This window comes from Hippocampus zosterae, chromosome 4 (assembly GCF_025434085.1).
Source record: "Hippocampus zosterae strain Florida chromosome 4, ASM2543408v3, whole genome shotgun sequence".
Taxonomy (NCBI): domain Eukaryota; kingdom Metazoa; phylum Chordata; class Actinopteri; order Syngnathiformes; family Syngnathidae; genus Hippocampus; species Hippocampus zosterae.
The window spans coordinates 16247443-16457486 of NC_067454.1; the positions used below are offsets into that span (position 1 = coordinate 16247443).

Sequence of the window (210044 nt, forward strand, 5' to 3'; positions counted from 1 at the left end):
GAAAACAATTTACACAGTGATGATGATTAGCATTTGAGCAACGGGGCAATCGGCCAGAAATTGGACCAAAATTACCATTGCCCTAAAAGCTGAGGAAAACACACAAACTGCCGGGAGAAGATGAATCCAAAACATAATGTCGGCACTTAAACCTAAATCATCTTTTTTTTAGACTCCTTGTGAAAGAGGATTCACAATGGGCGGTGGAAATAAATTGTTTTTTCATCCATTTACATTTCCTGTATGGAGGAAAAATAATTACGCTCTTCACAACCAAAAAGCCTGCCCCAGCTCAGCCAATATAAGACAACTTTCATGGACGGAAGGCTTTGAAGTTGTCAGCTTTCCCTTTTTATCCGGGCCTGAGATGCTGAACTACTTTTAAACACACCCTTGTGAAATACATCAACCACCCATCCATTTTCACTTAAGGAATTTGGAGCCTCTGGCAGGCCTCTTGAACTGAGGATCCAGGTACAGCCAAGGATGATCGCCAATCAACCCCAAAACCATTCATACTCAACATTCATACCTGTGGCCAATTTGGAGTTTTAAGCAAACCTGTTTTTGTGGGACAAATAAAACGACTGTTCAACGTTTTCCCAGCAGATAGGGGAGGTTGGAAGGTTGGAGGAGAAAACACAACAACTGGTAAGTGAGAAAGGGCAGATTCAGCACGGGCCCGTTGCAGATTCAGTCGGGGGCCAGCAGAAATATGATGTTTCACAGTACTGTATTACGGTACTGGAGTTACAGCTCTATTTTAAAATGTTTGAATGTATAACGGGCGGCCCGGTAGTCCAATGGTTAGCACGTCGACTTCACAGTGCAGAGGTACCGGGTTCAATTCCAGCTCCGGCCTCCCTGTGTAGAGTTTGCATGTTCTCCCCGGGCCTGCGTGGGTTTTCTCCGGGTACTCCGGTTTCCTCCCACATTCCAAAAATATGCATGGCAGGCTGATTGAACACTCTAAATTGTCCCTAGGTGTGAGTGTGAGTGCAAATGGTTGTTCGTTTCTGTGTGCCCTGCGATTGGCTGGCAACTGGTTAAGGGTGTCCCCCGCCTACTGCCCGAAGACAGCTGGGATAAGCTCCAGCACCCCCCGTGACCCTAGTGAGGATCAAGCGGTTCGGAAAATGGATGGATGGATGAATGTATAACGGTAACTCAACCTGCCGCCCTCATTGAACTTGCTTCATAGGTTCATCTGTGAACAGAAAAGGAAAATAATTCCAAAACAATTGAAATACATTTGACCAAAAGTAAACAGCTCAGGCGGCTCGGTGCTCCAACGGTTAGCACGTCGAACTGACAGTGCAGATGTTCAGGGTGCAATTCCGGCTGTGGCCTCCCTGTGTGGAGTTTGCATGTCCTCCCCGGGCCTGCCTGGTTTTCTCCGGGTACTCTGCTTCCGTCCCACATTCTAAAAACATGCATGGCAGGCTGATTGAACACTCCAAGTTGTCCCTAGGTGTGAGTATGAGTGGGAGCGTGGTTGTTTGTCTGTGTGTGCCTTGCGATAGGCTGGCAACCTGTTCACGGTGTCCGCCGCCTACTGCCCGACGACAGCTGGGACGGGCTCCAGCACCCCCCGTGACCCTTGTGAGAATAAGTGGATGGGAAAATGGATGGATAAACAGCCCAACTGTGTAGTTCTAAAGTGAAATCGAAAAACATTGATTCAAAAAAAACTCCTGACTGCAGAATACTCCCAGTCCTGAGCGCTCCTCCTGGATTGAATGCGGCACTTAATATTGAGTCCTGGATTTCTTGTTATCGCCTTACCTCTGACTTTTATGCCGGAGAGACGGATAATGATTACCAATTGCTCTGATCCGCCGTCATCCTTAATGTCCAGCGCCTGCGATATGCTTTTTCTCCTAGAGGAAAATGATCCGCCCATATGCCTTAAAAGGGAGCATTTCACGCTATTAAGGAGAATTACGCTCCTGCCTTCGTATGCTGTACCTTGCTAGAGCATCTGGAGCAATTTTACATCAGTTTATAGGCTACTCGCCAAATGGTGAGCAACTAAGAAATTCCAAGTTGTTCACTTTAGATAATAAGGAACTTGTAATTGTGTAATTCTTGATTGATATGACCAACCGCAGAATCATTCCATGTTATTTTCGCGTCAATCACTCTGTCCCATTAATAGGAAATCCTTGAAAGATGTGCTATTGTTCCAAACATAAAGCTGTACTTGTAAGAACTGGGTCGACGGGCGTGGAATACTTTCGAGCTATTTTGCGTCAAACTGCGTTTATAGCCGAATTTTGGATTGCCAGATGGCAGAATATCGCTTTCTCTGATTCTGTTTGATAATCACACCTAAAGCCGGTTGTTCTAAAAATGTGTGTCTCTGCGATATCGCAAAAAATCCCTTGCCTCTGCAAAAATCTGCGGGCACATCTGGTCATAATCACATTTTAAACATCGGTTATGCAATAATCTGACTTTAATGTCTGTATCCTTCTGGCAGTATCTTCTGTTGCGCAGGCAACGTTTGCTGCCGCGGCGATAAAGAGATTAACCTGCGAGTGCGCAAACTGTTTGAAACACTGTGACAACCAAATGGGTGCGAAAAAAACAGATTCGATTTCAAGAGACGGTTGTGAGGACTTCATTAAAAACATTTTTTAAACTTTTCTCTTTTCTTCCCCCCTGTAGCATGCCTTTGAGAAGATCTTTAAATAAGGACGTCTTTTTATCAAATGGGATGATTTATTCCCATTTTGCTATAATTTAAAGAGAAAATTCCCCTACGGTCATATTATTCCAAATCAGTGAGCCAACCTTGATTTTTTACATTTTCTTCGCATTGTGTGTGAATAAAGCAAAAAGAGTACAGCCAGCTCAGCGGTCAAAGAGCAGAGAGCCAGCGCTTGGCCTTCGGCGACGATCTGATTAGAGAAGGTTGGCGACCAGACTAAACCAGACCAGACAGTTGCAGCAGCAGAGTATATCTGGGGGTGGGGTGGGGGTTGGGGCAGAAATGAACAGGATTACCCTAATTCGATTGTACTGTGGCTGGCCCTTAAAAAGTTGAAATCACAGGACTGCCAAACAAAGCTTTTGCTCAGAATGGGCTCAAGCTGTGGAGATGCGATGTGCTTAAAAAAGCAACAGTATCTAGTGATAATTCAGATTTCAGCGCATCATATTGGGACATACAATTCTGTAAAAGTGTTTTCTTTACACGCGGTAGATGTAAAATGTCTACACACCCCTATTCAAATGGCTTGTGTTTCTGATGTGAAAAAATGAAAACAAAATAAATCATTTTAAAGGGTTTTTTTTACCTCTAAATTGTACAATGATTTTCAAAACATTTTCGTAAGGGGTTGGGGGGAAGTTAGTAACTGCAATGAAGAGGTTGCATAAGTGTACACACCCTCGTATAACTGGGATGTGGCTGCCCTGCTTATTGGTAGTCAGCACACACCCGGCGCAATTTAAGTTACCTCTGATTATTGTGATTGTTCTGGTAGGCTTTTCCTGACACTCTTTGGTGTTCTAGCGCAAGTCTGAAGGCACATTACCTTTATTATTTTTGCTTAACCTCACCCCCAAAACAAAAAAATCCCATTTCATTGAGTCAGACATGTTGAGGGTCACATTATTGGTGGACATTTTTTAGATTTTTCTTCGTCACAAAAACCTCCTCCAAAACAAATAAAAAGGGTTACTGGATGCATTAATTCTTAACACAAGTTCTTACCTTTTTTTGTCCTTCCACTTTCTTGTAAATGATATGCATTCAACAATACACCTCAACTCAAAAGGGTCTGAATAATTGAAGGCTTATTTGGCTTGTTTCCTCAAGCCTGGGAAAAACGTGCTTTAATGCTTGTGAGTTAGATCAGATGACATGTTGGGCAGCACTCGCGTGCCTTTCTGCACGACTGCAAACCTCGACCATGATAATAATCATTTTTAAGTCAATGTTTACTTGACAGAGTCAATCAAAGCCGTTAAAATGGCAGAATTTTTGTTCAAGCTCTTGTGTTGGATCTCATAGCTCCATTTGATGACTATAAGAAACACCGCGAGGCAGTCAACACGAGAATGTAATATGTCTTGAACAAATGATGAAGTTAAAAAAGAAGTGATGCTTGAATAAAACCGAAACAAAGAATCTAGTGACAGACAAGAACGATGGGCATTTCTGTACCCTATCCTCCACTCCCTGGGCCAAACGAGCACAGACAGGCGTTAAAAGGTGTCGATGGATGTCTTCAGAGCGCCGGTCGTTCATCTTTCGCGATGGTTTTCTTTTGAGAGACCTGTGTCAAAACAACGGGCTCTCTAATGGATCGCTTGTTCAGACAGGACCATGGTTGTGTATTTGGCTGTATGGAAACGCTCAAGTGAATCTACTGAATTGCTTTTTGTTCATATAAAGCAAAGAAATTTAGAATATGAAACGTTGATGTTTTGTTGAAATTCATGTTATCGACTTTGATCTTGCAATTTTGTTGCTCGTAAGCAGCAACACGGACAAGTGGTTGAGAAAATGACGACGACAGCAATGTTGACCCTTGGCTTGTCTTGCCATCAAGGATATCATTGTTAATGAAAACAAATGAAGTAACTCCAAATAAAATGTTACAAAACATTTGTGCTAACGATATAAAGTCAAAACAAAAATGCTTTTGTAAAAAAATGGAAACAATTTGAAACTGCATCTTGGTGGTGCCCCAATCGATTGGCCACTGATCATGAGCAGCTGATTTCCGTGGATAAGTATATGGTCAGCATATGCTAATCAATATCTTTCATTACCCGTTACAAAAAACAACCACCCGCAGCTCATACTTTGCAGCCCGTTGTGCACTAGAGACCAGCCTGTGTGCGGTGGAGCCCCTCCCCGCCTCCCTTTTCCTTCACGCTGCACATTACACACCAAACCAGTGACTAATGTTTGTGCATTTTCTGCACTGTCAATTTGAAATAATGTCTTTTTGTCTATTTTTCAAAAACTAAAAGTAATACTACAATTCATAATAATCAAACTAAATCTAATAAAAATAAGTACAAACCTCTTCTAAAAACTGAAATCAAAGAATAAATGTCAAAACACATAAAATAGATGGTAACTATCATGAAAAATCCTAAATTATTATAACCCAGCTTTGGATCTGTCCAATTTCTTTGATTTTATTTTATTTTTTAGCTTCATTGCTTTTTTGTGCTGCTTGTATTTGCTAGGCTTTTGCCCAATTGTTTGTAAGAAAGGAATGGGCTTTTTTTTTTCATTTTCCTGAGCTGGATATTCCACCATTGATTCAGCAAAGTTACTGAAGCTCAAGGCAACAAGTCCGCCAGAGGTTACAAGGGTGTGCCCTCGATGAGTGCCTCCACGAGCTCAAAAGAAATGATTGACACCTCATCAGTGATGCCTTCTGTCTTGGATTGGTTGTTGTCTTGCAAATTAAATTATAGGAAGACGGGGCCATAGAGGGATGTGTTAAAAAAAACAACAAATCATTTCAGTCCTGTACTACTGCTAGATTGTACTGAATGTGTAAATAAATATGACGAAAATATTTTTTTTGTCTAGCTTCCCCTATATATACAAGGAAGCAAACATAATGGAAAACAAAGCCAAAATTATTGCAATAAGGATCCTTGAGGCCTGCTGCACAAATATGCAACTGAATGCAACTGAAGTCACCCACTGCAAAAAAAATACAAATGGCACCTCTTCACTGCACATTAAGTGATTAAGTACCAAACATCGACTGACGCTCTGCAACTCCGACACTGTACCTAGTTTTGAGGCTCCACATATAATATAGTATATTGCAATGCATTTATATTAATGACTTTTATAATGAACCAGAAAAACATGGCGTGATTGCCAAGGAAGAAGTGGATCACAACAAAGACAGGAAGGAAATGGGCAAAAATAAAGGCAGTGTGGATATTTTGAGAGGCTGTTGGCAATGACCACGCACCCCATTCACTCACTTCCCCCTGCATTTCAACCACCGAAAATATGCTCTTTGCTTTCCAGCTACATGTACGTAAATATTAAAGGATACATACAGTATGGAGTGGGCTCTCACGAGCCATGCTCAAGGTTCGTTTACATTGTAAGGATAAAACCTAAATAATTTGACCGCGACGACAGTGAGAAGTCGAACTTTCCGCGCGTCCCTGAAGGCCACAGTTCCCGGGATGTCAACGCGCCCTCCCTGTCCCTGCTCCGCTGAGCGAGGCTGCAGGGCTCCGGGATGACGCCACCTCTCGCTCCGCCCCCGACGCAAACTCGCTCTTTGCGTTCATTTCATTCCTCTTCTCATTCCGAGCATTCTTCGCATCTCTGTCAGTGAGCGAAGCGATTCACCTTCCTTGCCGACCCAGAAACACCATAATAACTTGACATTAATATTGTAAATACCCAGTAACACCACATGATCTCAAAATGGACATTTTTTTAAATATGAGATATCAATAACGAGGTAAGTTCCATTGCTAGTTGCAGGCATTCAAAGTGAACGTGGACTTCTATTTGCTGGGTTTAGTTTATGAATTATCTCATCCGGGATAGTTTGTGAAAACGCTGGCCTATTTATGTTTGTTATTTCTCCCACGGCGCGTGGAAACGGTGGGTGTCGTGGGTTAGATGGCCGACTCGCTGTTGCAACAGGCACTTTGAACGCTCGCTCCCGTCGCTCGAGCGGCGAAATCTTTTACATTTTTCACATTTTTGGAGAAGAAGGCTGCTCCTACGCCCCTTTTAAAAGCGCCACATGCCGCCTGCTCCATGTCAGATCCCCAGAAACACCCACCAGGGATTTAAGCTTAAACTAAAAACAAACAAACAAACAAAATACCCACATCTACCTCGGAAAACAGTTTTGGACAACATGACGACTGTTCTCGTCGCTCTTTTTCTATCTCTAGTTGATTTGGTCTACACTTGGGAAATTTCACCAGAGGCTTTTCGGACCACCTCGACGAAAACCGCCGGGGAGACTTGTTGCTTCGCCACCTTGGACGTTGTTTGTTCAAATCGCCGTCGAAGTTCTGTGTGAGTATATTTTTGGCTCGTACTTTTCCCTTTCGCCTCACTTTTACATGGCAGGGGAGGGAACCGGGGAAAATAAGTCAAAAGTCCGTCACTGTTTCACGCTCCCTACTTTACGTTCGCTCATGACACGAACAATGCCAAAAATAATTAAGGTATCTATATTTGAAGGGGTGTAGTTTGGCTTGAGGGTTAAAAAAACGTAAATTGACAGCGTATAGGGACTGAAACAGAAAACTATCCCGGGGCTAAAGGTTTATTTGCTGGTACATTGTCGGAGGAATATTAGCTTAAATTGACGTGTTACTCTTCGAAAAGTGGATTAATCCGCTATATGTCTGGTACTAACTCGCAGGAAATGGACGTCGAATGTTTGTCAAAATGTCATTCGCGGCGCCTTTCTTTGCCTTTTCCCACCTGCGTGTTTTCTTTGAGAGGGTTTCCTTTAGTTTGGGAATTGCCTGCTCAGCTGAAAGTGAGCGCTCTTACAAGTATACTGCCAGTAAGTAGCAGCGTCGTTAGCATTATATTTGCGGGATTTTTCCAAGCTATTAAAAAATATTGATTAATGAAAACAATGTAAGAAGCGTTGATTAAAAATTCTATTTGTTTATACCATACCTTTTTGGTGTTTCAAGATTTGACAACGTTTAGTTTGAACCAAAGCAGTGCTCTAAGATCACAAGGTCACCATTTGCACCACAAAGATATGCTGCCTTAAATCAACCGTATGAGTTTTCCCCCCTACAGCAATTTATGTTTCCCATATTGGATGTCAATAGTCAAAGTTAAATAAGCTAATTATAACGATTATTTTGCCATAGGACACGTAGAAGTACTGAGGGGAAATATACTCTCAAATATCTGTGTTTTAACACAGATTTTTTTTCTGTCTTCTTCTGTCAGAACACTGCCTGATTCTCACCTCTGTAGAGGAGGAACGAAATATAAAATGCACAACAAATTGGCATAAAGAGCTTATTATTTCCAGGAGTAATACTGAACTCGGCATAACCCCAAACATTTCACATAATAAATCTTCTCGCTAGAATTGGCTGCTTTGTAGTCACTTGATGCAATCAGGCAACCTGCTGGACAAAAGCCTGTTGAACATGTTCATAAGAATAGGGCATATTTGTAATGAGGTCCTTCCAAAATCTGTTTGCCTTTCATCACTTTTGACATGGAACAGTCTGCGTTCGTTTAAGCTTGATTTTGGGCTTTTATGGTCATACATTTTTGCAGAGACGTTAGTTTGTAATATGTAGCAGTTATTTTACATAGTCTAGTTTAAGGTTGTGTCATTTTGCTATGAGAGAAAAAAAATATTTGGGCTTGGGCTATTCTTATTCTCATCATCGACATTTTACGGGAGTGCAATGTGTTAAGTAGCGTAAATGTTTATTTCGTCAGTTAATAGTAACTTGGCAATAGACCTCTCTTTTTAATCGGTTCAGTTTACACACCATAACAGACATGACAAAAATTCAAGTTGTAAGCGTACAGACAAGGAACAACTGTTTAAATGATTGAATGTATCCATTTTGTTTAATTTATTTGTTTTCCATTTGTAGTCTCCTCTATTTAATGCCGTAGACCAGTTTTTCCTGTCTCTGTATTTTATTCGCAATTACAAGCATAATTCTCATATGTATTTGAATTATTGGAGCTTAATCTTTTTTTTTAAAGAAATCATGAAACACAACTCTTGAGTCTGATATTAATATAGTTTTATTTTGTAACTGTAAAAGTTTGGTTAATTTTCTTGAGTTCATAAATCATGACATGTTGAACTATAGAATATGCAGGCTTATAGGATCATATGTTTGCTTTCAACGATTAAGGCAAATTTTAAAAAGAGGACACTCCCGGAGGCTCCCAGACTGTTTGTACCCTGAGGTAAACCCTGGTCTAGAAAGGGAATTTTAGAGCGTGTCTGAGCGGCTGCTCAGCAGTTTGAGCAAAGCCCACTAAGGCCAGCCGAGAGTGCCACGAAAAAGGAAAAGCTGGCTCAAAGCCACTGACGTCATCTAAGAAAATGTGCTTCAAACTGGAGCCATAAATGGTACACTGGCTACCGGAAGCACTTTGGTCCTGTCAGACCTTCTTAGTTAATGCAGCACAGTTGTTGTTGCATTTTTTTCCTTTCAAAAGCCATGCAAGTTAAAAAAGACAGGCTCTGTTAGTCTGTCATGTTTCAGTTTTCCAATCCTTGTATCATTTGTAAATATAATTGAATCCAACCGTCTTGTCTCAAAATCTCATTCCTAAAATGAATTTTCTTGAAAGGTGTTTCTGCATGAATTTAAGAGAGACTAATGAAAAGAAACATACTATTGTAATCTGAGTCATCACACGGTCGGAGTAACTTTCTAAACACTGTTATAACAACTGGAATTTTTAACCGCAATGAAGACAGGATATCTGGGCTTCAACAACTTCCTCTCCCTGTGCAGCCAATTGTAGTGATCATGGTGCTCAGCCTTCGATGATTAATGGGAAACAAAGGCGTGAGGCCGCTTCATTTACTGAAAGTGTGTATAATTTTTGGCTTTTATTCAAACATATTCTCTAATCAGAGATGGCTCCAAATTTCCACATGACACCTCCTCAATAGTCGCTGCACTGTAACCAGGACTGGCAGAGATAAGGCTCTCTGGCCAAAGGTACCCAGGATTCTGTGGAGGCACAGATAAACAAGAGGGGAAGCTTGTCACATTCAAAAGCAGAACGTACCCTGTTAGTTTTTAATCGGCCTTGAGATAAATGTAAAATTGACTCTGCATTTAGTCTGCAAAGCACAATCCAACTGTGCGTCTGGTTGGAGTTTTCTTTCCTTTGGTATTTTCGTAGATGGGCGCAGTTAGAAAAGGCTGATTGCACCGTGGTGGGAGTGAACATCGTCAGGATGTTTCCAATGGAAGCACCTCTCCTCATTCCCTTTAAATTCAGCATGGGTTGGGTGCACACAGTCTGTGACCTAGCGGAGGCAGAAATGGACTCGCTAAAGTTCATGCTGGAGATTGATGCATGCAAAGTATGATTATAAGGAAGTGCAAGAAGATCTCCACTTGCGGAGTATGTTAAGTTGGCCAGGGCGATCACAGAGCACCACTGTGAAGTCTGCCTGCCACACGATCAAATTCACTAAATTCGCTTTCTACCAGCTGCGCCACAACTTAGACCTGCTCCTTGCTTGTCTAAAGTTGAGTCTACTTGCAGTCACCAAATTGGCAGGGTCTGTAAAAGAAAACGCCCTCCGGTCACCAGACCACTCAACATGGCGCAGCACGGTGTGTGATATTCCGAAACACGGTAAACAAAACTTGCCCTGTCGTGAAAATCAAGATGTGCCAGTTTTTATGCCGAGTGTACAGTATGTGTGCTGTCTCTGAAAATAGGGATAAGCGGTTCGGAAAATGAATACAATTATGTGAGTTCCCTACTCATCCTAATATCTAGGTATCTCTTGGCAAATGTTAGGATACCATTTCATACTGTTAACTAACACACACGGTTGAACTATTTGCGACAAAATCTCTCCTCCTCTAAATGTGCCGTCATTTTGCCAGTATTTTAAAACAATGATTCATTTTGTTCTCTGGATCTGTGCCACTCAATTGAAAGGCGTTCATTCTGCTTTTCTCGCATTTCCAATAATCGCACATCTTTCAAGATGTCGAGTGACCCGTCAATCACGCTGGGGTGGTACTGGCACCTGACATGTTAGCAATATTTTCCTCGGCATAAGCCACCCTTCGTCTGTCTCTGATTAACTCATCAGTCCTCATTCCTAAAGTTAACGAATCTAATCAGCGGAGGCAGCGAGTACCAGCCAATTAGAGGCAGAGGTGGGTCATGGCTTCACCATCCCTGAGGGAAAAAATGGGTTCTGACTCACAGATATTACTAAAGAGTACATAGCCGAGGGGATTTCGAAGTGGCTATATGCAATGCTGACTGAAAACTACGTGCAAATTGTTTGCCATATACTCGTGCATACCCTGGACGACACCACTGGATAAGAGTAAACATTCTAAAATGTTATTTTAAAATTTTGCATGATGAAAAGTTGTAATTGCTACTCAGGATTGGACCAGTTGGTCAACTTAGAGTTGACTTTGTCACGGCGCTCTGTATCAACATTTAAAGGTGCGACTCAATTGTTTTGGGCGACTCGGCTAATTTCCGGAGGGCTTTCGACTCGTCATCTGCTGTCATCGTTATATGAAACTTCTCTGTGGCACTTTCTGTCACTTTATGGGCCACTGTAGTGGAGTCATTGTACAATTTGGAACTTGATTGGTCACCAGCAAATTGGAATTGAACCAAAACAACTTTTAGGAGGGTGGAGACAGACAACAGAACTTACGCCGTGTTCCTTGTTTAGGAATAATGGTAGGTTGAGACTTTATTGATCTCGAAAGAAATTCTGCACATCTGTCAAATGCCAGTGAACAACACTGCTCCGTGTTACTGTGATGATGCCACAGTACGTATTTACATCGCCGATGCAGCCGTCGTCAGCTCCTTTACACATTCCACGGTGGAAACGCAGCTCTGAACCAAGCTGAACTGTACCTCTCGGGGGAAATGCAGCTCTTTTTTTTTCGCCACCCTCATGTGTGGATATCAACTGCAATGAAACCAGATAAATGACACTTGAGAGAAGCGTCTTTTTCATATTTCCAGACAATGTCATCACACAACACGGTCTTGTGTTGGGTTTGTGCCACACATTCAGAACAAAAACCAAAAAAAAAAACAAAAAACTCTAGTAATGTGACCATTTTCAGGTACCGTTACTTGATTAATGCAATGTCTTCATAAATCAGCTATAGAGCACAAAAGTGGAAGAAATAATGTTTGCCTCTAACACTGAATTATCTTTATTTACTACATCAGGAAAAGTTCTACAGTATAGAAACAAATTTACTCGTATTAATGGCACATATTTTTCTGACGCCCTCCCTTCTTCCCTCACTCTGCCCACCTTTACCCTTTTTGTTCAACTAGCCTTGCGGTCCATGTCAAATATCATATATATATATATATATATATATATGATCACCCCTGATTTCAGACATAGATTCCGATGGCACAGAGGAAGGAAAATTAAGTGTTTGATTGATGATCAGGAGTACATTTTTTGTGTGTGTGTGGTGGTGGTGGGGTATGGGGGGGAGTAGCAACGTCATCTTAAAAGGGAGACATACAGTAAATACATTGTCGTAAAATATCTAAAATATAAAACTAAACTAAACTTTTGCAGTACCGGTACTTTAATGTTTGCTGTATTTGGGGACTGTCACTGCGGGGCTTACCATATCATTTGAGTTTTGTTTGTGAGAGCAAATGTTGCACTCTTTTTTTTTTGTTTTTTTTTTGGAGGGGGGGTACTCTTCTGCTTGAACATGATATTGTACTTTACTTTTCCTTACAATTCCCTACCAAACTGTTTAAAGTATAATTCATGTCCATACACAATTTAACATGTCGAATGACTCATTTTCATGACCAGAACCTGGTATTTGGTGAGCAATAAAACTAAACACATTGAATTACATTGCACTTCTAGCAAAAGATATTGTGTTAAGTGTACTATGTAGTATCTTGCAATGGGAAGATTTTTTTTTTTTTGAGGAAACCGTGTACAGGCCGAATGATGATACAGGTCGAATGATGGCTGTAGACAAGGAAATGTAAATGCAAATGGTGGTCCTCACACTCATCTCTGTGATTTGTTTTTTCATGCCTGTCCGCACGCGTCCTGAATGAGCCTGTGGCTTCGCGCTCATAACTGTCACAAGATCCTTTATCTGACGGACCTTTATTTACAGCTTTAATTTCCTGAGCTTTATGTGTTCAGCTCGCGCGCCACGCCACTGCATTCTTGCTGTCTGGAATGCGCCGCATATTTTAGATAATATGGCAAATATCCAAGGTGTTATATTTGAAAGGTACGTTTTATTTTTACGTGTTTCAATATTACAAGAAGGAGCCTGTTTGCCTTAAATTCACAGGAAAATTTACCTTTATGGTGGACAACCTTTCAACTGTGTCTCTTTTCGGGGACTGTAGATGTGTCTGATGTTGTCCAGGCCATGTTGTTGCTACGTGGTTCTCATTCTGAGGCGGGTAGAGCGAGGGCGGCTTTGATAGAACCTGTAAATCAATCCTAGTCTCAGGCAAACAAAGATTGATCCCACAGTGGCCTGATGGTTGCTGGGTAGTGAGGGCCAGGCCTCAGGTTTGAGTGTGATGACATGAGATAGATTCACAGCATCCAAGCCTACCGGTTCAAAGGGGCATGAAATGAACACAAAGCCGTTTGCCGAGATGATCAACCTAAGAAAGTCTTGAAACCTCTTTAGTTGACCGTCCTAAATTGGTACTGCTATTGTCATCTTTCTTTTTCTTCCTTCTAGCTATGATCTGGTAATCTGCAAAAAAAATGCCCAAAATATTTCTGCCACGGCTTTTAAATTGGTTTAATTCCTATTTTTCCATTTCATTTTTGTCTCGTGAATTCAGTAGGAGTACATGTGTTTGTTTCTGTGCCACAGAAAAAACATTTTCAGTTTTCAGGCTTGGGGTCGATGTGTCACCCTGATTGAAATGAAATTCATGGTGAACTTTGGCTTGTGTGGGAAAGATGTGCACAAATAATCATAATCAGAAAGGTAATTACAAGGGTATTTGCCTAGATTTATTTTTGCATTCACGTTTAGCATTCACATGGCCTTATAAATGCATCTCAAGGTCCTCCGAGATATGTTTTCACAGACGTAAAACAATTTTCCACATTACGTTTTAATTTGCCATATAATAGAAGCTGCGATTGTGAATGCTCATCGTTGTTTGCACATTTCTCAAAATGAAATACTTTTGACATTGCTGTAATAATTATGTCTTTACAACATCCGGAAAATGTTACGTTTTTAAATCGCGCCGTAATTACGGTTTTACACATTGCGGCCTTAACTACCGCGGGTTATTATGGAGCCCACAAAAGTCATTTATGGAATCATTATTGCGCCTTCTGAGATAACAGCACAAAAGAACTCCACATGGAAAATTACATTTGAGACCTCTCATCTGCTATTTCATTACCTTGCTCTGTCTGATGGCTAAAAAGGGTTCTCTTAATTTAAGGAGCTGAATTCCACCTCGGTGAGTGGTTTATGTAATCTCACTGTAAGTATAATTTCCCATAATGCCGTGTCAGAGCTACTACTCTGCTTAGCTACCGTTGTCACTTATTGCAATGCTGGCCATCTCTCTCCCCCAGATCTGACGAGCAAGATCATTTCTATGGTGTACGCTCTGAAAGGAGGAAACTATGCAATTATCTGTAAGCCACAAGTGTTTCTATGGGTGACATTCATACTTTCCCGTCAAAAACACAATTAGGACCCGGCCCAGATTCTACGGTACTAGGAGACCCTCTTCATTGATGACTTTTAGCAGAAGCATCCAATTTAGGGATGCAAACAAGCTCATCTATTGAGGGTAGATATGACTTATATTCAAAACAATTTATTTGAGCTGATAATCAAGTCAACAAACCAAAAATAAGATGTGGAATATTTGAGAGATTAACACATCAGTTCTAGTTACGGTAGTTGTATTAAAGCAACTTTGTAGGAGTATTGAATGGACTAATCAACAAATCTCAGTTTGGCTCTGGATTCATGAATTATATATATAGATATATATATTTTTTTAACCATGTTAACAGTGTTGCCTTGGCAGAGGTCAGTTCCAATATCGTACCTTATCGGACCTGTTGCTGCTGTTAAATCAGAAAATGTATGCACCCGACATCAGGTGTCTGCACCTGAATAACCCCACTTACTATTCCTTTGTCACTGTTACTACACAAAATTGCCCCTCGCTGCATTTCACATTAACCGGGTAGAAAAATGTGACATTTCATGCACAGCACAGAATGAGTAAAACAAGGAGATGCAAAAAAAAAAAACAACAACAACACCACCCATCCACCCATACAGTACATGTAAAATATAGCAGATCAATTGTCAATTTGTATATTCATAGTAATATTAAGTTTCTCCCTGAATGTTGTAACATCTAACTTAATACAAGACTTTGTAATTAATTGTTAATATTAGAGGAGGAACTAATTCATAAAATTGTGATCAGATATTGTTACCATCTTATGGTACGTATTTTTCTCTGTCTATCCAAAGACATACAGTGGTTAACTAGCAAATTGCTTTAATGTGTACTCATTCAATGTCAGTGAATTTTTTTAACTGTCTTTATCAATTTTGAAAAAATTAACTGCATCAAGTAGACTGCAGTCCTCTATTAGGTGTAGAGAAAAGCACACAAATCTGGAGTCTGCAGCTCCAATACATCCCGATCTGCATTAAATGGTAATGGGGTTCACCTTTGGCCTGTGCCCAGCACTTTTCTGCAAATTTTCACGGGAATATTTTAGGTAGTCTTTGGTTATCCGACTGTTTGCCAAAATAGGAAGGGGAAACATTACACACAATGGCACTTTGTTTTAAAATGTTAAATTAAAAATGGATGTTATTAAGCAATATAGAACATTCAGTAAGGCACTTGACTTTGTTTATGATTGTTATCAACTCTCATTTAAAAAAAAAACAACACTATTTGAAGCACTGACATGCCTTACGGTGTGAGTAAGAAATTTACAATACTTCATCTCATTATGCTCCAAAATGACACTGCAATGTCACTTGCAAAGTATGCTCATAGTTAACACTAAGCTGCTCTGCTTGGCATGAGGATTGGCTTGAAATCCTGAAATCTTGAACATAAAGCCACATAGAAAGAGGGATGAAAGAAGTCTAGGTAGATTTAACTTGGTGTGATTGCCTGAGACATCATCATTAAGAGTGTCTCAAGGATGACAAAGAAGACCTGGTTCCTCGTTGTCCAAATCAATAGATGCTTTTACCCAGCCATCTCAGGCAAGCAATGTTATACCGTTGCTGTGCTTTGCTGCTCTATAGAAACTGCACAGAGACAGAATGGACTAGCATAGAATGTTGAGCTGTTGCAATATATAAACGTGCAATCAATGTAGGCAAGCAAGGCAGAATGACAATGTGTTTACGCTGTTAAGTGGTGCCGAGAAACTAATTAATGTACAGATTTTTTCCCCTTTAGCCTGGTAGAAACATCCTAGCTTTCCTGTCCCTTTTGGGCAGGAAATGTACCCCAACTCTTTTTAAAATACCACCTTTCCAATAAAAAAAAAAATACAAACCTAATGTGGACGTTTCTTTTACATTCAGATATGAATTTGTTTTGCATCGGGCTACAATAAGAGGAAGACATCCAGAAAAGCTTTAAAAGCTTCTGAATTTATTGAGGTTTAAATTTGGGCCCACCAACCCTTAGCACCCTTCGATTAGTTGTGAGGTAGTTTAGTAGTGTCAGCAGTTTACACACAATAACGAAATTCAGTAAATGCGCTCTCGTTCACTGGGAGTCCCCCCACACCCCTTAGGTTACACCCTTCCCCCCTTCATGAACTGACATGCTGAAAGAAACATACTACTATCCCCACTTATGGACAGCTTTTGCTATGTGAATACACTTTAACTCTTAACAATTAGTTTCATGCAATGTCATATACTGTAACTATTCATAGTTCATTATATTTTCATTTTGAGGTTGACTGTAGAATTCACAAGTGTAGTGACTATGGTGGACCTTCACAAGTTTAGCAACTAAGACCTCATAAAAGTTGGAATTTGACTGCAAGTTTTGGTGAAGGTAGGGCTTAAATGGCCTTTTTGGACATCAAACAAAATGTGTGACATCAGCTCCCGGCACACTTTGCGAGACCACATTTCAGCCAGAATCGTCACCATTTTTGAAACAATCATGTTAGTAAGACATAAACAAAACTAAATGAGAAGAATAACCACAAAAGTTACCAAAAGTAAGCAGACTTAAATTCTTACCAAAAATAAAAGTAGCTTTGAGTGCTAGCTGCTACGGTAGCTATGCACTGACTGGCTGGCTTACATATGGTTGTCGCTTCTTTTCAAAAGTCAGTGTTTTCTGCTTTTGTGACTTTTTCAGGCTTTACATTAAATTCGTGGTTGATATAATTTATACTTGTGTGTCTGCTAAATGAAGGGTAGATTTGCCAGCTCATTTTACACAACAAAACAACAATGCACCCAATCCGCCATCCGTACCTATGGTGCTACTGTTCGATATTAGTGAGTTGATGAGCAAGCCACAAAGTGGACAGTAAAAATGGCTCTCTTTTCCTTAAGTTTTACAGCATGATGGGAATCTCCCATAATATTTGGTTTTATATTCCTGTGCATGTGACATGACATCAAGGGAATAAATATATGGCCTTGAATTGTCATCTCACTGGTATCTGTATTGTATGTTTTGAGGAGCTGGGGACATAATTCAATGTAGCATACAATACATGACCATGTCTAGAATGTCTGAATGTGCCTGCATTATGAAAGCGTACATTGTGGGCTGTGTGGTTGTCTTGCATTGGCTGAACAGTGATTATGTGCAGGTGTTGATTGCAGTATGGCGGTTGGAAGAAGAAAATGACGATAAGCTGCTTTTGTTTTTGTCAGTGTGTTTGTGAGAGCACAAGAGAGTCTCAATCCAGGCATCAGCTGTTCTCCTATCACAAAATTTGACCTTTTCTCATGGCATGTCCACTTATTGGTTAAGTTGTCATTTAAGACCATGGATGCCTGCTCTTCAGTGATATTTTTCTAGTTTTTTGCCTTGACTTGGAAGCTAAAATTTGACAAAAGAACCTGATACGGTGGCAGCGAACACAACTCAACTAGCTTCACAGCGATCAACAGTTTGATCATGAATAATCGTGCAAAAAGAAGTTTGTAGCTGTTTATTGGGTCTCTCAATTGAAGTTTACTGCCAAACTAAACAAAAATAAAGAACATTACATGTATTTAAAATAGAGCTGTCAAACGATTAAAATATTTAATCTAATTAAAAATGCAACTGTCATAATTAACTCAAATGAACTAAAAATTAATCATGATTACTCACACATTTTTTATCGTTTCTGAATTTCCTTTTACATTGTTTGTCCTATTTTCCCCCATTTCAATGCTCTCGTCAACATGGAATCATGAATCAGTTTTCTATGTGCAAAATGCAAATATTTACTGAAATAACATTTTCAATTTTACATGAACATTTTTCACTTGGAGCAGTTGTTCACACATATTCTCTCACACAATATTACTGTCCATCAACAACAGTGAAAAAAAATATTTTGTCACACAACATCTGCTCTAACATCATTTTTAATGAAATCAAAACAAAGCAATATAACATTATAAAGTGCAAATCTAAGGTAAACTAGTACTCAGCCTATAGTGGATTTAAACCATGGTTGCATACTTCGTTTTTCTCAAGTTTGCTTTGAACACAGCAGTCTGTTTCTGTATGTTTGTTGGAGAATAACGAGACCCCGGACACCAGTATTCGTTATGCGCCACTGTATTCAAAACTGCCGGCCGTACAAAAAGCGCAAGCACTTCCCCCGAAAGAGGGCGGTTTCACTCCCCCTAACACAGTCAGGCTATGTTGATTATGTTGGTCCTTCTTCCGCGGAAGTCTCTCTACGGTTTTTGTGTCTACCTCATTTCGGATGACTACACTTGGTTCGATGACAACACTGGAGACGTTTATTTTTCAATAGGTCGCTACAACAGCAGCGCAGTGTCACTGTCAGACGAACACAGAGAAGCTCCACCCGCTCTATTTATATGGACACGGAACGCTGTAACCTTCCACACAAAATAGTTCCAAACAAGTAACAATCGCGTCAGTGGCATACATCGTATACCTGTATGATACACAGAGAGAGAAGAACAGGTAACTTTGGTCTTGTCAGTGGAGCAATCTGGTAACTTTTTAAAAGTAAACTTTCCATTGATAAACTCTTTAAATATCCGTTTTCGGTATCTCATGCTGCCATGGCTGGAAAAACAGACATGGGCGTGGACTTCTGCAGCGCGCGTGTTGTTTTGTTTCTGGTGTATTTATAGAGCACCGTAACATCCGCTTGTGACGTGTGCTGCATTAATCTCGCGAGAAAAAATTTAATCCCGTTAAAATTCATTTAAATTAATGCCAATAAAAACGCGCTAAGCTGACAGCGCTAATTTAAAACAATCATATAACTGCCTTATCTAAATGCTAATACACAATCTAAAGCACTATTGACGACCTAACGAATAGCATTGGCATCACAGTGTTATAACCCTTTAAGCAATGGGCATTTGAACATCACAGAACAGTAGCAACACATATAGACAGACAACTTACAGCAGCAATACTCATCGGCATATAGTCTTTTTTCTGCGAATAACGACCAATGTCACTGCTTCCTACTGAGTCACTTATTGTAGTTGAGAAACTCTTCTTCAATTGAGTCTGTATGTCTGTATAGTTCTGCTGTCTGGTACCCACAACAAACGGAGCACAATGTGGGCTGGAATGGAATAATTATAAAATTTCAATCCCAGTTTCAATAGGGAAAGATGATTTGCGATACAAGTGTTTTCCGTTATGAGAGTCGTCATGGAGCAAACTGAATTTGTTAGTTAAAGCACCGCTTTATGTTTTATATTTTTTCAGGTCTCACCATAGTTTGGTCCAGGCTTTAGCTTGGAGAGCCCAACCGCCAACATTGATCCCAGCAGCTGGAGCGGCAGTGATAGCCCTGCCGAAGACATGGAGAGAATGAGTGATTTGGCAGACAAGCCCGTGGACAACGACGCAGAAGGGGTGTGGAGTCCTGACATCGAACAGAGCTTCCAAGAGGCCTTGGCTATTTACCCTCCTTGTGGACGTCGAAAGATCATCCTGTCAGATGAGGGGAAGATGTATGGTGAGTACAAATCTGCCATGTACAATTTTCTTTGTGTGTCTGCTGAACGACAAGGAACCAAACAAAAAATGTACTTTATTTCATTAAAGGGCAAGTCAAGTAAAACATTTTTATGACATTAATATTTTCTATGCGCTTCCACTATTACAGTGGTTCTTAACCTTCTTAGAGGTACCGAACCCAACCAGTTAATATGCACACTCACCGAACTCTTAGTGAAAAATACATACATATATATATATATATATATATATTGTTTACAAATTCTAGATAGAAAAATGCATTTATTAAAAACAGAAAAAAGTAGATACAATTTCAAGAGATAAGTATACTTTTAAAAAATAATTTCCTGCAGCACTGATTGAACAAGCAATGAAATGTGATCATATGCAGCCAGTGATGGCCAAGCGGGTGTGTCATAACTACTGGTAATTGACATGTTGAGTCAGGTGTGTCTTACCCTCCATGACAGAAGCTTCGTCAAGACCGATTCACCGAACCCCTGGGGTTCGATCGAACCCAGGTTGAGAACCACTGCACTATTCTAAACAAAGTATTCTCCTTAATATTGTGTTTGTGGAATTTGAATTAAGCAGCAAAATCCACCCGTTCTTATCCATCTCAGGGGGTGGCCATTGTGCCATTACAGTGCCCAAGAGCCCATGTAACGACCGTCACGGCTCACCTGTTTCCTGGGTTTTGTCATGTGACATTCGCAAGCTCAGCCCGGTGAGACCGGGAGTCCACTGTCGTTGGCTGACGTGAGGATTTAAAGGCTATTCAAGCTTTATTTCCAAGACTGCCGACTGGTCTATCAATCTCATCAAAACATCTATAGGTTTAGTCTTCTCTCAAGCTTTGACAATCACATCTCTTGTCTGTGTAAAAGCTGAACTGATGACAACAAATTCCCACTTAGACATGCACAGCAGCAAGAAGCTACTTTTTCCTTCCAGTTTGTGTATCAGACAATAAATATAAAATGGCACCACAGTATTTCATCATGTTTCTCTTCCCTTTTTCATCAGCAATGAAAAAGACCAAAACCATAACAATGAAAAGCATGGAATTCATAGTGGACCTTTTCCTCTGGGTGTCCTTGCGACAACAAAATATTATTACCCATTATTACCATTTTTATTAAGATTTGAGAGCATTATAAAAACTGAATTGGGCAAGTAAACCACAATCAATGCACTTAATACATGATGGTCAATCTCAAACTAACAATGTGGCGACCGTGCAGATGCTTAAGTGCAAGTTTGTCAGTAAAACAGCATGAACTATTAGTCAGTGGCAGATGGTACTATGGCTGCCACCAGCTGTGCCCCCTCTCCCCCTGCCCTCCTCTACCCCATCTCTGGCTTGGTGATGTCATGGAAAGAAGGAATGTTTTCTTTCTGAGGATTTCAAGTTGCACAGCTTGTCAATGTCAAGTGGTGGTCGAAAACCCCACAGCGCATTCATTTGCAGCTGTCATGTGACCCCTCTGGCCAAATGAAATGTAAATTGTAGGAATTGCAATGAAACGCCGTCAGCTGCCACTGGCCTCAGATGGGACCTAGCCTACTATCTGCTCTTCCACATGCAAACTGAAGCTTTTGAGTGCTCTGGGTTAAAGCATGACCATTTTATTGTGTGTTTTTGAGCTCTACTTCATTGTTTTTCATACTGAATGTGGCGTGTAAGTGGTAACTCCCACAAGGGAAAATTCTCTTTGCGCTTTGTTGTCGAAACAACACACACAAAGACAGTACACAATGGATGGATTCTGCAAGGGAGAAGGCAAGAGAGATGTCAGAGTGATTTTGCTGTGATAAAGCGCCTTGCTCAAGGGCAGAGCTTCCCGAACCATTTCAGGTCAAGCCCCAAATTAGAAACGTTCCATAAAAGATGTGACAAACAATGTATTTATTTTTCAAGAAAATGTATGGCTGCTTGACGACCACTGAAATAATCATTAACTTAATAATGGCACAACGCAATTTGTGAAAAGCTTGCCAGGAACCAGCATCTGATATTTTGTTCCTCAGCAAGTTTCAATTCCCCCCCTCCCCCCGGTCATCTGCACAAATCTTAATAAACAGGCCCAAAATAATGATGTTACATTTTATATATATATATATATATATAGTTTTTTTTTTAATCCCGCTTGGGGCAAACACATAACACCATCCAGTGTGGGTCCTTGGGCAAGATCCTTCACGCTAATGCCTACCTCATACAATGATGAGAGACGATAAAATGAATGACATGCCGGCTCAGACGTCGCTCGGCCAAACAAGGTCTGCGTCAGGTGCTGGGGAACCAGAGCACCTTGATGAAAAATGGGCTACTGGAACAAAGCGGAGATGGGCGAGATGCGATAACATGGCTCTGTTGGAATGGTACTACTCAAGCAACCCTAGTCAGAGGGGTTACATGCAGAGAATGTGGGCTAAATGGTTACTTCGAAACCCACAGTCACGGTTGACCACGAAACAACTAGTAGCTCAGTGTTCCAACATCCACAAACGGCAACTGCTGTCACAATTTGAGATTGATGAGGTACAACGCAGGTTCCATGGTGAAGGGCCCCAGGCTGCCAGATCAGATGAGGAGGGCATACCAGAGATTGGGAGGCAACCCCCAATGAATGCAGATGATGAGATTGGGAGGCCAGCCCCAATTAATGAAATGCTGAGCGAGGCAGCAACTGACCTGAAAGCTAAGATCATGGCGAGAATGAAAGCTGGGCAACCTAGAAACCAATTTCAACGGCTATGTGAAGTACCACCTGAAAGTCTCATGGAAAGTGTGAATGCAGCACTGAGGGCGATCCCTACCGTAACGATCACGGAAACCAATGAGCTGATCTACGCTTCAGCATCAGTGATCCTTGAGCTGCTTGGATATAAGAGCAATCATGGAACGCAATGAGATAAGTTACCCACCATGGAAAAGACGGTTGGAGGCTAAGATCAAGGCGGCTCGGAAAGATGCGAGTCAATTGACGGAGGCCCGGAGAGGTGTGATGAAAAGGCCGATACCCGAGAGGTACATGCAGATGACCATACCTGAAGCACTCAAAACTGCCAAAAAAAGGCTCCAAGCCTTATCCAGCCGCCTAAAGGGGTACACGAAAGAGAATGAGGCCAGACATGGCGGACATGGTCCACACCAACTGACTAAAGAAACTCACAGCACTCCATGAGCGCCTAGCAGTACAAATGAATCAGCTGCTGAGGGATGGGACTCACCCAGAATGGCTAACCGAAGGGCGAACGATCCTGATCATGAAGGATCCCTCGAAGGGTGCAGTTCCATCCAACTATCGGCCAATAACCTGTCTCTCCACAACATGGAAGCTCATGATTACAAGAAAGCCTATGACTCGATGCCACATACATGGATCTCTGAATGCTTGGAGTTGTATAAGGTGAACAGGACCCTACGAGCCTTCGTTGCGAACTCGATGAGGATGTGGAAAACAACACTTGAAGCCAATGGGAAGCCACTTACCCAAGTGTCCATCAAATGTGGCATATACCAAGGTGATGCACTCTCCCCACTGCTGTTCTGCATAGGACTGAACCCCCTAAGCCAAGTAATCATCAAGACAGGCTATGGATACCGCCTCAGAAATGGAGCTACAATCAGTCACTTCCTCTATATGGATGACATAAAGCTGTATGCTAAGAGCGAAAGGGACATAGATTCCCTGATCCACACAACGAGGATCTACAGCAGCGACATCGGGATGTCATTCGGGCTTGAGAAATGTAGTCGGATGATGACTAAGAGAGGAAAGGTAGTCCGCACTGAAGGGGTCTCACTCCCTGAAGGAACAATAGCAGACATTGAGGACAGCTACAAGTACCTTGGTATACCACAAGCCAATGGCAACCTCGAACTGGCAACAAGGAAAGCGGCTACGGCCAAATACCTCCAGCGAGTGAGGCAAGTCCTAAGAAGCCAGCTCAATGGCAAGAATAAGATCCGGGCAATAAACAGCTATGCCCTGCCACTGAACAGATACCCTGCAGGAATAATAAGGTGGCCAAAGGAAGAGATTCAGACCACGGACGTTAAGACCCGAAAGCTCCTAACCATGCATGGAGGGTTCCATCCCAAATCCAGCACCCTGAGACTGTACGCAAGCCAAAAGGAAGGAGGCCGGGGACTAGTGAGTGTGAGAGCCACTGTCCAGGATGAAACATCCAAGCTCCATGAATACATCAAGGAGAAGGCTCCAACGGATGACGTACTCAGAGAATGTCTCAGACAATGGGGAACAGAAGATGAGGCGCTGGAAGAGGGACCATCATGGGAGGACAAGCCCCTACACGGGATGTACCACCGGACCATAACTGAAGTGGCTGATCTCAAGAAGTCCTACCAGTGGCTAGACAGGGCTGGCCTGAAGGACAGCACAGAGGCACTCATCCTGGCTGCTCAGGAGCAGGCCTTGAGCACCAGAGCCATCGAGGCCCAGATATACCACACCAGACAAGACCCAAGGTGTAGGTTGTGCAAAGAGGCACCTGAGACGATCCAACACATAACTGCAGGGTGTAAAATGCTGGCAGGGAAAGCCTACATGGAACGCGATAACCAGGTGGCTGGCATAGTCTACCGAAACATCTGTGCGGAGTATGGACTGGAAACCCCAAGGTCAAAATGGGAAACACCTCCGAAGGTGGTGGAGAATGACAGAGCGAAGATCCTGTGGGACTTCCAGATTCAGACTGACAGGATGGTAATGCCGAACCAACCAGATATTGTGATCATAGATAAAGGGCAAAGGAAAGCCGTTGTAGTGGATGTAGCGGTCCCAAGTGATGGAAACATCAGGAAGAAGGAACATGAGAAACTCGAGAAATATCAAGGGCTCAGAGAGGAACTGGAGAGAGCCTGGAAGGTAAAGGTGACAGTCGTGCCTGTGGTGGTCGGAGCACTCAGGGCAGTGACCCCCAAACTAGATGAGTGGTTGCAACAGATCCCGGGAATAACATCGGACATCTCAGTCCAGAAATGTGCAGTGCTAGGAACAGCAAGGATACTGCGCAGAACCCTCAAGCTTCCTTGCCTCTGGTAGAGGACCCGAGCTGAATGAGGGACGGACACCAGCCGAGGGGTGAGATGAGGATTTTTATATATATATATATAGGGAGATTTGAAGAGGCTTCATAAAGGAGCTAATTGAAGAAACGTACATTCGACCTTTCCACCTCAGTCTGACGCCACAATTGGGGTGCTGAATTTATTCATGTTTGAAATGAAAACGATTTTTTTTCACTGACTGCACTCCAAGGTTTTTATGTGTGCGGTATGCACGACCGGTCAACATTTTCTCATGCTATTGAATGTGAAACGGTCTCTAAATTCCGAACGGGTGTGTATCGTTAAAATTCCACATTTTCAGTATTTACATCATGTGGGATTGAAGGCGTCATTCCACTTGCCCAAACAATCTATTTTCTGAATGACCTGAAACAACTTCATTCATCATTAGTTTTTCCTCAGTACAATAGTTTTTCCTCAGTTTGCACTTACTTGCACCAGGCTGTCATGGCGCCTAATGTGCTATAAAAAAACCCCATCAAGGGTGCCATGGGAACCAACCAAATTTGACTTAATTTGTCCAGAAAGTATTAGTTATTATTTCCAGATATGTCTTTGTTCATCTATACAATACAATACAATACATCCTGATTTATATAGCGCTTTCACAACAGCGACAGCTGTAACAAAGCGCTTAACAAAACAGTTAACATCTATGCATGTCATTGACTTATCGTGATGTATTGTTGCAGTCCTAACAATTAAATGTTTTTCCATTAGAGTGCCAGACCAAGTCTTGCCTTACAACAGAATAAGTAATGGATTATGAGTATATCAGCTTTGTGTTCAATTAAATAGGACCAAATTTCACACAAATCTGTCATTAACTTGAGATCAGGTCATCATTATTTCAGTATTCCTCCTTTTTAATACATTTTTCTTTGGTCTTGTGCCATGAGATTTTTTTTTAATGTTAAACAGGTGCCTTGGCTGAGTAAAGGTTTCCAAATGATTGTTTAGAACACTGTTAGAATTTATTTACCATTGAAATTAGTTTGTTGCAACTAAAGAGTTTTTGATAAGTTTTGTCGAAAGGTCTTTCTTTTTTTTCTTCTGCTTTTTCTCTCTGGACCAAAGTCTTTGCGAAGCGTGATGTGATGGTCCTTTAATCTAGGTTTATCGCGCTTACAGAGAGGCACAACCTCTCATGGCATGTGAGATGAAAGTTGGCTATGTGGCGACTGGTATTTTGTATTTGAGATTCTAGGGATGGCGATGTGTTCCAAATGCAGAGCTCATCTCAAGAGAAGTCATCCTGAGTGCCATTAAGCTCTTCGTCATCCAGGGGTAGAGTGCAGTTAATTAGCAACAGTCTCTATAGCAACTGTGTTGTGGTACACACAATTTGTAATTTCTGCTTCTTAGGTTATTATTGTAGTGTTTACCTGAAGTGAGCTGCATATTCTGAGACTGGTGTTGACTGGCAATGTTCACATTCTCTTAGGCTGATTGTAACTTGGATGGCGGACATCTGCATAGAATATTACCTCAAACTGCACTTGGCTTGGCAAGACTTATTTAGAAGAATATTGAAAAGAGAAAGCAAATAAGAAGCTTTGGCCCGAGCCAAAGCACTTGCACAGTTCACCTGCTGTGCTCGGCTGCATTCATTTATTTTAGAAATGGAGATGATAAGTGAAACAACACGCTTCGCTCAAATTGTATGTTTATTCATTGAGTTATATATTTGTACTTGTCTTGCAAGCTCAAAGACACCAGTGAATTTTTGTGTTACTGTTGGCAAAAAAAAGGATCCGATTCTTGTTGCTATAGAACGGAAGATACATCATGTATATACAGTATATATATATATATATATATATATAGAGAGAGAGAGAGATAGATATATCCTCGTCTCACCTCGCTCGGTGGTGTCCGTCCCTCATTCAGCTCGGGTCCTCTACCAGAGGCCAGGAAGCTTGAGGGTTCTGCGCAGTATCCTTGCTGTTCCCAGCACTGCACATTTCTGGACTGAGATGTCCGATGTTGTTCCCGGGATCTGTTGCATTCATCTAGTTTGGGGGTCACTGCCCCGAGTGCTCCGACCACCACAGGCACGATTGGATATATATATATATTTGCATCCATAAAATTTTGACTGTTTTTACAAATGATTACTCGCTAAATAATTATAATATTAAAATAATATAAATATATCAAGATGTGCCACAACTGTCATCATATCCATGAAGTCATGATGTCACATACAACATTTACAAGTTGAAAGTTACAACAACTCTTTAGGGGTGTTCAAACGGCAACTTTAACTCCGGTTTAGCACCGGGGCTGCCCCTCGTAGACCGTTCACACGTACAACGTTATATCAGTGTAGCCCCTGAAAACAGCTTAAACCGGAGCAAATTTCACCCTGCTCAGGATGTGGTTTAAAAATGTACTCCAGAGTAAATGCTGGTTTGTGGGCAGCACCGATATAAAATGGAGCTTGTGAATGCCACAAGGGTAGACTCGCTGCGCGTAAGAAGAGTTGATTACATACGGGTATTGCACAACTTTCATCCTTTTACGATGTCTGATAGACCACAGGTTTGATTTGTCTGTAGAAGTATAAACCATGGTTTTTCGATATGTCACAAACAAGGCGGGGAAAAGGAAGTGCACTTTACGCATGTCCTGCTCAATGTCTCACTGTTTTATTTACGTATTATTACGTAATAATTGTTATCGTATTGCAGGGCCACAGAAACCGCTGTGTGAACGCAAGTGGGGCTGCACTGGGGTTAACACGCTTCTCTTTAGTAAGCAGCGTTATATGTGTCAACGCTCCACCGAATTTACACAAGATTTATCGCAACAAAATGCGTCAGTGCAGCACCGATGCAAATGTGTGCCGTGTGAACACCCCTTTTGAGATAATAGAAAATACATACGTTTTTCATGGACATATTGTTCAGATACCGACCTATTGCCCACAAAATATTTTTTCATGCTTTCATGTCTTTTAATGTAAACATTTTCTGTCAGCTCGTTTTGTTTCTGCCCTCTGGGCAGTATTCCGACCCAAACCCTTCCTGTGGGAACTAAGTGGCACTTGCTTTGCAGAGATGCTAAGAATGAGTTCATATAATGAGCAGACCTGGCTTGGCCCCGATGGCCCAGCACTTTGCGCCTGTGCGGCTTGTATCACCAGGCCGAGAATGCTCTGAGACAGAGTGTGCAGACCTGATCCTCCCCGCTGGGCAGATAATTAGGAATTCTGGGATCAGCTCAGACTCCCTGAGTCACCTGCATTCACTCCGAACGGAGTGTGAGGGACTTCATTGTCGGAGAGGTATCACACACCTTAAATTGACATTTTGTGGTTTATTAACAATCCTAATTTTCTATTCATTTGTAGAATTTTTTTTTTGCACTCTACAAGGTTTCCTTCTGAGTGAGCTCTGCTTCCATTTTTGGAATATAATGACTTTTACCATCTTGATTCCATGTCTCTCAACAAGCACCTCTGGATTTCGACAAAAACAAGTCAGGTTGACTTCCAACAGATGAAATGTTTCCGATACTATATTGTATTTTCTCTTCACTGTCACCATTATGTCTAGAACAAACTAAAACGGAATTTTATCAACTGCTCACTTACTCATTACAAATGAGTCACTGTGAGGAAAGGAAATAACTTGGTTTTGATGGGTATCAAATATTAACAGAACTTGGGTAACCATACTGTGCTGAAACTTCTTAGGCAACGTGTGTTGGTGATGAGAAAGCTTATTTTATAGCAAGTTCATTGTCTTGATTAAAATTCTATATACCTTGGACTCATGTTTCCACCCAGCATTTCACTTTAGTTTGCTACCGCTGGATCAGGTAGCTCTGAGGTTTGTGTTTTATGCCAGACCGCTGAAGGCAAATTATTATTATAGTTATTGTTGTTGTTATTTTACATTGAAATCATTCATCATCTATTGAATCCTGTAAGACAAGCATTCAATTCTCTGTTGATCAATCAAGAGACAGCAGTGCATCAACCTCCATCCTTCACAAGTGTACTGAAGCGTACCACTTCAACTGGCACACCAACAAGGGAAAAGTGTAACTGTTAGGTTTGGATATTTAGGGAGACTTTACAATAGAAGATGTGCGCCTTAACAAAATCCATTGTTGGGAGAAAACAACAAGCCTTTTGTGCCCCTCTCACACTAGGCAATAATGATAATTATCAGCTAAACAACAAATGTATATTTGTAGGACCACTAGCCTGCCCAATGTACCAGTGCTCAATACTGTACTTTTGATTGCCTCTTGACATTATACATTATTAAACAGAGCAACGGGCACATGAAGTTCAGGTATTATTTCTATCTACTTGAAGACACCATCCTCATGTTCTACTGTGTAGCATCTGTGACATGAGTGTGTTTGGCCATCAGTTGTTTGTAAGAAAAGGATTACACACACACACACTTGGGTGTGTGTTTGTGTGTGTGCGTGTGTGTGTGTGTGAGACTGTTGACTGATATAATCAGATACTGTTTTTGGCTGACATTGGACAATATTGAATTGAAACACCCCGAAGGTCCTCCAAAAGCCCAAATTTGTCACTGACATGACATGACGTACAGTATCTTTCAGAGCGACTTGACTGCACTTTGAAATTTCAAATCTCCAAATTCACATGGCTTTTGACTCTCGCCTTCTCATCTAAGTGAAGTTTGCTTCGGAGTACACTCTCAGGGCCTACATTTCTCTGCTCTTTTTCTACACTACGCTCGAGACAACCCAGAGGTACCCCACATTCAGACTCACCTGTGTTTTCTTTTAAATGTAAGTGTGAATTTAGGGGATTTCATCTCAAAACAACACATATAGTATAACATACATTAGACCTGTCCAAATTCATCACAACTCTGCGGCCCCTCCTCCGGGTTTCTCATTTTCCCCAGTTAGGGTTTTTGGAGTTTTAGTGGTGTTACCTTGAAATATTGTCGACATTTAGAGACACGGTAGATTTCTATATATTTTAACCAGTTTCAAGAGACATGCAAGCTGGGTTTACATTTGTCTATTGTGGGTGGTGAATAGCAGGCCACTGCTTGTCTGTATCAGTCGACCGTAGGGTGTGTCCCAGCTGTGAGGTCTGTGTGAGGCCCTTGGAGCCAGGCTTCTGGTTTCATGTTGCATATTCCCTGTTGGCTGCTTTTGTTTGACTAAAACACAGAGACTCGGCTCCTCTTAAAGATGCAGCGTCGCTTTCATCCTCTTTTCAAGAAATCACGTCTCACGCTGATTACATCATATTCCATTGATGCAACACTTTTATTCTGATGAGATCATCTCACACTGATGGGACCATTTGGAGTAATCAGCATATGAATGAAATGCGAGTGCTAGTATCATTCTCAAGCACGCGGACTGCAAGCCGCCGCTAACAGAGCCTGTCATCTATTCTTTTGCTGTTTGATGACAAGTGACAAGTGTCTCTCAACACTGCACAGAATCCCTGTCAACAAAAGAACCACAGACACCACATCATCATATGCAACGGCGCGCCACCGGTTCAACATATCTTACTCAACCCATATTATTCAATTGCAATGTGGCTTTACTGCATGACGTCAGAGAACATCAAAATATCTCCGCTGCTGAGAGATTAAAGCAACGCACAATTTGAACGACCAATGAGCCTCTCAGCCTGCGATCATGACGATGGCTATTTCGAGTTGAAATCATGCACACAAAGTTAGACTCTTCGTTTTATACATATTGGTCGCAGTCAGCCCCTCTTCCTTTGTGCTCCGACATGCCATTGATTCCCAGAGATTGAAAATATTGATTTTACTCTGTGTCTTACTTTGTCCTAGAGAAGGGGGCAGTGCAACTTCCTGACTGTTTCTACCGTCTTCACACATGCGCACAAACACTTTTCTCGGGAGACTTCTAATTATAGCCGTCTTTTCAGATTAGTCCAGCATGCCTGTTCAACTGTGGCATCTCTCCCTGGTCATTTATTTCATCCCTCTCTCTCGCCTCTCTTGAGAGACACAGCTCAAGCACAATGACCAGGCCAGTCTCTACAATAATGTACGTGATGATAAACACAGTGGCTCCTAATTGATAGAGTGATTCAGACGAAGGCCGGCTGTGCAAATTGGTCCCCTGGGAGTGTATTGCACAGAGCGGAGCCTCGCGGGTTTCAGCTTTTAGCCTTGTTTGAGAGGCGTACAGCGGCGGGCAAAAGAATCAGAATGGGGTCGGACCAGCCCGGGTGATAAAGATGCTGTCTTTCCCTTCTTCGCCTTGTCTGAATACAGCCAAAGTTCAGCAGAGGTTGCTGCTGTAATCCTCTCAGTGTCTCCAGGAAGGCTCAAGTTAGTGACCCGCTGCTTTGTGATGTCTTGTAAGATTTTGAGAGAACACCTGACCTTTAATCCCCCACTGTTCAACTAACACATTAGCTCAACTGTGCCTGGACCAGCCCCTGCAATAAAGCCTTTTAGCCGGCTCAATAAGGTCGTTTGAAGTTAAGTATTGATTTCTTTTGGTGTCCAGAGTAGGGACAAATGGATTTTTAAAGAGCTGTTAATTACAGTTGAACACAGCATTATGAAGAGAACTTGATGTTTGCTGTGGCTGGATTTCGAAACGGGCACTGAAATCCACCAAATATTTGTCAATTACCATGAAGATCTATGCCGCCACAAAGCTTGTTTACGAAATAATTCTTGAAATACTTTCATTCGTTGCACACAAATGCTAGCTATTGACTTTTCAGATACACGGTGCATGCTCGTTTTTATGTCCATGCTTTTACAGACGGAATCAGTTATTTCATTTCTATTCAAGTTCATTTACATGGCATGAACAGCAATAACTTCAGCAATGTAGTTAGATTAACATCTGGACTGCATATGTCCTTGTTATTGTATTTACTTACTAGTGACTGAATAACATTTTGTACCGAATGTGTGCTGTGCCTGAATGCAAAAACCAAGTCTCTTGTGTGACACAGAATAACTTGGTTTATTTCAAAGTATCTGCATCAGGCAGTGTGTGGCCTTGACATTTTTTATTTAGCTTTTTTTAAATCAGACAGCAACACTTTCACCTCAGAGTGGCTTGGATGGAGCCGGATGTCATGATCAGTAGATGTTATCCTCTGACTTCCATCAGCAGTGGCCTGCAGGCTAAACGAGCCTGACTGTTTTGCGGGGTAATAAAACCACCAGCCCCTCTGTGCCTGAGGAAACACCTGTGAGACACCCACTCATATTTAGTTTAATTGCTGTTATTTTGTCTTGGATAAGAGACTAAATGAATTTTCCCTTTGAACTTGTTCTTCTCAGAGAAACCTAAAATATGGATCCGCATAGTTTGCCCTATCCCAGTAAAAACTCTTACATAATACATGAATAACAATAAATGGTAGGCGCCCCGCTAAACCGGCTCTGCTCTTGCCAGCCTTTGTCAGTTGTTTCCTGCACTTGGCAAAACTGATCAAATTGATAATGCTTATGAAAGAGTGCCTCCTCCTGTCTGTGAACACCAAAGACTTTCGACAAGTCCCTTGATATAGTTAATTTGCTTTATTGGTATGTTAATTTTTGCATGGGATCCTTAAGTCGTCTATCACCAAGACGTGTTTTGCTCCCCACACCCCCTCCACACACACACACACACACACACACATACACACACACACACACACACACACACACACACACACACACACAACACACACTTGCATCATGCACACAGCCTATACACACACAAACACACACGCACACACACAACAATTAATTCAGTGTTTAGAAGCAAAAAATAATTTGTCCTGTGCAGGAGTAATTAAATGATTGAGAGCACTCAGAAAGCTGAGGCATTGCCAAGGCTTAAATATGCCACTTGTAAATGCGATGAGTGAATTGCTGTGATGTGGGTTCGCCATAGCAAAAGAACGGTTACGTCTTGCTTCGTAATTTCTTCTGAGTTTGAAGGATCAACATGTATGTATTGATTTTAACCTGATCTAGTAAAATTGCAAGGGATCAGATTGCAAATGTTTTTATCTCAAAAAAGGTTTGACAGTATGCTCCAGCTCACCTTCAAGCCTAATGAAGACAAGCAGTCAAGAAAATGGATGAAGAAATCCTAACATGTTCAATGGAATGTTCTCAGTTAAATTTTAATTCCTGAACTGCCTAATTTCCACTCTGGGTTAGTTCTGGATGAAGCCTCTGTCCCAGCATTGGCATTGAAAATTTCTTTTAAGGCTGACTAAATTTGCAGGGTAATTTTTCTTTGTGTTTAAATTATTGGGATTTTACGCCGTCATCAGTGTGTGGATTCTTGACAAAATTAAGAGAAGAAAAGAGAGAGAGAAAGAGAGAGAGAGATTGTCCTTGGAAGAGTAACCACCCTTTAAATAAAGAATCCAGGTTGGCTTCTGGACAGACAAGTAAGTATTCTTTTTTTGGGCAAATTTGCCACATTTGTTATCCTTGTTCCACTGCGCAAAGCAAGAAGCAGGAATCATCAGTTGTTTTGGCATATGAGAAAAGGAATGAGCTGTTCATGTGACTTGATAGAAGAGCAGTAAATAACAGTCAAGAGGCTGTGTGACAGTTTCAATCATTTGCTTGTACTTTGTAGTCGGAATGCACTGTGTTCTTTTTAAAGATTTGAAAAGAAGGCTATTGATAGGTCAGTCCCTACAGGCCAGCCGCTAGTGCACATGTGCCTTGTGATGTGGGAGGCTGCAGTGTGTCGCTCAAGCAAAGTGCTCGAAGCCGCACACTTGCGGATCACTTGCAGGCTATCTGCAGGCTGATTCCAAGCCAAGCTCTGGGCTGGACGAGTGCTATAGCCCAGATGTGACTGTGGTCGTGCCTGCATTAGGGGACCAAAAGGCGGGATGTGGGGGTGCTTTTAAGATAATAATAAGATATCCTTTATTTGTCCCACAATGGGGAAATTTACAGCCTCCAGCAGCAAGAATGTATGTAGAAAGAAGAAGAGAAAAAAAACAACAACAACAAACATCTTTCAATTAAATAAATAAATAAATTCAATTAAATATGAACACAAATGGATAAATCGCAGTACTATTTACAATTTACCTTCACATCATTTAATTATTATTATTATTATGATTGTTATTTTTTATTCATCAGCCTGACAGCAGTCGGTAGGAACGAGCGTCGGTATCTCTCCTTCTTGCAGCGTGGGTGTAACAGTCTCTGGCTGAAGGAGCTACCAAGTGCTGTCAGGGCGGGCTGGAGGGGGTGGGAGGGACTGGCCATCATAGCTTTTAGCTTAGTTAGCATCCGTCTGTTGCCCACCTCCTCCAGAGTGTCAAGGGAGCAACCCAGGACAGAACTGGCCTTCCTGACCAGTCGCTCCAGTCTCTTTCTGTCCCGGGCCGAGATGCTGCCTGACCAGCAGACAATGCCATAATAGATGGCCGAGGCCACCACCGAGTTATAGAACGTCTTAAGGAGTGACCCCTGAACCCCAAAAGACCTCAGTTTCCTGAGTAGGAAGAGTCGGCTCTGTCCTTTCCTAATCAGGGTGTCCGTGTTTGTGGACCAGTCCAGTTTGTCGTTGAGAAGAACACCAAGGTACTTGTAGGAGGTCACCCTCTCTATGTCCATACCCTGGATGTTCATCGGTGCTGGTGAGGACTTTTTCCTGCAGAAATCCACAACCAACTCCTTAGTTTTCCTCGGGTTGATCTGGAGGAGATTCTGCTGGCACCAGTCCACAAAGTCCTTTGTCAGTCCCCTGTACTCACGATCATCCCCTTCTGTAATGAGGCCAACAATCGCAGAGTCATCGGAGAACTTCTGAAGGTGGCAGTTTGGAGTGTCATGTCTGAAGTCCGAGGTGTAGAGGATGAACAGGAATGGAGCCAGAACAGTCCCCTGCGGCGCTCCAGTGCTGCAGAGAAGCTGGTCCGACTCACAGCTCTGCAATCTCACGTACTGCGGCCGATTTGTGAGGTAATCTACGATCCATGCTGTGAGATGGTGGTCCACTCCGGCGTTCTGTAGTTTGCCTCCCAGCAAATTGGGCTGAATGGTGTTGAAGGCACTGGAGAAATCAAAGAACATGATTCTCACAGTGCTCCCAGCCTTCTCCAAGTGTGACAGCACTGAGTGGAGGAGGTAGATAATGGCGTCTTCCACGCCGATGCCAGGCTGATAGGCAAACTGCAGCGGGTCCAGTGACGGGCTCACCAGCGGTCGAAGGTGGGCGAGGATGAGTCTCTCCAGCGTCTTCATCAGGTGAGACGTCAGCGCCACCGGTCTGTAGCTGTTCAGCTCCTTAGGGTGGGGGGTCTTGGGCACTGGGACCAGGCACGAAGTTTTCCAAAGCTGTGGAGCTCTGCCCAGCTTCAGGCTCAGGTTGAAGATGTGCTGGACAATGTTACACAGCTGGTCAGAGCAGGTCCTGAGGAGCCGGGAACTGATCTTGTCCGGACCTGCTGCCTTCCTCACATTCATCTTCCTCAGTTGGTTCCTTATCTGCTCTGTTGTGATGGACAGGCAGGAACCAGGTGACATACTGGGTTGATGAGAGCTGGTCGAAAGAGGAGGGGGAGGAGAAGAAGTCCTCAGTGAGAGAGGTTGCAGTTTGTGGTTGTGGGAAGGGACAGACGACTGGTCGAAACGGTTGAAAAAATGGTTCAGTCCATCTGCCCAGTCCTTGTCCTTCTCGACCACTGTCCTTGGGCTGTCATGGCCTGAGATGGTTTTCAGGCCCCTCCAGACACCAGTGACATTGCTGGCCTGTAACTGGTCCTCCAATTTCATCCTGTATAACTTCTTCCCCTCCCTGATCTTTCTTCTCAGCCGAATCTGCACGGCCTTCAGCTCCTCTCTGTTTCTCGACCGAAAAGCTCTCTTCTTCTCCTTCAGCAGGGTCTTTATGTCAGGATTAATCCATGGTTTGTTGTTGGAAAAACACCGCAGAGTTCTGGTGGGTACAGTGTTCTCCTCACAGAAGTTTATATAATCCGTGATGGTGTCAGTGAGTGCATCAATGTCCTCCCCATGAACCTCGCTGAAGAGTTCCCACCTGGTTGTCGCGAAGCAGTCTCGCAGAGCATCTTCAGCTTCCGATGACCATTTCTTGACCATTCTGGTCACAGTTGGTTGCCTGTGCACCAGGGGTTTGTACACAGGCTCGAGAAATACCAAGTTGTGGTCTGCTCTTCCAAGAGGGGGAAGGGAGAGGGGTTTATATGCCTCCTTGGTATTGGCATAAAACAAGTCCAAAATATTATTGTCTCTAGTGGCACAGGTTACATACTGCTTGAAAGTTGAAAGGGAGGACGACAGAGAGACATGGTTGAAGTCCCCAGAGATGATCAGCAGGGCGTTGGGGGACTGTGTTTGCAGCCTGCTCACGACAGTCATCAGGGCATCACACGCTGCATCACTATTTGCCGACGGGGGGATGTACACTGTCACGGCTATGACGTGTGAATTGGATTTACCAGAATTGGATTTGTTTTAAAATTGGAGAAGAAAAAACTGGAAAAGAGCATTGTTCTTGCTGCTCAGAGGACAGACCGTTATCTGTTTAGCATGCCTTGATCCAAAATAGCCGGGTTATGTTACAAATGGCATTGGTTTCTGAATTGAAAGGCTTGTTCTTGTTCTTATTTTATTTCAACACCTGTTGTTTTTCTGTTGGGGAAGTTGTTTGTGGGTGTGGCATCACTGAGGTAGGTCCACAGTAAAATGTGACAATGTCCATCATTGTTATTCACAACAGAGGGAGTCTGTCACAGCTTTCTAAGAGAGGATGCTGGGAGCTAAATTGGATTTCTGACTGAATGAGCAATGGGTGACTCGGGGATGGCCTAGTGAAAGTTGAGCCACCATCCTTTTGTGGAGATGCTGGTGGAGTGCCATTCATATTTCCTAGCTACTGCAGAGCCACTGAGACCCATCCTGCACAGCTCAAAGTAAATGTTTAATCCTTCTGCTACTTTGAGTAACAAGAACGCGCCTTTAAAAAGTAAATTTTCTGAGGCCTCCAAGATTTGGTACAACTGCACGACTTTACTTAACCCTGGGAACTCCTCCACTAACTAGGGGCAGAGCTTAGTTGAAAAAAAGCTGTTAAAGCAGTAAGCATGTAAGTAAAAACATGTTGTTTTTTTTTTTTTAAACTTCATTCAAAGCAAGGTTCCGGTTGTCAGTGATGCTGGAAAACAGAACTACCAACTTTAAAGACATTATTTTTATCTGAAGTGAAACATGTCCACACTGAAAAAAAATCCATAATATGCATTCATATATTCATTAATGGCTATAATAATAATCATTGTTATTATAATAACTCCAACCCTACAGAAGTCAAACTTGGTGACGTGTGTGTACATGGCCAATGAAAATACTTCTTCCTTTGTGTTAAAAATACAATTGTGTATGAAAGCTGTGGGCCAGAAATTGACCTAGGAATGCTTGCAACTTTGTTGTATTGTTCCAGTCTTATTTGTTATTTGACAGTTCACGCGATATACCATCATCATTAGATCCTTTAATCATGTACAGCTGTTTCTTATATTTTATTTATTATTTTTTACAACTTTCCCCAGCAGGGTAGTGAATTTACCAGCCCCATTTGCCATTTAACTTGCCCGTGGAAGTCGGGCAGTCATTATTATCGATCCATGTAATATCTTGGTGGAACAACTCACCATATGATGTTATGCCCTGCTCAGTACACTGATGCTTTTTATGGCCTCACTTGACTGCATCCAGACAATATTTTCTTGCTTCCTGCTTTCTGAAGGATTCTGAAATTGCCTGCTCATAAAACAGCGAAGACATTAATTGACAGCCGGTTCTGCAAAATCAATCCAACCTCTGTGATGTGCGAGCTCTCCAGATCTCACAAACGTGAGAGAACATTTCTGCTCTATTTTATTTTTGCCCAATTTCAATGTGTTTGTGGACCAGTCTCGTACCTGATAGATTTCATGTCGCAAAGGCAAAATTATGTCTGGAGACATTTTTAAGCCATTGTTGTTTTGCTGTGCAAATACAGATCCCAAGCTTCTTTCGCCCAGGCGAGTGAAAAGAATGAATTATTCAATAGCAAGCAAGCTTTCAGATGGCCATTTGTGTGCTTTGATCTTAGAATCAGGAGGTTGCATGAATGCCTGTATTGTCACGTTATGTTTGCGCTGTGTGTGAATTACTGAAATCTTTGGCCATCTGCTAAAGTTTACAGGCTCATGGCACAAGCAGGCTCGATCTGCAAATCCCCAGATGTTTATTTCCCCGCAGAAGGCACGTGACTGCGTGCACTAAGGCTGACCTAACCCTAACATTCAAAATAATTTGTCAGCCACACCATATTAACAGTGGGGTAGAAGCACTGAATTGGATTTGCATCTCATACAATATGGGTAATTTTATTTTTCGGGGTAGTCTTACTCTTTAAGATGTCAAAACATAAATAGAAGAAATGTCAGAAGGATCTATGCTGCAATTGGTCCCGAACATTAAGCATTTGGTTCTTACAATATGTGTAATTTTCGTTTTCGGGATAGTCTTACTCTTTAAGATGTCAAAACATAAATAGAATAAATGTCAGAAGGATCTGTGCTGCAATTGGTCCCGAACATTAATCATTTGGTTCTGTTCCTACAACGTAACAGAATATTGAAGTTTGAATGACATGTTAGTCGTGTTTTGTCGTTTTCCTACAGCCACAAAAAAAAAAAAAGAATCGTTAAAGCACCGGGTCTGGATATGACTGCATCTCAGTTTGTAGTTACTGCCTGCTATGTCTCGTCTGGTCGTGTTAATTGTACAATATAATACATCGTAATTGATCATATTAGCATTTGTGCAGTTTGTTCAGGTATCGTGGTGAGGGTATCCGACCATGAAGTGAAGGCACAAAAATGTTGCCGTGATATGTGGAAGGGTGGTTGCACATTTCAGAGAGCAGTCGAACAGAACCCTGGCATTGCTTAGCTACAGCTGGACACATAATTAGAGCTCCCCAACCTATAATTTGTCTAATAGTTTTGTTTGGCGGCATGTTATTAACATATGAAAGGGCTAAGCAGGGGTCATGTGCATTGTGACAACAATTAGAGCAGACCTGAGGGTGCAAGAATGTTTAGAGACATTGTTAATTGGAAATCTGTACAAAGATTCACATTAATTAGAATCTAGTCAGATCTGCTCTCTTTGAAACCCATTTCATCCATTTGCTCCTCTGCAGTAGAACGAACAACTATGTCTTTCATTGTGTTAGGTTTTGAAGAGAATGAGATTGATTTGCATTCATTTGAGAGGCTGTGCTCCTGGAGCATTTTTTTAATGCTAATACCATATGGTGTTTTCATACAAAAGCAGCGTCTTGTGTGTTTACCACTATACATATCTTGTTACAAAGCCAGCCGCATGTATAAAAACCATACTGCGTAGTATTATACCAATCGACATTGAACATTTTATTTTCAGTCCAAAATCTTTTTATGATCAAGCACACTCAAAAAAAAAAAAAAAAAAAAAAAAAAAACTGTGCAGCCATTGTCAACTTAGCACTACAGGACCTCAGCTCTTACCAGTACATGTTCTTGCAGGTCGGAATGAGCTGATCGCCAGATATATCAAGCTTCGGACTGGAAAGACGAGAACTCGAAAGCAGGTAAGAAGAGAGGGACTGTCTCCATTGCGTGGCGGACTAATCCCCTGTCACAGCCACGTCGCATGAACAGATGTCCCTGGATTTAGACATCTTTGAAATTGTCACTCTTAGTTCCACTTTGAAACACACATAAGAGCCTTAGCTGTAGTGGATGTGCAGAGGACAACATCAATTAGTTCCTTTTACAATTCTTTGACCTCATGACCACCCTTTGCTCAAAATCTAGCCTTTAATTTAACACGATAAATCACTTGTACATGATGCATTCATCAGCATCAATGAGACGTCATGTAAAAAGGAAGTAACCGCAGTTACTGAAGATATTCCTTGTCCTCGTAAATGAAATCACAGAGTTCATGCACTTGGCTGTGGTAGAAGTCTTTATTAATGGGGAAAGTCTCGGCCTTAATATTTTGGTACCATATCGAACCAAAGAGTGTTTGTTCTGTCGTCTGTGTCGGGGAGTACATCCTGCCCTCAGCAGGCTGCACGCACAACCCTGACCACAGATGAGCTCATATTTCTGAACCAGAGTGAGGAAATACAGACTATGCTAACATCTGTGTATGACTTGGGATGCACCCATACGACTGTTTTCAAATCGCATACAAGTGCGCTTACAAGTACAAGTGTTTACATTTCTGTACTCACCGATACCAAGTACCGATACCGATTCCGTCTTGCAGTTGTGATTTTTTTTGTAATTTTCAAAAACAACAAACAAAACTTTTCTTTACGTGGTGTCTGAGTCAACTCTCGCAGTCGTAGCATGACCGCTTAAGTAAATGTGAATTGTGGTCGCACTGAACTGCGAGCAAGCATTAATGACGCAACCAAACTAGTAGAAAATGAACGACGCTGAAGCAAAGACAACACGGCGACACTGTTTCATCCAAAAACTGCAAATTAGTTAAATGCCCCAAAAGTGTGTCTACATCTGTAAAATATCACCTTAAAAGTGACACAAATCACAATTTAGGCTCCTAAAAATAAACAGAAGCTGTTTTGGAGTATTAAACGATAAAATACAGAAAACCATAATTATCAACGGGGCTTTGTGACCTTAAAGTACCACACGTACATGGTTGACACGGCTCCAACCCAGAAGGTATTTGTCAGGTTGCTGACCTGGTATCAGTGCATTGCATTTGTACGATCCGATAATCGGTATCAGTGCAGCCCTGTAAATGGCATGATTCGTTGCCCTAAAATAAATTTTGCAAATATAGAATTGAGGGGTACAAAGGACACGTCATGTTTGTGTGTGAAGAAAATCAACCAAAATGATTGTTTAAAAAAAAGAAACTGTTTTGGTAAAGATGATGTGAGGGTGTCAGTGAACAGGAAATTTTCAAAATTAAGAAGCTGTGCAAAGTGACTTTTGGTAATCATGTATAAGTATTGATCAAACCGAAATGAGGAAAGACTTTTTTTGTACCTCGGCTTTTCAACTGAGGCTAGGGCCTTGCATACAGTGGATATGAAAAAAAAAGCACTTTCCTTCTCGAAAAGATGAAAAAATTTTTCAACTGTGTTGTAAATTTTAAAGGTCACATTAATGGTGGAAAAATTATTGAAATTATTTATCTTCATTTTAGGTAGAGCGCAAAAACTTGGTCTTTGAACAGGGCTGTGCTGACATTTCAAATCCACTCTATGGATGTAGTCAAAAAAAAGAAAGAAAGAAATCATGAACGGGCATTTGCAGGCAACCAGTGTCACTGTACTCGAACCAAAGATTGTTACTGGACAATCAGAAGCCTGAAGAATGCCATTTCCAGTATTTTTAAAAAAAACGGTTTAGAATGGAAAAGGACAATCATCAGTTATACAAGTAGACTGACAATAAAGAGGAGTTCGTCCAGATTATTCCCTCATGTATGAAATGTTCACAAAATACTAAAGAAAAGCCCTGGGTGAAAGTGACCAAAGAGTCTGTTTTCAAGTGCAATACAAATGAACGTTTTAAATAGAATACCGGTACTTGTCGATTTGGACGTGGCGTTGAGAGGAACACGAAAGAAGAACGTTTGTTTTTCTATACTGATTCCAGGGTTTGTTGAACCAAACGCATGGCCTCGAGGTAATGGTGCTGCTTGTCATTGTAGTCAAGCAAAAGATACACTTGTTCTTTATAAGCAGTCAGGATTTGTCTGAAGATTTCCATTGATGTATCATTGGTGTATTGGAGCCTATAGTGCTTTACATAAATGAACACACAAGAACAGATTTCAGCATTTTAACAACGATTCTACTTTCCTCTGGTTAAATTGTTTTGAATGTTAATTTAGGACACTATGAAATTTATTTTTGCAACATCAGTTTGTGCTTGAAAATGAATCTATTTGTCGTGTGTGCATATTGACAATAAATGAATATTTTACGTTGAGTAGCGTGCCATAGAAAATAGTCGTTCTGAAATGAAACTGAACGTTTCATAACAAATCTGTTGGTGTGTATTTGTTGATGTTGAGCTCTGTAGTAACAACATAATGCAGTTATTGTGTCATTTGTTTGGGGGAATTTTACACATTACAGTGATCCCTTGACTTGGGAGTTTAATTTATTTTCCGTGACCACGCTCATAAGTCATAACACTCATTTTGCATCTTTCTTTATTCAAACGAAATGGAAATGTGATTATTTATTCTTGCCCCACATTGCGTTCCCTCTGGTGTGCTCGCCTTGGCCCAGAGGGGGCTGTAGAATGCAGACATACAGATGTACACAAAGTGTACGTTACAGGAATAGTCATTTTTCAAAGAGGACCAAAAAGATGTCTGTGAACATTTTTCAATCATCTGTCTACATGTGATGCTGCACTGCGGCATCAATTCATTCATTCATTCATCTTCCGAGCCGCTTGATCCTTACTAGGGTCGCGGGGGGTGCTGGAGCCTATCCCAGCTGTCTTCGGGCAGTAGGCGGGGGACACCCTGAATCGGTTGCCAACCAATCGCAGGGCACACAGAAACGAACAACCATTCGCACTCACACCTAGGGACAATTTAGAGTGTTCAATCAGCCTGCCACACATGTTTTTGGAATGTGGGAGGAAACCGGAGAACCCGGAGAAAACCCACGCAGGCCCGGGGAGAACATGCAAACTCCACACAGGGAGGCCGGAGCTGGAATCGAACCCGGTACCTCTGCACTGTGAAGCCGACGTGCTAACCACTGGATTACCGGGCCGCTCCTTGTTATTATTTATCTTATATTGCCGCTTGCGGCATCAATGTTATTCGTTAAACCCTTCTATGGTGTTTTGTATTGTGTGCAAGCATGAAGCTATCATGAATGTTCCTATTGTAAAGTTATGTGGTTGTTTTAACCACACACAAAAAAAATGATTTTTTAAAATGCTATTTCTTGATGGTAAACTTCAACTGAAAGTGGTGAATACAGCTTGTGCCCTCTACTTTGAACAATCGTTCACTAGCTTCCAAATATCTGAGTTGAATTGCTATTTAAATGCTCGTATCGAACATTTTTCCTCACAAGTCAAAGCAAAAAATCGTCCAAGCGATGGCTTATAGCTTGAAAAACTGAAATCAAGCCTCTTGTAATCCAAGATACGGCAGCTCAAATAGCTACACATTGACGCAAGTACGCTAAGGAACCTGAAATTCCCATTCCCACATCTGTACCAAAATGTTTTAAATATTTGGACTGTCAGTCTTCCTGTTGTGTCAACCTCAACAGGTAATCATTGCCACTGGTGATCAGAGACCTTCTTTGACTCACACCTGGTAGCACATTAGCGTTAGCTATGATTATATTAACAATGCCCTCCATCTTTTGCACAGGGAGTAAACTTGGCTGGTGAAATGCCTCGTCCAGTTCCCATAAGAATATGAGACTAACCAATTGACATTCAGTACACAGCGGCTCACATCTGTGTGCTCATAATGGGTTTTAAAGGGGCCTGCATCCTCCTTAATCAGCTCACTTAAGTGACGACGACACACAGGATAATGCTTTATTGGATGCTAGCACGGTGTGCTGTGTGGAGATGCCACTGACCTGCACCTTGTCTCCCTGACAAAGACATGTGTGTTCTCGTTTTGTTTATTTTCCCCTTTTCTCTTTTGAATGGAGGTGTCTAGTCACATACAGGTCTTAGCAAGAAAGAAAGTTCGAGAAATCCAAGCTGCCATTAAGGTACGTCTGGCTTTGCCCAGTTACAGGGGGCTTTTCATTGCTATGGTTACAGGCTCTTCCTTTGTTTTCCTCCCCTCCCCTTCCCCGCAGGTGTCTAGTCACATTCAGGTTCTAGCCAGAAGGAAATCTCGTGAGTTTCATTCCAAGCTAAAGGTATGCGCTTTTCTGCTTCTGGGCTTGTTTGTTGCTGTGCGTCTGAACTAAACTCCCTCTTCCCACGGGGACTTAACTAATACCTGATGCCCATCCCCCCCACCTACTAACCCAAATCTTCTGTTGTCTTGGTGCTTTTTGTCTCGAGCAACACCCTTTCACCTCCATCTCACATACTTACCATATGTTTTGATTAACATCAATTTGTTTCTTCGTGTTCTAAGAGCAGTTGTGTAGCCCATAAAATGTCTAACTGATGTTATTTATTTTTGTATTTATTTTGACAATTTAAATAATAATCATATGAATAAAACATTATCTGCTTACATTGCCAAAACGAATCGAGTATGGCAAGATATTTTTGGAAACGTTTGCTCATTCTACTCCAACAAATAATGGACTCGTCTTCACGTGGACCCCGGAGGCAACAGTAATTTACCAAAATGTTGTAGTGCATCTGACCAAACATCATATTAAAACCCCAAAATCGGAATCTGTATTTGAGGAACCTATTTGACGAAGCATCTGACCCAATAAAGGGTGACTCACTCAAAAAGTGTTTAGACACTTAGTTTTTTCTATTTGGTCCTATTCGGACTGACTGAGGTCACTGCTCAGGCTTTGCAAATCGCTGCCTTGCGAGAGATTTTTCTGTCCTTGACAGCCTTCAGACCCGTGCATCCCTCCAGATAGCTTCCCTGGCTTTCCACAAACACGTGCTCTACGAGTTTTGGCATTTTCATCCGTGGTGATTTTAGCAGGCTTTCTGCCACATCAAGTTGTCAAGAACAGATACTCTTGCACATTGATAGCGTAAATTATACGATTAGTGGAGCAGTGCGAGGGCCATAAAGCTTCTCAAGCTTCCGCAGAACTGTCAGGGACAAAACTTCTTGCCAGGCAACAATTTTGCAACGCTGCTCCAGTGTCAATTGTCGACTGACTACGCTTCCCAAAAACGGCAAAGCCTAAGATGTTAAATGCCAAAGGTCTCATGTCTGTCTGAATGACACTTGAAACCAAAAGGAAGTGTATCGTGACTTTTGAGACATCTTGCATGCTGATGTTAATGTGGTTGAAACTTAGCTTTCGTGTGATGCGAAGCTACCAGATTCCAAACTGACCCGATGCTAAACGACTTTAATGTGGGAAAGCATGTCGCCGTTGGCTGTTTAGTGATTGGCTGAGGCCGTTGCGCTTTCAAGGGGCCTGGCAGAACAGGGGATGTGTGTGTGTAAAATGCATCAATACAATGAGAGGACACCCTCATTTGACAGTGTAAGCTAACTTTCTTCTGCTGTCAAGGGCTCAGCAGTTTGCATTGAGAGCGCAGAAAGGCCGACAAGCCAGCAGTTTGGTGAAATGTGAAATGCCTTCTGCTTTCTGTCCTCCCGTCAACCTGTTGATAAGTCGACAATGCTCTCAGAGTACTGTGGCTTGCACTTGCTGTCTTTCCTTTTTATTTTTCTTTGGCGGTCGCATTCGATTTTCTTTCATTTGTGCTGACATAATTTTTTTTTTTCAATCGCCCAAGTGGATTAATGAGAAGAATTTGAACAAAGTCATTGTTCAAGAACAAATTAAGTTAACGAAGAACAGAAAAAAATAACTTCCATTCCGCCTTTTTTTTTCCCTTCGGGTGTCGTACTTTACATTTTGACTTTCACACTTTGTTGTTTCACTCCCAGTATTCCATACCCAGTAATGACGCCTCATTAATCTGTGGTGTGTCTATGTGTAAAGAGGCAAAGAGAGCGAGCCAGCCACATGAATGCCTGCTCTTTCAGAGGCACAGGCAGCTCTGTGAGGAAAAACAGACGGCTTTTGTATGAATCCCTGTCTTTTCTCATTTAAAGCAAATTAGACTCCAGTGGCAAAGAGATCTACAAGTGTGCCCTTCCTTTTTTTCTCCTTCTTTTTTTGGTGGGTGAGGGTGGCGGTGGGGGTCATCAATGAAAACCTGCTGTTTCGACTCATGTCTACGGCACCTCAGTAAAATGAGTCATTATGCCACTGTTGTTTTTGTTTCAAGTAATGACAGGCTGAGAGCGGGACATTTGCATTGAAGCTGGAGCTCATTTATTAAATACAAAAACTCCTTTGTTTTCTATATGTTGAGTTTTGGGCATTACTCTTCGAGCCTCACTGGCTCTGAGACTACATTGACCAGAATAGCATTTACATGATCGGACTGGAGTATCAGGATGAAGGATTCAATGTTTGCTCCCGTTGAAATAAACAAATACGTGTCTCAGATCTAGAAACAAAATTCGCTCTGGATATTAAGGAGAAAAAAAATTAGATTGGGATTGATGAGACTGTGGTATGTACTTCTGGTGATGGACATTTTGTCCATTACAACTGATAAATTACAGTTATAGTATGTATGCATCTGCGCTGATTTGGCAATATGTTTATCGGACAGTTCCAAACAGAGGAAAACTACAAATGAGTATGCGGGCCACTGTAAAAGAAAAAAAAAGCCTTTGAGAATTAGTCACATTCATAGGAATACAAAAATATTGTTTCAATATTACAGGGGGAGGAAAAAAATTGTAATTTTATGTGTCCACAAAAACACTCCCTGATTTCAGTGTAACCTGAATACTCCTTTGTGAAAAAAATATCATTATTGACCAAAGTAAAAAAAAATAAAAATAAAATTCGGTGTATGCACTGTACTGTTTACAGTTGAAAAAAATCATTGTTTATTATATTCCATTTTACAAATGTAACCTTGTTGGTTTGCGTCTAGGTCACGAGTATGGTAAGTATGGGCTTTTCATCTGTTCAGCTATTTTTGCTTTTTTAATTATTTTATATATTTTTTGCTGGGCTTTGCTCTGCCATGGCTCGTTTATTTTATTTTTTTTGCCTGTGATTTAGCCGTAGTGAAAGGATTTTCCAATGCATTGGTCCCTCTGTGTGCTGTCCTGCTGTTGTCACACTCATCGGCATGGGCTGTCAGCATGCTCACACGATAGCATCACTGTGTCCGCACGGCTTCTCCAGCTCGGGTCTGCACACCCCTGCAACTAAGAATCCGGCAGCTTCAATTTAAATAACTTTCTGAATGCACGTGATGATCAAACCAAATCTAGAGGCCCTGCTTCAAGCTGTCACTGTGATTTGGTGTTTCAATTTGAACATCTCCATGGCATTTTAATTACATCTCGTCCGGAGATTAAAAGAGATTCTTTGTTCATAGGAATCTGCGTCCTTCAGTTTTACTCAATAAAACTGTTCACAAAGTTTGAAGGTGTTTTAACATGCCGATTGATGAAGCCTTGATAGAAGTGCTGCTGTCATTGGATGTGTTTTATTTATTAATTCCTTTTTTTTTTTCTTTTGTCAACATGCAAAGTTTTGCTCAAGTGCATACCACCACTTGTTATTGTGAATTGGAATCCTTGTTTTCATTGTTCGGGGCACTCCATTTAAAAAAGCTAACACTTGAAAAGCCATGCTCTTGCATCCTCTTCTAACCTGCTTGTGTTGTTTGAGAGGTCACTAGAGCTTTCAGTGTGCTGACTGGGTCGTGGCTGTTGCTGCCTACTGTATGCAACATGCGCTATACAAATCCGCTCCTTTCTTTCTGTGCCAGCTCGAAGCCTTTTTTTGTGTCTGATATTAAAGGACCAGTCGGTAAAGGACAAAGCCCTCCAGAGCATGGCCTCCATGTCGTCAGCTCAGATCGTCTCTGCCACGGCTATTCACAACAAGCTGGGACTGCCCGGCATCCCGCATCCAGCATTCCCCGGAGCAGGGGTGAGGGCCTCGCACCCAGACACCCCGATTATTGATCACTCCTGTTCAGCTTCACGCAGGGCAGGCATGAGGCCCGTGCCGGGGCCAAATCACATTACACACCAGGCTTTGCTCAACTGCCCCAATCAGATAAGCACATGATCAGAAGGAGTGCTGGTGGAGATAACTTCTTTCCCAGAACACAGAGCCATTTTCTTTTTGCCACAAAAGCGGCTCACAATTAGATGTTCTTTGAGGTTTGTTGTCTATTAATATCTTATTCATGATTGTATCTAATTCTTTAGATATGGCAAGGGATGATATCGAGTCAGCCAGGATCCTCGCAAGAGTAAGTGTGCTACATTGTTCAAAAGGTTAGGTTTAAACAAGGTTATCCGCAGGTACACCTATTGGGGGGTGCTGGTACCCTGCTGTTAAAGGGAGAAAAACTCACAATTTTCACAAAAATAAACTGACAAAAGTCATAGTCTATACAAATTGAAGAGAACCTATAGATGCTAAGAATTACCAAGAAAACAGCAATCCCGACTGTGAAACACAGATGGATCCTCGGTTATTGTCATGGGGCTGCTTTGCTACATCAGGCACGGGTTGTCTTGAATCTGAAGACTATCAAGCCATTCTTGAGAGCAATGTTAAAATGAATGTCAAAAAGCTTCATTCAAGTGTCATTCCCAGTGTATGAGTCTTTGAACTACAGACTGAGCCAAACCACACTGCTAAATGCATCCTAGAATCACAAAAAGAGAGTTCTGAGTTGGTCTTCTTTGAGTGCTGATCCAAATTCTTTTGAACATTTGTGAAAGGAGCTGCATCATGACATCTGGAGAAGGCACCGTCGTAGTTTGCCCACAATGAACTTCCCAAAAACTGCTGCTGACCGGTGAAAAAAAGAAAAGTTGCACAAATTGTGTGACTGCAATGATTGCCCCAAAATATTTAGAGTATAATCAGACTCCGTTAGGCTAGTTTCATGAATTTGTTTTTTTTTATAATAAATTGGTTGGACAAAACAAATTAAGCAAAGACTGATTTTTTAATGATAGTTCATTTTAAGCTGATTTTTATTGCAGTTCATTTGTTAGTTTCAAGTTACTTTAAGGAAAATTGTGGCTTTTTCTTTTTTTTAGCAGAATATGACCAACACATTTTGTCCATGTCCGTATGTCTGAGTGAAATATGAATACATTTAACATCATATTCTGGAGAAGTTTTCATGGGTTTTCTGTTTTTTGTTGTTGTTGTTGTTGTTTTTTTTTTTGCAGCATCAAACCCTTCACCCAGCAAGCTTACCCCATCCAGCCTGCAGTCACAACAGCAATTTCAAGTGAGGAGCACTCACACAACACACGGACAGGAATATTGTGGTCAATAAGGTGGAACACTACGTCAAGCTCATCCCTTCTTTGACTGTGTATATCCCACAGTCGACCCCCACTATTCGCAGCGGATGGGGACTGGACAACCATTCGCACTTACAGTCACACTTATGTACAACCAACCATGCATTAAAAAATAAATAAATAAATAAATAAAAATCTAACTATTTCCCCTCAATATATTTTAAATGTTAATTTGGATGACAAGTTGGCCTGGTCTGTAGCATGCCGTGGCTTTTATTTTACAGTACGATAAAGTTGATTTTAAGTCAAATGTGTGTGTTTTTAAAAATATATAACTCCAAATGTTTACTTTTGTTTCAGTTACCTCTGTCTTTTACTCTTGCATTACAGTCTGGATTTTCAAAGCATGAAATCAATATAGACAATTCTCATGTTTGTGTACGGTCTAATTGTAGGCTACGAGCCCACAACCGCTTCGGCTCCGACGGCCCCAGCATGGCAGGGCCGCTCTATCGGAACAACCAAATTGCGACTGGTGGAGTTTTCCGCCTTCCTGGAGCAACAGAGAGACCCAGACTCGGTAAGAACAACATGAAATTCACAACATAAAATATCATCATCTACTCTTATTATGCCGTTTGCTTCTTTGTAAACACACTGGGACTTTTTTCAAGAAAGTCAGCTCGTGTCCAGAAAAAGAGGAAAGAACTTCTATTCGTAATTGTCCTTTTTATTCATCAGCGGTCTGCCAATTTTTTTATTTTTATTTTTTGCATATTTTCACTCACACTGAATCACCTCATATTTGTATTCAATAGAAAGCAATGTTTGCAGGTTGTTGCTTTTTTTCGGCATTTGCAACCACTTGCAACCTGATTCACACAAGTCTTACGCTCCTTTTGAGATGTTGCATTTGCCCTGACGGCAACGCAGTGGAAAAGTTGCTCCACACACAATTTGCTTTTTAACGGACGTGTTTGTCATTAATGTAAATGATTTGCTGCCACTCATTGATTTATATATTTATTTTTAAACAAAGGACGTGCCCACCCATTCGAGGATTTTACTTGCTCTAACAAGTACTTTTCTGTCAACTTTATTCGTGTTTTTAATTTCACACAGTCACTCGAGATTTGCTGAATGTACTCGCACTTGTAAAACCTCTATCTGTACCGTTGAATGAGATCAAGCTAAAGATTCTATTCCTTCTTTCTAGTATTTAGATTTTTGGGATTACAGTATTATTATTATTGGAATTATTATTATTATTGTTTTTATTATGACAATCATGGTTTTCAATCAAGTACTCTTCTCTTTGTAGTCATAAATCTGAAGGCGTTGCACAACCGTGAACTGAATAGATCCTAATTGAGAACCAGTTTGCTTTGCTGCAAATTTGCAATTGACTACAGTCCATCTTTCATTTATCCTTTCAGTACAACAAGCACCTCTTTGTGCATATCGGACAGACAAATCATTCCTACAGCGACGCCCTGCTGGAGTCTGTGGACATTCGTCAGATTTATGACAAATTTCCTGAAAAGAAGGGAGGACTGAAGGAGCTGTATGGAAAGGGCCCCCAAAATTCCTTCTTCCTTATCAAGTTTTGGGTGAGTGAGATTCATCTCCATCCTGCATTCTCGCGCACGTTGAGCTTGCGTGCCATTGCAACAATTCCAATCAGATCATGTTTATGTAGACGATGCAGTGGATTGCCATGTGCAGACAGGAAACATTGGTTGTCTCTATTAAAAAGACGCTACGATACAATGAGTACCATACGTAGCGTAGACAGTAACTGTTTTTTGGGTTATTTCGCAGACAATCACTAATAGACTTTTTGTGTGTGTGTGTGTGTGTGTGTATAACGGAAGATAGGTTTGAAGTAGATGGGCGGCAAATATGCGGGGTTAGCTTTATATCAGCAAAGAATGTGATGTTGGACGTGTTCTTTTTGCTTTTGCCTTCCAAGAATACCCTTTCAATTTTTATGCTTGTACACTGTCACCAAATTGGTATTTCTTATCCTCTTTGAGTGGCTCTCATTGTCAGTTTTCAGTTAAGAAAAAGTTCACCCAGAGCATTAAGCTAGGCACATTTTTAATGAGCTCTGCATCACATCTTTCTTTCCAAAGACTATAATGCTCATTTTGTTTCCAAGCTTTAAATAGCTGCATGTCCGTCATGAAGAACCACACTGTTTCATTTGGAAATACGGCAACTATAAAGTCACGCCACACCTCCGAATTTGATGCATTCGATACCCGCAACTGCAATGAGAAGCGCATTTCTTTAGTGTCAATCAAAACCGTGTAACCAATTCTTCATAGATCCCCCCCCCTCCCTCCTCTACTGGGGGTTGCATCCAGTGGGTGTCAGTCGTGTACTTTGAGGAGATTGCGCTCTTATTGTTTACAGAATGCATTAGGCTATATTTGGATGGGCATAGCAGGAGAGCTTTTGATCAAAGCTCTCGCTAATTCAGTCTAATATCTCCAAACAATGGCATGACCTGGTTGCGCCGCATAATGGCTCTTTAAACGTTGCGCGTATCCCCCCCCCCACCCCCCCCGATGCAAAATGCTAACTAGCGGCTGCCAACAAAGTAGAGACCGTGTACTTGGACCAAGTCCCCTCACATTCCTTTTGAAGTGACCGGCCAATCTAAATTTCAAATGAAAGGCAAGATCTGCACAATAATGACTGTATAACTGCTCCGCTTAATGAAGGAGGAGAATGTTGGAGGCGGACGTCTCCGCTCTTTGTGGCCGTAATTAACAGGATGTGCGTGGTGTAGAGAGAGACAGGCCGCCCTTTGGAAACATGGATGCTCCATCTTCGAAATCACTCTTTTAATGTTGCTTGATCCTCTTCAGTATTCCCACTCTGGACATCCTGGGCCTGCTTTCATATGAAGCGTATATTCATGATTTGATTGATTTGAGCCAAATATCGATCGGGGGTGCTTCATAGCACTTTTATGGCTGTCTTACCTGGCCCTCTCCTTTCCTACGTCCTTAACCCTGGGTCAATATCGCTTTAAAGTGCCTTTAACAGGCTCAGTCAGTCATCATGGAAATGCGGCAGAATAATGAAACGTTGAGGTCTCATTAAAAGTTGCTAAACATTTGCACACAGGCCGGTACAATCAAAAAAAGGGTCTAAGAATGTGTTTGCTTCATTTTGTCCCGTGGATGCTTGGGATTTGTGGCGTGTACCACTCGCCGCTCTGCAGCTTGCGGTGAGGCCCTTTCATCAACCCTCTGATATTTTCATGGCAGCCAGCATTTTGTTTTGCTTCAGTGGAGGCTGAAAAAGCACATGGTTGCGGGAGAAATGTTGACACATTTCCATCCGATTATGCATGTCATTGGATGTGGTCAAATTTGACATGTTCACTCATGTCATCTTGAAATGTAAGCTCATATTTAAGAAAAAAAAGACAAATGTTTTCTAAATCCAGTGCAGTCAGTTTGCGAACGGAATCGTGTTGCAAAGTTGAAGGTCCATCCTGTGCTCATCAAACGCCAAAGACCAAAAATGTGCCCCCTGTCTGCAACGTCACGTGTTTTGCATTCATCTCCTTTCAGTTTATTTCGATTTAAAGTGAGTGAGCTTGACCCAATATGCATTTCGCTCACCATAACATCTATTGAAAACAACAAACTTTTTGGGGAGATCACATTGGGGAAGTTTCTTTATCCAGCATCCCGAGAGATGTTCTGATAACATGAACAGACCTCGTTTTACCCTCATTTCAACACACGACCGCTAAATTACAGTCAGACCAAAAGCAGCTCTTCAAATGATCGTTTTGCGTGGACACATTTTTCCTGAACTGGACCAAAACCTGTCAAGTGTGACAATGGCCTAAAATCCAGTGCGACCCTGCTAATTCCCCGTATTGATCTTGTGTGCGCAAATGACGCCACCGAATGACTTCGCTTTTCAGGCCGACCTAAATTGCAACATCCAGGACGAGAACGGCTCTTTCTACGGCGTCACCAGCCAGTACGAAAGCTCAGAGAACATGACCATCACATGCTCCACGAAAGTCTGCTCCTTTGGCAAGCAGGTGGTCGAGAAAGTGGAGGTAAGATAAAAAAGTGGCTGTTGTCATGCTTCGGCGGAGTCCTATGTGGAGTGGATGATTTTGCCGCGTTTCTCTTTTTCATTCAGACCGAATATGCGCGCTTTGAGAACGGACGCTTCGTCTACAGGATAAGCCGATCTCCCATGTGTGAATACATGATCAACTTCATCCATAAGCTAAAGCACCTGCCTGAGAAGTACATGATGAACAGTGTGCTGGAGAATTTTACGATCTTATTGGTAAGGGAAAGACCCTCTTTGTATTCTGGCCATGTGCATTGAATGTCAATTGTAATGAATTCCTGTGCTTGGTCATCCATTCTTCTCATTCCAAAAGGGATGGAACCGTGACAGGCTTGATTTTATCTGCAGAATAAGCCCCCGATAAGCAGCGCAGTGTTTTCCGAACTTTCATTGAGCCGAGGCACATCATTCACGTTTGGCAAATTGTTGCATCTACTCACAAATGTACTCACGCAGTGTAAAATCTCAACCCGTTGAGCAACATCTGGATTCACAGGTTAATGCTGGCTTCTGCCATCGAGTGCCGGAGCATATCGAGACAGACGACCGTTCACACCCATATTCACACCGTCATTTAGTGGGAACCCATCCCACGCTGCCCACACACAAGACGAGTGCAGCGCTACACAATCAGTGACTACAATAAAGGTCTTTGTTGGAAATATATATATATATATATTGTATATATATAATTTTTAAAAAATCCTCGTCTCACACCCCCTCAGGTGGTGTCCGTTCCTCATTCAGCTCGGGTCCTCTACTAGAGGCCAGGAAGCTAGAGGGTTCTGCGCAGTATCCTTGCTGTTCCCAGCACTGCACATTTCTGGACTAAGATGTCCGATGTTGTTCCCGGGATCTGTTGCAACCACTCATCTAGTTTGGGGGTCACTGCCCCGAGTGCTCCGACCACTACAGGCACGACTGTCACCTTTACCTTCCAGGCTCTCTCCAGCTCCTCTCTGAGCCCTTGGTATTTCTCGAGTTTCTCGTGTTCCTTCTTTCTGATGTTTCCATCACTTGGTACCGTTACATCCACTACAATGGCTTTCCTCTGCCCTTTATCTATGATCACGATATCTGGTTGGTTCGCCATTACCATCTTGTCAGTCTGGATCTGGAAGTCCCACAGGATCTTCGCTCTGTCATTCTCCACCACCTTCGGAGGTGTTTCCCATTTTGACCTTGTGGTTTCCAGTCCATACTCCGCACAGATGTTTCAGTAGACTATGCCAGCCACCTGGTTATGGCGTTCCATGTAGGCTTTCCCTGCCAGCATCTTACACCCTGCAGTTATGTGTTGGATCGTCTCAGGTGCCTCTTTGCACAACCTACACCTTGGGTCTTGTCTGGTGTGGTATATCTGGGCCTCAATGGCTCTGGTGCTCAGGGCCTGCTCCTGAGCAGCCAGGATGAGTGCCTCTGTGCTGTCCTTCAGGCCAGCCCTCTCTAGCCACTGATAGGACTTCTTGAGATTGGCCACTTCAGTTATGGTCCGGTGGTACATCCCGTGTAGGGCCTTGTCCTCCCATGATGGTCCCTCTTCCAGCGCATCATCTTCTGTTCCCCATTGTCTGAAACATTATTTGAGTACCTCATCCGTTGGAGCCTTCTCCTTGATGTATTCATGGAGCTTGGATGTTTCATCCTGGACAGTGGCTCTCACACTCACAGTGTGCTGGATTTGGGATGGAACCTTCCATGCATGGTTAGGAGCTTTCGGGTCTTAACGTCCTTGGTCTGAATCTCTTCCTTTGGCCACCTTTTTATTCCTTCAGGGTATCTGATCACTGGCAGGGCATAGCTGTTTATTGCCCAGGTCTTATTCTTGCCATTGAGCTTAGGACTTAGGACTTGCCTCACTCGCTGGAGGTATTTGGCCGTAGCCGCTTTCCTTGTTGCCAGTTCGAGGTTGCCATTGGCTTGTGGTATACCGAGGTACTTGTAGCTGTCTGCTATTGTTCCTTCAGGGAGTGAGACCCCATCAGTGTGGACTACCTTTCCTCTCTTAGTCACCATCCGACTACATTTCTCAAGCCCGAATGACATCCCGATGTTGCTGTTGTAGATCCTGGTTGTGTGGATCAGGGAATCTATGTCCCTTTCGCTCTTAGCATACAGCTTTATGTCATCCATGTAGAGGAGGTGACTGATTGAAGCTCCATTTCTGAGGCGGTATCCATAGCCGGTCTTGGTGATTACTTGGCTTAAGGGGTTCAGTCCTATGCAGAACAGCAGTGGGGAGAGTGCATCACCTTGGTATATGCCACATTTGATGGACACTTGGGTAAGTGGCTTGCCATTGGCTTCAAGTGTGGTTTTCCACATTCTCATCGAGTTCGCAACGAAGGCTCTTACGGTCCTGTTCACCTTAACAACTCCAAGCATTCAGTGATCCATGTATGTGGCATTGAGTCATAGGCTTTCTTGTAATCAATCCAAGCTGTGCACAGGTTGGTACGTCGGGACCTGCAGTCTTGTGCGACTGTTCTGTCAACCAGGAGCTGATGTTTGGCTCCTCTGGTACATCTACCAATGCCCTTCTGCGCTTCCCTTTCGCTCTTAGCGAACAGCCTGTTTATTCGTCTGGCCTCATTCTCTTTCGTGTACCCCTTTAGGCGGCTGGATAAGGCTTGGAGCCTTTGTTTGCCAGTTTCGAGTGCTTCAGGTATGGTCACCTGGATGTACCTCTCGGGTATCTGCCTTTTCATCACACCTCTCTGGGCCTCCGTCAATTGACTGACATCTTTCCGAGCCGCCTTGATCTTAGCCTCCAACCGTCTTTTCCATGGTGGGTAACGTATCTCATGGCTTCCATGGTTGCTCTTATAGCCAAGCATCTCAAGGATCACTGATGCTGAAGCGTATACCAGCTCATTGGTTTCCGTGATCGTTACGGTAGGGATCGCCCTCAGTGCTGCATTCACACTTTCCATGAGACTTTAAGGTGGTACTTCACATAGCCGTTGAAATCGGTTTCTAGGTTGCCCAGCTTTCTTTCATTCTCGCCATGATCTTAGCTTTCAGGTCAGTTGCTGCCTCGCTCAGCATTTCATTCATTGGGGCTGGCCTCCCAATCTCAATGGTCTTAGGTTTTGACCTATAAAAGCTTGCACAATATGGATTTTAGCATGTGTTGAAATTTGTGTCATTTCACCTGTTACTGAACCAACACCTTTGTTCATAAATACTATTACCGTGTTGGCCCTGATTACAAGACGACCCCCTCTTTTTCAAGCCTCAAGTTTGAAAAAAAGACTTTTTGAACACCAAATTAATTTTTTATACAGAAAATAATTACAACCGGGTTCGATTCCAGCTCCGGCCTCCCTGTGTGGAGTTTGCATGTTCTCCCCGGGCCTGCGTGGGTTTTCTCCGGGTGCTCCGGTTTCCTCCCACATTCCAAAAAACATGCATGGCAGGCTGATTGGGCGCTCTAAATTGTCCCTGGGTGTGAGTGTGGGCGTGGATGGTTGTTCGTATCTGTGTGCCCTGCGATCGGCTGGCAACCGGTTCAGGGTGTCCCCCGCCTACTGCCCGAAGACGGCTGGGATAGGCTCCAGCACCCCCCGCAACCCTAGTGAGGATCAAGCGGTTCGGAAAATGGATGGATGGATGGATGGATAATTACAGTACATCTGAAACAAATTATTATAACAATATATTTGAGAGAAAAAGCATGTTATTTTGCCTCATTCAAATCTCAATATCTGAACATTTAAATGTGTAAACTAAAGTGCAATCACATTCGTAAATTAACGGCTTCTGGTTTTTGAAATGTAAATGACATCATAACTTCTCCTCAGCTGCCAGTTAACCTGCCCGGTCTTCGACCCATTTATCTCCAGATTGTCGCTACATTTCTCCATTTTCTGTTATCTCTTCTATTATTTTCTTCTCTTTTCTTTCTTACCACTATTTTTATTTTTCTTCCTCGTGCTACCACTATTTTTGTTATTCTTCGTGACAGGGGTTCACTTTGGCCTGGGGAGTCAAGTTCAGCATTTTTTTTTTCTCTTTCTCCTTTCTACATACATTCTTGCTGCTGGAGGCTGTAAATTTCCCCATTGTGGGACGAATAAAGGATATCTTATTTGCTTCAATGATATCTGGCACCATCTAGCGTCGTGAATGGGTATATGGTCTCGACCCCAAATATAAGACGACCCCCACTTTTTCATTCTTATTTCAATGCAAAAAAACACTGTCTTATATTCGAGCCAATACAGTAAATATATTACGAGATGATATATTATATTATAGCTGTTAAATGACTATTATTATGATGAATCGCTGAGAAAAAAAACAAGGGTAGATTTAGAATCAGTGCAAAAAATATCAGGAAAAGTTGACTTGCATGTCTAATTAAAAAGGGTCGTAAAAATGTGTTGACCAGTGTAATTTTCAGACCAATTAAGTGAAACGGGGTCATTTCCGGGCGGAATGCTTGAGAATGATGAATCGGACACTCACCCAAGGCCACTTCTGACCATGTGTTTGTGTGCATTTGTACACCGTACATGTGTCCGACCACACACGGCAGGGTCATAAACAAGACAAATAAAGAGTGACAGCGTGAAATTAAAAATACCAAGAAATCGATGACAGCAAATCCCTTTAAGCATCGACACCTCAAGGACAATGGGTCCTTTCGTCAACAGCTTTTTATCAACAAATTTGCTCAGAAACACTACTGGACCTTTTTTTTCAACTGCAGCATTTGCCAACAACACAGTTGGGCACTTTTGAAAAATGTGTATATTTATCTATTTGCAATAATGCATTGCCTTCCCTTCCTGTTGCAGTGCCGTTTTCTATACTGCTTGAGGATTGCAACGAACATACGCTTTTGGATTTATGGTCAAAAAGTTCCACTTAGGTTTAGCGGGTGGCGGGGAAGCACCCCCAAAAAAAGAAATGGCCAGCTGAAAATGGTCCTCGTCCTGTGCTGTCGTTTGCTCGATGGTTTCCGCTGTTTCACGTGGTCAGCTCTGCTGTTATGCGGAACACCGGCCGGCCCACACCAGGACGCGCTGATACAATGAAATGTGGCAATAGAGACAAGCACCCTTATTAACACCTTGAGCCAATTTTGTGTCTTCAAATGTGTGTGCGTTTTGCAGGTGGTGACCAACCGCGATACGCAGGAGACGCTGCTTTGTATGGCGTGTGTGTTTGAGGTGTCCAACAGCGAGCACGGCGCCCAGCATCATATCTACAGACTGGTAAAAGAATGAATCAGCCCATGGCCTTTTCTGACGCGCGCACACACACACACACACACACACACACACACGCACTCTGACCTCCAGACAAGCGGCAGTGTCTCTCGCTGAAAGACCCACCGACAAGACTTTGCGCTCATTACCTGAAGCCTCTTCTCACAGTCGTGAGTTGCGGTACAGGGTTTGGTCTTTTCCTTTGAAAAAAGCTCAACCGTGTCGTCGACGTCTGCAGTTTACTACTCGGTTTTGGTCAGTGGCATTGTGTGGGGTTTGTTTCGTGTGTATAATATGCTTGGCCTTTTTGTACCGGTGGCCAGATGAGGTCTGCGTCATGTTTGAGTGTGTTGAGCATACTTGTTTGATGTACAAGACCTGCAGCCTGATCGAGCGCCAAAGAAACCAACTTGACACTAAATATGCTACTAAGTGAGCGCTTTCTCTTTTCACCAACCAGCAGTGAAGAATTGTCCCCCGTTGAAGCACAACAAATGAGACACTACACTCACTCAGCTGCCTTTTCTCGTGGCTTTAGGAAAGCATTCCAAGCTCCTCAGCGTTTGCCATTCCTGTCAGGTTGAAGCACTACATGACTTAAGCTGACTCATCCAAAAGCACTTTGTTTCCTCTGTTCTTGAGTCATCACAACACTATCAAATCGTCACGTATCATGATGACAGCAAGCCGCGTTTACCTTGTGGCATCCCCCGAGATGAGGAGCATTCCCGGCATGATCTGAGTCAGAGCCCGTTATCGTGGCTAATGCCATCAACCAAGCCTTAAACACTCGACGAAAACTGTGATCCTCGTAAAGAGCCCGGCATGTCGGAGTCACGGTGCGAGAGTCCCGATACGGTCTGCCAAAGTGTGAAGAGTACAGTGCCTTAGCGTATTTAGTCCAATTTTATCCCGCATTCTGATTTGACGTCAGGCTGATCCGGGGCAAAATCATCAAGCAGTACACTCTGCTATTTTGAGATTCACCACAAAAAAAGTTGTATTTTCCTCTGTAAAAGTCCTACTCTCTAAATGTCAACTTTTCTTCTGAGAAGTCTTATTGACTTGCCGTATGGTAAAGGCATAAGACACCCCCACCCCCAAAAAAATTAACAAACAACAACAAAACACATACACACACATTCTCTTGCTCTCTTATTGTGTTGTACTTAGTTGCAAAAAGTGCCTTTGCTTTACAATTTCCAATTTTAACTGACATAAAAAGAAACTGTGGCTTGACCAAAAATGAGATCGACCCGACTACCGAATTGCCTTTTTCTTAAAGCAGGGATGGGGAACACAGCGCTTCATCTGACCCGCATCTCATTCTTAAAAACAAATACAACAACAAAAAACATTTCCACATAATGCTCAAAATTGATTGCAAACAAAACCGCAAATGTGACAGCTGCTTTGCTCCCGTGTTTCATGAGCTGAACTCAAAAGAGTTTTTGTGAACACCAAATGCCATTTCTCTCAAATGTTCAAAAAAAATCTGCCGCTAATCTCTAATCAGTGCCTTGACATGCCACATCCGTGAGATGGATGAATTGATCCGGCAAAGGAAAGATGCTCACAAAAATAGATTGAGTCACGTTTCTGGGCAATATTCGAAAGTTCGAAAAGCTCCTGAAAAAAAATGGGTGCAATAACAAAAGTGTTGCATTTGTGCACAGAAATTAGAATAAATTACCTAATATTTTTTCATTAAAAAAAGACTCTGTCCCTCAGAGGACTTGAATTGGAAAAAGGTTCCCTATCCAAGAACCTTATTCTGCATTAAAAAGAATTTAAAACTTCATATCGGTTGGGCCGTGCGCTGCAGTACACTTGCGGGTTCAAGTGTTTTGCCCTATAAACAAGTTTCTGAAACTTGTTTCCCTGCAAAAACCAGGCTGTTCTTTTTTTTTCTTTTCAACAAAACAATAAAAAAATGTTTAAAGAGTGGACAAGAGCCACGTGTCTACACTGTTACTTAATGAGAAAATAGTCTGTGGTGGATGCACCAAAAAAAAAAGTGTACAATCAGTGTTTTGCCGCCACAGTCTTAAGAACACTGTGCTCTTCTATGAGACGTATCTGTTCATGTATTGATCTGTACCCGTTTTCTTCTCGTACTTGTATGCAGTCGTACGGTTGCGTGTTGACATGGTCTGTGTATTGAGATGCTCATTGTTTTGCTGCTGGTACAATACATGTTGACGTGTGGATTCAGCGCTGCAGCGACAGGATCGATGCCTTGCGAGGCATCAATGTTTGCACCCCCTTTTGTCATAGAAAACTGACGTTTTAAAAACACGGAAAAATAAATCGACAGCTAACACGTTTGACTCGGGCGGGGCTGCAAGAGCATCGGCGGTATTTTGTCATTTGTATTTTTGGGCAAAGGAATAAGGTACTGGTACCATTCTGTTTTTTCTGATAATTTTCAAGTTGTGGCTTTAACGTGATTTGACTTCATATCGCTCACACACACTTTATGTTTTGTGTGCACCCTTGTTCATGTAAAAAGGTGCTTTGTACAAAAAAACTAAACAATTAAAATATATCCTAGCGTTTCTTGGTACAGATGTGTCATAACTTTTCATATCTATGAGACTATGACAGTAACGTGTTGGAGAAAGCAAGAGAAAAACAGGCTCTACTATGTTTGTATGTTTTGCATAATGATGATGATGGTCTTGTCTTTGCTGTAACATTATGATGCCTTCTTGATAATACTCAATATTTTGTAGCTTTCTAGATCATTTTTATTGCAGCTAAATAAAACATCAAACTCGGTTTTCAGTTGTGTTCTACTACTTGTTTTTGTGTGTGTGCGTGTGTGTGAGAGAAAGTTTTCAATTTCGATTATAATACGTCTTACCAAAACTCAACGGTAGATGTCAGTGAATGCTTGCACAACCGGTCTTTACCTTCACCATAAAAGATGTAATAACATCTTCTAACACTAGAGGGAGACATTTCTCTATGTGAGGTAGACATTTTTATGCATCCCACGAGGTGAAATTAAATTCGATTTTTTTGAAGCCATAATATGGTTTACATTAGAAAAAATTACCCTGAAATATAGTGGTTGCTCAAGTTCGCACACCCTCCTCACTGGGTTTGTGGCGGTGTTCATAATTAAGCAATTGCATTGAAACTAAGTACACACCTGCCACCATTTCATGAGCTTCGAGAGATTTTCTGCTTCATCGGAGTGATCTCATTCTTCAAATGTACCTGTTAGGAGAAGAGTACAAAAATATTTCGGTTACATTGAAAGTCATCATCACGACGACGACATTACCAACAAAAGGTCATCCCTCCAAATTTGACTAGAAAACTGGTCGGGGAGACTGGCGAGATGGTGAAAGCAACAATGAAGGAGCTGCGGTAATAAGTATTGTTTAGTTTTGTACAGGTGACAGCAATTTTTTGTGTCTTCTCATGTTTAGTCTATGTGGTCAGGTAGCAAGACAGAAGCTTATCTTTAAAAAAAAAGAAATCTCAAGGGGAAAATGTGCTATGGTTCGTTGAAACCAATTGAACTTTTTGGGCTACAATTGCAAGTTATTTCCGGCGCAAACACAACACTGTTAATCACCGAAAGAACATCACACTTTCAGTGAAACATCATGCTCTGTTACTGTTTTTCTCCAGATGGAACTTCGTCAAGATGGGTGAAATTATGAACAGTTCAGAATGCTCATCACCACAGCTCCCTTTAACACAACCACTATCAACTGCACTTAAATTCATTCACACAAATTCACTGGCCTACGTTTATAAAACACTTATCGGCAAAACCCACCCTATCTGCTCACCATGAAAACCACGACCTACACGCCCCAGTTTTATTATCTTCTCCGTTCCCAAAGTCTACCCTACTTTTTTAATTTTCTATCCCTCTTCTTTTTTTTTTCTTTTGTATCCTGGAAATTTAACTCGACTTTTTATATTCACTGTACATGAAGCAGAGATGACTGTATATTGAAGTACATGTATTAATTGATTATTTTTTAAACCTTATACACACACCATTATTTTATGTACATCTAAATTAGGGACAGGTGGCACGGTGATCGGGTAGTTAGCACATCCGCCTCACAGTGTAGAGGTGCAGGTCTCCATTCCAGGTCCTGGCTTCTGTCATGATTCGGTTTGGGACCAACAGGTGGCACTGTAGGAATCCCCCTGCAGCTGCACACCTGTTGGTCATTAGGTAATTAGTGCTTTAAAAGGACTCCCAGCCCGACCAGTCATTGTTGCTGTTTGCTCTTGGCTGCTGTCATGTTTGTTCCAGTCTTGTTTCAGTTATTGATTGTTTTTGCTTCAGTCACTAGTGATGGCTCCATGAGGCCTCATGAGGCGTGTCGACACACTGACACACTGTGTTGATACTGTGCTGATACTGTGTCACTGACCACTGCCACCTGCTGGACCTTCAAGATTCCTGCAGCCAACCCACTTAACAGACTGAACTGACTGATAAATTTATTTGTATATTGAACATATAAACATACAATTCGGTAATAAATTGGCAAAAAGTGAAGGTAAGATATAAAAAAGGAAAAGAAAATAGTCATCATCACAATTATGTGTTCAAAGGAGTAGAAAGAAGTAAAAAACCTACCCCACCCCCCCGAGTCCTACCCCTTCTTATATATGAATTGATCATTTTTCAAAATAGGAAAGAAAGTCTACATATCAACAAATGCTTTTACCCTTATGTATGCTGTACTTATACATTTTTACAACTTTAGGTTTGTATTTACAGTACATACTCATTTGGGGCACATGTATATGTCGATTTTCTCATATTCATAATGGATGCTACATTTCATTAATATATTAAATAATCTCATCAATGTATTTCTGATGAATTGCTATATTTCATGAGTGTATCGAATTTATCAGCTTAATTCTGATTTGTGTAGTTGTCTTGTACTACTCTCGAATTCATTTTTAATCTCAGCAAGAGAGTTACTCATTTTACTGGTCCGTTTCAGAATCATTCCACAGATTTACACCTATTACAGATACACTCCTTTGTGTGATGTTCGTTCGTGATTTGGATTTTTTTGTATAGGTTAGTACCCCTTAAATTATGACAACTTTCTCGAATTTTAAAAAGCTTCACTACTTTTAATACAATTTGTCAAGTACACCCTTGCTCCTTCCTCTTGCCTGCTGTTTGGGGTCCACCACCACCTCGCAAACGTGACAGCTTCCTGTGTGGAATTTTTATGTTCTCCACATGCCTGCTTGGGTTTTCTCCGGGTACTCCGATTTCCTCCCACTTTCCAAGAACATGCATGGCAAGTTATTGGAACATTCCAAATCGTCCCTTGGCGTGATTTTGAGCACGGATGTTTGTTTGTCTATGTATGCCCTGAGATTAGCTGGCAACGTGCCTCCTGCCCGAAGACAGCCGGGATAACTTCCAAGCACGCCTGCGACCCTCGTGAAGATAAGCGGGTAAGAAAATTGATGTTTTTTGTGAAAAAAGAAAAATGCCCAAAATGAGCTGGATTGCTGCTCAGCAGTTTTGAGACATTTTTGCACTGTGGGGAAAAATACAGTTCGTGGTTATTTTCTTGTTTGCATCCAAATACTTTGTTGTTGAATTGTGAATCTTTTAGACGTGCCTTAAAAAATCCAATCATCCATTATCTGATCCACTTTTCCTTACTAGGGTCGCGGATGTGCTGTAACCTATCCCAGCTGTGAGGCAAAGTACACCCTGAACTGGTCGGCAATTATTTCTAAATAATGAATAAATAATGTAGCCGGTAAACTTTGAAGACCAAACAAATCAGGACTGCGTGTGACGTCGTCGGGTCTGCCCCACACTCCCCAAGGTTAATAGAGCCGGTGGCAGTCACGTCATCGGGCTCACTCGAGTAGTTGGCACTTTGTGCCCCATGAGCAACTCCTTCAAAGACTGAATTGACGACTTATCTGACCCAAAGCGCAGAGTAGGTGTATAAAGATCTAAAATAGACATAAATACAAGAATAATGAATTCCGTGGAGGGGAGGATCTCTGTGTGGGTGCGCGCGGAGGAGAAGCTCGTCTTCGGCTTGTCGAAACGCACAACTTGCGCCGATGTGGTCGAAGCGCTCCTGAAGGATTTAAAACAACCCGAACCGGTGCTGCCGCATCGCTACAGCATTGCAGAGAATTGGAGGGGCCTCCAGAGGGTTCTACCCGACCGGACCAGGATTTGGCGCCTTTGGGTGGCGTGGGGAGAGGAACGGGACCGGGTGAGGTTCGTATTAGTGGGCTGCAGCGAGGCGGCCCGGAGCGCAGAGGCGCGCGTGATGCTGCTCGGCAAACACAACCATGTGTCCAAATGGACTCCGGGCTCTTATTTGACGGAGGTCCCGATGGACAAGCAGCGTCGGATCGTCAAGAAAGCTTTCAAAAAGTTGGAGAAGATGCAGAAAAAACAGCCTTCCTCTTCTGGCGCGGGCAGGTTGCAGGCTTTGGCACGTCTCGTCGTCTCCCAGGACCGCACCATCCGCCTGCAGGCTCTCAGGATTCAGCAACTGGATGCTGAGATTGAAAGGCGAGAGGTGGAAGTACATTTGGACCGAACCCGAACCTACGGTGTCGATTATGTGCGGAACACTTATTTATTCGCGCGTGCAGCAGAGGACGTTTCCAATCAGGAGCGGTGCTCTTTGGAAGTCTTGCTTCACCTGTGTGACGTCATGGTAAGTCTTTAGATAGATAGATAGATAGATAGATAGATAGATAGATAGATAGATAGATAGATAGATAGATAGATAGATAGATAGATAGATAGATAGAAAGAAATGGTCTTTTTTTTAATGAGGAAAAATGGCACTCTATTAAATTTGTGCTTTATGTAAATACAGGTATAGTATGACATATTTAAATAGAATGTAAAGGAATGAAAGTTCTTTTTTTGTCACTTCAGTGGACATTGTGCCTTGTGGTGCACATAATTAGGCCACCTGGCGGCAGTTTAATCCAGACATAATGATATCATGTACATGACTGAAGAGCTCAACATCTTCAGTAATATTATTCTTTCTTCACAGATGATGAAGAATATACAGTACACCTGTGAATATTATATCCGTCTACGTGTTGCTACACCGTTTGTGTTCAACTGGACATTGTGTAAACTTGTAAATTGTTATATCACTGCATCACAGATGCCATTCGTTAGCCCATCTTTGGTATTTCCTATTATTGTTAGCATTAAGCTTGCTACAGATTTTCTGGGAAAGCTGTGTGGTTGTTTTAAATAGACATGGTGTATAAATATATGCGGCCTGGAAATGAATATGATGTATGAAGCTTTTCTAGACCTACAAAGATGCACAAAACTATTTACAACTAAAGTAGTGTCTCTCCATCATATCCTGCTGAATGAAAATAGTTCAAAGAAGCAAATATGCTGTGTAACGGTCCAATTTTAGAACATTACACTCATGATGTTAAAGTATCCACTTCGCTTACTACAAGATCGCTCCAATTTTTGGTTCTGAAAGTGGAGATGTGCTTACACTGCTACTCAGTGGTGAAGATCTCGCCTTTTGGGAAGGACTACAAAAAGCACTTGGCTATCGGCAAAAGTCAGAAATGAAATCTTTTTGGCGCAATGGAGTCATCTTGTTTGGGGAAAAAAACTGAAGAGGCCCTATGATTGGTGGTTTGTTTTTAACATGTTTAATGAATACAACGTGGAAGTGAGATTTTTCTATCTATCTGCATCCCTTTGAGGAAAAAGTTTGCACAGCCTTGCTTTAGATGAATGACACAACAGTTTCTCACTTGTTTCAGTGTCAGGAGGAGCTGCGGGAGCAGGAAGCGCTCACCGACATGTTGACCGCGCAGAAGGAGGACAAGTTCAACCGCCACTGGATGCGGAGGAGGCGAGTAGAGGAGGAGGAGGAGGAGGAGGAGGAGGAGACCTCAGCATCCTTCATCGCAGCAGGAGACGAGATGCTTTTGAAGGAGCGGCTGAGGAGATTGCTGGATGTGATTTTGTTTGTGGGCCTGTGCCTGCGCTCAGATTTGGAGGCTATTAGGGGCGATTTGGAGCTGAGCCGGCAGATTTGCAGCAGTCGCGAGGAGGAGATGAGGGATTTGCTGGAGAAAATCAACTCTTTGGGATCGGAGGACGGGGGTGACACTCAGGAGGAGACAGATGAAGCCCAGAGGATGATGAGTAGTTTGGAGAGGAAGAGTGAGTGGGTAGAGCAAGCGAGGGGTCTGTCCAAATGCGACGATGACGACTCAGACACGGGTTTGAGCTCTCTCCACAGCCAGGAGTCGGACAACCTCACTGTGTGCCAGTCTCTGGTTTAGAATTGGACTTTGGCTCAATCATGTCTCTCACTCAGCCTCAGCCTCGTCTCTGATTGTAGAATTTGACTGTCCATGTCCATGTCACTGACTCTGGAACTGAGCCACCCTCAACTATGCATTTGCAATGATGCAACTAGAAACCAGTCAGGACCACATTTTTTTTACTCAAAAACTGGACCTATCTGGCTGGCCCTTGTCTCTGACTTGAGATGCAGACCAGCACGGGCCATGTCTGACTCTAAAACTAGAATTGTTTGGATAGCATCTATGAGTCTACACCTGCACCACTTTGGACAGCGTCTCTGAGTCTGGAATGGACCAGTCAGCCTTATGTGTGTGACTCCAGAACTCGACCGTCTGGACCTTGTTTCTTACTCGATACAACTGAGCCATCTTAGTCCCGACTTGGACCAGTCTGGACAATGTCTCAGAATGACTCTGAAATTGCACCGGGAATGAACATGTCTCAGGCGGCCCGGTGGGCAGCTGGTTAGCACGTCCGTGCCACAGTGCAAAAGTTCAAATCCTGGCTCCGGCCTTTCTGTGTGGAGTTTGCATGTTCTTGGGTGGCTTTTCTCTTTTACTCCACATTGCAAAAACATACGTGGCAGGCTAATTGAACACTCTTAAATTGTCCCTAGGCGTGAGTGTGAGCGCTCACAATTGTTGTTCCTCTATGTGAACCCTGCGATTGGCTGTGAACCACTTCAGGGTGTCCCCCGCCACGACAGCTGGGACAGGCTCCAGCACAACTATTCACACTCACACACCTAAGGACAATTTACAGTGGTCCATCGAACTGCAACGCATGCTTTTGGAATGTGGGAGGAAACCGGAGTACCCTGAGAAAACCCATGCAGGGACAGGAAGATCATGCAAACTCCACAGAGGAAGGCCAGAGCCCAGAATCAAACCCTGCACCTCTGCACTGTGAGCCGGACGTGCGAACCAGATGACTACTGTGCCTCCCCGTTTGTAATATATCAGATTTATTGGTTTAGGTAACAATTGATAAGATTAGCTGGAAAACAACCTTTATTGAGCCAAGGTGCCAAATTTTCATTACAAAACTCTCACGGGTAAAACGTATGCCAAAACATAAATAGGTATGAATAATGTTCTGAAATAATGAACTTGTCTACTCTCACCTCTGTCACAAATTGCTTAAAGGCACTTGAAAAGGAGCTACTTCTATAATTTTTGGTCTAACATCACACGTTTATCGCAATGGTTTCTGGGAAAATATATGGTCCAGAATTTCTTTTTCACCGTGACAGGCCTACAGGTAGGTGAAAAAAAAAGTCCATGAGGAAGAGGGAGAGATACAGTTTGTTTGTTTTTTAATTCACTGAACTACAAGATCATGTCACACAGTTGGTTTGTTTTCTTCTTTGTTAACAAAATTAATGCTGTCATTAAAATGCATATTTGTTTGTTTGTTTATTGAACATAAAACATACAGTAATAATTTGACAGAAAATAAGGTAGATAAAAAAAGTAAAAACAAAGAAATCAGTCTTCATTCAACACAGTTATGTTCAAGGGAGTAGGATGAAGTAAAAAACTTATCTAGTCCTACCCCGTTATGTGTTTATATCTACTAAATCATTTTTATATCAATCAGAAGAGAAAAAGTAAGAAGAAGTCTCCATTAAGGCTCATACTTTACCCTTAACCGTGATATTTTCACAACTTTTGGTTTGTATCGGGATTATATACATCCTCACCCTGGCACTCTTGTGTCAATTTTCTCTTGTATTCATAATGGATATTTCAATACCTTTCTCTATTTATCAACTTAGTTCTGATTTATCATTATATTTAATGTTTAGAATTTATCATTTTAACTCTGATTGATGTAGGTTGTTTGTACTATTTTTTTGAATTTGTTTTTGAACTCAGCAAGCGATTTACTGATTTTTAGGTCCGTTTCGAGATTATTCCACAGATTAAAACCTTTGGTAGATACACTTCTTTGCTTGATGTTTGTTCTTGTTTTGAGTTTTTTGAATAAGTTGGTATCTCTTAATTCATAGTTGCTTTCTCGAATTTCAAAAAACTTCTGAATGTTTTGGCAGAGCAGGTTATTGTGTGCTTTGTACATTCATTGGGCGATTTTAAAGTCAACCAGGTCATAAAATTTCATCGTATTTAATTTGATAAATAGTGGATTTGTGGGTTCCGTATATTTTGATCTATTAATAATTCTAATAGCTTTTTTTTGTAGTTTGAGAATAGGGAGTGTGTTTGTTTTGCAGGCATTTCCCCATATTTCCACACAGTAGGTCATATATGGTAATAATAATGAAGTGTATAATGTGTACAAAGATCTCTTATTTAGCACTTCCTTGGTTTTGTAGAGGATCCCTACGGTCTTGGCTATTTTTCTTTTTACGTTATCGATATGTGGTTTCCAACATAGTTTTGAGTCTATTACTAATCCGAGAAACTTGGTTTCATACGCTCTTTCTATTTCAATTGAGTTTACCATAATTTTAGCTTGGTGTTTGATTGGTCTTGTGCCAAAAACAATTAACTTTGATTTTTTTCAGGTTAAGTGACAATTTATTTCTGTCGAACCAGTTTTTTAATTTGTTTAATTCGTTTTCTACGGTTGTCAGGAGCTGTTTCAGATTTATTCCAGAACAGTAGAAAGTTGTATCATCAGCAAATAGGACACATTTAAATAGTTTTGAGACCTTGCAGATTTCATCTATATATATATTGCGCGTCGTCCCGCACGTGGTCTGTCCTTCCGTCTGTCCCTTTTCAAAACGTACCTACTTCACCTACTCACTATGATCGCGCGGGCATCTTAGCGAAAAAATGTTGTCTACCCACAAGCATTGCAATGAAACTGGCTCCCCTGCAGTCGTCGCTGGTTTCCTCTCGGTCGTCTCTGGCTCCCTTGCGGTCGTCGTTGGCTCCCTCACGGTGGTCGCAGGCTGGTTGTCTCCTGGCTTCCTCACGGTCGCTGGCTTCCCTGCAGTCGTCGCTGGCTTCCTTGCGGTCATCACTGGCTCCCTCACGGTCGGTCATCGCTGGCTCCCTCGCGGTCGGTCGGTCGGTCTTGAAAAAGTTATTGTCCGGGTCCAAGTTGTTCTCAGGGTCAAACGTCTTGTGGTCAGTAGGGTTGGAAGTCATCAAAGGGTTCGAAGGGTCATCAAAGGATTCGAAGTCCATGTTTTTTGGTATGTGAATTTCCTGCTTCAGTAGGGTCAGAGTTTTTATTGTCGGGTGGTGAATAATTCTCAGTATGCTGCTTGATGGTGTTGAACTCGAGCCTGTTGTGTTGGCTATATTATATTTTAAACTACCAGTTGCTCTTTTCTCTTTCACACTTTGGGTTGGTGAGTGCTGCTGTCATGCTTGGCAGATAATCACTGTGTGTATGTGTGTGTGTGTGTGCGCGCCCACGCGTAAAAAAAACGTAATCTTTTTTTAAAAAACTCATATTTCAAATGCCACAACAAAGCATGTTACGCTTTTGTTTGTACCAAAAAGAGAGAATAAAAATTGCACATTTGCATCCATTTTGGTGCAATGATTTAAAAGGAGCGGCCCGGTAGTCCAGTGGTTAGCATGTCGACTTCACAGTGCAGAGGTACCAGGTTCAATTCCAGCTCCGGCCTCCCTGTGTGGAGTTTGCATGTTCTACCCGGGCCTGGGTGGGTTTTCTCCGGGTACTCCGGTTTCCTCCCACATTTCAAAAACATGCATGGCAGGCTGATTGAACGCTCTAAATTGTCCCTAGGTGTGAATGTGAGCGGGGATGGTTGTTCGTCTCTGTGTGCCCTGCGATTGGCTGGCAACCGATTCAGGGTGTCCCCCCCCACTGCCCGAAGACAGCTGGGATAGGCTCCAGCGCCCCCCGCGACCCTAGTGAGGATCAAGCGGTTTGGAAAATGGATGGATGGATTTAAAAGGAGATGACAAAGAGTGTCGCCAACGAGGCAAACATTGCAACCCCCTCAAAGTAATTGTCTACGCGACAGACTTCCTGATGAGAGGAGCACTTCAGATTCCTGAATGCACTTCAAGTAGCTTCAGACATTTGGGACTCTTCATGTAATCAGAACCTGACATTTGTGCAATTCCATTCAGTCACGTTGGAAACAGCCAAAAGACAGACACACGCACACACAAAATGAAACACCAAAGTAAATTGCGCCAAACGAAATAACTCAAACACAGAAAAACAACAATTTCACACATAAATAAATCGAATAAAACAAACTCACACACCAAAAACTTCTCACGCGCACATAAAGACTTCACATTGAGCAAAAATGAAGCACAAAAACAACTCACACCCCACCAAAACTTCAGAAACACACCAACAACTCTAACATTTGTATAAAAAAACTCAAACATACCAAGAAAACTCACATCAACAAAAATCTCTCACTCTCACAAAGATTTCTTACACCACTAAAAACCTTTGTATACAGACAGACACACACACACACACACACACTATTTTACAGCGTCTGTTAGCATTAAGATAGCTGAGCGTTCTCAGGCAAAGTGGTGAGCTTGTTTTGAATATGAAACATATACTGCACAATGTTCAGATTGACAGTCAACTTCAAGTTGGAGCGGCCATAAAGTGGTTGAAACTTATTTTTTGAAGAATTGTTCATGATTGCCAAACTGCTGCATTTTTGTGAAGTGAGTTTAGTTGAGCTCGCCGTCCCCATCTAGCATTCATTTTTCCAATTTTTGTTTGCAAGTCATACCGAGTGACGGTATCCTGAAAAACTCATGAAAACCCCCATGTCGTGCACTTCCTGCTTTAAATTCCATTGGATCCAAATCCATTTTCATCAAATGTAATGGCCTACTTGGCCTGTGGTAGTTCACATTCCTCGCCTATCAGGAAAAATTTCTCTTGATGGTGCCACCAGCTGGTGTTCCCCAATCCCAGGAATGTGTGTCTTTGCTGGGCCCCTGAGAGTGATGCCCTGTGAGCTCACTAATGAAGGTGTTGACGCCGGAGAAAGTGGTGATCAGCTCAAACAGCATTTCGGCCACTGCTAACACCCCGGGCTCGCCTGTGGCTGCTCATTAGAGGCCGTTGGTTGTGCTGCTGGCAGGTGTGTTAATCCTGTAATGCTCCATGTTGACCTATGCACCGGGACCACATGGTACCAGACCGCTTCTTAAGGCGCTATTTATCCACCATGCTCAAGATATACTTTTTTTTATTGTGTAGGGTTTTTTTCACCAATCACTCCATAACATAATACAACAGAAGAGGCAACTAGTACCGGTAGTCTAGTGTTAGCACACAATGCAAAAACAAGCAAGCAAACAATATTCCCATCCATCTCGCTGCAGTGATATATTACAGACAAAATAACAATACTCACGGGCATATGTTCTTTATTCTCTGCGAAAAATGAGTAATGTTAGTGCAGTTTATTATGTCACTCTTCTTTTTGTATTTTAGCCCATATGGCCTCCTAATTAAACAAATCCCAAATTGGAAGAACTCCCTATAAAATGTTCAGTCAGCAGAGACATTAACAAGGACAAGGCACTAAATGGACGGCTAGATGAACGGTTGACATTGTAATTGGGCTCCGCTGGAATTCACATCTTCAATTCGCCCCTTGCTGGAAGGATTTATCTCACACAAACAAACAAACACAAACAAAGCCTTTTTCTCCACAGCACATTGTTTCAAGGGCGTGCTTGTTGTGTATCACTTACACACTCACCAAAATGTCCGCTTTCCGGAAATCTAATCAGTGAACTTTTCTGTTCCATTAAAAAGAAAGATGGTTAATGAATTGAGTGGGGGGAGTCACAGGGACAACGTCAGCTTTCAAGTATCATGGCAGAGGATTGTGTTGCAAAACTGCACTGGGTTAGGCTTTTACACATACAGAAGCAGAGAAATAAATAACAGATTACGGCGAAAGCATCATGTAGCTAACGGCTTGTTAATGTACTTTGTACATTCATGAACGTCTGTGAAATCTCATAAAATGGTTTGTGGTAGAAAATGGGGGTGCACAATAATGCCCCCTAATGATAATCCAGATTTTTATTTTCAGTATTGAAATCACAATGACTCATCACAATTATTCCTTGTTAGGGGAAACACGTGTATTTTTTATTGCACTAAAACGTGTTAAACGTTTTCAATGCAAATGAAACTAGCAAAAGCGAAAACTGAAAAATATATCCCCCAAAAACACATTTCTAAAGGATAAACAAGATGGCAAGATGAATACCTAAAACCGAGTGCAATAACGACGTCCAGAAAATAGAGACACTAGTTCCTCATCTCCAATTTTTTGCTGTACTTCTCTCAACATGACAGACCATGACTTATTTGAAGAATTCAAATGGAATTCTACAATTCAAATTGAATTATAGAATTCTATTGATTAGACGCAATACTGTACCTGAGAGCCAAGTACTGACCTACAGCGTCTCCTTGTGGTTATGACAGGTAATTGTTTCCTGGAGTAAATTTGTCTGAGATACAATCAACTTTCATACGTATTCATATTCTTTCAAAATGAGTTTTGGCAATCAATCGACAACCGTTGGGAGACAAATGTGGACGAATTGACATAAAACATTATGGAAAATTGTTTGATCAGTTTATAGCCTGCACAAGGTTTATGAACTGGCGGTCATTCTCTTTTTGTACTCGTAGGATAATTCACTCGATACAGTAGCAAATGAAAGGAACGGAATCTAATGTAGATGCTCAATGCTCTAATAGCAATGAAAGGGTACCCAGTCAGCAAGATTGGTCTGGGCCAGCTCTGGGACAGACACGGCACACACACTCGGTCCATATACCTCAATGAATGACGGTTCTGCAGTGGCCCACGTCTGGCATCCATGATGTGGGCCGCATTCGGCCCAGATCTGAGCCGCATTGTAAAACCATATCTGGCCCTACTCCTGCCCGACGCTGGGCCAGAACAGGTTCCTGATATCAGCCTGAAGTCAACCTCAACTAAGCCACATCTTTCATGAGCAATATTTGACCCGCATTAAAAAAAACTTTCTGTACGTGGTTGTTTTTTTTCGGCTACAAACACCGTACTATACGTGGTCAGTTTTTTTCTTCTAGAAATGCCTTACTATACATGGACGTTTTTTTCGTCTAAAAACGCCTCACTATAGATGGTCGGGGGGGTTTCGGCTAAAAATACCTCACTATAACATGGTCCTGGGGTTTTTTCGGCTAAAAATACCTTACTGTACATGGTCGGGGTTTTTTTCGGCTAAAAACGCCTTACTATATATATGGTTGGGTTTTTTTGGTTAAAAACACCTTATTACACATGGTCGTTTTTTTCCGGCTAAAAACGTCTTTCTGTACATGGTTACTTTTTTCGGCTAAAAATGCCTTACTATATATACATCACTGGTTTCTAACTCATTTCACATGGTGGGCCACATACGGCCTCGGTAGATGTCAAGTTGGCCGGACCATTAAAATGATAACATACATTGCTATTAAAAAAAGACAATATGTCTTTCCTTTGTTTTGGTATAAAGAAGCACAAGAACATTTGGAAAATGTTGAAATTTAATGAACATATCTATTACAAAACATTTCATGCAGTACCTTACATTTCCTTCAACAAATGTACAATTTACTTTTATCATTCACATATATGCATTGCACCTGATCCCAAACTTTAACAAGTAATTGGTATTGATAAATATAGTAATGCACTTTATGATTAAACAAGCTTTATAAAGAAAGGAAGTTTTAAACCATTTACACGTGCATATAAAATCTAAATGTAATCCCTGCTTACACCTTACAAACTAAGGAGAGTGCTATTAAATGCGTAAAAGTGAGAGTGCTATTGATAACGTCTGCTGTCATGGGTCTGTCTCAGTGACGGACTGAGGCTGCTGTTGTCTTTTTCTCTGGTCAAAGGTGTCCCCTAGCGGATACTCAATGAATTGCACCTTATTAAAAATATTAATTCTGTCTTTTATGCATTTTTTTTCATTTTTAAATTATCCCGCGGGCCTGATTGAACCTCGCGCGCACCACGCGTGTGTGTGTTTGATGAATGGAATTCCACATCGGTGTGCTATTGTAAAATAAGGCTGTGTTGAAAAAATATATCTGAAACTGCATTTAATGGTGGCTCAATACTGGCTGGCCATGTACGGGCCGGAGTTGTAAATGGATTTCTGGCCCAAATACTTCACTCCACAACTGGCTCTCATCTGGTTGCCAGAGGCAAGCCAGTGCCTCCTTTGCCACTCATGGGCCGTGTTCAGCCCACATGCATTATGCTATTGCCGACTCAAAGCCAGCTGTGCCAGCTTAATGCCGAATCCGAGCCAGATGCCTCTGCTGACTGGGTACATACGTGATTTAGGGGGAAAGAAATTCCATAGTAAGCAGGCATACAAAAACATTTTAAATGTATAGCTCACATTTCTGGAATAGGAGCTATATGTGGTATCTCACGAACCGTAATAGATGTGCTCATACCAAAGTGTTGGCGTAGACTCGATTGATTCACAATTCTAATTGACAAACGTTTATCTTCGATTTTTGGAATTTGTGACATTTAAAGAGTTAACTACATAAATAAATGCTCAAACTGCGTTTCTATGTTGATGCACCTCATGTTCTTTAAATGAACAAAGTGCACAAGCGCAAAAACACTTTTTTCTTTTATTGAAACATTGTTTTGGCAACCGTTTCAAGCTTTGCACTACAAGATTGTGAGCGTGCCCGCCCGTGTGCTCTGCTTTAATGTTGAGTTTGCGGTAGGAGCGTCACAGCACATTTCACATCCAGCCAATGACAAAACACATCCAATTACACTGTTAACACGTGGAGGTCAGATGAAAAGTGATGATTCTCCCCCCTGTCCCTTTATGACCAAGTCTTTTCAGTATAAAGCACACATTGGAGTCATCAAGCCACCCGGGAACATGTCAAATCCAAACAAAATGATTGAGGGGAAACATTGATATCACAAGAGTGCTCAACCAAACCCAACAAATGGGGGTACAACATTGTCAATAATAATAATAACAATAATAATAAGTAAAGTGTTTATTGAATATTTAGCAAACAGAAAAATAAATTGCTTTGGTCAAGTAAAAAAACAAAACAAACAAAAAAACAAAAAACAAAAGAAAATCAAAGCAGTCCACCAGGTTATTGGCTTCTAAGGCTGCGAAGGAGGTGTCAAGGCAATACGGTTATGGTGCCCCCCGTATGGTGCGCTCCATGCTTCAGCATGCTGGGAGGTGGACAAGAGGGACAGGAGCGGGGTCCGATGGGCTCTCAAGGGTCCTCACATGGCAGGCGGGGGTCCCTCGGGGTAGGGCTCGTTGCTGTAGTTGTTGCTGTAGGGGTGGCCTCCGGGCGGGTGGTTGGGCAAGATGTCCAGCTCATCCACCTGGGGGCCCGGGTGAAGGACCACCAGCTGGTCCTGGGGGATGTCGGCTGCCGCCGCCGCCAGATTGGTAATGGATTTGGATTTGACGCACTGGAAGTCCACGTGGCGGCTCTTGCCCTCTTCCTTTTCCCACGACATGCGGATGAAGGGCCTCTGGACGTAGTTGTAGATGACCTCCGGACGACCTCCGGGACGCTTCTTGACCTTCTCCTTGTATGTGGGGTAACCTGGACAGCGACATGCGCTCAAAATGTTGACTTATTACTTTCTACAACTACTATATCTTTAAAGGTTCATCGATTTATGCCAGCGACATACAATCACAGACAGAACAATTAAAAAAGTTTACTTCAAGACTCGATCTCCATATACATTACTACTTATGAGGCCTTTAGGTTGAAGTCGGCATGGCGGCGCGTTGGATCATATGAACAACCTTTATTGGTGGCTGGCATGACCCAACCCAGGAACGACTACTCGACTTAAGGAGTGGCGACGGTGGCTGAATGTGCTGACACCGCCAACCAGACCGTCAACTTTGTCTCATTGCACCATGTCTTTGTCGATTCATCAAAATATCTGAAAGCGGTCTGTGGTGCAAAAAAGTGGGCACTGGCCCACTGTCCGAGACAGCTGCTCAGACGTGGGCAAATAATTTTTTGACGCTGCCATGTGGAAAAACTCCAACGGTTGCCGAAGGCCACATAAACATGTTCACTCAATTGTGTTAAATATACATTTTTATGTGTTCTTTTTTTTAAAAATACATATATAAAGCAGTATCTTGTAGTGCCCCTTATGTAGCCCTGGCGTACTTTGTTATATACATAAATTAAAATTTAAAAAATGACGCGGAAAAAAAGTGTCCATCCATCAACTGATCCACTTATCCTCACAGTCCCAACATAAAGGTTGTGCCTCGGCTCAAGAATTGTCATGACTTACCTTCAATGCCCAGTCGTATTTTCTTCAATCCTCTCTCCTTTAAAACAGACTTGGCAACATCTCTGTTCTCGATATACTTGAAGAATCGGTACAGTTTTGTGCTGTAAATGACTGCAAGGAAATTTCGTATCGTTTCAATTGAGATTGATGTGGAAGGGTTGCGTTTGCCGTGCGGCGCACTCACTTTGGGAGTACTCTTCTCCCATCTGTGGCGGGTACTCTTCGTCCCAGTCGACCACGTCGTCATCGGTGAGGACCACGATGTGGCACTCGCGCTCGCCGCTCTGAGCGCTCGCCACCATCAGAGGTAGAACCATTTCTTCCAGGTAGAACTCAAACTGTCGCCGGGCGCCATCGTTGGACAGCTCGTGCATCAGGGCACCTGAGGACAAGCCGGGACTGAAACTCTTGTTCTCGATAGATTAAAATGGATCTCATACGGAATGGACTTTTACTGGTTGTGTATAAATAGTTGGAATAGAGTGAAATTAAACCAGTAAACCGTAGTTATTTAGTTGAGGGAAAAAAATCTGATTGTGAGTTTTATGTGCTGTATGTCCATTGCAAGAAAATCCCCTCAAATAAAGGCTTCCTCAATGGAAAAAAAAAGCACTCACTGAGGTCTCTGCATTTTATGGTGCTGTAGTCAAAAGAGATGCATAGATAATCGCACGCCTCCCGCAACTCGGGGATAGAGATTCCATCAGGACAACGGATTAGCCCCGATTTGTAGTAATCCTGTCAATGAGACACAAAACACGCAGTCAAGTCAGTGTCAAATATACAAAGTGCCAATTTTAGTTGAGAATGAGGCCACGTCAACAAGGATCAATACACAATCTCTTCCCGGCAAAAAAACAAACAACAAAAAAACAAGAATGTTGATGAGCGGGAATCACAAGCAGTCAGACTAATTATTCGCTACTTACTTGTGGTGCGAGCCAAACATTCCTCCCTCCCTCCCACTCACTCACTTTATCACAGCATGTTGACTTGTGGTTTGCAAGTCATTGCGAATAATCACTTCCTTCTTCAACCATGATAGCGGTGCAGTTACGCAGATGATACAACCGCAAAATCAACCAATTCGACGGATACACAAAATAAGATTGAGGACAGAAACCTAAAGTGGGCCGCGGGCCCGTTATTTTGAAATGGCAAGCAATGAACTTGTTTAGGAAGCGGCATAAATAGAGTCGCTCAGTGATTTCTATACTTTTTTTTGTTTTTAAATATAAAATATTGAAACTGGTTTCAAAAAATCCTGATCAGTTAGGCCCTGGCAGCGACAACAGAAACATGCAGAAACGAAGAGAGACCCAATCAATACGTGAGGCTTTCTGAGCCCAGGCACATTCTTTTAACATATAAAAAAATAAAACTTGCGCACACCACCAAACAAAAAAGTAACAAAATGTGGGTGTACAGGTTAATTACAGTATGTAGCTTCTGCTATCGAGTGTAAGTGGCATTTAATTGCTGTGCCTATCATAGATAATTCAAAGATGCATCATTTGTGGTTAATCATTTTCAGAGAACTACAGGAAAATTGGATCATTTCTCACGTCATACGACCGTGCCACGGTCCTCATGCGGCTGGGAATCACCGCATGAGAAAATGACGAGTTAACGTTGACGGACAAAGTTACTGACCAGAATTGCTCGGAAAACCGTTGAGCTGATTCCTTCGGCCACCTCAAACTCTCCCTTCTCATTGGGCCTTGTAAAATTGTGCTCTCGTCCCGATCCGAACATTCTGAAAGAAAGCAGCTTTGGTTACAAATGAGACATTCCCCACATTACGTGAGTCATCAAACTGAAAAGAAAAAGTTCTATACCTGCCCAGCATGGTATTGGGCTGCGCAGTGAAGATTGAGGGGTCCACCACAAAGCGCGTGTTGTCAACTATGAGCGTAACCCTCTCAGATGTCCGCACATTTCGGTTGCAGAGGGTGGTGCTGGCCGCTCCCTCCTTGGGGTTCTCGTACACAAAGACCATTTCTCCCACTGCCACACCTTTGAAGGTTCCCTCGATGCTGGAAAGGCTGCTGTTGCGGCTGCTCACCACGCCGCTGCTGCTGGAGCCACTGGGGGAGACCCTCTGTGGCCGAGGGCTGCCGGGCCTCGATGACGGCCCACCATCACGGTCTCGTTCTACGTGCGCACGGAAAGAAAAGGAACATACTGTGTCGTCTGCTTTTCATTTTTGACACAAGATGCTGCTTTCTGAATGCGTGCTAGAACATTTAATATTCACAGTAGTTTCTGGTACCTGGATTGACTTGAACATGTGTGATTGTTTTGTAGCTCATAGCATTTCAATCCCAAAGTCTTTGGGCATGCCTGTGTGGTTTTTTTGTATGCTATCAAGCACCAAAATCTAAACCAAAAAATGTTTTACGCAACCACCAACACAGAGTGGTGCTAAGGCACAATAAAATGTCCCACTTAAAATGTCTCAGTCACGACGAGGGAGTAAAACAGCTCTCAAGTTGCCATTCCCAATGAATGCAAATGTTAACTAAGGAGGAAATGACTAAGAACTACAGCGTCAAGGACTTCCTTAGAAAAGACAATCAAAGATGAGGTCATGCCGCAAAAGCAACAACTCATCAATGATGTCACGCCGTGGCCTCAAGCACTCATCAAATTTCCAATCGCATTTCTCTTGTCGAAGAGAAAGCCCCGATTGTCATTGTATGCAGCAAATACAATGAAATTCTACTCCTCCTCGGACGCAAAAAAAGGCTCCGAAACTACAACGCCAATACTTCACCTCCCGGGTAGGAACTATTTCACCTGTGTGAAGATACTTTATTATGGTAAAACTAGGTGACAACACTTTTAGTTGACTGTTGTAAGAACTCCGCTCAGGCGGAGGCAACCAGAAAACCGATTTGACCTGATTGTCACACAAACATACAGATGGATGTTAGAACGTAATTTATGACAAGACTGTTTCTCTCAAGATAGGATGTTAAATGTTCTGTGAACCACTTATAGCTGCAGCTGTTGTTAAAGCGCTATATAAATGAAGATCTATTGTATTTTCAATAAACCCTATGCCATGCTCAAGTAAGGTTTGCGCTCCCGAAAGCACACATTAATTCCAACACGACGGCGCAATAAAGTATGGGTACGTGGTATCACTGAGCGCTCACATGTAAGTGCTCATACCTGGTCTGAAAAATGATTAATTGATGCATTGCGTGTTTCATACTTGTATCGCTGTAAATAGCTTAGCAGTCTTGGTTTTGTTGATCTATAGCTCAAGGTGTCACAAAAGCAAAAAATGTTAGCAGCATTAAAGTAACCATTTTGATTGACATGTTTATTTTCTCAACTCAACTGTATTTTCATAAAAGCTTAAAAAAAATTTAATCCAATTAACAGCGAGAACCAGGATTTGGGTGAAACCAACCCATGTTCTACTGCTGATTGGCCAGTTACTAGTTTCCTGTTATCCATGGCTTTGGTGCTGTTGTGTGGCATCTTACAGCATTACCCCCCAAAAAAAGCACAAACAATGTCAATTGGCGAGCTTTCCAGAAAATTGCCACGGATAGGCGGGAAAGAAAGTGCAAAAATGAATTTGTGAACAGCCAATAGGCGGGTTGCATTGTACCTGTAAAGAAATGAGAATGTGAAGCCAATTGGGAATTTCTCCATTGTGAGACAAATCAAGATGTTCTTATCTGATCTCATCAATGTGAGCAGGAAGTTGATAGACGCATTGAGCCGCTTTCTGGCACAAGCCACCAAGAGTTGTGTACCTTGACCATGACCCCCTCCCACTGAGGCCCTTCTCTTCTTCCCCTTCATACTCACCACTGTTGTGTTGACGTGTAGGTGAGGTGAGGTTGCGAATGCAGGGAGTGAGCTGCGCTTCTCTCTCGTGCGAGGAATCCCTGGAGCGATCGCTGGAGCGGCGGCGGTCACGTGAGCGGTCGCAGCCCCCGCTGGCACCATGCAGGCTCATCTTCCTCTGTTGGGGCTCCACTCGAGATGCGCGAGCTTGACTACTGCGCTTCAACACAAAAGATGACTCAATGTCCATACCCGTTAGCTACAGGACATTTCATTTTCATTTCGCTGTGGGGGAGCAACTATGACCACACAAGCAGGGCTGCCAGTTTGTATCCATCTTGTCGGCACATGATGGGAAACAATAGTAGCGAGAGAATGAAACATCCTGGTCTACAAAGTGTTGTGATTCAAGGATGATTAATGCACACAGAATGCGGTCAGGCCGCATCGACAAGCAGATAAGAACCAATGCCAGCTACAAACCTGCTCGTGCTACAACAACTAAAACAAAGGGCTGCATTTCAATGCAACTTGTAAAGTCAAGGGTCCTGAAAGTAGTACAACTTGGGAGTTCAACCAAAATTCTCTGGAAAAATCCACCTTTAATGGGTCGATCACGGGAGGTTGGTTGATCGAAAAGTAGATTTTAGGTTGTAAAAAAATGTTTGGGCGCCCCTGATCTATGCAGTGTCTAGATAAGTTCAGTGCTTAAGAGGTGTAGTCCACACTATGTTTACATACTGTATATTGTTTCATGAAAGATGAAAAGTAGAGGTGATAACGCTCCAGATTTGGTTGCATAATTGGTGTAAGCTGATTTATGAATTACTCATTCATGTTAATACTAATGATCTGATAATGTTTATTGTACTCCACATTATTTCATTATGTAATTCAGGTAAACAAAATATTAGAAATACCCCTCAAATATCTAGCGTGTAGATTTACAACTACTGTACTAACATAGTTGGGTTAATACTTCATTAGATGTTGAAGAGTACTTTTCAAACTGTACTTGGAAAGACATCTCAGAAAAACGTGATTATTCAACTAACAGATGCCAACTTCACAACATCACTTCTATGGACCCCCCCCCCCCCCGCCCCCCACCTCTTATATTACAAACAAGTTAAACTTGTCTAATGTACCCTATCATTAATCAGATTGTCCACCAGCAACAATTCATGATGAGATACAATCAAATGACATTATTTTACTTACTATCTCATATCGGAGTCGTTTGCTTCTTTAATGAATCAATGAATTAGGGCTCGCTGGCTGATCGGCTTTGGGTAGCTCACCTCGAATGCTTGCACAGTTTGCGAGGTCGGCTTGTAGTTTTCCGTTCCCAGTTTTCGGTGTCACTGGAGTTACTGTCATATGACTGCAGACGCGTTGCCATCACCCGAACAAGGGGAAGTCCGCTCCGGAAGTATCAGTCTTCATATTCAAGTAGACGTCGACTGGTTCCGCTGATCAAAACTCCACACACAAAATCCACCGCTAGCCTTTAGCCCAACACGCAATCGTTTGGTCAGAATTCAATAGTGGCGTGCTTTTAAATAAATTGATTCCCTATAGTACTCGCCATCAAAAGCAGTCGGTCATCAGATTACAAATGTATAATTAGCATTCTTTTAGCGAGTTTCCAGCGTTAGCAGCACTCCTACACAACTAGCATTAGAACCCGTGGTATAAGCATCCATTTACAAACACATTTCGACATTATTTCAGGGAATATTGGCCAGCCCGGCATTGCAGTGGCACAAGGACTATGAGTGTACCGTAAAATATAAATATAGTTACCAAACTGGCGTAAGCCTCCGCCGAAGTGTAATCCCGACAGCTAGCCAGTTAGCCAGCCTCCTTTCAAAAACAGTCATGTAGCTGATGTCACGTGACCATGTGACGCATTTTTTCTCGTCAAATTTCAGAAAGTTAATTTTTTAAAACATTTTAAAAACGTTGGTGAGGTTGTAAAACGTTTTAAATTTGAATATATGTATAAATATATATTATAAAATTCTCAATTATATTTTTTCTTATCATGCCACCGAAAAAGGATTGGGAAAAAATGATTGCCAAGTATCGCGAGAATGTTACAAAGACGTTCTATTTTTCTTTTCAGATTTCGAATTCAATAAATGGGCTTATCCAAAATGTAACTACATCGTCATATTTAACATCGATACTCATAAGGTTCAACATTGACAAAGGATCATATTATTAAGGTCCGAAAAGTTGTTCTTGTCAAGTCTCGCGATTTATAGCTTCACTTTTTTTCTTCAAATACTGTACGGCAGGGGTCACCAACCTATGTGTGAGATGCACACTTCTGAAATAACAATTTTGTTTTTGTTACACTTGCTGTAGAGTATTTGAAACACATACTGTAATTTATCACGTATAATGTACACTGTACTTTTGGGCAATTTCAGTAAAAACACATTTAATACAATTCATCATTTTAATGTTTGACAATGAAAATTACATATAGTAATGCATTGGCGTTACAGTTGATGATAGGCAAAATACTTGGTTATTAATGACAGGACAGCACTGCATAATTTCCCCCATAGAGTTTATATTTCAGGTTAAATACATTATTGTTCCGAAACAAATGCACAAACAGTACGGCACACTGGATATCAATACTCATTTGTCTAAAACTTAGAGTCATTTCAAAATGTTAAACGTAAGAGGTTGCAGTGATTTTGCGCGGTGCAATGTATTTGTAATTATTCTTAAAAGTCAAAAATGAACGAGCCAAACTGTATATGTACAATAGCATAAAAAAAGCACAGATAACAAATAGATAATGGTGACTAAGACAAACACTTCAATTGGTCCACTACAGTAAGGACAACCTGAATTAATTTCCAAATTCACTACTTTATATAATGAAACTATGTTTGGTGTTCAAAAATAATGCAATCAAAGTACAAATTGAGACATTGACAATCATGAATACAAAAGACACTAGTTCTTTTTTTGTAGCAGAAATAAAAAGAGCAATGTATAGTAAGTTAGTTATATTAATAAATCATAGACTGAGTATAATAAATTAATGAATAAAACAGACATTGCAAATACACAGTCGTGAATACTTCTACAATGGTCAGTTTAATATTTCTTCAAGAACCTCATTTGGGAATATATTTTGGATTGAGGTTAATTGTCTATGTTGGGGGTTGGCACTGGTAACAATAATGTCCTTTAATTTTTCTTGGAGCCATTCCTGTCTCTCTCCCACTTGTTTGTGTTCCTGAACATTGTGCATTAACTGTACCTCACTGATGGTTCTCTTTCTGCACACAAAAAAATACCACAGTCACTCTGAGGAAAAGATGATGAATGATCAATGAGTGACTTCTTTTTCTTTTCTGTCCTCCTTGACTAGAAAAGACAGCATTGATTTCCCACACATTAGAACGGCGCTTACCTCAGTGGTTTTGCATCTGTGTGCAAACTTGAAAAGAGGAGTATAAAAATGGTTGTTTCAAAGCAGCGTAGCACGAACATGCTGATGATGGGCTGAAAATAAGAAAGATATCGGGTTAAGAAAAGTTCCTTGTGAATTATCGCTGTATGAAAATTAATTTGGTCAAGCAGCACAGCTTCCAAAGGGGGAAAAATATCAAGCCAATATCTTACCAGTTTTGTCCTTATATCCAGGAAATGTCTTTTGATTTTCCTTTTATTTTTGCTGTTGTGATCAGACACAAGGTACATAAACAGAGGAGTCAAACTTGTTGATCAGTCTTTTGGTGGGAGTGGGCTTCTGGCCTTTATATACACATGGACAAGCCCTCCCCTGGTCATCAATGAGCAATTTCACAGTTGATGTCACTTTACCAATGCATCGATGGGGACAGGACAGGCATCCATGCTCGTGATACCACTACTTACTACCAACTCAGCTTTCGACACCTGCGCAGCGCACTGCCCGCCCGTCCTTTGCTTTTGCTCTCAGTCCAGTTTCACCCTTCATTCGAAATAAGGCTGCCTCATTAGTGCATCAAACACAGTGGTGTTAGTGTAGCTTACTTTAGGTGTCACACTATGGGACTCTGTTAAAAAAGTACACTCTATGAAATGGCAACCACTGTCAATTCAATTTATTTGATGGTTTATGCTACATAATGCATGCATGTAAAGGTCAGGACAGTGGGGAAAGGGAGCAGGCGTGTCAGACAATCCATTGAGACTAATCCGCTAGTAACTCACTTCACTTAACCATTTAGAGGGCACTCAAAATTGTAACCCTGGAAAATTATTGTTGTACATTACAAGACTCCAGGAACAACATTTTCATCGGTGAAGATATTTGGGGTTCAGCAGTCACAATTTAGTGAATTGCCTGAATATCTGTCCAAATATGGTTGCCAGCCAATCGCAGGACATAGACAAACAACCATCCACACTCACAATCACACCTTTGGACAATTTTGAGCTTTCAATAAACCTACGATGCATTTTTTTGGCATGTCGGATGAAACCGGATTACCCAGACGAAAACCCTTCGCAGGTGCGGGGGGAACATGCAAACTCACCACCGGAAGGCCGGGGCTGCAATTGAACCCCAGATCTCTTCACTTTGAGGTGGACGTGCTAACAAGTCAACCACCTGCTGTAAAGGTTATAACACTGCCGCAATATGCCATTAACTTCAAATCCTTTATTTAACTAGATGAACATCAGTGAGTACAAAACCTCTTTTACAAAATGATCTAGCTGACTAGCCAAGCGAGGCTGACGCCAACGCTTTTTTTTTTAGCCCGTCATTGTTAGCATTGAGTGAAACACGTATCTAAAGCAAAGCTATATTGTTCTTTTACATATGCAATGAGTAATTCACGTTGCTTCATGTATAATTTGACAGTAAATTTCAACTGTGAGTGCCATTAAAATTTTGATTAAAAAATGTGCTAAATTGTTTCTTGTTGTGAAGTGAGCTGAATTGACTTCACTGCCACCATGCAGCGCTCTTATCAAAAATATTGCTTGCAAGTCAAAGTAACATCTATCTATCCATCCATCCGTTATCTGAGCCGCTTATCCTCACAATAGCCGCGGGCATGTTGGAGCCTCTCCCAACCATCTTCGGGCAGTACGCGGTGTAAGCTGTTTTCAGAGGTTATTTTTAAACAAAATAAAAATCGTCATTGTTTTTAACTTTTATAAAAGTAGGCTGAGAACCACTGCAGTTTAATGCATGTAGCCTGCTTTGTGAGCCTTGGCAAAACATGTCTATAAGCTTTAAGATTTATGAATAACATCGACAGCGTCACAAGGTGAATTAAGTAACCCACAAAGACCTTCTAAATATTTCACAAGAAGAAAAATGTTCCTTCACACCTCCTTTTCTACAGCGTTGACTTCATTTTTTAGATCTTACAACAAGATGCAATTTTACGCCCACTGAAAACAGCAAATGTGAAGGTCTCCATCTGCTGGTGTCTTGACCACCTGCGGTGTCAAGTTAACTACATTTTCTTTAAAACGAGAGCAATCCACCCGCCCAAGATGCTTTGGTTAGCTCATGCAGTCTCAATGTGAGCCATGTCAGTAATGGTATGCTGCTGGTGTCCAGGAGGAATTGACAGTGAAGGATGCGAGCAATTGCATGCAAATCATTAACCAGTTCACAAAAGAAAGTAAGGCACATTAAAAACCAAAAAACAAACAAACTTTGAACTGCAAATGGATGTGTTTGCTCAACAGATTGTCAATGTAAAAATATGATTGAGGAATTTCAAGCCCCAGTTAATTTTTAGATGGGCATTTGAATTAAATCATCTTACTGGAAATGTGTCTCGATTTAATACCCTACAGGAAAATTCAATGTAGGCCCATAAAGAGTTTTTCATGACACACGTGTGTTTCACACTTGTAAGCCTCTGTGTAGAATGTATCGATGCTTCCATTGAACTCTATGTATGGTATTATTTTGTTTATTTTTATTTTTTTTTTCATGAAATGAGGTCATCTTGCTTGAAGGTATCATATGACGAAAAGGTGTATATTTAGACGTGACATCATCCCACCTTTGCCTATGAAACCAAACAAACACAAAGAACATTTAAGTCATACCTTTTGTATAACCCGTTATTGCTTTTTAAGGGCGTTACAATCCAGCGGCCGATAAATCATTCAAATGGTGATGCAGCTTCATCTTCGTGGCGTTGCCACCGTTTTGCCGACAAAATCTGGGCTTTATCCCGCTGTTACAAAGGCTTGCGAAGACATGCAAGTCTTGTGGTTTATGGGAATACTCGCACATCAATCTATCACATACTCTTGATATGGGGTGTCTGACTATCCGGCACAGGTGGTGCTGGTGTCAAGTTCGAATCTCATCACTGAGGCGCACATTGAGGCCCACCAGGGGGACAAGCGTTTAAACCAATGTTAGTGTGCATCATTATGACATATGGGCTACAAGTGTGAATACTGAAGGACAAGCATCCACACATCCAACTCAATGTCACACCTAGGACCATGATTTGTATTTTTTCTGTTCTTTTAGAGGCTTGAACGTATAAGGACAAAGCCCTCGTCAACGTCATCAGGTGAGAATAGACTTGTACTTTCTCACATAATTTCAGCTCACTACCGTATATCCTCTACCAAACAAACTTTGGACCATGGAATTTCACCACGTGAAAGTTGTTGTTACTAATTTCGGAAAGTTAAAAAAATGGAACCCAAACCCCCTCAGTCAAACATTCTGATTGAGTTCTCATCATTCCACACTTATTAAAAAAATTGAAATAAAAATAATTAGATATTTGTAAATGTAATTTCGACCATTTCATTCATCCACACTTAAATTTGATACAGAGGCATAGTGGAGCATCTAACTGTCTCAATTCCATTATCATCCCTCCAGTCATTCCAAAACTTGAATGACTGGACAATCCCAGCCCACATGAAATGTAGGTGGAATTCCTATCATTTTCCTCACACATTTCAAGCATACTTCACAGCAGCGCCATCACTCAGTGATTAACTTAGACCTGCATCTAAAATATTGGGCCACCTCCATGGTGACTGTGGTGAGCATATTAGGCGCAGAGACCACGGGTTTTCCAAATGATGTGGCACTCATGCAATGGCCTTGCCTCAAAACACAAAGTTTGTCCCTGTGCTGCTGATGTTATCAGGTCAAAGTCACAACAAAAATGTACCACTTGAGTTGGAGGATAATCATTTTCTCACTACAAACGACAGTCAGACAGGTCTGATGTGATTTATTTTCCGTTCACATCCCGAAGACGGCGTACTGTATTTGCATGGTAGTTGGGGGTTGATATCCCATTGAGCATCTGATGTCAATTCAACATCCATATGACATCAAAATCCAATCTTCAACATTAAATCAAAGTCAAATTGATGCCATGTGCCCGCTGGGTTATGTTTGGTGTTTTAACCAGCACTATAATCCCAAATCGATTTCTTTCCTTGACATAGTGAAGCAAGCAGACACTACAGTAATTGTGTATTCTAATTAAAAACTAGAATGTTTTTTTAAAAGAACCCTATACAATCAACACAGCAATTGAAATGTAGCGATGTACGACACTACGCATAGAAAACTATTTGTTTCAAAATGGCAGATATTGAGAGTTAATACTTCAAATATGAGTATGAGAGGCATGCTATCCATTTTGTGGCTGGGACTGGACAAACATGACTAGAGTCAGACTTAAGTTGCAAGTTTTAGGATTTGGGACTATCTGTACTGACGTTTATGGAAGCCTTAATTGACTTTAACATCGTATTTAGACTCAACTCGCCTTAGACTTGAAAAATCTTACAGATTTATATTTCAATGAATGCATTTTCAAGATAGTACAACATTCATTTGGTATAATGAAAGAGACGTTATGTTTGGTTTAGCGCATGCAAACATTACAAGCCATTACAGACACATTGAAAAAGCCAACTTGTTTGGCAAGTTGGAGTGAGCTCATAAAATGATTACATTTAGTTTCAAGGATCGCATATTTTTGTTAATTAAAAAATGGGGAAAAAGAGAAAGGCACTATAACACAAAGACAGACAAACGTCTATCTCAGCAGTCTTTGGCCAGTAGGTGGGGGACAATCGCTGGGCACACAGAGACGAACAACCATCCACGCTCACACTCACACCTAGGTATAATTTATAGAGTGTTCAATCAGCCTGCTATTCATGTTTTTTGGAATGTGGGAGGAAACCGGAGTACCTGGAGAAAACCCACGCAGACACGGGGAGAACATGCAAACTCCACACCAGGAGGCCGGAGCTGGAACTGAACCTGGAATTGCACTGCGAGGTCGACGTGCTAATCACTGGACACCAGGCCGCCTTGTTTCAGATGATGTTCACCTAAGAACAGCCAAACAGCCGTGCAGTTGGAAATAAATCAGTATTATAAACAACAATTGCTGGGTCAGACTTCATTTGAGCTTGATGTTGGTTACGCCTTGAAGTGAGAAGACAATTAAGTGTTATAAAATGCAGACATTGGTTAGGGACTAATAAAAACCAGATGATCAGGAAGTGTCATGGTGCGAATATATATGACTGAGCAAGATTGTATGACTTGCTTAACTGAAGTAATTGTTTGACTTTGACTCTACTTGAAATTTAGTGTCAGCTTGACTTTTGCGACTTGCGTATTTATATGTGACTTACTCCAACATCTGCTACGTGTCCTCATTAGGGTCGTGAAGTGACCTAGAACTGCCTGGCTGACGTACTGTACACTCTGGTGTGGTCGCCAGGCATTTGCAGGGCATCTAAAGACAAACATACATACCAATGGCTCATGTTAGTTTCGATTAACATACATGTTATTGGAACACGGAAAGAAGCCAAAGGAGGAGGAGAAAACGCAGACACATCATGCAAACGCCACACGGGGAGGAGTGAAAGATTCAACCACAAGAGGTCACTGTGAGACAACAGTAGAATAGAGCCAAGCAGCCTCTCAAAAGTTTTCAGTCACCATTGTGTTTTTACCTGAATACAATTTCATAACCTCTAAGTGTTTTTGTGCCTTTTTTCCCCTTCATAATATTCACGAGTTAAAAAATCAGAAACTGATTTGGACAACTTTTTAAGTTGATAGAAAATACGTCATTATCATAATCAACAGTTAACACATAAATGCAATGACATTAAATAAGACCTGTTCTACATCATATTAGGTGATTAGTTTAGATTCCTGGAAATGTATTCATTTAAATCATTTCTAATGGGATAAATGTAGCGTACTGCATCACAGTCGACGCGTTTTTTAAACTGAATAATGAAACAAATCGACAGTGCCACTTTGAAAATGAATATTAAATAATACTGACGATGACGAAAATAACACACACGCACACACAAATACACACACACGCACACGCACACACGCACACACATACCCACACACGCACACAAATACTAAAATTGATATAAAATTCGAGACAGAAATTGGATTTTTCTGGATCACAAGGTCCATGGCACAGCTCTTGACCACGTTATACCACATAAATATATTTAATAAGAATAAGAAAACCTTTATTCGTCTCATTCAGAGTGTAATGTTAAATTTGTCGTTTTCTCGGCAGATGACTAAGTGTTATGTTTGGCACAAATTTGATGGATCCCAGCAACTTGTGTGTGTGTGTGTGTGTGTGTGTGTGTGTGTGTGTGTGTGTGTGTGTGTGTGTGTGTATATATATATATATATATATATATATATATATATATATATTGCTGTGTTGATTGTATAGGGTTCTTTAAAAAAACATTCTAGTTTTTAATTAGAATACACAATTACTGTAGTGTCTGCTTGCTTCACTATGTCAAGGAAAGAAATCGATTTGGGATTATAGTGCTGGTTAAAACACCAAACATAACCCAGCGGGCACATGGCATCAATTTGACTTTGATTTAATGTTGAAGATTGGATTTTGATGTCATATGGATGTTGAATTGACATCAGATGCTCAATGGGATATCAACCCCCAACTACCATGCAAATACAGTACATATATATATATATATATATATATACACACACACACACACACACACACACACACACCCCTCCGTGAGTCGTCACCTTACCGTGGTGGAGGGGTTTGTGTTTCCCAATGATCCTAGAAGCTAAGTTGTCTGGGGCTTTATGCCCCTGGCAGGGTCACCCATGGCAAACAGGTTCTAGGTGAGGGGCCAGACAAAGCACGGCTCAAAAGACCCCTTATGATGAGTAAAATTAATGGATCTCAGTTTCCCTTGCCCGGACGCGGGTCACCGGGGCCCCCCTCTGGAGCCAGGCCTGGAGGTGGGGCTCGTTGGCAGGCGCCTGGTGGCCGGGCTTACACCCATGGGGCCCGGCCGGGCACAGCCCGAAGAGGCAACGTGGGTCCCCCTTCCCATGGGCTCACCACCCATGAGAGGGGCCAAAGGGGTCGGGTGCAATGTGAGCTGGGCGGCAGCCAAAGGCGGGGACCCTGGTGGTCCGATCCTCGGCTGCAGAAGCTAGCTCTTGGGACATGGAATGTCACCTCTCTGGCAGGGAAGGAGCCCGAGCTGGTATGTGAGGCAGAGAATTTCCGACTGGATATAGTCGGACTTGCCTCCACACACAGCCTGGGTTCTGGTACCAGTTCTCTCGAGAGGGGTTGGACTCTCTTCCACTCTGGAGTTGCTCACGGTGAGAGGCGCAGAGCAGGTGTGGGCATACTCATTGCCCCCCGGCTCAGTGCCTGTACATTGGGGTTCACACCGGTAGACGAGAGGGTTGCCTCCCTCCGCCTTCGGGTGGGTGGACGGGTCCTGACTGTTGTTTGTGCATATGCACCAAACAGCAGCTCAGCATACCCACCCTTTTTGGAGTCCTTGGAGGGTGTGCTGGAGAGTACTCCTGCTGGGGACTCCATTGTTCTGCTGGGGGACTTCAATGCTCACGTGGGCAATGACAGTGATACCTGGAGGGGCGTGATTGGGAGGAACGCCCCCCCCGATCAAAACCCGAGTGGTGTTTTGTTATTGGACTTCTGTGCTCGTCACGGATTGTCCATAACGAACACCTTGTTCAAACATAAGGGTGTCCATATGTGCACTTGGCACCAGGACACCCTAGGCCGCAGTTCGATGATCGACTTTGTAGTTGTATCATCGGATTTGCGGCCGCATGTTCTGGACACTCGTGTGAAGAGAGGGGCGGAGCTGTCAACTGATCACCACCTGGTGGTGAGTAGGCTCCGCTGGTGGGGGAAGATGCCGGTCCGTCCTGGCAGACCCAAACGTATAGTGAGGGTTTGTTGGGAGCGTCTGGCGGAATCCCCTGTCAGAAGGAGTTTCAACTCCCACCTCCGACAGAGCTTTTCCCATGTTCCGGGGGAGGCGTGGGACATTGAGCCCGAGTGGACCATGTTCCGTGCCTCTATTGTTGAGGCGGCCAATCTGAGTTGTGGCCATAAGGTGGTTGGTGCCTGTCGTGGCGGCAATCCCCGTACTCGCTGGTGGACACCAGCAGTAAGGGATGCCGTCAAGCTGAAGAAGGAGTCCTATCGAGCCTTTATGGCCTGTGGGACCCCAGAGGCAGCTGACGGGTATCGACTGGCCAAGCGGACCGCGGCTTCGGTGGTCGCCGAGGCAAAAACCCGAGCGTGGGAAGAGTTCGGTGAGGCCATGGAAGCCGACTTCCGGACGGCTTCGAGGAAATTCTGGTCCACCATCCGACGTCTCAGGAGGGGGAAGCAGTGCACCACTAACACTGTGTACAGTGGGGATGGGGCGCTGCTGACTTCGACTCGGGACGTTGTGAACCGGTGGGCAGGGTACTTCGAAGACCTCCTCAACTCCACCAACACGCCTTCCTTGGAGGAAGCAGAGCCTGGGGACTCTGAGGTGGGCTCTCCTATCTCTGTGGTTGAAGTCACCGATGTTGTTAAAAAGCTCCTCGGTGGCAAGGCCCCAGGGGTGGATGAGATCCGCCCGGAGTTCCTCAAGGCTCTGGATGTTGTGGGGCTGTCCTGGTTGACACACCTCTGCAACATCGCGTGGTCAACAGGGAGAGTGCCTCTGGATTGGCAGACCGGGGTGGTAGTCCTTCTTTTTAAAAAGGGGGACCGGAGGGTGTGTTCCAACTACAGAGGGATCACACTCCTCAGCCTCCCTGGTAAGGTCTATTCAGGGGTGCTGGAGAGGAGGGTCCGTCAGGAAGTCGAGCATCAGATTGAGGAGGAGCAGTGTGGTTTTCGTCCCGGCCGTGGAACAGTGGACCAGCTCTACACCCTTAGCAGGGTCCTTGAGGGTATGTGGGAATTCGCCCAACCAGTGTACATGTGTTTTGTGGACTTGGAGAAGGCGTTTGACCGTGTCCCTCGGGGAGTTCTGTGGGGGGTGCTTCGTGGGTATGGGGTACCGAACCCCCTGATACGGGCTGTTCGGTCACTATACCACCGATGTCAGAGTTTGGTTCGCATTGCCGGCAGTAAGTTGGAATCATTTCCAGTGGGGGTAGGACTCCGCCAAGGCTGCCGTTTGTCGCCGATTCTGTTCATAACCTTTATGGACAGAATTTCTAGGCGCAGCCGAAGCGTTGAGGGGGTCCGTTTTGGGGGCCTCAGTATTACATCCCTGCTTTTTGCAGATGATGTGGTGCTGTTGGCTCCTTCAAACGGGGCTCTCCAACTCTCACTGGAGCGTTTCGCAGCCGAGTGTGAAGCGGTTGGGATGAAAATCAGCACCTCCAAATCTGAAACCATGGTCCTCAGTCGGAAAAGGGTGGAGTGCCCCCTCCGGGTCGGGGAGGAGATCTTACCCCAAGTGGAGGAGTTCAAGTATCTTGGGGTCTTGTTCACGAGTGGGGGTAGGAGGGAGCATGAGATCGACAGGCGGATCGGTGCAGCGTCTGCTGTGATGCGGACGTTGTATCGGTCTGTCGTGGTGAAGAAGGAGCTGAGCCAAAGGGCGAAGCTCTCAATTTACCGGTCGATCTACGTCCCAACCCTCACCTATGGTCACGAGCTATGGGTCGTGACCGAAAGAACGAGATCCCGGATACAAGCGGCTGAAATGAGTTTTCTCCGCAGGGTGTCCGGGCTCTCCCTTAGAGATAAGGTGAGAAGCTCAGTCATCCGGGAGGGGCTCAGAGTCGAGCCGCTTCTCCTCCACATCGAGAGGAGCCAGATGAGGTGGCTTGGGCATCTGATTCGGATGCCTCCTGAGCGCCTCCCCGGTGAGGTGTTCCGGTCATGTCCCACCGGGAGGAGACCCCGAGGAAGACCCAGGACACGCTGGAGAGACTATGTCACCCAGCTTGCCTGGGAACGACTCGGGATCCCCCGGGGAGAGCTGGAAGAAGTAGCTAGGGAGAGGGAAGTCTGGGCTTCCCTGCTAAAGCTGTTGCCCCCGCGACCCGGCCCCGGATAAGCGGTAGATGATGGATGGATGGATGGATATATATATATATATACCGTATTTTCACGACTATAAGGCGCCATTAAAAGTCTTAAATTTTCTCCAAAATGGACAGGACGCCTTATGGTGCGGAGCGTCCTTTATATGCGCTGAGTTCCAAAATCTGACAGCCGACACGCTGTTTATATAGAGAAAAGGCGGAAGTGACTGTGGCCAGGCATGCGGGAGAGAAGTCGGCCAATCAGGGAAGGGTGGGCGTGTATATATACATATATGGAGAGGGAGAGAGAGAGAGAGAGAGAGAGAGAGAGAGAGAGAGAGAGAGAGAGAAAGCTTCACACGAGAGAAATGTTGATTTTGCTGTGGCTACTCCTTCTTTCCGCTCGGCAATGCGTAGCAACTCACACTAGCATGTGATGCATTCAATGACAACTGAGATGTGCAGTCCTCTGCTTCTGATACAGAGGATGAGGACTTTGATGGATTTCTGGGTGATGATTGATCGAAAAACGTGAGAACATTGTACGATGGCTAAATAAAATACACCCAAACTCAGTTCTGATTTGTTGCCTTTTTAAAAACGTGTTTTTATCTTATCTGTATGTCTTGGCATGCTACCGTATGCTTCAAGCTAACGTGTTAGAGTGCGCGCATGCATGCCGTATGTTTAAGCTGGCGTATGTTTTACCACTGTAAAACTGCGGCCATTCGTACGATGCGTCCTGTGTATGTGTAAAATACAGAAATGTCACGCATTACTGAGACTGCGGCCATTAGTACGATGCGTCTAATAGTCGTGAAAATACGGTACACACACATATATATATGTGTATATATATACAGTATGCAATTGACGGGATAGCACTTCAAACCCACATGGTATGACAGGAATGAATTAGAAATGCAGCCAGAATATTTCAGTGCAAATATTGAAGGCGATTGCCATCACTACTGAATTATTTATAATGTTCATGTTCCAGTAGTGTTGCAAGTCTCCCAGTGTTTTGTGCAATACTGATCTTTTGAGCAGAGAGCAGAAGGGACTCTTGAAAGATGCCAATTCTCAGAAAAGTCATTTCATGTCTTAGTGTAGGTTGTTATCATGACACACCGACCCCACTGTGAAATCCAATCACAATCTCCGTAATACACAGATGTACAGGAGCGGCACTGCTTTCATGGAGAAAAGTTGTATGTGTGATATTGCACGTGTGATATTCTCAATACTACAGACACGATTTAGCATTTTTAGTCTAGTAAGTAGAAGGTGTTTTATAAAACCGGTCATGTTCAGATACCGTATAGAAAATACAATTTACAACTAAAAGCAGGTTGTGGTGTGCAAGGGATGAAATGCATGTCTGGATGACCTTCTCAAGGTCTGAAGGAAGGAAGGAGAGACGGAAGCTGGCTAAAGCTACGTGTGGTGCACAGAAGCATTTGTGGCCGCTTGTCACATGTCTCCTACAGCATGAACAGCACTTAAGTGGATGTGTCTTTTTCAAGTTTTCATCCAGTTAACGCTCTTGAATTATTAACTCCCAAGGCAAAGCGCTGTTTACTTGCTTTTGTGAACAAATCTCCTTTGCTTACGGTGACTGCACAGTGCACTCAAGGCATAGTTCTGATGGGTTGAATTCACAGCCCACAGTGAACATGTTTTGAGAAATATCTTTTGAATTTAGGAACATTCTCAAAGGTGTTATTTGTACATCTTGATGCACATATTATTTAGATTTATTTTCTTTTAATCACTTGAGGGCTTGCACCAGAGCCACCTTTTTCAGACTGAAAATGAGCGCAAGGGAAATCATAATCATTTATAAGGGCAGCTATTAGCGGAGGTTAACAGGTATGCATAAAGCATGTGTTGTCTTCATTATAAGGCTCTTTATTTTGGGGGGCTCTAGACATCTTTGTTTTTTGTTTATTTTGGTCCAATATGACTCTTTCAACATTTTGGCTTGCCGACCCCTGGTCTCGTGGTACACTCACCTGAGTTGTGTGCGGGCAGCGTGGGATCAGTGCTCACTGAGTGACGGTGTGGTTGTGGGTCTGAATGGTTGTTTGTTGCTATATGTGCCCTGCGACTGACTGGCAACCACTTCAGGGTTTCAGTCCGCCTAACGCCCGAAGTCAACTAGGATAGGCTTCATCTACTCCCCACGATTCTCTTCAGGATAAGTAAAGTTGAATATGGATGGATGGAAGCTTCTCAACCTTCCTCATCTCCCGTCAACCATCATGTGACTGAAGGCTTCCTGCCGTCACAAATTTATTCTCAGGTGACTGTTATTCTTGCGCTACATCCTTCCAAGCTTCCTCTAGGCATTGCGAATGAACTTGCTCTCTGGCATCGACATCACGGAGCTTTGCGAATTCCCCAAAGACCTTCGCAGTGCACATAAATAAAGCCGGCACCTGAGTGGGATTCAAAGCAAATGTCACATGTGAGAGGAATCGCGTCAAAGGATTTAGCGTCCGGTTGATTACAGCGGTTTCATGACTAAACTCGAAAGACTTATGTAAAACAATGTAAGGTATGTTCTTTGTCGCGATCATTCTCAAGCTATAACTCACTTGTGGACACACATGCAGCAATGTGAATTGTTGACCTTTTGCAACCCACCGCCACCGCATGGCTGCGAAGATTACTGTGAAGTAACACAAGCTGGGCTTGTTTTATTATCATCAAAGACTGTAAGTGAATAAATTCCATTAAAGGCTGGCAGCGGCGAATGCACAAACAGAATTTTAAAGCGGCTCCTCTAAATAGAACGTCTTTATGCTGGAACGTGAATGCCACCGCAGGAATTGAACAAAATCAAATGCAGAGTACTGCTTTGAGGTGACACAGTTTGAGCCGTTCTACTGGACCTCTTCAACAAATGGGACAAGCAGTTCTCTAACAATTACCGGGGGCATCAGCGTCATCAGCACTGAAATGAAATTCTTCGCGTTGAACCATTTAGAGCAGTTTTAGTCACAGGGCTCGGCACACAAGACCAAACCGAGGTGCGCCTGATGAATTGCCATCATGGCATCCAAGCCGTACTCAAGAGATGATATATGTCGACATTTGCTTTTGGCCTGTGCATCAGCATCAGTCAAAAACCCAAACTGAATGGAAATGCGCCATCTAAACACATCAGTTACAATGAACAAGCTGAATCTGACAGCAATTTCATTAGGATTGACAGGGGTGGTAAATTCCTTTTGCCAGTCTGGTACATGCGTCAATCGGAGTTGTCAGGGTGCTTCCTGTCTGCACATTGGGCTCTCTTAACATCTTGCCATCATCGTTGACGTACCGGTACTTAAAAATGGCCACTTCCATCCAGAGCTGGTCCATGACGGGAGGGCTTGTTTTTGAATACTTGTGACTGGTGTTGCCACAATTAGCTTGAAAAAGTAACTTTTTGTTACTTTACTGTTTACTTGCTTTAAAAGTTACTCTATTGACAGCTTGATTTGAACAGTAACTAGGGTAAAGTACATATTACTGCATACTCCCACAATATATTTCACAAAGCTGTAAATACAGTAATGCTTTGTGCTACAATATTAGTATCATAACTATAGTCTGATTACTTGAGGGGAAAAATGAACCTGTTAATTAGTTGTTACCAAATAAGGTGCGCATTTGGAGTCGCGCTTTATTGAGGGATGCATGACCGGACCGGCGCCACTGCTTGCAACTTGTTTTGAATCACGCCATTGCTTTCATAAAAGTGTTGATAACAATCGTAAAACAACCGTGCAAGATCGATGACTGACTTCCATCTTGTTAAATCCTTTACATATGCGTTTGGCTTTTCCTTTGACATCTGAGGCTCATTAGTTAAAGAGTGCTTCAAATGGGGTGTTGGGAGAAAAACAAAAGAACAACAAACAAAGGAAGATGTTGAACAAGCCAAATTAGACACGCTATTTGTAAAGCATCAGTCACCTCCTCACTAATCTCAAAGAGTAAAAAGCTAATGTGAAGAATTAGCCTTTGTAGTCTAATGAATGAGTCAAATGTACCACCCTAATGAGGACAAGCAGTATAGAAAATGGATGGCTGGTTCGTGAATTTGAGCGATTCAGCGAAAGCACTTGAAGTGGAACAAGTCTTTGAGTGGAGCCGATGGCTGCAAAGAGAATTCACACTTGCAGGCAAAGTGCTGAGAACTTTTCTTGTTACAGCTTCATCTCAGGAAAGCAGGGAGAACATCTGGTGCAGAGTCATATGTGCTGACTTGTCGTGACACTTCCATTGTGTTGCCTCACTTAGTGGCTGCCGGCGCTCGATGAAAATGGGCCTCTTTGAAAAAGGGAGATAAAGACTGGAAAATTGTCTTTTGGAAGCGGAGAAGTGGGAAGCAGACGGGAACGAGTGCAGCACATTCAAAAGGCTCCTTTTGTACAAGACTGTTTCGATTCTGAGCTAAACACAAGAAAAATCGCCATTTGCAGTCAATCACAAAGATTTGGATGGAAATTGTTCCGTTTACAAATGCAGGTCTCTTCGACATTGTACCCATTGCTTATTTGTGTACCGGTAGTTTGATCTCTTACTTCCTCCTCTGTTCATTTTATCATGAGCCAAAAGTCGGAAGAATCAAAACAAGAGTACATTTGACTCAATTACTGACGATAAATGTTTAATGACAGTGAACTAAAGATGGCTGAGGTTGGGTCAAAATTGCAATTGGGTCAATAAATTAAGTACCATATGTTGATTTTATCTTATGAGTTTACTAGCTGGTTCGCCGCCCTCCGGGCGGCTCATCAGCTAGTTCCTGCGGAAGGCTGGTAAGGTGGGCCTTCGGCCCACTACAGTGTTGTTGCTTGCTTCAACTTTTTGTTCATCTTCATTGCTTATCGCGAAAATAAAGAGATGTTTAGCTCTACTAAATAACTAACAATTTCATTGCAATGCTTGTGGGTAGACATTTTTTCGCTAAGATGCCCGCGCGATCGTAGTGAGCCACTGCCTGAGCGGCGCAGTGGCGGCGCGCAGCGGCGCGGTGAAGTAGGTACGTTTTGAAAAGGGACAGACAGAAGGACAGACCGCGTGCGGGACGACGCGCAATATATATATAGAAGATGACATATGAGGGCAATGCTTCCAAAAGATGGTTATCTTTGGGTCAATGTAGGCTATGTGCAAACAATCTTGAACAAATGGCTACATGAAACTAATCAAACCATTTTTTCTTCAGCTTTTCTTGTGCCTTGGGGACACAACAGTGGCGAAACAGTTTTGCTATAAGAAACAAGAGGTGTATGGGATAAAATGCGTCGCAGGGAAGTAGTTCTTTGCGAATCGGTGTTTTAATGGATTTGTTTCCAAATTACATGTGGAAGATGAGAGATGGGCGGCCCGGTAGTCCAGTGGTTAGCACGTCGGCTTCACAGTGCAGAGGTACCGGGTTCGATTCCAGCTCCGGCCTCCCTGTGTGGAGTTTGCATGTTCTCCCCGGGCCTGCGTGGGTTTTCTCCGGGTGCTCCGGTTTCCTCCCACATTCCAAAAACATGCGTGGCAGGCTGATTGAACACTCTAAATTGTCCCTAGGTGTGAGTGTGAGCGTGGATGGTTGTTCGTCTCTGTGTGCCCTGTGATTGGATGGCAACCGATTCAGGGTGTCCCCCGCCTACTGCCCGGAGACAGCTGGGATAGGCTCCAGCACCCCCCTCGACCCTAGTGAGGATCAAGCGGTTCGGAAGATGAATGAATGAATGAATGAAAGATGAGAGATTTAACTCTATCGCCTCCCTGTGGCCCCGAACTGTGAAGGGCTTTTCACACTGCACATGTACAGTAGCACAATTCCCTTAGCTGTTGATCAACCCACTCATTGTTTCGTAGATGCTCTCGCGACCCAATGCCATGCGGCTGAGTTTGGTGGTGCAGGAGGTGAGCATCGTAAAAACGGTGCACAAACCAACTGATAGGTGTAATACGTTTATCTGTCACAATGTGTTTTTTGTTGGTGTTGTTTTTTGGGTTGCGTCATTGGTCAGCACGTATCTACCAGGACTTGTCTCCACGCCAACAATAACCAGATGGCCTGCTACCGGGTCAGGCACAGTTCACTGCTGCAAGTGCAAGTTTTGGCTTTTACTTTCATTTTTGGAGCAGTTGGCATATTTTGACACTTTGCCAGCTGGAGGACCCTTAGATGATAAGAAAATAGTGTGTTTCAAAGTTCCTGCTCAAAGAAAAATGGACGGTGAAAACCAACAATTTAAAGAAGAGCTGCCTGCGTAGAATATAAAATAATCAGAGTGTTACTGCGTCACTTGCGGTGTAAATAGGAATCAGTTATTTCACAAGTAATCAATTATCAAATTCAACAGTAGATGTTCTCTTTTTTCTCCAGTGCTCCATTGAGAGCACATTGATTATCTTTGTGATGAATGAAAACGATAAAAAACTACAATAGTTGCAAACATCTGCTCTTACTTTCAAAATCAATGATCTCTTTTTTGTTTTGGTTGATTTCCTGACATGTGGCCTAAAGCAGAAAGTGAATCATAATCAATTTATGTTTATTTTCTGCACTGTTAATGAGAAATAATGTGTTTTTTTTTAAATCAAAGGTTACGAAAAAAATATTTACCTGATTCTACAATTAAAAAAAAATAAACAACCCCCCCCCCAACAAATCTTTCTTCTTTATCTTTACACGGTCAAAATGTCGTGTGCTTAGCTTGAGAGAGTCGTTTTTTTAGTCTGTTGCTCCATAAACTTGTTGCTCATTGGCCAGAGAAAGTAACATGATGTTCCTAAGTGAAAAGGGCTGGAAAAAAAGCACACGTCTATGCAAAAATGACCTCATTTCAATGTGCAAATATGCACTTCAATAATGAAATGCACACTACAGCTTGAAAAGTGGACACAGGATCAAGGATGTTGGCTTGAAGAAGGCAACGTGAAGAATACACCCACGCATGTGGTAGGAAATTCTGCAGAATGAATAGATGGTTCACATTCAACTCTTTTGATGAGCGCTTTGCCTGAGGACAATGACACAAACACCGAGCTAAGGGTGGAGATAATGAGCAGATGAACATTGTTATGCGGCGTGTCACACAAAAAGTGACGCCTGCAGGTGGAGGAGCTGTCTGCAAAAAAAAAAAAAGTGAACTTCGCTGGCGAGAACAATGGAGATGCGAATGGTCCACTAAAACAGGTTATATTATTCCCACATAAAAATAACACTCTTGAAGAGTGACATATTTATGGCTTATGAACGTACCTGCGCTACATTGGCGCTGGTCTCGCCCAGATGTCATGGCACCGAATGAGAAACTTTGTAATGATCCAAAAGTGTTGCTGCGCGAGGTCACACCGGCATATGGCGCTTTTTGTATGACCCTGAAATGCACGCATACTTTTTCAAAAAGAAAAAAAAAACTCAAGTGCTGCAAAATCATTTCCATCGATTGTATTTAAATTGCAAGGTAGAGTGAAGTGCATCGGTGCTTCAAGCCAAACTTCAATCAAGACTGTGTAAATGCCACATATTCATCATTCCATATGAGTTATAGGTGCCCTATGCAAGATCAAAAAGCTTAATCACTCATTCGGAGTTCGAGAGCCATTTCGCTCTTACATCACTTTCACAGTCATTTATCTGGCTGAAGGAATATGGCAGCCGTTATTGGACTGCAGGAGCTGTGGGCGCGCGTACAGTAGATAAAGCACACACTCAAATACCGATTGTCAAACCAGTCATTAATACTGTGAAGCCCTTTCGAGCCTCGTGCTTTTTCCGTGAGCAGAGTGGCTGACAGGGATGGAGATGATGCCGCCTGCGTTTGTGTGGGCAGTGTTTGAATTTCCATGACGGCTTAAGAAGCAGTGGAGGTAATGAGCAGCATGAAGGCGGTGAAGCCGTTCATTAATAAGTAGTAAAGCTGCAAGCACAATGGACATCAATTGAAATTTTGATGGCTATTTTTTTTCCTCAATTTTTTAACTTGAAAACAAAACCTCAACTATATTTGTTGAAAAAAAATAATCCGTTCGATTCAGTGGGATTACAGTACCATTCAATGCTTCAATTCGATATGGATCATTTCAAGAGGTTATGATGCAATGTGTTTCTTGTTGAAAGTAGCAATTCCATCCAGCCATCCATTTTCGAATTCACTTATCCTAACGAGGGTCGTGGGCGTGCCGGAGCTCATCCCAGCTGTCTTCGGGCAGTAGGCGGGGCACACCCTGAACTGGTTACCAGCCAATGAAAGTAGCCAATCATTTCACAATATGAATTCACCCGTCAGGATTGTACATGTGGCATTTCCTTCAATGACATTTCGAAGACTAGAGAAGAAGTGTATCTATCTTACTAAAATGTAAAAATACACATGTAAGATGACTCTAAAGCCATAATTGAACTAGTTTCAAAGAAACAGGTCATCAGCACTGTCAAATCAATTTCTACTGATTGAATTTACAACTTTTTAATCGAGTGATCAGCCGGTTCATTAGTTTGTGTACCACATCTTTTCAATCAAAACCAATTTTCCAATTCAAATTGTTTTTTTGTTGCACCCACAGTGTGTATTAATGGTTGAGTGTGTATATAATTACCTATCTATCGATCTAGTTTTCTTTACAGCAATATGTTCTATGTGCCTCCAATCGTCTCAACACGGCATTCTGATTAATGTTGTCTTTGCGGAATATCAGTTAAGCAGCAAAATCCACTTGTGTTTAGTCATATCAGAGGCGGCCATTTTGACACTTTCGGTCCACTGAAAATGACATCGCAGTCGCTCAAAGTGTTATCAGAACGCTGTGTTAAAATAAGAGCGTCTGCATAGAACACATTTCTTTGAAAGAAAATGTTTTGGGTTGACTTCCCCTTTAACACACTTACGTTAGACTCAGCAATGTCGGGGAGGATGCAGATAGCGGAAGTCACCCAGTCCAGACACTATAGACCCATTTGTATCACTTTATCTTGCCAAAGTGACTTGGCTATCAGCTGCTTCCTCAGAGCTTAGCAAAACAGGCGCATTTGTAAACATTTCACACTATACCCCATTTGAAACTTTGGCTTCACCGTGTGTTGTTTTTAATCTCTTACTGGTCTTATTTCTCAAACATCTGCAAGGGCATCAGGAGAAGCATGACAGATCATCTTTGTCTCAGGAGATATAGGCTCCAACAATTCCTGTTTTAAATTTTCAGGGCCAGTCAGTCACATTATGAGGTGGAAGGTAAGGCAGAGCCAACTGTTCATACTGCAGGAGTCCAAAAGTGAGACGATGCACACAGTAGCGCACACATGGCCACAAGTGAGCCTTTCAGGAGCATTATGTAAGAGCTGACAGCAGGAAGCGGTAATGATGTTCTCAATGTAAATGAATGCTGTGAGCAGACCATATCCGACAGGGATACGTTTGGGCAAAGGACTGTGAACTTTTTTTTTGGGGGGCGGGGCGAGTGTTGATAAATTAGACATTAGAACGAATTGACGGCTGAGACAGACAGAAAATTGTTAGAAGAAAGACGTGTCAAAAATATTACTCACCTAAGACAGTTGAGAAAGGTTGCACAGATAAATGGTTACTACAGCAACCATCGGTGTGAGACAAAACCAAGTGTGAATGCGATGCAGTATATTTTTAGCCATTTGGGTAAATGTCTTGATTGGGATGCAAGTCATCATTTATTTTTCTGAATAAATCATTTGAGACATGAAAGATCCTAGGGGCTTCAAAGAGTCATGACTGCTTCCCAGATCTGATTTTGAATATCTTTTGGGAAAACCATTTGTCCTCCTCATGATCGCATGGGTTTTCTCCAGGTAACACATGAAGAAGAATTAAAAAAGGCCCTTATGCGTGATTGTGAGGGTCAACCACTTGACCAATGTCAGTTGGGAGAGGCTTTCATTACCCTGACCCAAATGAAGACAAGAAGATGCATACAAAGGATAAATATCTGAGTCAAGTCATTGAAAAGAAGAATATCGTGATAAAATCTTGCTGCTCTCAATTCAATTTGTGTTTGCATTTTTCACAAGGTTAGGTTGAAGCAAGTGACATCTGGATGTGGTTTGGATGGCACATTTTATGACAGTACAAAGTTCACATGAACAAAAACTTGAAATTCTTATCGCTGTCAAATGGCATCAAATAAAATAATTGTTGGTGCTTATTGAGGCTCGTACTATATTTCCTTCACTTGGATCTGGGGAAGTTCTGGATTGAGACGGAATGCTCGCTCCTGTAACAGCCTAGCTGTTCACTCGTTATTTTTGCCAATAATGTCCAAGGTTTGTTAGAAGTCAGCACTCTACCAGACATGGACTGCCTAAAGCAGGGGTGCTCATTAGGTAGATCCTGATCTACCGGTAGATCTAAGACAGGTCCCAAGTAGATCCGAGGAGTGTCGAGGAGAAAAAACACAAACAACCATTTATGTATCTTTGTACATGTTAATAATATATATTTTGTGTTAATGTACACTGCACCCTAATCATCCTATCAGTCTCATTTTCACCCCAAAAATATTTAAAAATAAAATAAAGCAGGTAAATCTTGAATTTACGGTGGCGCGTGATTATGTCACCGGAAGTTGTTAGCTCTCAGCAGTCTGCAATTGCAGCATGTGATCAGAACTGTTGCGCTCTACCTTTTATTGTCATTATTCTCATTCAGAGTTTGCTTCGTGTACAATTCACCGAGGGCACGAGCAAATAATAGGAATCTAGGAGGGCCCAGTGAAGCACTTTAAAACGGTACGTGTGAGCTACGATAGTTAACAGGCTGCAAAAGTGTGTCGCATGCCTCCGTTTCAGGCTGTTTCTCTTCAGGGCGTGTGTGTGCGTGGGTGAGTGCGCGCGCGCCGGTAAGGGTACATCCCAGGAGGCTAGTTGATCGAAAAGTAGATCTTCGATCCAAAATGTTTGAGCACCCCTGGCCTAAAGTGTATTGCAATAGCATAATACATCATAGCATAATAAAGCTACAGAACATCAAGAAGACGACGCGGGACCTCGCTGTAAAAGCAGGATGCACTTAGTGGTGCGCTACCGAGCTGAGTGACTGAAAGAACACTCATGCACGAGGCATCAAAGCATAAAAAGGAATTGTTGAAAATAGAAGGGCACTCAAAAGAGTAGAAATCCCCACCAAGGCCAAAAAGTCTAAGGACACGCTTGCACTACTGCGTGCCATCTAGGCCCTTCATGGACACAATTGATAAAGTGAATCGGCTAACCAAGCACAACCAAAATTGCGTCGTCCAAACTACTGAGAGGAGCATGTGCACAAAGATGAATTGAACATGAACCTGCTTTTGGTTTAGGTTTTTTGCTTTACTGTGTGTAGTGCTGCCGTGTGGCAAGGTGACCAACGACAGAGCTGCTGTAGGGCAGCTGTGATTCCGATTTCCTTCATCAAGTCCTCCAAAAAAGAATGTTGGAAACATAATTTGGGTATTAGGTCTAACACTAGTTGTACAAAGGAGCAGATAAGAAACTTAGAATTAATAGCAAAATGTAACACATTTTTCTACCAAGCTAGCCAGAAGGGGAGCGCATATGTAAGTAAACAAACATATCACTGCCAGATCATTAAATCGCTATGGGAATGTTTTTTAAATGCAGTGAGATGTCTGTTTTTTTTTCTTTCCAAGTTTGTTTTGCTCAACTTCTCTCAAGCTGTGATGAATACAATTCCAATCCCTCTTGAGACCCTAGTGGTGGAATTTCCACACACTGAATATGCAATAGCAAATTTCCTCCAAGAAACGAAATGACTGGAGGCTTACTGCTCTTTTTTCTAGTCCATGACACACACATCTTTGTGTCACACTATGCACATTCAGTGAACTGGTCTTTTGAGCCACAAAGCATGAGTAGGTTAACTTCCAGGGGAATCGCTGTTAGTGACGGTTAAGCCGGCCTTAAGATTGTAAACCTTTTCAGTCATCTTTGTGAGAAAGGGTATACGATATGAAATTTTGATGTTACTTCCCATCCTAGAGGCCTCCACCTCCGCAACCTTAATCTTTTCGATGCTCTTTGCAGTGTAAGAGAATGTATTATTTCTATGCCGCAAGAGTTTGAAAGTGGAAGTCGACTTACACAGACAAAGTGCCCCCATCTGTCTGATTGGACGGGTCATTGCGCCACTTGACCACAAACAAAAAGCACTATGGCGAGCAAGGTCATTAATACGACAGTAACTTGGCAGCTTGGCAGTCCTTAAATACATGGCAGGCTTGATTGGGAAACATGTAACAGGTGAGCCTGCTGGAGGGAAACGCCCTTCACTCCAGCTAGGGCTGAAAAGAAATGACAAAATCCAAGCAATGCAAGAACCCACCAGACCCAATTGAAACCAAGAAGGCTGAATGTGGGATTGTCAAAATACATGGGCGGGAAAATAATACATTTAAATCGACAAATAATTACATAACACAAGAACTAAAAGCTATCCTACAAAAGTGACTTTTAAGGACCGATTTAAAAATGTGGCAGAATTTGCACATTTCAGCTCCAGGCGCAGGTCGTTCCAAAGTCAAGATTCTCTGACAGAGGATGCTCTATCGCATTTAATTTGAAATGTCGACTTTGAAACAAACTGCCTGAAGAGCTTGACCAACAAATAAAACATCAAACTAGATGTCTGGCATAATAACGACACTGACCTGTGAGTGGTGTGAGAAGAACAAACACAGCAAACTCTTAGCTTCTCTGGTAACGGGATTGCAGTCGCAAACTATTTTCCTTGTCATTTTTATTGCGGTGAATGATGCTATCCAAACCAGTTGCTCCTCTTCATCTATTACGTCTGGCATTAAGGAGAGCTTCCGGGTTGGCATTCCGCTTCACGTCACCATCATGCAGTCTATGGCTCAGCTGAATTTGGCGTTGCCTACGTGCAGAAGGATTTTGCAATCATAAATAATAAAGCCATCTGAGAATTTGCCCCCCCCCCTATCCCAAAATGCCCAAACTTGGTCAAGGTTGCTACGTCTGCTACCCTGTTTCACCAAAAATTTAAAGTAGCCCCACAAAACGGACCAATCTACCTCCCTAACAAACAGATGAATGAAACGTTTGCTCAAGTTCAAAAATTGAGATCAATTTGATGAGCAAAATGACCTTGAATACTGATCCACCCAGTGGTGCATGCCACAAGATATCTTTTTTTTGAATTAAATATATTCCCCACCATTGAGGAAAAAAAAACACTCCAGCTGTCATAGCGCTGCAAATATAATCAGACGTCTGTATTGCAACTTAGCCTTCTCTCCTGTGCAACGAGTAAGCCTTACCCGCCATTAACATTTCCCCGAGGTATGCTGTCTTCTATTTTCAGCACAGGTGTGGAAACATGATGCCCATCAATTCTTAACGTCCTACAGCCTAACGTAGGCGTGGCCGTCAAAGTTGTCACACCTCCGCAATAGGCCACTGTTTACACTAACATACTGAATGTCAGTTTCGATGGTGATTACAAATGGTGGGAAGCCCTCGGGAGGAGGGGCAGGTTAACATAAATATGTCATCATAGATTGCAGTGGATTAGAGTGAGAAGGGTCGCTAATATTTTGCCAAATTGGATGGGCAGTTAAAGCTCACGTCTCTTGCACTAGCCTACTTTTAATTTGTTTTAATAGACCTAAAGATGTATTGTATTATATTGCATAGTTGACGGTTGAATACTATAGATTGTACGAGACATCAGCAAGGATAGTCAAGTGGTGTATCCTAAAAACGGATGAATTCAAATTGAGGGATTTGAATATTTTCAAAAAATAAGTACAAGGAAACTCAACTTTGAAATTAGAGCCGCCATCTCAATAGAAATGTTGAAAACATGACTTCAGAACTATTTGTATAATCTTGCATTTAGTCGAATTACATGTTGTCTGTTTGACTGCCACGACTTCTGAATTCTCCATAGCCCCCTCCTTACCAGTTTGGAAAGGAGGCTCGGTGATGATGACCCAATTGGATGTTACTCTATAGATTCTTCTCCAATTGATCTGGACAAGATCTGAGGCGGACCACCTACTTGGAGGCATTGCTATGGAGAGTTCATCATTGACCAATTGGGCAGGGTTTTGAGGAGGACCCATCACTCTGGAAGCGTTTTTCTCCAACAGTTCATCTTAAATGGACTGTTACATTATTTTAACATTGAATAGCATCATGTTGTATTAAACGATGCCCACTCTGTATCGATTGCTTCCTGGTCTTCCTGGAAAGGAGGATTCCTCCATCTGCAGCCCCTTCTCACGGTTTCTAAAATGTTTTTCCCGTTTTTTTTCCCCCTTGTCCTCCGAGGGTCAAGATCAGGGGCTGTCATTAATATTTGTCAACTGTGGACACGTGAAGCCGTTTTCTGTGATTAAAGACTACGTCAATAAATTTGACTTGACTTAAAAAAACACTACTAGTCATAAAACTTTTCTCCATTAATGCGAACTACAACCGCGATAATAAACATTGAATTATTATCTGTGTTACAGTTTCAATCAAAATATCACATTATCTTTGGAAAGTGAACATTTTAATACAACCCCTGTATTGCATTTTGTTACCCTGTGTGTCTAATCAAGTGTAGTAGTGTATGCGCGACAACAACTGTATATTACCTAAGTGAAAGTAAATGTGTCACACTGAGAATTGCACGTTTTTAAACATTCATTGGCTTGTCCTTTGATTCAGAGTTACATCTTGGCTTTACCCACAAACTTTTACAGCCCCCAAATGGATGAATTCTTCACAATCCCTTAACATTTCCATAAGTGGGCTTGTAAATTTAGAATTTATACATTTAAATCGTTCCAATCTCAGCGTGGATCAGTGCACCGATTACATCTCAACATGTCTTTTGACCTTTCATGTCCATATACTGTACACAACCTACTTTACCTACTTTCCATTTCATTGGCAAAACTACTACGATGACCTACGTTGGACAAACAACAGTGGTCACAATCTTGGATAAAAACGGGTGGGTTGCATCAAGAAGGGCATCTGGTGGAAAGATTCTACCAAATAAATATGAACTGTGTTGACAACTGCTTCCTCTTCTTAGAAAAGGTTGGTCAAAAAATGTCTTTGATTTTGAACCACGGCTATACTGATAACCTGATTTAACTCATCAATATGCTTACTTTTTACAATTTGTTGGTTCAACATTTTTGACCCAAAGTGCTGGTTCAAATCCTCAACCCAATACGCTGGGTATGAATAAGCCAGCATTGACTCAGTCCAAAGTGCCGGGTTAAGTATTTCTCCCACCCAGCATTACTTTTAACCCAGCAGTTTTAAGAGTGTAGGCGGCATCAATAGTTGACTCAGTCTCGCACTCGATTTGAACCTAAACATTTGGTATGCAAGCACAGTGGCACGCAATACCTGTTAAAATGTGTTCTCGTGATTCATTACAAAGCCACACTTGCTCGTTCGCCTGTAGTTAGCATTAAAGGAAATACCTGCTTTGCTGGATTGGGAGCTAAGCATTTTGTATTTATTTTTATATTTTCCATTATTGTACACCGATGCCTTCTATGCCTCAACGGTGACATCTTTCAGTGTGATCAAGGTCTTACGATATGATGTAATAAATTGTGTAAACGTGCATAGGATTTATCAATTTCAGAGCGGCAAAAACAGTGACATGTTGAAAATACAAATTTTTTATGTTAATTTTATGCACTTCAAGAGAGGTTTGTTTTCCTTCCTGCTGGTGGGATTTGCTGTTTGCTATTCAAGTGGTACCTCGGTGAGCGCTCACAGCCCCAATGCTGTTATCTGGCCCCTGAGCCCGGGATAAGAGAGGACAGGCTTTCCCACCCTGCGTTGGCTGTCTTTAGGTGGCTCGGCTCCCGGTGTTTGTGTCCTGTGGTGACCTGGAAAGCGAAGGGGGAGAATAAGGGCTCAGTAGAGACGGGGGAGCTGAAGAATACTTGGCTGTCAATCTGCTGCCAAACTATCACTGGACCATCTCTTGGCTTCTCCTTGGTGGGTCATTTTTAAGGTGCAGTGTCAATTCAAGGTGGTTATGAAAAAGGACATCATAATCATATGAAATTGCTCATACTGAGATGGCTTTAGGGTGCGATTGACTTTTGACGACTGACCATGGTAATATGTTACTCCTTCAGTGTAAGTATTAAACCAATTCAAATCATTCAAACTTTAAGGGTGCTATTATGGTCGACCAGTGCCTGTGCGCTTGTCGTAAAACCGGGTGTAATTTTATTTTTCTGCCAGCGAAAGTCTAGTCGAATGTGTTTAGGGCCATGATGCGCCCATTTGGGCGTTGCAGCGCATGGAGTTGCCTCGACTCCACCTCATCAGACAATTTGGTAACAGAAAGTAGTCTGCAGAAACGGGCGCATTATCATTATCGGGCAGGGCCAAGGCCTCACCCCCCAACGCATCTGCAAATTTGGTTACAAAAAGTAAATACAATTTTAGACAAGCAAAAGGAGGTGTATTTTGCACCACAGGTGATCATGTATTTGATCAATGATGTATTTGATCAAGGCAGAGGCAGATAAATTCAGCGCTGCATGTACTGTATGGGCGTGGTGGAAGTCATGGCACTTCATTTATAAATAAGACACCAAATGAATGGATTATAATCATCATCACCTTAAAATTATATTTTAATAGCATCCTTTTCACTATTGCATGGGGGTGGGGGGTGGGCAATGGGCGTCCACCTGGGAGGGGACATCCACAGCGCATTTTCCTGATCATCCATGGTGGAAATATCTCATTATGCCTTTCCATGTAGGCTGCATGTTCACTGGCCTATGGAAATGAGATGTCTACAATTCCACAATGGCAGGAGATTATTACACGTTACAATAGAGAATTTCCAAGCACAGTGCGATAACTGTAACCGGCCATCACATTGCTTATTAGAGGACATTTGATTCTTATCATTGGGAAAACTTAATCAGAATCAACCGACCATTTTGGTAGCTCAAAAGCTATTAGATTACAATAGCACTGTAATATAATATGGCTTAATGTGGCTTCTCCCGGCCTATCAGAAAGGACAATCAGTATTCAGTAATTACTGTGGGATTGATGGCACCTGTCTGTCTGCACTGATACACCTTCCAGATAACAATGACCAGCCGGAATATGACAAAGATGAGGCATGATTAACAGAATTTCAAATTACATCTTCAAGACAGCAAAACCTATGGGGGTAGAATTTTTGTGCTACAACGTACATTTAACCCTTTTAGGGAAAGTGGTTACGACAGTGGACAGTTTATCATGTTATCAACAGGGTGCATGAAAGGGTTAAGTAAACGGAGCAGTTACGCTTCACTTTCAAAGCTGAGCATGCAAGCCTAGTGCTTCCAGACAATGTCTGGCGTGTGCTCCAGCATATTCAACATGCTGCATCCACAGTCCTCATCTGGTCATTTCACCTGCTATTTTTATTGTGTTGATTAGTCGCATGGAATTGTACACAATCAACTTCATAGTTTACATTTATTTCTAAAAAGACTATATTTGGTCCCAGGCTAAACAGAGTAAAAATTACACTCGGAAGGAAGTACAATATTCAGAGTACTGGCAAATTTAAGTCAAAGTATTGGATTCATTGTACGCCTGTTAGAATCAACTCTCATTTGATGAGAAAGTAAATTATTCACCCATATTTTATCCTAATGAGAGCCTCATATTCTCTGAGTGACGTAGGGAGGGTCTCTAGTGGCCTGTTGAGGCAATTGTACTCCAAAAGGTTGAGAAAAAAAATGTGACTCTGCAAAAATAAATCGACCAATTTTACTTCACTGACTAGTCTGTCTGATGTGTCAGATGTACCAACCAAGCAGCCTCTTCCAGATTTGGGGGCGTTACAACTTGAGTTTTTCAGGAGGGTGGATTTTAGTGCTTACATCATTTTTACATCCACACCTATTAAATGAGTGCCAAAGTTCAGCCCAATCGAATTCAACCCTTTCAGTTTAACATGGATGACAACACATTCAAAGTGCGACAAGGCTGTAGTTTACCTGTGCAGTGCATAACGATGTTTGAATATAGATTTCACATCATAAAAACATGAACTGTATTGCTCATCATAAAATAATGTGCTGTAGGTTGCATGCAAATATCCGAATCCATACGAAAAGGCACCCATCTCATATCTTTGTCCTGATTCAACCCCTATTCTTAACCACTTGGCAACATGTGCCCATCGGCCTGCTTATCATGCAACAACGGCTTTACAGAAAGGGAATTTCTCTCATAATATAAGCAGAAAGCAATGATTAAAACTTAAAGTATACAGTATATGCTGGATGTGCAGCAAAGGTGCACTCAACCAACAGAGTACAGAGGCAGACATACTGTAACAGCAGGAAGGCACCAGCTTTAATCCCAGGTTTATTGATGAATTTTAATTGGAAAGATTATTAGGGAATCGGGCTTGACGCTGAATCACTGACCCATGCCCCTCACTTTATAGACTCATGCTCTTTAATAACAGCACATTAGCACTTCTACCTTCACCGTGGAAGATAAAGTAACGTGAAATTTCTTTCAAAAATATTTTCGGGATCTGTGAGTTAAATAAATAAAACGAATCCTAACAAATTTACATCGACGTGTTGCCCAAAATGCATTTCCTGAACACTTGGGCCAACTTCACTGCTGGTCATGACGGCAGGGCTGAGCTCTCCTAAGTATTTTTTCAGGCTGTATTTGCCGTAAAAAGTTTGATAATAACTTCTCTGTCCTGTCCAATGTGGTGGCACTATTCATCGGCTTGAATCACACATGCAACATTTGCACATTTGCTCAGTTTGTCGCCATTTGAATCGCATGAAGCCATTCTTCCTCAAGCACTGCCGTCTGAGGGAAAACATGATGGCGTGTCGCTTTGTGGGTCCTTAAAATGAACAATGACCCTTGTGTCCTTGCAGGATATTTTCTCTCCTGACTGCGATACGACCTTCTCCTCCGTGCTCTATTAAATGAAAAAAAAAAAAAAAGACATCCACCACCTGCGCAGCTCGGCCATGTTTATTATGGCTTTGTTTGAAGAAAACTATAACATCCCATTCCATGAGTACCAATGTTGATACTTTGGCTTAAGCCACTGTAATTTAAACAAACTGCAGAGCAGACCTGTTGGTGTCACAAAAAGTAATTTGGCCCTTCGGCCATGCACTTATTTTATGATCGGTATATACATTATTCTATAGTTCCAATCTGTAAAATTCAAGCTTCACTTTAAAATGGTTCTGCAATTTTACAGTCCTGTCAAATGTGTGTGGGGACTGTGTTGACGAGGGAAAACAGAAGTACCCCACCATCGTGAGTCAGAGGGTCAGAGGACTATGTGACTTCATCCACAGTGACAAAGTGAACTCAATTTAGAACTGCAGCAGGTCAAATGAGGTGGAATTGGTTTGGCTTTTCTCGTGAACGCTTTATGGCCATATACTAAAAATTCAGCTTCTGCACTGGCCATAATATGAGTCAGGCTTTTACGGAGGCAGCTCGTCATTTTGAAGGAACAGCAAGTGGTGAATACAGTGTACAATGTACACTGTACATTATGCTTCCCATGCAGCAAGTTTGGACATGAGTACCACTCGAATGGTTGATCACGGCGAGAGCATATCTAAAGACAAAGCTGTCTCCCGATAGTTACCTTCTCATTAGAAGGCGTGATTAGTATTTGTACAGAAAAAACACCTTAACACGGTCTACTCGGAGTAGTATTATTATTTATCCATCCAGGCTTTGAGGCTATTTTATTTAACTGGAATTGGGGCCTGAGTCAAATGTGAGGAACTTCTGAACAATTCATAAAAGCAGTCAGTATTGACACAAAACCTCCAGGCTTCTGTTAGAAAGAAAACGTGCCAGGCAAAGCCTATTAGAACAGTTGACTGTTATTAGGAGTTTGTTTTATTAAAATAAAAATAATACGGCGAAGTAACAGGGGCATGCATTCGATACAAACATCATGTAGTGAAGATCAACACATGGATATTGCATTTCAAAAGTGAATCGTGGTAAAAAGCACCAATATTGAACAGGTTGGTTGCAATTTTTACAACTCATCTCAAGCGTGCGTCTTTATGTCTTCTCTGGCTGTTTGCCGTTGCTTGTGGCTCATCTGCCAATGGCTGGCAATCACACAGCCACGACCTTTTAATGTCCTCCAAGCTTTTCTAATATTTCCCAACAACCTTTTGAATACATAATGACATTACCTCCAGCTATAATCGTCACAACACTTTCTCCAAAAGTGAAATCATTTTCTCCTCATGACTCCAAATGCTACTAATGTATGCACTTTGTCCATTCCTCTCACTTGCTTACCTAAATTAATTAGCTTGGGGTAAATTGCCTCTGTCGCTATGGTGGCGCTTTGAGAGGAAAAGAGCTTGAGAGTCAGAACAGAAACAGAACAATGGGTTCCCTGAATCTAATTAAGAAAAAGGAATGTGAACTTTCTCCAGCACATAGAAAGAGCAAATGCCGTGCCTCAGTCTTGCCCTTAGTACATGCGGAGAGAAGAATTGGAGTGATAACGAGTGATTTCCCCCTCGTGCTCTCCGGGGCTCGGAATGCAGCAGAATTTCAGACTTGCTTTTTATGCTGGAGCGGTGAACACAGCATGTAAGATATTAATAAGACGCTTCACTCGTGAATGCTGTCAAATTGGAATCCTTGCAATTTTTCTGCCCAAGTGGCTGACAGTAGGAATTCACGCCTTCCGCAAAGCTACAGTTGTGCTCACTTGCATGCTTATTCAACCATTTCTAGAAATCTTAATCTTCTTGGGGATGTATTGGATTTACACAGGTGCCAAACTGGAATGCGCCTCATGAGAGAAATCGAGATTCCGTATTTGACCATTGTCACATGAAGCTCATGTTGTTAATAAATCTTAACATCACCACCACACTGTGACTCTGCATGTGTTGAGTCTCATTTTTAAGCATTGACGGTGTCATTTTTTTGTTCCCAGTGAGGTGTGCAGTAAAGATCTTGGATTTGAGGTGAGTGGCTCACCACCCGTTGAAACCTTTGTGTGTGATAAATATGCGAAGAACACAGAAATCAAGAAGGGGACGAATATGAAAATGTAGACGGTTAAACAGAAGGGATTTAAATCTTCAACACATCCTTGAGTTGCTTTGTGAAGTTGTGAGGAGCTGCATAGAAGATGAAACACCTCCAGGAGGGAAGCAGATGTTGATTGATGTGATTTGTACAACAGAAACCTGCAGTGCATCTCGCATTTGATCGTACAGTTTTGCATCATTAGCAAGAGGGTGCTGGACATGTTTTGTACTCCCGTTTTAACTCGGAGATGATATCAGTTTAATTGGCAAAGTTTCATTTTGAGTTACAGACATAATGAAAGATGACATCATTATGAGGAGTCTTCTTTAGAGGAAGGCTTTGGCTGATTTCGTCACCACGGGCTGGCCAGCTTTTCTTGTCACCAGGAAATTTTGGGGCTAAAAACCCCCCAAAACAAAACAAAACAGTTTGTGACTGTTGAAATTGCTGGCCAACATCATTGTAATCGTTTGTCACCTTGAAAAAAAACACTATTTGCTAAACCTGTGCGGCCCTGTGAGCTATGGGCTTGAGTGACATTAGCTATTTTTCGTACATTACGCTTTTAGACTTTTCCTGGCAGTCACAGTATAGCAAGGGATGTCCGAAATAAAACTATTTTTTTTCCCTTCTTTTTTCAATTCTGCTGCAGTTGCCCATTAAACCGGGTGGCCTGTTCAAGCGGATATATCAGAGCATCCTCCATATTGGATGTTGCCATCGTATTAGCCATAAAATCAGCAAATAACATTCCTAAATTCTGTGTGCCCTCCGATTGGCTGGCAACCGATTCAGGGTGTCCCCCGCCTACTGCCCGGAGACAGCTGGGATAGGCTTCAGCATGCACCAACGACCCTTGTGAGGATCAAGCGGTTCGGAGGATGAATGAATGAATGAATGAAAACGAATATTCCTAAATCTGAATTGGAATGATATAATCAAAAGCAATGGTTTGGTATTAATCCATTAAGTTGTGGCTTCAAGATACATCTCCAAAGAGTAATTGAACGAGGCACAAATTGCGGCGTCGATGTACTCAAGATGGCGTTTATGTACCGTATATGTACTATAAATGTTGTCTATATTATACGGTTGGGAGGGTTGGGGGGGGTGCTGACATGTTTATGAAGGACATGTAACGTTAATGTCGTAGTATTTACACATGACATGCACACTCAATAGCTTCGCAATGCGTGATGTGCAAATTAGAATCCCTACAGACGATCGTGCCCGACGCACTGTGCAATATCTGTGCGTAGCGAGTTGTTATCCCTTTCTGAGACAATTACTTTTTGCTTCTTTAATTTCAATTCGATCTCAAAATGCAGTCAATCTTTGTGCACTCAATTGAGAATGCCCAGTCACCAGTGCAATTCAGACATCAGTAAGGATGTTGAACTAGAAGGCAACACAACGCAATTCAGCAATGGATTGAGGGACAGGAGCTATAATTACCCAGTCCTTCTGTCGAGACTTAATTGCACTTAACATATCACAGACGTGTAAACATCACAATAAACCTCCACAGACAGACCTCCACAAAGGCTGAGTGCTGACGCTAGTGGTAGATTATCCCGCATTTCATTAGCCACGAGTTTAGTTGTTACAATATAGTGGGAGAAGAGAAATGGAGCAAGGAAAGAGCTGACTACACACAAGACACCAAGTCTGGTTGTAAATTTTGAAATGTGGATGATTTTACAGTAGTCAGTAGTCTGATATCCACATTTGTGCTAAAATGTAAAGATTTTCCTCCTTAGGACATTCCAAACCCTTGCAGCAAATTGGAGTCTACGCTGTTCATATTCAAATGTATTTAGTGGCAATTACAAAAAAAATTTAAATAAACATTCAACCTCAAAAGTATGACTGCAAAACAACATCAGTGAATTAGATTTTTCCTGCGGTTCGTGTATGGTGAGTGGACATGCATAGACTGTGAATGTCAATATCTAACAATGCTAAAAACCAACAATGTAGTCTTCTGGGACACACTGAAGTGGCTGGAGGCAAAAAAAAAAAAAAAAAAAAAAAGAATCATACCTTAAATTTATTCATTGCACATAAAGCTTCACAGGGACAGGCATGAGCATTAATACTCTGCACCCAAATGATTACCGTCAAGGATTTTGTGTGGTAAAACAGTCAAGTAAGTGAGACTGGGGAGGTCGAAGAGGATCCACACAAAAGCCAGTTGGGTCACCTACAGTTTCACACAAAAGACGCAGACACAGAAGGCATACTGATCTTCTGCAGTAACATGCTTTCCGAGCATCCTTCTATCAGAGTTCACAGAAACACTGGAAACAAGATCCAGTCAAGTGCAGATTGGTCAGACAAAAAATTTAACTCTGCTTTTTCTGGTTTGTTTACCTGTATTTCGAAAAACCTTTATCAGCATTTATGAATAATCAGAAGTTGTCATATGCAAGTAATGCTACTCCATGAAGCATTAAAAACAACCAAGCGACAATCGCCGTGTCTTTCATTGCGATGGACATCATGTGTGGTTAGATATTGTCAAGCCAAACGTGTCCACTTGGCCAGAGTGAAATATGAATTGATATAAAACCTTTTAGAAATCAAAGAGGACACAGATTGCTAACTGAATCGTGTCGTAAAGGGAACGTACGCCATGTGCTCAGTAAATGCGAACATTGGCCAAAAATGTCCCCCTTTTAATTGTCCACCCTGTTATCAAGCTCATTTACTTTTCTGTTTGCAATGCAATAAATAAGTGAATGGAAAACTTTGTTTGTTTTTTTTGGGGTGGAATGGACAGGTCTTTAAGGCAACACTTTGTGATTTTGGCCGAAACACTACAAGGATGACATTTACTCAGACACAACAGAGCTGTCAAAAACTTCCAAATCAAGACCCGTTTAATGGTTTCGGACCATAAAATATTGACTTCGCCTAAAAACAAACAATCCAAAACGACACCGATTACTGGTTGAAACCACATTGTGTGAACAGCCCCAAGTAAAACATGCATGAACCCCCCACACGCCAAATAACACTAATAATAATACAATTGTTACATTTATTCCTACATATGTCATTTTGTTTGAAGCGATTGTATTAATGTACTGGTCATATTTATTCTAGCAATGTCATTCTGGCGATGAGGAGCTCACAAACACAACTTGTTGTAGGACACAAAGTTGGAAAGCAGGTGAAGTTCAAATAAATAAAGCAATAATTAAATAAATGTCCAAAACCTAACAGCGAGTTACCTAGAACACCATAAGGTCACCGCTACTGTACTTTGAGTTAACTCACTTTTATTCGCATCCCATAGCTTAATTGTTAAAGTTGCAGTCTCAAGAGGTTGCTGGCTTGAATACCAGCTACCCCTGAAATCCTGTTGAAGTGACTTGAATAAAACTAGATTTTATGCAATATTTGTATCCAGTTTTGGTGGCACCTGTGGCAGTGGAGAGAAGTATCGATCTGTAATACAAGTATTTATTTATGTATTTATTTATTTTTAAGTTGATTTCCTCACCGCACTTGGGGGAAAGTTGTTTCAGGTAATCTATTTAACGTGAGACATTTGGGGCAAGAGTGTAAATCAATGTTTAATTTCCTCTCAGCCGAACAACTCTCTCCTCTTCTCAGTGAGTTCTCCTCCCACCCACAACAACACGATACTGTTTGTAACGCCCATCGCACGTGAACATTTGTGGCCAGTTTAATAATGACAGGTTGATTTATGGATCTTGAGGAGTAAGTCAATAATTGGGTTAAAAGATGCACTCCTTGAGGTCAAGTGATTCTCATACCTGTCCAATTGACTGAAAATGAGATTAGTGCATGCAGAATCAACCTCATCCTGAAACCTTATTTAAGCATTTTCCAGAATCCGCAGTGCATTTTTAAAAGACCGCATAGTGCGCAATTACAGAAACTCTCATTTGTGCTTGAATTCTTAATTGAATAGCCACACACTGAAGAGCAAAAAGCCGAATGTGCAGCCAATACCCAATGCAACAGTAATTATCAGCAAATGTTTAGGAGGATTATTGGTCAATTCATCCCTAACGAGAATGGCAAATATGTTCAGTAGGGCTCAGATTTCCACCAGAGCTCAACAATCCTATTTTGGAACAGCAAAAGTCTATCCTTCTCAAACCAACTGTCCGAGGCAGATGGAAGCCTCACAGAGCTGGGGTTCTCTTGAGGAGTGTGATTCTTGACCTACTTAATGTGTAGAGCACTTTGAGATAACCTTTGTTGTGCATTGGCACCATATGAAAAAAAAAATCACTTCCAGTTTTCGCAGATCCTATATGTACTATTGATTTGCTTGGCAAAACATCTCAGACTGCTCTTGCCGAGGCTATTAGCGCTCTGATCAGACGGCGTTAAGACAAACAGAGTTCAGCAAATTTAAAGCCTTTAAAAAGATATGGTCCTAAAACGCTTACAGAGGCCCAGCAGGGAGCTCAAGGAATATGCATTTTTATTTTAAACCAGCTCAGTATTCAGTATTGAAAAGGGGTCCAATTATTATTATTACCCTAAAGATAGTACTTACTTTACAGTACAATATTTTTGATGATTGGATAGCTACGGTAACCTATTCACTCAACAGTGGTGCATGCAGTCAATATCTCTCTGAGATAGTTGCTGGCCAGCATTGTCATAGACAACATTCACAGTCCATATGCATAACATATGCTCGACGTAAGTCAAGGTTGAAGTGATCTGTAAAGATGCTTCAACCCTCTGCTTGGGGATGTATACATCGGTTTACACTCAAAGCCAGAACTCATGTGTAATGCCATGAGATTAAGACCAGATAATTACATTTGATTGTAAGAGGCTATTTTGCACATTTTGTGCCTAATGCCTTGACCACATCCAATATGGCAGACGCCAGAGAAATTACTTTCATTGAGATGAAAAAAAGTATATATTTTCTGGCTCCTGTGTGTTCTTCTATGCATGAAATGGGCTCGGACAGATTTTTTTATTTTACCGCCCCTGCCCTATACTAATGCCGCTGATTGACATTATAATTGCTTGCTGTACTGGAGTGTACCAAATTGCAAAGTACATATCATGCAGCGTATCATTCGTGAGGCTCCACTTATTTACAAAGACATGCATATTTTAAAGCCGTGTCATACCATTACACAATGCCATGCAAAAAAAATGTCGAAAACGTGCGGGGTACATTTGTCACGCAGGCCTGTTCATCTCACATTAATTGGAACGTGTGAGAAAATGAAAACTACACAAAAAAAGCATGGAGTTGAGATTTGAACACAGAACCTCAGTAGTGTGAGTCAGACATGCTTACCACTGATTCTCGGTGCTTCCAATGTATCGTGTTTGTAGATATGACTCATCGGTATTCATTGCCGCTTTATGATAGCCGTTTCAATTTCACCCCTGAGGATGCCTTTAGGAAGAAATATGTTGGTTTCGTCCTCCCTTTGTGGCACTCGGGTGTGCAGCTTTCTGCAAAAACCTATGTTTTTGTTTCTAAGCCATAACGAGATGAAAACACCCACACTCGTGTCAGATTCATGGCGATCAGATATTGAAACAACTGGGATGGCAACATTATTGTAGAATTCAATATTAACGAGAGGTGGAATTTGATTCTGGTCTCATCCTTGAGAAAAAAAAAACCCAAAGAGAGTTAACGTTAGCTGCGGTCAAATTTCAGTGGTGAAGTCAGATACTGTCATGTCACCTTGTACATTATAAAAAGGCCTCAAGCAATTTGTGAAGGAAGAGTCGCTTTGGTGCAAACACTAACATAGACCGTCTGTGTTGGTCGATTCTTTGCCTGTTAATAGCATATCAAACTCGATATGCTACTATCAAGTTTGAATGGTGCAAAAGAGCATTCATTTATACTTCCGATCAGGGCATTTGGCAAAGGAGTAACAGAACAGCTATCTTAGTCATTCAACCGTTATGCTTCAAAATTTCTGCATTAGTCACTCCTTATTCTTTGAATATATAATATTCAAAAAAATTACAGCATTCAACAAGATTGGTAGAAGTCAAGAGGGCATCTTCAGTTGTTGGTAAAACCATTTACGCAGCTTGCATCACAGGAATTTAAATGCACAAAAAAAAGTTTTGTGGGGGGTTGTGGACATTCCGTTGAATTTGGGATATTGTTGTAAATTATTTTTACTGTTTGTAAATTAGAAAAGAAGAATCGGACGAACGTGATTCATCACCCGTTGACAGGCCAGTGCCAGGCCTTTCCGGGATAAAAACAAAAAATAGTTATGCAACTTCTTACAATAATAGATTTAACAAATGGAAAATGTAAGAAAAAAAACATGAATATATCACCCTTCATCAAAATAATTCACACACTGGCAAAATAGGGCACATTTCAAAACCATCATTCAGAGTTTTCTCGAAAACTCAGAAAAGCAGAGTGAAGTTCGTCCTCGGAGTGTAAGTAGGTCATGCAGCGAACATGATAGCTACAACAGGATTCTTTTTCCTTCTCCTTGTGGTTCATAGCTATGATAGAAGTTGTTTTGGCATGACTGGAGTTACATCTGCGCAACACAGCTGAGAGTCATGGGAGCTCACAGGTTGAGGCAGGCAGCGCCTTACATCTCACCAGTGAACAGCTTTTTCAAGCTTGCTGCAAACCCTCTTTGTAGCTTGTCACAAAATAGAAGCTACCTGAAGAACCATTAATCCTACAGAAATCCAAGAAAAAAACTTTAGGTCACCACAGAAAGTGTTTTCTTTATGATTTGCTTGCAAAACAGAAACTGAATGCACACAACCAAGCATCTGACTTCATTTCCTCATGATGCACTCACTGATTTTTTTTTTTGTAACTGAATGGCATGTATGGTTTATCTTGGTTATGTAACTTATCTTATAAAAGGCGCAATGTGTCCTCTGGCAATTACAAGGAGTAGCAGGGCAGATCAAAACTAGCCTTCTCGATACAATTTTGCGGTTTGGCTATAACAATGCCATATCTCTGAAACAACAACTGCCTTGAAATTCCGACATTATACTGATTTAGGCGTAAATTGTTTGCGGCATCTGTAAGTCATGTTCTTGAGAGCGTAGGTGGACTGTAGGCTGCTTAGGGTGAGCTCTTGTTGTTCACTGCTGTGAACAACTTCAAAATAAAGCAAACTGTAGAATCTCTTCTGTTAATTGATTTCACTTCTCCTGGTCTTGTGAATCTAGCACAATTAAGATCAAGGCATTGACATCCATATATTATTTGGTTTATTTTGAAATTTGATTTCTCACCACATAGGCAGCGTGTTACTGTCATGCGAGCATGAGCAGTTTTTGCTGCAGTTGACTTGACCTCTTCATCTTGACAGTGTTCACGTAAACAAGAGGGACCTGAAGAGGAAAAAAAGCCTTGAGAATGTTATTTTTTTATTATTATTTTTTTTAAACCAAGGCACTCAAATTACTCGCGGCCTCGCTTCAACCCTAACGCAAATAGCCAAACATTTGAGCTTCCTAATAGGATGGGCAGTTTGGGCTAATGTTAGCATTTATTGAATAAGCAAATGGTGAACCTTAGCAAGCTGACGATGTACCGTTTAGCTAATTTAGAATTTCAGACATGCTAATGAATATTTCACACATCAGCAATCTCCAATTTCACACTAATTACAAAAGTTATGACACTTGCATAACATCGTAAATTGCTGTCAACTTAACCTTTAATGGCAGGGTGTACAGCAATTTCGGGGACACATGCAAAACATTCAATCGGATCATGAAACTAGACTATACATGATCAAAATAACTTGCTTCAGCAATTAACTTGTTGTGAAGAATAATACCATGTAAACATGGTATTTGTTGTTGAGCCACAAATTACACACAATGTATTTTGCAGAGCAGTGTGTAAGAGCTGCCAAAATCATGTGCATGCAATTAAAAACGATTGAAGGAAACACATTTTCAGAGACTTCTCATTCTAATTGTATTTGTAAAAGTGTTTAGCCAATTCCAAAAAGACTTCAGAGATTTATTATTTTGCTGCGTTTTTTATGATGGTTGAGTGATTCTGATAAGGAAACTAAAAAACTATTTAATGTGATATTGATTCTAACAATCCTTTTTTTTTTTAATTTCAGTGTGGCCTTTTATACTTGTTTTTTTTTTTTTGCGCACACTCAGGTTGTATATCAAACCTAATGAAGTGAAGCACTTTTGGTTTTTCCACTAAAACTCTCATAAGAACTCATGGTTCTCTTATAGCTGAAAATCCGTCTGACCTTTGTGAATGCCACCTGAGTTCAAAAAGGTGACAGTCTCACTGACTTGATTGACAGCAACACAGCCTCAGGGGTAAAGAATTCAAGTATCAACGGTGCAACTAGGGTAGCAAAAACATTGATTTTGTTTTACTTTGATTGATTTGTCAATCATACTCATACTACACGCTTCCTCTTAAATCACAAAAATGTGCATGTTAGGTGCACTGACCTTCCTAAATTGTCCATTGGTTTGAATGTGAGTATGAAAGTTTTTTTTTTTTGTCTATGAGTCCCTGCGGTTAGCTGGCGACAAGTTCAGGTTGTAAATGACCTCCTGCCCAAAGTTGGTTGGGATCGGCTCTGGTTTTACCCACAACCCTAATCGGGACGATCGCTGAGGAAAATGGATCGAAGGGTGCCTGCCCACTTTATTTACAGTTGTTGTGAAAGTACAGAATAAAAATCACTTAAAGTAGTAAAGTCACTTAAGCGCTACAAGACAAAATCTACACATTTAGCCCAAGCTTTGTTATTGGTGGTTGACCTTAGTCATAATTATCAGAGTGTGTCTCATATGACTTATTTTGTCATTCTGACTTAGTATCTCCTTGTTATTATTTATCTTATATTTATGACTTAATGTGGCATAATTATGACTTTATGTCTCATTATTACAATACAATACATGCTGATTTATATAGCGCTTTCACAACAGCGGCAGCTGTAACAAAGCGCTTAACAAAACAGTTAACATAAAATAAAATAATAAACACAACACACAACATAAAACACAGACAGTCATGCAACAAGAAGCTGTAGCATCCATTGACGAAAAATATTATTAAAAAAATAGTATCTCCTAACTATGACTTAGAACCTTACCGGTTTACTGGCGAATGAAAAAAAAATCCAGCCCTGTAATTGTGTGGGTTTTTGTTGTTGTTTTTTTTAACTGTTGGAAACTTCACCACAATTTACAAGTAGGAAGCCTTGGCTTTGTGTACACTGAAAATAAATGGTGTGTGTAATTTACTCAATTTTATTTGATCAGTGGCTACACACAATATAATCATTTGGCTTGAGATGTTTTGAAATAGATACTTAAATAAGTACCGTAAATTCAACACACCATTTTTTCAGTGTAGATCATCTGCTTCATGGTCATCTGAAAGTGAGCGTTTCAAATGGTAGAATGTGGTAGAATTATGTGAACTGTTATGTAATATTTATTTATTTTAGTAGATTAATGTCATTTTTCCAACCACACCAAGTCAAGTATGGACACAGGTCTTGTCAAGATAGTCCAACCAAGTGAGAGTGAACTAAATATGACTGTAGTAATACTGCAGTGCATACAAACTGTGGAATCTCTTTTGTTAAATTATACAGCTGTCCTGGTATTGTAAATCTAGCACAATTAGCATCAAACACATTCATGTGTATTATCTCATTTTGTAAGAGCCAGCATGTATGATTCACATAATCCCTATGCTTACACTGAATGATGCCTGCTGGTTGGAGTTATTTTCAGTCCAACGAGCGGCACCTGATCTGTGAGCAGACATTCATGTTTTATATCCGCGAAGCATGCAGCTCCTATGTCTGATGTCAGAGAGGTCTAAGAAAGGAAGCACACTCTCATTTTACAACTCGAGCAGCGTTTTTCAGGTTAGCGACTTGTGCAGCCTCGAGGGGGTTGGGTGAATTGGAGAGAAAAGCACCAGAGGAGAGTGGAGCCCGTAGTTTCGCTAATCAACTTGGATCTGAAACTTCGCCAACTTTGCGATACTTCAACCCGCAATGACCCGAGGGGGATCAAGACACGCTCTTTTATCCACTTCATTTTTGTGTTCGAAATCTTAGTGAAAATAAAACTTACCGGTAGCTTGCTTGGACCTCGCCATCGGTCTAACGACCTCTCTTCCCATTCGCTATGTTGTGGTGTTACTACATAGTTCTCATTTTACACTTCAGTTTGCACACTGGGGACAATTAAAAGGGTAACATACGTGACAATGTACGTACAATAGTCATGCTAGGATAATATCACAATTTCTTTGCAAATGATACCATTGATACAGCCAGTGTGATCCAAGCTTGAATGGTGTCATTTGCAAGACCCCCATTTTGCATCCTGGCAATGATTTACATTTGATGATGCCAACAGGAAATAAATTCATGGACCATTTTCTTCATTTACTCCTGACAAGAAACTGAGGGAAATGTGAATAGCGAAATGCCAGATTAAGCGCTCGGGTGGCAGAAGTCACTTTTAACAGAAGGGATAAATGGATTTATTCCAAGATATCCATCTACTTATGAAAGATTTAAAACCTAAATATATTACAATTTGCTTTCATTATATTCACAACATATAAGAAAATACGGGTTGCAGTGATGCATTGCAATGGTGGAATTTTTCCAATACACTTAATGCAAAAGTATTGTTCCCTCCAAATGTATCCTATTTATTGCGTCATAATGCCCTAAGTCAGCAGATTGTTTTTATATTCATATTGTAAATTATGGGTTTGATACGATGATACATTATTCACGAGCTGTCTATTTCCTGCTACATTTCCAAACGATAAAAAACAGAGATGAAAAGTCCCTCCTCAGTTTATAGGCATCTGACAGTTGTTCATTAAGTATTCATGTGGGTCATTTTCATCTGCCATGGGTTTTGTCTCCAGCAGATCCTCAATGTGCCTCACATTTACTGATTTTACCAAGACGTTTGATTTATTGCAAAGCTTGCATGCAGTCAGCATGGCACACCCTACAGTACGTGCAGTGTTTCGCTCCTAACGCCTGACATTGTATGCCTCTGCCAGGGACCGTAATGACTCTCTCTTATCCAACAAATGTCAATGCTGCTTATTCTCACGAGGTTGCGGATGAGCTGGAGCCTGTACCAGCTGAGAGATGGGGCACAACTTTTTCTGGTTGTCAGTCCATTAAGACAAACACCCAGACCTCGCTCATGGGATTGGGGGTTATTTATATCATTATTAAACATAAATATTACAAAATGACAGCTCTTCCACTCCACAAACAACTGCATGTGTGTGTTCTGCACCTCGGCTCCGGCGCGAGTCACCCTGGCCTTTCTATATAGGAACCTGAGCACCTTTGCTCATATCAGTGGTTATTTTGTGCAATTACGCCATGCCGCTCGCTTGCTCGCTATGCGTATACCTAGAAATCCATCTTCCCTTCAGATAGTCTGCTGACGTAGCCGCTTTAGAGTGCCTCATAGATGACCTTGAGTGCACGGACATCACTCCGCGGAAGCGCGAACGGAGAGAAAAATTAAGTTAAAAAGTATAACTTGACAGACTTGACAGTGAGTATGTGGACTGGGGCTTTGGGTTGGCTTGACCATTACAGCGTAGAAATGCCCTTTGACCACCCAGTGGGATATACTGTGGTCCAACCACCAGACAATTTAAGGGAATATATGTTCGCAGCTAAAAAACAATTGTTACAAGCTTGCAAGATGAAGTGGCATCCATATTTCCATATTGTAGTACTGGAATTGGATTGACAGTTGACAGCTGAGCCAGACGTGCTTTCAGCACATTTAACAGACATGCTGACGGCATTTAAAAGTGATGAGAACTAGATTTTTCATAACTTTGTAGTCTCATTTTATATACTTTGCTGTTTTTTAAGTGACTCCAATTTGCCAGGATTGTTCACAGCACTCTTCTCTGTGGTGTATCAAATTTTTGAAGACATTTCTTTTCACTTTAAAGGTAAAATGAAAAGCTTGTAAACGTGGGTATGTAAACTTGAATGTCAGACACGTGTAGGACATCTCCGTCTTGAACTCAGTCAGTCACAAAAGCGTTTGTGAAGTTCAACACGAGTTTGGATCATTTCTATGCGGATGAGGTGACCGAGTGAAAACAATGTGAGGCATATTTAGTGAGGAGTGGGGCTGTTAGAACAGCCGATTTGCCAGCTAATCACTGACAACAGTGGCCCGCTGTCATGTCAGAGTCCTTGTTTCTGGATCCACTTGGTCTTTTTCTGTCTTTTCCCTTTCTTCATCTTTCCTTGAGCAAGTTCAACTCGAGTGCGGTCTATATAATCTTCTACCTTGGGCAAATGGTGATAGCCTTACTTGACTTCCTCTGCCAGCATACTCAGACAAATGCCTCCCAAAACTCAAGTGAAGTCCAATTTTTCATTTTCCTTCAATTTTCTATCAGACAGGACAGAAGCTTTCATCCATGCCCAGACCACAAGCAAGCCATTCCACATCCAAAACATTTGGGAGATTATATTTGACTGTGATTTGTTTCCCTCCAGCAAACATAGTTAATGCCAATGCGAGACTAAATAAACCCTGTCAATGTGAGTCTGATGTTCATGAAATAGGCTGGTCAGTTGCATATGCATTACTCATAAAACCTTACGGATATACGGGTGAAATTTCAGATGAAGCTAAAATGTATTATACCCTTTAGAGGTGAACTGGATTTGGCCTTCTCTCAGCATTTGAATACACATTTTTACAACTTGTTCTCGAACATAGTGTCTATGATGTGGTGCTGCAACCCTTTGAACAATGTATTGAACACAAATGGACAGTCAATATAACAGCACTCATATTCATGTACTCTTTATATCCTCTGTGTAGAATAGCTAGAGGGGAGTCGAGATATCTCAATGTTGTTATTAAGTGTTACCATGAATCCCACCGGTGCTCTAGGATGGAATCGCAATGTCATGAATCAGCCTTGATGTAACTTTGTACAAGAGCTGCACATTCGCCAAATGCAAGGTGTTCTTGAACCCAAAGAGTCAGCTCCTGTTTCGTAGTCTGAACAAAAGCATTGTTAATGTGCTTCACTGTAGCCAGGTGTACTGTACCATCAATTAAATGGAAGTAAAAAACAACAACAACAACTCCACTTCCTTTTTACCACCTTGCATTCGACCAGTTCCATCATGTATAATCTTACAAGTGTTTCATTTTGATCGGTGATTGATTATGATTAAAAGGAACCAAAATAGGCTCTCACTTTCATCCTGTTAATTCTGTGGAGATGTGCTGATGAAAGGCACTATAAATAAACAAACTTCAGCTCAATTTGCTTCTCATCTCAGTGGCCCGGCGTTCACATTTGAAAATTGAGGTTATTACTGACCTTAACAAGGTGCCTTGTTTAAAGTGAGAAACTTTGAAAGTACCTGAGTGGAGAAAGCTGAAAATAGTGTTAAAAACGGGAGCCAGATAAATGTAGCCTCACAAAGCTAAATCTCCCTTTGAGTGCCTGACCGACGCCACTCACTGACAACACGCAATTCTCACACATTCATACTGGTATGAGATTATGAAAAAACATTGCCACGATAAATAGTCAGAGAATACATGTCGACCTTCAATAAAACAGCAATGTTAGCAATACTAACCTAGCGTTAGCATGTGAGCCATGGCAACATTGGTACATTGGAAGCATGACTTTGTCATTATGTAGTGTTACGATGGCAATGTATTTTGTTTCATAATTGAATTTTTAAAAAAATGTACAATCTATTAAAAACCCAAATAGGTTATTAAGTGTACCTGTCAATAAGAAATGTCTTCAATTTTCTGTGTGCAGCTCAATAGTGTCGAAACTTATTTAGCTAGTCAATTTAAATGTATGAAGAGAGAGCATTCAAGTGCCTCATTGTGTGGAAATGCCGCTAAGGTTCCTAATTATCTGCATCGCAGAATCAAAATCTTCCCCATGATGTGAAGGTGGCCAGCCGGGGTGGCCAAAGAGCAGCACTCTACGTAGCCACTTTCTTGCAAGTCAAATTAGATGCACAAATGAGGCCGCAGAGATCCACTATAAAGTCATACTGGCAGTTTTAACAAATACAGTGATGCCTTCAGATATAAATTTAATTCCTTCTTCGATCACCCCGTGACTCGTAGTACATGTAGCACAAATTATCGTACTTTGTAATTTCACAGCAAAAAAAATGTTCGAAAATGGAAAATTACAGATTCCTCTTAAAAAGACACCTTTCAGACAACTAAATTGAAAGAAAGAAATTGCATCAGATGCTTAATTCCTGACTAAGAGTGTTGCAACTCTACAATGATGATTAGATGGCACTGTGACCAGTTCCATCATGTTAAAGGACTCCTTCACTTTTGCTCTATTCAAACAATACTATGCCATAAGAGGATTTTGTTGGTAATCCCAAAATGAAGAGTGATGAGCTATGTGTCTTTTTATCTTAAATTCATTGACTGCCTCGTGCAGTCAAACTTAAATTAAATGCTCCTTTGTGGCAAGGTGAATTTTCTTTCTTTTGCTGACACCCCACCCACTGAGACTTTGTAATAAAGGGTCAGCTTGGCAGAAAGGCAATGGTGAGTGTGGGCAATTGATGTCAGTCAGAGTCGTATTCATATCGTCGTCACTATAATTTGAATGACTCACTGGACTGTAGTATACAAAACGTTTGTCAATGTTGTCAAGACATAATGTACTGTTTTTGCTCATGCATTTGTGCTTCACTGATTAATGGTTGCCGTCTCCAAAGCTTGATAACCTTCAGTGGCCGTGTCTCCGTCTCATAGACCTTGCATTCATGATTACAGGATAACCTTTCTCACACTCTAATTAATCATGCTCAGACTAAACATAGCCGTGGCTTCTGCTACTAAAAAATCAGGAGAACTGTGAGCAAACTTCCTACTCCAAAAACGGTATTCACACCCAGCAGGGTGCTATGTTTTAGTTTGGAACACATCTCTTACATTTCCACTGACATTTTTTGCGGCAGACGTACATTCTGGGGAACATCGTGCCCTGCTCGAGCAAATCCTTTTTTTCAGATCGATGTATTTTTTTCCCTTGACACCCACACTATAAAACCCAGAGTGAGGCATACATATACAGTGTATGGGCGGCGGCTGTAATTAGCAATGACTTGCACCGCTACTGCGGGACAATTCTCAACGACAAATAAATCCTGTACCATACTGCGAAGATTCAATTTCCACAACATTCGGGACCTACCATTTCTAACAAATCATGTATTAAAACAGCACAAATACATTTCACAAATGCATTACAAGTGTTTCCATTTAATCTATACGTACACCGCATCACCCTCTCTAAAATAGCCCACACAACATGACACTCCTGGGAGCTAATAAAATGTGCATGTGTAGCCTGAGGAAACTTTTGCCTGACACGCCAGAGGAGGGCAAGACCTATTACTGCAGTAGCCAACTAATTAAATCATAAATGTGAACCTCACACGCAAAATTTGGACTTTGTGCACGTGTAGATTCTTGGGTATACTTGGGCTTCACCCACAAAGATGCTTCTGCCCACTCACTTGAGGCAGAAGCTCTCTAAATATAAAACAAACAAACCAGCACTTTCTATAAATTTACTTTATGTTATCACAGTAGCTAGTTTTTCATTGTGAAATATTCACGTTGAGTTGTTTATCATGAAAATATTAAAAATATGAAGAAAGAACGGTGAGATTTTTTTGGGGTTTGTTTTTTACGTATGGCCAATTTTATTAGCAATGGCCTATCATGGTCAAACTATAAATGTAGGGTTCAGTTATGCATTTTAATCTTTAACAACAACAAAAAAAACACTTTTATTTAAGTACAATTTTCATTTAACTTTTATGTGCAATTGGTTTTAATTGACTCATCAGTTAAGTCCACTTTTGTTTTTACCTTCTATCAGTATATTGGCGTGCAGAGTTAATTTTCCAACTGTGCATAATGTTACAGTGGCTGATGGTGATGCTTGGAGATTTCAGCATTTTTTAAGTAGTGTCAAAAATTTGAGAGAAACTGAAAGATAAGATAAGATAAGAAAACCTTTATTAGTCTCGCAATGGAGAAATTCCCAATTCACAGCAGCAAAGTTATGAAAGGAAGAAGTAATAATAAGATCAAACTACATTTATCCCTAACCCAAAGGTTTCTGCCATAGCTTTGCTGAGTAAAAAAAAAAAAAAAAAAAGACAAATAGATGAATACACCGAGGACTATAAGAGCTGTAAAATACTCCACCGCATTTTATAGCAACCCCCACATTCCCCACTCCCTAGAGACTGAACCGCACTGCGGATGAGATCAGAGCAGTTTAATTCAACGATTAGCAAGTGTAAACTTCCAACACTCTGGTAAATGATCTCCTCATAAAAGTATACTTCAAAATGTTGTGTAATTTAGTTATACGTGCATATCACTCCAATGCTTATTCTTTATTCTTGCTACCTTCTCTTCAAATTGCATCACACATGTATACTGTATGTAGTATTTATTTATTCAGGTACACTCACCACATACATTTCTGCTGATTCTGCCTTCACACTATGCTGCATGGATGAATACATACGGACTGTGTGTATTCTTGATATACTGTATACGCATATTTTTCTTCTTAGTGTGTGTTACGACAGTGTTTACTGTTCTGCTGTAAAAGTGGAATTCCTCCACCAAGCCCAAAATATCTGTCTGCTATATTTGAAGATGTCATACATGTGAGGCCAATTCACCAGTTTTTTTCTTTTTTTAATCGCCAGGAGTTGCTTGCATTTCATACATTGTTTATTCATTCTACTCTGCAGACATCTAACACACCCAGCGCGTGTCCGTTGGGAAAGGACTTGCCCATGCCATACTGGAGAGGCGTGATTGCTTGACAACCGAGGCTGTCTGGAAATGTTGGAGCATGGATTTTTTTTCCTGAGATAAAGCACACTTTAAATCAGAAAAGACCTTAAGTGGCAGATCCACTGTTACTCTTATTACTCTTACACTTTGAAGGAGAGCATGATTTTTTTCTGTATGAGGATAAACGGTAGAGAAAATGAATGAATGGAAATAAATCAAATAAATGTACTTTTCACCAGGACATTTTTATGATTGTGGACATGTCTGGCAGTCCATCAAGTCGATGTGAGAATGTGTGCAGCCAGATAAGCCCATGACTGCACAAGTTTTTCCTCTTACGCACATGAGAGAACATGGCCCTAATTTGTCATTTTTATCAATGGACCAAGTATTTTGGATGGGTAGTTTATATCTCAAAAACTGTGTGTTCTCCTTCCAGAGGTGAAAAAAATGCATCTCGTGACACAACACTGTTTGTATAGATTATTGTAAAACCTTCTATTGCCAAAACCAGCCACAGTATTATTTGTACTTGGAAAGTAGAAATGTGGATTGAGTGTGAAGGTTTTTTGTTGTAAACTGTTTGGAAAGTTACATTTGCAATGTTAATATGAATATGAGTATGCATCAATATAATGCATAATCAGCCAAAAGATAGCAGAAATGAGGCGAAAACAAATAATGTGTTTTTTCACCATGTACCGGTACTCATCTTGCCTGAACTTTAAAATTAATCACAACGCTAATTACAAAAAGAAAGCATGGCAAAGCTGCATTTGTCCGACTTCTCATTTTTGCAAATGTAAGACTTTTTTTCCCAACTTGCTTGTCTTGGTCATGGAAAGGGACAATTATTTTTGTGTAATCCAGTAATCAGTTAATCATCACATTATTACAGCACTGTCAGACTTCCATTGTTGTAAATGACTTCCGTCCAAGTCAGCATCCTGAACTTTAATGGCACACCAGAGCATCATTTGTACCACAGGGGTGCTGAAATCCTACAATTTATTGACTTTCAGCCAACCTCTTGGGTTACGGGAAGTCATTAGACCGGCGAGAAAATCAAATAACGGACTTTCGTCACATGCGACTCGCGAATAGAAGAAGGACTTTTCTTATCCCGTTTGCCAACCTGAAAATTCAGCAGACCCCTGCATTGAGAGCTGTAAATGGCTGTTGCTGAACACAGTCAGAGGTGAGGTTTACTTATTATACCAGCTTTAAAGAGAAAAAGAATCAATCCAGGGAGGCGGATGTCCAATTTCTATAGTTACATACAAAGGCTCTTTTGTATGGAAATACAAGTATCTAAACTACTTTCAGTTCGGGTGTTGGAAGTGAAGTGTTGATGGGTCTTTTTCCACTCTACAGTCACATTGATGAATTTGTTTTCATCCCGCTAAAATTACCGTCTGCTGCACTGATGTCAAACAAATCCCCATGCCCTTTGATTGAGAACATAATTTACAAGACAAAATGATAATTGGCAACTCTAATGTAAGTTTTGCTCCACTTCACTGAGTACAATATGAATGCGGAGAGGTATGCCGTGGGGCCACAGCACGCCGAGTGGCGCAGCCAAAAAAAAAAAACAACAACAACAGCTTGTGTCTCAGTCCCACACACAAATCCTCAAGTCCTATTTACAAAACGTTATTGATGATTTCAATTTACTATCAGTCATAGTAAGGCAATCCGTATGGGCACAGCAGATGGTGGTGGCCACTGAAATCCACTTCTTACATAACGGTAAAGCACAAAAAGCAAATGGCTTCCTAAAAATGAGTTGTGCAATTTACATGCGTTGCCCTTCAAATTGCGTGGGTTTATGTGGTACCGTGATCCTAACTATTCATTAAAACCATTACACTCTTATCTTTATACAATAACACTGAGAAATTTGACCTTTCTGTTTGTCTCCATAGCGGCTCTCATATGGGAACTACTCGCGTTGCCACACATGGTCACAGAGGGCTCGATGAAAGTTTGTGTAAACCACATTTATCACCACATGTATCCGTGTTTTTGGCATCATTTGTGAATTCTGAACTCCTGTTTGCATGCCTGCGGTGCATTGAGCAGAGTAATACCGAGAGGAGCTGTGCCTTAAAGGCAAAACATGTTTGAGAGTGACTCAATAGCTGCTGAATGCATCCAATTGCCCTGTTTTGTCTTAACCGATGAAGGAAAACAATTTATCAATCAATACCCAACCCTAATTTTTCAAGATTGACCCGACTATTTACTCAAGGAAAATGCTGCTAGTTTCTGAAAAGCATTTCAGAGTTTTTTTCCCCCTTTGTGCTGCTCCATCAAGTTCAACATCCTCTTCTTCCGGACTGATTGGAGCTGTAATATGAACCAAGTACACATCACTAATGTTTCTGTCCTCATGAAATCTTGCAGCAGGAAAGCCACTGACTCATCTCGGTCTAGGAACACTTACTGACATTTTTAGAAAGTATAAAAATAATTGATCTTAGACAATTATTAGAATACAGCATATCACAAGCATAACTTGTATGATTTCCATTGTCATTGTTAGGTTGTTCTTTTTTGCTTAAAGCTGTAAATCCGTGCAATGCTTCTAACTGAGAGCTTGTATAAAAAAAATGAAGTTGGATGCTGCAGATAAACAATTTGACATAATAATGAGAGGTTAATGTTTTGATCGATCCATTGGTCTATTTTCTGACTGACCCGTCCGACTGAGAAGCAGGGCACACCCTTGCCTGATTGACAGTCATACGCGGAGTTGGGAGGGTCACTTTTAAAATGTATTCCAATACAGTTACTTGTTACCTGTTTAAAAAATGTCATTTGTGATGTAATCCAGGTACAGTATTAAAATGATTTAATTACTTTCAGATCACTCCAATACCAAATATGCTAATGAAGGATAAATAAATGCATACATCACGGGAGTATGTATCACATGTATGTTTGTATAGAGTGGACTCCTGTTATTTGCAAATGGTGAAAATCTGGGCGCAATCGATGTCCACCAATATGCATAGTTAAAAATAGATGGCTAGATGGATCGATAGTTCGATAGAAAAAAAAACTTATTTATCCCATGAGGGAAACTAGATTTGCTTCTGTTAAGTGGTTGCAGCTATAAAGAGTGAAATGGGAAAAAGAGGATGAAAGAGCACAAATTAAGGGAATGCAGGCAACATTTAGCCCCCAGTCAACGCCCCCATCCTACCCACACATGCACCCGTGCACGCACACACGCGTGCGCACACACACACGCACGCGCATTGTAATTATACAATGAGGGTGTGTGACGTCAACTGCACGCAGTTAGGTCGAGAACATGCAAACATGGATTACATTAATACTCACTGATGTACCTAAATTTATTGATCAATGTTTTTTTTTATTTTATTTTAACCTGTGGGTGAAATTACGTGAAAGAAGAGGGCGCTGCCCACTTGCCATTAGCGCAAACACAACTACTGTTACCTACAGCACCGGAGTGGAACAGTGACACCATACATTTATACATAGAACAGTATTAGCAATACCGGTCATAATTGTTTTCATCATGTATTCAATTGCACAGTGCTCATACGGAGCAGGGGAGGAAATCACTTTATCAAATGTTGCATATCTGTATGATAGCCTACAGTATTTGATGCTGGAGGTCCAAGAGCGGCCAGTGAGTGAGGGTGTAGTTGCGGGAGGAGGCGCGCAGCCCGGAGCCCGTCCGTCATCTTCACGCCTCCCATTGGCTGCAGCGAAATGTTGGCCGCCTCTCTGCTTCTGTCGCTCCCCCTCCGTCAAATATTCGTGGACCTGCCGGAGCTTTGCGATGGGTCGGCAGAGGTAGCGTTCACCTGTAGATGGTGCACCCCACAGCCCCCAATTGAAGATTTCGGATTACCGCTGGGATTAACTGCACTTTACCACATTTGTCTCGTTGTTTCGCGGAGATTGTCGTGCATTTTATTGATTTATTTTTAAAAGAATTTTAACCTGCATGGAGGGATGCGGGCATGGCTTGCACGAGGCGAACCAAAACTTTGGTATCCACATGCGTGATCCTGAGCGGCATGACCAATATTGTGTGTCTGCTCTACGTCGGATGGGTGACTAATTACATCGCCAATATTTACATCAAAGTGCCCATGCCTTTCCCCGAGAGAAAGTTCGAGGAGGTGGACAAAAGATCAGGAGACACTCTCAGACTCATGGAGCGACTCGATCGCCTGGAGATTGTGGTCAATCAACACATACAAGGTAAATCTAAAACGAATCAGATCATGAATAGCTTCCGTGCGACTTTCGTCAGACGCGTGACTTCACCGGCAGTGGCAAAGTTGTTCAGGGGGTTTCAGCACTCGCAAACCACGGGTATGTCCCCGCGGGTGTCTTTTTTTAACCGCCTCATCTGTGTTTCGACAGTTGCAAAATGAAGGGTATGTAAATTGAACGTAACACGACCCACAGCAACTATAACACCGGTCACTTCACTTGCACAAACTGAGATGCCATATTCCAAATTCTACCTTGAACAAAATAATTGCCTAGTTTTGATCGAAACTGTCAATTCATCATTTAAGTGGCTGCATAGGCGCACTGCATCACACGGAGAACCGTTTCAAATAATTTGACCGTCAACTCTATGTACAGTATATAAACTAAATAAATAAATAATAAACAACCACATAAATCCTCCATTACCTTAATGCTGACATGTAATGGGAAGCTCTATAGACATATAACAATCATCATATACCGTGTTGTTACCCTTAAGTTTAAGCTATGGATGTTTGAACACAAGTGGTGCAGCAACACATGTTGACAGATCATGTAACGATACTCACACAAATATATTCTTTATCCTTAGCGACTGACAATTAATATTAGTGACATCTTGAGGGGCCGAGAGAGGACCCGAGTCTCCAGTATATCCATGTTTTTTTAAATACTGTCCCTTGAGAGTGTGACAAAAATCGCTCAATTTTTTCTTTGAATTATTTTACGACTGCATGTTTAGTATATTTAATATTCCATAAATGTTTTTCCTCAATAAACAAATATGTGTTTTGGGGTGAATTAAAGTTGAATCTCACCGCACCACTGTATTTTTAAGTGAATCTCGTTATTGCTGAGGGTGCAGAGATTGGGTTTGAGTGGTATGGCTTTTGTGTATTGTAGGCTGAGATGTTAAGTGCTCATCATTTCTGAGAAATAAGCCTGAAACTCAATTACAATAACATAAAGTAGAACACTTGGAAGCCAGAAGCTGATTTTCTCCATAAATGATGTCTTTCTTGTTGATTTTTCACTGTTTATGTGATGCATTTTTAAATGGGTTCCTCTCATTTTTAATGGTTGCACTTTGAGTAATTTACAAAATACCTAAGCTCAAAGCAGCAGTCTGGTTTTAGAGGGGATAAAAATCCAGCGTGACATTCATCATAACAAATATCACTGGCAAGAAAACATTCTCATAGCACTTTTTCATGTAATGTGTCACAACTCCATTAACCTCCACCTTCTTGATAATTTTATGAAACCAACCGTTTAAAAATAACTGACCTTGTAGTTATGTATCGCATCTGAAATGTTCCTTAGTTACAGAGAGGATGCTTGGAATTCTTTTTCCGCTTCCCTCCAGCCTTTCAGTCACTTCTGGTCTATGGTTACCTAATGCGTGATTAAACACTCAAAAGAACTATTGTTTTCATCATGTGGTGGTTTATGATGGCGGGGGGTGGGGGGTGGGGTGTTGCGTCTTTGGGCAGGTCACAAACTGAAATGGCGTCAGTGGTGGATGATGCCGAAGTGAGACGCAGTCTGGAATCGATTCACGGTGTTTGGAGCGCTGAAGTTTTAAGCAAAGCTCGGCTAATCATTCTTAATGGAACCACGTCTCCATTTCTGTTTACCATCCAAAAACCCCTGTGAGGTGAAGTGGCATGCAGTTGCCCCAGTTGTCTTAATTAGGTACGGCTTTCACTGAATTCATTCAAGATTTACAATTATTGTCATATGCATGACAGAAACACAGTGGTTAACTGAACAATGAAATTCTTCCTTTTGGGAGTTTCCTACCCAGAGCTCAGAATAACTTTAAAACAGGAAATAAAATCTGTAAATTTGTAACATTAAAAATATTTTTAATACTGTATATAGACCAAAAACGGTTCAGTTTTAACAGCATAGAATTGTGATATCATTTCATAACATTTTAAAATGTAATGTCCATTATAACATGAAATGTGTGGATCCTTCTGGTTGGGCGAGCTATAGTTTTTCTTAAATACTCATCGTTTTAGAAGCAGAGGACCAGGTAGATCAAATTGATTGCCTGATAGCATAATTGCCCAAGTCACTTTTACTTACAGTCACATTATCAATTTAAAAAGATATGCTTGCTACAAATTGTGTTTTTTCCTGTTTGTATATGCCTATGTGATTCTCTGTCATCCAGGTCATGGTGCTTCAAAAATGATGCATAGCGGCAACTAGGCTCTCATTTATTTTCTCCTTGTTTTCAAGAAACAATTAAAAAATGACTGAGGCAGTTATATTACTAGACTAACAAAATATAATAAGGATGCAGCCAAGTGTCCTCCCATGAAGCAGCCCCTCACATTTCTCTGACACCATTCTCTATAGTGCTCCGAGTCACTAGCGGGCATATTTGCATGGTATCTGACAATTGCTGTTATGTAAATATCAATCACCTTGCCATATCATAATTCAGCAGACCCGTCAGATGTAAAGTGTAGATAAGTCACACTTGCTGGCTACTTGCCATGTGGATGTATTTTGATGTTGCCGTCACAAAAATAAGAGAGTTTCAGCAAGACGGTGAATGTTATTCTGCTTGCCTAGCTCAACTCCTAAACAAACCAAAAAATCACACCAAACCCAAAATTTGCACAATTCTGCAGACAAACATAGACACTGTATATGCAATTTATGTGTTATTTATTCACTCTCCCCAATATCCATCTTGTCTACAATGTAAACAGCACAACAGTAAACAATGAAGAATAAATGATCCAGAATTTTAAATATTACATACTATTGAGTGGGCCTACCCTGACTCTGTGTCAAATTGAAATCAATGACCTATGACAAAACCCCTGCGTCCGGGTCATTTCAGCGCACTGTGGCATTTGCTTCTCCCACAGCAGTTTTTCGGGTTCACTGTCCCCACATAGTGTGATGCAGAATGGGTAAATACAGCCGACTCATACCCATTTGGGACAAAAAAATATAACTTCTCTGCAGTTGCCTGCTTGTTTGAATAACAAGGTAATGTTTGTTTACCTCCACTCACACTTACAATTCCATCACCTCAAACTTTTGTCCTTGTGGCGCTCTTCCAAATTATACACGGCTATCAGCACTATATAAAGTACAACACCCCCTCCCTTAAATAGGGCATTTTCCACCACTTTGACAAATGTCGTCAATTGTGCTGCAATGTTTTTAACTCACACACCACCTGGTCCCAAACAGCATGTGAAGTCTGCTTGAGTGAACGTGATTTTTTTTTGCATGAGACAATTAGCACCTTGGTGTTTTTTCAGCTTGTTTGTAGCGTCATTGTCTTTTTGTGCTACTTTTAAAAGTAGGACAGACACCCCGTAAAGAGTCTAGTCCGTGCCATTTGCATATCAAACACTTTCACTCTCTCAATGTCTCAGCAGCACGTGTGCAGACGCTAGCTTTGTTATGGCTGTTATGGATGGCTGCTTTGGATCTGTTGTATTTCATAAATTCCAGGCAAAGTGCAAGGGCACGACATGGATTACATCAATACCCACTATAAATGAGCTCCTGTTTTTCAGCCTTCAAATTGTTTGTTGACATAACTAAGGGTGGGATGATTCAAGCTTCCTCATACTATTTTCAATGCTGTCGTTGCATTGTTACATGTCACTCTAAGGACACGCCACTGTCTGGATCTGCCATCTAACTGCCCCAAGAGCATGTATTGAAGCTATTACGAATAGTTGCCAACGGCATCAACAGTGAGCTCGCTGCAGAGACAGTCATTAGTGCACTTTCACAAGTCTCCCTCAAAATACATTTACTACTTGTATCGCATTGCAAGACCGGTATAGAAGTCGTGTTCTCATTTGATCTATTCTGACCTTGGCATTTTGCAGGAGCTGTGACTTTGACACAAATGCACGATCAACACATCTACCACCTGAGCTTGCACTTCGTTTTAGTGCACCGATATTCAGTCAGACTAAAGAGCATGTAAAGAACATTTATTGCGGCTGGCTTGCTGCGGCCTGTTCATAAAAAGGTTTGTGGCGTCACGTGCACAGTGTGGGAGGAGACGCACTATGTGACATTGCAAAGTATCGCCGTTGCCACGACAAAGCAACATGGCAACAGCACACAGGCTATTTGAACTCCATCTATTATCACAATGTAGTCGGCCCGGGGGAATTTATTGGCTAGTTAGACAGTGTAGGTTCACACACGCCCACCATGAGGGCTGTGCCACTGTGCTCACTGCCATCTACTGTACTGTAACCAAAAGTTCTGGAAAAATTTAGCAGCTCTGTGTGTGTCTCACAGTACACTGTGTCCTTTGTATCAGTCAATGCTTTTGGCTCTATTTTGGGCAAAAGAGAGAGTAGATGCTAGTTTGCATACAGAGGACATGCAATGATTTAATCAAGGGCATGGTCTGGCAGCACCGACGGAGGAAAACATTATTTTACATTCATAGGAGACTCAACGTGAATGGATCATTAGCATGAATTTTTTTTGTCTGTCTTTTGATTGGTGTGTGTTAGTTTTGGGCTCCTCCACAGCTTATGTGGTGTTGAAATTGGATGGATACTGAAAGCAATTTCTTTGCTTTTGTCCCATGACTGTCAGATTTTTAAAAAAAAAATGTATCAGTAATAAATAATAATGCATCAGATTTATAGGCCGTTTTTCTGGACAACTGGACACTCAAAGCTCACAAAATGAATACATTATTCCTGCACTTGCACCTTCACAGTTAATCGTAATTTTAGGATTGCACTGGTAATGTAGTTTTGATGGTTTGTATGTCAGAAGCTTGCCACAACCTGACTTGGATACAGTCCTCTATGCAGTTTGCAGGGCTTTTATGTTTCTATAAATTAAAATAAAAAGGCTTCAATAAATGTGACATATTAGAGAGAAAAAACAGGTGATAACTCGCCAAATACATAGCACTAGACTTTAAAAATGTGTAAAATGAATCAAAATGAACCAATCAACCCAAAAACCAATCCCTGCTCAGCTGCCAACTGTCAATCAAACACCTCTTCTACGACTTCGATTATGGATGCTACTTCGCGCAGCATTTTTCTTTTGCCTATGCATAACTACACGTTTGAGCCTGAAAATATATTCACTTAAAGTACAGGTTTCAGCCTCTATCCCGGCGGGCGGGATCCAGGCGGCCACATCTTTATGTGGCCTGCGAAAGCAAATCATGTGTCACCTTCCATGATCCTGATGGGTGAAAGCTAAATCTCCTCATGTGAGTACTGTACTACCAATGTCTACATCTTGCCCTATGTTTTCAGTAATTATCTTGAAATATGTACAGTATCAAGTATTTCGAAACATATCTTTGAATTCTCTCTACGTTGTGGTTAACAGATATCATGCCCTTATATGCGTTTGCATTCATATTCTTATTTCGATTTCCTGCAATCTTTAACCCAAATACAATGCCCTCGATGATTTAGAAGCACTGTCATCGCACGCATGCTCCAGTGGAGTGTGTCTTGAATCAATTTTTTCCACTGTCGGCGCCGTTGCATCACAGCTGATCATGTTATGCAGTAGACTTGAGGCAAGTGATGTCCCCTGTTGAGTGTCTAAGTGGTTTGGAACAAAACTCAAACAGCATTTCTCATTTTTCAGTAGCACTAATAGAACGTTTGTTCTTTGCAGTCCAAAAATTATTTGTAAGTTTTAATTCCGGTTCCAAAAATCAATTACACATGATAACCCTTTGAGATAATGAGATTACTGTATCAAATAAAAGGAATGATATTGTATATCTGACCAGGACGCCTGCAGGAAGTAATAATGGAAGAAGTGATTGAGTTGATTGGCCCTTTGCAGCTACTGTAGAATGGCTTCCGTTCTTCTTTACACGTTGTTTGATTGCGTCTGTGGACATTTTTGTCCATTCATCCAGAAGAACATTTGTCAGGTCAGAGTTCACTGATCACGGTGGACCAGGGAAACGGACTGCTTGCTCTCCGTCTTTGTCCTCCTTCATCCCAACATGACCTGAATTAACAGAAGGGGCCTACCCGAAACAGTTCCCACAAAGTTGTTCAAGCTGTCTGGCCCGAGATGTAGACTTAATATTTAGTCAGATTGATGAAGACTTATGTTGTCAGTTATGAAGAATGACTCCTCAAATAACCTTGCCAGCCATATCACACCCTCAGTTACCCCCGGCGGTGTCATGATTGTGAATTTAAGAGATTTCCTCCAAGACTTGTTGGTTTCAACGATCCCCGTATCCGTCTCTTCCTATTTCCAAAGCACACAAATAATGGATGATACAATATGTGTTGGCATGCCAGGCTATTTTTATTTTTATTTTTCAGCAAAACCCTTCACGAGGTTCATTAAATAGCAGTTTGTTTGAAGGCTTGCTCTGACCACTAAGGATTTGTGTCTTCCATTGTGATGCCTGATTGAATGGCCTGGAGGCTTGCGGGAGCTTGTGATTACCACAATGATGATTTATCCCCAAATGATTGTGATGGCTCCAAAGATGGCTTCCAGCAAATCCGCCCATCACATCAGTGGAGAAGCTCGGTTAATCAGCACTTCCACTCGTGTTCGGAGGACATTTATATTTGGGCATTTTATCTGATGCCATTTTTGACAATCACAATGAATAAAGCAGCAGAATAAATGAGAGGAAACAGAGCAGTAAGTGTGTTTCTGTGGATGTGCGCACGTGTATTGTTGAGAATGTGGACTTGGTGTTGTGCAGGATTTAGTAAATGAGCTTGGTAAAGTAAGAGACTTGCACATGCATCATTTCCTTTGAAGCAGTTATTCCTATAGAGTGGGGATAGGGAACCCCGAAAGAGCCGCAGTTCTGATTAGTTTCCGTGTTCCACCATACCCGATTCAAATCTTGAGGATCATTATCAGGCTTTTACTGAGCTTTCTAAAGAGCTTCATTTGAATCGGGTGTGGCGGAAGAAGGACACTTCTAAAACAAGCAGGACAGTGGCTCTCTCGGGCCAGAGTTGCCAACCCCCGCAAGAGTACAGCCAAACGACTCATTTGTTCGTTTGGAAAGAGACACAATCAGCTTTATTTTCTCTCGTAAATCAACAGCTTGGGGTCATTTTACTTAGTCTCAGCTTCAAAAGTAGGGATAGCGATATCAAAGTTCACTGCTTGACCCGCAGCCGGGAGAGATGCTGATGATTCAGCATGCACTAATATACTGTTTAAAAAAAAATAACGACATGACATCAGTTATAAAGTACACTTTGCCACAGTTTGGCTGATAAATTTTTTTGTATATTGAACATATAAAATATACAATTCGGTAATAAATTGGCAAAAAGTGAAGGTGAGATATAAAAAAAGGAAAAGAAAATAGTCATCATCACAATTATGTGTTCAAAGGAGTAGAAAGAAGTAAAAAACCTACCCCACCCCCCGAGTCCTACCCCTTCTTATATATGAATTGATCATTTTTCAAAATAGGAAAGAAAGTCTACATATCAACAAATGCTTTTACCCTTATGTATGCTGTACTTATACATTTTTACAACTTTAGGTTTGTATATACAGTACATACTCATTGGAGCACAAGTATATGTCGATTTTCTCATATTCAAAATGGATGCTACATTTCATTAATATATTAAATAATCTCATCAATGTATTTCTGATGTATTGCTATATTTCATGGGTGTATCGAATTTATTAGCTTAATTCTGATTTGTGTAGTTGTCTTGTACTACTCTCGAATTCATTTTTAATCTCAGCAAGAGAGTTACTCATTTTACTGGTCCGTTTCAGAATCATTCCACAGATTTACACCTATTACAGATACACTCCTTTGCGTGATGTTTGTTCGTGTTTTGGATTTTTTTGTATAGGTTAGTTCCCCTTAAATTATGACAACTTTCTCGAATTTTAAAAAGCTTCTGGATGTTTTGGCAAAGGAGGTTATTGTGTGCTTTGTACATTAATTGGGCGATTTTGAAGTCAACCAGGTCATGAGATTTCATTGTTTAATTTGATAAACAGTTGATTTGTGGGTTCCGTCTATTTGGAGCCAGTGATTGTTCTGATTGCTTTGTATTGTAGTTTTACTGGCATTTCCCCAATATTTCCACACAATAGGTCAAATATGGAAGTAATAAAAGTATGTGTACAAGAATCTCTTATTCAGCACATCCTTAGTTTTTGGGAGGATCCCTATGGTTTGGAATATTTTTCTTTTATCTATTATGTAGCTGCCAGCACATTTTCATAAGGTCATTCATTGATTTGATGATGAAGTGTATACAATATCATTCACATCCATGCATTCATTTTGCAACATTCAATGTGTTCAAATAATGTGAAGATCATTTCAATGAGGATGCTTGTGGGCTTTGATTTCACTAAATTTTTATTGAGAAAAATAAGATGCTCCAATGTTTTCAACTTCAGCCTGTTGCGTCTTTTACAAGCAATTTCTCCTGATGTGGAGAACACACGCTCACAAGGGACGGATGAGGCTGGCGTACAAAGGAACTCCTTTGCAAGGTGGGAGAGATTTGGGAAAGAAGTGTGTTGGTCCTTCCAGTACAACAGCGGGTCCCGGTCACGTGCAATATTCCCCTGTGCCAGGTACCGCTGGACCTCAGATACTGCGTTTGCTGTTGCACCACCTCTTCCCAGTCTCCCCACCTCATCATCCAGATGACTCCACAGGCCTCCTAAAAAAACTAAACCAAACAAATTGACATTTAGAACAGTTTCCAATAAACTACCGTATTGTCACGACTATTCGACGCATCGTACTAATGGCCGCAGTCTCATTAATGGGTGACATTTCTGTATTTTACACATACACAGGACGCATCGTACTAATGGCCGCAGTTTTACAGTGGTAAAACATACGCCAGCTTAAACATACGGCATGCATGCGCGCACTCTAACACGTTAGCTTGAAGCATACGGTAGCATGCCAAGACATACAGATAAGATAAAAACACGTTTTTAAAAAGGCAACGAAAGCAGAACTGAGTTCGGGTGTATTTTATTTAGCCATCGTACAATGTTCTCACGTTTTTCGATCAATCATCACCCAGAAATCCATCAAAGTCCTCATCCTCTGTATCAGAAGCAGAGGACTGCACATCTCAGTTGTCATTGAATGCATCACATGCTAGTGTGAGTTGCTACGCATTAGCGAGCGGAAAGAAGGAGTAGCAACAGCAAAGTCAACATTTCTCTCGTGTGAAGCTTTCCCACATTTGAAAGTAAAGAACAGAGCGAAACATGGTGGCAGCGCGTGTGTGTGTAGAAAGAATTGAACAATTGTGCAAGTACCGTAATCCATCAAAAACGCCGCGTTCCCTCTCGTTGTTGCGTATTGTGGCGTAACTCGCCAAGCGCTGCCTCTCACTCTTTGTAAAGTTGTGTTTGCCACCGATCATCCATTGTTCCATGCCGTTTGCAACTTTACTTTGAACGCCCGGTTGATGCCAATGTCCAGCGGTTGGAGTTCTTTAGTCAAGCCTCCGGGAATAACGGCAAGCTCAGAGTTCATTTGCTTGACTTGTTTTTTCATCGCTGCTGTGAGATGGGCACGCATGCCAAAAGCATAACCGGTGGCTTTAAGTTTGAAATGAGCTTCGTAGGCGTGTCTTTTTGTCGAATTTATTTTCAGGGGTTCTTAGAAACCAAAACCGGAGTTGTTTTGCAACAAAGCACATTGCCACACTCTATACAAGTGTTGGTACTGGCTTGAGGCGTCCACTTACACGCCCACCCTTCACCATTGGCGGACTAGCTTGTCTGTCCTCTCTCTCCCTCTCTCTCTCCCTCTCCCTTCCATATATGTATATATACACGCCCACCCTTCCCTGATTGGCCGACTTCTTTCACAGTTACTTCCGCCTTTTCTCTATATAAACAGCGTGTCGGCTGTCAGTCAGATTTTGGAACTCAGCGCATATAAAGGACGCTCCGCACCATAAGGCGTCCTGTCCATTTTGGAGAAAATTTAAGACTTTTAATGGCGCCTTATAGTCGTGAAAATACGGTAAATAGATAAAGTTCCCCAGTGCACATATTCTCAATTTGCTTTTCTCCTTTTTACATGCAACAAGAATATGATTGAATTTTTCAGACAGCCTGGATGTGGGGCTTGCTGGAAAGCACTTGGTGGCTGGGCCTGCACTTGTGGCGCAAAACATTCATCCCCCTTCCCATGGGCTCATCACCTGTGGGAGGGTTGAAGGGGTCCGGTGCCCTGTGAGTTGGGAAACGGCAAAAGGCAGGACCCTAGGTGATCCGATTCCTGGCTACAGAAGCTATCTCTAGGGACATGGGATCTCACCTCTCTAGCAGGGAAGGAGCCTTAGCTGGTGCGCATGGCAGAGAACTTCTGACGAGATACTGTAGTTGAGAGCAAAAAAACGAGGAACGGGAAAAACGGAGCAAGATCAGGAACCTCTAGAAGATTGCACATGAACAATAGCTTGGGCAAGGCAAATTATCTGACAGTCAGTTGTTAGCAGGAGAGTTGTTATATAGTGGCTTGATTGCGATGCATGACAGGTGCGCAGCTGAATGGGAACGCCCACCGCTCAGCTGGCCCTCAAAACAACAACAGACAGATCATGACACATAGCAGCAATCCCTGAACTCACTGTTCCCCTCCTGGACATCTCCCTGGTGAGTTGTTCCAGGCATGTTCCACCGACAGGGGGTCCCAGGGACTTCTCAGTACACGCTGAAGAGACTATGTCTGCATGCTGAAGCTGCTTCCGCCGCGGCCTAACCCCGGAGAAGCAGTAGGTAATGGATGGATGATTGGATTGTCAGACAGAAATACGCAGCTTGGATAACATGTACTTTGATCGTTTCTGCAATAAAAAAACAATGGAAAATGGCAATAATTTAAAGACACATACAAACAGAGATTCATTTCAAAATATAAATTGACCATGTTAGCAATCAGCATCACAATGCCCCCACCCCCCCAACTACTGTATCAACACAGAGGGCCTGCATCACGATTATTCCTATGATTTTCTGTGAATATGCAACTTTTTGCAAATAAATAAATAAAAATGTTCCCCCATATTGTACACCCAAATTCACACTGTCACTGAGTGAATGCACATAATAAAACTACTAATACCACTCAGCAGCCCGGTGGTCCAGTGGTTAGCGCGTTGACCTCACAGTTCAGAGGTCGTCCCCGGGCCTGCATGGGTTTTCTCCGGGCACTTTGGTTTCCTCCAAAATTCCAAAGGCATGCATGGCAGGCTGTTTGAAAACTCAAAATTGTCCCTAGGTGTGAGTGTGAGCGCGAATGGTTGTTCGTCTCTGTGTGACCTGCGATTGTCCCCCGCCTACTGCCCGAAGACGGCTGGGATAGGCTCCAGCACCCCCCGCGACCCTAGTGAGGATAAAAGCGGTTCGGAAAATGAATGAATACTACCACTAATACATTTTATTGCACCAGAAGATGGCAACAGACACGTGGCCGTGCTCTCGGGTGCTTTCAAAAATACACTCAGTGCACCCTGCTCTGTCAGAACACTTCACTCACAGCGTTTGAGTGAATTTCCAAATGCACCCATTATGACCCTCGTGCAATCATTTTCAGTCCATTTCTAAAATGTATACTGCAGCGAAGAAAAGTAAAGTTGGCAGAGACAAGTGGAAATGGGCATATTTTTCTCACTGAACTGTGACTGCGTAATTTGCCAACAGACTGTGTGTGGCTCTTTTTAAGGATTTTAATATCAAGAGGCACTACCAGACAAAACATGCAAGTTATGACAAGGCGACTGGTAACAAACGTGAAAAATGAAAGCAACTTGAAACAGAATCCACCCCCCCCCACCCCCCCACCCACACACACACACACACACACACATTTTCATCTCATCAAATCTGGCCTTCTGTGAAAAAAGTTTAGATACAGCTGGTGTAAATAGAGTGCTGTATAAGTGCATTCCATTTCACATTTGTATCATTTTTAAAAAATGTGTTCGACTACAAAGGGTTTTTCAGGGAAAGTGGAATACATAACTGATTCTAGTTCACTTGGTACTACTACTACTAAATGCAGATTTTTTGTCTCAGACTTTGCTTTATTCTTCTCTGATTTCCGCAGTCCCATGTGAAAACAGTTTGGATTATCTTTTGTGTTTCCTCAAAATAATACATTTGTAAACATTTACTTTAGCTTTGGAAAACTATTACCGAACCAGTAACTGAATCAGTTTCAAAAAGGTTGACAAGGAAATCAATCCCTCTTGTGCATTATTGCTTAAGTGCTGTTGTTTATTAATCACACACAAAAAAAACAAACAAACCCAAAAACAATAAGTGGGGGTGGAGGTGTGTGTGTGTGGGGGGGTGGGGGTCGTAATACACTTTCATGCAAAATAAAGTTGTATCCATTTAGATTATCTAAAATATTTGATATTGACTGTACTATTTATAACACCAGACTATTTATTAGCCCATCTATGGCATTTTGTAGTACATGTTAGCGTTAAACCTGCGGATAGAAAACTTGTTCTAAATATACATCGTATAATTCTTATCGATAAAACCTATAAATCTCGAGTTGTCTGGTCAGACCAAACATGAATCAAGTCCTCCTGAAAGATAGCAAAAATTGCATTTGTGCATTCTGGCATTAATGACATTCACAGTATATCTGTTCATTTATTTTTCAACAACTGAAAAAACATTCATATGTCAGTGCTTTGTATCTTTACATTGCATTCAGTAAAGTAGTGAATGTGTCGATGCGTGTTTGCAGGCCATGTGATGAAGTAATTAAATTAATTTGGGGGGATATTTGTCAGCTGTTGACAAGGCACATCTAACACAATTTTGAAGAATGTTGTTGGAGAATTCTCTGCTTTCTTTCCAAATGTTTTGAATATTTGCCAGCAATCATTTGAGTTCACATTCCTCCTCTGCCCGTGTTTCATTATTAATGTCGCAAAGTGTATAAGTGGGCTCCATCTCCGACACCCCTGTGCAATAATGTTCAATCTTTTCATCTTCTGCATGAACAAGTGTAGGCTGTCATTTCCTCACAGCGTGCAGCACTCAAGCCGTCTCTCTGACTTGAAACCTGAATGTCTGATGCAATTTGTCACACACATTACCAGACGATGAAACACGAGACTAACAAAGGTTAATTTTATACCAAAGCTGCAAATAGCTACTGTATGTCGGAAGCGCATTAAACCTGGAGGATTTGTTTGCTGAATGATGCCAGAAAATTATGAACATGAGGATTTTAAACATGTATTTATATGAAAAAGTGAACGTACAACTGAATAGGAAAAACAAGCATATTCAAGACATAGCATGTCGTTATGAACTTTATTCGTCCAATGAGTGAATACAGAACCTTTGTCACACTTTCAATGGTTGTTCCATTCAGAATTTAACCAGAATTTTCAGGAACAGTTACAAGTCAGGAACTTTTTTTAAATGTTAGACTGAGTGAAAGCGGAAAAAAGTGGTGTTATTTTATTTTAGTGATGCTTTGAAATACAAGTGGCAGGATTTTTTGGGGTCGCAATTCTTGAGAGCACACGGTGGTTATGATAAATTTGGGGTGTTTAATATCATTCTCAGTTGGAGTTTACTGTCAAAGTAAACATCAAACAGAAAAGTACATGTTGTATATTCAAAACAACCACATATATTTGCCCTTGGAGAAGTATGCTAGATTAATGCCAACACATAAAATGGAAATATTTGAATACACACAGTATGGCAACACATCAATAAACAAAATAACAATAATCATGGGCATATATTCTTTATCTTCTGTGAAAAATGATAACTATTACTGCAGTTACTACCTCTTTAACAGTAGTGGTGAAAGTCGCCTTCATGACTTTATTAGACACACACCAGAAGGAGCCGCAGCTGATTCAATCATGATGCCCATGCTGCTCTGTACAATCTGATTGTTTTAATAAAATCCGTTTTGTAGTGCTACGCTCCTAATGATCACATATTACAACATTTTTTGTTGTGTTTTTTAGAGGGTATGGATGGAACCGATTCATGGTGTTTCGATTCATTAATTAATTTAATTAATTGGACAAAAATAATAATAATAAGGATTTGTTATGCAAGTGTTTTGAGTTATGACTGTAGCCAGAGCACAAATCTACTATAATTACAAAATCTACTACAAAGAGTGTCACTACAAAGAGAGAAAAGATGACAGAGATTACTTCAATTTAGCAGTAGAAGCGATTGCGTAATGTACATACTGTATAGATACACGCGTACATGGTACAATACACACATACGCGCGCACGAACACACTAGTCAATGCTAAAACTACTAAATAATGTCGAATTAGTTTGTAAAGTTGGCAGATTGAAAAACAAAACTGTTTTACTGGCGATATTGTTAAATTCCTTCTGTCACTAAAGCAAACATTAATTGCGTAAAAGTCACTGTTGAGCATAAAAAAAGGTGATTTGCGTGAAACCAACCCACACCCAACCGTAGATTACTAAAAAAAATAATAAAAAATTGAAACAAGCTGGAAGCATTTCTTAAAGCACAGTATTCTGTGAGCCTTAGAATCAGTTCACGAGTATCAGTTGAACAGGAATTAATTGTTTCTCATGGGATTTAATGACAAATTTGCTACTTCTAAATTTTGAATACAAAGTAGACTATTGACATCTGCTGGTTAATTACTGTTGGATTTAGTATAGAACAGAAGTCACAATTGTATTCGAAGCATGCTTACATTTAAATGCGATTTTGACAATTTATGGCATTCACCGGTGCAGAAAAAAGTTAAAAAGTGCAGAAAGCCTGTCGCTACCTGCTTGGCTCAGTCCTGAGATGCGAGGTGGTCAGGCCTGACAAATCAACAATGAGCAGCCTCCATATGAAGCTATCAGTGTGTGAAGCTAATCCCTTAAACATAATTGATCTAACGAGGTAACCTGCTGAGTAACCGCTTTGACTCGTTTGAGCTTGCTATATTTAAAGCATCACAAAAAAGTGAGACCATGTCTTCTCCACTCAGCAAAAACTTCCAGTTTAAGTCGGTGGGCTCCATAGCTGTCATTTTTATGCTGTGTATCCTTCACTATTATTGAGTCAGCACTTCCTGATGGGGGTTATGATGGAGGTGGGGCCTTGGGCGGGTGGATTAGAGGCTGAGGCCAGACAGGGCAGAAATGATTTACTGTGGCCCGAGAAACAATATTCTTCAAAGCTACTTATAATTGAGAGTTTCCATCCAAGTGCAAGCTTGCGCCCTTGGCTCATTATTAATTCATCAGTGAATCCGATAAAAGTGGAAGTGCAACCAAGCGGTGATGAGCAGCGGCTTTGCAAATCCACGAGCAAACATTGATATGAATGCTATGAAGATGATCATCTCAATCTTTCTGCTCTATTTAAAAGCTTTCTTTGGCTGAGTCTTATGCCTGACACATACTGTATGTATGCCATTGAATGCACTCACAACAAATTAAAGGACCTGTCAAGTGGATTCAGAGATTTGTTTCTCAATGCATTAAATGTGTTAATTGGTGAAAACATGAGCAAAGATTGAGAACCTTTTAGTATTCAGTTGCGGAGTTAAAGCATTAATTGTTTTTTTATCATGTCAATTTTCAAGATTTTTTTTGGGTGTGGATAAACCAGGGTCAAGTGACGCGCTTAAGCCCTAGCATGCGTCTCCCCTCTATCTAAGAAACTGAGTGTTACATGTAGTTAGCTACTTGGCTATGCCTTGGACCTGAAAGTCTTTCCTTCACATAGTCTGTTGACTTCGTAGCTTAAGAGCGCCTTGTTGTCCGCAGTGAGTGTGAGAATGCCACCTAGAGAAAGATGGAAGAGTGATGGTGTATTTATATATTTATCTTTTGTGTCAAGGCTGACTTGAAAGCCAGCATACACACCGGGACTTCAGGCTAGCGTGGTTGCTTTAGAGCGCCTCATTATTCTGGCGTTGAAAAGTCCTCTGATAACCCGGTTTGATATACGTTCGCAGAAGTCCATTTTTTTAGGTCAAAGTAGAGGTATCTGATCAACAGCTCTGAGGGGAGCGGACACACCCACAGCATTTGAGAACGGTGAAAAGAACTTGATTTTTCAATCTACACACACACACACACGTCCACTAAACGGTGATTATAAGTTCATGTAGAGTTCACCGATGTGTGATCTGTCTCCGCCCACGCTAATATTACCGTCCTCATGACCTACTTTTTATTTCACAGAGCACTGACAGCCAGAGAATGTCCTTTTCAGGAAAGCTAAGATGTATGTTGAGACACACAGGTGGCTTTAAATTAATCTCGCTGAAGTTGCCTTTTGCTCTCCAGTATGTTCTTACACACATTCTTTTTTTTTATGGTCTTCTGCCCAAAGAGATGTTTTTAAAATACAGACACGTTTTTTGAGCCAGGAATGTTGTGTTGTCCTTTCGAGGCCAGGCAGTTTTTTTTGGTTGGTTTGTTTGTTTGTTTTTTTGCATTTTAAGTTAAACATGTCAAGAAAATCATTTTCAAGGGCTTCTAGATCTCACGACAATATCTCAAGGCACCACTGTACTGTAATTTGTCACATTATTCGAGTTACAGGATACATCTATTAATTTAAAAACGTGTCAGTATATTCCACTCTAGGAATAATAAAGGAGAAAAGGGAGGAAAATAATATAATAATTTCCCTTTAAATATTGAATAGTGTTGCAGGTAGAATGTGTGCGGAATTGTCAGGTTGAATTTAGACAGTAGTTTAATCCATTTGACAGCAAAGTGCCTCTGACTTGGTGTTTGACAGCAGATGTTGTAAAGATGTTACAACATTACAACATGGGAAGGTGCCCTGGAGATGAAATCTTGAGCACCACCCTGATGTCTACCCCTTTCCCTTTGCCTTCTACACTGTTAGATTCACCTCGTGGACCCGTCCGTCATCCACATGATGCAATCTGGGGGTAACCACTCATCTGCATTTATGTTTTTGTATTGCTTTGTGTCATCTTGTGAGGATCACAAATGCTGTGATTTAAACAAACCACAATCCAGTAAGTAGTTAGTGATTGAACCTATTAGCTGACTGGTTGACAAGTTGACTTCACTACTCAGCATCGACATCTCAAGTCAACTAATTACCAATCACATGTTGTTGGCATCCAGTTTTCCAATCGGTCAATTGACACAGGACTCTTAAATAACCTGTCTGCCACTGTTGCCAGACTAAAATGCTCTGCGGAGCAGCAAAATGTCTAGCCACTCATTTTCCAAATAATCTTGCCGTGGATGACAACAGCGTTTAACCTTGCTCGCCTCAGCCACTGTAATCGCCATTCTTAAAATATTCATAACCACAGGACTAACATTAGGAACCAAGGCAGGGGCGCGAAGTGAAAGTCCATCTTCATCAACAAAAATTTGGGGGCCAATAATGTGCAGGAAACAATTGTATGTTAAGAACTTTATTCATATCCCAACACGCACCGACATCACAACCCTTGGTGTCACTTTAAGACACTTGTTGCAATATGTAATATGTTTGAATATTGGATTTCGGCATTATTTGTTTCTATGCCGTCTGTCAAAACATGTCTCGACGTCATGAATTATTTGATTTCGACTCGACCTGCATCATATTATAGTCGACTGTAAAAAAAAAAAAAAGTCATTCAAGTGCCAGCTAATTAATTTTTTTTTCTGGTCAGGATTGCAGACAATTTTTTTAAAAGCAAAACTAAATGTTCTCTAAGCACCTTCATACACCTTTGAGATTAACTTTGGCACAGCTCCATATTTTCCTTCATTTTCACTTCTTAAGAGTTGTGGCAAATTGTCCCACCATATTTGTTCAAACCATGTGCATGACCAGTTGCTATGGCAACCAACTGCTGTGGTACGTTTAGTGAATACAGTAGTCTGTTGGAAACCAAATGTATCGTTCTAAGTAGAGCACAAATTCAGAAAAAAATTAAAAAGTCACACGCATTTTTCACTGTGCCCACAGCAAAAAGGATGTTAATAGATCATCCCAAACTCGCTGAATACATGTTTGCTTTTTATTTGATATTCCAAATTCTGTTTGATTTAAATCAGCGCTAATATTTGTGTTGATCCTCAGTCCGGACTGGTTAAAATGAACTGTACTACGAGCACACAACAGATTTAGGTGGCACATGAAAGAGCATTTGATGCCTGAAGCAGTTTGCCAGCATCCTCCAGCTGTCTGTGTGGCTCCTCCTGTTGAGACAGCCGGAGCCATCAAATATTCACAAATTCCTCCAGAATGCAAATGCTTAGCATAAAAATAGATTTCACCCATTTTAAGGTGGTGATACAGTGTTGAAGCAAAAGTCATTACTAAATCTCCCTGAAGAACTCTGCTGGTATTTGCTCAGGGATGTCCCTGCTGGATTGAGAAAGAAAAAAGAAAAAAAAATACAACATAGTGCCCCCAATGCTTGTGTTGCATTTTTTACAGCTTTGTTTTTCAAGAAACGGAAAGCATCGTGTGCAGAGAATGGCTACCGAAGAAATTTGCTTCATAGATAATCAGGAAACTTTGCCATCAATTACATTATTAATGTTTCCATTTTACACAGCTGAGCGACACAATAAAATCTTTGTTTCCCAAAGAAACTCATTTTGTTCTAAACGTTCGCGCCATTGACTAAATCAAAGAACAACAAGAGAGGTCAGTCGAGTGTAGGCCTTCACCAAGAACAAACAATTACAGCACAAAGGATCCTCAGAGTTAAGCAGAGATGCCTTGAAATGTGCGCGATATCTGTCACTTAAGTTTCGGGGAGAAAAGGAGAGCTGACTTGTGAATTAAACAGCCATGAATAGCGTTCATGTAGAGTGTAACAGTTCAAAATCTAGCCGGTGTGGGACCCAGGGTATTTGCAGCTGGTGTAGGCTACAGCTTTGCTTCCCTTCATGGCTGAATAGAATACATGGTATAGAAAATTGCTGCATGGATAGAAAAAGAGCTTTCAATAAGGTTCCGGTTAAGTCCCGAAGGTGGCAGTGATTACAAAGAGGCACACAATAGCCCAAAAAAAAATTGAAGCAGAAGATGCCATGCAGTCTTTTGTGGATCTTACTTTTCACAAGGCTGGATGAAATAAAAAGACCACAATTCGCTTCTGTTCTTGGTTGTACAAAAACTATTTACATATTTGGCATTCCAGTTCATTTCTTCATACATCTTCATTTCTAGAATTGTTTACACTCTTATGAGTAACACCTATACTTGCTAAAACCACTTTTGGTTGATTGTCAAGAATTTGACTTTGTGAAATCGCTCCTGCTGACGAGACCTTTTGAAAAGTATCGACAAGTTGTAGAATACGACTACTCCAACTTCCCACATCTTGGTGTCGTACAACACAGTATATATAATGTATAGGATGTGATATTTACAATCAACTTTGTTTTCTTCCAAACTATTAAACCCTTGGCAATAGATGCCACTTCACGCAGATTAGGCAGCAAACCAAGCGCAGCGCCAAACAATGAAATCCATTATTCCTTTTGGTTCTTGTGACTCCCCAGTGTACAGGCGGAGTGATCATATTACGACTGCGCCCACCACCGGTGTGTATGTATGTGCTAGTCGGACTGATAGAGCCAGTCAGAATGTTCCATTAATAAATAATAAAAGAACAATATTACCCTGTGGCTATCTGCGCACCTTTTCTCTAACCCTGGGCTCTGCCAGCATTTGAGGTTTTCTGACAAATCATGACGAGTCCAGCTGTGAGGCAACATTTTGGAAGCTTTCTACTGAGGGCAGCGGCAGCCATCAGCCACAAGCCAGAAGCGCCTCAGTATGTCTGGACGGTCTTTCAAACAGACATAGTGTAAAAGTCGACTGTGTGTGCTATTGTCTGTCCTACGGCGATAAGCTGGATGTGCTGGTTCACATTTATTTGCAACCCAGCAGAGCTTTGGAGCTAATTATTCATCTCATTGTTTCACTATCAGAAAGTGAGAAGATGGTTTTGGAAACGGAAGGCAGTACTCAAAGGATGTTGAGGAGTGTATGAAAAAAAGGCATTAACCTGAAGGCACATTTGTCACATTTTGAAGTCAGAAGTAGAAAAAAAAACCAACAACTCTGCTGTCACATTTCTCTGGTGCATGCGATGTCCTCGTGTTAACGAGATCTTTATGGACTTCATAAAGTTTACTGTGAAATATAATGGAACATGTGTGCATTTCCTTTGTAACAATGAAATATGTCCCCTTATCCTAATTTTGTCATGATTAAAAACATTTTCAAGCATGTCGGGGATTGGTGAGTGGAGCGTTTTGCCGTGCAAAAATATGAGGGATTTCTAGGTTATGTTTTGGATTACGATGTGGCCTATCGGATTGATGACAGCATGATGACAATTTCTGTTTGACACCCGAGGTAGATTTTTCGCCCAAATTCCGGTCAAACTCAAACTTCAAGGACTTTTTATACACTCTTTTTTTCCCTGCATTCCTTTCATCTGAGTATAATCCCTCACGGCTTTGTACGAAAGGTGATGCTTTCACAACAAGAGTGGCATGTTTCCCAGGTGCGCGTCTACCCTGCCCCCTCCACCGTCAATGCAAGCAATGCATATTTGGAATGACTCCGAGATTAAAAAACAATGTTGCTTGTGCATTACATGGAATGCAAAAAACTGTGAAGAACCATCAAAACGTTTTTATTGATGTTTTTTAATGTGTCCAACGCCATTTGAGAAATAGCTGCCTCGTTCAGTGCAAATCTTAGAAACAGGTCGGCACCATGAGCCAGTGTCATCAAGTCTTTTTGGGATCAAGTACTGCCCCGAATTGAACAGATACTTAACAAAATATGTCCGTTTTCATACATAACCATCGAGGACGTGCAGGATTTTCACAGAGGATGCAAGAGACGTCCCTCGTTTTTTAATCGAGCTCCTGGAAGCTCCTCGCTGCTCAAGCCTCTTATCCTGATCAAGACACTTGACACACTCTATAATATGGCGGCATGAGAACAACTTCCGGGTTACATTCAGAGGTTTGCGAGAAGTACGCAAATATTTTTACAGAGAAGTTCTCGTGACTTCAGTTTTAAATTTTATTTTTGGAATAGTGGGGTTAAATAAACGCGCGTAGACCTACACTCCCTTTTCCAATCCGCTTATTCTCCCGACTGTGTGTGCTGGAGCCTATCCCAGCCGCCCTCGGGCAGCTGGCGGGGTAATCGCATGGCGCACATTGACGAACAACCATTCGCACTCACAATCACACCTCGGGACAATATAGAGCAGCGGTGTCAAACTCATTTCTGGCAGGGGATAGATTTTAGTTATCCTTCCACTTGGAGGGTCCTTATGACTGAAACCATATAAAAAAGTCAAGAATAAACGTTGATTCGTTGAAGTTACTATCATGAAGTGTTTGGTAACAAGAAAACGCTTAGAATATATCTCTCATTTATAACATATGAGAATTTAACATGTTGATAGACATTTTAGAAAGGATCATGGAAGTTGACATGTTCGAGGTGCTTTCGCGGGCCACATAGGATGATGTGGTGAGTCAGCTCTGGCCCCCGAGCCTTGAGTTTGACACCTGTGATTTAGACCGTTCCATGAACCTATGGTGCATATTTTTGAAATGTGGGGAGGAAATCGGAGTACCTGCAGAAAACCCACAGGCACATGGAGAACATGTAAACTGGACACGGGAAGGCCGGAGCCGGAATCGAACCCGTCACCTCTGCACGATGAGGCCGACATGTTAACCAGTCGCCCATCGCGCTGCTGAACTTATTCATTTATTCATTCTTTCAATTTCTTCCCTTCCGTGCTTTGAGGTGTGGCGGCTGTCATTCTTGTCAGCGTGGATGAGATCCCTCTGGGTGCTCTTTTCCTCGTATAGTTTCTCTGTGCCTTGCTATGTCTTTTTTCATACAGTATAGTTCATCAGGGTATCTGTGTGTGTGTGTGGTGTGCGTGTGCGTGTAAGGACTTGCTTTATGAACCATTTTAAAAATCTTGAAAACGGATTGCCTCCTTCACACCGCCTCTTCAGTGCTCCTGCATTACTTGAGGAATCTTTTTAATAATTTGATGGTGCGATGTAATTGTCTGACATGTCTGCAGACGTTACTGAACAATGTACTGTTGACTCAAAAATGGCAATTTGCCACCAAAATCACATGTCAATCTTTTCTGAACATTGTTCAGCGCTTTGTGTCCCGCGGTTCAGGCGTGACATCACCTGACAATTTCCTCATATTTAATTTGGGTGAGATGGTGAGTGTAAATGTATCAGAGTAAAAATATGCATTGCAGATTAGGAAATATAGTGGGGTAAAAGACAAAGTTGCCAGGAATATAAATAGTGAAGTACAGACGTGTGAATATTTCTACAATACAGTTAAAAAAAAAGGATTTGTATTCAATTCCAAGTTTGCAAGTGATCCATTTTCCTTCACCCTCTGTATTCATTTTAGTCCATTACATTGTGCCAACGTTGTCCTCGAGCAGAGGACATTACACTTCAACACCTCCAACCCTTCCTCTCGAACCAATCACCGCACCACTGAACATATTGATCCATACACCTTCACTCAGAGGGAGAGAACAATTCAAAAAAAATCTTGAACCGGTCGCTGTGTGAAAGATTGCTCTTCAGCATACAGTCTCTTGTCGCACATGAAGTGCTGACACTTCAACATCACAATGCCTCACATTTAAGTTGCTTAGCTTTTTGTTTTGTAGAACAAGACAGAAAAAGATACGTTTGTTTGATAGCGTGCATTCAAAAGATGCCGGGTGATAAAAATGGACAAAAACCTCAAAGGACTCATTAAGAGTCTCCTCAATGAAATCAAGGGCAAACTACAAATAAGGATACCCTGACAGAACTGAGAGCCAAGCGTGACACGTAATTTTGCATCCATCAGCTCCAAAATGACTATTAAATGGAGGCAAACAAAACCTGCCTTTTCAAAAATATAGATTTTTATCTCAATCACTGGCATGGCAAAATCAAATATTGAAACTCTTTTTCTAAAAGCCCCCAACATTACAAATGCGGCAGTATATGAGATACAGACACACTGTTTTGTTTGAGCAACAAGTGGTGGCGTGAGAATTTATATAAAACATTGAGGGATTTTAAATGAACAGCAAAACCTTTAAAAGGCATCCTTGATTTATTTCACCTACTACTAAAAATAAGTTGCGAAATAAATACATATCCCTGGTACCAGGTACCAGTGGAAATCACAAAATATAAATAGAAATTTATGTTGTCGAGGAAGGGGGGGGTTGTCTTTTTTTTGGGGGGGGGGGTGAGTGCTCAGTTACATCTGCGACGTTCAACGACGAGTGACCGAGGGTCGGCAAGATTCAGCCACGTTGCTTGGTGTGCGATGGACCTGAGGCGTGTGCCTCACTCATCTCCGGAGGTGGGTGGAGTCGGCAAAAATTGGACTCAAGTAAGAATATTGTTCCATCCATCCATTTTCTAACGCTTGTCCGGAGTCGGGTCACGGGGGCAACAGCTTTAGCGGGCAAGCCCAGACGTCCCTCTCCAGCATGTCCTGTGTCGGCCCCGGGGCCTCCTGCCGGTGGGACATGCCTGGAACACCTCACAAGGGAGGCGTCCAGGAAGCATCTTAATCAGATGCCCCAACCACCTCATCTGGCTCCTCTCAACGTGAAGGAGAAGCGGCTCGACTTTGAGCCCCTCCCGGATGATCGAGCTTCTCACCTCATCTCTAAGGGAGAAAATCCACCTCGGCCGCTTGTATCCGGGATCTCGTTCTTTCGGTCACGACCCATAGCTCGTGACCATAGATGGGGGTTGGAACGTAGATCGACCGGTAAATTGAGAGCTTTGCCTTTCAGCTCCTTCTTTACCATGACAGACCGATACAAAGTCCGCATCACAGCAGACGCTGCCTTTCTGCCCTCAGCTCATGAACAAGACTCCAAGATACTAAAAATCCTCCACTTGGGGCAAGATCTCCTCCCTGACCCGGAGAGGGCAGTCCACTCTTTTCCGACTAAGGTTTCAGATTTCGAGGAAGAATATTGTTACTTTAGAATAATAGAAGAAGTAAAAGTAAAAAGTAGTCCTCCAAATAATTACTTGAGTAAGAATAAATTTAGTGAAAAGACTACTCCAGTACTAAGTATCTTTGGATGTTTGTTTTTTTTCCCATCCGAGCAAAAAATAAATACAAATTAAATATTTATGAAATATTAAGAAATGTATAAAAGTCCAAGCATTTACGTAGACAAAACTAATAAACTTACCGCAATGTGCTTTCTCAAGTTTGACGTTGAGCTTTCCACGTTGGGCAGACACAGACGACAGTTCTTTATGAAACATGTTTTTTTTTATTGTGCGCTCAAATGTAAACTTTAGTTTATTGTGAGCCCAGGGGTATTCTTATTCTTGAAACATAGGCGCTGGTGTATCCTCCATTTCTTCGGCCACTCATCACGGAAATGAGTCACTTAGACGAGACTGCAAAGACTGCGTGCAGTCATGTAACTGCCTGGCTGTGTTTGATTGATGAAATGGACTCCATTTCACCAAACAAAGAGAAACGCTATTGATTACATTTGATTGGTGAACAGCATCCGAGCAGGAAGTCTCGCTACACACATATATATACTATTTAATATATATACAGTATACATACACACACACACACATATATATATGTGTATATATATATAATGTATAGTATTCAAGTCAAAATAAAAAGTATGTTGCATCAAAGTGACTCTGGCAAATACAATTCATCCCAAAAGTTACTTGAGTAAATGTACCGGAGTAAATGTTTGCTTTGCACGTAACTTGTAGTAAATATTCTTCTTCTTCTTCTGATGTAAAGAAGGTTATCATATCTCGGAGTGTACACGCCAAGTATTGGTTCTCGAGGATGAGTGAGCACCCTCTTCACATGACTGGTTCATAGGCTACATTATCTTAATTCTCTGCTCAGAAATAGATTTCCGATTCATATCCCACACGGGCTCTTGAAGAGGCTTTCACTCACACGCCATTTTATTAAGCACCGCCCCTGCCTCCTTATAAAATGGTGAGTCAGTGATTCCCACCAGATATGAATTTAGTGAGGTTCGGCATTTATCTCTAAAAGATTTCCAAGTGCCTTTGGCTCTGGAAAGCTTGTCTCCTGTAAAAGCACACTTTTCATTTTTATCAAAAGTGTGGCCTTGCCTACAGATGATGTTCATTCCCTTTGATTGATACTATGGTTTTCTGTATGGGAGGGGGGGGGGGGGAGAGAAACACTCTCTCACTTATTGTCATTCCATTTATTTTCTAAAATGTATCCAGTGTAGGGTTACTGATAAACTGGAACCTTTGTCCGCCCTGAACTGGTCGCCTGTCAATCCCAAGGCACATACAGACATGCAACCATTTACTGTACACACGCAATTTAAGGTCTTCAACAGAAGAAGATAGGAGAAAAAAACAACACCTAAGTAAAGACACGACACTTTCTCATGCATCATTTTTAATGATGGGAATTTGTGGCGCACATGCTACACAACTTGTTACTTTCATGTCAACATTGTCTAAGAGTAAAATGGTTCCTCTTGCAGAGTAGTGTGCGGTGGCTAGTCGCCGAAACTCTACTTTCACTAATGACAAAGAATTTCAAAATGAGAACGCTTCTCCCAAAGATAAAACAAGTACTGCGAGGACCTTTATATCCTTCTGAAGGCCAAGAGCGATCTTTGGGTTTAATGAGGAGGGTTGCACAAAAGGGGTAGAGATGACAAAGGATGCCGCAAGTAAACATGACCCTCTTACTAAAATTCTGCCTCTGCATATCCCCTCTCGGGAATAAACAAAGAGAAAGACAAAGCAGCACACAACCTCTCGTCTTTGAAAAGGAAAATGTCAGTGTGATGTGCCAGCCTCTGATGCATCCTAATGAGAGAACGTGTGCCCCCATCCCCCAGCCCCCCTGTCCCTAGCCGCAGAGGACCTACCAGTGGTGGACCAAACATCACTTGATATCACGTGGGTTTGAACTACATTGAACCTTCACTACATCTTGATTCAGCTGGTATATCGCCAATTTTAAGCAATTGTTCTGTATAGGTTTTTATAGTGTGCAGCCAATTCCCAATTTAAAGTTGTGCACCTTCACTATGGTACCACATCGTACGGCGTGCAATATAAAAGCAGAGTTCCACTGTTTTAAAGCATTGTGACTGATCTTTCAAGACCCAGCAAATTTTGTTCAATGTGACAACATAAGCACCAATCTTACCAAAAGAGTCGGCTCTCTTCTTCAACCAGAAAAACGTTTGTTTGATAAGTTAAAAAAAAAAAAGAGTTTCTGACCAAAACGCAAAGAAAATTAGCTTTTTGTCATAAGAAACATGTCAAGCAGAGCGGCAACTTAGTCAGTGATATTTGCTCTTGTGAGAAACTAGTCCAAACAAAAACAAGACAAACAAGAAAGTGCTTTTGATGAAATGATGCTTTGATCGGCATTTTTTTTACAAGGATTTCACCATTCATCCCGCGAACTGCATCACGTATTCAGACAATCACAATACACACTTCTAACTACCACAACACATAATGTGTTCATACCGTATGCATACACTGGTTGAGTGTGAGTAGGCCTGTCACGATAACAAACTTTTCTGGATGATATATCTGCCCAGAAAGATCACGAGATGCGGTACATGATATAGATTTTTTTATTTAAATGACACTGATTTAATGATGGGCGGCCCGGTAGTCCAGTGGTTAGCACGTCGGCTTCACAGTGCAGAGGTACCGGGTTCGATTCCAGCTCCGGCCTCCCTGTGTGGAGTTTGCATGTTCTCCCCGGGCCTGCGTGGGTTTTCTCCGGGTGCTCCGGTTTCCTCCCACATTCCAAAAACATGCGTGGCAGGCTGATTGAACGCTCTAAATTGTCCATAGGTGTGAGTGTGAGTACGGATGGTTGTTCGTTTCTGTGTGACCTGCGATTGGCTGGCAACCGATTCAGGGTGTCCCCCGCCTACTGCCCGGAGACGGCTGGGATAGGCTCCAGCACCCCCCGCGACCCTAGTGAGGATCAAGCGGCTCGGAAGATGAATGAATGAATGAATGAATGATTTAATGATGATGTTACCGACTGCTGTCAGGCTGCTGAATGAAAATAACAACAATAATAATAATAATAATTAAATGATGTGAAAAACAATTGTAAATAGCACTGCAATTTATCCATTTTGTATTTATATTGCACTTAATTGAACGGAGCTTGTTTGTTTTTTTCTTCTTTCTTCTTTCTACCCACATTCTTGCTGCTAGAGGCTGTAAATTTCCCCAGTGTGGGACAAATAAATGATATCTTATCTTATGTTAGGTAGCTAGAATTTTATAGCAAAAATAATTGAAGCACATCCTTTTGAAGTGCATTTCAGGACTTGAATCCATCCAATATCCGAGCTGCTTATCGTCACGACTGAATGAAAGGAAATAATACTACATTCTACGTTTAGTGATGAAAAGTGCATCGCTCGTTAAACCGTTTTGACCAGGTGGTTTGGTTTTGTGCAATATATAGAATGGCACAAACCCGAACTCAATTTTTATCATCATTTTGTGTTTTCAAATGAGTACATTCTCAGAATAGCTGAATTAATGACTTTCTTGAAGTGACGTTTCCTTTCTTGAAGTCTGAAACTTATTTTTCCATGTCAAAGTGGGAACCCCATGGATTTTCATACAGACTGACACAAAATGGCCAAGGTAGCTGAGATGAAATCAAAGGAAGTACATGTTCCTTTTCAATGCCCGTTTCCAAATAGCAAGCAGTCAAGGTTAATTATTCAAAGTAATAAAGATTGATTTTCAAGGTTTTCACTCGGTCAGTCGAAAAGGTTGGGATGCAGCGGTGCTCACTTTCGTGACACACTGATCAATTGATGTGTTCAAGCATGGCGCACCTTGATGGTACCCGACAGGGCCATGAGAAATGTTTCATTCCTCTTTCATTTCTTACTCTCGCAATCCTTTAGTCATGAATGGAACAAATGTTTGTGTCGGATAGTAAGTCACATAAGAAGTTTGAAAGTGGCGCCCCACGACGGTGTCACAAAAAGTGAAAAGCAAAACATTCATAATGTGCAGCATCGCATTCCTCTGCAGGAGATGTATTTGGAAAAATATTACTGACAGCATGTGGGGGATTTTCTGAATGAAAACGGCTGGCGTCAAATGTTTTCCAGAGTAGCTTTTTTTTCTTACCAAAAGATTAATATTTAAGTGTGATTCACAAGAATGATGAGATCAGACTTGTAGTCTACAGCAAGGTCTAATCCTGCTATCTCAAGGAAAATTTGAATTCGTTATTGTGACAGCAGCAAAGTTGCCTGATGTCTGTACTTTCTATGCAGAATGACACCGCGGCTGAGGATGAATTGTAAAATGTCTGCCTGTGTTCGGACTACTGCAGCAGATTTGTTTAAAACGTCTGTCTGATGTCAAGTTGATCCTGAGATCTTTTGATCTCTTCGCATCCATTTGACTTTGTTGTCAGCATGCGGCAGCAGTAGCGTAACAATCAATTTCAGAAAACGCACAAAGTACATTTTAGTTTTCAGTGGAATGATTCTCTTTCATCACTGTAGTTGAAGCTGAGCCAGTGTGACCATTTTAAAATTGTGCAGGCCACTTTATTCTCAGGAACATTAAGTGGATCATTTTCTGTAACCTTGCCAAGGTTTCTGCTTTGCTACAAACCTTACGAAGATCGAAGGTGACTTTCCAAATCAAGTCCACTCAATGCAATGCAACACACCTAGAATCCCGCGAAGGAATACCGAACTTAAGAATGATGGATACAAATGGAAGCGCCGGGGTTTTATAGCAGAACGTGAAATCATCCATCCATCCATTTTCTAATCCGCTTATCTTCACGAGGGTCGCAGGCACGCTGGAGCCTATCCCAGATGTCTTCGGGCAGAGGGCGGGAGACAGCCAGAAATGGTTGCCAGCCACTCACAGGGCACCCGTAGACGGACAACCATTCGCACTCACAATCATGCCTAGGGACAATTTGGAGTGTACCATTAACCAGCCATGCATGTTTTGGGACTTTGGGAGGAAACCGGAGTACATGGCGAAAACCCACACACGGACATGCAAACTCCGGAGACGGAATCGAACCCTGCACTTCTGCACTGTGCAGCAGACGTCCAGTCGAGCACCGATTTTCTCAATTTTTTTACAAAGTGACAAGATAGGCCTGAGGTACAAACAAAGCTTAGTTTTATATTGCACGCACTGCCCCGAAATTGGATTTTCTTCGTTTTTAGTGTAACCCAATGGTCGATTTTAATTACAATTACTTCATTCGAAAAAATTACTGTATTGTAAACATGAACTTTATCTGTGAACGAAACGTTATTTGCCAAGTCGGATTTTCGTGGCCCCACCCAAAGAGACCATTAGAACGCTGTTTCACACGTGATTGCACCCCTCGTAGTACAGTATGCCGCTTAATGATGTCAGTCTGTAACCTAGCTGCCTGCTGGGGGCAACTGCGGCATGTTACGCTTCGTCTTCTTCAGCAGAACAGCTGGTGTGGTGGAGCAGTTCATTCAAAATGCATTTGAGTTTAATAAACAAAGCGAAAATGCATCTGCGAAAAGCCCCAGTATTAAATTTATATATGATGACATTTAGTCGTAATCATTCAAATAAATGCATTAAGGCTTTATAATGCTGCTAAAAACGGAATGATGAGCTCCTTACATCTTGCATCTCCAAGTGAAAAAAGGAAGAACATATGAATAAACGGTGGGCGGTTATCCAAATGAGATACGGTAGATGCACATTCAATCTGATCATTCGGTGTGCAAGAAGAGGTGAGGGTTGTGGCGAGACAACTTGTACAACTGCTTCACCCTGACAGCCTGCTCAAAATGCTCTGAGTATCCGACTGGCTTTGCTGGAGCAACCTTCTTACTCACCCAACCTTCAAGACCTACACCTCACATCCCCGCCCCCCATTACAAGTGCGTCATCAAGGGGACCTGTTTTGAAGACCTGGAGGAGCCCAAAATGGCCGGGACGACAGATCGTAGAAAACTCTTTCCAGTAGCGCAAGAAGGCACGGCCTAGGAAGATGGAAAATATAAGGGATCACTTCCCTGGTGAAATATTTCAAATATATATTTTGCGACACGCGTTCCGAAACTTTCGTGTCATATATATATATATATATATATATATATATATATATATATAAATTGTATATGCATGTCACCTTGGAGTCATTTCTTATTTTCTTTGTTTCGTGCAAGTGCGCACTTGGTACTGACATCCACATTCAAATTAGAGAGACAAGGTTGTCAATCATATTTTAGTTAGACAATGTGCTCATGAATATTAAATGTCCAGTCGGCTTACAATTAACTAACAGACACAAACGTCTTTTATAACCTTGTCATTTGTTTCTTGGTGTTTCATCAGGGGCTCCCAGCCTCTTTGAGGACGAATACCATTACGAAAGCGACAGTAGTCGTAGTAGTAAGTAAAGCAGCTGCCACTTTTACCATATTGCCACCCCTGTCGGCAATGAATCTATCAGTAATACAGTCCAAAATTTATAATAAATGTTCCTTCTACTGTGTCCATAGTGTTTATAAAATAATACCTCGAGTGGCCTCGGCTTTTCTTTTTGCTGCAATGTAAAGTCGCCGTCATGTACAATGTGTGTGTACACTGTTTAAGCCGCTCTCAGTTTTAAGAGGATTAAAAGAAAAAAAAACAATAAAAGAAGAAATTGCTTCCTCCTGCAGTTAAAAGGTGTTTAGTAGTTGTCAGCCAGTGAATTATTCCTCAGCATAACCTCAATCTGTCAGCAGTATTGTAGGCCGTTAAAGCTACGTCATATAACTGCTCCTTTATAGACTCAATAAAGCGCGGAGATTAACAGATGATACCAAAGGGACTTTTCATTTTATTTCATTTCTTTCTTATCCGACATCCGAATGAACAATATATACCATTATCTTCAACAAGCTTCTCTCCTTTTTGTTCTTTGTATCACGGAAACTTGTGAGGTTCTTTTTTTTTTTTTTAATTGATAACTCGATATATCGTCTTCTCGTTGTGAACTTGTATTCACAATAGCGCTTCCACTGTTTTCTAGCTATAAATCGTTTTTTCATGCCCTGCATTTTGCTGGTGACCAGTCTAGGGTGTGATAAACAAAACAGTTTTGTGCTTAAATATTCACAGTGTGAACATTCCTGGTGGAATGTCTCAACAGGCAGCAACAGTCAAAGGAATGCCTCTATTACATGAGCAACCTGTGGAATTCACACTAAGCATGCATTTTTGCCTCCCTTTTATTAGAATTCCAACCTAGTTGCCGGGAGGGAGATCGTCTTGACTGTTAAACACGCCTGGTGCGCATTTACAAAGCTCTTGTAGCTCTCAATTTTGAGCAGATGCTGCCCATGTTTTATGAAGATCGTGTTTATCAGCACGGGCTGCGAGCGTATTTGGTTTTGGCACATGAAACATGCCCTGTTGCCAAACATTTGTCTGCAGATCATCTCATGCAGGGATGCCCGACCAGTCAATCGACCGGTAGCCCGCGAACTGATCCCAAGTCGATCGCAGGGGTCTAGGGGAAATTGATTTTTTTTTAAAAGTGTGTCAGTGTGCGTCATTAATGTTCTGTATTTTTGTGTTAGTGTACACTGCACCCCAAGCATTTTCTCAGTTTCACGTTCACAAAAAAGTATTTTAAAAAATAAAATAAAAAAACAAAGCAGGCAATCTTTAACCTACGGCAGCGTGTGACGTGCATCACCTTAAAGTTGTTAGCGGCCAGTTGTCTGCAATTGCACCTTGCGATCATAGCTGTTGCCTCATATATTTTTCATTTTTATTATTCTCATTCAAAGTTTATTTCATGTACAATTCACCAATGGTACTGGCAAAGAATGGGAATATGGAGTGCCAGGAGAAGCATTTTAAAACGTTACAGGCGAGCTACGATAGTGACTAAGGCAGGCACTGATTTTTCTGTTTCGTTCATGTTCAGTTGCTCTACGTGCGGAAGGGGGTCGATCGATCGCGGGAGGTCGGTTGCTTGAAAAGTCAATGTCCGGTCAAAAAAGGTTGGGCACCCTTGCTCTAATGCAGTGATTGTCAGTGTGTCGTGGTACGCGACCTGCCTCTGGTGGTATGCGGAAGAGTCACTGCCTAAATTGTATTAAGGGGGCTGCAGCTACTGTATATTTTTAACAAGACAATGAACGCACATGTGAGGTGCAGGTATTATTTTTGTCCACTTGAAGTCGGTGTCCTCAGCTTCTTCTGCAGTGTCTGTGACTTTCAATGTGTATGGCTTTTGAAGAGGGCGTCAGGGAATGAGAGTGTGGTGCTGGCTGGCTGTTAACAGACCACTAGCCCCTAATTCTGTGTTAGTCGGGTGACGCGGTGTGAGTTGTGACCTTTTGCAGCCAGTAGGTTTTAAACATCTGGATCCATTTCTATTGACATTCATTATATTTGGAAACATTACCGCATTCTTAACTGCTGTATCAGTGTAAAAATAATTTTACGACAGGTAATGTCAACTCGCACGATACCCGCCTTCTCCCTTTCCACACATGCAAGTATTTGAGTCATTGTTTGTTGTGTCTTCTATTCATGCGAGTGTTTGCGCAGGTTTTTTTCCCCAAATCCATGCATACCTTATAGAAGCCAAGAATGGGATTGTTCCCCGCCCACCCCCACCCCCGCCCCTCCCCTTTCTCATGTTTCTCTTTGTCATCGATTTAAATTGGGGCGCCCTCTGGTGGCTCTGCGGGCTTCCCATTCTGTCATTCCCGTTATTGTTTTTTATGTCTCTTGGACAGGTTGTGACAGTTAAGTGAAGGTCATTGCTGTGTATTCGTAACGTGCAATGATAACAAGAAGAATAAGCTAAAACCTAACTCTGTCAAGTTAAGTTTTAGACCCAAATGCAGGGAAACAGATGAGGCAAGGTAGGAATGCAGGGTGGACCGCACAAAAGTACATATTCTGATGAAATTTGCATTGATATTGCCTGAAGCAACACTTAACTGTGCTCATTGGTAAGCCGTTACTTGATTGCTCTTAGAAGCTGCTCCGGTTGTCGACGTGCTGGGTTTTTTCATTTACCTCCCTGGAGGTCAAAGAGTCAGAGCGTCTGCAGATGCAACCACCGGCTTTTAATGATTGGATCTTTTGTTCAAGGACACTTGGGCTTTCCATCAAGAGTATGAACCCCTGGTCTATTTCATGTTTGATCAGATCACAGGAAAGTCATTTATCTCAGTGAATGTATTATCACTGCGCCATATTTCTTTTTTGTCTCTTTGTGCACACTTGCTGCAACTGCGGTCTAGACTCGAGACAATCCTTTATGCTATTTGTCTTGTGTCTCAGAGGCTCCGGGCCGAGGAGAGGACGAGCAGGCCGACGCGTCTTTCTCAGACTCGTCTCTCTTCGCTCACTGGGGTCAGGAGCTCAGCTCCGATAATCGAAGAGTGGCGCTCAAGATGTTCCAGTACTACGGCTACAACAGTTACCTCAGCGACCGTCTCCCATTAGACAGGCCTATCGCAGATCTCAGGCCCACTGGGTAGGAAGCTTCGTACACGCAGACACACAACAGCTAGGCATGTCGATATTGTTTGAAAGTAATCAAAAACGACAACTCCACGCAAAAAAAAAAAACAACAAAAAAAACACAGTCTTCAGAGCCACACTTGGACGTTTCTCCCCTTGTTTTGAGTCAACGATGCAGCACAGCCTTTGATGACGTGGAACGTAAAATGGTCTACATGTGCCCTGTGATTGGCTGACGACGACTCCACGGTGTATCCCACCTTGAATGATATGTCCTGGCTTCCTGTTTTGAAAACAGGAAGCCAGGGAATTTACTTATCTGACCCATTGTCCAACCACCAATATGAATTCAATCCCATATATGGTTTAATGTAGATGTTGGTCATGAGTCTAGAACATCACCTTGAAAATCATTATTGACCATGACTCATTGTTTATGGTGACATCACCAAGGTTGCAGGAGCCTTACAAGGGGAGGTCCCGGAGCTAATTTTGGCGCAGTTAAAAATTTCGGGGGAGGTTTTCTCTACTGTACTCCAGACCATCTGTTACCACCAGTACAAACCACACAGATGCATTCAAAATACTTTGGGGTGGGGGGTCATAGGGAGGGCAGGGGGGTGATATATTAATCACACATTTAGCCTTGGCATTGTCCTAACATGTTTTAAAAGACATGCTCGGGCAATGGCATTATGTAAACGACACACTGTTTGCTTGGATGAGCGACATGATTTGGTGAAGGGATGACGTATGATATAAATACCTTCATTGCTGGAAGAGTGATGTGACAACATTAATCACTGTGTAATCAACCTATTTTTATTTAGATTGTAACCACAATACTATACATTCGAATGAATATTTACCTCGCTTTAATGTTGTTAAGATTGCATTCCAATTTTCTTTTACAAGAACTTTAAGGTTACTTACCTCACCAGTTGTTTGTTTTGTCCTCTACAGGTGCAGAAACATCACTTATCCTTTAAACCTCCCGCAAGTGAGCGTCGTGTTCATTTTCGTGAACGAAGCCCTGTCTGTCATCCTGCGGTCCATTCACTCAGCCATTAGCAGAACGCCCTCTCATCTACTAAAAGAGATTATTTTGGTGGACGACAACAGCAATAACGGTAACCAGCAAACTTTAACATTAGGACATATTCTCCCAACTTAGCATCCACTCTTAAACCGAGTAGCTTTGAACACAAAGGGTACCTTCCTTGACTAGTTTTATACATCCCGAAACAATAGCAATGAATAGTGCCCCTATTGTCTGTCATTTGAATAGTGCAAGACCCCGTTAAGTGAATTCAGAGATTTAGTTCTAAATACCTTAGACATGTTTGAAGATAGTTGCTGAAAACATCCGCAAAGACTGAGATTATGTAGTGTGGCATAGATGGATAGATGCATTTGTCCTTCCTGGACAAATGCATCATGTTTTACCATAATTTTGACATATTCTTTACATAACCTAAAGCTTAAGAATACAACAGGCATCACTCAAGGAGCCGTTTGCCAAGAACAATCAATAAAACAGCCAGACATCCATTTTGCTGTCCGACATTGTGACGAGCTGCATCCTATCCCAGCTGGCATTGTGTCAAAGGCACAGTATGCCCTGGATGGGTCGCTAGTCAAGCCAGAGGACGTCTAGAGGCATGACATTCACACTCACATTTGCACCGACTCCGAGTGGGAAATAAACCCATGTGGATTGCACGGAAATGAGACAAGCAACATCGGTGATGTATGAAAATAGCTCCCAATGTTTTACTTTGACCATCAGTGATCCAATAGAAACTCCTGTGCTCCACTTTGGGTCCTGATTTGGTTACATTGTGCAGGTACATCGCACTGCGGCCTACAAGGGTAGTTCAGTGCTGACAACTCGAAGCAGTCTCCATAGACCTATAGCTGACAGATGAGACTAAACTCCCCCAGATCCAAGTAAACCAAGTGCAGTGTGTAAACACTCTTAATGGTACAGTGTCATGGTCATGCATTTATAAGTTGACCGTTTTTAAAAGTCTCGGCATGCAACCCAAGTTAGACAGCCATTAGATGATATCAAGACGGTGACTACTGGCCCTGAGAGAAGTTTGTTTACCCAAGTCAATAATGCAAAACATGCAGCTCGGCCTGCAGCTTGCTGGAGCAGAATGTAGATCAGTGTTATGTTATCTGAACATGCTGTGATGACAATGATCACACTCCTTCGGGGTCTTGACGGCCTCAGAGTTGTAAATATCCACTTAGTACTTTGATACTTCAAAAAGAAGAAATGGGAGAACCCAAAGCTCTCGGTTAGCCTTACGTGATATAATTATGTCTGAAAAACAAGTCACATGCATCTTTTAAGTGGCAGCACGGCCTCCTTGGGCTCCTCCAGGAAGCCAAGTCATGATGTGACATTTGGTTGGTGACATTACACCCCATTTACGACTTGTGTTGTTGTCATGAACACATTTGTGGATAACACCATTAGCCTACTGACCCACGATGTAGTTGCCATTGTGGAAGTGTCTCATGAGCCTCACAATTCATGCCTGAAACAGACTACAAGCTTTTAGACCAGATATTGGCTCGATTTTCTAGCACGATTTTCCAGATCTGGCCCTAAATATTTAGTCAGGAACAACAAAACTCCTTATAGCGTGATAAAATTCGGTGCAAATGCCACAAGGTAAAGTCTGGGATATGTTTTGTTTGTTGCGATATCTTCCACATCGTGTGACATATCAACAAAAACGCTGTGACGAACACCTTCACCTCATTTTATGGGATTGCGTCTTGCAATTGTCAACATGATTGTTGTTGTTGCCACAACAGCAAGTTAGATCGCGTTATATTGCAATGACATATTTTCCGGTCTCGCCTCCCCTGACAGCTTAATTAGACAAGATTAGCCCTGACAGTTCCCTGTCATGAAGAATCTCGACGTGCTAGAGCAACTTCCCGCCTGGCACATTTAGACTTTCAGTACATGTAGTCATATCTTCCTTATCCTCCATGAGGAGCCGAGATGTCTATACTGTACAGAATTCTATTAAGTGACATTATTACAGTATTTTATAATCTAACAAAATCAATAATATATGAGTATAGAGTACTTTTCTAATTGAATTTTTTTTTTTGTCCGAGAGGATGGAAAAGTTAATGGTGTGTCATTTATTTCAAAAGGGAAAGATGATTTGTGGTACAAATGATTTGAGTTACGAGCATGGTCACGGGATGAATTAAACTCGCATCTTAGGGCACCACTGCATTGTAGATTTATTGGTACAATGGTAGACTTCTCTATCCATCAAAAGTGATACGAATCTCTATGTTGTGCGGCTCATAACAGGACAAAGTTGAACCTTTGACGACACTATCGTAACTTGAAAAGTCAGCAGCATTATGTCAGAAAGAGAGGAGGGAACAAACATACCCTAGAAAAGTTAAAAATAGACACCTTCAGGTCAAATAATCAACCTCATGGGGTGTATTAATATAGTTCGTACAAGGGGTGAGAAAAAGGAACCCCTACTGTACAATTTTTCGAGCAGTATGAGCCTAAAAGGCTGCAGCTAAAATGGGTGTGCACCCTCAGTAGGAATGTGACAAAAACAACAGACAAGCGCAACAAAAACAATTGAGCATCAACAGAGAGATATATATGAATCGTTACTACTCACGACCTTTTTTTTCTTGGATATCAGCATGTGTAATTCTCTCCATCTACTCTTACATCAAGAAAGAAAGAAAGAACTGAAACTATGCTGTTGTGTTATGGATCTGCAAAGACAGTACAGAGCCAGTTCACGCAATGTTATATTATTGCTCGCTGTCATGAATGCAAGTGCCTGTTGCTCCTGCTAGGCTCCGTTGCTTTCCATTAAGGTGACACAAGTTTATCATTCCTGAAAGATGGATGGCTGTTGGCCAGCAGTCACTCCTGCTTTAATCAACAGTTCCTTATTATGATTTGTTGTGAGGCATAACACACCATCATTCTTCTTTTCCATTCGCACACATACAGGATACCTTCATTACTGACAGATCTGAATTGCTTGGAAGTACGCAAATCTGTTAGCGCACTGGTGCAATTGAATAACTATTGGAGCTTTGCTACAAGCAAAATGCAAAAATGAAAGACCCTCGATGCTCTTTTTTGAAGAAAGTGCGGAGGGGAATTTAAAGACATTCGCTTGGCGTTCTCTTATGATCTGCAGTTTGGACTTCAGAGGCATTGCTTATAGCTCGCTTTTGTTGCACAACACGCTCAAGGGAAGAAACACACATTTGAGTTTTTTATGCATTTATTTTTAACAATCTGTTTGTTAGGAAATAGCAGTTTCAATATTTGTTACAGTATAATTGAAACAAACGAACATTGAAACAGTTGCTCCACCTATCAGCTAGTACTCCTAGTAGACCAGTGAAAATAAGAAAAATAAATAAATACGCAAAATTATTTGGGACCTCGGATGTCAAACACATTTAGAATCAAGTATTCTCCCTATTGTGCCATCAATTTATCGAGTCACCTGATCAAAGAATTTATTATCTTTTCATCGTTTAACACAATAACGCGCACATGATTATTTTTGTCCACTTCGGGTTGACATTATAACATTGTACTGTTGTGTCTATGACTTTATTTGTGCCTTTAAAAGGCAAGGCACGACCTGGTTAGTGATATGGTCATCAGTAAATGAACATGCAAACTTCACACAGGGAGGCCGGAGCCGCTAACAACTCGAACATCGGGCCGCCTAGCTATCATCCATTGTCTTAATTAGTGTTGGCAGTTGTCGACTCCGTTGTTGTGTGTGTTGCACATTATCGTCCATGTTAATCTTAAATTCTCCCAAAATTTGGACATTCTTTCTTTTACAGCAGGGGTCCCCAACCTTTTTTTGCCCCACGGGCCGGTTTATGTCAGACAATATTTTCAGGGACCGGCATTTAAGGTGTGGCGGTAATATTACAACAAAACAATATGATATGAGCTGCATGAAAACTGTGGCGTTTTCGAAATATAATAACAATAAACACAAGGATCGTATAATCTGGTGGCAACACTCTGATCGCGATGGTAATGTTTAATGCATTCAAAATACGATACAATGCAAATTCAAAGCGCATGAAAATGACGACTCACCACAGCCCCGAGCTTGATTTTCTGCAACCAGGCGGTCCCATCTCGTAGTAATAGGAAACAATGACACCTCAAGTGTGTGTTTAATCTCTAGTCTACGTCGTAATTTTGTTTTAGTCGCCTTTGCTGCAGAAAAACCCCGCTTCACACAGGTAGCATGTCGGAAATAGCAACAGTGCTATTGTGGCGATCTCAGAATATTCAGACATAACTTTAGTCCAGTCGTCTCGAACGTCCTTTTAAGGCCGCCGACATTTGCGATCCCCAGCAGTTTTTAAATTTTGGTCTTTTTTTTCCTGCGTAATCGGTCACGTGACGCAGAAGCGTGGTTCGACGCGTGTCAAACGTGACAGAGACGGATGTAATAGAGAATCCGGTAATTTTTCTAAATAAAACATATGTCGTATTCCGAAATAAATAAAACGGAATTAAGGCAAGTTCTTTCTGTGCGGCCCGGTACCAAATGCCCTGCGAACTGGTACCAGTCTGCGGACCGGCGGTTGGGGACCCCTGTTTTACAGACTCTTTCCTCATGGTGATGAGGCCAATTTATTTCTACATGGAGCGACTCGTGTGTATGACTGCGGTAACGCTAGTTCCCTGTGAAGCCTTGATGTAGAGATTTTGCCTCAACCTTTTTTTTTTTAATCAAATTATTCCTGTTATTAGATTAGAATAGAAAGTAATTATATAATCAGCAATAGGACATGACTATATTCATGATAAAAGTGTAATTGTTAAGAGAAAAAAATAACGAAAAATGGTGCAAGCGGAGAGCCACAACAATTGTTCCAAGATGTACTGTATTATGTGAAGATATTTGACAGTTTTTGCAGCTAACATTAAACCTTTTAAAAAATCATATCAAGTGATGTTGAATTAATCGCAAAGGTCCCTTCACTTTTTCCTCATTCATCATAAGTGGGTGGTACAGGGGATTTCCATTTTAACAACATCAACCTATGAATGCTATTAAGGTTTTCTCAGTTGGCAAGAGCAAAGGTAAAGACGTGTGTCCCCCAAACAGAGCAACTGATCTGTTTTCCTCTCAGCTAAATTGGACAACGTATCAAAGATTTCAGAAAAGAAACTCATCACTGAGCCGCAGCTCCAAAATATACGCAGGGTTTACTGCGGCATTTTGACATCGATCAGATATAAGAGATGGGGACGAGAGTCCTTCCAAGCTGAGTTTAATGTAATTAGCTCATCTACAATCCGACATTGTATGAAACGTGTCTAGCACATATCGAAGACCTGTGCACTCCGCTTAAGATTTCCTCTCAAAACTCATCTGTAATTGTCCCTAACAACTCGGTCCCCCAAGCCGTTTTCAGGTATAGCTCATAGCCGTTGCTGCAGAAAACCCCCTTGCTGCATGTGGGGTGAGGGCACGTGCAGCATTCCATTTCGATAATGGGGCAAATAAAGATTCTTTTCACGATTCTCCTTCTTCAGTTACTATGGGATTATTTTCCCATGCCTTACAATAAAAACAGCCCTAACTTTGTCGACACGAGCAAGTCTTACCATCTAATCTACAACATAATGGATTAGCTGGAATAAATTTGCAGTACAGTAATGAAGGAAACTACTGAAAATGTCAAATAAGGTGTTCTGTACTTTTTTCATTGTTGTTGGGTCTTAGTAAAGGTCCGTGCTCTGTGCAATTCCAGTTCATTTTGGATTGGCCCTTTTATGCAACCCAGCAAACTAGCTGAGTGTCTGTCTCCTGCTAATAGCTTTCCGGAGGTTTGCCAACAACCGGAAGCCTGCCGAAGGGAACCATTCGTGCACTTCATGGCCATGCTGCGCTGGAACCACTTTGCTGGATAACGACAGCCTTGTTGGCCGGGTGAGCCATTTGGCTCTGAAATGACATTCAAAACTCTCTTATACCTGACTATTTGCTTACTTGGATTACATATATTTACTTGGGAAATAGTTGATGTTGGAGATGTCCAAAGTGGGCCATTTGGAGCCTCCAGTCCAGATTTTAGCAGTCCAGGCTATCTATTAAAATTAACCATTGACACGGGCCATGTTGTTTACCTGCATTGTGCACTGTACTTTCTACAGTGGGTTGCAAGGCAGGAAAAGTTTTCTATCAATCACACATCTTCCGGTAAGTCGCGAATAGAGTGGTACCTCAACTTAAGAGTGGCTCGATTTACACATTTTTTGATATACAATGTTGTCTATGCCTTGATCACGAAAGAGTCTCAAATGGATTCACAGGCCCACACTTCACCGCCATAACCTATTGCCAGACTTGACTCGGGCCGATATTAGCTATTTTTAAATTGACTGAAATCAGCAGATTTTTTTTTATACAGTACATTACAACATGAGAAAATAATTGTGACATTCAACTCCCCACCCAAGTCAACCCCAAAAAATTGAATACATTTGGATCATTTTTCCTGATTTTATTCTCTGTTGGCAAGTTAAATAAATATGAACAAAGTCATGTAAAACAGTCAAATGTTCTTCCTGAAATTCATGTATTTATTCTTTTAAGTGCTAAGGGTCCAAACAAGAAGTTATTTTAATCATTTTAGACAGTATTTTCTTAATTATTAATCAGTTATTGGAAGTTTATCCTGCAAAATATTGAAATTGGCATCAGCCTCCAAAAATCCAAATAGACTTTTTGCCGAAGCCTCTGATGTGAGTAGATACTGTTGGATTTCTTCCAATAAAATGATGTCCACTGGAGGAGAACGTGGGTGGAGGGTTATTCACCAAGACTTTTCGCTTGACTTCATTCGTCATCTCCAGGAACTTTTTAAGATACTGAACATGTGTGCGTGTGTGTGCGTGCGTGCGTGTTTCGCAGAAGAGCTGAAGGAGAAGTTAAAGGATTTTGTGTCAGAGACCAACAGCAAGCGTCCGGGATTCATCAAGATGGTGCGGCATGCCAAGCAGGAGGGCCTGATCCGGTCCAGAGTGAGCGGGTGGCGAGCCGCCACCGCTCCAGTCGTTGCCCTTTTCGATGCCCATGTGGAATTCAATGTTGGCTGGTGAGTCTCTCGCGGCTCCGAGTGGATTTGCTGGCAATACATTTGAATGACTTCCTGGCCTCTGCTTAATGTGCCGGTGAACAAATACAGCACGATGATCATTTGTATTCAACCGGAAAGTGCATTTCAATGTGTTTTCAAATTGTTATTTATCTTTTTCATCTTTGCACACATTACACAAGGGCAGCTCCCCATTAGTTTATCAGATGTGCAATAAATGAATTCATCTCTGTACGCTCTCATAAGCACACGCATCGTAATGAGGGTGATAAGAAGCCAGCAAACACAAATGCTCCAATTATGTGTGCTCTCTGTCTGTCTCATTTATAGGGCTGAACCCATTCTTCAGAGAATTAAAGAGGACAGAACTCGCATCATCTCCCCTTCGTTTGACAACATCAAGTACGACACGTTTGAGATTGAGGAGTATCCGCTGTCTGCCCAGGGCTTTGACTGGGAGCTGTGGTGTCGCTACCTCAATCCCCCCAAGTCTTGGTGGCACGAGGGAAACAAAAGTGCTCCCATCCAGTAAGCGACCGTCACATCCCGAGAAATTATGCCTCACTGACAAATTGTTTTATCAACGTATTTATATACCGGTATATAACTGAAATCAACGGTCTCAAACTTGGGCCTTAAACTGGACAACTCGATCGGCAAATTGGTGCCGTTGTTAAATCAAGCTTCTTTTACCTTAGACAGCTGGCCAAAATAAAACCTCTCCTCTCACATGAACACTTTGAAACAGTAATTCATGTCTTTGTCACATCCCGGCTGGATTACTGCAATGCCCTGTACTTTGGAGTCAGCCAGTCCTCCATTAAGCGCCTTCAACTGGTCCAGAATGCCGCTACTTGCCTCTTGACTGGTACTCGTAAGAGGGAGCATATAACTCCTACTCTGGCATCCCTTCACTGGCTCCCCATTCATTTTAGTGTGTTTTCATTTTATTGTTTTCAAATCTCTGAATAATCTCGCGGCACCTTACCTCTCTGAGCTCATCCGCCCCTACACACCTGCCCGGCGCCTCAGGTCTGTGGACCAGTCTTTGTTAGAGGTACCAAGAGCTAAACTGAGGCTCAGAGGGGATCGAGCCTTTTCTGTTGCTGGTCCCTCTCTCTGGAATGACCTCCCACTGAACATTCGGCAAGCCTCCTCGCTGCCCATCTTTAAAGCCCTCCTCAAAACTCACTTGTATTCTTTGGCGTTCGACTCAGCATGACTTAGATTTTTTTCTTGATTTTACTGCTTGGTGCTTTCTACCGCCTGTATTACCGATTCGTCTTACTGTTTATTGTGTATGTTAAATCGCTCCATGTACAGCACTTTGTATGCAGCGATGGCTCTTTGAAAGTGCTCTATAAATACTGTTGACTTGACTTGACTTCACTTGACGTATTTGTACATGCATTAATTGGTGTGCAATGCAATGCATTGTATTATCTTTATCGCTATAACATCAAGTGCCAATATTATTGTACAGTGGACCACCATTTATTTGTAATGCGGCATTCAGTTTTGTTTATTTGAATTTTATTTTATTTTATTTATTTTTTTGGTGTCATGCAGTATGTTCATTTTTTTTTATTTTATTTTTGTTTTTTGCTTGTTAGCTTTTGAGTAGCCAAGCACGGTTCTCATGGAGAAATTCCCCATTGCATTAATTATATACAGGTTTTCTTATTTGTTTTGTTAGTTTTCTTATATTTCTTATTTGCAGGCCAGCCCGGGGCCATTATGCCCGTGAATAGCCGGGGGTCCACTGTATGATGAAAATCAAGCAGAAGCAACTTTAGTAACATGGACATCTGTAGTCTCCTCCACAAGTCATATCTAAATTCAGTCTTGATTCTTGATTTATTGTGTTTCCATGCTTTTTTTTTAATAAGGAAAATGTTACTCCAAGAAATTAAACAGTTTGGGCATAATTGCAACACCTTCTGGTGTGCGCGACTTGTCTACCCGGGGACAGTATAATAAGTCACGCATTGTGGTAGTCATGCAGACCCCCTTGCAAAAAAAAAACCAACAACGTTGTTGAAAATTTCTCAGTGAGCTGCAGCAGTATCACTGAGCATAAATATCTGTCTGAGTAGTGTTACACTGTTTGTCTAGATATGTTGCTCCACCGCTTGTGTTCAAATATGGGTTATAACACCATAAATAATAAGAATAAGAAAACCTTTATTCAACACTCACAATTTAGAAATTCCCACTACAAATACAAAGGCTATTTGTCAGCTTTGCATGGCTTGTAACGATTAAGCTAAACTGACTTTTGTGAAGCTCAGACACGGTTTTCGGATGCAAATGGCAGAAAGCCTTTTTTTATTCATGCAATAAGCAGATCAGGCAGGCTGGAAGATCAGAGGTAAGTTACAGATGAGCAGGAAAGTCTTTGGTGTGTGGCAGGTGAAGTAGTGATCTCCACGTGCCTTATGTGTTCCCAGAGCTGGAAGAAACAGGGCAGACTTGAGTACAATTTAGTGAGTTTCTCAGCTTGAGCCTGAAGGCCTTTCTGTGACCTTACATCCTCGACAGACGAGCAATGTGCAGTGGGCAGCTCAGGCATTTGTAGTGGAGGTGTGTACAAGTGCTGATCACCCTGATTGGCCACCTCCAAGCAGCCTGGAGGAGGGAGCAGTCAATTAAGCCTTAACTGCTAGATCACCACATTTGAGAGGCAAAGCTATGTGTTTTCAATTGACAACGTGTCATTCTTTTGCTTTTATGTTTAGTTTGACAGCAAACTTAAACTGGGAGGGGCATTAAACAGCTTTTTCGAAGAATTGCTTATAATCGAGCAAACTGCTGCTTGTTGTGAAGTGAGTTGAGTTCACTGCCACCATACTATGCTCCATCTCAATTTTTTTGCTTACAAGTCAAAGTACAAAAATTGACCGAAGGAAGGATGGCTCTTATCTGAAAAACTCGTATGTTCGGTCACTGGTATCTCAAGGCGCCGTGATTTAATAACAGTGAGTTACTTTGTGATTCCCAACCTCTATGTGCATTATTCAAGCACACATTTTTCAACTTCATCTACAAGATTACATGCCTCCTCTTGTTTTGTCTCTGCGTTAACTGTACCAAGCCGACAATACAGATCTGCATCCCACTTCCTCCTGCAGGAGCCCCGCCCTGATTGGCTGCTTTGTGGTGGACAGACTGTACTTTGAGGAGATAGGCCTGTTGGATGAAGGCATGGAGGTATACGGTGGAGAGAATGTGGAGCTGGGTATCAGGGTGAGTAATGCTGCCACCATGTGTGGCCGTTGGCCATTGTTCAACCATGAAATATGTGCAAAATTACCAAAGGTAATGGCACTTTATGACTGTTTGTTGGAGCAAGGTCACACCGGCACTCATTTTTCACTTTCACTTTCCGCAGTCTCTAAAGAAATATTGATTAGGTGAGTGCTTTTTTTTTAGTTGTTGGCAGAAAAACTGACCCGCCGGGGTTAAGTACTGTGGTTTGTGGTTAAGAATGCTATTATTCTGCTACATCAATGAGGTCTGTTCAAAAGATAAGCATTGTGCATCAGAATCGTTTTTGCATTGTTAGGTCTCCTGCTATCACCATTATCTGAGTACATCTGTTAGCGTTTTCTCAAAAGCGTTTTTTCAGCTCACCAGTTCATTTGGTCATGCGCATTGCAACTGTGTCAGTACAGCGGCTGTGTTGCAATGCACAAAAAAAAGTGAAAAAAACACACCATCTCTCAATTATATCAACACACACAGTATCTATTTTCTACAAATATTCCACGATGGTAGAGGCTCCAGCAACCCTCGCAACCCTCTTCAGGATAAGCAGGGTTGAAAATGGATGGATGGATTCCACAGTGGATAGAAAATGTTTTTTAAAACTACATAACCCTGTTCAAATGGCATTTTTAATATTAAAAGAATTAGAACAAGATCATTAAATTCAATTCTTTTTTTTTTGCCATGAATGCCACCTATAGCATGTGCACCTCCAATGATTTTATATACTGTATGTATACAGTCTATACAATGCATATTATATACACTCTCCCTGTGAGGAGCTTGCATGTTCTCCCCAGACCTGTGTGGGTTTTCTCCGGGTACTCCGGTTTCCTCTCACATTCCAAAAACATGCATGACAGGCTGATTGAACACTCAAAATTGTCCCTAGGTGTGAGTGTGAGCGCGGATGGTTGTTCGTTTGTGTGTGCCTTGCGATTGGCTGGCAACCAGTTCAGGGTGTTCCCGCCTACTGCCCGAAGACAGCTGGGATAGGCTCGAGTCCCCCCCCCCCCCCATCAGAAAATGGATGGATTCTATACGCTGCAACAATTCTTATCGACTGCCACATAAAAGCACAGTGTTAAATCAGATCTCTTGGAATTGTACTGAGATTCCATTTTTTTTGCTTCACCAACTTTTCACTCCACTCCAGGAAATGAAAACTTTTTGTAATCCATACACATCCATTCTATAATGGTAAAGGGGAAGGCAATGTTGGCACACCGGAAGCGATGAAATGAAAGCAATGAAAATCTGAAGTTGCACCTTTGCTGCGACAACAGCTTCAACTCTTTTGGGTTGTTTTTTAACGAAAGTGTTCCTTTGTGGACTTTAGTATATGCACTGAGAGGATCAACTCCTCAAGATGAGCCCACAAGGTTGGAAACATACAATTGTTCGTATTACTATAGATTCTATAATCTAACCCCTGACTGCTATGAGTGTGTCCAAAGTCTTGTTGTTCCTGCTTCGAATGTGATAAAGATGTATCCCAGCCTTAAATTGCCCCTGCTTCTTTTTTACATGTCAGCATTTTCTAAAGGAAAAAGAATAAACCCATTAAGGCATAAAAGTATGTTTGCATTAGCCCTCTGTTGAATAGGCCTTCTAAAGTGGTCTGACGACAAGGCCGTAATGACGGTCTTCATTTCAAAAGATTGCTGCTATGCAATCACCATGCACATTATCACAAAATACAGAGCATCAAAATAGTATGTGAGAGATAAAAAGAGCCACTCCTCCTGGTCACGGTGATTGCACGGTTGAACTGTTTCATAGCAGAGCACAGGGTCATTGTTGTTTGGGATCCTTTAATGAAAACAGCATTTTACAGTTATTAAACTTTAGAGCAGGCATGTCCAAAGTCCGGCCCGCGGGCCAAATCCGGCCCGCGGTCGAATTTCATCCGGCCCTCGGCCCCCGTCATAAAATCAGTGCCGTCTGGCCCGCAGGTTGGACGCAATGGAACACGTGTTGCATTGACTGAGGTCTCGTAGACTGGCGAGTGATGTTTCATAGAGTACTGCTTCCCTCTAGTGGCTAAATGAGTAATAGCATTCACTAAATGAGTAATAGCATTTAGACACTAGAGGGCATCACTCACGAGTTAACAAGACATCACTCCGTGTTTATATTGACTGATATGTCATATTTCAAATTCCTGTTTCAAATGAACCAAAAGAAATTCTTAAGATTGTTGAAATTAAAATAAAAATGGAAATGTGAAACAGACTGGCTTACTAAAATTTGTTGAACAATATTGTTGTTCAATGTAAAGAATGTCAGCCAAGGTCGGCCCCCCGACATTTTACCACATAAAATCTGGCCCCCTTGGCAAAAAGTTTGGACAACCCTGCTTTAGAGTGACTCCTGTGATTCTATAGGAATTAGTTTTTGACAACAACAATGTGCACTAATAGAGTATATATTTTTTTTTACCTGTGTTAGACTCTCCTTACTGTGCCTTATTTTACTGCAGGCGGAAATTGAACTGTTGCAAACGTTAGCTGGACTATGAATTACTACCAATAATGCATTTACGGTACCAACCACAAATTGAGATTGGGAACATAACTTATCCCCCCCACACCCCCCCAAAAAAAGTTGTGATGGGCAGCAGCAGCTCCATAGATGTGCTTCGAGCCACACTGCGGCATATATGAGGATATAATCCAAAAGTGTTTTTGCCACTGTTGGTTACAGTTCATATCTCTACCTTATGCCCAATCTTTTACCGCTTACCAAAACACCATGCACCTGTAGCTTGAACTGATCTCCCAAGTGCATCTTGATCTTGCAAAACAAAATTAGGTGTTCTGAAAATTAGCTATGTCCAACCTTATGAAGCGGAAGTGGGACTGCACTTGATACTTTGCTTTAGCCGACCAAGAAATAAAAAGGGTGTGAAGGCTCTCCATTCGAGAGAGCGCGAGAAGCTCTGTAATCAGCGAGGGGCTCAGAGTAGCCAGTTGAGGAAGCTCAGGCATCTCGTTAAAATGTCATCTGATCACCTCTCCGGGAGGAGTCTCTGAGGAAGACCCAGAATACTCCGGAAGGACTGTCTCCCAGCTGTCCTTGGAACACCTCAGGATCTCCCTTGGAGAGCTGGGCCAAATGGATCGGCAGAATAAAGTCTGGGCTTTCATGTTGAGGTTGTTGTCCCTGTGACATAATCCAGAATCAGTAAAAAGTCTGCCACAGTTTGGCTTTAGCCATAGGTGCTTCTCCTCAACCGGCAGGTAAACGAGCTCCCGGGAGCTGGTTGGTTTGTCTCTTGGGAACTTGCCTACCTATCTTCCACGGCAGGATGAAAAGATGAATGTGTGTGTGTGTGTGTGTGTGTGTGTGTGTGTGTGTGTGTGTACACTTAGAAACACACTGCAGCCATGTTTCAACTGTTAAACGGTGGGTCATAAATGAAACGGAAGGAATCATGACAGTTTATGAAGTAATGAAACTTCATGTGTTTTTTTGGTATTTATCTGCAATTCATTTGCATTTTAGCATCTTGATTACCACTGCAATACTTTTGTAATGTGTGTGTTTTTGTGGGAACCAGAAGCATGAATGTGGTTGTCAGCATTCACTCAAAGATCTGTCTTTGTTGGACTGACGACACTGCACTGATTTTTTTTCAAACGACGCAGAACGCAGAAAGGTCACTTGTGACAAAGATAGCCAAAAGAGGCGAGGTTCATGCTGTGTGTGTTTTTTTTTTTTCTCCCAGGAATGACATTGTCCCTTAGAATCAAACTGTGTGATGTTTACTTGCACTGTTTGAGACCAGCCCTCACTCCGCTCCAGGCTGACAGTTCAGCTATGGTTTGGAAATGCAGAGCCCACGGAGGCTGACTTGTGTGCTGTGTGCCGGTCATGCCTTCACACCAGCTGCTAGCATGACTGGCACCTGAAGGATCCTCAGAGACAAACTAGGTCGACAGCTACAGGCTCTGGCAGAGGCTTTAAAGGAGCGTCTTGGGTCAAATGAAAGGAAAATGTTGTTGTCAATCAGTCACTGTACTCTAATTTGGTACGCTGACACAAATGTTTATTTTATGTGGCCATCTCATGAGATAAGGGGAGTAGATGCCCTAAATCGTTTCTATCAACTCCTTTGTATTATTATATTTCCATGTTCTCTGGAAGAGTAGGATTTTACCGTTTCAGAGGAAGTACCGGTAAATATTTTGCAACATGAGTTCATCCATCAAAAGGGCTGTATTGAAAAAGTGGACTTTATTAGGATCATGATCATATTCAGTCATTATTAATTAATTTAACCACATGATTATTACCAAGCATGGTTCAATTTCCCAATCTTTCTCTCGTTAAACTGGGAGCTGGCTCGAATGTATTGTCTCTTCTCAGCTATACAGGACGGGGAAATATGATATGTGGATTTGACAATATTTCTAAAAGGAATTGGATTAAGGATTTATGCAAGAAACAGCCTTTTTATTCCCCCGTTCTACAGTTTAATTTAATCTAAATGTAAATGACATCGTGGTCTCTTGGAAGTAATTCTCGAAATTGCGGATCATTTTTCACCTTATTGTGCAAGATTGGCGACTGGCTGGGACCTTTTCCATTGCTTTAGCCTTGCTGCATTGAGGACCATTGAGGACCAAAGGATCTCGGGTTTGAATGCAACTGCAAATGGAAATGTGAGAATTGGGATTGGTTTGTATTGTTGGGGAGATGCTTCCTTGACCAAGGTATGAACTTCTTTTTGCCCCTTTCCATTTCTTTTCTTTTAAAGAATGAAATAAATACATGAAATGAAATGGGGGGAAAAAAAACCTAATTCCCAAACTGCTGATGACCTTTCGCCTTCACGTTGAAGCTCTCCCCAAGCTGCATGGCCATATGATTTTTACTAGAAATTGCTAACTTCCAGAATAATGTACCAAAACATCACCGAGTAGCACATATTGTGCCTGTGCAGCCGACTTAGAGGACCTAAGCAGCCATCATCACTCATCTTAACTATTCTCTGGAAATGTGGACCAACAAATAAGAATCAGTGAGAGAATTGAAACAATGTGAGTGCACAATAAAACGTGGCAATCGGCATCAAGATCATAAATACCAATTACACCCTAACACTGTGCGGCAATAAAAAAGCAGGTTGGGTGTGGATTAATGTGACACGCAAATACAGTTTCGAATCAGGAAGTTTCTTGCTGTAGCAGTAATACATTTCAAAATGAGTCCATAAGTTTGGACAACCAGACAGTGTCGTTTAATATTTTGATTGCCTTATATCGCTACAAAATAGGGTGAAGATATGGAAACTGTTCGACACCACGACAAACGGCATCCAATAAAATTAACATAATCGGTCCAATAATACTCCTTGAGTAGTGGCACTCAAAAAAAATAAAATAAAATAAAAAACCTCATTATCTTTGTAGAGACAGATTTAAAAAAACATAATACACAAAAGGGCGGCCCGGTAGGCCAGTGGTTAGCACGTCGGCTTCACAGTGCAGAGGTACTGGGTTCGATTCCAGCTCCGGCCTCCCTGTGTGGAGTTTGCATGTTCTCCCCGGGCCTGCGTGGGTTTTCTCCGGGTGCTCCGGTTTCCTCCCACATTCCAAAAACATACGTGGCAGGCTGATTGAACACTCTAAATTGTCCCTAGGTGTGAGTGTGAGTGCGGATGGTTGTTTGTTTCTGTGTTCCCTGCGATTGGCTGGCAACCGATTCAGGGTGTCCCCCGCCCACTGCCCGAAGACAGCTGGGATAGGCTCCAGCACCCCCCGCGACCCTAGTGAGGATCAAGCGGCTCGGAAGATGAATGAATAATACACAAAATATGTATTATAATTTTGTTCAGGGTCCCATAAGATTTGTACATGTCACTAATCTTGTGGGCATGCCGTGATGAAGTTAAAGGCAATGTCACTGCAGCATTACGCACTGGTTAACGGCACGATGCTTGTCAGCACACCTGCTGGGGGGAATTGAGTTGCATAGACGGCGCCTAATCGTGCAATCCCCGTGGAGAGAATGCACAGACAGCAAAGGCAGCAAGGCAACAGTGTCTGGTTTGCAACAGAGCCCCTCAAACTTCATCTTCTCTCGCGTATCTGTGACGCAGTCAAACAAGACTTTTGCACTGAGATCCTCCTAAAGCCCTGCTTACTGTGTAGCATGTTTGCGTTTTCAAGTCCAACAGTGTTTTGTTGGCACGTTTCTTCAGGTAAACAATAATAAATAGCATAATTAAACAAAATGCAAATGAACAGTTTATGCATTATGATGGCAGCCTGGTGGTCCAGTGGTCAGCATGTCGACCTCACAGTGCAGAGGTGCTGGGTTCAATTCTTGCTCTGGCCTCCCCGTGTGGAGTGTGGATGTTCTCCACGGGCCTGTGTGGGTTTTCTTCGGGTAGCGTGGTTTCCTCCCACATCCCAAAAACATGCATGTCAGGCTGATTGAGCACTCAAATGTGTCCCTAGGTGTGAGTGTGAGCGCAGATGGTTGTTCGTCTCTGTGTGCCCTGCGATTGGCTGGCAACCGGTTCAGGATGTCCCCCGCCTACTGCCCGAAGACAGCTGGGATAGGCTCCAGCACCTCCCGTGACCCTAATGAAGATAAGCGGATCGGAAAATGGAGGGATGGATGGATGGCTGGATGCATGATGATTTAATGCTTAAATTCGTCTCTCTGTGCTTCCTCCTTGGTTGTGCTCATCATGGTCACCTTGGCTTTACTTTCTAATTGTGTCATTCAGACACAAGGAAAGAAGAATAGACTTCTTCTACTCTTACTATTTAGTATGTTGCTGTGATGTTAGTCAGTCTTTGTAGAGGATAAAGAATGTATGCCTGTGATCATCTTTATATCCGTCCACATGTGTAGGTCCACCATTTTTGCAAATACATTGACTACTGCCACTCAAATAGTTGAAGATCGTAGGCTTCTGTCAACGGCTAGAAGAGTCTGCTATTCACATATGCACAGTGTGGTTTGACATTGTCAGAAAATATGCTCTCTCTCTCTCTATTTCGCACATTTAACATAAAATGTTATGAACAGGCATGTCATGGTGGACGTTGTAGCTAAATTAAACATGGCTGTACTAAAAACTCCACGGCATCCATGGCATCCATCACAGAAACGTTTGCCCTTGTGTTTTCTCACGACAGTCCCGTTTATGATATAGTGGCCTGAAGCGGGACTGCTGTGGATGTTCAGATCATCTGTAAACATAGTCATATGTCTATTCATTCTTCAGTTAAAAGTTGGTGAAGATAAAGTAGGACAAAGTGACACAGGTGGTAGATGGGCATGTGCAAATTCTTTGCAGCTCAATACCCAATGGTAAAGTGGTAAAATACATTTTCTGCATTCACTACATTCGGAGCCTAAACATCTGTTTGTATTTAGGAGAAGCTGGGCTCAGGTTGTCATCAATTCCTTCAACCTCTGCATCACTGATTAAGTATTGCTGATCCAGATATTAAATTCGATCTTTGAAAGTCGGCTCTACAGGCACTGCACGCCATATATTTCAACGTATTTAACAATACATTGCATCAGGTACATCAATGATATAAGACCTCTGAAGGTGAGTGGAGTGGTGAAGTTATATATATATATATATATATATATATATATATATATATATATATATATATATATTACTTTTTTTTTTCATCATACGCTGGATCTGCAAATTGCCTTTGGCTGTTCTTTGGCTTGCTTTACCCTAAGTCGAAAAATGGACGCAATCCAAATTTCATGGACGGCTGCTTTGATTACGCCATTGCACACAATGACCTACTTGACTTGGTCTGACGTTGTCCTGGACACTATGTTTAGAAACCATCAGCTGTGGACCTCAAAGTCATTTTTTTTTTTTAAGTGAGTCAAAAGCTCATCAAATATTAGTCAGTTCTTTTCATTTACTCATGTTTCCCTACCTGGAAAAAAAAGCTCTATGTAGTAATAACAGGAGAATCACCAGGGATTTGGAGCCCAATCTTGGCTCATCTCGGCTCTATTTTAGTGGTGGAGTTTTTTTCACCCACACATGGGGAAACTGGGAACACGTCAGTAAGAATAAGACATGCCAACAAACAACAATATAGGAGTAATAAAACCTTAGTGAGAAGGCACAGTAATGAAAAGCTTTTTTCATAGTCATATCACACTTTGGTGCAGTTACTTGTTTCCAGGCAGTGTGTGGACCAATTATATCACATACCCAATTCGAAATAAAATATTGGCATATGCACCCACCATGCTGCTTCCTCCTCTAACTAAAGACAGGCGCACACATGAAGACAATCAAGCTGTTTTTGTCCTGATAATTAAAATAATTTGTAGTAAAACTATGGAGTAGTACTTCTTTTCTTTGGCACAATGAGAGATTTGCATCTGAGTCACTGTTTTGCTTGGCATGTAGCAAGATGTTTCTTGGTCAGAAATCAATGTTTTTGGTGAAACCAACCGATGTTCTTTCGTGTTTATTATTAAACGGAAAAAATTCAAACCATTTTTATTTCTGGTGAAAGAAGAGAGTCTTCTCTTACTTTTTGGTAGGCTCTCTGCTTTCATTGTCGCAGAACATCAAGTCCTCTGGGTCTTCAAAGACCGTCGGGAAAATGCTCAAAAACACTTGGCAGGAGGGGAAGTCTGCTTTGAAAAGTGATTTAGGTCAAGTCTCTTGTGATATGAACATTTTTTGATTTGATTTGACTTTTTATTAGGTCTCCCGTAGGAGAAACTTGTCTCGGAGGACGGTCCCAATACAGATGCCATATGCAGAGTCACCTAATGAATTGTTAGTGAGCAGTGACGTATAGTCTAACAGGACTACAAATTTGTAAGATCACCTTTCCTTGTGTGAAACAACATTGAAGGACGGTGAGCTAATACGGAAATAGAGCTGAGCGGCCAATAAACGTACTAAGGGCAGACAATGTGAGATGATGCATACAAGCAGCAAGTCGTTGCCAATTATTTGCACTGCTCTGGGCAACAGAGAAGGAGGAGCAGCTTTACATGGTATGTGCTTTGATGTGAAGAGTTATGGCTTGCAAAAATGATTGAGGGAAATATTTTGGGTGTTTTGACGATGAACACATCTTGGTCTGTTGATGAATGGGAGATTGAGTGCAGTGAGATGAAAGCAGAATACTTCAATGAGACATCCAAGTATGAAATGGAAAATTATATTTCTAAAGAAATATTCTCAATGACGGTGAAAAATTCCTGATTTTCTCTCTTTTTTTTGGTCAAGAGGCCATTTATGCTCTGATATTGCCCTTTTTTCATTTTTATGCAAAAAATACATGATTGATACAGAGGAGTGCAAAATATTGTGGAATTAAAGTCTACACACCCCTGTTGAAATGGTTGCTGGACTGAGGCCTTGCGTTATATGTTGTCATCTCATGGGCCATCATTCATAAAGACCATTTTAAAGCCCTAGCGTTGTGGGATTAAAGGGATATTTTTCCAAAAGCATCCGTTAGACATGCTGTTGAAGTGCGCTCACGCTATTTATTAATGTTTGTATTTTTTTTTTTCGATTAAAAAAAATATATATGGTGTGGGCTCCAAAAGAAAAGCTACGATGGCTGCGCTTCCATTAAATGATACGTCAGGCTCATGATGTTTATCAGTGAAATGCAGCTAACCTCAGCCACTTCTCCACCTCAGGCTTCCAGTGATGAGTCATGGCATGACTGATGGATGAACCCATTCTTCTCTAGATTGCAGGGTGAACAAGGCAACACTATAAAGCTCTTTTTGTCCTGTGAAGGGAGAAAATCAATTTCAAATCGCATCGTATTTATCTGTAATCAGCTCAAACATGTGGCAGATGGCAATGTCTAGTCTATGTGACGGTATCACTAAACACTTTGCTAGGAATTTTAAAAATAAGATCATGTAAGATCATGATCAAACAATGATACGAAAACATATGGACTGTACTTCTGAAGCTCTGAACTGTTCAGACACGATACAAATAAATAAAATCAGCATTTAAAGCCGACCAACCAATCGATTTTTTTTCTTTCCTCCATGCAGCCTACAGTATGTCTTTTGAAAATTGTATTCTATGACACTGCGATGTCGTTTTTAGTTTGATTACTTTTTTAGGCCTAGATTGAATGTTATCCATATGCCTCCTTGTGTTCGCAAGCTCCCAGAGTTCAAAACACATCAATGTGAGGTTTATTGAAGAAGATACTGTACGTTAGCTTTGGTGTGAATTGGTCTCATTCACAAACCGTGCATACGCATAAATTTGCACTTAAATCGTGTACATGAATATTTGAAGCTCAAATCTGTGATTCATAACTTTCTTAATCGGCAAAAGATATTTCGAACCTCCTCAGAGTACAACTAATGAAGGATCATCTTTCCCATCAATGTTTAACATGTATCCTTTACCCAAGGTGCACAATGTATTGAAAGCTACTTTAACATTAAAAGTAAGAATTGAGCAAATATCGTAAATAATTGAAAGATGAACACTTCTCTGCTTCCCTGCTCTAGTCACAATCTTGAATTTTCCATTTCACACTTCATGTCCAATAAAAATTATATGAGCACATAAGTGAAATGCGGTCCGTGTCTTCCTCCAGTCTCCTCTTTTCTTAACTCTCGTCAGATGTCCTTTTATTTGTATCCACCTTAATATCAGGCCTGAGCCACAGTGTGAAGCTCAGGTGCCACGGCATTGTCAGCCTCCGTGATAAAGGCGCGGGTACAATATCTTTTTTTGAAAATGTGTTGTTTTCTTTGATCTCACCTCTGACACCACAACCTCAGCATCCGCCATTTTGAAATTTCTTCTTTTAATTTGTGGGCTCGTCGCTCACAACTTCAAATCTCTTAGCCCTGTGATTGACAGGTGATCAGTCCAGTAGCCCAGCTCTCAACTGAGGAGTTTCTTTGTAACCCTGAACAGGATCAGCGGTATAAATGAATGGATTCACAAATTCTTTTGTGGAGGCAACAATATATTTGTTGCTTGTTCATAAATTTCTCATCCCACAAGCCACAGAACAAGATGAGATTGTAAACAAGTTCCGTTTTTTTATCTCACTGGAAGCAGAGCCAAAGATGTTCATCCTTTTGAATTAATCTTTATGACCAATAAATTGTTTCTGTGAATGATATTGATACTGGTATTGCATTTTATTGCCTTGGACTGAGAAGGAATTTGGGATCTGTACTGAAAGCTTGAGCCTAAAACCGTCATCCTTTTGAATTCACCTTTGTCATCTGTAAAATCTATGTGTTAGTGGTATTGATCGTGAGGTGCCATTTCATTCCCTTGGACTCAGAAGTAATTTGGGATCTCGAGTGAAAGCTTTATTACATTTTCGGTATAAGCACAACAAATTACAACCTGTTATGTAGCAGTGCTATTTAAAAAAACAAAAAAAATGTAATCTAAAGGAAATGCAGTTAGTGATTGAGCTGTGAAACAGCAGAAGTCTTACCTGTGGAGCTGATTATCAATATGAGAGCTTAAAATGATTCTACTTCATGCAGCACTTTCAAAGTTGAATAATGTGCTGCAATCACATGTGAAATGGAGTTATTGGCATTGACTACTTGCTCCATGCTGGAAAAATACAGAACAGACTGTCTGATGTCTCTCTTTGTTTTCTTTCAATGACTCCTCCAACATACTAAACCACGCACTCAAATTAGAATGTCACTCAGTAGCGCACCTCCCGCAAAGCTGAACAACCATAAACATGTCTTGAAGGTAGATGTGAATGCGAACACAAATAGAAAGAATGGGCTGCAGTATTGAGATGACTGAATGAATGTCATGACGAGTATAATTTAAATGAATCTACAGTACTATGCACAATATGTATGCCGTTGGGATGAAACAAGTGATATTAATTACCAGAGGTTGAGTGACGATACATGAATACATAATATGCTGTTGTGCCTTGAGATAGGAGTTGAATTTGGAAAAAAACATCTATCTCAAATCATCTTTCCCTATTGAAATGACTGGAAATACCATTAATCTTTTCCAGACTACCCCCCCCCCCCCACTAGCATTCTGCAACACTTTCTGTTGCGTGGCCAACTATAATACAAAAGTATGCATATTCGTGGATGCGTTGACTTCTTTTTAAGACACAGCATTATTAATTATTCATCGCAAACGATAAAAAAATATGTGCCTGTGAGTATTGTTTTATTAACTGTCTACATCTGTTGCTCCACCGTCTGTGTTCAAATATCCATTGCTTAAGCATTGGTGTCAAACTCAGGTCATGGAGGGCCACCGTCCTGCATGTTTTCCAAGTCTCCCTGTTGCAACATACCTGATTAAAAGGAACAGGTTCGATGTCAGGCTTACGCGGAGCTTGCTGATGATCTCATCATTTGAATCAGGTGTGTTGCAACAGGGAGACTTGGAAAACATGCAGAGCAGCAGTCCTCCAGGACCTGAGTTTGACACCTATGGCTATAGGGGTTATGACAGGTGCTTTTTTTTGTTAACCTGTCCATGGTGATTTGCTTTCTTCATTAAAATGAACTTCTCCAGACTTGCAAAGGGAAATCTATATGGGTGTTTTAAATACACAGTGTAATTCTCTTTGTTTATGTTTGACAGTAAATTTCCACTAAGAGTGACAATAAAACAGCTTGGAAGCCTTTTTTTTTTTGGAAGAATTTTTCACGGTCTCCCAACACTGCTGGATGTTGTGAAGTGTTTTGCTCAAAGCAAAGTTCGAATTAAAGTGGAAATGAATCGTAATAGCTGTTAGCATCACCGTCTACAGGATTTATACTATATTCAACTTCTATTTAAATAGCATCTTGATTATATAAAACTGCATCGTTATCCAAAGAGGTCCATCACTAATGGTTGAATGCCAACTCACAAGTCATCAAAAAGTCACAAACCTTTCAGCAATCTTCATTACATGTACAGCATGTCAGAGTTCAGTATTGGATTTTAATCCACATGGATTTTGGCCTCCCCTTTTGAACATTTGGCATCAGGGGAGCCGCCTCCTGACTGTTGAGGCCGCAGAAGGCGAGAGAGGTGACAAAAAAAGATTGCTCGTGATCAGTGGCGTTCTGCACTCACTGTAACGAAGCTCCTCAGCTGCTGTCACGCGGAAGAGTTAAAGCACCAGCAAATTGGAGGATAATGAATTAGATTCCCACTTCTGCGCAGACAAAATAGCCTTTTCTTTACAATAATAAAACGCCACCATTGGAGAAGTGTTAATTGTGAGTGGCACATTGAGGATTTTTTTTCTTTCTGCATTTCTATGTAGTCTGAACATGAGGGCTGTAAATGTTGTGGCAATATGACTGCCTTTCTGTGACTCTTCCAGTATCCCTACACTGCATCTGATGACACACTATTCTTCCTGTGTATTTATATTTTGCTCAAAACCAGGTGTGGCAGTGTGGCGGCAGCGTGGAGGTCCTGCCGTGCGCCCGCATTGCCCACATCGAGCGCGCTCATAAACCTTACACGGAGGACCTGACGTCCCACGTGCGACGCAATGCCCTCAGAGTTGCAGAAGTTTGGATGGATGAATTTAAGAGCCATGTTTACATGGCCTGGAACGTTCCTCAGGAGGTGAGCGAGTGTCCAGGAAGAGCATGAAACTTGTCTCTTCAAATAATGGCAATACAGTACTTGGCATCACAAGGATTATGTCAATTGGTCAAAAGGCGCAAAACTAAATTGACTCAAGCTTTTTTCCCCACCCAAGTATTCAGATAACATTGATATTTGCACTATTAATCCTTTCATGCACGAATAATGATAACCTGTAATCTGATAACATGATAGGCCGAACACTGTTGTAACTGCTGTCCCTGCAAGGGTTAATGTTTATACACAATGCATTTCACCGTATCAGCACAATTATTTACTTTTTTTTGCGCGCGTTATTAGCGATTGAACATGTTTTCAGAATACTGTTGGCGGCAACTGTGATGTTAATTTTAAATTTAAACTGGGCTCCAAAAATCCTCAAGTATTTTTTTGAATCTTGGTACTCAAATTATTCGAGGACTCATTTCACCCCTAATTTGTACCAACTAACACCACAAATGCTGTTTGATAATACGTATCAAGTGAACAAATGTGATGATTGACCTGGAACTCAATCTTTGTTCTGTCAGTCTCAATTTCCCATTGATATCATGACACAACCATAGAGGGTCTATTTCAAACAGCACATAAAAGGGCCTATAGAGACAACTTTCTGCAATGGCCATGTAGCTGTACAGGACAAAAAAAAAGTCAATTAGCATCCTGTGATTGATTTTCTTTGACTTAATGGGTTTCAGCTGAATATTATGTAGTTCTTCAGGGGATGGGATTGTCTTCAGACAGAATTAACAGATAAATGTTTTTCTACTCGAGAACTGAATTTGATGAATAATTAGATCAGCACACGATGTCTTCTTATGTTAATTGTATTATCCCTTAGGGGGCCTCTGTACATTCTGTTGAAAAGAGGAATAGCTGCAGGCAATTTATTTAGTCAATAAATGAGGCATTTAACTTGGGCTGTAATCACTAAGCATGAAATTTAAACACGCAGGGCAAATGCCACTCTTGGTTTACCTCAGAGAGAGTGAAAACCAACAGCATGAATCACTTGGAGATGTTTTCTGGCCACCAGAGAAGAACCACAGTTGAAACTGCGCTTTGAATGCATTTTTGAGTGAGACATAAAGACAAGCATCACTGATGATGACATGAGATTGACCATAGACTGAGTCCATAATAATTCTGGTGTGGAAATATGATGTGGCACAGTTTACAATCAGCGCTGTCTGAATAAATGTCCAACATCTATAGAAGCCATTTGCAAACGCAACAGATGGCCATGCAGTGATTGTATGCCCCCGTCAATTGTACGTAATCAATGTTCTGCTTTGAATGTGTGTGTGTGTGTGTTTTGAATGTGTGTGTGTGTGTGCGTGTGTGTGTGTGTGTGTGTGTGTGTGTGTGTGTGTGTGTGTGTGTGTGTGTGTGTGTGTGTGTGTGTGTGTGTGTGAATCCAGGACTCAGGCATTGACATCGGCGACATCTCACAAAGAAAGGCTCTGAGGAAGAGGCTACAGTGTAAAACCTTCAGATGGTACCTCGTCAACATCTACCCTGAGATGAGGATGTACAGCGAAACTGTTGCATATGGAGTAGTAAGCAACTGCAGCTTTTAATGCACACCTCACATTTTGGCAAAAGCCGAAAGAAAATACAGTGGTGCCTTGACTTTAAACTCACAGACTTTTTGAGGGGGAAGTGGTTGTTTAAAATACTGATCAGGTAATTGTCTTTGTTTTATGATTGGTTTGACAGTAAAGTTCAACCGGGAGTGGCAATGAGTAGCTTGAAGCTTATTTTTTGAAGAAGTGTTCGCTATCTACCAAAACGCTGCTTGTGGTGAAGTGAATTCAGTTGAATTCACTGCAACCATCGATTATTTTTATCTCAATTGTCTTCTTGGAAGTCATAGCAACGGTTTGTATTGTAATACTTGTAAGATGGAAAATGCAAGTCAAAGTACTTGGAGATGGTCTGGATTGTCTGTTTATGGTTTGCATTATCAAACGGGAAAAAAATCCCTTTGCCCCCCGTTTCCCAAAAAACACAATAGAGATTGAGGTATTTATTTGAGTCTCATTGCAAAAGAATGTCCCTCTATTCTCAACATCCTTTTTAAAAGACTGCAAACAAATTGACGAGCAAACAAACACAAAAAACAAAGGGGCAGGTGTTGCCATAGTGACTCACTTGCATGATTTGTTTGGCACACTTTGACACCAGAGGCTCTTCATGATGCAGCCCACCCATTTATTCAGCTTCGGACAGGAAGTGGCTGGGCACTGGGCGCTGTCCAGGAATCTAACCCACACTGTTTGCATGAAAGGCAGCATCATGTCGTACCTCTGTAAACCAGGAAACCATCAAGCATAACAAATACACTTGATCGTTTAACTGGCCAATATTTTCTCTTTTAAAATATTTTTTTCTTCTTGCCAATTTTTATCAATTTTATTTCTACATTAACAGATTACAACATAAGAAAATGAGGACCCCGTTCCCCCACCCAAAAAAATATATATATACAGTATATACTGTATATATTTAAAAAGAGCTCATATTCGTCAATTGGCCAGTACAGTATCAGCGTATTAGCCAAATAATCACTCGGGTTCAAGTTCTCATGTTAGGCAGTTTCCAATTTAAGTTGAGGAAAAAGTATTGTAAAACTGTCCCATTTTCTGCTTGCGATTAATGTGTATTATTGTAAGTGTTGAGGGTCCAAAAAAATGAAGTTAGGTTTTTCATTATGTACATTTTTTAATCGGTTTCTTGAATTTTATTGTGCCAAATATCGGTATTGGTCTCAAACAAATCCATATTGTTAGGTTCTGAGCAAACTGAATAATGTTTTAGGATTTCAAAAGAAAAATGCAGGCTCAGAAAAAGTGCAATTCCCAAAATATTTATGAAATAAAATCACACTGACAAAGTATGAACTGAAACCGCTGGTCACAAGGTGCCAGGAAAAACGATGCCTGAAACCAAAACCGCTTGCTCGGGTCAATAGAACACCGAGAATACTCGAAATGTTAAAAAGTCCAATATCACGAAAACAAAGAGAAATACTAAAATACCAAAAAATACAAAGAGCTATGAGCAAAACAATAGTGAGTATGAATGTTATCGAGAGGCCTAGAAATTCACACTTGATGCACCACAGTAAAGAAGATCAATAATCCAACATGGTCTACCTGAAATCCTTAAATACAAGGCTATGCTTGATGGGGAAAACAAGGCACAGGTGCACCTGCCAGAGGGAAACGCCCTCCACTCCAACTGGAGTTGGAACACAATTAAGACAGATATGGGATGGGCCCTAATAAGAACTAAGCCACTTTTGTTCAGTCTTCAGCCTTGGCAGAGGTCAGCCGTGTGCCATTCTTGTTTAATCTGGAGATAATGCTAATCCAACTGGAGGATTTTGCAGCAGAATTGTATTTGTCAGGAGAACACACACAGCTAACCTAGGCATATGCTGGCACTGTGTTTATTGGCCAAAGAGAGAATGTCTCTTTCCTCCCTCATCTCATCTGAGATGCTCCCTGATGCACAGTGACAGTCAGACTGCAGTATTACGGCCCCCCTGTTGTATGGCTGATTTGTCCTGTACAAACTGACAAACGGCAGCTGGAAACCAAGGAAGCAGTCCAGCCTTATTACATTAATTCATGTCTGCAGACCTCATTATTCTATTTTTGCGGCATGCATTTGATGTGCTGCTCGGTGGCGATGGTTTGACATGTCACTACAGCAGAACACAAAAATAAAACACAACACATTGTCTGCTTGCATTCTTTTTTGATTAGGCTTCAAAACACCAGGGATTTTTTTTGGGCAGGGGGTAGCGGGTTGGGGGGGTGGGGGGGCTATGTATCAAACAAGATATTGCTGTTTGACTGAATGCTCACATCTTTAACCCTTTCAGAACAGCTTATCGTGTTATCATGTGCATGAAAGAGTTAAAATCTCTACATTTCAGGAAAAAAAAAACTCCCTCTTGTTTGAATTACCAAACCATACTGCACTTTGTATGCAGTGATGGCTGTTTCAAAGTGCTCTATAAATACTGTAGAGTTGAGTTGAGTTCAAGTTGGTATTATACCTCATGTTGTCATATATTGTTGTGCCTCTACATAACAGCCCAAATCATGCTCAGCCAATAATTTAAGACACAAAAATTGCTCATTTGTACCCCCTCATTTATTACATTTGTACAAATGTCACTCGTCTACGCTTAGGGTGACTAACCAAAGAAAAAGTCTTTCAACGTGACTACAATTACATCATGTTGCCAAATTCTTATTGAAAGGTCTTAGAGCCATGAGTGATTTTACAAAATTATAATAATAAAATGATGAGGTGACAAAGCAGTGTAAAAGGCACTAATGAAATTGCGTGCACGTGCCTTCTGGCTGACAAGTTCCTTCTGCACTGAAGAATTGCAGCTAGCAATTTTAACAAAACAAGCTTTCTCAAATGTATCTTATCTAATTATTTTCCCTCAACAAGAGTTACTTCACAAATAGACGTATATACCGGTACATCCAAGCAAGAATCTCAGCTGTCTGCACACTATAGACAGACGTATCGAGATGAGCCTCAAAATCAGTTAAGCCCTTTGAGATCGATGAGCCAATATCTGTGACCTCTAACTAACTCATCGATCCTGATTCACAAATGCTTGTTTTTAAACTTGCATTTGCAAATCAATGAAAACTTCAAGGCGTCTACTGTCATCTGGAAGTTGCTAAGTCGCTCTCCAAAGGTGCTGCAAATAGTGTTTGTTTGTTATTTTTGCCACACGGAACTTGAAGGGTTTACATTTCAGCTCTCACAAAAAGACCTTGTGCTGCCTGTGGCTTTACTGATTAGCACATAAAGTAAACGTCTACAAAGCCAGTGGGGAGCGGAATCATCCCTGGCAGTGTTCTATCGCAGTTCACTCTGCACTCCCAAAGTACCATTCCTGGAGCGCCTTGTGGTGCACCAATCAGGCAGGCCATGCTCAAATAACTGTGTGACAAAAGCATAGATAGGTATGATGCCATTTTTGCATTTGCATTTTGGAAAACTCTCATTATTCTGTTTCTTTTTTTTATCTACTGTATTTACTTGAATTATGTTAAGTATGTACTTTCCATGTTTATGTTCATAGTCACCAGGTATGCAAGTAATTATTTGGAGAACTACTTTCTTCTTTTACTTGGGTCACATTATATTAAAGTGCTCTTACTTGAGTGCAGTTTTCGGCTCCTCAACCCCCCTATTGACTAATTCATCATTTTTTTGTGTGCATGTGTGTTACAGCTGAAAAACTCTCTGAAGAATGATGTGTGTCTGGATCAGGGGCCTGACAATGACAATGTTCCCATCATGTACCTCTGTCATGGAATGACACCGCAGGTTGGAGCTCTTTTCTCATTTTACAGCCACAAGTGTGTTTCGAACCGTGTCGCTTGGTGGTTGCCTCACGAGTTTGAAGCCTAATTGGAGTGTTTGTTCAGGATAGGTCAGCCGAAATCACAAGCAACTCGAAATGTCCTCAAATGTTAGCACAGCTTTATTCTCGTCTGTGTTTGCCAGCCTCATCAAGCTTCTACTGATCCCTTCATCCTTCTTTATACTGAGCAGATTGTTTTAACTTTGCTGTGACACGTTTTTGGGCTTAACTACTCCGCTGTCTTTTTTCAAGAAGAAACAACTGTATTGCATCTTTTTTTTTCATTCTTCTAGATCTGTAATTATAAAAGTGCGTGAGGAAGATTTTATTTTTCCTGCGGGCTTAATTATGATGTATTTTTTTTCAATCACTGTGGCATGCAATAATTAAAGTACAACAACATGTTGTCTGATCATTTTAGTGTCCCGTGTGGAAGCTGTTTGAGCATTTATTCAATATTCTTGATAACCACTTTGTCCTTACGAGTCAAATAATTCAGGTCACTAGTTGTATAACCCCCCACCCCGCTCACAATTACCGTAGTGCCATTTTTTGAGCTACTGGTGCTTAACCCTTTCAGAGATAGCGGTTACTACAGTGGACAGCTTATTAGGTTACAGGTTATCATTATTTGTGCATGAAAGGGTTAAGCTGGATATCTAGGATATTGATTCGATGCTCCAAAGCAGTTGTTGCAATTGTCCATTTTTATGGCAGGTGTTCTGTTGTATTATTTTTGTCATTTTATGTTAAATGGTCTGTAAATCACCTTGTTACAGTTGCAGCCACTGTGAAAGCGCCAAATAAATGAAAATGTATTGTATTGCAGTATATTCTTCATGCCTAACTTAAGGTCCATGAATTAGTTAGTACATTGTTCGTCCTGTCCTTGTAGGACAGTTTTGGCATAATAGATAGGGCCTGAGTGATTAATCACGATGCCAATTTGTTGTTTGCCGATTGTTGTTAATTTTATGTACACTGACAGCAGTTACACAAAAGTAACACTATTTATTACATATAAATCTAGATCATAACCCTGTATCTCCAAATATAAATATAATTTATGAATAATTAAATAAATTACATTTGTTGATGAGGTCATGGGACCTGCCATTAAAATCTAAGCAAATTTAAATTTTCACAAGCAATACACAGATGAGCAATGCAAGTTGTGCAAGGAATGCACCTAGATGTCACTATTTTATACACAACGTAATCACGGTTTGTTTAACAATAAATGCATTGCACATTCTGGGAAACAAAAATATGTTTTTCTTTCTTTTTTAAACACTATATTTCCAGCTGACCTCAGCTGTTCGCAGGGAATAGCGACCCGATCGTTCCCGCTAATAGTGAAAAATCCCGTATAATTGACTCCCATTGAAATGCATTTGGGCTACATTATTTTATGCATTATATATATATAATTTTTTTTGTCAATCAGCCAATTGTTTTTTTCTGCCAAAAGTAGGCGGCGATCTAAAAATCCATCTCGGTCGTGCCCAGGAAATAGAACAACTACTTTTGTTACATGTGAGGCAAAATTAGTTGAAAACTATGTGCTTCCAGTCCTACTGTACGAGTGACATTGTAAATTTTTGCCAGTTAACATTGAGCATTTCATTACTAGTACAAGTGGTGCTAAGATGTCAATTAGTGCACAGGTTTGCTTCAGTAGTGACTAGAATGCCAAAATTGACCTACATGTGTCCAGAGATGTCATGCAGTCGTAGAAAAAGCACAACTAATATGACAATTAAAAGTGCAATGCTTGGTCAGCTAATCAAACTGTGGAATTTGAACACAAAAAAAATGCCTGTATGGTAATGATAAAATAAAATGTAGCTTGAGTTGAGTTCTCTGTATATGTAGCACAGATTTCAAATCCAATGTCAACTGTGAGCGCGTTGTAAATCATCAAACTCACTCCCTCCCATATTTAAATGCGGATTATTTCCCCACTAAATTCTCAAATGATCAGTATCCAGCTAAATACAGGAAAGCCGATTGAAAAAAAGACTGTTTGTAAGGATTAAATATTTATGCATGCTCCAAATCTGCCGTGTGTGTGTCGTCTGCCGTCTTGATATCCTCCAGTCAGCAGTGAATTTAAATCAAGTAAATAGGCAGTTTTGATTCTTCCAAAGTTGCTCCAATGTTACAATACCTTGACAATTAATACATTAAAAATACAGTTATCCTTGAAATACAGAAATCCTTGTTTAGAATTAAAGCAATAGAGTGTTTTCAGGACTGAATTTAATTATTAGTAGTCAAGGAGGCCGATGTTTGGAACCGATATTCATTTCCAGTAAAAGGGAAAATATTGGTGTAAAATAAATAAATAATACAAACTCAAACTCTTTACTTTTGAGTAAAAGTTTTTTGCTTTGACAATGGCCATCTTTGTTTGAACAAAAAAAATATGTGTCAAAATGCCTAATATATGCCTAATAATAAATCGATCCGTGAAATATCTGTGATATGCAATTCAAAACTACTACCAATTTAGGCTTTGTTCTAAGTCCTCTCCACTTCACACTTATATCCTTAGGACATTTTTTTGTAAATGACATATTCAATTCCACTGTTGCACTGTTGTGGCTTTATTGCTCATTGAAACTTTACATGATGCCTCCACCATCCTCTCTCTCTGATTGGTTCAGACATCAAAACCAAGTTGTTATGTTCTTGCAGAATGTGTACTACACCAGTACTCAGCAGCTTTTGGTGGGTCTCCTCAGTCCCACTGTTGACGATGATGACAATAAGTGCCTGGTGGACGTGAACAGCAGACCACGCCTCATTGAGTGTAGCTACGCCACAGCCAAACGCATGAAACTAAACTGGCTCTTCACTCAGGTGACAAAAAATGTTCAGTCAGTACTTTAGATAACGATAATAAGGTCATGATTCACTAAGATCCCAAACAGTGGCAACAAATGTTCATGCTGACAGATAAGGAGTTTTGCCATTGATTATATGGCATAACTCCTTCTTGTGTCTGGCTCGAAACATGCCCGTAGATTAAAAGATCAAAAAATTGGTTTGAAAAAATACTGTAGACTATACTGTATGTCTCACTGATTGATATACAACTGTGTGTCAAAAATGTTTAATGTTCTTGTGGATTCAGAACAGTTCCAAACTTTCAGTTTTTATCTTTTTAGGGCGGATCCATTCAGAACAGAAAATCAAGAAGATGCCTGGAGCTTGTAGCAAACAGTGACAACGAGTTTGGTTACCAACTAGCTCTGCAGAAATGCACTGGACAGAAATGGTTCATCACAAATATATTGTACAGCAATTCCCCATGAGCACACCTGACTTACTGAGTGGCTGCGTATGGAGTTTGTGTCTGTATCTGTGAGTGTAATTCTGCATTCCAGAGAGCTGGGAAGTAGGAAGTATCAGACTGAGAAATGTTGGCGTTCCAATCAATGGTAAAGAAAAGAATAACAAGGCTGATGACCTCGATGAGTGCATCATCAGCATTTGAGCTGCACCCTCCAAAAACGAACACAATCCATGACTCTGGTGAGTCAACTTTGATATCGTTTAACTTGCTATTGGAAATAAAGGAATGAAGGTTGAAATAATTCCAGACTCATACTGTTGTCATTATCACAGAGCTGTGAATTGGCCAAAATTTGTGAGTATGTACACTGACTTCAAACAGCGTCCACTTCGATTTTGTCTTCAGATGGTGGAAATCACTGACTTCACAGTTTTCTGAAACACAGCAAAAAAATAAAAAATAAAATAAATAAAAAAACACCAATTGGGAATGTGGAAAGGATGACATAAATGAGATAATTTGATGCTAAATCCTATTGTGAATGTTACATTTAAATATGCCCACGGGAAGATGAGCCGATGGTATTTCAATTGATATTTTTGTGGCACAGCAGAATACTTTGTATATTTTATGTTCAAAGCAGTACAGTCATATTTTCATTGGATGAAAAAAGGGTACTGAATTCAAATTGTTTGGGTGCTTTGTTATGGCTACCGTGTAGCAATCTGTTCCTGCTTAAAGTATTTTATTTCACAGTCTCAGGTTTATTTTGTGAATTAGCTGTATACAAAGGGGAGAATTTTTTTTATTATTATTTTCTGATTGTTAATAACCTGAATATTTGTATTATATGACAGTGAATTAAAAAAAATGTTTCAACCATTAGCATGTGCCTTTTTAACGAAGACAATAATCTCAATGTCAATCAACAATTTAAGATACAACATACCAAACCAAAAGTCAATACAAACAGAGGCTAAAAAAGCAATGGCTAGTAACTATTGCAGGCAGCGATGGCTGTTTGAAATTGCTCTATAAATACTGTTGACTTGACTTGACTTGAATTGACAATGCAAAGAATCTCTACCAGTGAATGTCTGCTTTCAGTTTACACGCAACCTTGAGAGCTACAAAGGCCAGCTGAGTAAAGAAATTCATGATGAAAAATATGACTTTGTGCAGTGAAAAAGAAATGTTAATTGCTCTTCAGATACTAAGGTGCTTTTTGCTTTGCACTGGCCTGTGTATATACCAAGCAGTAGATGTTGCACACATGCTATATATGCTGCATCTCAAAAAGTACACGGCATGTAAAGCGGTGTCAGTGAGTCATGACAAATGCGGAGGATGAAAAATAGGCCTGATCCCTGCACCGACTGTGTTGTGCACCTGATGAGGCGACTGGTGGCCCAGCCTGTTTTCAAAATGTCGCTCCTCATTAGATACTGCATTCCAGCAGGACTCAACAGACCATTGCATTAACATGGAAACCCACTTTCATCTAAAAGACCCCCTTCACTAGCACTTCTATAGATGCAACACGAGCCCCTCTGTATGCTCAAGTAGACCCTACAGCAAAATAAACAGAAAGTTACCCACTCACTTACATTTTCTCAATTAGACTTTGCCAATTAGAATCTGAACATTCACTGCCATTGACGAGTACAATATACATTCTGGTTACCGGTACTTATGTTATTCACCAGGGTGGCTTGCAGGAGGATCGGATGCTGCTCCACTCTGAATTTAATTCTTGGAAACAATTTCACTGCTGCACAACTGCAAGTATATAGCAAAAATGCATACTTTTAGATTTTAGGTCAGTCTAGTTTTAGAACACCCACAAGAGAAAATGGCCACACTTAGCCACAGGCTGAAAGCCTGCCAAGTTGAGGTATTTTACATTTGGACAGAATGCCAGCCAGGAGACATTTCTGGCATGTCCTGGTGCATCCCTAGAACTTCCTCCCCATAGGACATATTCAGAATACTTCACCAAGAATGCATCCAGGAGACATCCTACCTAACTAGATGCCTGAGCCCCAACATCTGGCAATGTGGAGGAGCAGCGGCTGTACTCTAAGGATGTCTAAGCTTTTCACCCTATCTCTAAAAGATAGGCTTTACAACCTGCGGAGGAAACTGATTTTGGCTGCTTGTTTCAACGATTTTATTTTTCGATCCCATTCTCACAGCTCGTGACCATTGGTGTGGGTAGGAATATAGATCAACCAAAAAAGCTTCCGCTTTCAGCTCGGCTCCTTTCCACCAAGACAGACTGATAGAGAGTCGCATTACTGCAGATGCTTTGTCAATCTCCCTCTTCATTCAACCAGTAACCTTATTCTGACTTTTACTGTCTAGATAGTCAAGATTAACCATCTTGAATATATACCCCACTGTCCAAAAATATCAAAAATGGCCCATTTAAAACATTAACTGAAAACAGGCCCAGTCGTCCCCAAGAGTTCCATTCAGCATAAAAAAAGCATCTTCTCTCATTTAATTTCAATTTCTGCCGCACCAATGTATTTTTTTATTGACACTTCTGATTGATGACCAACCTACAGATCAAGTAAAACTGACAAAATATATATGGAATAAACTTTTTTGTGTGACTTTTGTTGTTGTTGTTAATAGCCTATATCTTCATTGTAATTGTTCATGCATGTTTGTTTTATCATAGACATGTAGGTTAAATGGCAATGCTCTGAATTTGTTTTTTCAACATACACGGTCCTGTTACTAAAAGCTCTATAGCCATCAAGGAGAAAAGAAAAAAAAGAGACTGCAGGAATGACAGCATCAAACTAATTGCTCTGACCATAAGTACTCTCTATTTGTAGGTATGTGTCAACTGACACATTTTTGTTTTGGGCTAGTTATAGCAGCTAACACAGCCTCTGCTAGCATCCATGCATCCATTTTGTAATGATTAAAAAAGTGGATTAAAATATAATCCATTTATCCTCAAGAGGGTCGCAGGCGTGCTGGAGCCTGTCCCAGCTGTCTTCAGGCACTAGGCATGACAATCACAGGGCACACAGATGAACCATTCGCACTTACAGTCACACTGAGGGAGGGTTTACAGTGTCCCATTAACCTGTCACACATGTTTTTCGGAAATTGGGAGGAAACCGGAATACCCGGAGAAATCCCACGGAATCAAACCCTGCACTTCTGCACCGAGGATGGACACGCTCACCAGTCTACTGCCATAGACGACCATGTCATCTCAACCAAAAACTCTTTGCACCCTTGTAACAGTAATATTTTTTAATACTGCATGTTTTGCTGTGACTGAGTATCTGTAACAGGGTTGCATCTAACAGCAAATACTACATATACTGTACTTTAAAAGACATCATGAAGTGGACCATTGAGTTTGACATGGACCTATGAAATTATAAGATGGTTTACTATCTGTTTTCTGAAAAACATAAATATGTAAAATAAATGGTTCGTTTTAAAAAAAAAATGTTGGTACAGTATTTGACAGTACACACGGGAGGTGTCTTGTTTTCATTGCTGGTTTGACGTCCGCTCCTGCAGAATGAGTGAACGGGTAGAGAGTGACACCTGGTGGTGCACTGAAAACATACAAATTTGAGCAGCGTAATATTAAAAAAAGAATATACTGTACTGAACTCGGAAAGAAGCCTACGAGTACTGCTTTATGTCAAGTATTTGTGTGTCTTTGTGATTTCAATGACTAACCTAGCTACAGGAAAGAAAAGAAGATGGTATTCAAAGTACACCATGCAGAGGTCACTCAGAGGACATCATTTATGCTCTTGATTCAAGCTGCAGATCCAACCGAACCTGCGCCTGAAATGGGACGATAAGAGTAGATAACTGTAAATTTTGTTCACGGATAAGTGACTTAGGTCAGGCCCAGCTTTTCAGTGTTCTATCATATTGAATGTTAGAAGTGGGGAAAGTCCCTGGGTTTTGCCACCATTTAAAGTGCCTCTGAATGATCCATTCAGTTGTTCTCGTATGGTTTTCCTCACACCTGTTTTCTAGCAGAAGCCTGACTGTGTTATGGTGATCATGACCTACTCTTTGAAACTGTTCATTCCATTTACCTTGAGTAAGGCCCCCAGTTCCAGCTTGAAGAAGAATGGCTTCAAAGCATGATAATTTTTCTGCTTGCCAAAAATACCTCTAGAATTGCGGCCAAAAAGTTCAACCTTGGTTTTATTGAGCCATAACTAAATCTCCCAAACATGTTGGAAAAATTATTATGCTTTGATGAAAGCAAGTGTTTATTTTACATATTTTTACTTTTGAAAACTACATTTTAAAACTAGTATTTGTAGTTTGTACTCCCAAGTTACAATTGCTGCGTACAGTATAGCAACATAATGTCAAAAAAAATTAATAATCAAAAAAAGCAAGTTGTCAACAGAGACAGATAAAGTCAACCACAATTGAGCTTTAGATTTGGGTCTTGCTTTCAGATTTCTTTATTTCGATAAATCTCTGCAAAAGTTTACATTTTCAAATGATCACTTCTACACTCCCAACAAATTCACGATGTCCCATTACTGGTGAAAATATTGGATTACGATTCCCCTTGTTGGGAGATGGGTCACCGGGATCCCCCCTCTGGAACCACAAAGGTGTGAGTCCAAGTCAAGCCCAAGTCCACAAGGTCCGAGTTTAACTGCTGACTGTTTTTTTTTCTCTCCAGAAGACATTCTGTACCACCACTGAAGTAAATTATAATGTGGGATGACCGTGAACGGCGTCACTGGCTTGAGGAAGCCAAGGAGCCATTCATTGTATTCACAGACCACAAGAACCTGGCATACATCCACTCAGCAAACGGTTGAAATTCAGACAGACACAATGAGCGCTGTTATTCACCCATTTCAATTTCATGGTCACCTTTTGCAAGGGATCACAATAATCAATAGCCTGAGGCTCTCTCCCATATCCACGATCCTATGATAGATGAGGCCAAATCTGAAGCCCTTTTGCCGGGCCAGTGCATCATGGACCTCCTTCAGAGCATCATCTTCGGAGTATCCTTCCCATACAAAAGGTCAAAGCGAAAGAGCAAACCAGGACCTAGAAACTGCCCTCCACTGTGTCTGTCTTCACAGTCCTGCAGCACAGGCCAACCATCTGCAATGGGTCGAATACGCCCACAAAACCCTTGCCTCGCCTGCCACAGGTCGGTCACATTTATAGCTACTTATGTTATCAACCACCTGTTTCCATCTCAGGAAGGGCAATTCGACAGTCCCTTGATTCAGGACCACCTAAGGTGGGCCCATCATGTCTGGGGGTGGGGGGGGTGGGGGTGGGGGCAGAGCAGCCCTGTCACACACTGCCAAACATAATCAGTAGATTGTTGATCGTCATCGCCGGGACAGAAGGTATGGCCTTCCACTCAGGATCTAAATTTAGCGGGAATTCACGCAAGCTGTGACCCAGATTTTTCGGGCCCTGTCAAGCTCTGCCTGCCACCCACTCACAAGATTCTTCCTGTATTCCACGTTTCATTGATCAAGGCAGTGGAGGCCTACACCTTCACCTCCTCCTAGAATTGTGTATAGTATACAGTCAAGGAGATTTTTGCTTGCTGTTATGCCCAAGAGATATTTTCTAGATGTCACGTTCATGTTCATAGTCACTCCCGTTTCGATAGATTCTTGTTTTGTATGCATTTTGGTTTTCTCGTTAACCTCATCTGATTTAAGTTTTTTGTATTTGGAATTTTGACATTTTGTTTTGTGTATTTTTGGAATTCAAGTATACTTTGCCTTTTGCAAGCACCTTTTGTTCATATTGAATTTTCCTGGTTCTTTGTTGCCAGCGATTTGTTTACACTTTGTTGGTCCGTAGTTTTTCTGTCAATAAACCTTTTTGTATCATAGTTTGCTTGAGTCTGCGTTTGTGGGATCCACACTGTATTTGGTTCGTCGTCAAACCATATCAGAATGCTGACATTTTCATTGCTACTCTTCCTCCTCCTACTACTACTGCTACTAATAATAATAATTTCCATTTTCCTAAGCAATTATCCTCACTCGTGTGTTGAG

At 41.4% G+C, this 210044-nt stretch overlaps 4 protein-coding genes and 2 long non-coding RNA genes across 18 annotated transcripts; 3 read left to right on the forward strand and 3 right to left on the reverse strand.

Annotated features, from left to right (window-relative positions):
• The first annotated feature begins 6252 nt into the window (after nucleotides 1–6252).
• tead1b (TEA domain family member 1b) lies at nucleotides 6253–61227 on the forward strand. Of its 10 annotated transcripts, XM_052063658.1 has the most exons (15): nucleotides 6256–6467; nucleotides 6913–7039; nucleotides 19700–19952; nucleotides 39625–39689; nucleotides 43788–43850; nucleotides 43941–44003; nucleotides 46759–46770; nucleotides 47640–47771; nucleotides 48056–48099; nucleotides 49037–49098; nucleotides 49570–49694; nucleotides 50551–50724; nucleotides 53067–53207; nucleotides 53294–53446; nucleotides 58351–61227. In XM_052063658.1, exons 3-15 carry the CDS (start codon nucleotides 19796–19798, stop codon nucleotides 58462–58464), a joined length of 1305 nt encoding a protein of 434 aa, XP_051919618.1. In that variant the 5' UTR covers nucleotides 6256–6467; nucleotides 6913–7039; nucleotides 19700–19795; the 3' UTR covers nucleotides 58465–61227. The 10 variants fall into 10 exon arrangements, with proteins under 10 accessions (XP_051919613.1, XP_051919614.1, XP_051919616.1 ...); XM_052063653.1 differs by having other exon boundaries at nucleotides 6253–6467; nucleotides 43788–44003; XM_052063659.1 differs by lacking the exon at nucleotides 46759–46770 and having other exon boundaries at nucleotides 43941–44018; nucleotides 47643–47771.
• Nucleotides 61228–63918: 2691 nt separating this feature from the next.
• rassf10b (Ras association domain family member 10b) lies at nucleotides 63919–68210 on the forward strand. Its single transcript, XM_052063668.1, has 2 exons — nucleotides 63919–65150; nucleotides 66250–68210. The coding sequence occupies exons 1-2, from the start codon at nucleotides 64452–64454 to the stop codon at nucleotides 66775–66777; spliced, it is 1227 nt and encodes a 408-aa protein (XP_051919628.1). The 5' UTR covers nucleotides 63919–64451; the 3' UTR covers nucleotides 66778–68210.
• Nucleotides 68211–75441: 7231 nt separating this feature from the next.
• On the reverse strand, nucleotides 75442–82864 carry btbd10b (BTB (POZ) domain containing 10b). 3 transcript variants are annotated; one of them, XM_052063649.1, is made up of 9 exons: nucleotides 82749–82864; nucleotides 82244–82424; nucleotides 80964–81157; nucleotides 78974–79289; nucleotides 78789–78891; nucleotides 77753–77873; nucleotides 77320–77517; nucleotides 77136–77246; nucleotides 75442–76417 (listed from the first exon to the last, which is right to left on the reverse strand). In XM_052063649.1, exons 2-9 carry the CDS (start codon nucleotides 82342–82344, stop codon nucleotides 76086–76088), a joined length of 1476 nt encoding a protein of 491 aa, XP_051919609.1. In that variant the 5' UTR covers nucleotides 82345–82424; nucleotides 82749–82864; the 3' UTR covers nucleotides 75442–76085. The 3 variants fall into 3 exon arrangements, with proteins under 3 accessions (XP_051919609.1, XP_051919611.1, XP_051919610.1); XM_052063651.1 differs by having other exon boundaries at nucleotides 82244–82414; nucleotides 82749–82861; XM_052063650.1 differs by having other exon boundaries at nucleotides 82244–82450; nucleotides 82749–82857.
• Nucleotides 82865–84113: 1249 nt separating this feature from the next.
• LOC127599619 (uncharacterized) lies at nucleotides 84114–90542 on the reverse strand. The gene is made up of 3 exons (XR_007962152.1): nucleotides 89625–90542; nucleotides 89173–89315; nucleotides 84114–84476 (listed from the first exon to the last, which is right to left on the reverse strand). It is a non-coding gene; the product is annotated as an uncharacterized LOC127599619 (long non-coding RNA).
• Nucleotides 90543–105316: 14774 nt separating this feature from the next.
• LOC127599618 (uncharacterized) lies at nucleotides 105317–136112 on the reverse strand. Its single transcript, XR_007962151.1, has 5 exons — nucleotides 135970–136112; nucleotides 122702–122800; nucleotides 110177–110232; nucleotides 107644–107782; nucleotides 105317–107240 (listed from the first exon to the last, which is right to left on the reverse strand). It is a non-coding gene; the product is annotated as an uncharacterized LOC127599618 (long non-coding RNA).
• A 22-nt stretch (nucleotides 136113–136134) lies between these two features.
• On the forward strand, nucleotides 136135–204293 carry galnt18b (UDP-N-acetyl-alpha-D-galactosamine:polypeptide N-acetylgalactosaminyltransferase 18b). 2 transcript variants are annotated; one of them, XM_052063642.1, is made up of 11 exons: nucleotides 136135–136582; nucleotides 170044–170239; nucleotides 171190–171356; nucleotides 178215–178395; nucleotides 178726–178923; nucleotides 181527–181641; nucleotides 195077–195262; nucleotides 196705–196842; nucleotides 200558–200653; nucleotides 203391–203555; nucleotides 203864–204293. In XM_052063642.1, the coding sequence occupies exons 1-11, from the start codon at nucleotides 136339–136341 to the stop codon at nucleotides 204008–204010; spliced, it is 1833 nt and encodes a 610-aa protein (XP_051919602.1). In that variant the 5' UTR covers nucleotides 136135–136338; the 3' UTR covers nucleotides 204011–204293. The 2 variants fall into 2 exon arrangements, with proteins under 2 accessions (XP_051919602.1, XP_051919601.1); XM_052063641.1 differs by having other exon boundaries at nucleotides 136136–136582; nucleotides 178212–178395.
• Nucleotides 204294–210044: the final 5751 nt, after the last annotated feature.

Coding starts and splice junctions, on each gene's coding strand:
- tead1b (XM_052063653.1), top strand. CDS start 19,796: ATGGAGAGAATGAGTGATTTGGCAGACAAGCCCGTGGACAACGACGCA. Junction 47,772..48,055: donor CAGCATTCCCCGGAGCAGGG/GTGAGGGCCTCG, acceptor CTAATTCTTTAG/ATATGGCAAGGGATGATATC. Junction 53,447..58,350: donor AGAATTTTACGATCTTATTG/GTAAGGGAAAGA, acceptor TGCGTTTTGCAG/GTGGTGACCAACCGCGATAC.
- galnt18b (XM_052063641.1), top strand. CDS start 136,339: ATGGCTTGCACGAGGCGAACCAAAACTTTGGTATCCACATGCGTGATC. Junction 170,240..171,189: donor GCAGATCTCAGGCCCACTGG/GTAGGAAGCTTC, acceptor TGTCCTCTACAG/GTGCAGAAACATCACTTATC. Junction 181,642..195,076: donor ATGTGGAGCTGGGTATCAGG/GTGAGTAATGCT, acceptor GCTCAAAACCAG/GTGTGGCAGTGTGGCGGCAG.
- btbd10b (XM_052063649.1), bottom strand. CDS start 82,344: ATGGCAACGCGTCTGCAGTCATATGACAGTAACTCCAGTGACACCGAA. Junction 78,892..78,973: donor CCCAATACCATGCTGGGCAG/GTATAGAACTTT, acceptor GCTTTCTTTCAG/AATGTTCGGATCGGGACGAG. Junction 77,874..78,788: donor CGGTTTTCCGAGCAATTCTG/GTCAGTAACTTT, acceptor TCTCATTGACAG/GATTACTACAAATCGGGGCT.
- rassf10b (XM_052063668.1), top strand. CDS start 64,452: ATGAATTCCGTGGAGGGGAGGATCTCTGTGTGGGTGCGCGCGGAGGAG. Junction 65,151..66,249: donor TTCACCTGTGTGACGTCATG/GTAAGTCTTTAG, acceptor CACTTGTTTCAG/TGTCAGGAGGAGCTGCGGGA.